The 283,474-nt window shown below is 52.9% G+C and overlaps 1 protein-coding gene across 3 annotated transcripts; it reads left to right on the top strand.

The window, feature by feature from the left end:
- Positions 1–69,098: 69,098 nt before the first annotated feature.
- Positions 69,099–203,091, top strand: LOC111158727 (afadin, adherens junction formation factor). Of its 3 annotated transcripts, XM_022520959.1 has the most exons (33): positions 69,099–69,239; positions 105,197–105,392; positions 108,560–108,675; positions 110,819–110,982; positions 113,646–113,806; positions 120,044–120,201; positions 128,042–128,153; positions 128,616–128,783; positions 131,562–131,606; positions 136,299–136,393; positions 137,380–137,642; positions 142,943–143,012; positions 146,490–146,602; positions 150,088–150,149; positions 150,287–150,492; positions 153,087–153,232; positions 153,526–153,620; positions 154,026–154,291; positions 155,783–155,926; positions 157,362–157,560; positions 161,304–161,407; positions 163,442–163,528; positions 177,317–177,382; positions 177,595–177,668; positions 178,084–178,202; positions 179,799–179,993; positions 180,832–180,923; positions 181,255–181,440; positions 184,268–185,266; positions 193,740–193,868; positions 196,775–197,066; positions 200,295–200,379; positions 201,138–203,091. In XM_022520959.1, the coding sequence occupies exons 1-33, from the start codon at positions 69,135–69,137 to the stop codon at positions 201,289–201,291; spliced, it is 5,466 nt and encodes a 1,821-aa protein (XP_022376667.1). In that variant the 5' UTR covers positions 69,099–69,134; the 3' UTR covers positions 201,292–203,091. The 3 variants fall into 3 exon arrangements, with proteins under 3 accessions (XP_022376667.1, XP_022376668.1, XP_022376669.1); XM_022520960.1 differs by lacking the exon at positions 131,562–131,606 and having other exon boundaries at positions 69,135–69,239; positions 108,563–108,675; positions 110,822–110,982; ... (1 more) ...; positions 193,734–193,868; positions 196,775–196,871; XM_022520961.1 differs by lacking the exons at positions 196,775–197,066; positions 200,295–200,379; positions 201,138–203,091 and having other exon boundaries at positions 69,135–69,239; positions 108,563–108,675; positions 193,740–193,949.
- The last annotated feature ends 80,383 nt before the right edge of the window (positions 203,092–283,474 follow it).

The following is a 283,474-nucleotide window of genomic DNA, read 5'->3' as shown; positions in this document are numbered from 1 at the left end:
TGGGGACGAGGGGAGGTGGTGCCTGGGGAAAACCTGAGGGGACTCCCTGGGGGAAGACACTGGGCTAGGAACTTGCTAGAATATGCCCTGACCCCCAACTCTTGACACAACTGCACCCACAAGGGCAAGGTTTCAGCTCCACATGCCACCTTCGCTCCCAGGTGTGCCTTCAAGCCGCCCCTGAGCAGGGAGGATACGAGCCCAAGCCTCCATCTGAAGCTTCCTACTGGTTTAAGCACAGAGGCCACTGCAAGGGCTGCCCTCATGGAGCCAGGGAGGGGGGAAGGGAAGAAGGGAGGGAGGAGGGACAGAGGAGGGGGAGGGAGCAGGGAGGGAGGGAGAGAGTGGGGAGGAGGAACAAGTCAGGGAAGGAGAAGGGCATGGGGAGCCTTCAGCACATCCCAACTTCAACGGAGACAGAGAAGCAAGGGGAGGGAGTCACAGGAGAAATACCGAGGTTGAACCTACCCTTAAACATATGCCCAGAAATAGGAAGAAAGTTTTAATAATCAGTCATTTGAGATTTAGCTAAACACAGTGAGAAATCACAGAGAAGAGAATTCAAGGACGGAAGGAGACGACAGCGGGAAATGCAGCGTCGCGGAGACGTGGACGCGCCGGGCCGGTAATTCGTCACGAGGGAAGCGATGCCCGCCCGGGGGCTCGGGGCGCCGGCCACGCAGAGACCCTCACGCAGTGAGAACCAACATGAGAGCGACACCGAGAGGGAGAAAGTTCGGTTGAACACGTGAAAACCTAGTGTTGCTAAGGTTAAAACTGGTCCAAAACGGCCATTGCACGTGGTGCCGCTTGCTACGGAGAGAAACCAGACGGAAGCGAGACTCGTGCGTCAGAAACAAGAACTAACGGACAAGAAACACGTACAGAACTGGGTGATTTTCCTGAAGTGAAGGGGAAACCGCGTCTGCAGATTAAAGGGACGGTCTCTCTCGCTCCAGGAACGCTCGGTCACGAGCGTCGGTCGCCGAGCCCCATCCCAGCGAGGACCGGATTCCCAGGGCTAGCGGTGCCTCATCTGAGTGCCTGACAGGAGGGTGGGTGTCTGCTCGGCAACCCAGGGGACACAGGCCGGCCTCAGGCTCTCCCAGCGGCGCTGGGTGCCAGAAGGTTCTGGAATAGTCCCCTTGGGTCGAGCTACCCAAGAATCACGAGGCCCCTCAACAGTGGAAGGACTCGGCCGGAGCACCAAGCACCACGCCTTCCCGGAGAAACACTGGACGTCGAAATTTCCGACATGCGGCAACTGAGTCAGAAGCATTTTAAAGCTTAGGAGTGAGGGGCGCCTGGGTGGCTCAGTGGGTTGGGCCTCTGCCTTCGGCTCAGGTCATGACCTCGGGGTCCTGGGATCGAGCCCCGCATCGGGCTCTCTGCTCAGTGGGGAGCCTGCTTCCTCCTCTCTCTCTGCCTGCCTCTCTGCCTGCTTGTGATCTCTGTCTGTCAAATAAATAAATAAAATATTTATTTTAAAGATAAATAAAAATTTATCTTTATAAATTTTTAAAATTATATTAATAAATTTATAAAATTTATTTTATAAAAATAAAAAGAAAAAAAAAAACCTTAAGGGAGAAAAGGCAGGAATGAAAAGTTGCAGATCCTCCTCGAACCACATGCTGGGGCCACGGCTGGTGCAGAACACACGAGCCTGCAAACGTGCATCGCCCGCGGAAGCTAGGGTGGCCGGGAGAGGCGCCCGTGCCAAGGGACACCAGCAGACCTTCTTCAAGTTACGATGCGCAAGTTTTCAAAAAAGAAACTTGACCTTCACCCCCATTTCTTAGCTTCCTTCTTTTGATCCTTTCGGTTTTTAAGAACAAATATCACTTATTTAATAAAAACTTGCATCAACCTGTCTTTCCTTTTTTTTTCCTTTCTTTCTTTTCCTTACTTTTCTCTGACTAATTACAAGTAATATGAAATCTGCTAAGTGACAGACTTTGAAAATCACTGATCTGATTTCTGTAAAATGATCTCAGGCTACGCTCTGACCAGAAGAGCTGCCTTGAGGAATCTCGGAAGCGTTGACCAAACACGACCAGGCTCAGTACAAGGCGACCTTTGTCATTCTCAACAGCAACCTCACAAATGCGCCGGTTACTTTGGAAAGGGAAGGCCAGGGCGCGTTGATGCCGGACGGGCCGCCTGGCTCCCCCTCTAGCTCCTGGAGGCACCATCCCGCTCACCACCCTGCCGGCCGGTGAGGGCCAGAGTCCCACTCCACGTGCGTGCGAACACCAGCCCTGCCATCTCTGTCCGGTTAAAGCCATCTCAGAAGATGCCTCGTCGTCAAAAATACCCTCCTGTTAAGGAGAAGATGGTCATTAGCCCAGTGGGGTAGGCATCCGTAGAGAGGTAGCTTGGCTAAATTATAGCGTTTAGAACAAAACAAAGCAAAACCAAAAAAGGACACTGGTAAAGTCGTCCTGGTCCGCCCCCAGCAGCCTGTCCCGGGGCTTCCTGGGCCCCGTCCTCTCCTCTGGCTTCACCGAGTAACAGGCGCAGATCGGCCTTCTCATGGGGCTTGCGTGGGAGGGCTCAGGGCAGAACAGGAGATGCGGGCGGGGGGTACAGCGAGCGCGGCCCCGGGGGCCTGCAGAGCCCTGTTCTGTAGAGCCCACGAGCCCGGGCGGCCTGGCGGGCGCCGCACAGCACAGATCAACAGGCCACAGCGCACGACGACTGAGCACAGCCTCGGCCGCCTGCTTCCCCTGTGGGGGCGGCCATGAGGAGTCCAGGAGGGCGGGAAGTGGGGCGAGGTGCAGAGAAAGGGGTGACCCGGCCGGGAACAAGCAGGGGAGAGGCTTCGTACCTTCGTCCACAGGTCAGCAGCTCCCTCCACGCCACTACCACGGTTGAGTGGCCTTTCTTGTCTTCCTTGGAGTCACGGGAAGCAGAGCTGCCTTGTGTGAAACCGTGACTTCCCGCCCCCGCAGGAAGGATCTGAGCGGCTGTCAGGTGGGGCTTCCGGGAAAGCGGCTGCAGAGGCCTGATCCGGCTGCACGGAATGGAGACGCAATGGCCACGGCTGCAGCCGCCATTTTGCAACCGTGAGGAACTAGGGACAACGTGCAGCCTGGTGAGCGCGGGCAGTGCCGCTCTAGTTCATAAGAGAAATGTGGTGAGAGAGTAAAGCCCAAGTTCTCATGACAAGCGCATTTTTTTCCTTTTTTTTTATTCTTCGTCTTGTGTCTGCAGGAGGAGACGGGCATTCGCTGAGCCAGTGGTTGTGATCGGGAGGACGGGGAGGAGGCCCAGCCCCTGTCCCCTCGTCCTGGGGCCCCTCTCTTCTCTGTGAGAAAGCCGCTGCGAGGACGAGGCGAACTGGCCGCAGAGGTCCGTGGGCGACCGCACTTCCCCATCAGGAGGTAGGACAGGAGCCGATGGAGCATGGGAGGTCAGAAGCCCACAGGGAAAGCATCAGAGCCGTGTCAAGGGGAAGAGATGGGAAGAGTTGCAGGTCCTGGAGGGAGCCGCGCTGTCCGGACCAGCAGACAGGGCCCAGGCAGGCCTCGAGCCCTGGCCCCGCTCGGCCACGGGGGAGGGTGTTCCTGCTGCGCGCTGCCCACAGCACAGCTCCTCAAGACCCTGGAAGCAAGAGAGCGTCCGACTTCCTCCCTGCACCGGGCTCTGTGGGCAGGGCCTGGCGGAGCTGAGAAAGGCCAGAAGGCGCCCCCAGGGCCAGGCGCTCCCTCCACCCTCCTCCCCACGATGGGGCTTTCTCGGGGGCTGCTGAGGAGCGAGCACCCTCCACCCGCCCAGCCTGGACGGCAGGTGCACCTGGGACCTCGTGCTGTCCCTGCGGCAGGAGCCACTCCCAGGGCCGAGGTCGCTGCTCCTGTGTTTGACACTCGGCGGCGAGGCCAGTGGAAATGACTGAAGCCACGAATTTTTTAAAAGATTATTTATTTATTTGATGGGGAGAGAGAGCGCACAAGCCGGGAGACACAGGGAGAGAGAGAAGCAGGCTCCCTGCTCAGCGGGGACTCGCTCCCAGGACCCTGGGATCACGATGTGAGCCGAAGGCAGAGGCTTCACCCACTGAGCCACCCGGGCACCCCAACAAACTCCTTGTGGTCATTTATCAATCTCTCATTTCTTTGTCTTTTCAGGTTTTGCTTAAGAGGGACTTTCTACTAAAATAACCCTGTGTTAACTGTACTGGAATAAAATAAACTGAATAAAATAAAAATCATGTAACCTCCTCAAGCCTTGGTTTCCGCACCATTGAAGCACAATTGTATACCGAAAGAGAGAGGGAGGGAGGCCTTTCCACCCCTGACAACTAAAGCCACTTTATTTTTTTCACTGTTTTCATTATTTTTTTCATTATGAATTATTTTCATTCATTATTTTTTTTAAAGATTTTTATTCATTTGACACAGAGAGAGAGAGATCACAAGCAGGCAGAGAGGCAGGCAGAGAGAGGGAGAAGCAGGCTCCCGGCTGAGCAGAGAGCCCGATGCGGGGCTCCATCCCAGGACCTGAGATCATGACCCGAGCCGAAGGCAGAGGCTTTAACCCACTGAGCCACCCAGGCGCCCCTCATTCATTATTTTTGTAATTGTTTTTACGACCTTCATTTTCTTACCTGAAAATTCGCAAATACTGAGAATTGGGATCTTTGTCCCCAAAATAAATAAATGAGTGTCCCAATACCATTTATTAAATCATCGACAATTTCCCTCACCAACGGATCTGAAGCTGGAGTCTCTATTCTGCGCTGCTAAAATGTGTTGTGACCCTGATTCACGTAACCTCCTACTGCGTCTGGATGTCACACAGGGTAACTTTTCCCGGTCGGTTTTTCTCTTGGTGATTCTTGCCCTGTCAGTGCACGTGCTTGCGGTGTCTGGTTTTACCGACCTTAAACTTTATGCAGCAATAACACAACAGCCTCCCACCATCATGACCTCCCTCAACTTGACACGGAGCAGTTCCTGTGGAGCGTTTTAGGATAAATGATCTTGTGGACTGTCCACAAGCCGTGGGGCCTTACAGTTCCCGTCTACGAAGCACAAGACACGCAGAGCGGCTGCGCAAATTGCCCAAAGCCAGACTACTAAGACTGACCACCGGCAGAGGAAAACAAGGACGAGGGTCTGGGGGCCTCAGGTCAGCACGCGGCCAGGCTGCCCTGTCCTCCCTGCCATCGTCCCGTGTGGGGCCGCACGCTGAGCTCTGCTCCGAGAACCCATCATTTGAGAAAACCGTGGTTCACGGAGGGTTCGGCTGTTCCCCGGATGGGGTGGCCTCCCACACACTCCAGGCCCCAAGCCCTTCTGTTCATCTGTGCTGCTCCATGGCCGCAACCGTGGAACCCCTGCCGCCTTCTCCCAGGGGCCCGTGAAGCCGAGATGCCGAGGCGGGGCGGGGGGCTTCCCGGGCTGCCAGGGCCCCTCTGTTTACAGCGCCGCTGATTGAGCCAAAAAATGCTCGTCCATGGAAAATCAGTCTTTCTCGAGAGCAAACGCGAAGGTCGATTGGCTGAGCGAACCGGGGCTGCCTGCCAATTCTCTCCGCGTTCGCAAGTATATGCGGGAGACGCCCGAGCGGGGCTGGGCCGGTTTCCTCGCTCATCTAAGATGAGGGTCTCTCTTCCAGCAGAAACGGGGGAGGCCAGATTTCACAGTGGTTTGGCCGGAATTTACGGTGAGGTCAAAGAAGGGTCACTCCTGGCTCAGGAAAGGCCATTTAACAGGAGACGCCTTTCCAGTTATGACGAACACGGCATTCTTCTCCGGATCGTGTCAAACACCCAGACATGATTGGAGGGGAACATGAAGTTTGGCCTCGGGCGTGTCCCAGGTAAGGCAGACGGGAGTGAAAACTAGCCTCTGATCTTTTGTAAGTCGTGGCATTTAGATCTTTCGGGGACGTGTGTTTAAAAGGGGCCTGGTGACAAATCCGCGAGTCGGCGGTGCTGCGGGGGCGGCATTCAGAACTTCCTGCGGGCTGGGACCCGGAGCTGGCGGTGGGATGTGGGGAGGCCCAGAGAGGCCGACAGGGACGCAGAAAGGAGCCCCCCTTCCTACCGCTTCCTCACTGTCCCCTTGCAAGGAAGCAATGACGCAGGAAACCTTCAGAGATGTCGTCATAAAGCTCACATACACAGTGCAGAGCAGCAGCTTCGAGACCCCATGGGCGCGGCCATGGCCGTGGACACACATAGTTTCCACCGAGGGAGCTGATGATCACCAGGACGGCAGGTGGGGCAGGAGACCCGTCCTCGACCCTGTACCCTCCCACAGGCCCCTCACGGATTCCCCAGGCCCGCTCCTCATCCTTACACAGCCCTCCAGAGGCTCAGAGCCCCGGGCCTCTGGGTTTGCTCTTGGGCCACCTGTGGGTGGACTCCACGGCCCATCCTTGCGTCTCCCGCTCTTCCTCCAGAGCTGGACCCGCAGCCGCGACCCACACTGGGCACTGAGCAGAGCCTCTCTGTGCACACGAGACAGAGACGGACCGTGTCATTCCATGCCACGCCCCCCCGTTGCATCGGCTCAGCCAGGACCCAGAACTCGCTCAGCGGGGTATGGCTAGAGCACCTGCACTGTGCAGATGGGGAAACTGAGACTCGGGGACATTAAGAATGTGCGCATGTGTGTGTACCTGTCAATGTTTGTCCAGGGTCACTCGTTTGGAGAAACCCCTCCCCTCCCGTGCTGACCTATGGTTCCTGCAGCCAGGTACCCCCCCCTTCTCTAGGAAGGACCCAGAAGACCCCATGGGGAGAGTCCTCTCCTCTCTCTGGCGCCCTGGGGGACCGTCGCCCCCAGACGAGCCTGTCTGGAAGCAAAGTCAACACAGGGCAGCGTGGAGGGGAGACACCTTGTCTCCTTGCCCCAAACCAGCATCCACATGAGCCAGAACTGGGGGTGGGGAGTTGACTCATGTGACCGATATTCCAACGGTCCTGGCTGGTGCAGCGGGCGGACAGGGAACCCAGACGGAACGGGGGCCTCAGCTCCAGGATCCAGGCTCCGGCATGAGCGCCACAGCCCCAAAGACTTGCTCGCTTCCAGAGACACTGGCCACCCCCTCCCCAGGCTGCATTCCTGGCCAGCCACACCTGAGCCGAGCCGCGGGTCACTGGTGTCTCCCGCAGACCTTCCAAAAGACTGTAGCCAGGGCTCTGTGGGGCGGGGGGGAGCGAGGAGACAGGGGCCGCCTGGCCCTCCCCTCCAGCCGCTGGAGCTGGGCTGCTGTCCACACGGCAGCCCACGGCCATTCCCACCCTTGGCGGTACGGACCCTCCCCCACCATGGGCAAGCCTCTGTCTGCTCCTCCTCAGCCCCTGGAGTGCCTCACCCCTGCCGTCCCTGCCTCGTGGGCACCGAGCCCCTCACTACCAGCCTCAGGTCTCCCCTTTGAGGCACTGCTCTCTGAGGGCTGTGGGGTCTCGAGTGGGTCGCCCGGTCTCTTCATGCCATCGCCCCACAGACGTGTTCCTAGCTGACCCATCCTCACCAGCCCTGGGTCATCTCCGATCCCACAGCACAGGGTCACACAACACCCTCCCTGACCCCACGGTGCTTCCCTCCCGTGCCCACAGCTGGAACCAGAAGTCTGGGACTCCCTCTTCCCTCTCTCCGACCCGATCAGCATCAGTTCCGTCATCCACATCCTAACACGAACCCCGCTCCCTCCCTCCCTTCCTCCCAGAGCCGCCTGCCTGGAGACAGTCCGTTGTCTCCCTTGTGCTGTCTGGGCCGCCTGTCCCCTGTGAGTCTAGCCTCCCGAAAGTGGCCCCCATCGGGGAACCTGTGTGCCCGCAGCTGGTCCACGGGGGCGGCGGCTCAGTAGACGTCCTCCTGCGCACGAGCTTCAGGTGCGAGGCTGGCTGGGCCGGAGGGCGGCGTGTGCTCACCACAGCCCCTAGGCCTTTGACCCCAGTGTAGCCTTCTCGAAGCTAACGTTGATTAAGGAAGGTTCTGACCCTCTCTTGCTGGTTCCCTCTGTGGACCCCAGCTCCTCTCCCAGTGTTCATACAAGTGTGGGGTTTCTGGCCAGTTGATTTTACCAATGGCCTAAATTCATTCCTGGGAGACAGCGTTCTGCCTTTCTGAGCGCGGCTGTGCACCGGGGTCCGGTTTGGACACTGCAGGAACACGCCATCCACCTGGAGGGAGATTCCAGGCCAGCAGGACCGTCGGCCACCGCAGACCCGACCTCTCGGTGCCCGGCCGTGTGGGTTTAATGACAGCCTTTTCAAAGACTGCTTCCCAGCCACCTGTGACTGCGAAGGCTGCCCTGCCCTCCTCCAGCCCAGCTGCGCTCAGATCCCGGGAACATAAACAAGTGGGCACCCCGGGAGTGCCCCAGAGCCCTGGCAGCCGTCGGGGGGTGGGGGCCAGAGCTCTGCACGCAGCTGGCACGGGATGAAGGCCGCCCTCCCGGGCTTGAGCTGCACTGAGCCCGGCACACGTCCCTGAATGGGCGTCCGCGCGGGGATCCTGCCCACCTGCCTTCCGAGGGAGGCTGGGCGTCCCCCACGAAGCAACACTGGCCTGAATCCCCAGTGAGGGGCAGGACCAGACCCCTCCCACTGGCAGCGGCTCTGTGTGCACGCCAGCAATCCCGAAGTCGGTCCTGTGGTCATTTACTCCTGAGCCTCGAGTAAGTGCCTGTTGTGTACTGGTCACTGTGCTAACCACCTGGCACACACCGGTGGGAAAGAGAAATTTCTCCCTGCGGGACTGTATTAAGCTGGAGCTAAGAGCGAGTTTTAGGTCGGGGCAGGGGGACATGCGTCCTTGGACATAGGAGGGCCCGGTCCCCGGTCAGTGACACCCGCTGTCCACCAGGCCCCTCCAGCCTTCTCCACGGGGGGCACGTTCGGGCGAGGCTGGCCGACATCATATGTCCCATGTTACAGACGAGGAAACGCAGCCTGGAGCGCTCCCATGATCCCAGGATCACCACAAGTGACAGGGACCCCAGGGCGGCGCTCCGAGCCTTGCCGCAGGGAACTTGCCCCAGATCCTGGTACACCCCAGAGGTTCCCAGAGGCCGGCTGGGATGGGAGCCTGGGCCCTGCCCCCGCTCAGGCCTTCCCTGGGATTCTCGAGGACCAGCCCTGAGTCTAACGCCCAAGCGCGCGTGGAGAGCTGCCAGTGCGCCGAGTGACGGCCACAAAGACACAAACAACCAGGCTGTCGTCCCCGTCCAGGGGCTGGAGCAGGACGGCCACCCTCCCCGACTGCATGTGCGCACTCCCTGGAATGGTCAGGGGACTGTCTGGAGAGAGGGAGGCACAGGGTGTGAGGAGCAGCCCTGCACGGGGGAGCCCTGCCATCCTCCCAGCAGCCCCGCTACTGACCCCGGCCTGCAGCCCCAGCCCGACGGGACCCTGTAGCCCAGCCCTGTCCCCACGGTGTTGCCCACTGTCTGCCGCCCAGCCGGGCCCCCACGATCCCGCCCACGGCTACCGCGGCCTCCTGTGCCCCTGCTGTCCCAAGAATTCTGTGCTCAAAGGGGCACTTCCTGTCCTGGGCGGGGCACCGGGCTCCACTCACAATGGAAACAGGGAGAGGCCGGCTGGGCCGGCTGGGCCTCCCGCCAGGCCTCCTACAGAACGGGACACTGAGCAGCGAGCCTGGCAGGGCAGAAACAGCTGGAGGCTGTGGGGCCGTCCCCCCCCGCCCCCACAGCTGGAGAACCTCTGTGGGGACCTCCTGTCCTCCCTGCGGCCTGTGGCCGGCCACCTGCCCCGCGGCTGTCCTCACACACTGACCGGCCCCTGAGGAAGGCGCCAACACGCGCAGCCTCCGAGCCGGACAGAAGGGGAGCTGCCTTCTGCTTCCTCGGCCCCTGGCAGGGCTCTCTGCAGGCCAGGAGCCCACCCGGCATCGTCGCGCCCCAGCAGCCCCCGCGTCGAGCCCCCGACCCTGCTTGCTTCTGAGTCCCAGGGCCCTGCTGGTGAGGGCTGGACACCGTCCCCGTGGGCGCACCCGGGCTCCCTCCCGCCTGCCTTTCGATGAAGGACGCCAAGTCACAGTTAAATTCTTTGTGGCAAAATCGTAATTCATCGCACGAGGTTTTTTTTTTTTTTTTTAATTTTTATTCATTTGACAGAGAGAGAGAGAGATCACAAGCAGGCAGAGAGGCAGGCAGAGAGAGGGGAAGCAGGTTCACCGCTGAGCAGAGAGCCCAATGCGGGGCTCGATCCCAGGACCCTGAGATCATGACCTGAGCGGAAGGCAGAGGCTTAACCCACTGAGCCACCCAGGTGCCCCTCGCACGAGGTATTTTTGCTGTATGTTAGATGGAAGAGCGCCGACATGGTGTGTATACTATAATCAGAATTTTTAGGGGAAAATATATGCCTTGTGAAGGGGCTTGAAGCTCCCACAGCAGCAGCTGAGGCTGTCTCAGAGCTCCGGGACCCCTCCAGAGGCTGCCTTTTGTCCATGCATTTCCTTCGACGATGATTTTGTGCCCTTCGAAGCCTGGAAGCTGTCTACGAGACAAGAGGGAGACTTTACTGTCCGTCTGGCTATCCATCAGGACATGCTTCAGAATGTGGACCACATCTCCATACCTTGGGGTCCGCGGGCCCCCTGTGTGTGCCCCAGGACAGCTTCCAAACGTGCCCATGGAATGTGAAAGGAGGGGGGTTCTCACACCAATTAACACTGGAGGGAAGTCTGGTTCCAAAGTCCTTGCCCAAAGTCACGGGGAGCAGAACCCGCAGGTTCCAGAGGCTGGGCCCAGGGTCTCTCCCGGGCAGGACGGGTGAGCCCCTCGCCGGGGAGGGGTCAGCACCAGGAGCGGCCGGAGCTCACGCACTAATGCATGTTCTCTCTTTTCACATAATTGAAGCACTGAACTCACATGTCTGATGTGTGTTCACGCCTGTGTGCTTCCCCGAAATGCCACCCCATGCAGCATCGGGAGCACACTCCCCACCCTCCTAGAAAATTCCGGTCTGTGCCTTTCCTGCCGAAGCTCCGATCCTGTCCCTATAGACCCGTGCTGCCCATCCCAGACTTTGTGGACATGGAATCAGCAGAGCACAGTCCCCGCATGTGGCTTCCTTGCCGCCGTATTCAAGAAGCGCTGCTGCTGTGACCCGTGTCGTCACCGTGGGTAGCGTCACGGTGTGCGAACAATGCGCGCCTCCATTTCTCAGTTACGAGACCCTCGGTTCCAGTTTGAGAGGTTGTGCTCTCCCGGCAAAGTCTTCCGATAGACCCATATTCTCACTCACCAGGGTAAATACCCAGATCACAGGAGTAATGGGTTCAACCCATGTAGAAACTGCACAGGGTTTTCAACGTGGCTGTCCCACCTCACGGCCACGATTCACCACTCCGACAGCTGGCAGGAAACACATTCCATCGTGTTAGATTTGACTCTCGGTGAGGATTCAGAATGTTGGGCACTTTCCACGCTCACTGCTGACGTGCATTGTTCAGGCCTGTGCTCCTCTTACATTGGTTTATTCATCTATTATTACTGATTCATGGGAGAACTTTATATATTCTGGACACAAGCTCTTTGTCAGCTATATGTGCTACGAGTATTTTCTCCCAGTTTATGACTTGCCCATTCTTGTTCTTAAAAGTATATTTTGATGAACAGAAAATTTTAATTTTCATGAAGTTCAGTTTGTCATGTTTTTCTTTCCAGTTAGTGCTTTTAGCATCTTGTGCAAGAAATCTTTGCTTTCCTCAGAATCATGTGGATTTTCTCCTGGATTTCCCTCTAGAAGAAGACTTACAGTTCTGAAACTTATATTTAGGTCTGTGCTCCATTTAAACTAATTTATTTGTAGACAGAAAGAAAGAGTTCAAGGCTCTTTTTTATTCGCATACAGATAGTTGTTCCAACAACATTTGTTTAAAGGGAATTTGCCGTCTCCGTTTGATTAACTTGGCCCTAGTTGAAAATCAATCCACCTTATAGTGTATGGATTTATTTCTGGACTTCATTTTGCTACATGATCTACCTGTCCACCTTTTTGCCAATACAAAACTGTCCTGATAACCGTTACTTTACAGTAAGCCATGATTCAGGCAGTGTGAATCTCCCAGCTGCGTTGTTTTTCAAAAATGTTGGGACCATTCTAGGTCCTAGAGTTAGAGTCTTCAAATAACATTTAGAATCATGTTGCTAACTTCTAGATTTTAAAAAACTCTGCTGGTGTATTGATAAAGATTGCATTGAATCTGTATCAATTTGGGGAAATTAACATCTTAACAATATTGAGTATCCCGATCTATGAACGTGGTACATCTCTCCTTTACTTAGACCGTCTTTCATGTCTATCAACAATGTGTCCTGTTCTTCAATGGGAAGGTCTTACATATATCCCACTAGATTTATCCCCAGGCATTCACTGGTTTGGATGTTATTTTCATTAGTAGGATTTTTTTTCTTGTTTTTCCAATTGTTCACGGCAAATTTAAGGAAGTTCAATTGATTTTCATTATTCACCTTATATCCTGTGACTTTCTAAGTGCATCTACTCTTGAAATGTTTTTCGTATACTTGTATGTTTTTCTATATGTGCCATCAGCGTCATTTGTGAATAACGGGTTTTCTTTCGCTTCTCTCTTTATGTCATTTTGCTGTTTATTGCTTTATTGAACTATCTAAAACCTTTAACAAAATGTTGAAAGGAAGTGGTAAGGACATCCTTGTTCCCGATCTCAAGAGAATAATTATTATTGTACAATACATAGGATGTTTGGTATAGGTTTTTCATCCATTCTCTTTATCAACTTGAGGACATTCCCTCCTATTCCAAGACGGCCAAACATTTTTATCATGAAGTTTGTCAAGTGCTTTTCCACATCTATGAGATCATATGGTTTCTCTCTTTTCTTTGTTAATGTATTTTCTTTATTCCCAGTAAAAATGTGTCATTCTGGTTCTCAAGGATCCAAGAAAAGTTTGGGGAAACTTCTCAAATCTAAAGCTCTTGTCATGTTCCTTAAGGAGAAAGGCTGACACACATCTCCAGGGAAATCTTGTCATCATCATGCTCTGGCGTACCCTCCACTGGTGACCGCATTGTCTGCCACACAGAAGTGAATCGAGGCATCGCTAAGTGAAGATGGACATCGAAGTTTCTAGTCCTTTCCTTGTACAGTCTAAGGGTCAGGAGCTTACTTTCTTGAGATGCACTTGCTTGTAAACGCCCTGAGGGCAAAAATATTTGCTTCGTCCTCAGAGGGGCGTGCCCCGCACCCAGAACCAAGCTGGGCACATTGTTTGATTCAGTAAATATTTTTTGAGTAAGTGAATGAGTAAACGAATGAATGCACGGGTGAATGAGTAAGTGAATAAGTGAATGAACGATTAAGTGAGTGAAATGTAAATTACCCAGTTAGGACCCGGGCACGTCACTGCATGGATCTGAGAGCCATATGTGTGTGAGGCTGGAAATAGGAGGGAGCCGCTCCCACTGTTCAGTGCAGGAGGAGGACAGCAGACATCCAAAGGACTCTGGTGACTTTATTTGGTTTTGGAATGCCTACGTATTTACTATTTTTAGTAAATCCCATCTGCTTCTTGCCTTCAAAAGAAAAGTTCAAACGTGTTTATCTTCATCAACAGCCAGAAAAAGAGGCAATTGCCCTATTTCACACCCTAACGACCCACTGCAAAATGTTTGCTTCCCATCCCCACAATGTTAAGGTTTACTAGTCTAGAGGTCTTTGTACCAGAGGGAGAAATGCTTCCCCCAGGAGATGCGGCTTTCACCGAGCTGAAGTTCAGGCCTCCCGCCGGCCGCTGTGAGCCCCTCCCGCCTTGACTCCACCGGCACAGATGGGCTTCCTGTGCTGGCGGGGGTGAGTGACCCCGACCGCCAGGGGGTCGTGGAGCCGCTACTCCACAATGGCCGTGAGGAGGGATGTGTCTGGATACAGGAGATCCCTAAGGGTGTCTCTTGGGACTACCAAGCCCTGAAAATGCTCCCTTCAGATGGGTGGAAAACCACAGCAACTCAATTCAAGGAGGACTAGGAATGGCCAAGCCCCTTCAGGACTGAACCCCAGCTGAGGGCTTGCTGGGAGTGAAGGGAACGGGGATGGCTAGAGGGAGGAGTTGCAAATGCCAGTTCCGGCTTGGCGACCGCCTGCAGAAGAGGACTGTGATCGTCATGAGTATTTGTTCTCATTGTTATGAATATGTTTGTGTATATATTGACCAGATATTTTTGCTTTCTTCCTTGCCTCCTCTTTTATCGTGACACAGACGAGCTGATCGTAGCTCACTGCCTGCCACAGTGTAAACACAGGGTGTCAGCAGAAGAGTAAACATCACGCCAGGACTTACCGTCCGCTCCTGGAGGAGGGGTGAGCACCTGCGACAGCTGCGTCAGGTTAGGCACTTGGAGATTAACTGCCGGTGAAGGAGACTCGGTGGGTCCAAGTGGGGAGGGGCGGGCTGGGACGGTCAGTTTGGTTGTCAGGCGGGCTACGCTCCGGTCGTCAGCGACTCGAGGGTCCCTCTAGGTGCTGCTGTGAACGTGAATGGGATCAAGGTCCCCCAGCTTGTGTGACTGTGTAAGGAATGTGACTTGAGTCAGGACGATGGTCCTCATCTGGGTGGGCCTGATCTTACCCAGTGAAAACCCTGAAGGGAAGAGCCAAGGCCTCCCAGACCAGGAAGAAACTCCCCGTAGACCAGGCCTCGGGCTGTGCCGACGGTCCTGCCCCCTCACCACCAGTGACCTGCCCCAGATTCAGACTCGCCTCCACACGCAAACACACGGGCTGACTCCCTGCGCGGAATCGCACCATCTGTGTTTCCTACTGGCCTGTCTCTGGCCGCACTGACGGACGCGGATTGCGGAGCCGCAAGTGTGGAGAGAAGCGCACTGACCAGAAGCTGAGAACCAGGACGACTCCAGCCCCACACTCCTCAGTAACGAGCGTGCATACAGTTATTATAAAGTCGTTCTGCTGTGGGAGAACCGCACTGCCTTTCTGCTCCAGGCTTCCGGAATGTTCCTCAGCTGCGTGAGGGGCTGGAGGACGCCAGTAACGGTGGTTGTCACAGTCGGTGTCTTTGGTTGCTTCTCTACTTCTGCTGTACCCTGGGACCCCCAGACCAGGATTTCAGAACACTGGCAAGCCCAAGGACAGCAGCAGGAAGATCTCCTTCCAGCCCCTAAACTGGCGATAACTACGCCCACGTCTCCAGGAGAAAGAGGTTTGCGGAACGCACACAGCTTCACGGTAACCTCTGCCTCCGCCCTGCACCCCAGGCAGCCTCCCACTGTTCCCGACGCCTCCTCCTTAGAAAGACGTTCCAAAGCCACCAATACCGAGGGATGGGTTTCCCCAAGTCCAGGAAACCTCCAGATTTGAATGCAGAATTTAGTGTGTGTGTGCGGATGTGCCTTGCTCTGGGGGACAGGCTCGACAGCTTCCATCAGACCAGGCTATCGAGGTGCTTCCGCCGTCGGACGGGAAACAAAAGGTTCCGAACCACTCTTGTTTGTTTTTAGAGGAGACGTGATTCGCGCCACGTCTCCGTCAGGCTCTGAGCACTCCACGCTAGGACGTTCTTGCCATGTTCGGACACCAAAGCTTCCATGCAGGCTCAGAATCTTGTGGGCGCCGGAAAATGCCAGCTTCTCCGCATCCTGACTCTGTGTCAGACGGCAGATTGAGCACGCAAGCAGCTCCTATCTGGGGCAAGCGCTGTGCTCAACAAAGATATCCTTGGGGGCGTGGGGAGCCCACGGGAGGCATGGCCACATCAGCCCAATGAATCACGACAGCCGTGGCTCGCAGATAAGAAAATCAACAGTCACGGAATCCACACAAGGTGACCAGGCAGGCTGCGGGTCTGGGATTGGAAAACAGGTCCCTCCGACCCCAGAGACTGGAGAGAGCACATGCAGCCTTCTTATTTTAGAAATGAGAAAAGCTGAGGGTCATGGATGCCCTAGCCACAGGGAGCCATGCAGAAGGACAGCCCCAGGCTAGGGCACCCCTCCCCCACGGGCTGCCTCGTCCCCAGGCAGGTCTGAGCCCCGCGAGAGGATGGGCCCCATAGACAGCAAATTCCGGGCATTCCGCAGGATCCCGCGGACCCTCCTTATCAGACCGTCTGCTGAGTTCACCGTATCTCTTTGTGAAGTGTCAGGGAGAGAAGGCTTCCATCACCCCTCTCCCTATACCACTTGGAAGGAATCCCATGAACGTCTGGTGACATCTCCAGGGAGAGGGGGAGGGGACCAGAACCTCTAGGCACTCCTGTCCTCTCACACAGCCAGCTGGAAGGTAATAGTGTGTGTGCGTGTGTGTTTGTGTGTGTGTGAATATATATTTTTTCACGTATTAAAAAATCCCTCCTTAAATACCCCTTATATTTAAGCCTTAAGGCAGTGAGTGCTAGGGGTGAGCAGCCGGCCCCTGCCAGGGAGCGAGCACCCCCCAGGCAGCGAGAGTCCCCGGCTAATCACCAGGACATCGGAGTTCGGACCCCGAACCCACCACTAACAGCCTGCGCGACCCAGAACACGCCATTCCTCCGACCGTCAGTGGCCCCAGGCCGGCACCCGGGAGATGCGTGCTGGGCTCTGGGTACGAGCTAGGGATTCCTTCCCACAGGCCTACTGACTCGACAGTACTTTAAAATTAAGATATTTCGTTGTAAAACTTAAATATCTGACTTCTCTTAAAAGAAGGAGGAGGTAGAGGAGGAGACGGAGAAGGAGAAAGGGAGGAAGAAGGTGGCGACTGGGCACAGGCGTGCCTCCCTCCTGCTCTACGGGCTGTGGGGCCCAGCCCCCGACCCCCTTCCCGGGCCCTACATTTGTACACCACCCACCCCGGGGTGAGGGGCTCCTACAAGCAGCACAGGCCTGGACGTGTGCCCTGGCGATCTCCGTGACTCCGTCCAGAGATGCCGTCTGGCGACTCTGATTCTGAACCAGACGGCCGCAGGCCCACACCACAGCGACCATCTGGGGGAGACAACCTGCCCTTGACTCCGGGGAAGCAGTGTCACTCAGACCGTCAGAGAAAACGCGTGTCCCGTCTCTTCCTCGAGGAATCCAACCGTAGCAGCTTCTGACTGTGCGGCTACCACCACGGGAACGAAACCAGGACTCCTTGCACGCCACAGGCCAGGACGCCCATCGCAGACAGGCTCTGCACACCCCCGCCTTTCTGCTGCCAGACCCCAGTCCCGTTATCTCCTCATGGGGCTCCGGCGCGTCCCCCAACTGTGCCCTCCGCTGCACGAGGCCTGGAGGGGACGAGGCTCGCGGACCGTGTTCTGGGCGCCGGGCCTCCCACCCACACGGGCCCCGGTGGCCGGGGTCGGAAAGATGACACGGCTGTTCCAACCAGACACCGCGAAGGACTCGTGGTTGCTCAGAACATCCGCATCACTGCGTTTTACGGGACTTGCGCTCTGGGTCTTCTTGGCAAAGAACAACGATTGGGAGGTGAACCTTCAAAGCCGCATACGTGGGAAGAAAAGAAACAGCTCCACGAGGACGTTACTCTTCCGTCCGCTTGCGGCCCTGTTGGGCTGGACACTTTCTCCTCCGGCAGAATTCCCCGGAGCACGAGAAAATCTGCTCCTCCAGGAAAAGATCTTAATCCCTTTGGAGACAGCTCTGCGGGCTCTCTGATGTGCGGCGCTCACCGCGGACCGGGCCTGCGGGACACGAGGGACCTCAGCCGCCACGGCTGCTCCCGGGAGGGCGTGAGGTCGCGGGGACGTGCTGTGTGGACCTGCCCTCCCTTCTGGGGGGGTTCCGGGAGCTCACGGATTGCCCAGCATGGCACGGAGGAAGGTGAGTCGAAGCTGGGTTTGGTGCCTGGAGAAGAGTGAAACAGCGGTGTCGGGCGCTTGCATTATTGACGGCGTGTGGTGAATTTTTAAACAAAATAAATAATGTATCTACAGCAGGGTCATTTGATGACTGTTTGCCAATTGGATGGTTTAAAGGTACCAGAAAAATGTGAAAATACTTTTTTTTAGACATTAGTATACTGAAAAGACAACAAATTTTGACTTTCAAACCCCTCTCGCAGTGTCGTCTATTGTTGTGGGGACTTGTGTCCCAGCTCTGGAGGAAGGGGGGGCAGGGAGGGGCCGCGACATCCTGCGCTTCCTGCCTACGTCTGACTCGGTGCGTGTGTGCGCGCGCGCGTGTGTGTGTGCACTCGTCGGGAGGAACGGGCCGGGGGTGTGGAGAGCGGGCACGTGCCCTGTCCCCAGGAAGGCTCCCCTCTGCTCAGGTGCCCAACAGCCCCGCACCCATGCCGGCTCGGGGAGACCCCAATGCCAGGAGCGCCGATCTTCTCTGCCCGGCTCTTGTCCTCGGCGTCCAGAGCCCCGCCGGAGCCAAACCCACAGCACACATTTCGCAAGGTCTCAGAACCACGTCCGGACTTGTTAATGTCATGTGATTGGATTCGGCTCACTGACCATCGACCATGTAGGCAGCAGGGCGCTGGGCTCTGGGGATACAGAGTGCCAGCGAGAAGGTCCCGTGCTCAGGGGTAGAGTGTCGGGCTGGGGGAAAGACAGCTGCGTGCCTCAAACCACACTGGCTCGGGGTCCCCGTGGAACCCCCAGTGTGGGCTTGAGGCTGGGGTTGCGGTGAGAAGGGGGCCCAGGCATTCCTGACACAGAGTCCCCCGCCCCCGCCCCGCCATGCAGAGCCCTTACACCTGGCAGATGGCTCCAGCTCGAGGACACAGCCAGATCTCCATGTTCCAGAGGCAGAACGGTGCCCTGAGCCACCGCATCACCCATGACCGCGCCCATCTGCAGTCGGTTCCCGTGTCCTGCGGCAAAGGCCCTCACTCTGTCCCCGTTTCAGAATATCAACCACCCGGAAAACGCGGACACAGAGCAAGGGCACCTCGGGAGCTTCAGCTGCGTGGGACAGACGCAGCCCTGCTGGGCCCCCAGGGAGTGGGGGCTGTGACCAATCACCTCCAGGACAGTCCTTTCTCACCCGTGAGAGACCAGCCCCTTCTGGGGCAGCAGAGACGGAAACGCTGCAGGAGGCTGGCTCCAGCCGCAGGAAGGGCAGACCCTGCGGAAGGCTTTACAAATGGGACGCAGCCCCATGTTAAGGGACCCGGACCGGGGGTCTTGGACGGCTTTCAAAGGCGACTATACACCTCCTGAAATCTTATGCAAAACTATATGTGTGTGTGTGTTTTCGGGGAAAGGATCTGTGGCTTTTCCATTCTCAAAGCACTTTGCTATCCCACAGTTATGGAATGTTTTCTTACATTTTCTGCAACAGAAACCATTTTAAATACACACAAGATTTCTACTCCTCATCCTAAAACCACTTCCATGGGCCCTTCCAACCCCCGTCAGGAGCGAGATTGAGCCCAGCAAACAGCATCTGGGGAGCAGAGGGTTATTTTTAAAAATCGTTCCCACCTTCTAAGATTTGAAGGGAAAAAAAACCCTCACATTTTAATTGTCTTCAAAGAAACAAAAAGGAATCAGTGGTACCCATGGCCAGGTGGCTTAATTTCTATCACCTTGGGATACCAGATTCATTACAAGTTTCTACTTAGAGCTTAGATCTCATCCACCTTACAAATCCCAGCGGCTCCCCAGTTCCCGGGCTCCCACAGAGCCCCTCCCTTGTAGATAATTTGTACATTTCAGTACATTTAGATGAAATACCGTTTTTATTAGCAATGACACGTGGTCCCTGATACCACCTCCCACTGCCCGGAGACCCACGGCGTTTCACCAGGAACAGGGCTGCTCTCTGCCCCAGGGGTGGTTTGGAGACTGAGCTGTGGGAGGCCAGCGTGGGGGCTCCCCAGGGCCAGGACAGCGAGGCTTCCTTCACGAGTCTGGTCGCTGGGATCCGAGACGGCCAGCTCCCAGCCAGCCTCATGTTTCCGCCCCGCACGGGCTGGAGTCGCAAACCTGCATCGGAGCAGCCTCCTCGGAAGGTCCAGGCCCCCGTGGGCTCTTGCTCTCAGTTCCCGGTTGGCAGGACGCTCGGGGTGGATCCAGTCCTTCCGCCCTGCACGGGGGAGTGGGGCCCAGGTGCTCCCCAACCGGTCCTTCCGGAAGCTCTTGGACAGAAAGGGCACACCTCCTGCGTGAGCGTTGAGCTCACTGAGTCCGGAGACGGGAAGGCAGCCTAACCAGTGTGACCGGCCCCGGGGCGCGCGGGGGGGAGGCAGTGACGTGTCAGTTCAGGGCCGGTCAGAGCTCGGCGGCCGCTCCAGCACCGCGGCTGTATTTGGGGACCTCAGCCCCAACCTCGGGGGGATCTGTGAATCCTGCATGGTGAGTGAAGGCACGAAGACTCGCTCCAACAAGCGCAGACGCCTGCTGCGTGAGCGAGGTCCTCCCCGCAGGGCACAACCCATGACGTGTGACCTGCATCCTCGGTGCCCAGCGTCCCTGCCACACTCTTGTGTCCCCTCCTCCTCAAGCATCCCGTCCTGTCCACCACTGCCGGCCACTCGGCCCTCTCAACCTCCGGGGCGTCTCCATGAAGAGCCTCACAGCGGGCTCGAGCCTGGGTGGTGGAAATTAGCTAGAGGGGCGAGATCCAGGGTCCCTTGCGGACCCTCCAGTCCCCGATCTGAACTGACCCCTGGAGACCACCACTAGGAAGGACAGCTCCTCGCCCTGGCAAGGAAGCTTGGAGAGTCAGTTCAGAATCTGAAAGTTGCTCAGAATCATGTATTTCCATGTTTTCTGCCTGTTCTTGGCTTCCCAGCGTTCTCCTCCGCAGTTCAGGTAAAAGCTAGACCTGTTCTCACCAGGGAGAGGAACAACAGATGCCCAGGCCCAGCCCTTCCTCGTGCTCATGGACCCCATCAGGCGTGTGGGCCCCTGGGGAACGCACAGGCACTGGAAGGTGTGAGCCCCTGCAGGGTCCTGGCGCCTCTCTGTCATCAGCCAGCCCGGTGACCCGGGGCGTGGCCCCGCTCCCAGAACCCATGCCTCATCTGTAAACAGGGGAAGGGTCCCCACCCTCTCCAGCCGCGTGTGAAAGTGTTACCCATGTGAGAAGGGTTACGGTTAGACCCTGTGGGACAGCAGACCCCGCCACTCCATGCCCAGGCTCATGGATGTGTGGGCTGAAGGCACGACCTCGCCCCGCCCTCCTCAACCCGGTGAGTTTTCCTCCAGCGTAGAGTAAACAGAGATTTTCACATTCCAGACCGTCCTTACAAACTTTCCAAACTTTCCAGGTGACGTTAAGGCAGTCGTAGGTAAACACAACAAGCACAATGGGCCAACAGCTCTGAAGGCACCAGCTGTTTCCCCAGGACAGGAGGTCCCAGATGCAGACACGGAGCTGTCCCCTTGGGGCTGAGACACATGCCAACAAATGAAGCCGGGGTTCTCGGCCTCGCTGGTCAGCATGAGGCCATCCTGCCCGTGTCCTAGTGGCCAGGTCGCTGGCCCCACTGGAGCTTACGTTGACCCACACCCCCCACCACCCTGTGTCCGATCCCAGGGAGCTCGGTGCTGAATGTCCAGCCCTGGGCCCCCCAGCACTCACACCGGGCACAGCCAACCCTTGGCCCGGCCCAGGACTGTGGGGTAAAGCACCTGGGTTTAGACTGAGGAAAAGTACGAATAAGATCCAAACCCATCTCAAGAATTTATCAACAAAAGGAGAAAACCAAGTGGCCCAGGCCCGTGCTGCTGCCTGGGCGTCGGCCACGCTCGGAGGAGAACCTGCCAGCAATTAGGTCGCACGTGAACCGCCCAGCCTCGATTCCCCGGCCCCAGAATTTCAAAGAGAGCATGAATCATAGAACTCGAAGGCTTGGGAAGAGACCTCGGAAACTGAGACCATATCTCAGAGCAGGACCTCTCCATGACAGAGCGCCCAGGCCTGGGGGACCAGGATGTCGCCGAGTCCCAGCCGGAGGGTGGGGCCTGGGACGACGCGTTCCCAAGCCACTCCCAAGGGTGGCCGCACCCGTGCTCTGGAGAACAGCAGCTTGTTCGGGAAGAGCGTGGCCGAGTGTGGGCCGGCGGTTCACGCCCAGGACGGAGGGTGTGGGAACCCACGGAGCTGGGCCCTTCGGGTCTGGGACCCCTGGGGACCAGGACACGCTGCAGGCGGCTTGAGTTGTCAGGGAGAGCTTCCCTCCCGGCGCTGGACACGAGCCGACAAAATCGTCGGCTCACGGTCCACTACATTGCACTTTTAAAAATGACTTTAGGGGTTTTTTTTCAGTATTATTATTATTTCACAACTGTCAAGTTTAAAGCAAAATGCAAGGATGTGATCAGAAGTGTTTTTCTCCTTTGAAAAATGTTAACAAAATCCTTCACATCAATGAAACATTTCTCTGGGGTCAGCCCACGGCGGGGGGAGCCCTGCAGTCTGTGCCACGGACGTGCTGGGTGGCCATGGGCCAAGGGGCACCTTTCTGTGTGTCCTGTGCTCCCTCCCAGTAGCATCGGGCCTTCTGGAAGGACGTGGTGACCATACACGCTGTCACACGCTCGGCGTGTGTGACGCCCAGAAAGCCTCATCCAGCGTCAAATCGCTGTAATACTCCAGCGTCACAGGTACTACTCCTGTTACCATTCCCTCCTCCGTTAGTGCCTGGTTCGGGGACTATACAACCGCGCTGAAATCCTCAGCACAGACCGTAGGCTTGTGAGGTCGGAAATTGGGTTGTTCTCTTATCTGCAATGGTGGCAAGTTCAGCTGCATGGCAGACGGGAAGAAACGGAGCTTACGTGACACCTGAGGGCCAGACGGAAAAGGCTGATCGGCTCAAGCCTGTGTGACGGCTCGGCTCCGTGGGCCCTGACCACGGTCCCCAAGCACGAAGGGTGCCAGGCTGTGACCCCGAAAACCCCTTCCTGCTTTGGAAGATCAGGATTTCATGACTCATTGGGGCAAAGGTGTTACCACCAAAGCTGCCTTCAATCTCACCTACAACTGCCTGGTTTTATGGGGCCACACCTCACCCCTTACGGGGCCCAGGAGACAGGAAGGTGACCTCAAGCTTGGGATCTCAGGATGAAAAGCAGCGTCGGATCACCGAGTGAACTGCTGGAAGGTCACGGCATCTTCTAGAAGTAGCACTTGGCACAAATCACCTGTGGGGTTAACCCTTCCATTCCCAATGGCCTGGGCTGCCTCCACCGGAGAACTTGCCCCTTCAGCCCCCCGGCATCTCTCCTAAAAAGGTCTCAGTGTCCCGGGCACAAGAGACATCCATCAAGTTAACCAAGTTTTGATCGAGTCCAATATTGCATTAATTATTATTATCATTGGTTATTTTCATTGGTGGAACATGACTTTTTTTTTTTTAAATTGGTGAAGTCGTGCATTGTTTGGCGTCGTGTAGACACAGCTGTGAGGACTGACCAAGTGTAGCGTAGGACGGGTCTTTGCCTGCGTACTGGACATCCCAAGTTCGGACTCAGCCGATGCCCGGGGCCTGGCCTGTCCACGCCTCCCCACGCTGGGGCGGCACGTGGCTAGGTGAGGCCTGGGCTTTTCTGTGGCCTTCCATGGTCCCCCAGACGCTGGCATTGGGTCCCACAGACCCCCACACCCCAATTCACCCAAGGGAGACCCCTGCCACAGACCCTATCTGTGAACCACCCGACGGAGGCGCGAGCCTTCCTGGGGCCCCCTGAAGTACCCTCTCACTGCTGGTGTCTGTCCGATCCCCCAGTCTGTGCGAGGCGCCGCGATGAGGGCCACACAGCTCCTCCTGTCCAGAGGGCTGTCATTTAGGGGAGACAGGCAGGCTAATTACTAACTCACACACGGCTGAGGAAAGTAAACGCTCTAATAACCGTGTGGATGGCGCGCTCCGGAGACGCCGGGCACAGCCCTCAAACCCGGGTGGCGGCGTCGGGGCGAGGGGGGGTGTGAGCCGCCTCAAAGGGCACCACGGGCACGGACGGGCGACAGGAGGGGGTCTGGACCTGGAGCTGCGCTGAATCTCCCACTTGCTGTTCAGGCCGACGGCCGCGGATGGACTCCAACATCCAGTGGGATGTGAGGACGCACGTCGGTCCCCAGCCCTCCTCCACCCCATCCCCTCACCCCGGACGACACGTTTGCAGCAGGTGCGCCGTCTGTGCGCCCGTGAGTGGGAGCAGGCGTGTTTTCTGACCCCTCTTCACACCCAGCTCACACGGTGTCGTGTTCGGAAGACCTTTCTGTCCCGGCTCCTGGAGCTCTTCCTCCTTTCGTGGGCTACACCGGGGCCCTCGCCACCTTCCGCACTCGCAGACCGCGGGGCCGAGAGGCACGTGCGGGAGTCACGTCGCGGTGCGCAGGTGTGCATCAGGCGGCGGAGCCACTCCTGGCCGAGATCCGTGCGGCTGTCATTTTGGCCAACGGCTTAGCTTCCCAGCCACAGGTGTCCTGCCACGGGTGGCACATGGCGCGTGACAGCACCCGTGTCCACAGCCTGCCACAGGTGGGAGGCTGTGCGTCACCAGTCCCGTTCTACGGCGCTAGCTCACGGCCTCTCTGACACCAGTTAGACCAGTGAGTGAGGAGCCCCGTTTGGTGACCCCGCGGCTCTGTCCACGGCATGCTGGCTGCTGAGCCCAAGGAAGCAGAAGGGCCTCACTGATGCTGCCGTCAGCTGCTGGAAAGACTGTCGGCGGAGGCGGCCCAGGCCTCAGGGTTAGTCCCAAGGGTGGTTTGTGCCCAGTGCTACTCCCAGAAGCCAAAAAGCAAAACCCTGAGGACAGTGTGAGGACAGGGTGGGAGCCCAACCTGGCAGAGTGGGGCCTTGGGATCTCTCTCCTCTGCGACCAGGGTCCTCACGGGCGTCAGGGGCTCTAGTGCCCACGCAGGGAGCCCCGCTGGCACCATGCATGGACTGTGAAGCCTCAGCCTTCCGTGCTCAGGACCCGCCTGTCCTGCAGACATAGGCTCAGGCCCCCAAACCCCCCAGGATGACCGGCAACGAGGGAAGGAGGTGCTGGGGGCTGTCCCTCACGCAGGAGTCCGCGCTTGTTTGATTCAGTTAAAAACAATCATAACTTGGGTGCCTGGGTGGCTCAGTTGGTTGAGCAGCTGCCTTCGGCTCAGGTCATGATCCCGGACTTCCAGGATCGAGTCCTGCATCGGGATCCTAGCTCCTTGGGGAGTCTGCTTCTCCCTCTGACCTTCTCCTCTGTCATGCTCTCTCTCACTCATTCTCTCTCAAATAAATAAATAAAATCTTTAAAAAAAACAAACAAACAAAAAAAACGAAACAAAGCAAACAAACAAAAAAGACAAGCTTAACTTACACAGGCTGCCACTCCAGAGCGTCCCATCCAGCCTGGGACAAAACCCTCCCTGGAAAAGTAATGTTTGGCTTGAACAAGCAGACAAGCAGTGTCCCTCTGAGCTGCTGTCCTGATCTGGAACCAGGCCGCTGATGCAGGGGAGCTATTCTGTCCACGATGGGGCTCCCCACGGCCTCCACACCCTCACTCTGGGCTTGGGACTGGGCTTGGGACACATCACCGTGAAACAGCCCCTCTTCCCCAGCTGCCTGCCGAGCCATCAGGAGGCAGGACACACTGTCGTTCAAGCTGGCCCCCGACCTCGGCCCAGATAGGCCTCCCAGGCCTCTTACTTTGTCTGTAAAATGGGGGGAGTGTGCACAGGATGTCGTAGAGACTAAATGCAAATCGTAGAGATCGTCCCTGCAGAGAGCCGGCAGTGACCAGCCTCCGGAGGGACCGTCCGGTGAGCCGAGCCATCTGATGCTGTGTGGGGTGGGGAGCCAAGTGCCGGCTGAACGCCCCTCACCCCCCGCAGAGGCAGGTTCGGGGCAGAGTTCTCAGCCCCGGTCTAAGTGGAGAGGCCTGGAGGCAGCTGAGAGCTGGGCTTCGGCAGAGGGGCCGCAAGGAGCTAGGCACAAAGCTGGGGGTGCTGGCGGGGCCAGTGCAGGGAGGAGAAGCAAGGACGGGGCTCAGCCCTGAGACAGTGAGAAGTCCGGGGAGGAGACAGAAGGGGAGGCCGAAGGGAGCAGCCCGGGGAGGTGGGAGGAAAGCAGGAGTGGGCTCTGGGGGAAGGGCAAGGAGCTGCGCTGAGGGCCCGAGGTTTGAAGAGAGACAGAGACAGAGGCAGGAGTGCGGGCCTGGCCGAGCAGTGGGGGGCTGAGGGCCAGGTATAAGGGGGACCAGACAGAGGCAGCTCGTCAAGCTTGCAGCAGGGGTGAGGGAAAGCAGGGTTCCCGCAGGGCCAGCTCCATAATTTGTCCAGCACGGAGATGTTTGCCGAGCAGGTGGGCGTGTGCGTGGAAAGCTCTCTGGAGAGGCTAAGAGCCCTCCACTGCCGGCCGGGCCCTGCGGCAAGACAGCAACCATCGGACCGCGGGCAGCCGGGAGCTGGGGCTCTGAGGACGGCGGGCACACAGACACCGTTCCAGGCTTCGGCAGCAAAGGGGCCGACGTGGGGCCGTGGGCCGTGCCGAAGCTGTCGTCCCCTCTCATTCCATACGTCTCTGCTCTGCTCGCTAAGGACAATTTTATAGAGTTTTCCATTTTAACATGCGGTTCATCTTTCCTAGGTCCGAGCCTGTGGGAGTATTATCCCCATGGGCCCCATCCACCTTCACCACTGCTCGTCGGCTTTGGGAACAGAAATCACATCGGGTGCCACGGAGCTCCCAGAGCCCACCCTGGAATGGACTGGCGGGACTCGACTTTTCCCCGACGTAGCTGACTCATTCCTGGTGACCTAGGCCCATTTCTGCAGGACAGCATCCCCCTGAGAGCCCACAAACCAAGATGGGACCGTCACGTGACACCCCTGTCACTTCTCTGCGGCCATCTGACCTCCACCGGCCGTGATCCCCGGGTTCAGACCTGAACACCTCCCCACCACGCCCCAGCTTGTTTTCCCGTGAGGCCGGTGTGGCGGCCATTCTGTCCCTGGCCTGAGAGCCGGGCTCATGTTCTTCGAAGGCGTGCAGACCCACCGGGACCAGCCACGTGAGCCCCCGGGACCTCCAGCCTTCGCCCATGACTGGAAAGAGCGCGGCCCTCCCACCGTGCCGGGGCCGTGTTTCTACGGGAAGCCGCGTGTGCTACCCGGAGCCATTTTGCTCACTATTACTATTTGGATTTTGTGACTAGCAGACCAACATTTTTCCCACTTGCCTTTCGGAGGGTCTGGAAGGCAGCAGAGAGACGACAGGCCCAGATTGCTGGGACCCGGAGGTTATGGAGATGGTCAGTGGAACTGGAGGCCCGGGAAGCCTCTCCCACCTGTCGGGTCTCCCTGCCAGGACTGAGGTGCACCACGGGCCTGGGGACCAGCCTGCAGGAGGAGGGCCGTTCCCCCTGGGGGCTAGCGCGCCGAGCCCCCAGACCAGGTCTGATGGGGTCGTTTGGTCACCAGCCAGCTCAGTCCCCGGCACGGCCCCCAAGGCAGACAGCCTCCCCGGGGCACAGATCCTTGGTCCGATCAGGTGGAGGATCAGCCCACAAGGCCACGTCCGGCGCCCGGCCGAGCTCCGGGGACTGACGGCAGGCCTCTCAAACACAGCAGACCACGCGGGGCTGGGCGAGGGCTGGATGGCCTTGGCCTGGGGCTGCTGGTCCCGGCCACGGGTGCACAGCCAGCACGGGACTCTTGTACCTCGAGTTCTACCTGGTGGCCTGCTCCCGTGGCACCTGCTACAGCCCACCTCGTGGACGAAAGCGGCCAAAACTGCCCCTGCTGTTTTCTCCGATTCCTTTCTCTTCCTCTCAGGTTAAGTCACGACTCTGCTGAGCACTTGGGTGGAGGTGATGCGGTCGTGGACAGACTCTGCTGCTCCACCCTTCTGTGAAACGGTCTCGCTTCTCAGGAGGCAGCCCCTTTCTCTATTCCACCCTGTGATACGAAAATAACACGTCAAGGTTTTATCTAGTTTGTACAGGGACCAAGTTTTCACTGAATAAACAGAACGAGTGCCCAAAGGCAGCCTAGACAAATACAGAATCGGGCACATTTCTTAAAAGGTTTATTTATTTACATTTACAAATAAATATAATAGATAATATAAAATAGATAAATATATACTTAAATACATATATTTATAAATACATATTTATTTATTTATTTATTTATTGGGGGAGGGGCAAGGAGAGAGCGTCTCCAGCAGACTCCCCGCTGAGCAGGGAGCCCTACGGGGGGCTCGATCCCATGACCCTGAGATCATGACTTGAGCCAAAATCCAGAGTCACACACTCCACCGATGGGGCCCCCTAGACACCCGCAGAATCAGGCTCTTTTCTAACAACTGGGTTGTAACGTGACAGAGAAGTCTGGCGTGGGTCCCCACACACTATTCCTAAATACATTTGTGACTTCTTTTCCTCCATTTCTGGTCTTACCCTGAAGCAGCCAATGTTTTTCTCCCAATAATGTCACCAAAGACCCCACAGACTCCGTCCCCAAGCCTCACCAGGAAGTGCCTCTGGGACAAAGAAGGAGAAACAAAGGCCAGGCTTAGTGAGAGCAGAGGCGAGGAGGCCGTGGCGAGGAGGCCGCGGCGAGGAGGCCACGGGGATGGGACTCAGGAGCCTGCAGCCAGAAAGACAGCAGCAGGTGCCTGCTCGAAGGAAGGAGCTGCGGGGGCCAGAGTCTCCCCTCCCTTCCTCGCCCCCGTCCACCCTCCGTGGAAAACCAACAGGAAACCAGCAAAGCCTCTGCGGTCCCACCGCCCGGGGCAGTGCTCCCAGCGGGAAGCGGAATTCTCCGAAGGAGGTCTCGGGAGCTGGGCCTTCCGCCCCGAGAACGGGAACGCCCGCCTCCCTGCGCCTTTCCCCAAACACAGGGATCGCCGCCGCGTGTCAGGACGTGGGGTGACAGTGCACGACACCAGCACCAGTCCCGGCTGGCGTGGAGCCTCGTGGGGGGACAACCGGGGAGGCCTGGGGCCACGCGTCTGTCCCCACCCGTCCTCCCCCCTGCCGGCGAGGGCTGCGGGGCGCCTGTCCCTCCTGCAGCCGCAGCGGCTGGCCATGGCTGTTCTCCAGTCGGGGCAAACCCTCAAGATTCTCTAGGCTTCGGCTGCCAGAAATCTGTCGTGTTCTCTCACGGCCATTTCTCATAGAAGTCTCTCTGCGTTTGGTTTTCCTCAGCGGCACCTCTCACGTCCTAACCCCCGATATCCGTCCCCTGCCTGCAGGACACTGAGCCCCATGGGCATGCCTCAGTCCCGCACACGGCCCCAACTCTGTGACATTGTCCACTCCTTCCTTCTTGATGCCACCACTTGCTGTGGCTTCCGAAGACCTTTCTTCCTCCACACGACCCTGTTCCGTCTGTCTGAAATGGCCCGAACTCCGAGCTTCCTGCTGAGTCCCCACCCCAGCCCACCGCTGTCCCAGCACCTCCTCTGCGCGTCACCTCAAACTGCCTGCAAGACCAAATCCGAGCCCCAGCTTAGGAGGCAAAGCCTTCCAAGAGTATGTCCTTCTCCGCCAACCCAACTGTGTAGAGCACATCACGCCTCGGACGGCAGCCCACACTGTCCCACAAGCCCCATCCATGGGCGCCTTCTCCATGCCGCCTGCACGTGGCCCCAGACGTCCCAGAACCTTCCAGATGATGTGGACAAGGCTCTGCTCTCCCTTCTGCTTCCCATGAGCCTGACGCCAGGCCAGCTCACGCTCCACTCTACCTCAAGGCTTTGAGTGTTTCAGACCCTCCTCCCGCCTCAGACTCCTGGGGCCATCTGTGGGCTGTTACTCATCTGGCAGCCCCCGCGGGCATGAGCCGTGTACATGAGGACGTGAGCACCTTCAGGAAAGAGGAAGACCTTCCCCATGAATCGTTGTAAATCATTCTGCCTGTCTCTGTCCATGCAGGCGCTCCATGCGGTGGGAACAGTCAGAATAGTTAATAACTGCACTAATTAGCACAAGGATGTTGTATAAATGGCAAAATATATCCCCCTGGTTCTCTAAACAATGAAATTATTCCATAAACATGTGTTCATACATAATCATTTACCCAGATCGATGAATTCCAGCACAAATTGTTTATCCAAGCCTTCCAATACTTTCCAAGTCATCAACAGACCTTGGAAGGTGTGGGACGATTTCCGGTCGGTACAGGTGCTCCGGGAAGAACACCGGTTCATGATGGGGTCTGCACGGCGTCTGCAGCGACACCCGTACCAACTGCACAGTCATCAGGTGACTTTAGTCTCCATGGAGGAGTTCTCTGGACATCGATGACCCTGTTCATGGCACAGAAACCCCGGTCAGTGCTTACTGGGGTCCAGGGGACTCCTCCAACCCAGCAACACTGTCTGGCACTTCATGCGTCCAGTGTCTCCACTGTCAAACTGGATCATGAACGCTGGCTCTTGGGTTGTCATGTTCAGTTAGCGGGTAGCCTTTTCTCCATCTTTAGAACCTCACATGGCCTTTGACCTAATTCCAGAAGGCCAAAAATGTGAAAACTGTAACACTTCATTTTATTTTCTTAGTTCTTCCAATTAGATCACAAGTGCATTTTTACATAATTTATTAGACAAGCTGGCTGCTTTTCCTCTTGGAATAGGTATTCATGTTTCATTTCAAATGTCGTATCTGATTTCTTCCCTTGAATATCAGCCTCCACTTTTCCCTCCTGGTCTCATTTGCTGACTTTATATACTCACTGGCTCACAATGAACACCCACCAGGTGGGAGGCACCGTTCCAGGTGTGCGGGACACATCAGCCACGACTCTCAGCAACAGAATAAGGGAGCTCTCTGTCCTGGAGGGCTGACGGTGTAGAGGAAAGAAAGTAAATATTAAACAGAGCACAAGAGAAAGTGCTGTGTGCGTCAAGGACAGGAGTGGGTGTGGGGAAGCCCCAGACAGGGGACAGTGATCCAGAGCGTCTCTCGCCTACAAGAATAAGTACGTGAAGCTTTCTTCATCCTCGCTGTAATGACTGAATCGAGCCTTTCCTACGATGCTAAGGAAAGTCCTGACTCCTCTGTTGGAGCGTCATGTTATGAAAGCCCGTCTTCAAATATCTAACCACCTTGTTATTAGAGAGACTGCACAGATGCGGACACCCAGCTGTACCGGCTACCCACGAGGCCCACAAACTCTCCCAATTTACGTCACGCCTAGTGTTTATTTCTCTCCACTGTTTTCTTGATATTCAAAACAAATATAAAGCTTTGGGGGCAAAGATAAAAGGTGATCAACTTACATATTTTATTCAATCATCCAGATATAATGAAATGTGGTCATTTTAGACAACCTAAATGAAAACATCCGGAAACTTTAATGAAAATGGGGTAGCGACAATATACTGTCTCTATATAATTAATTACATTTAAGTTACAATTACAGTGTAATTATAATTATGGGGACATTGTTTATGCATACCTGATGTGTTTTATTTGGGAATATTTCCCAGGGAAATTGTTCAAGGACGAATAATAATGATCGAAATGTACTACATGCACCCCTTCCACACCCAGGAAATCATGAAATCATCCAACTATCTTCCAAATCCCTGTGTTTTGCCCTTCAAATACATTATTACAATATTCTTAAGTGAAAGTAATGAAGTGTGGCCAGTAACAGTTGAAATTTTCCGCCTGGGTTTGTCAGTTTTCCCGGAAGTCGTTTTCACGCTTCAGGAGACACATATTTTCACTCCACAGCATCAACATCTAGTTCACCATGAAGCGTCTACATCGGTGTTTCCCTTTTTTTTTTCAAGTGCTATTAAGTGTTTCATGTCTGAAATGCTTGATTACTTTTAGTCGCAGAGGCGGTATTAAAGATGAGGATAGTACCTTCTAAACATTTTTCATTTACTTTATTGATATCTTTTCATAAAAATTTTCCCAAGTTTTTATTACTTCCAATGTTTACTATGTGAAACTGAATTAGGATATTCTTTTAAAATTTTCCTCATTAATTATTGCAAGAGTTCATTATGGAAGCCACGAGCCTCTAAAAGTACATGATTATCTTTGTGCTAAAATATGTAGATGATTAACATTTTCAATTTTTGACATTACAAACGTTGACACCATTTGCATCTGCCTTTATACCAATATCAATAAGCCTCTCCTATTTTGTTGAAATAATAAAATTGTTTTTAATTCAGGAATGTTGCTTTTCTGATTCATTTTTGCATAATATCAAATCCTGTTCCAAGCTGGTCTGGTATTTACACAGTATCAGAAGACGCTCCCAGACACAGATGTTCTTACTTCTTCCTAGTTCTCCCAAGATTTAGAAGATGGGTGCCTGTGAGGTTTAAAGGGACCATTAACCCACTTATCCAGAGTGGTGTTTGCTTGTATATTTTATTTATATTTTATTATAAATCCTGCAGTTACTACTTACATACGAAACAAAGCACACCCCGAAAATAAAACTACAAGTTTCTCAGGAAACAGTAAGATAGGAAGCTGGGGTATCTCATGATGATGTATAACAATCAGCATGAGCTATGTTAGAATTCCTATGATTATGAAACAGTGCCCCTCTTCTGGCTTCCATTTTGCTACTTCTCAGCCGCTCTGGAGACACAGCAGTATCTTCACACATGGTTCTTCCTGACAAGAAGTTGTTGCCTGGCGGCATCTGGTGCGCTACTGAGTCTCTGCCTCACTTGCTGTGTGCACAGCTGAACTGAAGTTCAGCTAAATTATCAGCATCAAGGGTTATGCTTTTCAACACGCAAATGGCTTTTATGTCTAACTAAAGGAGTGAAGAGTTGGCTATCCCCATCTGTTGCCCTCACTGCCCCTCCCCATGCCAGCACAAGCCTGGCCCGCCCTGGGTGTTCCAGAGTCAGTGGGCATTCGTGGTCAATGTACTTTGATATACCTCCCTCTGTGGTGCTTCTTCCAGCCTGGACCAGACTGCTTACACCGTTCTATGTCAGGACCTGCAGGCCTCCCCCACGGAGCTCGGGGCTATGTTCGTCACCCTGGCATCTTAGGCCAACATGTTCTCGTTCTGGACTGTCAAAGAGCCTCATCACTTTCCTTCTCTGAGTGTTGTGAGGACAAAGAGAAAATGCGCACGGAGGGCCTGATTCATCTCAAGCAGCAGTTCAGTGCTAGCTATCCTCATCATACTGTGCTTGAACCAGACCTCTGGATATTCTCTGGGTTTTCCCCTGACTCTTTTGTCATCCATGGCGACACAAGCCGTGCTCCTACCCTGGCATTTCCTGTGCGCTCTAGGGTCAGCTGCAAACGTGCCCCCATCATCCCTTGGAGTTGTCCTTTCAAGGCCTGGATTCTATCAATTTTCGACTAACTGCAGGTCTGATCATCCTATTTAGGTATTTTTTAATCAGTATTCTGTTTCTCTTTTCTTCTGTTGCTTTCACATGGAGAGTTCCCCAACATCTACACAGAAGAATAAACAGTAAAGCTGTGACCAGTTAAGTTTACAATTTGCTGACTAATGCTGCCATAGGGTTGATGAACACTGCAATTCTTACACAGATTTGGAATTTCTTGCAGCCTCTCTCAACTGTCTAAATATTTAGACACATGGTATCTAAGCCGTACTATGTCTCTCCCCAAGTACTCTGCTCCCAGCTTGGCCCGTGAATAGAGAATGAGATAGTTTTGTTTACGGTGGAGTGGGAGAGTCTTTTTTGAGAAATACCAAGAATTAGGGTTTCCAAGCTGGGAGGGATTCTTTAGAGAAGTGGGAGAGTTGCTATAACCAGCGAGGCTCACGGCGGCAATGCTGGAAGCGAGAGTTTTATCAGCGGGAGACCTGTTTCTGTAGACCATGTGGACAGCGGTCTGAAGCACTGTCCTCCCTCCTGTAGGGGGCCAGCCTCTCAGTGCCTACCCATGAGTCCATGGAGGAGGGAGAGAAGGTCACAGGGCATCAGTGCTGGGAGCCCAGGGTAATGGAAGGCGTGACTGGGGAAACAGAAATAGGCAAACTTTAGCCTCAGGTCAAGATTTCAAAAGCATCTACCCCAAATACATGCACATGAAAGCTGTCATGAGAGGTGAGACTAACCTCCTGCCCTCCGCCCGTATCTGTCCATTGAGGTTCTGAGCTGGGAGAAACCTGCTTCCAGTCAGAAGTGTTCGCTGAACCATCCCGGTCAGATAAACCCGAGTCTGCGCAGGTGGCCTTCTCTGTGGCTGGCTCACCTCTCCCCATTAGGGCACCCAAATCCTCTTGCTTTCAGCTCTTTCCCTGCAACCTCCTCCCTTTAGGGCCGATCACTAAAACCTGGATTTGCAGCCCAAGAACAAGCAAAGAAGAACCAGATCGTTTGTCTGACCTAGCCTTCATCATCATCACCACCGTCATCACCGCCATCCTCTGAGGCACAACGAAGCTCACTCGGTCGTGAGGTAACACCGGGCGCGATGGTGAGACGCTAGCTCACACGCAACCCCGTGGCCACGTGGAGTAACGGGACTATCTGATTCTGTTTAAAACAGCATCAATCAAATTCCTGGGCCTCATGGTCTGCGGCTTCTGGGTGGGGGGCAGGGGGGGCCGCATACTACACTCAGGACTGTGTCCTTTACACAGGGTCTTTCATCTCGGACCCCCTCAGCACCAGGCAGGTGTGGGCTATGTTCAGAGGGCTGCCATGCAGTGTCTCCACCGCGGATGGCCGACAGGTCCCTTACACCACCAGCACCAGCCGGCTGTGGCCATCTTCCTCTGGCCCCAAGGCCGAACTCAGCACTGGAAACCGCGCACCGCACACTGTCTGTCAGCTCCCCAAGCACCCTGGCTCCGGTCGGCCGATTGCCCTAAATAGGTCCCCAGCCACAGCCGGGCTCCTTCAGCCTTCTCCCCCAGCTCCACCCCTGCCCTCCCTGCCCCCACCCGTCCAGGCCCATTGGCAGCACTACCTCCCGGCCCGCCCACCCGCACCACGGTCTCCCCCTCCCCATGCTCCTCCCCAAATGCTCCTGCTCAGACCTCCAGGACTCAGGAATGACAGAGGCTCCTAACCTGTCCCACACCAGGACACCAACTGGTTTGTCTGGTTCTGGAGACTTTCCTCCCATCTGGTCCAAGCACTCAGAGGACGCTTGACTCCTCGAACCTCCCGGCCCCTCCCCCAGCCCTGGCTCCAGCCGCTTCCTCAGCCTGCATCACGCCACCTCTCTTGGACAAGTCTGTCATTCTCCATGACATGTGCTGTGTGTCCGCCTTCCCCTCCCCCCGTCACATCCCCACATGGCAAGCCCATTCTGCAGATCAGGACGCACCTGAGAACAGCAGGACCCGCCAGCTGAGCAGGGCCAGAGCAGGGCTCCGGGGCCGGACCCCAGCGGGGGCCTCAGATCGTTCACCCTGAGAGTCCTCGCCATGTGCACCCTCTCCTTCCCAGCCGGCTGTCCAGGCCCCTGACGTGCGGGAGGAGCTCCGGCCGGGGAGGCAGGTGCCTGACTGGAGACTACAAGCTCGCAGTAAGTCACACAAGCAGAGACACGAGCGCGGACCGTGGACTGCAGGGAGACGCAGGAGTGAAGGGAGGAAGTGAGAGGCGAAGCCACCTCGGCTCCGGAAGGGAAAAGGTGAGTGTCCAAGGCCTCAGCGGCCACGGACCGGAGCCTCGGAGGCGCCTAGAGTGTGGGGCACACGGCGGGGCCTTCCTTGCCTCCCAGGGCGGTGCGGGGACACCGGCCTGGCTCCGGTCCTGCCTGCCCCCATGCTGGATCCTGCCCCCAGCTGTGTCTGCAGATTTGGCCCCGACCCCCCACCACTCCCGGTGCCGGCCTCCAGACAGGAGCATCCAACATCCAAACGCGGCTCCTCCCCCTCGCGCTGTGCGCCGGGCGGGGAAGGATGGGGGGAGCAGCACGGGGGCTGCCCACCCCCTGGGCGCCCTAGACACGGAGGTGACTGAAGGACATTTGAGAACATCAGCCTGGTCAGCGCCTGGTGACAGGGGCAACCACACTCCTCACGGCGGGCGCCGAGCAGGGTGTCCCCTCACTCTGCCGTCCACCTCAACTAGCATGACACCGTGTGTCAACCGGGCCTCCGTTAGGGAAGCTGGTCAGGATTCTGGCCAGGGACGGCCAGCCTCCTCCTGCGCTTTCCTCCCCATCCGCACTGCCCTCCTCCCTCCGCAGGGCCTGGGGATGGGGCCCCACCTCACAGGCCCCCGGGGCCACCCAGCTCCCCTGGGGAAGCGCTGCGGGCCTCCAAGGCCACCTGGAACCCTGGGATGGTCGTGTCCCCGCCCCCCCGCCCCAGCCGTGACCTCCGCAGGCAGCGGGTGTGGATCTCGTGTGTCCTGTTAGCAGGCACCCAGGCCACCCAGTCCACTGCGGGCCTCAGGGGCTCTGGGAGCAAACAGACTCCCCCCTCTGGTGACTGTCCCTCTGGAACAGCCCCGCCCTCTGTCTGTGGCTGTGACGGAAGACAAGACTTCACGGAAACGCAGGCACGAAGCACTCAAACCGCCGCGTGCGAGCCTCGGCCCAGTCCCCTGGTCGTGAGTAACAGGTCAGTCAGACCCGCTCAGCGGACGGACCAGCTGAGAGGTCAAACCTCAGAGCAAACACAGGGCCTGAACGACTGTTCAAATCTGTCCCGTGCCGCACCCCACCCCCAACTACTCAGGCTTGGCCTGGGCACTTCCCCAGGTCAAGGACAGGCGCTGGTGCAGGCGCACACATCTTCCCGTCCCGCGTGGTCCCAGGAGGAGCGGGAGGTGAGGGGCCGGCACCGATAGGCAGTCGCTCCCGCTGGTTCTGGGGCCTCCGAGTGCCCGCAGAGCCGCAGCGCACGCGCCCAAAGCCGCCTGCCACCCCCAGTTCTGATGGGACATCATCTTCTCCGCAAGGCGTGTCTCCCCCCGTCGCACAGGGGAGGAGACGGAGCAGATGCAGGCGGACCGCTCGGCTGGGGTTCAACACCCTGACTAGGCGTCCTAGACCCTGAATGTCTACATCGCAGAGCTGCTTCTCGACCCTTTATGTGAACACCAGCCGCCTGGGGGGCCCTCGCCAACCTGCACCCCCCAGCGCCTGCACGGTGGAGGCTGACAGAAATTCCTCCAGGAGCAAGGCACCCTCACCTGCAGGGCCTTTGTGCCCCGTCTTCTGGGACAGTTCCTGCCCGTCCCTGATTCCGTGACTGGTCTCAGACTTGCTGTCAGTCAAGACCCCCAGGGGAGCAGAACCAACACAGGCATCTGAACAGAGGAGGATTGTAAGGAATCGGCTGCAGGGGTCTGGGGAGTGGACAAGTCTGAAGTCCAAGGAGCTGGTGGGCCGGCTGGACACTCGGGGACAAGTGACACCAGCTTGCATCTGAAGGCCATCTAGAGGCCGAACTCCTTCTTAGGTAACCTCAGTCTTTGCCCCTGAAGCCTTCAGCTGATTGGACGAGGCCCACCACAATGCGCGTTCCTCAGAGCTGACTGATTTAGATGTGAATCCACACAGTAACTCCGCAGCCGCATCTGCCGGGTGTTTGCACAAACAGCTGGTCGTCATAGTTGACACAGAAAATCAGCCATCACAAAGTTTCACCTTCTTCTTTCCCTTTATCATGGCATCTATGGCTCAAGCTTTGTATCAGCCTCTGAAACGGCTTCTCCACAGCCCCTTCCCTCCGGTGCCCTTCCTCAGCACACCCAACGTTGGCCCCACCTTCCCATCTCCAGATACAGCGCTGACGAAAGCCGTCCCTTGCTCTCCCCATGCAGTCTTGCTGCGTTCGTCTCCTGCCGCACTGGCACGCCCTCCCCCCAGAACCTCAAGGCCTTCCCTTTACCTAGAGCAGCAGGTTTCAAACGTTTGGGGCCTGGGATCCATTTACAATTATCGAGGACCCCAGCCGGCCCTGGCTTACGTGGGTCGTGTCTGCAATACTGTATTTGAAATTAAACCTGAGAAGTCTGTAAATTCTGCACTAATTCCTTCAAAAATAATAACGCATCCATTTCATGTTAGTATAAACGACATACTTTTATGAGAAAATGTATTTCCCAAATGAAAAACAAGGTTTAAAAAAAGTACCAAAAAAGTGTACGTTTGCAGATATCTTTAATGTCCAGCTTCACAGAAGAAAGCTTCGGCTTTCAGTCCATTGCAATGTGTTGCTTTGGTTGAATCCAGAAGGGGAACAGTATTTTAAGATAATTGTATTTTCAGATCATTGAAGAGCTCTTCCTCTGGTAACACACCAAAACTAGAGACGCGTTTATTTATTAAAGATTAATTGCGACATGAAATCTGAAAGCGTATCCATGAGCTTTTCGCACTCTTGAGCGCTAAAATCCTCTAGCCTGTCTTCCACTGAATTGCCCCCAGTGGGTCTTTCACTCATTCGAGGTTTGGGAATAGCAAGCAGGGGTCATTCGGAAAGTTCTGATTCACTGGGTTTCGCAGGTCTTACAGATGTTGACATATTTCATACAATATTAAAAAGTCACGGTTGATACTATTACCACCAATCTCTTCAGAAAAAGGTCTTTAAATATTGGGAAGCTGTCAAGCTTGTGGTGGTGAATACACCTTTTCCAAGATTCTGATTTTCACACAAAACTTCAAATTTGGTCCTTGCCAAGAAATATTGTCAGTTATTCCCCTCGACGAGACAGGCTCACTTTAGTCATTTTCTGGAAAATGTCTGCCAAGGACCCAAATTATTGGGTCACTTGTTCTGAGTAAAAGGGGGACTCAGTGGGGAAGCGGGGGGGGGGTGGATCCCAGCAGGAGCTCTGGGGGGACAGCCTGTCACCGCCTCTGCGTGCAACGGAGCTTGACGCCATCTTCGGACTCGACGGTTGAGACTCACTGGAGTGATCACTGTTCGTAGCTGAAACTGGCCCTTTGTTCTCCACCGTCCCTTAGTGTGAAGGACCCAGTGACCATGTGTGTGTTGGAGCTGCTATGCATGTCTATCCGGACACAAAGATGTCACGGTTTTGTTACAGATGTTATTTGTACTCAGCTTCACAGTCACAACGGTATGAGTATGACAACAGTTTGAATCGCGAGGACCCCTGAGCGGGGTCCCCAGGGAACCCCACTCTGAGAACCGCTGGCCTGGGGCTCTATAGTCATCCAGCTCCCAACACCCAGCACAGCGTGAGCGGCCAGCGTATCCCTTCACATTGGAAAACAACCAAATGACCTTTCATGTCCATCAGACACGGATTACAACACTAGCTCGGTGATGAGCGGGTGACCTGCTGAAGACGAACAGGCCTTCATCGACTTCTGTCTCCTTCCGTCCGTAACACGGCATCGTTGTGGGAATGGACGCATGAACGCAAGGGACGCGCAGTCATCGGTGAGCATTCGCTCCCTTCCCTGGTCCTCGCTGGGGCGGAAAAGGGCTGTGATTCTCTGAGAGCTCGGACGGGCCATGATCGAGGCGCTACTCCGGTTCCCTGGTCCTTGAAGGCAGTTCCCAGCTCTCCAGAGTGACGCTCGCAACGACATCTTCCCCATGACGAGCGTGCCGTGATCCGCCTCTTCGCACGCGAACGTCGGTGTTTCCGGAATTGTTCGTTTCTGAGCCAGTCCTCCACTTGTTCCTTGTGCCACGCGTGTACGTCCCCCCATGGCCGTAGGGCGGCCTCGGGAAGATAGACTGTTTCGAAGCCCCCGGAGCTCCTTCGCTTTGGCGCTGCATAGCTGGAGAGCAGACCGGCCCACTGGGCACTGGCTTCAAAGCCACGGTGATGACCACCGTCTCTCTCGCTGCTGTGGGCCGGGGATACAGAGGGGGCATGGCAGGGTGTCTGTCCCCGCTCCGTGATGTCTGGGGTGGCCATCATCTGAAGGCTCTCCCACCCCCGTGCTGGGAGCCCAGTGGGTCCATCAGCCTGAGTGCCCACAGGTGGCCTCCTCACGTGCGTGGCCTGGGCTTCCTCACGACATGGCCGCCGGGTGTCCAGGGCGGGGAGCCTGACAGAGTGAGCCAGTCAGGAGCTGCTTCCGAAGCCACAGAGCCTCGCTCCCTGGTCAGCAAGCAACAAGGTCCCACAGGTGTTCCACGGGGGACTCACTGACCTCAGCCCCGGGGGAGGAATGCCATTCAGGCTAAGTTCCAGGAAAACTGTGTGTCCGGAGCGAAATAGGCAGGTGTGGCCGCCTTTGCAAAATGGCACCCGTCACGCCCTCTGAAATCCTGGCAAACGCGGGCAAACGCGCAAACACGGGACGCGCGCGTGGAGACAGTGCTCTGGGCTGTGGGGTGGGCCCTGGCGCAGCCTGGACGGTCACGTGACTTACGTTCCCTGCTCGCTCGCCTGGCTCTCCCCCAGCGGATGGCAGGTGCCCTGAAGGTGGAAACCGAGTCTTGGGGCCTCAGGTACCCGCAGTGCCTCCTGGGTGCTCAGCAAGCCCCGGCTGGAAGGAAGGCCTTAGGAGGGAAGGGGGGAAGCGGGGAAGAGGGGAGGGTCTTCAGACTGCTGTGAAGTTGAAGACCCAGTGACACGGGCGGTTCTAGCTTCAAGACCCCGCTCTCAGCAGGGAGAGGAAAAAAGGTGCTCTGTGATGGAAGGGAGGCAAACGTGAATCAATTCGCTGCACTACTCTCTCCCCAGGCTAAGAGCCATCTTTGCCCGAAGGCTGAAAAGAGTCAGTCTTACAAAAAGCCCATCTCTGGACACATTTTTTAAATTGAGAAGGTTGCCCCAGGATGTTCTGATTCAAATCAAGTAAAAGCTACTGTACCAAATAGCAAGTCTGCCCGTGCTTACTTTTTATGTGCCAGGGATTTTTGCCCCTTTAAGAGAAATAATTCATTTAAATCTCTAATGTACATTTCCTTTGGAAGCAAAATGAAGAGAACAATTCAGATAGTCAGCATTTTTTAATATTGGTGCTGGGTCAGAAACGGAAGCTTTCTTATTTTGAAAATTAAAGTTACCGCGCCTGCGGGGCTCAGTGGGTTAAGCCTCTGCCTTCAGATCAGGTCACGCTCTCTGGGTCCCGGGACCCAGTCCCGCACCCGGCTCTCTGCTCAGCGGGGAGCCTGCTCCCCGCCCCCACCTCTGCCCCTCCCCCTGCTCCTGCGTGCTTGCTCTCTCTCTCTTCCTCAAATAGGTAAATGAAATATTTTTTTAAAAAATAGCCGGTGGAAAGTAAGAGTTAAATCCGATAAATCTGGAGGTTCACATAAAATCTGATCATGAAAATCAGCCTTTTTAACTACTCAAAGATCATGAAAATGGAGAATATTCTCAAATCCGTCCTGAGCTGGGAATTGTCCCAAATCACTCTCTTGATATTTCTGTACGACATCACCATCATTTTTAAATGACTCCGCTTTTCTCCCCAACACTCCTCTTGCCTCCACTGTCAGGCAGCCTCTCGTGAAACCAGCCCGAGTTCTGGGGCAAGCCTGGTTTACCTTCCTCCGAGTTTCCCGCCCCTGGGACAGGACAGAGCCTCGGCCCGGACTTTGACCTCTTAGGTTTCCCACCAGCCCCTGCTTTGAGAGCTTTTGGAATTATTGTAATTCATGTTTTTAATATGTCATTTCTGAGTGTTTGAAAATACTAATTCTGATTTAATTTCAGAACAGGTCATGTACTCATTTGATCAGACGCTGCTAACTTCCCAACTCCCCAGCAGGCAACCTCGGCCAATGGTTAATAAAGTCGACCCCACACAGTGTCTCCAGCAAAGCCCGCTGCTTATCCTCGGACCTAAAAGTCAGAACTTTGGGCTTTCGCAAGAAAGAGGAAAGGAAAAAACCCTGGTCTTCCTTAAAAACAAAGGGTGATCTGGTATGAATTTTTCGGATAACCTCCTGCATAGCCCCGCGCCCCGGAGCTCAGAGTAGACCTCAGCCCTGGCCGGGGCCACTGTGAGCTGCCACTACCGCCCAGCACATGACCTTTGAGACCTCGGGGATTCCAGAGTTTCAGTGGAATGTCAATTTATGAATGCAGAGATCCATCGCATCCCTCCCCACCTTGAAGAGATCCAGTCCAGTGGCTAAATGGAAACTTTAAAAAGAAGAATTATGTTTGCAAAATATTTGCTGGTGCTTAACTTTCAATATGCCTATACTAGGTACAATGATATTAATAATTAACATGAGTCCTGAACTATATTCTTCCAAAACCCCATTTGACTCAGTTTCACTGCTCAAATCAGTTACTCCAAGACCATCTGAGAAAGAACATCATTTTATCAATAACTATGAAAAGTTATATATAAGTGTGTTACATAATCACTACTTACTACATGATAATATTATATATAATAATCATAATGTATAAATATTATAATAAAATATCAAATGTTATATTTATATATAACAACTAGAGAAGTCAGATAAAAAAAGAAAACGTCAGTGGGTACTTATGTGATCTTTTGAGGGAAAAAGCCTATCTTTTTAACAGGCGAAAGCAAAGAAATAAAGCAAGTAAAATAGTTTCAGATTTTATACCTAAAACGTTAAAATATCTAGATGTCAAAATTTCAATCGATGAAGTTGAAAGCAAATGAAAAATTAGAAGAAAACATTCACGTTATACGTAAAAAGCAAAGCATTAATTATCTAATGACTTTGATTATTTTAAAAATCAGTAGCAGATAAACCCTGTGAGAAAAATGGGGAAGGACATTCCTCAGCAATTCTTTCAACGTATATAACAAACGCCAAATAATATTCCACTTGTCTAGAATTCAAGGTCTATCTCAGAAAATGAAAAGTGAATTTTATCAATGAAAAAGTTGCACTTATTTCTTTTTTATTATGTTCTCATAAGCATCTTCCTTGGACAGGATCTGTTTAGCTGGACACTCTCCAACACCTGTGGAAGAAGATAAATTTAGGTGACTTTTCTAGAAGGAGTTTTGCCCATACTTACCAGGAGGCTTAACATCTTAAGTGTTATGTCCCATTTACTCTGGTTCTCTGAGCCCACGGAAAAATCAGGAACGAGCAAAGTTGCAGAAATAAGGATATTTTTTGTAGTGTTATTGATAACCATGAATTGTTCCCCCAAATAGTAGGTCCCAAATGTTCAAGAAAAAGAGAAGGGAGAAATTAATTGTGGGGGTTTTTCCTTTGATGGGAAACTACACAGCCATTTATACAAACATGACTCGAAGAATACTTACTGACCCTGGAGAATGTTTACCACAATGTTACGGAAAAGCAGCAAGGCTTCTCCCCCCGTGTGTACCCACGGCCTACGTCTCTGTGTTTATGACAAGTTCTACTTATGGGTTTTAAGTTATGTCCTCTACTCAGAGTCACCAATATGCTGTATTATCCCAATTCTGTCGCACGGAAAAAAGATCAAAATGAAATCCCCAAAGTACATTGGTTTCCCCCCAAACTGGAGGAGAGGAGGTACAATTGGCCTGCAATTTTATTTTGGCTAAAGACATTATTTTTTCAAAAATTTCCATAATGTATATTTATTACACTTAAAATTTGAAAAGGGAGCTACTTTTAAATGTAAAAACAAAATCTTTATTCTGGGATGAGATGTGCTGCTAATTTAGGGGTTCTTTTGGATCTCCTTTCTTGAGGAGATCAGGTTTTCCTTAGATAATTTACCTGATGTGCGAGCACAGAGCCCTTTCGGCAGCGCACCAAGACCACACGATGTTTGCATGTCTGTCGATGACTTCCGTCATTTTTTAAATTGATAAAAATTTTCCAAGTGAAAATTGGAAGTTAAATTCAATTTCTAATGTTTTTCTTACTAATTAAATATATCTTTGAGAAATAAACAAGGACTTATTTTTTAACTTAAGAACTATGTTTTTGTTGAAAAGCACCTTAAGCAGAAGGCCATTAACTAATTCATAATTTCTCCTCTTCCTGTTTCTATCTCAAGAGGCGGAGCTCAGCTAGTTGTGTCACAGACCACGTTACAAAGCGTGGACAGAGCTTTTGTCCCCGAGCAGGGACAGCAATCGGACGGGCTTGGCTAATGACAGGAACGGCTCGTTTATAAGCAGCCTCCAGGCTTGTACCCACTCAGGCTGCCATTACCTTTAAATGACTTGTGTCCTCGTCTTTCTGCTAAAACCCAGCCCGTCCCCGGAAATGTGAAGATGGGCGCTGCCCGGAGTCTCGGTGCCCACGAGCTCTCTGCCTCTGACTGCACCCACCTCCCACCCCACTGGGTTCCCACACCAGCTGTCACGCCTCCTAATCGGGCTCCTGGTTAAGCTCGAGGTCCCCCGGGCACAGCCGTAGCCCCCGTGTGGCCCGGCGCGTGGCTGGTGCTCAGAGGTGCTGCGGCGCTCGTCCCCATGGCCGCTTGCACTCGACCGACTGTGACTCTTATAGACTCCCAAGTTCAGAGGCGCCGATGCGCTCAGCCCCCCGGAGCCTATGTCCGATGTCAAAGGCACACATCCTGGGCAGTTGGTGGTTTCAAGTCAGAGCCCCCCCCCCCGATGCCGCCCCCCGCGAGGCTGCCCCTGTGCATGGAGGCTCCGCGGGCGTCTGTGGGCCCCGGGAGCCGGCCGCGTGCACCCCACCTCATGGCCCGCGACCGCCTGTCCCCGTGAGTCCTGCCCTCTGTGCCCTCGCGGGCGGCTGTGGGCTTTGCCTTCACCCTCTCTCATCTCAGGGACGGGACCCCGCGCCGACTGATGTGAACACGGGGGCTCTGCCCTGTTCTCGGCGGGGCGCCTGGAGGACTGTGGTCTTCCTGATGCCAAAGGAAACGCTTCCAAACAAAGCAAGAAACAAGCCAGAAGCTGTGATTTGGGGCATAAGTGACCTCTCCTAGGATTCCCGCACCTCCCAGCCAGCACGTAACTCTCCTGCCATTAGGGCTCCTTGAGGCTAGAACATTCCAGAGGGCGGAATGGGGCCCCGTTCACCCAGCACCCGCATGCTCCCCCCAGAGTAGCGGCTGCTTTGTGGCCAAACAGGGGCTCGACTCAACCTTTGATCAGGGGGTCACCCTGGGGGCCTTTAACGTGAGTCTAGTGATGATTTTTGGCTCTTCACGTGGAAATTTAACTTTGTCGTTTTATTTCCAAACCTCCAAAATCACAAATGTGCCTGAAGGAGGCGATTCAGGGAAACGGAGAAGCTGGGGCTGTGGCCTCCCTGCCATCAGCTGGTCCTCCAACCACTGGGCCTAGAGGTCGGCTCAAGGGCGAGGTCCCCTGGCTGCCACATCACAGATCCGCGGAGGGACCCTGCACCCCGAGGACCCACGCTCTCGCTGCCCCCCTGCGCGATGGCCCCGCGGACGCACGCAGCCCCGTCTGTCGTTCCCTCGCTGACGGCTCATGAGGGGTGGACGCGAGGCATGGCCTGCTCTGTGCCAGGCAGGTATGAGGCCGATGACCCAGGGGACCTCACTGTCCTGCCGCCCACCTTCTCCTGAGTCCTGGAGCGTCCCCACTGTGAAGGCCCCACAACAGGCAGGGAACGGCACAGATTCCGGCCGGGCCACTGCAGACCCAGGGTGCTGGCTGTCCTCACGTCCTGAGAGCTCCTAAGAGCCCCTCCCGACTGGCCACCTTCAGCGTGTCTGACCGCGGGCCAGATGGAGCCTGGCTCACTGTCTTCAGGCTGCAGGGCAGGGCCCACGGAGGCCACCTGGCAGCTGGGGACGCTGGGCGGTGGGAAGAGAGCAGGGTGCGGCCAGCCTCCCTTTTCAGCACACAGCTCCTCACCCAGGATGATCCCTACCTGCCATCCGGCCCTCTCCCCCTCTCTGCCCCCACCGGCCACCCAGCACCCCCACCCTCTACGGTTGTGCTTTCAGCCCGTCCCCGGCACCCCCACCATCCCACCCTTATCCCTTCCCTCACCCCCTCCCCTCAGCCCCCTCCCCTGCCATCCTGCCCTCTCCCCCTCCCGCTATCCTACCCTCATGCCCCTCTGGCCTCCCGCCGTCACCCCTTTCCCACTCCCCCTCCCCCGAGGCCCCTACCCCAACTATCCCTCAACCCCTTCAGCCATCTCTTGGTTATCCCGGAGACCCATAAGATCATCACTTCAGCCAGGTCCTTCCTGTCCACCTTGGGGTCTCGGGTTTTAAAGTTGAGTCATTACCACGTGATTCCTCGGCATTTCCAGCAACGACACGTACTGACCTGACACCGCGCAGTATCTTCATCTCCACCTCTAAACAAACGTCGTGTTATCGCTGGTGCATTTTACAGTAAACTTAGTGGGGAAAAATGCAATGAAAATGACACACAAAAGCCGTTTGCATCAAGTCCAAAAATAGCAAAAACAAAGAGCCTTCTGAAAGCAGCACCATGGGGACGGGGGTCTCCTGGGGTCCCCCGTGTTCCAGTTTTAATCTGGGGTGCTCAGTTTGTGGAAATTCTGAGGACACAGGTGTGCTCAGTTTGTGGAAATTCACCGAGCCGACGCGGTCAGTGCACTTTTCTGTCTGTACGTTACATTCCAGAGACAGTGAAGGTTGACCAGAGCGTTCACAGGGAGCAGGGCTCGGTTACAAGGCCGGGAGGTGAGCAGGTGTCTGAGCGCATGGCCGGCTCGGCCCCCAGGTGCCTCCGCGGGGCACGCAGGGCAGAGATGGTGCCTGGTTGCGGGCCCCTGCCCTTGTCAGAAAGCCACCGCTGCATAAACCCAGAACCCCGCATGGGTCGCGGGCACTGTGGCCACCCAGCCACCTTCCCCTGGCAGCGGCCCCTGGGGGCCAGGACAATGTCCTTCCCAGTCATGGAAGGAAAGGGAAGGAAAGGGAAGGAAAACTGCGTTTTCCACGTTCATGCTCCTTTCACTGGAAGCCCAGCAACACAGGCCGCGTTTTCGAGAAAAAGGCATCTTAGTGACCAAACCCTGTGAGGCCTTGGGAGGTGTGGAGCGGGCCGACGGCGTGTGGCAGCGCTCACACGGGGGACGGCATGACACGCAGCAGTGCCAAGTGCCCAGCTGGTATTACGGGAAGTCCCCGTTGCTGTGCTTCTGCTTGGCTGTGATAGTCCAAAGCAGGCCGTGAGAAAGGCGACCGATGGATCCGTGTTTCGGATCTCCCCACTCACGTGTTTACATAATCTGTTTCCAAGTGTGGCCTGCAGGCTGTGTCTGAGTGGTCTGGGGCTGCGCTTCTAAGCGGTGGCCAGTGGTGTGGGCGGTCTACACACTCCTGCTGCTCTTTCTGGAACCGCGCCAGGCCTGCGCCTGTCAGGGTCATTCTCTTTCATCCATCCTCCGTCACGGGGCCTCCGAGCACGGGTGTCGCCAACCGACACCTGGGAACACACACTTGCAGGGACAGAGGGCTGCCCCGAAAAGACTTGAGAGCCACAAACGAGGCAGACGGGGCAGTAGGTGCGGGAAGCCGCCCGGAGGGAACCCACGACTCCCCACCCTGATGTTTGTGTTTTACTGCCCCTGCTTTTATGACAAGGACCTAAAGTAGTTACTGATAAGAACTTAAAATCCAAAGTCTACCTCACTTTCAACGACTGTAATTTCAAAGGGGCCGAGCTATTGAGGTTTGGTTCAAAGTCCGAAAGCTGGATTTGGTGCTGGTGTCGCCATCGTGAGTCTGGGGGCTTCCTTGGGAATGTGCAGCAGAACTCGGGTGGGGACCCTCTCTCAGATCACTCCTTCCCTTCCCAGCCTTGAAGCCATCTACCTCCGAGGACTCCGGGAGGTATACTCTGGTCCAGGATCCTTGACGGCACTCTTGAGCAGGCCTCCCCCAGCTCCGGCCCGCAGGGCAGGTGCAGGCCCACGGAGCCACTGGCCAAGAGTGCCGAATGGGGCTCTGGCACCCGGGCTGGGTTCTGAATGTCCCCCCTGCATCGGGCCCCAGGAGCTGGGCCGGCCTGGCTTGGCTACTGCCCTCGCCCTGGGAAGACCACTGCTGGCCTCCTGCTCCGATGGGCACCCGGCGTGCCCAGCTGCAACCCCGCCTGCCTCCAGGCTCAGGTCCCGTGGGGACAGGGCTGACTCCCCAGGGACCAGCTGCAGACTTGGGTCGCCTTTGTCCTGATTACTCCACTGGACCTCAGACAGGCCCACGATGCTCTCAAGAAGGGAGTCCGGCCTCCAGTAAGCGGCACCATTGGGAGCATCAGTGTGGTAATAAGGAAGCACAGGCCTGCTGGTCTGATGAGCAGGGCTCGGTGACACCTTGCCCGGGGCCCTCTGAAAGCGGGGGGTTAATTGGAGCGGAGACCCGAGGAGCAGGCGGGGGAACAGGGAAGGGAAAGGGGAAGAAGGAAGGCGACCAAGGCTAACCAAGTTCACTGCTGCCAGCCCTGGGCGCGTGGGGTGAGTCCACAGTGGGGGAACTTGGGCAGAGCCCCAGCGGCTCCCTCCCTGTGCCCCGTCATTTGGGGTTGTCTCTGCCCTTGTGCAGTGAGCTCCCCCACCGTCTGAGCAGCCCGGGCCCAGAGAAGTACAGAGATGCAGGGGACCCTGTGGCGGGATGCCATGGGGAGCTGTGTGCAGGGCAGCTGACCCCCGGGAGCTGAGCCTGGAGGCAGGTGGGGTTGCAGCTGGGCACGCCGGGTGCCCATCGGAGCAGGGTGAGGGCAGAAGCCAAGCTCCTGGGGCCCAGCTCCTGGGGCCCGATGCAGGGGGGACATTCAGAACCCAGCCCTGGGGGCCAGAGCCCCATCTGGCACTCTTGGCCGGTGGCTCTGTGGGCCTGCTCCTGCCCGGTGAGCCGGAGCTGGTCCAGGTCTGGGCCCAGCACAGCCCTGTGTGGGTGACTGGCACAGGGAGGTCAGCAGGCTCCCGTCAGCCGCACCGTGGAAGGATGTGGGCACTCTCGGGCCCTGGGGGCCGTGCCCAGGAGCGCCGTCCCGCATGTGCACACAGCCCTTGAGCAATTCCAGGCTGGGGCAGGAATGAGCCCCCGAAGCGGGCAGGAGGGATGCATGGCTGGGAGCAGCCTCAGGCTGCGCAGCAGCGGGAGCACCTGCTGGGACCGTGCCTGTTCTCGGGGCCCTTCCCTCCCCTGACTTCTCGTCCCCTCGGCATCCTTCCCTCTGCCCCCACCCTGAGGCCGAGGACACCACCGCTGGAGCCAGCGCGCAGGCCTCCATCAGGGAGCCAGCCAGCAGACCGCGGTGAGGTCGGCAGTCAGCGGGTGGCCCCGGGATCGAGACCCCAGAGGGAATGGTCCGCGGGGAGCAGGCACACTCCAGCTCCACGTGTCCAGTTACCAAGGGGAACGGACGGCACGTTTGCTGGCAGCCCAGCCGCGGAGCTGCCCAAGGAAGGCAGCCACAAAGGGCAAGCCTAACGGTTAACCATCCATTCTGGAAGATTCCGTGGACTCCTGAGGAGCCCAGCCCTGCTGACAGACTAGCGGCCGCTCTTGGGTCTCTAGCAACAGCCACATGTTGGGGACACAATTCCATGGGACGCTCAGGGTTGGCGTGTGCGTGAAGGAGCGACTGGGCCACTAGCGGTGGCTCCGGCCTCTTCTGTCGTCCGAGAAGCAGAACAAGGTGCTGTTGCTTTCTCAGTGGAATCACCCTGACCGCCACGGCTCCTCCGGCAGCGGAACGGGGGCAGGGGGGCGGACATGGTCTCCGCCACCTTCTAAGCTGCACTGCTCTGCAACACTGAACTTGAGGAAATTCTGGAACGTTCCTCAATGACAAGCATAACATGTTTGCCCCTCACCATCACGGCATTCTCAGGCTCACGCATGGCCTCGGTTTTGGGACAGAGCACCTGGGGCCAGGTCCCCGAGCTGGCTGAGAGCGTCACAGGCCCCAGCCAGCTGTGCCAGCGTCCCATTTATAAAGGGGACACAGTAACATAGTGACACACCCTCAGGCCTGGCATCGAAGGTCATGATGTCAGGCGGGAGAAAGAGAAAGGTGCTTTGTAAAGTGCCAAGAGCTGAATGCTGGGTCTTTCTCCCTTTTTGTAGAAAGTTCTAGAACAATGTGGGGTCCACGAATAAGCAAAACGATCATACGAATTGGTAAAAAGGGAAAAAGTTCTGAGAATCACGAAAATGTCCATAGGTTAAGGGATTTTTTTTAAAGATTTTATTTATTTATTTGACAGAGAGTGAGAGAGGGAACACAAGCAGCGGGGGCGGCAGGCTTCCCACTGAGCAGGGAGCCCAACTCAGGGATCAGTCCTGGGACTCCAGGATCATGGCCTGAGCCAAAGGCAGACACTCAACCGACTGAGCCCCCCGGCGCCCCAGGTGAAGGGATTCTTAACATCCAGGTGAAGCAGAGCTCCCGCCCCGTGTCTGGGCTCCGACAGGAACGTCTGCTGTCAGGCACAGTAGCTCATCGTTACCCTCCCTGCAACCCAACCAGTCGGCGCGTGCGCTTGCTGGGGGAGGGTCTGGCCCAACTTGGTGACGAGGCCTCCTGCGTCTTTGAAGCTCAGCACCTGAAGCTCCGCTCCATGCCCGAACGGTGACCTGAGCTCTCGCAGAGCTTCCTTGTACGATGGCCAGGAGGGGGTCCTACGGCGAGAGGGGCGCGTGAGGACGCAGAGTCCCTGTGTGTGCGGGACTTCCCGACAGCGTCCGGCAGCCCAGCGAAGCTGACCAGTGTATCTCTGACAGCCCGCTAGCCCGGCAGGCTCCGACCAGGGGAGAAGGGTCCCCGCGTGGGCACTCGGAGCCTTGCTGACGTGGCCAGGTATCCCCTCAGCTCATGGGAGGGTCCTCAGCCCTCCAGGGAGCACTGAAACAGGGAGGAGGGGCAGATAGCGATAGCCAACGACAGGCCCAGCCAGCCCGGCGCGGCTTGGTCAGCTCACGGCTCTGGGTGTGAGTGTGGCCGCTGCAGGCCGCTGAGCACCGTGCAAGGGGCCGCGGGGACTGAGCAGAAGAGCTGTGGATCCGCACCTGGAAACTGGATATTCCGGACCAGAAGACAAGCCTACTGGGAACTGAGCAAGGAAAATCAGAGCCGAGGGGACAGCGAGGGGACAGGCAGATGGGCCCTTGGGGAGGGCAGGGCTTCCGCCCATGCTGGGAACTCCTGGTGTCTGCTCCCACGCCCGCACCCCTAGTCCCTGGGGGCAGAACCACCGAGGTCGACTACAGTTTCCTTTAACACATTCGCCTACGTTGTTTCTGGGAACTCACCGAGCCAAGCCGGAACGTCTTCCATCGGCCGTCGCGGTACGAAACCAGCAACACAGCTGAAAACAACAGGCTTCTAGTCCATTCCAAAACAAAACAGTTTTTAGATAAGGGGGCTGGGTAGCCCAGGGAACCCTGGTCCGGGGGGAGGGGAGGGCAGGCGGAGGGCGGCTTCTGGGTGAGGGCCCCGCAGCCCCCCAGCACCTGGGCTCCTACCCCTCACCTCCCCCAAGCGCCGAGCCCGCACCTCTGCAAAGACGTCATGCCTTTAACGCCATCCTGACAGCTTACTGGTTGGCATTACTGGACAGTAATCTGTTTCGTACAGTTCGCTTTCCTAAATACTACTCCTTACTTAAAGGCCAACGTTTTTAAAACCATTTGATATGGTTTATAATATGTGAAATTTTGTGTTTTTTTTTTTTGCATTCTTAAACAGATGACAAATTAAGCTTTCTCTGTGTGTGTGATTCAGTGTCTTTGTTAAGAAAAGGAAGTTTGGGGGCCACGGTGTCACCTGGAGCCACTGAACTGAGAGGGGCTCCAGGCTCCCATTACCGAAGTCTTTGTGGTTTTGGCCTTCTAGAGTCTTTGCTTCTTCCTCCTCACACTTCTCGCTGTGTTTTCCTCTAATAGATCACCAGTCTTATCCTGTGGATTACAAAACACGATGGTGAGTAAGGAGAGGAAGTGAAAACACCCTCAGGATGGGGAGAGAGCCTGGGGAAGGGCACTGGGAACATCAGATCCCCCGCCCCCGTGCTGCTGCCCCCCCATCCCTGACCCCCACTCCACACCCAGGCTCCCGGCTTCTGGCTCTGCCCCCAGGCCTCCCTGGCTCCACACTGAGGCTCCTGGTGGCCTTGGCAAAGAGGGGAAGCAGAGCAGCGCCTGGCCCTCTCTCCTCTGACCTGGCTCTGTCCCCAGCACCAGCGTGGTTCATCCCTCCCAGGCCGTGTCCCTACACCCTGCCTCCCCCAGCTCTGACGCCTTCACCAGCAAACCTGCAGACAGAGAGACGTGACACTTCCCCCTTCCTTCTCCTCCCTTTCATTCACTCTCCAGACAGCTGACGTGTGGCTCCCTGGCCCCAGGAGGCCGTCGCTTGCTGACTGACGCCCGCAGCACCCCACTCGCCCCACCTCCTTCCTCCCGTCCCCAGGAGCTGTGCTGTCTGCACCGAGCTCTCCCTCTCTGCCATTCTGTCACCCACCTCTGTGGGCTTCTCTTCTCCACCCGCCCCTTACATGGGGCCCAGGGATCCTGCCCTCTCCCTTCCACTCCGCAGCCATGGGAAACGCAGTGACGCAGCGGCCGTGGCCTGCAGGGGTGGGGGGAACAGGGTCAGGTCTTCACGGATTCTGGCGACTGTGAGACCAGAACGGCCCCCGCTGTGCTGCATGCCCGAGGCTCTAGGGCTGGAAGGGCACTGGAAAGGCCTGGAAATGGAGGGAAAGGTGCTGGGGGAGGCACGGAGGCGGGTGGGGAGGGGGGCACAGAGGCTCTGAGTGGCGCCGGGGGTCTCGCATTGCTTAAGAAGCACAAGGAGAGAATTGCGGCTGCTGGGGTTTCTCCTCAGCCTTGGGACTGAGGCACGGGGTCACCCATGTCCCTGCACTGTGGCGTTACTCTCTGCCTCCCTGGGATCGCTGGTGGTGCGGGGGGCTGCCAACGTCCGTCAGGCCTCCCTCTGCTGCTGCCCAGAGCCAGAGCAGGAGCCCCCCTCCTGCTCCGAATCACTGGGTTCCGGCGGGAAGAGGGGGCACGCGCAGGGGTGGAGCCAGGGAGCTTGCATGGGTGTGGCCAGGGGCCGGCTGGCACGTTGCAGGATTTGCTTACAGAGATTTCTCTGTGAAGACAGAAAGCAGATCTGTGGCTTACAGGGCTCGAGGGACTGGGCGCTGTGTAAGGGCTGCTAAGGGCTACAGGGCTCGAGGGACTGGGCACTGTGTAAGGGCTGCTAAGGGTCACAGGCGCCTTCTGGAGCTGCAGACAATGCTCCGATGGCCTGTACAGCTGGCCGCCTGCATCTGGGGACATGCCAGAGCCACGGGAGGGACACTTCACACTGTATGCGAGTTATGTCTCAACAAAGCTCTTGTGCATGTTAGTAGGGCTGGGGAAGCCTCTGGACATCTAGGAACTGAGCACTGGCCGGACCCCATCGCTGCAGACAGGGGGCAGGGGCAGTGACGGGCCCGGACCAAGTGGACACACACACCCGCGTGTCCTCACTCCCAACTTCTTCCCTCGCCGGATCTTGGCCGCCCCAGTGTCCATCCAGCCCCTCGAGGGCTGCCGTGACCAGCCTGCTCACCCCCAGCAGAGGGAGGAGGAGGTCTGGGACATGCTGTGGCTGCCCCGCAGGCGTGCTGAGCAGTGAGACCGAAGGCCACAGCTGCTGCTGATGGCCACCCCCATGGAGACACTCTCTCGGTCCCAAATACATCCGTCCCGAAACGTGCCGTCCTCAGACCCAGCCCCGGCAGGGCGACCCCCCACCTCCGGTCCTATTGTTCACTCCCAGCAGCAAACCACAACCATCAGGAACGTGACCTGGTGCCAGGACAGCGGGCTTCGACGGGGACATGTGTCATGCTCTGGGCAGGAAGCTCCAACCTCCACAGCAAACTGAAGATCACATCCAAGTCCGCATCTGCTGGTGGTAGGGCTTGCAAGAAGACCTCCAGAAACACGCCGTGAAACCATTTTCCAGTGCAATAAAGATTAAGCAGAATTTGGGGGTTTTCATGATCCGGTCCTAGTTGAGTCTTTGATCTCCTGCAAACTCCAGGAAGAAACCTCATAAGGGGCACCTGAGCGGAGCCGTCGGCTAAGCATCTGCCTCTTGGTTTTCCCGCCCAGGTCCTGATTTCAGGTCAAGAGAGGGAGCCCGCCTCAGGCTCCTTGCTCTGTGCAGTCCGAGGTGCCCCTCCTTCCCCGCCTGCCCTCTCCCGCTCATGCAAACACTCTCTCTCCAAGGAATAAATCTGAAAGAGAAAGAAAGCGAACACAGCAGGACAGAAGGACGAGCAACAGTCAGTAGCATCTTTTTCCTTAAAAACACTCGCGAAACCGTACGAAGTGCGCTTTGGATGGAGGGGGTTCTCGATACGCGCAGTGCCCGGCACCGGGCCGCCTCCGCCGAGGAGCTTCGGTCTGTCACGTGGAAGAAGCTCACAGCTGGCTTGAAGAGAGAAAGGAGCGGCGCACGGCGTTTCCCCTCATCCGACTGTCCCGCACGGATCTTCAGGATGTGCTGTTTAGATATAATCACAAGGACCAACTGACCTAAAAAAAAAAAAAAAAAAAAAGGGCAATGATTGGTTGACAAATGTTGACGATTTTCAGAAGCTGATGTCAGGAAGGACACATACTTTCAAGGGACTAGCACTGGCCGAGGCGGTCTGGCACCTCCTCTAGTCCCCGGGATCACGCTGACAGCAGGCGGGCGACCAGAGGCACGGGAGGGCTCCCCCTTCTTGCAAGTAACCGGTCAGCTTGGCACAGCACCCCAAGATGCTGGCGGAAGACACAAGCCTCCTGGCTCAGAGACGAAGGGCTTTGCCGCTCCCGGCACAGCCGGCAATGTCAGTTTCGCGTCCACCTCCACCCCTGCTCTCCGGGGCCCCTGGGGTGCTGCGGGCTCTTGGGAGACGCGGCACGTGCAGGGGTCTCTGCAGCTCAGCTGCCACGGCTCCAGGCCCAGGAGCTCTCCGTCTTTTATAACCTACTCTTTGCCCCCCAGGAGACATTATCTTTATCGCACAGGCCAGTGGGAAAATCTGCTGCTTACAGATAAGGTAGAGGAGGACCCTCTGTGTTTCCTAAGGCTGTCTGCTCTGTCACCGTCCTGGGAACCGTGGTTGTCACAAAAGCTGTCAGGGCCACTGCCACAAAACATGCAGAAAGCTAGAGACCCAGGCAGGACAGTCTCCCAACATTGAACAATATTCCACTTGTCACAGATTTGTAAACGCGACACTTGAAATGGCAACCAGACCCGCTTGCTCAAGGCCGTCAAGCTTGTCAAGTTGAAGAGTCGGGATTCCCATCTCGGTGGGTCGGATTCCACACTACGCTCTGCACCATACAGCCGGAGAGCCTTCTCCCACACAGGAGGCAGTTCATCAACAGCTAAACGGCACGACTGCCACAAATTCCTGAACTTACCGTGCCCATACCTGGGGTGTTTAACATTTCAGTGACAGACATATTATCATCAGTCCTGCTACCCGTGTCCGGGATTGTCATCCCATTTCTCAAACGTAGGACACGAAACATAGAAGTAAACTGGCAGTGGAATCCGAATTGCAGCAAGTCTGAGGGACATCCTTGGGGTGTTCCGTCCCAGCTCTGGAACGCAAGGCCAAGCAGAAGCCACCTCGGCGCCCTCGATCCGTCACCCTTCAGGCCCTGTGACTTTCAATGCTACAGCAGGTGGCACTTAATTTTCTTTCTTATAAAGCCAATAATATTATATTCATAAATTTTGATAATTTGGTAATCTAACATAAAAATTAATCTGGTTTCTGAACAAATTTTATAAGTCATTGTTATATGTGTATTAACCGCAGGGACTTTTTTTTTGTAACCAGGAAACGGTTTTTTTTAAAGTTGTAGTTAAACTTAAAAGAATTATACTTTATTTTTAGACATGAAGAAAGATTTTACACACTTGTAATGCATGGTTTTATTCCCAGTGTTAATTACTCGGTTTAGTTCTAAAGTGTTTATGCTGTACATGCTTATTTTTTTTCTAAAAGAAGCAAAATTGTTGAAATTAAATGTCTTAAAAAGGATCAGAAAGAAAAAAGTAGCCAGATTTTTCCTGAGTCTGACCACCTCAAGAAGTGAAAACCACAACAGGAAACCACTCTGACCAAGCACACGGCATTTGCTGTATATGTAACATGATTTGGGCTGCAGATAAGTAGAATCTTTTTCTCTAACTTTATTGAGGTATAATTAACATGTAATGAACCACACATATCAATTAAATCCTTTTCTCTCCTCTCCCAGGTGTATGTTTTGTAACTATTTCCTTCCAGACTTGAATAGAATCCTGGCATCTCAATAAAACTCAAACATAAATGTTTCCAAATTAAAACTTCTTAAATTCGTTGCGAAGTTTTACATTTTTAATTTGTATAGAAAAGCAAGATATGAAAACAGAGAAAAGCAAGATATGCTATATTCTACTTTCGACTAAAACTTTTCAATTTAATAATTGTATCCAACAAAAATAAGTTATCCGATTTTAAAAAGTATGTTTCATAAGGTAGAAATAACTTTTTCATTAGCTAAGAGTTTATTTTAGAAATATTAATTGTACAATGTTATCCTTGAAAATTTGTCCTTTTAGCCAAATGAACTGAGAATGTTTTAATCTATAAAATTCGTTTTGATTTGCCTACAAGGTAGCCATAAGTAAGTCTGTATTATTCAACAGTAATAGTTACATTTTGATCATTTAGAACTTGTATGCTCATTTTTTCCATTTAGGAAAAAGAATTGTTCTCCAGCATAGAGAAACCTTGAAAATACTATAGTGAAGAGGCAGTCACAAAAGACCACGTATTGTACAATTCTTCTTATATGAAATGTGCAGAATGGGCACAAAAGCAGAAACAGAAAGATGACTGGCAGGACGTCTGCGAGGCTCGTATACTTAACCCTCCTCCCTCCCCACTCACACTCCCAAAATGAAATTCCAGGCCCTAGTAAATTCTATTAGATTTTTTGGGTTTGGGAAAGTCAGAGAAAAGAAAAAGGGGAATGCTCCCCAATGAGTTTATGAGACTTGCGTAACTTTGACATCAAAATCTAACAAGAACAGTATAAGAGACAAAAATGATAGGCCCATCTTCTTCATGCATATGGATGCAAAATTTACACATAAAATATTAACAAATCAAATACAGCAATGTATAAAAAGGATAACACATCTCCAAAATTGGGGTTCATCCCTGGGAGTAGCATAGTAACGACATTTTTAAAAAGAAGCAAATTATACAATCATAGAATTAATAAAGTATTTGAAAGAACTTAAACGCATTTATGATTAAGAAAAAAAGCTCCTAGCAACTGGGAGTAGAGTGGTATTCCTTTGTTATGGTGAAGGGTATTTTTTTTTTAAAGTATGAATAGAGTGGAACATCACTATTACGAAAAAGGGTATTAAAAAAGTTTAATAGTGAAATGTTGAAGCCTTTTGATCTGAGATAAGGAAGTAAACAAGTTTTTGATATCACTGCCTTTATTCATCTCAGCCAATTCAATAACGATATAAAGGTTGGAAAAAAGGTAACAAAGTTGCTGTTATATGCAGTTGGAATGATTGTGTACACAGAAAATAAAAATTACTAGCATGAATAAGGGACTTCAGCAACGCTGGTAAAAACAAGGTCACTATTTTAAAATCAATTTCGTATCTATGCAGTAGCAATAAAGCAATAAAAATAAAAATGAAATGTTAAAAAATATACCATTTACAATAGCATAAAAAATCAAATATTTAAGATTAAATCTAAAAAGGAGATTTGCCAGGGTTACAAAGAGAAAACTATGCATTATTAAGAAAAATTAAAGATGGTTGGGGGGATAAGCCATGTGCACGGATTAAAAATGCTTTTATTATAAATATATCAGTTCTCCCCCAAACTGATCTGTGAATCCAAAGCCATGCCAACAAAAATCCCAGCTGCATTTTTTGTGGTCACTGACAATCTGATTATAAAATTTACATGGAAACACGAAGGATCAGGAAAAGCCAGGATGACCTTTAAATAAAAGGCACACAGTGGAAAGGCTTCATCTACCAGTTACCAACATTTATTACAACATTTTGGTCATCAGGGAAGTTTTTTGTGCAGCAATGGGCAAGTAGACCAAAGAAACAGAAGAACAATTAGTTTAGAGACAGACTCACACGCACACGGACAGACGGTTTACGGCACAGCAGGCTTACGTCGGAGCCATGGGAGAAACTCACAACGACACTCAGAGAAACTGGATCGTCAGCAAGGAAGACCGGAAGACAGAGCTCCCGTCCTGCAACCGTGCACGGCAACTAAGGCCGAGCCCACCGTCTACCCAGTGGGGAGGGTCAAACACGGGCAGATCGCACAAGAGCAAACGTTGGTGGCTCTAGGATACAGAGTTCCCCAAAAGAGACTCGCCATGGAAAGAAAGGGGCGCACGGGGAACTACATGAAAATTGGAAACTGCTCGACCGTGAAGACTAGAAGACGCTACTGAGAGTGGGGAGGCAAGTCGCAGAGCGGTCACATACGAGGCAGAAAGTTTGCCCCCAAGACGTGTCCCCAGTTCCTACAAACCAACCCAGAGATGACAGAGGACCGAGCAGAGCAATAAGCACAAGGCTTCAAGAGGCACGTCACAAAGTAGGATCTCCGGTGCTCCGTAAATAGGTGACAAGAGGGTCGCTCTCACAAACACGAGAACAAAATACTAAAGCATCCCTATGTGGACAGCACAAAGGCTCTGGATGGAACCAAGAGCAGCCCTTCCCCTGCGCAGGTGGTGTGGACCGCGCCTGCTCATGGACCCCACGCCCCACCAAGGCCACTCTGAGGCACACACCCAAGCCAGAGCACATGAAGACCCCATGGGACCGTTCAGAGCCGTACTGTCCTCAGCAGCAGAAGTCGGCACCGAGCCCACGGCTGTCGGGGGGCAGGAATCACCGCCCAGTCATAGCACGGGACGCTGCCAGTAGCTGAGACGAAAGAACCGCCACACACGACCTGGTTGATGACTCCTGACCCTTCCCCCCACCCACATTGATCTGCTCTTATACACTCCAGAAACACGACAAATGAACCTGTGCAACTGGGAATCAGGACAGTGTTTAACCTGGACAAGGGATGAAGGGCACTCACGAGAAGAGACATGAGTGGGGCCGCTGGGGTGTTAGGAACCGTCCCTGGTTTTATCTTTTGAACAGGAATGTTTGTGCTGCGTTAAGTGAGCTGGTACTTATGTAACCCAAACATAGGCGTTCCGGGCACCGGTAGGGTCCTACGTGGAGAGAAACATCACTGACGCAGCAGGCACAATGCGAGCCCAGAGGAGAGAATACCAAGCAGCGGTCAGCCAGGTTCCTCGGCGAGGAAGCGGAGACAGAGGGTCCCAACCAGCATTCCCACCACCCTTGTATTTCTTACCTGAGGGCAGATGCCCGGGTAAGAGTGATCCGGGCTTCCGCTTTTGCGTGGGAAATTCCGGCTCTGTGCTCTGTGCCCTACTCCCAGGACTAGCTGAGGACGCTCATTAATTCATCATCGTGCTTCTTCCCCAAATGCATGGAACCCGACACACAGCTATTGTCTAATTCCGTCTAAGTAAACGCGGTTGTCAACTAAAAAATAGTAATTCAGCTCTCGTCCCTGCAGTTGTCTCCTCAAGGACCCCGTCTGGCGTGGATTCCAGACTCCAACACCGTGTTTATAAAATCCCCCGAACGCGTCAGGTGTTTGCACGGATAGCCCTGTTGCTGGATCTTCCAGGAGGTGTTCTGACTGTGAATATCTCCTGATACCGAACTCTCATTTTGGACGTTTTAAAACACTTTCTTCTGGGGTAATTATTGTTGCCCTCCCAGAAAAGCTGTGAAACCTGACAATTTTCCGTTTCCAACAAGGCAGGTACGGGGAGGTCAAGTCTTAACAGATGAGACACAGACACTTCCTCTTCTATTACTTCTGTAACGTTATCCCTGTTTATTAGCTGACACCGTCTATATCTAGGTCTTAAAATTAGCATTTTGTCAGGTGTCACCTCTCATTTTGATTTTTTTCGTTTAAAACCAGAAGACAGGCTGGATCTGGCCACAGGCTGTCATTTGCTGATTCCCGGCTTTAAATATTAACCTTATTCATCTTAATCCATAGACCGCATGACCTCAGAAATAAAGGTCAGTTGTGGATTTAGGGTGTAGAAAATCCTACAACACTGCAAGTATTTTAGAAGGTGCCTTCTTAAAGATGAAACTCACCCTGCTTCGCCACTCCTTGTAATTGCCTTGCAACAAATAAACCACATTATTAAACTAAAAAGAAAAATAACATTTGTCGTTAGTCTTTGGATGGACATCTCTTCCTGGACTTCTATATTTAAAGAAGTCTTTTTTAGCTAGAACATAATTATCTCACCCATAATTGGGCATACATCTGTTGGATACTCTGTTATATATACTCTTGGCTACAGCCCTTTTAAAGATTTTATTTTTTATTCTATTGCCAGTTCACTAAATTCATAAATTGAAATTCAAATTGTCATCTTGTCTTCTTTATTTAATAACTGCGGGGAAAACAACAGTTAAAAATTCCTCCTTGAAAAAAATCTTATTATTAAACCCAAAGCGTCCATTTCTGGCATCCCGATGCAAACGAAAGTATAAAATCATAGAAAATTCTCCCCAAACTCGCTGCTGAGATTAATGTTTTAAAATATGCTAATGATGTCTCAAGTTTCTCGTGGAAACTGCAACCATGAATTATTGAAATTACATAGTACCTAATACTGTTTTTCTCATGATGTATTTTTTTTTTTAATATTTTTTATTTGTTTATTTGGAGAGACAGAGAGACAGAGTGAGAGAGAGCGTGAGAGGGGAGGTCAGAGGGAGAAGCAGACTCCCCATGGAGCTGGGAGCCCGATGTGGGACTCGATCCCAGGGCTCCGGGATCACGACCCGAGCCGAAGGCAGTTGCTCAACCAACTGAGCCACCCGGGCGCCCTCATGATGTATTTCTAACTGCACGAGGCTTTCCGCTACTCTAGTGAGAGCAACATGGTCTCAGTATGTATTAATATGTAATTATGTTAAAGAATTTAGTATCTAAACAACAAACTGCTTTCATCCAGTCTACAATGTAAGTTACTCTGTAACGACGGTATATTTATTCATTTTGTCCTTAATACTTAAGCATATCTCCATTAAACAAATAAAAACCTTGGAAAAGTCACAGCCTCCAGGTCAGAAAGGATCTAAAAGATCATTGAAGCCAGTGGGAATGAGACCTATCAGAATCACTCAGGAACATTCTGGATCCTGATTCAGTGTCTAGGATTGGGTTGAGGGAATGTGTAGGTTTAAAACATCCTCTGAAATGTGAACATGGAGTGGGTAGTTGACAGCTGAGGAGTAATTACTTGTCTTCAAGTTATGATGATGATGTTTGGAAAGTGTGTTTTTGACAGTCCTTGTCATCACCATCGTCTTCTTCTTCCTTTTTAAGATTTAAGAGTGAGAGTGTGCGGCAGGTGCATGTGTGAGCCGAGGGAGAGAGATCTCAAGCAGACTCTGTGCTAAGCATGGAGCCCAACGTGGGGCTCGATCTCACGACTCCAAGATCATGACCCGAGTGGAAACCAAGAGTTGGACGCTCCACCGACAGAGCCCTGCCAGGTGCCCCAACGGTTCTTGTCTTCTAGGTATACATTGGAAACACTTAGGAGTGAAATAAAATAATGTCTGACTTTCCTTTAAAAGTAATCCAGGGATGAAGAAAGAGGGCAGAGGGTCCGTGAAGCAGGCTTGTAATGAGTGTGGGAGCGGGGGAGGGTGGGAGAGGGCAGGGGAGCGCTCTCTGCTATTATGTCCACGGATAGCATTGAAAATTTTCTAAGAAAGTTACAAAACAATTCAAAAGCTCCCTAGGAATCTCTGATGGCTACCAACTCTCGGAATCTCAGATCCAACCCAAGCACACCACCGTAATTACAGAGGCTCGCTGGCAGCTGGCTCACTTGCCCTCAGCTCCGGAATAGAGGTAGTGCTGAAGAGAACGCACCTACTTGCCCTCCTGGCCAGTGGCAGCCATCAGGAGACAGTACGACTGAAATAGGGTGTTCAGAACACAGTTGACCCTTGATCAGCACAACGGTTAGGGGCACCAAGCCCTCAAAGTCAAGAGTATGCGTATAACCTTTGACCCCCCAAACCCTAACCACCCTCAGAAGCCTCTGATAACGTAAACAGTTAACACATACTGTATACTATGTGCATGTTGTAAGGTATTCTAATGAAGCAAGCTAGAGACAAGTAAGTGTTATTGAGAAAAACCTCAAGGGAAATACGTCTGTCCAACCACCCTGTAAACCCCTGTGTGCAAGTGGACCATCGCCGTTAAACCCATGTGGTTCAAGGGGCAGGGGTGTAGTGAAGCGAGTGAGCGAGAGTGGCTGGATGTCCGCGTCCCTGTGTGAGCCAGGGCTCTCTCACCTGCCGTCTGTCCCTCAAAAACAGGGGCATGTTTTCTAGGTCCTGTCTGGGATTCTAGTCCTTTTCTTTCATTCCCCGTCCATTCTCAGGTAACTGCTCACCTTTCCACGTTGACCTTGACCCTGCAGTTTCCCAACTATGTATCAGGTGTCGGGTCACTTTATTTCATCCTGCTTGGTATTTGGAAGCACTTTTAATTTTAAGAGTCATGTGTTTCTCACATTCTGGAACATTCCCAGCTTTCATTGTTTTAATTTTGCTTGTCATTCCCTTCATTCCTCTGGAATTTTAATTAGATTGAACCCTTAGCCTATTGTTCTTGTCCTTCATAGGACTCCTGTCTTGCAAAATCTCCTTCCGTTCTACTTTCCAGATGCATTTCTGGGCACGTTTCTTCTTTCTCTTGTGTTTATGTCAATCGCTACATTTATCATCTTGAGGATTTCTAGTGGGTTCTTTCTACATGTAAGCTTCTTTTATTTCAACTGGTTCAATATTTCACAATTTCTTATCCCTTTTTATGGGTATTATCTCATCATATATTTCTTTAAGTTTCCTATCTATTTAAAGTTCTTTTCAGGATGTTTTGTATTTTTATTTTGTCTGGAGTGAATTTATCTTTTTAAAAAATTTTTACTTAAATTCAATTTAGTTAACATATAATGTAGTATTAGTTCCAGAGGTAGAGGTCAGTGATTCATCAGTTGCATGTAACACCCAGCGCTCATCATATCATGTGCCCTCCTTAATGCCGGTCACCCAGTTACCCTGTCCCCCTACCTACCTCCCCTCCAGCAACCCTCAGTTTGTTCCCTATAGTTAAGAGTCTCTTATGGTTTGTCTCTCTCTCTGATTTCATCTTCTTTTATTTTTCCTTCCCTTCCCCTATGGTCACCTGTTTTGTGTCTTAAATTCTACATCTTAGTGAGGTTATATGATAATTGTCTTTGTCTGACTGCTTTATTTCACTTAGCATAATACCCTCTCGTTCCATCCACATCATTGCTAACAGCAAGATTTCATTCTTCTTGATCGCTGAGTAATATTCCATTGTAGATATACATACCATCATTCATCTTCTTTATCCACTCATCTGTCCATAGACATCATCTGGGCTCTTTCCACAGTTTGGCTATTGTGGACATCGCTGCTATAAATGGGGTGCAGGTGCCCCTTTGGATCACTATTTTTGTCTCCTTTGGACAAATACCTGGTAGTTCAATTGCTGAGTTGTAAGCAGCCATTGTTTACATGAATTGTTTGTTCTATTTTTTACTTTTTGGGGAACCTCCATACCATTTACCAAAGTTTGCATTTCCACCAACAGTGTAAGAGGGTTCCCCTTTCTCTGCATCCTCGCCAACACCTGTTGTCTCCTGACGGGCTAGTTTTAGCCTGGAGTGAATTCATCTTCCAGTCGCTGCTTTTGATGGAACACTAGCGTTTGGTTTGTGTGTGTTTTGGAATGTTGGGTGGGTCAACTCATCCTAGGTGATGGTTCCCTCATTCTCTCATTCTTTCTCTCTCCCCCTCTCAGTGCCTCTATGCTCACCCCTCCTGGCTAACAAAGGCCTTGACCTGGTCCAAGGGGGGGGCCTTCATCCCTGAGCAAGGAGTGTTGTCCTGGCAGGAGGCATCCGGATACACAAATGTGTGGCTTAGCTCAGGTGCTGCTCGGAAGGCTGGGTCCGCGTTTCCTCCCCCGCCTGTGGGCACTGTCATCCCCACTGGCCAATGGGACCCCACATCCTTGTGGGATCTGTCCGCCCTGGGCCCCGAGTCCAGCAGGACAGCTTTCCAGCTCCTTCTCCCCCTGTGCACTCGTGTCCAACGCAGATCCTCAGGGATGTCTGGCTGTCTCGAGTACCCTCTAATTTTACATTTTCTCTGTCCTTCAGCTATCATTAGTGTATACTTAGAGCTGGGGCACCCGTGCCTTGAGCACAAACACCGTGTTAACCAAAGCCTCAGGCCAAGATTTTCACTTCTCACAAGAGTTTGCAAACATCAGCACTTTTAAAAATGTTTAAGTTGTACTGCATTCCCCAAAGCAAACACCTATAATTTGGTATTTTTGATTTTCAGAGATGCTAGTGGATAAAGGAGAGGCCCGGGCGACGACTGAAATATTCCACTTTCAGGTTTCCCGTGGACAACACATTTCTCCACATTTACTTCTCTTGGTCTCTCCAGTTCTTACTGCTGGTAAAGCATTTACCCGTCAGCGTTCCCTCCGTCTGCTCTGTGTTTTCATTTGTTCAAATAAAACATAATGGGAGTCTGCATTTAAAAATATGTTTCCTAACAAAATTATATATACTCTATACACCGGCATATATTATATGTATAATTTATATTATTTATGTAAATAATTATATGGCACATTTCATTTATATATTACATTTATAATATATAACTATATTGTACAGTATGTGTTTGGATACATATATATCATACCCACTTTCTGGCAGAGAGGAGCATGAGACATAGAGAGTAAAGGTTGATATATTTGTACCACTCGTTTCTTCTAAGGTCTGTTAAATTGCTGATTTCTTCCTGACACTTTCTATTTGTGGAAGCCTGTGGACACTGGGGCAGGAGTCGGGTTAGCGACGCTAGCTCACCTTCGAGCCTGGTTTTGACGGTGTCTCTTGCATTCTCTTCGCTTCTGGGGAGCCAATGGCAGCCAGTGGCCGGAGGCCTGGGCAAGCCACTCAGGAGACCAAGACCCCATTGGAGGGATGAGGCAAACATGCCTTCTTCCCGCCTCGCTGTCTGGAGCTACACCTTGTATCATCTAGAGAAAAGGGGAAAGGCTGGGTGGAGACCATGTGTGGCCTCCATGCTGTGGCGTCTGCCCTTGGAAAGACCAGTCACTGGAGCAACGGTGCTGGGCTGTGTGCCGCGCCCCCGGGGGGCCTCCACTGCAGTCAAGGGTTACTCGTCCCACGTCTGGGGTGCGCCGGGCACAGGGCTGTGCTCGGTGCTGGGAGCCGGGTAAGCCGAGTCAGAAAGACGGGTCCTGGGCACCAAGGGGCCGAAGGCAAACCAAGGTAACATGAAGCAATTCTACAACACATTAAGGGTTAGTGACCCGTGCTCACAAGCTACAGTTCCCCTCTCACACCTTATACACACACACGGTCTACTTCCTTTGCATTCAGTGGAAATACCTTCTTTATCTATTTAAGATCTGGCATCTTTTTTTGCAGCATTATCTTAATTTATAAAATGCTAACAAACACATTCAACCAGATGTCTGAGTTGGTAAGATTAAATTCCTATTTTAAGGGTTTTTTGTATCTCTGCTCTGTTTCCTGAAAATTCTAACAGGGAACCTAAAACTTGGCTATCAAGAACATGGCAATACAATGCAGGAAGAATTTAAAGGTACGTTCCTCCATTTATCAGTAGTAGCACATACCCTCCTTACTTCTGGAGACTTAATCCTTTGGAATCTCTCTTTTTAAGAATTAAATTAACAAGACTGACCTTCTTAGCCATGGGGTTAGGCAGAGAAGAGTCTGCTTATTTAACTTTCTATAAGCAACTAGATTAACTTTTACTTTTTGAGGCTACTGTGGAAATCGTCTCCCCCAGGAAGTTTGCTCTTTGTAACTTTATTATGTCCCTTTACTTGAAGTCTTATTTAAAGACCATCCTCTGAACTCACAGACCTAGCTAAAGGGATCTTAAGATGATCTGCACAATTTTAGGATTCAAATATTTCTAAATTAATTTACTGAGAGATGAAATTTATTGGTGGCTGGAAAACTAAATGACCTATAGCTCATTAAGCATAGTTGATATATTTGTACCATTTCTTCTTCTGAGATGATTAAGCTCTTAATCTTTCTCTTGGCATTTTCCGTTTTCCAACGCTTGGGAAAATTGGGGCAGGAATAGGTTTATTTCATTTGGTTGGTCTTAGAACCTGGTTTTCATTAATATTAAAAAAAATTCTTTTAAGTTCAGAATTTAACCAGAATTTTAAAATATTATTACTTATTTGTTCCCATCACATAATACTTTAAGGTTTTAAGTAGATTTAAGTTTTAGAGATACTCAGAAATATTTTGTAGATCAATGCAGATTTAAGCAGGAGCTGTGACTCTTCTAAGTGTAACTAAAAATAACACTGTAAAAAAGAAAACTAAGGGGGTTGCCTGGGTAGCTCATTGGGTTTAGCCTCTGCCTTTGGCTCAGGTCATGATCTCAGGATCCTGGGATCGAGCCCTGCATCGGGCTCTCTGCTCAGTGGGGAGACTGCTTCCTCCTCTCTCTCTCTCTCTCTCTGTCTGCCTCTCTGCCTGCTTGTGATCTCTCTCTGTCAAATAAATAAATAAAATTAAAAAGAAAAAAAAGAGAAAGCTATTAGTCAAATATGAGGTGAAAAATAAATCTTAAAACAGACTTATAGATGACACAGATTTTCTTTTTCAGCCTTGCCCAGCTTTGCTCCCCTTCAGCTTCATCGCTGGTCTCACATCTTTGTTTCTCTATGAGCTGAAGTAAAGGATAAATCCCGCACGAATTTATTTTTATACAGCATTTCTTGAGTAGCAGTTAAGTCTGATTTCTTAAATGTATCAGAACTGAGCAGCACACTGAAAATGGAAGATAGTGTCCGATTATGTTTATAATGTGGTATGAGAATTAACACAGGGATCAGTGTATTACCTTGAGGTCTTGAACAATGACAGTTCGTAGGACAATGTCAGCCCGAACGTCTTCATGGCCTGGACGTACCCGGGTTCTCCAGGATTTAGGAATCCTAGGTATTCTGTGGATTTCGGGTGGCTTTTAAACCTTTGTCGGTAAAGCAGTGCTGGTCGCGATCTACTAGGACTTGCAGTTTGGATATTAATAAGCCACTCACACGTAATACAAGTGGGGATCTCTAAGGAGACTCGTGAAAATGATGATAATTAACATGAAGAGCCTTCTGCATGTCCCGCGCCACACCGCAGGCCTTCCGAGCCTGCCGGATGTGTTTTATCTCAAAGGGCAGCTCATACTCAACTTCTAGCAACGCCGGATTCTGTCCAGCAGGACGCTGCGTACTTACTTTGGACACCAAGTGTCCTCGCCAGCCCTGCGGCTGCGTCATCCTGCAGGAGGAGAGAGGGTCCGGGTGAGGGCATCGTCGGGAGTCAAGCCCCGACGGTGAGGCTGACAGCACGGGCGCGCATGCCATCTGGCCAGACGGTGCTGAGCCCTGGGGACACCACGACGGTCACTACAGACACGTAACGGAACAAACAGGAAGCCCGACGTGAGTCTGTCTCGAAGCCCCGAACTCCGCGGTCCAAAGGCAGGGGTGCCAGGACACGGAGACGCCGTCTGCGCGAGTCACCACCGAAGTCACCGCTGTCTGGTCTCCAGGCCGCAGAGCACACGGCTGCGGGACTCCCTCCGCCGCGGGCCGGAGCTGAAGGGCTTCCTCCGGCAGCCGCGCTGCAGAACGCCCTGGACGGGAAGGCTGAGGACAGCCCCGCGCGGAGGACCCCAGGGTCTTCCCACAGGAGAAGAGACCCGCCGGGCGGGGACAGAAGTTCTCTGCGGCCTGGGAGACAGGAGGGACAAGAGGAAGAGGCTCCGTCAAAGGTAACTCAGACTCCCATTCCTGAGCTGCGGCGTCTCGGAGACCAAGGCTTTGGGTCCAGCACGTCGCGCATCCAGGAAGAGCCCAAGGTCACCGGCCTGAGCGCGGCGCCGAGGGAAGGGTCTGCGGAGCGTGTTCCGAGGCCCAAACCGATCTTTGGAGGAGGGGAGCTGGGGCCGTGGCAGGGAGACCGATGAGACCAACACGCGGTCACTCTGGAAAACCTGCCGCTGAGACGCACTTGAGGCCTGCGCGCCGCGGGAGTGTGCGGGGGCGGCCCAGGGACTCGAGCGCTCCCCTCTCGGGACCCCGCCGGACACTGGGTGTGCGACGAGCGGCGGCTCCCGTCGCAGACACTGAGCGCGCCGGGCGCCCCGGCCGCACGCAGGACACGCGGGGACGCAGCAAGGGCTCCAAGAGCGCGGGCCGCGGAGCGGGGGAGCCCGGGGCACCCCACCTGCGAGGCACCCAGCGCGCCGAGGCCCCGTCCTCAGAGGGCAGCTCCGGAAGGCGCGCTGGGACTGGACCCCGGCGACAAGGGCATCACCTGGAAGGACACATCAGTGACCCCCACGCCCCCGCGGGGACCCGGGCGGGCTGAGAAGGAGGCAGAGCCGCCGAGGCCGGTCCCCACCGCGGTCCGCGCTCGCCCACGCGCCCACGCCCGCGCCCACGAGGATTTCTGCCCGCGCTCTTCTGCCCCCGGCCCTCGGCCGCCCGCACCCAGCCCCCGCCCGGCTCCGCGCGCCCGAGCCCAGCCCCGCCCGGCCCCAGCACCCCGCAGACCCAGCACGGTCGGACCCCGCCCCGCCGGCCGCGACCCAGCACCTTCCGAACCCGGCGGCACCCGAGCCCCGCCCCCCGCCGGAGCCCCGCCCCCCGCCGGAGCCCCGCCCCCCGCCGGAGCCCCGCCCCCGGCCCCGGCGCGCGGGAGGTGAGGCGCCCGGCGCGCGGAGGCCTGCCGGCGGCCGGCGCAGCAGCACCTAGCGGAGGCCGCCCGAGGTGCGGCGGCGCGGGCGCGCGGGGGCGGGCACGCGGGCGCGGGGGCGCGCACGGCGGGCGGGGCGGGGCGGGGCGCGCGGGCGGCGCTTGCGGGCGCTCGGGCGCACACCGGCCGGCGGGGCTGACGCGGGGCGGGCCGGCTGAGGCCACTGAGGCGACTGAGGCGGCCGAGGCGGCCGGGAGCCCGGGAGCCCGAGGCGGCGGCGGAGCCCGCGGAGCCCCGGGCGCGGCGCGGGGCGGCCGAGCGCGGGGAGAGCCGGGCTCGCGGACCTGTGGGCGCGCGCGGTCGCACCCGGCCCGGCCCCGACCCCCGCGGCGGCGCGGGCCGAGGAGCGCGGCCGGGAGGATGTCGGCGGGCGGCCGCGACGAGGAGCGGCGGAAGCTGGCGGACATCATCCGGCACTGGAACGCCAACCGGCTGGACCTGTTCGAGATCAGCCAGCCCACCGAGGTGAGCGCCCCTCCCCCCGCCGGGCCCCTCGCGCTGCCCCTCCCGGCCGGCGGCGCCCCCGCGGGGACCCCCCCCTCCGACCCCGCCCCCGGGGCCGCGCTCCGCGCCTCAGGACCCGGGGGACCCCGCGCGGGCGGCGAGCCGGCGCGGCGCGGTCACCTGTGCGGCGCGGGGCCGGGGGGTCGCGGGCCGGGGCGGCATCGGGGGCGGGGTCGCGGGCCGAACGCGGGGGTCGCGGGGCGGGGGCGGGGCCGCGGGCGGGGAGCGAGGTCTCTGGCCCGGAGTCGAGCGGCGGCTGGGCGGGGGGCGGGGGCCGCGGGCCGGGCCGGGGTCTGCGCCGGGAGGCCGTGCGGTGGGCGGCGGGCGTGACCTGATGGCGCTGTGCCCCGACTGCGGCACGGGGTCCGCGGCCGCCCGGGGCTGTGGCTCCGCGGACCTTTGTCACTCGGGGAGCATGTGACCGGCGGTGTTTTGCTCCAGTGGGTTTGAAACTTGGGGGTTGGCGGCGGCGGGAGCAGAGCAAACATCAGGAAAGTTCTGATTGTGCGCGTTTGCTGATAAGGCCGCCGGGACTGAACTCCGGCGCCGAGAGAGCCGTCCTCCCATTCGTCGCCCGCCGCCCGGGTCGGAGCCGGCGCGCCCCTCCCCCCGCCGCGCCGGCCCCGGCGTCCGCGGTGACCTGGCCGGGGGCGGGGGCGGGGGCCGGCAGGGGCGGGGGCGGGCGGGGGCGGGGGCCGGGGGGGGTGCTGGGGGCGGGGAGGGGGCCCGGGGAGGGCGGGGGCCGGGGGCAGTGCCGGGCGTCTCTCCGAGGGCCAGGGGGCCGTGCGGGGGGTCCGGGGGCCGCGCAGAGGGCCGGGGACGGCGCCCGCGCCCCTCCGCAGCTCCCGGGCCTGCCGCGCGGCCTCGCCTGGGGGCGGCCAGCCCTGGGTGTGCTCGCGAGTGGAGGAGGAAATCGCACTTGCTCGGGGCCTAGGACAATGGCAGTTGTTTATAGCGAAGCTGCCCCGAGAGTTCTGAGGGTTTTTAGAAAACCGGCTGGAGTCGGGGTGCGGGGGCTGGGAGCGGCGGCGCGGGCCGAGAGGGGGGCCGGCCCGGCGGACACCCGGAGCGGGTCGTGCGTCGTCGCCGAGTTGCCGTTACGCAGACTTGGGCCGCACGCCGCGCACCTGCGCAGGGACGTGGTTCTCGTGGCACCTGGTCACGTCGGCTCTGGGGGCCCCGGTGCGGTCCGTGTTGTCTGCTCCGGTGCCGGCCTGCACGCACCCGTCTCGTCGGCCGGGTGGGAGCGTTGTCCCGGAGCTTCTTCCTTTTGTTGTCCTGCCCGGCTGCGCGCCGGAGGGACGCTGGCGCGACGCTTGCGGCTTGGGCCGCGCTGGGCTGGGAAGGCTTCCGCGGCCCGTGCTGGGCCCTCGTCCGTCCGGGGTGCGCCGCCGGTGCCGGCTCTCGGGCGCGGGCTGCCCGTTCCGGCGGCCGCGCGCCGCTCCTCGTCCGCCGCTCGGCGTCTCAGGTGACCCGGTCCGGCCCGCGGAGCGGCCACGCGCCTCGCGGGTTCTGGGCGTGTTCGCGGTCTTCGGACGGTGGTGCGCGCCGTCGTCTTTCCGAGGCCTGGACGCGGGTTTCTGTCTCCGGTGTGAAGGATTGGGTCGTAAAATACGCAGTGGTGCTGGCTGGTTTGTTTTTCTGCTTCAGTGAGTCTGTTTATAATTGCTTTTTGAGAAATTTCCCAAGTCTGGTTGAGAAAAGGAGTATTTTCTCAACTTAGTAACAGATCATTCCGTTTACTCTCTGGGATTTCAGCTGAGTTGGCATTTAAAATGTAAATCGGAAACAGATTATAGTTAATTGGTCTCAAAAAATTACATTTTTAAGCAGTCCATTGAAACTTCTCCTCTGTTTTCTTAGAGATTCTAGTAGGTCTTAAAACTGGCTTGTCCCTTGGAGAGCCGCTGTACGCAGGTGAGAAGTCGCGGGGCCTGTGTCTTGAAGCAAAGCGGATTTGAAGGACTCGTTTCGAAAAGGATTGTGAATTCCGTTTGGTAGTTCTCCTCCCCGTCTAACGCTTGATCTCTCTTGAGAAACGGTTGTCCAGAAATACGTGGGAAAGCTGTGCCTAATGGAATAAACTGTTGCGTTTTGTTTTTCTCATGTCTGACGTTGCTTATATTCGTTTTTTCATGGAAACTAGGGCACACTTAGTGCTCCGTGTTCTGGAGAACCTTGCGTCCTATTAAACTTCCTTTGGTCTTGCAGGTCGAGCTTCACACTGAGCAGGTTGTATTTTTCATGATGGTGTGAGTAGCTTTCGCGTCAGGAATTCTCTAAACCAGAGTTTCAGGGTTCATGGTTTCACTTTGCTCCGCCTCAGCGTGCGTCGGAAGTGTGTACTGCCTGATGACGAATGTTTACTTTACCGGGGCATCGCAGATCGCTTCCCTTAGCTTTCTACGAGAATGTAAGCGTGATACAGGCCGTTATTATTGTCTATAGATGTCAAACAACACTACTACAGAGTCTGATTTGTAGGAGTATAATTTAAGCCCTATTTTTAAATATTTGGATAACCTTTTTATGTATCTATATGAGAGTATAGTTGTGGCTTAATTCTTTTTTGTTTGCTTTTGGGGGGAGGATACAGTCGTCGTAATCTATCATCAAGTTTTTTAACTATGTCAAATCACTTGTGTTTCGTGGTTTCAGGCAGTCTTGATAACCACTGATAATTCTGTGGTTTCTGTGTTCAGTGAGATGATAAACTTTGGCTTTTTGGATTATATTTACTTCTTAAGAAAATTAGAATATGTTCTAATCAACCTGGTTATGTTTAATTTTTTCCTCCATAATCACATTTATATGTTAAAAGGAGGGTTTCCAAAGAAAAAGCAAGTTATATTTTGTAACTGAGTATTTTTCAGCCTTTTCCTCACTTGGGTCCTAGATTCTTTAGGAATTGTAAAGTGAGATTTGATTTAAATTTACTGTTGATATTTTATCACTAGGACATTGTTGTTAAGTTGAATTAAGATCTTGATTACTGTGGAAAACTATAGCTCCTAATAAAAGCTGCTTAAAGCTTTTTAGTCCTGTTGTTTTCTTAATGCTAAGTCTTTATTTCTTTTAAGGACTTCTGATTATTTCTTATGGCCTAGTGCTTGTTGCTAATCTTGACTTCCCATGACTTCGTCAGAAGAAGGCTTCTCTGGTTACCCAAAGGTCTCCCTCTTGGTTTTTGGAGTTCTGTTGTTTAACTTATCCCAGTCTTGTTATTATAGCCATTGGTTTCTGTTTCCCTCGCTGATTACATGGAAGTGAGAGCTTAGAATTTTATTTTTTTAAGCATTGTTAGGTCTTTCATTGTGGTAGGTGCTCAATAAATATTTTGCTGAAAAAGTGTTAGATATGATTTTCTTTCTGTATAACTTTGTTCTTCTTCTTCTTTCTTAAGATTTTATTTAGCACGCGCTTGCACAAGCAGGGGGAGAGGCAGAGGGGAAGAGGCAGACTCCCCGCTGAGCAGGCAGCCTGATGGGGGACTCTGTCCCAGGACCCCTGAGGATCAGGACCCCGGCCTAAGCTAGAAGCTTAACCGACTACTGAGCTACCCAGCCACCCCCGTATACCTTTATTCTTGACAAAATGTGGCATATATACATATTAAAAATGTGGTGAGATGATCTGTTAGGCTATTAGAGATTTTTATTTTCATGTGTTACTCTTTTGCATAAAGGTTACACCTAAATGCAGAAACTGTTCAAGTAGTTGACCCATTTGCTTTATGAGATAGTCCTTAAAGTCAGTTTTTTAGAAGTAATTTGAGTTCATTACCTTCTTTTGGTATTGACGGGAAAATAGAACCTAGAATTTGTACGTACATTCACATTTGCTTTATTAAAGGTGAATATGTTATGTTTTTAATATTCTGAGTAGTCTTCAGAAGTGATGTGATTCATGTTACCCAGAGGTGTGTGTAAGAAACAACTTCTGGTTTGTCAGCAGAGGCGGAGTAGGAAGTCTTGGTGTGAAGCAGTAAGAATTGCATAATTTATAGCTGAGTCTGTGCTCCAGACTAGTGCTTAGGTTGTGACTGTGCTTTATCATAAGACTTAACTACATTTGAAACTGTTTGGAAAACAACAGTCGTGTTACTGCCACAGGTACTTCAGAAGATCTCTTTTTCTGGTGACTAACGTGTAACGATACAGGCAGTTGCCAGTGATGTGTTTTTAGTATTCATAGGCATCTGTCTTTTTTTTTTTTTTTTTTTAATGTGAAACTCAATGGTGGTTGTGACTTTTTTCCTTTTAATCTTTATTTCCTGTAAGAACTGGTTAAGATTTGTTTGTATGGTTGTGAGCCTGTCAGTCTGAGGTGAACCCTTGTCCAGCACTGTTGAACATCTTAGGTTGAAATTGCATCTAGACTAGCTTCAGTTTGCTCTCCTTCTGCCAGTGAAAACTAATTTTAATTTTTGCAACTTACAGACTTAATGGGATGTAACTGTCGTAACTAGGCTTTTCTAGAATCGTAAAATTTGGGTTGTGGTTCATAGCATGGTAGTAGAAGTGTCTCTTTCATATTCTTGAAAAAATGAGTCCCAGAAGATCAGATTGGTATATGCCAAATTGGTGGGAAGCTTCTGAAAGAAGGTTTAGGTTTATGCCATTAAGGATTTAATTGAGCAGTTGTAGTGCGTAAGGCATTGCTTGTTTGTTTGTTTTAATTTTTCTTTTTTTTTAAAGATATTTTTTATTTATTTGACAGAGAGAGTGCGTAAGGCATTGTTACTGGAGTTGCTCATTCTGGTGGCATAGGTTAATTTGTTTATAAGCAGTTTTACCAGACTTGAACTTAGGTATAATGTCAGAAAATGCTAATAAATAACAATAGCAATTATTTTGATGGCAATCTGCTTTCCTTTATTATAAACGAAATGTGTGTGAGTACTGCTAGTAGAACATAAAATTAAACAGATCTCTTAATTGAAAATTATTTCCAGGCTGGTTAAATTCTGTTCATTTTGTTCAGAAGTTTGCTGTTTCTGTTGTTCTCCTGGCTGATTGTGTTTCGGATGTACTCATTCCCCTTGAAGATGCCCAGGAGAGACGTGGCAGTTTGTTCGACCTACATGTACTTGTGAGTTGGATATTAAACACTTTGCCAAATCTCACAGACCCTTTCACCAGTTCTGGGTGTGTCTTGTCTGTTAGCGGGCACTGACGGGCTGGTAGGGCCTGCGGATCCATCGAGGGCTTCTAGTGAGTGTCCCCGTGTGTGTGAGCTGGTGGCAGATGTGGGCATGTTGTCAAAGCTGGACCATTTTTATGAATGAGCAGAAGCTTTTCTTAACATTTCCAGTCGCATTTTGGGACCAAATAGAACAAGCGGAGAACTGGCGAGGGGTTCTGTTCGCCTGTCTCAGTCATCTGCTTGAGGTTTGGGTCTGGAAACAAAAATGTAAAACTTCACTCACCTCTTTGTTACATGTGAGTGACCAAAATCGTGTTATGATTTAACTTAGAAAGTGAATGTATTTTATAAGGTGTAAGGTATAAGTAAGCACATGTAGTAGTGGTGTATAGGTAAGCCAGGAAAGCATCTTCCTGATTTATGTTGATTGCAAAAGATAAGGATAATTTGAAGTTTCATACTTGCAAGTTTACAAGCGTGTGTCATGAATGAATTTATTTAGAGGAACTGAAATTGAATAGCTTACTATCACTGGAAAGTAGCCAGAATTTCTGTATTTTTACTCAAAGAAATTTTGGTGTTAAAGGAAATTAAATTCTGTGGCTTACAGAAAATGAGGTGAACTTTTGTTGCACTTGTTTGTATTGCCACGTTTTTAGGTTGATTACACACGACATGGTTTGCTCTGTGTGAGAGAGAGAGAGAGAGAGAGACTGAAGTGCAGCTGCCGTACGGCGTTAACTGGTTTTGGGTGTACAACAGAGTGATGCAACGTCAGTGTGCGTTTATATACGTAGGACACGGTCTCCACGGTAGAGCTAGCTACCGTCCGTCACCATCCCAGGTTGTTCGAGCCAGTAACTAAATTGCCTGTGTTGTACATTACATCTCCACGTCCTATTTTATAACTGGAAGATTATAGCTTTTACCCCCTCCCCCATCCATCTTCCACCCCTCCCTCCTCCTCCAAAGTACCAGATTATGCATCTATGAGTCTGTTCCTAGTTTTGTTGTGGTTATTGGTTATGTTAGGCTTTCTAGATTTCACGTAAGTGAAATCATATGGTATTTGCTTTTCTCTGACTTTCTTCACGTAGCATAATACTCTCTGGGTCCGTCCGTGTCATTGTACACATCATGATTTCAGTTTTTTTTTAACAGCTGAGTAGCACTCCATTGTGTGTGTGTGCCGCATCTTTACTCATTGACCTGTTGATGACCACCTAAGTTGCTTCCGTATCTTGGCTCTTGTAAGTCACGCTGCGTGAGCGGAGTGGTGCCTTCACCTTTACAGACGGTTTCATTTTCTTTGGGTAAACACCAGAAGTGCGGTTGCTGGAGCATAGGGTAGTTCTATTTTTAATTTCTCCAGGAACCTCCATACTATTTTTCATTCCCACCACTAGTGCCTGAGGGGTCCCTTTTCTCCGCATCCTACCCAACACTTGTTATTTCTTGTCTTTTTAATGGTAGCTGCTCTAACAGGTGTGAGGTGGTATCTTCTTGTGGGTTTGATTTGCATTCCCTGATGACTAGTGATGTTGAGCATCTTTTTCATGTGCTTATCGGCCATCTGGATGTCTTCTTTGGAGAAATGTCAGTTCACAATCTCTGCCCCCTTTTTTTTCTGTTGCTTTGTGTAAATGCTTTTGTCTGTTTGGATATATGTGGTATGTGGTTTGCAAATGTTTTCTTTCATTCCATACATCGCCTTTTCATATTTTTCATGGTTTCCTTTGCTCTGCAGAAGCTTTTTAATTTGATGTAGTTTTATTCATTCATTTTTGTTTTTGTTGCCCTTGTCTGAGGAGACAGACCCAAAAAGACTGCTCAGACTGCTGTCCAAGAGCTTACTGCCCAAGTTTTCTTCTAGGAGTTTTATAGCTGTCTATTTACATATGAGTCTTTATTAACCCATTTGAGTTCATTTTTGTATACAATATATGGAAGTGGTCCCATTTCATTTTATTTCTACATAGTTGTCCAGTTTTCCCAACACCAGTTACTGAAGAGGTGGTCTTTTCTGCACTGTGTATTCTTGCTTCCTTTGTTGAAGGTTAGTTCACCATATGAATGAGGGTTTATTTCTGGACTCTCGGTCTTGTTGCGTTGATGCGTGTGACTGGTTTGGCGGTGGTACCACACTGTGTTGGTTACTGAATCTTTGTAGGTACAGTTTGCAGCCAGGGAGCATTATACCTCCATTTTTATTCTTCCCGAAATTAGTCCTTTGTGGTTCCATACAAATTTAGCAGTTATTTGTTCAGTTTTGTGAAAAATGCCATTGATGTTTTGACAAGAATGGCATTGAATCTGCAGATGGCTTTGGGTGGTACGGACGTTCTGACACGTCTTCGCATGGGTTGGGAGAATATTCTTGCCGTTGATGAACATGATATGTCTCCTCATTCGTTTGTGTCATTTCCCGGTTCTTTCTTCGGTGTCTGGTTTTCAGTGTGTGGGTCTTTCACCGTCTTGGTTAAGTTTATGCCTCGGTATTTTGTACTTTCTGATGCAGCTGTGCATGGGATTGCTTTCTTAATCTCCTTGAAGTTCATTATTAGTGCATAGAAACATGACAGAGTCCTGTGTATTAGTTTTGTATCCTGCAACTTTGCTGATGTTTTATTACAACAGGGTTCCAATAGTACGTTGAGTAAAAGTGGGGAGGGTGAGGGGCGCCTGGGTGGCTCAGTCAGTAAAGGGTCTGCTTTTGGCTCAGGGCATGATCTCAGGGTCCTGGGATCGAGCCCCACATTGGGCTCCCTTATCAGTAGGGAGTTTGCTTCTCCTTCTCCCTCTGACCCTCTGCCTGCTTGTGCTCAGCCTCTCTCCCTTTATTTCTCAAATTAAAAAAAAAAAAAAAACTTTCTGAAAAAAGTGGCAAGAGAGAGTATCCTTGTCTTATTCCTGATCTTAGAGGAGAAACTTCTAGCTTTTCACAATTAAGTATGGCATTAGTTGTGGGTTTGTCATATGTGGCCTTTATTATTTTGAGGTATGATCCTTTTGTACTCATTTTGTTGAGAGTTGCTTTTTAAATGTTGTCTCTGCATCACAGTTACCATAAGGAAAACATGTGAGTAGTAATTCTACCAGACAAGAGGAATAAAGTGGGATTGTCTCCATTAACCCCAGGTGCAAACAGGATGAACTCACATAAGTAGTTTCTGAAGTCTCAAACTTTCTTTGGTTTACTCCTGGCACCAGTGCCCAGGTGACCTAGGTAGAGTGGACGAGACCATTTTCACAAAATGTCAGGTATTTTCTTTGCGTTTTTAAAACTGTCTTCCATTTGGGTAGCCCAGAAGCACACTGCCCAGAAGCACACTGCGAGAGGACATACCGCTGTTGAGTCTGGCTCTGCCACTGTGACAGGATTTTCAGATAAAGAAGTCTTGCCTTGTTTTCTGGAACTTCATCTGAGAGTTCCACTGTTCTTTTGTAGTAGAAGAGAGTTTTACTCCTAAAATGAAGACCCGTGAAGAAATGCTCATAAGAGCAGTTCAGCGAGCTTGTTATATTCAGAATTACAGCTTATCGTTCTCTGTTGCTTGGTTTCATATACGTTTTGCTAAAGGAAAATTAGACTTTTGCCTTTCGCAAATTTAAATTGTTGTTCCTTGCAAGAATGTACTTTCTCTTTACCCTTGTTTGCTAAGAGTGGTGCTTTCCGTTGTGACCTACTTATTCTTTTTATTTCCTGATTTTTACAAGAGAACCAACACGATTTCCATTTTACAATTTCTTTGTGTGCCACTGTTACCAGTCATGGCGTTTTGGTGCTTAGACTTGAGATTGTCCATTTTTCCTGTTGCTTTGAACTAAGTTCCATATGTTTGGGTGCAGAAATGAACTAGGAGCAAAAATACATACAGTGTTGGGGTGCCCGGTGGGCTCAGTCAGGGAAGCATCTGACTCTTGATTTCAGCTCAGGTCATGATCTCAGGGTCGTGGGATCAAGCCCTGCACTGGGCTCGGAATCTGCTTGTCTCTGTCCCTCTGTCCCCCTGCAGTCTCTCTCAAATAAATAAAGTCTTTAAAAAAATACACACACTGTTGGACACAAATATTTAAAAACCATTGTATTCTTAAAATGGATAACTTCTGCATACATGTTTAGTATAAAGCCTATACATTGGGAAGATGTCTTTCAAATACGTTATCTTTTCGTGGATACTGGTATTACTATCTGAGTAAATTTTTGAGTGCCTCAGACCTCTAGACCAATGCTTGTAAAATATAGCATGATTGTACATAAGCTTACAGTATACCATGATTTTACATGAGCTCTCTAATGAGTTTTTAAGTTAGATCACATTTCACGTTAATGAATTTTTGTATTGGCAAAAACTTAGGGTGATTTAGGGGGTGATTATTATTATTATTTTTTTAATTTTATTTATTTATTTGACAGAGAGAGACCACAAGCAGGCAGAGAGGCAGGCAGAGAGAGAAGGGGAAAGCAGGCTCCCCGCTGAGCAGAGATCCCGATGTGGGGCTCGATCCCAGGACCCTGAGACCATGACCTGAGCTGAAGGCAGAGGCTTAACCCACTGAGCCACCCAGGCGCCCCCTAGGCGGTGATTATTTTTAAGACATTGGTAATAAAAGAATCTGTTAGGAAGGTTTTTGGTTTGAGCCTAAGTATCTTAATTTCTGCTACTAATTCTTTGCAAGATCCTTTTATATATTTTTTATGTTCTGTTACATCAGAGTTCACTGTCTTGTTCTTTGAATGGACTTTTACTCAGGCGTGGATTCCGCCATCATGTGTTGACCATGTAGAAAATAATGGTCCAGTGACTAATGTGGATAATCCCAATGTGGGACATTTCTGTAAACAGTATCAGAATACTCTGTTTGTTAATATTACTGCTGATCAGAAAAATCTTAGGTTTTTGTCACATCTCAGTTCCTGTGGAAGCTCCAGTTCCGGTCCCGGCCACACTGGGCAGGTGGCGCTTGAGGGACCCGAGGGCCTGCTTCCTGTGGGAGGGAGGGGGGTCCTTCAGCCTTCATCCTTCAGGTGAGGGCAGCTCTGCGGGCATCTGGCGGGCATCTCTCTGGCGGAAGTGGTGCCCCGGGAGCAGTCGGCACTTCCCCAGTGCTCTTCCTTGAGAGAACCATCAAAGTGGCACGCAGCCCGTGTGGACATTTTTCCCAGTGTGGTATGTGGATTATTGAGCAAACATGCCCCCGAGAGTCAGACTCTACGAAGATTAATCACTTTTTTCTGTTTTATCAAAGACACTCTTAAGTGAAACTGCACCCCTGTTTGTAAGTGTGGATTCAGGGCACTGAAAACTTCATTGATTCTGAGGACGGTTTGCTGCTGCCTTGAGTTGTGCTGACGAGGCACACGCTTGGCCCGTCGGGGCTTCGGAACGTCCCCATGAATGGTGGCACGAGTGCAGCACGGATGGCAGCTCGTTGCGGGGCTCGTGCTGTGCGTGCAGGGTCCACGGGTCCTCTCTTCCCGGCTGTCTTTGGAAGCTCTGGGGGAAACCCCAGGCATTTGTGTGAGCTGCTGGCCGAGGGTATGTAGGGGTGAGTTTTAGGAATTTTGGTTTGTATTGTTAAAGCCTATATTCATGTTATTTTCCAACTTTGGCTATAAAATTAACATGCGTATCACTTAAAATGGGAGCGTAGGGCTCAGTATGTTAGAAGGGCAGATTTCAACGTGTATGAATTTTTCATGTATTACGTATGTGGTTATTTCCTATATAAGCATCTATTTCAACTTTCACTTCTCAGTAACAAGAGGCAAGCATTTACACTTTAGTTATGGAGGAATGCTGTCCCACAGCCTCACCGAAGTGGTGACCTATGAGTCTTACTACTCTCATTCATTTAGGGTAAGACTTCGGCCACTCCTCCTTGTGGAGGAGAACAATGCCCTGAATGGAGTCCCAGGTTTTGTGGGGGGTGGATGTGTTCTTTGATGCAGGCTCCTGGCTCCCGGCTCCTGGCCCTGGTCTGCCCTGTCGTGCTCTCCATCCCACGTGCAAAACTCAGTCCCGCCAGCTGTTGACTGTGTGAGGAGGTCTCTTCGCAACTGTTTTTAGTTGTATTTTTCCTCAGTTTTAGTGTAATTCATGAGGTAACGCACAAATACAGACAGGTAATACTTACTTTCTAAAATCCATACACAATAGGAATTTTAGTACTTTAAAGTAATATGTAAATATAGTACTTCTAAAAATGCATGTGGTAAAAACAAAATGTTGGAGTACTGAATTTATGTTTAAGGTGAATTTATTTATTCAGTGGCAACTTGTTTCACAACAAATATATTGTGCTATTTATGGTGAGGTGTAAATTCATTTTGATTTTTTGGTGACCGTTTCCTTTTTATAGATAACATTACTAAGTCATTTTGATGATACGCTGTTTTTAACCACTCGATGAAATGCGTTAGTAAACATGTTCTTTTAACTTACCAGGGAATAAAATACAGATAAGCGATCGTATTTGCTGCAGAAGCCAGTTTGTAAATGATTCCTTTGTAGACCAGCTTGGCTTCTGCTTTTTCAAGAGGAGGAACCGGCCGGGAGTACCATGGACAGTGTTTCCACATTTCACGTTTAGGGCCTCAGCCATTTAAAAATGTGTTTTTAATTCAAGTTTGGCATAGGTGGCCTCGCTGAGATCTTAGTATAGTTAACGTGTTTTTATTCCAAATTTGCTGATTTCAGTTTTTAAAAAAATTTTTTTAATTACCTTCAGGAAATTATTACTTTGGGAATATCAAGGACAGTAAAATTAAGACCAGCAGATCTGGAAAAGCATTAGGAAACACTTAGGATATTATTTTATGGTTTATTTTTAAAGTATATTCTTGAAAATGTAGTTAGACATAGGAGTTTATACGTATGCTTTACTGCGGTGAGGTGATACAACACGCGTGTTTTAGAGTACTTGGGAAATGCTTGCCGCATGCGTGTGTGTTTGGTTATACGTGTTTATTAATCATTTGCATTGTTAGTCAGTACTGTGTCCTGTTTCTTGACCAGCCATAGGTGTCAGGAGTGCAGCTTCTGACAGCTGCCTAGGCCGCTCGGACCGCTGTAGTGCTTGACAGCGAGTGAGTGCGCCGCGCACGCACCTGACACGAGCCGCAACGCTGTGCGTGGCCTGTCTCCTCCTCCCAGCAGTCGTTGGCGGTAGGTGCTCCGCTCTTCTCTTGAGGAAGCAGAAGCTTTGTTGGTCTGCAAAGGAGTCATTTACAGATTCTTTTATTCGTCAAGATTTCTTACCTGTATTTTATTACCCAGCTAAGTTAGAACAGTCTGTTTGCTCATTAATGCTTTGTGTGTGTTGTCTTGACTTTCCGTGGCAGTCCCACGAGGTGGGCACTTCTGCTCTTCTCAGTTTTGGGTGAAGAGACCAAGCCCAGGAGAGGAAGAGACTTGCTCACGGGTGTGCGGGTGGAGTGGGCTGATGAGCAGTGGCTGGAGCCCGACCATTCGGCCTCACACCCTGAACGGCGGTGCTCGTAGAACTCAAGAATCTAAGATCACTGCGATGAAAGCAGTGTTTGGAAATTTTGTAGGAAAATAATTTATAACTAGGATAATTTAGGGGCACCTGGCTGGCTCGGTCAGAAAAGCATGTGACTCTTGATCTCCATGTTGTGAGTTCGTACCCATGTTGGGTGGGGACCTTACTTAAAAATAAAACTTTAAAAAAGGATAAATAAGTAGGATAATTTAGAGCTTGATTTTCAGAAAGAATCACAAGCGTGATAGAACCCCTTTCTGTGTCATTTATGTCGTGTGCACGTGTGTATAGAGGTGTGTATATTGTAGACATGGGTGTACTGGTTCTCTTCTTGATGTCCTGAAGCTGTGACACCTCATCTTGGACACAGCTGGTTGTGTGTTTTGTAGCCAGTGTGGTGCAGGCCGTACTGATGTTCTAACCACGACGACTGGACGCAGCCAGAAGCTGGAGTGTGAGGGCATTTTGATAGCCTCACGGATGGCTTTCCCATGCTTGAGAGAAACAAGACAAGCCTCCCCACGGTTCTGGCTGCTTTCAGACCCTCTTGTTCTTGGGACAGGCTGGGTGTTGTCCTTTTCCCTTGATCTGCTGCTGCTTCCTGCCGTCCTCCTTGAGTCGGCTTTGGTGTCGCCTCAGCCCATTTCTGGTCCATGCTTCAGAGTAAACAACAAATGAAATTTGTTTGTTCTCATTCCAGTTGGGGCTCACTTAATTTAATTTCGTAAAGTCTTGTTTATATATTAACTAGCGATTTCCCCCTAGGTAATGTTTGAATTTCGGCGGTTTTCTAGAGATGATTCCTTGATTGTTACTAACAATTCTACCTAACATCTGTTGAGCAAATATTTGCCATTCTCAAACCAGAAGGAGGAATTTCAGATAAAATGGCAGGTTTAGGGGGCAGTGTAGTGGACCTTCTTAGATCATGCAAATTCACTTCTCTGGTTAGGAGCCTATGTTTTCTCACATGGGGTAGTTTCTGGATGGGAGGTTAAGCTTACTTCTATGGATCAAGGACTGAATAATGGACTATAAGTTACATAGTTTCCATGTATACATGACACAGACGTATATAATTATATAATTTACGTGTTCGTATGTAATTTTGTAACACAGCACACTAAGCGTTGTCTCTAAACTAGTGTTACAGGGAGATTAGATGCGCAGCACCAAGTTTTCCCTCTCTTGTATTCTAGCCTCAATAGAATTTACCTGTAAGAAGTTATTTTTTTTTAACCAAGTGGCGACTGAATCAAACAAGTACCACTGGTTTCTGATTTGCACAGCTTCTGAACAAGTTTCCAGTGCTTCTGGAATGTTTACATTTTATCTCTAGTATGTAATTATGACTGCATGTAATCGGTATCACCAGCGTGATTGTTGAGAACCATTGCAGATCTTACAGTAAATACTATGAAAATTGTTTGCGTTTGTGACCTTCGACTGTGAGCAGAAATTTTGGAAATAGCTACGCGCCTATATCACAGGCCAAGTGTTAGGGGAAATGGCTTCTGTGGTGTGTGTGTTTTTGTGGCTCTGCCCTGAGAAAACTGTGGACCTGTAGACATTCCTCTCGTGTTCTTCTGAGGTTCATGACCCAGCGCTCCCGCCGGCCGGTCTTCGTTGAGTGCTGGCTGTGTGTTAGGCTCGGTCAGACACTGGCCCTGCAGAGGTGAGAGGATGAAACGGTCTGCTGTCCAAGGGGGAAGGGACACAGACTCACCGTCATGGCCCCATCGTGCTGTCAGACCAGAACCGAAGTGGCGGCCGACAACGCTGACTGCACTTCGGGCCTGAGGTTGAATCCTGGCTTTCCCACTCAGTAGAGGTGTCCCTGTCTGTCTCCGTTTCCAAGGTCGCTCTTCGGGCGGTTAACTTGACGGACCACGTCTGCAAGTGCTGATTGTGCGGCACGTGTGGACGCACGGTTCTTCTCTCAGATAGCTCCCACCCTAGTCTGGAAGACAGATGGCAGAAGACACGGCAGGCACGTGGTAAGTGCTCTGTTGGGGTGGTGGGCACCGGGGCCATCTCCGTAGATTACTGAGATGATGAGACTTTAGATGGCAGAGAATTGTCTGGAATTTTCTGTGCGGGTAAGGGGGAGGGCGTTCCTGGCAGAAAGCATTGTCGGTTCAGCAAACATGCATCCTCTGGGACCTGTTGCGAGAGCTGAGCCAGAGGCACACTTGTCGGGAGCGCCATTGGCGGCAGATGTGCACGACTAAGCCGGTGCATGTTTGCAGTAAACGCAGCGAGGAGGGAGGCCCCGAGGGGCCAGGGCAGCAGACCTCTCCTCCTTGGCAGGTTGGCAGGTTGAAGGGAGCCATAGGAAGTGTTTCTTCTGAATCCTGAAGTGTTTTTAGGACCTAGCCGGGGGAATCCGTGGGGCGCTCGGGGGGTGCCGGGGCTGGCCGAGCCCATGTGTGCCTGCCGAGCTGGGAGTGCGCTGCTCCTTCCCGCGTGAGGCTCGCGGCTGCTGCTGGTTCTCCGTGCAGGCGTGGCTGCGTGGCTTGTTCTGGCCAGTGTCACAGGCCCCTCCAAGCCCAAGCTTTAAGTCCCATGCTGTGCTGCTGTCGTCGCTCCTCCAGGAACTGGTACGTCCCAGGTGGAGGCTAATTCTTTCAACTCTGCTACTTGAACGAAGGCTTGGGGGACATTCCCAGCTGCCCACACACCCAGGAGCTGTCACAGGAAGGAAATGGGTCTTTGTTGTTGTGAGCCCCTGAGGTGCTGTGTCCTTTGTTGTCGCAGCTTAACCTGATGACTGAAGTACAGTGTGTGTTGTGTGTGCACCCTAGTGTGTCGGGAGCGGGGGCGTCGGTGACGCGTGACACTGGACGTGTTCACCAGGGACAGTTTCTTACTGGCCTTGTTAGCCAAGCGAGCATGACCCAGATGAAGTAGTACGAGGTTTGCCTCCAGCAGACCCTCCTGGTCGCAGAGTGTAAGGAGTGCGGGGAGAGCCAGCTCGGAGGCCGGACTCTTACGGGCTCTTTGGCTCTTGTTCCTGTGGGATGAAGGCCTGAACTGAACCAAGGCTGCTCAGTTCACAGGGAAGGACGGAGCCTAAGCTCAGGACATGCCACGGGGACATGGAGAGTGATGAGGGGAGCGTCTGAGAGCAAAGAAAGTCCAGGCGAGTCCCACGTCCGTGCTTGGCCACCTAGACAGATGGCAGGACCCTGAACCAGAATTTTAAAAATATATATACACATAGTAGATTAGGTTTGGGTGGCGAAATAGGAGGTTGTGTTTGAGTTAGTTTGAATTTGGGTGCTTATGAACGTCCGGGTAGAAGGTTCTGTGCAGACAGCTGAGGAGGAGCAGCAGCAGGGGACGAAGGGTGATTGTGGCTGGTGGGTGGGAGGGCGCCAGGCAGAGATGAGCCTGCTGGAAAGACTTGTGTGAGAGGCGAGAGCCCCGGGACAGCAGGCTTGAGAACGCCCTGCGCCTGGAGCGGTGGAGGTGGGGCGTGCTGGAGCCCAGGACTGAGCGGCTCTAGAAGCTGATGCAGTCTTGCTGCGGCCCAGATGGGGCGGGGTTGATGGAGGGAGCTCACTTGCCAGGCCTTCCCCTCTGTGACCTGTGACACCTGTGACCTCACCCGCTGAGGACTGATTGCTGGGCAGCACCCCTGCCGCACCACCGCCACTCCCCAGGGAGCCTCCACCCTCCTGTTGCCAAAATCACTTGCGCATTGTAGGCCCCAGAGAGGCTTTTCTCTTTGTCAGTGAAAGAAGGTCCGTAATTAAGTGTGGGGCTGGTCTGAGACCACAGGGACAAACGGACACCGACTGTAGCTGACGTGGCCCACTTACTTAACTGGCCTCCGACTACGCACACTTGTTTAGATGCTAAAAAACGTTGCTGATACTCCTGGTCACAGATTCCCGTGCAAGAGGGCATTACGGAGGGCCTGACTGATCTCCTGGTAGCTGCTGCTTCCTGGGGCATCTTCTGCCTTCTTCTCCTTTACCAGGACTGGACTGTGCACGTTATGGCTGTCGTCACAGAATCTGGACTCTGTGTTTTCTAGACCAGGCAATCAAGGTCACGACTTGCTGTGCCCACATCCAGTACCGCTTTGGAGTCTGGGCTGGTGGTCATGTGGTGACTGTTCCTGAGGAGGTGCTGGCGCGGGCTGGCATTCAGTCCTGCAGTAGTGCTGTCGCGCACACAGACCTTTAGACCTCTCCCGTTTTCTGTAAATAAAGGCCCAAAACACAAAGCAAGAACTGTGTTTGGTTTCGGGGGCCGGTCTTCGAGGAGGGGAGCTGAGGAACGGACTAGTGACGAGCGGTAGTGCAGGAGCAGAAAGGAAGGTAAGTGGAGTTCTGGAGAATCCAGTAGCGGTCGGCCAGTGCACTTGGGTGGCGGGTTTGGAGGTAGGATTTGTCTTAGAGCTCCAGCATTCTCTCTCAGGTTGGTCTGTACAAAAACACCAATTCTCCTCATCACAAACTTGTGATTGATCTTTTTGCTCCCAGTCCTTTCTGTGCTTAGGTGTTCAAGTAATTTCCCCCAAACTCCCACACCTCCAGGGCTCGCGATGCTGAAATGTTTTTTTAGCAATTTCTGGCCTCTCTTCCCTAGTGTTTGGGAAGATAGAATAGCTAGGGGGCATCTGTGTAGAGTCGAGGGCGTGATGAATTTACTGCAGGAATTAGGTAGTGAGTATAAGACGGCTGTTTTTATTTCCAAGGTTGAAGAGTCAGTCGTTGATAGCACAGCACATTGTCAAGCACTTGGGCGCTTGCACCGAGCTTTGGCTCTTTGGAAACAGGGAAGTGCGGGTCTGCACTATGCTATCAGTTTGAATTGTTTAACTTTAAACATACAAGTTAAATTTTACAACTTTTTCATTGCTTTTTACCCTAAGAGACTGAATTCTTGACTTCACCAAAACCTCTCCTGTCCAAGTCAACAACGACCTTCACACGGCCAAGCCCAGTCATTTCATAACACCTTGATCGGACACATCCTCCGTGAGCTCTTTGTCCCCATGGTCTCTGGGACTGGCCTGCTTTCCTTTGCTGAGTGAAGGAGACCCCAGGGTTTGACCCAGCTACTTCCTCTCTTCTCCACAGTTACTTGCTGGGTCAGACTGCCCCTGCTCATGAGTGTTAAGTGCTGAATTGCCTGTGTTTATATCCCAAGGGTTAGTCATTGCCCCGAGGTTAACACGCCCAGAACGGAGCTCTCCTTTCCCATTGGCCCACTCTGCTCTGCTGTAACAGTCTTCCCCGGCCTTGCAGGCTTCCGGCTAGTGGCTTTCATCTGTTGTGTATGCCCACGACCTGGCCATCATTCTTGATTTCTTTCCTTCTCTCGGGCCTCTTACTGAACCTCTCAGCGGATTCTTCCAGCTCTGCCTTCGGACTGTTTTCATCATCTAACTACTTCTTGATGCTTGGCCCAGCCTCCGCTACCCTCATCTCGTCCATACTCTTCCAGTGACCTCTTACCTAATCTTTTTTCTTCTTTTCCCCCATCATTTTCCTTTGCCCTCTTACCTGTCTCCTACACAGAGGTAATACTTCTAAACCTTAAATTAAATCATGTCATTTTTCTGGTCAAAACTCTCAAATGGCTTTGTATGACTCAGAACGTACCTTGGCCTACAAAGCCCAGTGTGATGCCATTTTTCCCGCTTCTCGTTCTGCCGTAGTCATCGTGGTCTTGTTATTTGTCAGACGTGCCAGCCGGGCTGCTGTCTGGGGGGCATTTGTACTTGTTTCCTCTGCTGGAATGCTCTTTGCCTAGAGTTAGGGCTTTGTTCAAGTATTCCCTCCCACTTCTACCCCCAGTGACGTTTGGTCCCTCTGCTCTGTGTCATTCTTCCTGCTGCCACCACCTGTCAGTGTTGGTATTTCCTGCTGGGTTGTAACTTCCCGAAAATAAGGGATGTTATTTTGTTCATTGCTCTTTCCCCATTGCCTAGAATTGGGAGGGGGATGAGGGGGAGAGATGATCATGATGATTTAACTGGAAATAAAACTAATCTGTCCCCTAGGCTTACTTTCTTAAGTCTTCCTTGACTAAATTGCAGTTTTCATTTCTTTCTGAAACATTTTACTCTAGGGGTGCCTGGGTGGCTCGGTTGGTTAAATGTCTACCTTCTGCTCAGGTCATGAACTCAGGGTCCTGGGATCGAGCCCCACGTCAGGCTCTCTGCTCGGCAGGGGAGTCCGCATCTCCATCTCTCTCTGACTCTGCTCTCTCTCTCAAATAAATAAAATCTTAAAACAAAAAAAATTACTCTAAGTCGTTATTCCCATATTACGGAATGTTTGCATTTATTTATTTATTGAATGTGTAATTTTTACATTTTTAATACACTTCAAAAGTATTAGCGAAGTGAGGTTTATCTTTGAACTGATTTGTTTCCCAGCTTTGGAAATTCTGAACTGTGGTGTTTGTTTTTTCCTCCCTCGTGGACCATTCTCTCTCTTTCCCTTCTTCCTTCCATCTCTTGAGAAACAGACAACCCTTGTCCGGACGCTCGGACCCGTTCTGAGTAGACTCGTGGTTGTGCCTCAGCCTGCCTCCCTGGGCAGTCCTTGTATTGTGGGGACAGCTCCTTGGGAAAGGCGAACGTGTCCTGGCAGTGGGCTGTCTCAAGGCCCCCTTGACTTGAGGACGTGCTCCACACCTGGTGGGGGCTGTGAACTGCATTTAATTCCCAGAACAGCAAGGGAGGTCTTAATGTTTTTCTTTCAGTTGAATGGAGGCTCAGAAATGTTAAGGAACTAATAGTACAGACATAGCCTTTCCGTCTCCCTTTCTGCCTTTGCAGAGAGAACTAGTCACTGAGAGTTGTGGATGACCGTTCCCTTACTTCAGCTGTTCTGTGCTACTCCACTGTCCGCATCAGCCCGGCTAATCTGTCCCAACCCCTACGTGGAAATGATCAGGTTGTTTGTATTTTTCCACTGTTACAGCTGTGTATTTCATGAACACCCTCGTTCATGTTTCCTTCTGTATAAAGACAATTTTTAGCATGGACACCTGCTAATTACTTGGTCATAGGCCATGCAGAGACTCTGTTTACCCGGCCTGGCAAATTGATCAGTTTGCGTTCCAAATTCCAGAATGTCCTCCCTCAGTGTATTCAGACTTTTTTCTTTTAGAAGCTGGACTATATGAAATATTTATTGCTTATATATTACCCTGATTTCAGTGAATGGACATGTTTTCTTATGTTTATGGTCATTCCGACTTTCTCTTTGAATTGCCTGTTTATATATTTTGTATATATTTTTTCCCATGAGCTAATTGTCTTTTTCACACTGACGCACAGAAATTCTTTGTAAAATCTGAATTCTGATTTTTCGTACGTTATGTATTTTAGAAATATGTTGATGTTATGGTTTCTCATTTTTTTACAATGTTTTTACATTGTTAGGTTTTTTTTTTACATTTTTTCTCATTTTGTTTTACAGTGTCTTCTGTCACAGATTTCAAAACTTTTCAAGTAGAGTTGAGTGTATCTTTTTTTAAGTTTTATATTTTTTCTTGTTTGATGCATACATTCCATGTTTTACTCTGGAAGTTTTACAGTGGCTTTTTACAGTTGGATGTAGTCCCCTTGGGATCTCTGCAGTATGGTTGTGTACTTCCCCTCACCCCGTGTAGTGGGGGCCGCAGTGCTGGGCATTCTGGGGCCACCCGGTACACCTGGTTTTCTGGCTTTCCTTCTTGGAGTTTGCTTTCTTTTTATAAACTCAGCGGTATACTTAAGAGAAGGTTTATTTTGTATTATCTGTCGTATAAGGTGATGGTTCCTGAGTGTTTAGTGTACCGTCATGCTAGAAGTGGGAGTTTTACAGTATTATTTTTTTTAAAGATTTTATTTATTTATTGACAGAGATCACAAGTAGGCAGAGAGGCAGGCAGAGAGAGGGGGAAGCAGGCTCCCCGCTGAGCAGAGAGCCCGATGTGGGGCTCGATCCCAGGACCCTGAGACCATGACCTGAGCTGAAGGCAGAGGCTTAAGCCAGCGAGCCACCCAGGCGCCCACCCCCCCCAAGTCTTATTTTTATACAACGGGGTAAGTAAGAGGCAGTGTTGCTTCGTGATTGAAAAGTATGGCCTCCTGTTTCAAAATTGCCTCAGTAGGAATTCTGGCCCACGGGTATTAGCTGTGCCCTCACGGTTAAGTGAGTCGGTCTTTCTCAGACCCAGTTCCTCCTTTGCAGGACAGGAGAGCGGTAGGACCGGCCTCTAGGGTTGCGGTTGGCGCTGAAGGAGCGGACGGCTGGGGAGCTCTCATCTCAGCACCGCGTTTGGCTCCTTCCGCACTAACGGAATTTTTTAGGAGGGATACCCGGATGTGTTAGATGTTCTTGTGTCTGTGTTGTGTTTCATTATCATTATTCGTGTCTTGTTTTTCCTTTCCCTTTCTCGTTTCGTTTGCTGGAGCAGAATGTCTTCCTCTTTCGTCTCGGAGCCGAAATTTGGGTCCGTCTGCCTGTGTTAGTGTCACTTGACGCCATTTGTGGGCAGAGGAGGCTTCCAACAGCATGAGGGGGTTTGACAGTGTATGTTTCGGGTTGACTCTGCCTTCAGTATCTTAAGTTGAAACAAAAGCTCTTATTTGTCGCTGTTTGTTACCGTGCCCGCGGTCACATCCAGACCCAGCAGCCTCCGCCTCAGACGTCCTCTCAAGCCAGGTGTCGTGAGCGGCGTGATTTCGTGTGGAAGAGCACCGTGATTTGTAGGTTTTCGTTTCACGGACTGTAACACTCACTGTATTTCTGCATCTGTTTGTGAGGTCGTGTCTATGCCATTGTGCTAATTACCCGAGGACTTTATTCCACAGTGTGCTTTCTGTTGTCTGTATGTGCGCGTGCATCAGCTCGTGCTGTTTACCAGTTGGCATGAGCCGGGCGAGGAGGTGAGAGTATTCAGTGACATTAAGATGCGTCTGTCCAGCGATCGCCTCTCTCCGTGCTAATTCTCTTGCGCAGTTACTTGTTAAGAAGGCGCCTCACTTGACCTGTGAGCTGTCCTCGGCGTGGCTCTGCCCTACATAGAGGTTCTGTGTTCCTTTTCTAAACTAGTGCTCTTAAAAATCCTCCTTAAGGACAGGACTCCTTTTCAAGGTCCCTGTGCTGACTTACACACCTTACCTGTTTGTTTTTCTCTTGCCTGGTCCTAAGTGGCATTCCAGTCGGCTGGGTCATTGGCTAAGGCAGAGGGAGACGGGAAGTCAGGTGGGAAGGTACTGCCTGGCACTGACTGTGCGGTTCAGGAGCATTCCTGATACCAAGGGGGAGAGTGCCAGCCGTGTGCACGGCAAGCGCGGAGCCTGCCCTGACCAGAGGGCTTGTCGGGTTTGTGAAGTTCCCACTGTAAGACCACCCTAGTCCGTGTCACTTCTGCGGCATCGTCGGTCCCACTATTAGTTTCTAACTCGTTCTTTTCTCCTCTGTCCCAGCCCCCTCTGCGTATCTTGTGTAGGACATAGAGGACAAACCACAGCCTGTATTTTATGGTCGTACTAATGCAGTTCTACCATAGAGCTTTGAGGATATTTTTAATTTAGGAAAGTTGCGTGAAGATTGTTTTTTTTTTTTTTTTTATCAAAGTAGGTTGAATTATGAATTCGGTTTTTAGTCTGCTGTACTACTATAGGAGAAGGATACGGATGGCAGCATTTTGATTATAGGAAGCGTCTTTGAATCAGTCAGCAGAGAATTTACTTCGATGTGCAAGCTCCGTAAGTGTGGGACAGGACAGTCCGCTTGCTTCTGTGTGCAGCTGCTGCGGTGTGCTACCCTCGCTCAGATTTAGAAGGTCCTTCTTAGTTACTTATTTTGTTTTGTTTTTTGGGGGGAGATAACATGTAAGCGGGGGCATGTAAGAGGGAGAGAGAGAATATCCAAGCAGATTCCCCACTGAGTGGGGCGCCTGATGTGGGGCTCCATCCCATGGCCCTGGGATCGTGAGCTGAGCTGAAGCCAGGAGGCAGGCACCTCGCTGACAGAGCCACCCAGGTGCCCTGAAACTCCTTTTTTTTTTTTTTTTTTAAAGATTCCACCTTTTTTTTTTTAGATTTTATTTATTTATTTGACAGACAGAGATCACAAGTAGACAGAGAGGCAGGCAGAGAGAGAGAGGGAAGCAGGCTCCCTGCTGAGCAGAGAGCCCGATGTGGGGCTCGATCCCAGGACCCTGAGATCATGACCTGAGCCGAAGGCAGTGGCTTAACCCACTGAGCCACCCAGGCGCCCCCTGAAACTCCTTTTTAACATTTTACGTACTTAAAAAAGAATCTCAGTACAGATTTAAGAAGCAGGTTATAAAAACACATTTTCTAATTTTACATTCTTGGCTTTTCTTTTTGATATTATCATACTGTGATATTGAGGACAGAGGTCAGGAATTCTGTGTATGTGGATTTGGTTATAGTCAGATCCTTGGAAACTTTTGGATATTGAGCTTCAAAAGCAATTTATAAATGTTGTAAAGTGTCAGTTTTATTCTATAAAGTTAACTATTTCACATTTTTTCAGTTACTTTTCTTATGGGCTCAATTGTTTTTGCTTTTGTATTTTGTTTTGCTCGAGATGGGATTCGGTGCCTTTCAAATGCGTGGTCGCGAGGGTGCGCACGAGAAGTGGCATTTGTCATCAGTGCCTTACTCCTAGCGGCTGCTTTTAGATACCGCAGGGGTGTGGTGACCCCAAACGCGGTGGAACAGAGTCGCCTCTCCATTTTGTAGGCAGGGAACCCGAGAGCTCAGGCATCTTGCCCGGAGCCCACGTGAGCGTTCAGTGAAAACACCGGAGTGAAAACACCGGAGTTCGAGCTAATGTCCACCCATTTCCAAGGCCCCGCCTCCCTCCCTCCCTCCTCCACACACCTGCTGCTTGCTCAGCGCGAGCTGCTGACGCGTCGCTTCTGGTGTTACTTCATTCTCTTCTTAGAGAATCCAGCTCCTTGAATTTTTTTCTAAAGCATCTGTATTTTTATGAAAATAGATTTATTTCATATTTAATAATAAGTTTGTAATTATAATTTATTTTTATATTAAACACTTTTAATAAGGAAATTAAATAGATGTAACTCCTTTATATTCATCCCCATGACTTAAAAATTTTCAAGATTTCATTGTTCTTTTTTTGTTTCTTAAGATTTTATTTATTTGAAAGAGAGTAAGTGAGAGAGAGCACGAGCAGGGGGTGGAGAAGCCGAAGGCAGAGGGAGAAGCAGGCTCCCCGCTGAGCAGGGAGCCCGATGCAGGCTGGATCCCAGGGTCCCGGCATCGTGACCTGAGCCAACCGCAGACGTTCAGCCGCCTCAGCCACCCAGGCGCCCTCAAAATTTCATTGTTCTTAGTGCATTAGTTTTTTTTATTTTAGCTAACTATTTTTAAAGCAAATCCTGAAAGCTGACATGGTTTTCTTCTACTTCAGTGTGTATCCCCAAAAATCTAACCATAATGCAGTAATCCTGCCAACACAGTTTAACCGTATTTTCTTACTGTTCTCTAATATCTAATCTGTGTCAGATTTCCCGGTCTCTCGGAAAAACTGTTCTTACAGTTAATTTATCGGAGTCAGGATGCAAACAGGGTCCACACGTCATATTTAGTTAGCTTAATGTCTCTTTTTAAGCTGGAGCGTTCCCACCCCTCTCCAACTGGACATGTTGGAAAAAACTAGCTAAATTTTCCTAGAGAATATCCCCATTCTGGACTTCCCTTTTTTGTTTCCAGGGATGGTGGTGGCATTTGACTTGTTTCCATGGCTTTAAAGCAGCATTGGCTTCAGATCCAACTATTCGATAAGAATGCTTGGTTCAGTAGTGCTGTTTGTGGGCTGTGGCCTCCCACTGGCTGCAGGGCAGGAGGGGGCCTGTCCCGCTGACCCTCCAGGGCAGATTTGCAGCATAGTAGACCTGTGCCTAATCAAGGAGGCCTTAAAAATTGTGATATTCTATCACTTCTGTCACACTGAGTGGCTGGAATTTTTCTTTAAAAAATAGAAACAAATTTTCTGCATGTAAGTTAAGGAAATCCGAGTTTCTGAGTTCTTTCACTTTAATTGCTTATTTTCAGGCCAAGGAATTGGTGCCCTAGTTACCTGCAGTGGTGACAGTGATTATGATTTTGTTTTCGGCTTGCTTGGTTTTCTTTACTATCATGAATGTGAGAATTTTTTTTTTCATTTTTCTAAAATAAGCCTTTTATTTAAATTCCAGTATAGTTAACATACAGGGTTGTATTAGCTTCAGGTAGACAGTATAGTGACTCAGCAGTTCTATGCATTACACAGTGCTCATCGTGAAAAGTGTTTTTTTTTTTTTAAGGTTTTTTTTTGTTTGTTTGTTTGTTTTTTAAGTAATCTCTACATCCATTGTGGGGCTTGAATTCAACAACCTGGAGACAAACAGGCATGTGTTCCACCAACTGAGCTAGCCAGGCACCCCTTCATAAGTGTCCTCTTTAACCCCGTCACCTTCCCCCGCATCCCCTCACCCATTTCCCCTGATGTCCATCAGTTCGTTCTCTACCGTTAAGACTCTGATTTTTGGTCTCTCTCTCTCTCTCTCTCTCTCCTTCCCTTTTCCTTTGTGGGTTTTTTTTGTTGTTGTTATTTTGTTTTGTTTCTTAAATTCCACATACAAGTGAAATCCTATGGTACTTGTCTTTCTCTGACTTATTCACTTAGCACCGTACTCTGTAGATCCATCCAGGTCGTCGCAAATGGCAAGAATTCATCTTTCTTGTGGCTCCTGTTGCATCGTGCCTATGTACGCGACCTCTCTGTCCTCGCATCAGTGCAGGCACCTGCGCTGCTTCCCCAGTGTGGCTGCCCTTGGCAGTGCTGCTTTATTTTTATGTGCTCCATGTTTCGGTCACTTGTAATTGTTATTCTGGCCGGCGCTCAGATGACCCCAGATTTGGCCAGGTGCACCTTTTGGTTGGCTCGAAGGTTCTCTTGAATGAGCCAGTTAGTTTTTGAGAACTTCCTTTTTTTCTAGCATAACAAAATGTACCAAACTCATCTTGTCCATTTTCTGACATATACCCGAGTTCAGCCATTTCTCCAAGGAGCCCTGATGCCTTTTTGCCTTTTAGTGGAGAGTGTTAGTTCGGATCGTAGTCTCTGTGCTACACATGCTTATTTTTTGGAGCTTATCTTTTGCTTCAAGGTCTCTGCATGGGAAGAACTAGGAGACAATTAACTTTTTGTTGGGGGGAAGAATCCATGAATTTCTGCTGGTGTTACCTGTTTAGATTTGGCCTTACAGGGTTTTTACCTAATTTCTTTGATTTTTTAAAAAATTTTATCACCTTCTCTTAAATTGCAATCTTGTTTTATAACTATATTAACACGATGACTTGTTTGCTTTATTCTATCAAATCGTTCTGTATCACACATAACACCGGTGTTGCTATTAGCAGTAGGACTCGTGAGTGAAGATTAATGTTTCTTTGCAAGATATTTGTGCTTAGAGTAGAATTTACCAGGGAGGTAAAGTCAAAATACTATTTTCCAACATTACTTGAAAAAAATATTTTTTCTGTATAGTAATGTAACCACCCTGTATACTGGTAGACATTAATTTCAGTTTGTTTTAAAATTTTAGTGATTATTTTTTGTTAAGATTTAATTTTTGTTATTGAAAATAATGAGGCGGCTCCGCAGCTGAAGCTGTGGTCAGTCTCGGGTGCAGAGGCGCCGCTGCCCTCCCGGCGTCCTCTTGCAGATGTGACGGGGCGCATGCGTGCTCGTGCTCCTGCGCTTCCGCGTGAAACGGGCCTGCTGCGCGCGTCCCGCTCCTTGCTTCTTCCCGCGGACCGGGCCGGACCCCGTGGAAAGAGCTCTTCCTCCTGCCTGCCAGTGGCGGCGTTGCCCGACAGCCGCAGCCGTTCCACTGCCGGTGCCCTGCGCTGGGTCCTGCGCACACTCACGCCTGCACAGCCGGGCCGGTGGGGCGCTCAGGCCCCCGTCTGTGCTGGCGCGGCTGCGCTGGAGCCGCGGAAGCGGGGCGGCGTGTCAGGCTCACTTTGCCTAATATTGCCACACTCTGCTCCTAAGGGAGTAGGTGCCTTTTTTTTTTTTTTGGCCACCACCCAAAATAGAGTATGTTGTTAAATTTTCAGGTTTTTACCAGTGTGACTGTTGAGAAACGGCATCTTGTCATACTTTATTTGAAGTCATTTTGTCGTGGGTGAGCTTGTTGGTCCTTTCTGATACTTGAGTCCTGTTTCCCTCTTTTCTGAGCTGTCTGTAGTTTCTGGATGGTTTTTGGCTCATTTTTTTCAAGTGAGTTATTGGTGTTTTTCTTCTCAAATTTTAGGAGCTCTTATTTTTTATTTATTTATTATTTACTTACGGGGGGAGGAAGCAAGGAAGGGATTATTCTCAGAGCCAAGCCAAGGCACACAGCCGTGGTAGCAGGAGGGGCAGCCCCCCAGGCCACAGAGTGGCAGTGTGCCCACCCCCAGCACAGGCAGCGTGGCCAGGACGGGGTGCAGCAGGGAGCGTCAGGCCTGTGGGCTCCTGTGCCCCCGCGGGTGGTGCTCAGTGGGTGCTGCAGTGGGGCGCTGGGCTGCGAGGGAAGGGGCATCTGGATGTGCCTGGAAAGGTCCCCCGGAAGCCATTCAGGGCCCTGCAGGAGGATCTCCCCAGTGCACCCGTGGTGTCTGTGGGTAGAGCCCGGCTCCAGGCCTCACGGCTGGCGTTAGGGAACAGCGCCCAGGCAGGTCCTGCTCGTTGGTGGAGTGAGGAGCGCTGCTCCAGCCGGGCTTCTCCAGCACAGGCTCTGGAGCGCCTGCCGGCCGTCTGGCTGAGCCAGCGGCCACCGCTGTCCCCTGCCAGTTCCACCAGGAGGATCTCAGGGACCACTGGCTGCCCATAGCCCAGGGGTTCACCTTCAGTCTTCCGTGCTCTTCATGTGGAAGCCCAGCGTCAGGGCGGCGGTGTTGTTTTCCCCATGGCCCTTGTTGAGGGGAGAGCTGTTGACCAGCGTCGTCTGGGCTGAGCGTGAGCACGCTGAGCTCCCAGTGTTTCTGACTCATCTTCACGGTGGTCCGAAGCCCTGTGGTCCCTGTAGCCCCCCAGGAACTCTTTCTACGTCAGAAAGAATATATTTCTTTTCTGCCATGTTAGTTGGAAATGCTTTTTCCCCGAGTTTGTCACTTGTTATGACACGTACCCTATTGTGTGCTTTTTGTCCTCCAAATGAAGATTTATGTGGTCAAATTTGTTAACGTTTCTTTAGTTGCTGAATGTTATACATTTATATTCTAGTATATAATTTCTTAAATATGTATTTCCATAAAGATGTTTGTTATATAGTAAAAACTTTAAAACCACCATGTAACCTGAACATGTGGGCACTGTGGGAGGGGGGACTTAAAACTGTTCATGGAAATGTTCCCCATGACTGTGGCCAGACTGCAAGGGGCACTGTCTTGGGATTAGGGACGCCATGTAATCTCATTCATAGGGGCCGTCACGGCTCAGCCGAGAGAGCATGGCATTTTGTGTGTGCACATGTGTGGGAGAGACAGTAGGGTTACCAGGTTTGTAGATCAAGGAAATGTGTCAGCCGTATTGTGTCTGGACTTCATCAAGGAATTCAGCAGTATTCTTGTTTCTTTGTATTCTTGTGTTGATGATCTGGGTCTAAGTACTGTTAGATGAATGAGGAGCCAGTTGTACTCAAAGGCTGATTAGCTCCAAGTTTAGCGCCACGCTGGAGAAATGTTACTTGTTGGTAACTGGCATGCAGATGACTCGGGAATTTAAATTTACTGGACTCTCCATGAAAATCAGTAATTTAGGCGATAAGCAAAAGGCTAATGTAATCTTACATTGCATTCATTACAGGTGTGGTGTTAGAAACAGCAGTATCGGACTTGACCAGAACTACATGTTGGGAGTCCTGGTGATGAGTTCTGGAAATGGTATCAGGCCGGGTGGATAGCACACAAATGTGTTCAGGAGAGACGTGGACAGAGTAAGTGGATTTGGAATTTTGTCGCAGGAAAGAGAACAGTTGGAGGAACTAGAATTAGAAGGCCATTCTGGAGAGGGATTAGACTTGTTCTAAACCCACAGGTCTCTGCAGGCGCCATGTTGTCCCTGGAGGACGTATGCAGATGTCTGGAGATGGTTTTGGTTTCACAGGTGGGTGGGAGCTTCTGGCGTCCAGGTGACAGAAGCTGGGTGCTCTCAGCATCCCAGTGCATAGCACACCTCCCACAGTGCAGAACTGTCCAGTCCCAGATGTCATGGTGCTAAGTTCAAAAAACGGTTCTCAAACTAAATTGGTTTAACTGTCCCCTATAATATGACAAAGAATTGCATTTTACCTTGTAGTCCAGGGTATACACAGGAGTAACTGGAATTAAGATTCCATGAGCTGCTACGTACCCCATTTCCTTACCCAGAGGCCATTGTACCCAGTAGAAGTCTGTTCTCCTGTATACCATTTCATTAGTAATGGGAGGGAAATGATCATTCATAAACCACCGTTTGAATATAGGCCTAAATAATACCAAAGGGTAAAATAAGCCCAGCTGGTGAAGCTACCAGAGATGTGTTTGCTTTCTTCATTAATGAGATTATACTCGCATCTACTTCAAAATTAGAGTTCTATTAATCCACTCTGGAGTTTATTTAGTGTGTTAATAAAGATGCACTAATTTTTACTATATTATGGTCTTTAAAAATTACGTATTTTTTTAAAAATTAGGTTTTATTTATTTATTTGACAGAGAGTACAAGGAGGGGGAGCAGCAGAGCAGCAGGCAGAGGGAGAAGGCAGGCTCCCTGCTCCCAGAACCCTGGGATCATGACCTGAGCCCATGGCACATGCTTAACTAAGTGAACCACCCAGGTGCCCCCAAAATTATTTTAATAATTGTGTTTTAATGTAATTATTTCCTTTGTAATCTTTTGTATTTTATTTAATGCATTTAAAATTTTTATTCTGAGAACAGATTGATGGGCTTTACTAGACTTCCAGAGAATCTTCGGCAAAGTTGATTTTAACCTCTACATCAGATTGGTGGCATTTAGGGTTGTTTTTGTATATCTGTTATGCAAATACACTTAAAGATTACACTGAAATATACACCGAAATGTAGACATAGTCTTTGATCATGCATGTGCTGATCGCTCTCTTGTCAGGTGGTTCAGTGCGTCGTCTAACTGGTCTTGTTTCAGTCCACAGTGTGTGTATGTGTGGTAGCCATTGGAGACTTAAAAATTCTAACAGTATCATGGGGAAAACCTTCACTTTTTGATGCCTCCCCCTCACCCCCCATGATGCGGACTTAGGAACTGGGTAGATTGCTGATTCCGTTAGGGTCTCGCAGCAGAACGCAGGTTTAGCTCGCGGTGACGGTTGGCAGAGTCCGGGCTCACAAGATTAGCCACGGGGGCGGACGACGGTAAGAAGTCCCTGCAGGCAGCAGCGCTGAGCGTCTCCGATACCAGGGGGGCCTCCTGGTTCTCGCAGCACGCTGTGCTCTCCAGTGGGCGACAGCTCGTGTATACTGTGTGAAGGTGTTTGTGCACCGGATGGGTTTTTGTTAAGAGTTAGTAGAATGGGAGATGTGCTTTGTTGTCTTTGAGGGTGTGTGTGTATGTGTGTGTGTTTGTGTGTGTCTGTGTGTGTGTTTTAATCCAGAAAACTTGCTTTCCACCTGAAAGATAACTTTCCGCCTATTCAGTAAACTTGGTTTTTCTCATCTTTGCTGAACTGGCATCGAGATGTTAGAGGTACAGTAGTTGGCTCACACTTGAACAGGGGGACACTGTGGTGTGTAACAGATTACAAATTTATTTTCAGACAAAAGATATTTGAATTATTTTATTATAAAAATATGACTGCGGGGTCAGAGAGGCGTGCTCTCACGTGATTGTACACCCATTTGCGTTCCTACCCACAGAGCAGTGGTGCCCTGTGGAAGTCCTTTCTCACGGAAGAGGAAACAGATTCTGCAACAGTTCTGTAGAGCTGGGTTTGGAGGTGAAGAGAGGAAGCTTTTTTTTTTTTTTTTTAAGGTTGTTATGTATTTGCTTGAGAGCAAGCACGCACACATGAACCAGACCCCCCCCCCCCCCCCCCCCCCACTGAGCAGGTTGCCCAATGTGGGGCTCAATGCCAGGACCCTGAGATCGTGCCGTGAGCTGAGGGCAGACGCTTAACCCACTGAGCCACCCAGGTGCCCCAAGAGGAAACTCTTAATTTGTACTCTGTAGTTATCTGAAGGGTGTTCAGTATAAAACAAACCCATTTACTTAATTTTTATAGAAGCCTTGTAAGGTACCATTTACAGGGTGCCATAATTAGTGCCATTAGAAACAGAACGGGGGCGCCGGCCCGGCTCTGTGGGCAGAGCCTACAACTCTCCATCTTGGGTTGTTCGAGCCCACCATCGGGTGCAGACGTGACTTAGAATCTTTTAAACAGAAAAGGAAAAGGGTGAATAAGCAAAGAAAAGAGAGACAAACTGACTCTTAATACAGAGAACAAACTGGTGGTTGGGGGGAGTGGGTGAACTAGGTGAAGGGGTTAAGAGGACACTTGCGGTGGTGAGCGTGAGAACTCTGTGTAGTTGAACTGTTACATTCTCCACCTGAAACTGACGTAGCACTGGATGTGAATTATACTTGATAAGAGATACATAAATAATATTTTAAGAAGAAAACGGAGGGTTTCTTAGGAGCCCCCCTCCCATAGGAATGGGGAGTAGGCCGGAAGGGCAGGGAAAGGGCCCCCTCTGGGAATGAATGCCATGGGAGGAGTAAGCATGAGCCTGGCCAGGACGTCCTTTTACAGTTGTTACTTATTTTAAGCTTTCCTGAAATGCATATAATTTTGAAGAGTATCCTTGAAGTACTGGTGTTTAAGAAACAGTGTTTATATAAGTAAGATTCCAAAAACCCATATTCAAGTATTTTTTCCATCTTCTACCTAAATTATTAACACTCAGATGGCTCTTGTCTAGTTGATCAATTTATGTACTAATAATGTGTGTGTGTTTTGAGACACAGCCGTATTTTTTCTTAACATTTGCACCTATTTTTGGAAGCACCAGCGTTAGGAATGAATTTTCTGTGTGTAATAAAGCAGTGTGTTCTGTCAGCGGCCCTTTTTTCCGCGGGGAGTCGGATGACTACCCGTTCCAGTCAGCGTTGCTTTGCTGTGGGCTGGAAGTGGCTTCACACGAGTGCCGGTCACAGTGAGAAAGAGGGACTAGCACTGCCCGCCGGTTGGCTTTAGAACCAATGCTTCTGAGTACTTTGGGCAAAAGGAGATGTAGGATTGCCCTGGTGAGTTTTTACTGGTTTGGGGAGGGCGAATTGATGATCAGTTGCATTGATTAAGATATTGGTAAAATACTTCAAAGTGAATCTCCACCTTTAACCCTTAGTTCTTTGCATTGGCTCTCTAATAATTGATGATACAGCCTTCTGCGGTTTGGGGTGGTCGTTGCTTTTGGTCTGTTCTTTCTGATAAATATTAAAATAGTTTTGTTTCTGGGTTGTCATTAAGTCCACTCCAAGGAGTGTTCCATTTCCATTGTAATAATCCTTGTGGTGATATTTCTCAGGGAGAAGTTTATACAAAGGTAAGTAAGTATACACCTTTAGGGAAGAAAGAAACTTGTTTTCCTGCCAGGAAAAAATAACCTGTAAGGAAAGGAAAACAGGTGATACATTGTATCTTCTGCCTCTAGATTACTGCCCTTGGCACATGGTGGCTGCCGGAGCTGATGGTAGTGCTTACCCCGGTGTACCCCAGTTATTGGCCTGCCTGCTCCAAACTCAAGTGTCTTCCTGAAAATATGCTGCTAGCAAGTGGGCAGTACATTTAGGTATTGGGGGACCTACAACAGTGTTTTTAAATTTTAAATAGTGTTGTCTTTTGCGTAGTTTGTGTAAGGACTTTGTTAAGGAAGCATTTGTCTTTGTACAGTTGTAACTGTTAGCCTGTCATTGAAACTTCACGGCTGCTTATTACAGATTGGAAGTTTGTCCCAGAGCCCATCTCAGTTCAGAACAGACAAACCACAGCTGGAAGAGTCGGATATTGTTATTGGAAGTTTTGACTCAAATTTGTTGTTATTTTTATGTGTGAAGCAATGTACTAGCGACTGAGGGAGGGCCTAGAACAATGAATCAGAGGCCCCTCAGGAAAGCTTCTGTCTAGTGGGAGTGCTGATTGCTCATTCTTTATATAGTTTACTCCTCAAAACAAGCTTATTTGTATTTTATAATCAAGGAAATTGGAGCTCACATGCATATCGGAGAGCTCACTCAAAGACACAGCTATTAAGTTGAAATGCCAACTCATTTCTGCCCTGCTGCAAACTCCAGGTGTCCCTCGCACCCTGCAGCGTGCGGGCTCACAGGCTAATAGAGAAATTCATCAGGCACCGCGCACAGTGTGAGCCTCGCCTCGCCTCGGAGCCCAGAGTGAGCTTTGAGAATCTTGTATCCGGATGCCAGATCTGTCTAGGCGGGGGTTGTGGCAATAACTCAGAGGTTATTGACCCCTCTGAGTGTCAGAATTCTTTCTCTTCACTGTTTTTCTGGAACCCCTCTTCTACGTGTTGTAAAGAAATGGAAGACGTTCATACCCATCCTCCTCTAGAAGATGAAGCGTCTTGAAGGAGGGTTAGGGCATGGTGGTGTAAGAGTTGTAGTTTCAGGGGACAGCTCATGCTGTCTGTGTCTCAGCCCTGCTCCTTGGCGAGCTGTCTGATCTGAGTTCAGACAGACGTAAAACCTCCGTGGACTTTGTTTCGTAGCCCCTGGAAAGTTGGGATGATAACAGTACCTAATTCATGTTCGAGGAATTAAATGCTGAACTTTTCGTATCTGGCACACGGTAGCTCTTAATATATGTTAGTTATTATTAGTTATATTATAACTAATATATATTAGTTATTACTACAGTTGGTTTGATCTTTGAGGTTCAGGAACTTGATTTTATCAATCTTCTCAGGTCTGATAAAATTCTGTGGACTTAGTCACACAGGCCAAACTTATTTTTTGAATAATTAAACAGTGCTAATGTATTAATTTATTCAGGTGTTATTCTAGTAATAGCTGTACTCAGGTATTCTGTGTGACAATGAGGTAACCAGGCAAACTAAGTTATTATTTATTAACATTTATATAGTGCAAATGAAATCAAAGGTAGTTTTAGTAGGCTGCTTTATTTAGGCTCACTGTAGAACCTGGAGATTTGTTTTTTTAAAAACATCAACAGAAATACTATTTCTCTGTAGACATGCTGTTGCTTTTTGGATCTCTGCCCTTGGGTTTGTTCCTTTTTTTCCTTTTATCTCAACATTTTATGTGAGATCAGTAGCAAAACCACATTAATAACAGATTCTGTATTTGTAGTTTCCTCTTAAAAATGGTAGTAATCTGTACATAAGGCATTTTCATGAGGGTGGTTGAGGGGTCTCCCCTTTTCCATGCTTGTGGTACCAGATTCATTCTTGATGGTTTCCTCTGTGTTCTTGCCCAGTTGGGCGTTCGCTCCCCGATCTTTGACGTCTGGTAGCGTGGAGGTGTTCGTGGGCAGTTACCAGAGAAAGTGGTGTTTTCTTGTCTAAGCGCACCTGGCTTAGTCATGCCGCAAATGATGGAAGATTACTGTGTTAGCAAAATGATCAAGTGGGAGGCTACTTTGCCTTTTTGGTTCAACTTCATCTATAAAGCATGAGGCATGGGAGGAGCCAGGGTAGTTTTGCCAGTTAATGTTTGAGACTGTTAGTGTAATCTAAAGGTGATTTCAGAGCGGTAGTGGTGATGATAGCATCAGAATCCTGGGATCGCAGTAGGACTCCCATAGAGACCTAAATTTATTCAACTAAAGGTGTAGAGTAATTCTTGTTTCCTCCTCTGCAGTCTTAGGATAGCCTGAGGGGGGGGTGGATAGGGAGAGTGTAACCTGAAGTGGAAACATTTGGATGTTGAGAGGGACAGGCCAGGGGACAGGTGAGGGGAGGGGCCGGCCAGCAGAGGAGAGCTGGGGAAGCTCTGCAGGGGAAAGCGTTCGGACAGCTCTTGACATCGAGGAAGTATAGGACGTACTTGGCACGCAGGAGCTGTGGTTAATACCGGGAATGTTGTGCTTATAGTGCTGGTCACAGTGGTACGGTGCCGTGCTGACACGCACGGTCACAGCTCAGCGGCGTCTCATGTGCTGGTCGCAGTGGTACGGTGCGGTACGGTGCTGGTCGCAGTGGTACGGTGCGGTACGGTGCTGGTCGCAGTGGTACGGTGCTGGTCGCAGTGGTACGGTGCGGTACGGTGCTGGTCGCAGTGGTACGGTGCGGTACGGTGCTGGTCGCAGTGGTACGGTGCTGGTCGCAGTGGTACGGTGCGGTACGGTGCCGGTCGCAGCGGTACGGTGCCGGTCGCAGCGGTACGGTGCTGTGCTGACAGACGTGATTACAGTTCAGGGGCGTCTTCCACAGGTATTGTTACTTCATGGAGGTCCAGGGGTGCCAGAGTAAAAGACAAACCTCCCAAAAGGATGTTGTTTGACTTTCTTTGCCACCTGACCTGAGCTGTACAAAGACGCAGTTTATAGGATTGTTGAGAGACAGGGGCAGGGCTGTTAGTACCCATTTTGCTAACTGATAAAGCTTTTTCAGTGTCACCCCCATAATCAGTGGCCCTATTTCAACCCAAGATCTGTGCTTCAGTGGTGTGTGTGTGTGTGTGTGTGTGTGTGTTTCTTTTTACACACATGTTAACTTACCCTGTATTTCCCTGGGGCAGTGGGAAGTGGGTAGGACAGACTGCCTAGTGATCTGACAGGGTCTGAGCAAGCATAGTAAAGCTTTGGGGTTAGAAGTATGTGTCAGTGTTTCATTTTCTGCTTTACTTTTCATATGGTTTATACAGTTAGCCACATTTTACTGTCCCATAACTATTACAGTTATTAGGTCATAATTATTAGTGAAGAATCAGCAAATAGATTGGGAGGAATTAGAGAAAACTTAACTTGTGATGGGCTTTGAGCCCGTAGGACGGTCTTTGCCAGGAGTAATGGGAAGGAGTGACATCATCTGACTTGCTTTGAACGAGACTGTGGCTGGATCCTTGGTGTCTGTCGAAGGTGGATGACTGGTTGGGCTAGAGTGGCGGGCGACGGTAGGAGGAACTGATGAGCCTGTGGACCTCAGTCACACGGGGGGCAGTGAGGGTGGCCAAGGAGTTTAGAATGTTATTTTTCCAAAATCGTATCTTTTTGTTTTCTTTTAGGATTTGGAGTTCCATGGAGTGATGAGATTTTATTTTCAAGATAAAGCTGCTGGAAACTTTGCAACGAAATGCATTAGGGTGTCTAGTACTGCTACCACCCAGGATGTCATCGAGACGCTGGCGGAGAAATTCCGGCCTGACATGCGGATGCTGTCGTCCCCCAAGTACTCCCTCTATGAAGTGCACGTCAGTGGAGGTCCGTGCGCACACTTGGGGCACTGGTGGGGGCTCCCCAGCTCCCCAGACGTGCGTTGGTCCATGGGGCAGTCTGGTCACAGCCTACTTTCCCGCGGGGGCTTCTCTTTCTGGAGGGGCAGGCATAGTGCGGCGTGTCTGCGAAATGTCCATGTGAGACCCCGCGGGAAGGTAGCGTGCAGGCGCTGGGTCAGCAGGGATATGTAGCGTGGTGTGTCCTCATTAAAATTTTGGCAGCCCGAGGTGTCGCCCGCGCACCGATGACACAGGGCGCTGCTTGCTTCTGGAGCCGTGGTTCTTGGAACTCTTACGTGCAGATTATATATAATATGACAGTTTATTTTAACCCCAATAGACGTTATGTGAGTATGAGTCATCAGTCTTACAAAAATGAGTATTTTCTAATGTGAGGCAGTATATTTTCACTCTTCTTTGGGGATAATTAGGGCATCTTGAAGAAATTGTCTTAGGTAGATAGTAATTTCTCCTTGTTTTTAATTAAGTTTAAAGTTTCTGAAAATATCCTATGTATCTGTATCAAGCAGCAATTTTAAGTTAGACTGATTAGAAATGTGAAAATCTCTAAAAGTTTTATGAGTCCTTCGGAAGTATTGAGTCACCTATAAAAAAGGCAGCTCTCAGTGAGCACGCGAAAGACTACGTTCCATCCAGACCGGAATGTGGCACCTGTTCAAGTCCATCCCCGAGCCCTCTTTGAACATAAGTTGTCTCAGCTTCAGAAGTACAGTTTTCTGTGTACATGCGGAATTCGGGGAACACTTTCGTACTGTGTGCAATTTGGGTATGACCACACACTCTTTTCTCCAGTGGGATGTCAGGTGGGCCAGGCTCACTTACTACTCTGGTGACGTCATGAGGGCGTCCCACACGCAGATGGTGCCAAAGCTAGATCTCACAACAGAGGGGACTTCCTCTGGATGGTTTTTCTGAGGTTGAGTTTTTCCTTTACCTCGGAATCCTTACAACGAGGTTATCGAGAAGAAAATAACTCACTTTCAGACCTTTTTGTGTTTTTACTTTTTGGTCATTTGAAAGCCACCAAATGAAGTGTTTGGGGTAACGCGTAAGATTGAAATTTGAGATCTAAAAATGGAATGATTTTGATGAAGTTTCTTTTAAATTTCCTTTAATTAAAAAGTAAACTGTCTTCCCTGTAAGGGGGTGCGTGCCCAATAAAGGTGTCTGGAGAAGGCGGGGAAGCCACCCACGCCCAGAGGTGAGCGGCTGGGACAGGCTGACTCTGTCCCTGCACACGTGGTGCTCATCACAGCGGGCTGCACCTGTGCCTGCCATGCAGGGAGAGCCCTCGTATGCTTGTTCTCCGTTTTCAGATCAGGGAGCCCGTAGGGTGTCATTGATTTTCAGTAGCACCTGTGGGTCAAAGGAAATACTTAACATTTCATTTTACTGAGTAGTTCAGTTCAGACAAGTTAATAAGTATTTATACTCTAATAACAACTTGATAGATGTTTGAAAAAATTGTGCATGTAAAATGCAGGGAAGACTAAAATTTTCATCCCTGATGGGTTTGTGTGTCCTCATTTCCTGTCCACGTGGGTCTGGGGCAGTCTGCTGGTTTGTCCGGCGCCACGGAACTCCTGCTTTGACCCTGCCGTGGCACTAGCAGAGGGCACGAGGCGGTCTGGTGTGGACGAGGGGCTGCCTGCGGCTAGCAGTGCCTGCAGCGCCCACCCAGTGCACCTCGTTTCCCTGATGTTTCCGAGGGCCCCTCGCCTCGTGCCTGCAAACCGAAGGTCCAATGTGCGGAAGCCCAGGCCCCGAGCCGCACCCCGCCGTCCGCGAGACTCCGCTCCTCTCCTTTCTGTGTTTCAGGATTCCTTATGTGAAATCAACAGGGAAAATAAACAGAGTTCTGCCTGGTGTGAGACCCACTAAGGCAGAAAGAGATTTTAAAAGTTAAAAAGTTGCGGTAGGACCCTGACTGTGTTTACACTTAATAAGTAGGCTCATGTTCTTTAGAATACCCCACCCTTGGTTTTGTTTTTACTGTTACAATTTCAACTTAGTTGTTCTCAGAGTTATTTCTCTAAAAATACACTGTGAAGGATTTTGATCTAGTACAAATTTTGCAACAAGAAGAACTTGGTAATTTTGGTTTGTAGCAGGAATTTCAAACTTCATCCATTCCCTAATTTATTGCTCTTTCATTTCTCATATTTTCAATTCATAAAATAATAAATTAGAATTTGTTATTTCTGTATTCCTATAATTAACATTGCTGTTTATAAACAGTATTTACTAAAAGCCTGAGTAAGTCTTTTTATCCTTTAAATTTGTCCCGTTCATTCCTGCTTCCTTTACCATGGTGGTTCTCCAGCTGGCCTCCACCTCCTGTGTTTGCCGCCCTCAGTGTGGACATTCTACGGTTTCGTGGATGCTCTTTGCCAGCTGTAGGCTTCTGCTAAGCGGCCAAGGTGTGCCGGGCCCTCAGGATGCCCACTCCGTCACCATCCTGACCAGTACATGCCTAGCAAGCGAGGAGTATTCTAACCCTAGCACTTCACCCTGACGAGGACATGGGATGGTGGTTTCCTGGTGGGAGGTGCTGTGAGGGCTGGACCTGGTGAGCTTGGGAGATGAGGGATAGAAAGAAGAGTACAGCAGTCACTAAGACTCGTGTGAGAAGGCAATCTCACAGGTTGACTGAACTCCTGTGTTATGTTAACACTGTTTCTTTATTTTCCAATTGCATATATGAGATAATTTGATTTACAGAATTAGGCTGATAGCAAAGCCCTATATACTTTTTTCCCCCTAGTTTGCGTATAATTCTTTTATTTTTCCAGTTGGATTCTAAATGTCATAAGGACATTAGCCCTGGTCATTGTTGGGCACATGGTAGTATATATTACAGTGGCAACAAAACAGTAAGTGAGTACAACTAGCGCCTCACAGTTTAAATGACGTTTCAGCCTGTTAGTAAGTATTTGTGGTGATGAAGTATCTTATATCTTAATTTAAACGTATATGAGAATATTGTGCTAGCATTAGGTAGCTTTGCTGTGCTGATTAACATATGCTAATTGGGATTAGCATAGTAATAAATTAAACGTATATGAGAGTGTTGTATTAGCTGGTGCCGGTGAATAACCATGACTTAATTTTTTTTCATTTCATGATTTGAAGAAGAAAGAAGATTGGATATAGATGAGAAGCCCCTTGTTGTTCAGTTGAATTGGAATAAGGATGATCGAGAGGGCAGATTTGTTCTTAAGAATGAGAATGATGCCCTTCCTCCTAAGGTAGGGTCCCTCCGCGTCCCGTGCTGGCGGCGTCCCCTGCTGGCTGTGTCCCATGCTGACCACATCCTGGGTCCAGGTCTGACCATGGTGAATGACAGATTCACGATAATGGGAGGACTCCACTGACCTGTCCCGTCTGCTGCTTTTCCTAAATGACTTTTTTGCCCTTCTCCCAGTAAGCAAACGGAAAGGACTCCTACTTCTCTCTGTTTCATCCTGTTTCGCTAAATAATCCCCAATATTGCTGTTTACTTTTGCAAAGAAGCATTATGGAAGCTTTTGTTATTAAGAGATTGAATGATCAACTAATCAGCCCCAGGTTTTTTACCAAATTAGAAAGTCAGAATATGTTTTAATAAGAATCATAAGGGAAAATAGAACTTTAATAACGTATTATGCGTAGATTTTTCAGATACAACTTAATAGGGCACATTTTCAACCTTTTCATACCCTGTGTAAGATAAGAAATTAGCAGACTTTCTGGGCTGAGGTCATGCAGTGATGCTGAAACTCTCTCAGGGGTCGGGAGACGGGGGTTCCTGTGCCGCTGTTCTTCTGCGGAGCACTACGAAACACAGACAAGACTCGAAAACAGCTGTCATCTCTGTGTCAAATCAAGCGGCACCTTACACTAGAATTCAGTATTGACAAATGATAGCAAATGCAAAAGTCAAGGATATTTTGAAAAAAATCTTCTGTTTAATCATTTTCCTCAACAGATTGGGAAAGAGTGTCATTGTTCACTCTGGAAACAGAGACGTTCCACCTTATTTCCGTGATGTCGGTGTTCTGTGCTGAAGAGTGTTAGATACACGGGCTGTGTTCTCGGCCTTACTTGTTACGTGCTTCAGTGGCTTGGCATTTGTAGCAAATTCATATAAAGGAATAACGGACATCTTTCTCTCTCTCTTTTTTTTTTTTTCTTTTGGTCCATGTTTTATTTCATTCCTGCCCCCTGATTTCAGCTGATGTGCCTTGCAGTGGGCCAGAGATCTTCTTCCATGTGCATGAGAGCTCTTATGAGGGTTAGGACAATGCTGAAGTGGCTAGCAAGGAAAATGGAAATGCTAACTTAGATAAAACAGAAGGTAGCTTATTTCCCAATACAGTAACCATTCTTTCGTGCTTTTCTTGATTCTTTACCAGCCTATTAATTATCCCCCCCCAAAAGCCTCTGTGTCATCTGCTTAGCAGGCCATGTTGTGAGTTAAGAATTAACAAGCAGATAAATAAGATCTGGGAAAGAAATTGGAAGTCTTAGCACAAACAGCACTTAATAATTTTGCTCTAAAAAAGTCAGCTTCTTACAGTATGCTTAACATTTGTTTTGAAGTTAAATATGAAGTAGATAATGATTTAAACAGTTATTTCCTTTTTTTTTTTTTTTATTTTATTTATTAGAGCAAGGGGGAGGGAGAGGGACAGACAGATTCTGCACTGGGCATGGAGTCACGTGCAAGGGCTCAATCCCACAACCCTGAGACGATCACCCTAAATGAAATCAAGAGTGCCACGCTCGGGGCGCCTGGGTGGCTCAGTGGGTTAAAGCCTCTGCCTTCGGCCCAGGTCATGATCCCAGGGTCCTGGGATGGAGCCCCGCATCGGGCTCTGCTCAGCGGAGAGCCTGCTTCCTCCTCTCTCTCTGCCTGCCTCTCTGCCTAGTTGTGATCTCTGTCAAATAAATAAATAAAAATCTTTAAAAAAAAAAAAAAAGAGTGCCATGCTCAACCAACTAAGCTACCCAGGACCCCAGTTATTTCCGTATTTTGATTAGGCTTTTTTAAAAAAAGTAACTTTATGTAAATTATTTGGATTTTTATTAATTGAAAATCAGGTTTCGTGATTCCTACTCTAGTTTTCTTAGTGGGTTTGGTTTTCTGTTTACTTACATATTAGTTTTGAATTAAAGTAAAATATACACACAGGGAAACACACAGATCTTGGATGTATAATTCACTCAGCTTTGTAAATACATGCCTGTAACATCAGCCCAGTCAAAGTACAGCGCGTTCCATCGCCCGGACCTTTCCCCGTTCCTGTAGCTGGGTGTCAGGGTAGCACGCGACAGGCGGTCAGCGTGGCCTAAAGACCTTTCTGTGACTCTGTGTACCAGCCGTCATAGTAATGATGCTGCTTTCACCAGAAGGCTCAAAGCAACGGACCTGAAAAGCAGGAGAAAGAAGGTGTTATCCAGAACTTCAAGAGAACTCTCTCAAAGAAAGAAAAGAAGGAGAAAAAGAAGAGAGAAAAAGAGGCAGTGAGGCAGGCATCTGATAAGGATGATGGGCCTTTCCAGGGGGATGACATGTAAGTAATTCTGGAAATATCTCTATTTGCCTTTGCTCGTTAAATTACCAGAGAAACTGTGAAGAGGGTGCACATCCATTGGGAAGTTAATTTGGTCGCCTCTGGCTCTTGTGTGGGGGGAGGGTCTCACCTAAGCAAGGGTTACGGCCGACGGCCGACCCTTCCTGTCTCGTGGGTTTGCTAGTCCCAGAGAAGCACGCTGGTGAGCAGTCGCGTTTTCTCGGAGTAGACGACGGAGGTCGGTATTTTCTTCATCTTTGGCCTTTTGTCTCTGGTGTTTCGGTCCTTAAGGCAGCAGCGCCATCCTGCAGTCCTTCCCTCCACTGACTGCTCCCCTGAGGGCGGCAGGGACAGCCCGAACAGTAGCTGCGGTTCAGATGCTGTCTGGTTGACTCCAGCCCCGCCAGCTCCCCTTCCTTCCGTCGCCACACCAGCCCCGTCCTAGCTGTACTTCCTCTCGAGAGGCCTTTGAGCTTCTGACCTCAGGGCTGCCGGAATAAGGGGAATCAGTGCATCTTGATGATGACAGGAAAGACATCAGAGGAAGCCGACCTTCCCCCTGGGTGGGAGAGCTTGGCCTCGTCCCGCCCATCTTCACGTGTGTCAGTCTGGTCGTTAGGCCCGAGGCATGGCGTGTGCTGCCCCCGAGGCCTCTTGTCGCCTGGCTGGGCCTGCAGCGTGGTGTCTGCACTGTCCGTCCAGTGCTGAGGTGACAGCATTCACGGTAGAAAGTCAGCGTATGGTTGTCAGAGAAAGAGGAGGAGTCACCTGTCCTCACAGGAGCCCAAAAAGAACCGTAGGTTTTTTGGTTACTGTTTCTGTTTAAGATTCTTTTTACGTATTCATCAGATAGAGAGATCACAAGCAGGCAGAGAGAGAGAGGGAAGCAGGCTCCCCGCTGAGCAGAGAGCCCGATGCGGGGCTCCATCCCAGGACCCTGAGATCATGACCTGAGCCGAAGGCAGACGCTTCACTGACGGAGCCACCCACGCATCCCTGTAGTTTGCTTTTCATACACAAATATATACTTTATGTGTTTATGTAGAGTTTGTAAACTAAAAAAATACAATTATGGGCTTTTAAAACTAGAGCTTTCCAAGTGACATTTTGCCACTGGAATATGTCCCATAAACGCGTGTATACATTCACAAGGATGTATTGCCATAAAAGCATGAAGTAATTCAGATGATTATGTCGTGGTCTCACAGTTTTTTTTTTTTTTACAGTTTTATCTCACTGGCTCCTTTTTGTGTGCTGTAGGTAGTTCCTAGGTGTTTTGGTATTACGAGCACTACTACTATGGGCGTCCTTGCTCTCCAGCTCTGGGAGCGCTCCGGACCACGGCTCGGGCAGCCTGAGGACGCACGTGTCGCAGGCTGCCCCTGGAAGTGTCTTCTGGAGCCCACGAGCCTGCCTGCTTCCTCCTGCCCTGGGAACTGTGCATAATAGCTCCCATAGCTCGCATTTATTTTATCATCAGCAAGGCAGATGTCTTTTTATACACTCACCGACCATCTATATTCTGTTTGTTAGCAACAGCGTTCTGTATCTGTTGAGGACACTTAACCGTTCCTTAGTTAATGGTGTTTACTTTAGAGTGGACTCGGGCCCATTTTGGATCGCATCAGAGTGGGTTCAGGCAGTGACGTCTGTGTAATGAGCACAAACTCTCGAGCACAGTGTTACATGGTAAGGTTCTCTCCAGCGTAAGCAGTAGAGCTCAAGAAAGTCCAGTGCTGGCGCAGGAGAAATGCCAGAGACAAGGAGCATTTGAGACGTGGGCTGTGGCTTCTCCTGGTTATCAGTGCAGTTTACGTGGTGATATATTGTCTGTGTTTAGAAAATTAGTCACTTAAAACGAGTTAAATCGTTCAGTTGGGCTGATTCAAAGCTTGATTTTTTGCTGTTAGAAAGCATGCGGAGGGGCAGAAAGACAGACTCCCTGTTGTGAGGGCTGCTCTTGGAGCCCCAGGTCCCTGAGATCATGACCTGAGCCCAAACCAGAAGTCCGAGGCTCACCGACTGTGCCCACCACCCCCCAGGCACCCCAGTGCTTGATTGGTTTTTCACTAAAGTATTTTTATGATTAAAAATGACACCTTCAAAGTGTATTTATCAAAATTTAGTCATCGGTCCTCATTCTCTACAGTTGACTCCTTGTCTTTCGACTCCTTTTCCTTTTGAAAATTTAGCTTCAGGAAAGTGAATGTTGGTAAATCATTTTGTTAAAAAACCATAATATTTGAGCTCAAGATTTACTGTAATTTTAAGACAGTTTTACTCAGTAAAAGTATATTTGTTCCTTTATTTCTTATGGTTGAATGTTGTATTGCTCATTTTGTCTATTTTAGGAAAGCGCTGGTGGAAATTCCTGACGTGTAATTAATACAGTTTTCTTTTAGACTGGTGAATGCACAGTAATTAAGTCACGTAAACTCATCGGGAGATCTTGATGATAAGTTTCCCTTTAGTTTAGTGTGTTGCTTATAACGAGAGGAACCTCGTTTTGTACCCGCAGCACACGTCAGCGCGTCACTCACCCGTGGCACGCGGACAGAGCGAGCCCCAGGGCTGTCCGCCAGGGGCGCGTGTGTGTGACTACAGCACAGCTCTTTCCAACACAACATTGAGAAAAGACCGCTGGTGCCTTTCTTGTCTTCCAGTGAGAATTCCCGTCTGGCCGCTGAGGTTTACAAAGACATGCCGGAGACCAGCTTTACGCGAACGATTTCGAATCCGGAGGTCGTCATGAAGCGGCGCCGGCAGCAGAAGCTGGAAAGGAGGATGCAGGAGTTCCGGAGCTCGGACGGGCGGCCGGACTCAGGTACCCGTGGCGGGCTTCCCGCGCTGCCGGCCCAGCTTGGCTTGAAGTACAGGAGTTCCCTTCCCTGAGACTTAGGTTTAGTGACACAGTTTCCCCAGTGTGGCTCTTCTTGTGTTTTCGTTTTGTAACTCTGGAAAACGCATGTGAAAGGAGACGGGAGACACCGTCCAGCGCCTGGGATGGAGGACGCGTGTCTCGTCTCTGCTCCTGCATGCATTGCTCCTGTTCCTAAATTGGACTGTTTTGAAGCAGATCCCAAATTTCTCAGTGTTTCATCTTCCATTTCACGGTTTTCCTAGAGGTAAGGATTCTTGAAAAATGATAACAGAAGGAACCGCAGTCCCATGGTCACGTGCAGAAGAGTTGAGGCTAATTCCTAGTGCTGTCTGCTGTTCTGTCGGTCACGTGCTGCCGATGGCCTCAGGTCCAGGCACGTCGGGGGCCGCGTGGAACCTGCACGTGGCCCCTGCTTGGTGTGTCTGTCACTCCGGGTTCCGGTCCTGTCTTTAGCTCCCCTCCAGGATGCGTCACTGGGCGCTTGTTGGTCTTGCAGCGTGTGCGGACAGCATCCTGCAGACGGCCGCTTCTCCTCCTGCTGTCTCTTTCCTCAGTCACGTGAACATGCAGCTTTAGGGTTCTAGGGGAGAACTACTTCCCTGGTACCGTCCACAGGTGAGCACAGGTGAGCAGTGTTTGTGGAATGTTTCCATGAACTCGCAGAGCTAAAACTTGGCAGTATTTTTCCATCTGTTGCCGTTACTGTCCTTCTGATTCTTGAGCTGTCACTTTGAGGCGGCGCGGGTGTCCTCTGCCGGCACCTCAGGCTTCCACGTGTCCGCAGTGCTCTCGGTCTCCCTGTGTGACAGGACGTCCAGTGCACCCACCCAGTGCATTTCTTGCCCTAGCGAGCAAGCTGCTGTCTCTCCAAGGGCTCCTTTTCTTTTTCTTTTTTTTTTTTTTTTTAATTTTTATTTATTTATTTGACAGAGATCACAAGTGGGCAGAGAGACAGGCAGAGAGAGAGGCAGAGAGAGAGGAAGGGAAGCAGGCTCCCGGCCAAGCAGAGAGCCCGATGCGGGGCTCGATCCCAAGACCCTGGGATCATCACCTGAGCCGAAGGCAGAGGCTTTAACCCACTGAGCCACCCAGGCGGCCCGGGCTCCTTTTCTTTGTAGTGGGACAAATATTTGGTTGCTGGGGCTGCTCCTTGTTCCTGGTTAGTGTTTGCTTGTGCACCTGTTTGGTGGATGAGCTAGGAAATACTTTTAATACCTTGTTTTTTTTGTTTTTTTGTTTTGTTTTGTTTTGTTTTACTATTTTGATTTCAGAAGATCTGAGTATCTTTTCACTTAGGTTAAAAATTCTTCGCATCTAATACTGATAACGTAATTATTTGCTTTTCCTTATGATAAATAGTAATATCAAAAGAAAATAATACTAATATTAACAACAGTGTGATACTGAAGAAATTTTAAGCTTTTTTGCAAACTTGTCTGTGAGTATGCCCACTAAGGCACACTATGAAATTACTGTGTTCTGAAATGATAGTGTAGATCCCTGACTGTGGGGTCAGACACTCATACTGATTTATACTTCGCTTTGTTCATTTTGTTTTGCTTTTGATTTTAGAGGTTTGTTTCTTAAAAATTTCATGTACCTAGTAGTTCCCAAGTCATATCTGCAAAACAAGGTATATGTAGAGAAGTTCAGCTTTTGTCCCTGTCAGCCCCTTTAGTTAAACGGCAGCGTGGTCCATACACGTTTCCCCCACCTCGTCTCCTCTGCTTCGGGCATCTGCTAGAGATGACTCTAGCACGTCGTAGAGAGAGTTATAACAGATGACTTTACTGTTTGAGCTGTAAATTGGGCATGTATGTTTTTAGCTATTTAGCTATTTGACATAAAACTGTTATTTGTAATTAACCTGTAATTGTATTCGGCAAAGAAAATATTTGTTAGAAACTTGTCAGTTAGTTTTGGTTGTTACAGAATGACAGCATAGTCATTTTGAGTTTCAGAAAGAAGCCATATATGTGAGGACTGTATCACCGATCCGGCCTTCTGTGTGGGTGTCTGACTGAGCAGGGCCCGCCACCCTGCGGTCCTCCCCGACCTTATGCTCGCAGACTGGGAGCTGCTGGTGGCCCATTGTCTGCTCTGCACCTGCTTGCTCACTCGCTCGGTTTAGGGTTTTGAATATCGGGACTCGCAGCGATTCTCCGACGGTGGACCCCTTCTCTGGAGCCCAAGCCCAAGTCAGAGGGTTTCCACCCCTACCCAGATGACAGTCGTAACTGTAATCCAGTCTGCGTGTGTGACAGCGGGGCAGACCCATGGGGGGCCGTGTTGACACCCATATTACGTTCACGCGAAGAGTGTTAGTCTCTCAGCTTGTATTGTCTGCTTCTTGGGGTTGTCTGTGGACCGGGGCTCTGATGTGCTCGGTCACTTGACAGAAACTGCCAGGGATTCCATGTCTTCGGAACTCACGCCGGGTGCTGTGTCAGGGATGTGTTCCCCACGGGGAGCCACACGGGCTCTGTCACGTGTTTACTTGGGCCCTCAGCCTTCTTCTGAGTCTCAGTTACACGTTCCATGGGAGCTGCAGCGTCCGTGACTCAGAGCAGTGGGTAGAGCGGGCCGCTTCCTAGTTCCATGGATAAATGTAACCCGTCACTCCCGAGCTCCAGGTGACCGTCTGTTTATAGCTGTCCTGTCCTGTTTGCTGGAAGATTCGAAATGGCTTAGAAATGTGTGCCCTAAGGAAAAAAAAAAAGAAAATGAGGAGGGAAAGAAAATACAAAGAGGAGGAAGAAAGGAATAAAATTTTTGAAGAACAAGAGGAGTGCTCAGAGATGCTTAATGTACAGGGACCTTTCGCTTGACAGACCCAGAGGGATTCTCTTAGGAAGGAGTTTGACGTGATCGAAATGATCATTTTCTCAGCGATTCCTTGAGGAATAGCCAAGTGTGCTCAGGGACGCGTGAGTTGTGAGAAACGTAGCTAGCTCAGGGGATCCGTTTTTGTAAGTAACTTAATAAAATACTTTTAGAAGAAATGTGCTTTTAATGTGGATTAGGATGTAATGTGTGTATTGTTACGGGAAACTCTGTATGTCACTTCAGGCTGTACCCACAGAGACCCATGTTTATGGCGAAAATTGGATGGAGAAATTAGATGTGGTCTGTTAGTGTGCTGCTGAAGGGTTATAAGGTGGGGATTCAGAAAGTTTCTAATGTAGCCTTGCTTCAGGTCTGGAGTGGTTACCGTGGGAGCAGAATCGAGGATGGATCTCATGGAACTGCGTCTGGAAGTGAGCGCGTGCTGCCTGTGTGAGGGTTGGGTCCCTGAGCACAGCAGCTGGCCGTAGGCTGGTCACACGGAAGCCGAGGCCCCAAGAGGTGGGGTTACCAAGACGTGGTCCAGACTGCGACACCTGTCTCCAGTCAGATGGATGCTGATGGACTGCAGTGAGAGAACGTTTAGGAGTGGAAGACGGGTTTCATGGAGCTGCTGGTGTGACCTGGGGCATGCTCTGAGCTGCTGGCTGAGTGGCTCAAGACCAGGTTCTGGTCACAATGTCAGCTGGAGAGAGAGATTTGGGAGCGATCTGTGGTTGTCAGGCAGCACCACTGGACGTGGTGAGATTCTTTTCGGTAGAAAGTACACAGGTAATAGAAGAATTTAAGGGAAGGCTACTGTTAAGAGGAGTAGGCAAAGACAAGAGGAAAACAAAACCTCCAAAGAATTAGGAAAACTAGCAGAACATCTACCAAGTAGAGGTTGAAGAGATAGTTGGGAGCAGAAGGAACATTTTTCTATATAGAGTCCCAAGAAACCGTAAAAAACTAAATATTAGCAAAATAGCTCTTTATGGTTAATACTAAGGATGTCGAATACATTAAGTCCAGCTATTTTGTTTCTTTAATAAATGACTTAAAAATATATTTCCATAACCTGTCAGAGTTACTAGCCCGGCTGTTTGGTTGGTAGAAGAGATGGGGCGCGGCCATGGGGGTAAGGCTCCCAAGACTCGCCGCCCTGTCCGTTATTTTCGTGTCTGCTTGGCCTGAGGGTTGGTTCCCTGAATTCTTATGACCTGACTCACCACACAGCTGATCAGACTCGCAGCTTGTAAGAAGCTTGGACCTGGGACTTCGTGAACCTTCTTCAGTACTCGGGTATATCTGCTTGTGATGCCTCCGAGTGAGTGCCGTTGGCCCCGAAGTGCCCTGTGTCTGTCAGTTAATTGGTTCGTGGCACAGTGTTTTGCCACCAGTTAGGGCCGTGGATTTCTTACCAAGGCGTCGTTGGCAGCATCCCGAAGCTCTTCTAGGTGTCTGTCCTCCTGCCTCAGCTTCCTCACCAGCAGTTTGGGGAGCGGCAGAGCACTGCGGCGGGGATCCCACAGTTGTAGTCCCACAGACCCGCAGGCCTTGGCCGTTTGTCCTCAGAGTGGAGTGGCAGCCCTGCCTTAGTCTTAGAGCTGACGCGCAGGTTCGTGCAAATCGATCTCAGTGCATAGTAGGGCGTTTAAATTGTTAGCTGCCCCTCTCTCCTGGCGCAGCAGGCTGGGGGGAGTGTGTCTCTGCGAGGAGGGTACTGCGGCGTTAGGCTTGTCAACTGAAAGCCCTTTGAATTCGATTCCACGCTCAGACTAAAACCAGTTCAAGTTGTGGATATGCCGGACGTTCAGACAGGTGCTAGAAGTCATTCCGCCCAACAGCTGAGCTCATTTGGCCTGTGAGTGTGAATTTTACAGCGGCCGCGTCGTAACGTGTCCTTTAGAAGAGGAGCTGCTGGAGGGGTGCTGTCCGTAGGAACCTTACTGACTTGTTAAATGATTTTCTGGTAAACCCTGACCTTAACATTTTTTCAGACCCAACAGTCTTTCATCCTCTATGGTCTGTGACTTTGGGATTGCCACGTACTTGCCTTGGCTTTTAGCGGATACAAAATTTTCTTAGAAAAATTAAATTTCTGACCATTTGCCTTTTTTGTAGCCATCTCCTCCGCTTTCCGAACAGGTAGTCTGGTTTGCTCTGTGGTTGTCTGATCAAAGCACACGGAGGTGTTACCTCAGCCGGTAGGATTGTTTTCACTCATTCTCTTGTCCACGTCCTTCTAGTAAGTCAGTTCCCGTGTGCATCTGGACGTAGAGGTAGTAAAACCAGCGGGATGCGCCTCGGTGGAGCCGGATGCGCGCATCGGAGCTGGCCTCGCTGCGGGGCTCCCGTCCGCCTGCAGCCCCAGAGCCCCCTGCCCCAGGAGAGCACAAGGGGCGACCTGCCCACTCCCCACACGTGGGCGCGGCCTCGCTCTTCCGTGTGTGCGCGCACAGAGCCAGAGCCTCCCGGCGGCTCCCGCTTCCACTAGAGTCAGACCCGGACTCTCAGGGTCATGGTCTGGCCTGGGCCTGTGTGATGGCGGGCGAGGAGGGCCCGTGTGACCTGGCCTTGGCCAGTCTCACTGCATTTCCCTCTTTTCACCTGGGGTTCATCTCTGGCCGGTGAGCCCAGCCAGACCCACGCCAGCTGTAGGCCTTAGCGCCTGCCGGTCCCTCCGCCCGGGAGCTCTCGAGGGGCCCCTGCGGCTGCCGCCAGCCCCTGGCTGCCCCTGCGGCTCGGCTCCTGGTGGCTGCTCGTCCTCGTAGAGGCTTCACAGTCCCGGCGCTTAGGAGGCTCTTGGTCATTCGCTTCCTCACAGCCCTGCTTGTGTTTGCACCACATGTACCACTGTCTTACTGTTCGCCCCTTGTCCGTCCTTTCCTCCTGCGCCCCACAGCCGCACAGTAAGCGTCCCCGCTGACCTGTCCGTCGCTGTATCCTTGGCATTGGGACCTGGGGGCGCGCGGTCTGTGTGAGTCCGTGTGTGGCTAAACGTGTTCACGGGCAGCACCATCAAAGCTCTCGGGAGTTTCTTCCCGTTCTCACCCGGGACCCATAGTGGGCATCGGTTCATCGTCATAAAAACTGCTTGGGCTTAAGGAGAGGACAGAAACCGTCTTCGTCATACCGGGTGGGTCAGTGTCACAGAAGGTTGTTAGACCAACAAGGGACTGCCGTTGCATGTTGTCTCCCAGACACGAATATAGAATTACTACACAGATTCCATCTTCGTGCGCCTTGCACCTGGAACTTGGGTGCCCCCTTTTTTAAGTGATCATGAATGTTAGCTGTCTTTGTTACTGGAATAAAATAAAGTAGTGCTCAAAGATGTCAAAATGTTTTTTTCAGGTGGAACATTGAGAATTTATGCAGATAGTTTAAAACCAAATATTCCATACAAGACAATCCTGCTGTCTACCACGGACCCTGCAGACTTTGCTGTGGCTGAAGCTTTAGAGAAATACGGTCTGGAGAGAGAAAACCCAAAGGATTACTGCATTGCCCGGGTACGTAACTGTATGTGACTGTCAGGGCGGAGCTTACCGGCGTTACGCAGGCGGCGAGTCCCGTTTCAGCGGAAATGTGCTCCGTAGCTGACATTAAAGGCAGGCTTGTTCTCTCCCAGTAGCGTCATTTAGGACGTAGCGGATGGAAACCCCGTCTTAAGTATGTACAGAAAACTAACATTCTCCCTTCTTTTCCAAAAGCAATAAATAAATACAAGGAAAAGAAGAAAGTATAGAAAGGTGACGTGAAGAGAATAAAAACCACCCCTGGTTCTAATACCAAAAGATAACCCTTATCTGTATATATACATAGATATATATCTTTTTAGTTCTTGCTTCGCTGTGCAGGTAACTTAACCTATCTAAGGGTTTTTCTAACGGTCGACTAAGATCGCAGCATGAAGATTCCCTTCTGTGTTGCTGTGCTGGCTGGCACTGGGCGCCTGCCGCGAGTCTCACCGTCCTTCCGTGCAGATGAAGGCCGTGTGTCTTCACCCAGTGAGCTTCACACAGTGAGCTCTTATTCCTCAGAACTGAGTGGGTCATAGTAAGCAAAACCAAGCAGGTTTTCTCTCTGAGACAGACTGCTTGGACAATTTTTAACCCGAAAGTCAGGGATGAGTGTGTGCTGACTTCATCACCAGGACTCCTGTTAAGTCGCATTGGCACTGGGGTTTTCCTAGAGATGTCTGCCTTTCCTCCTCTTAGCGTTCGACGGCTAAGTCCTAGAAGAGTGTGGTTCGTCGTTTCAGTCCCCCTCCCTGCCCGGATTATGGAGGAATGCTTGCCGTGCGGGGAACGGCACGGACTTGCCCTCTGCGGCCCCACTGGGACTGATGTACCAGTGTGGAGGGCCATCTCGTGACCCCCAGAAATCTGTGTGCCTCTGTGTCATTCCTCCCTTCCTCGTCTCCCTTCCCCAGGCCGCCCCTGGTTTGCTGTCACTAGGAAGTACTTACATTTTGTAGAGTTTTTATGTAAGTAGCATATAGCGTGTCCTCTTACTGCCTGCGTTCTTGTGCTTGGCATACTGGTTTCGAGTGTGCTTGCGGGGACCCGTGCTTGCTGCTTTTTTGTTGCTGAGCAGCAGCTCGTTATGTGGGTATTTCCAGGCTCGTTCATCTGCTTACCTGTTGACGGACACTTGTGTTGTTTCCAGTTTCCGGTGTGGGGCTGCGAGAGTAAAGCCACTGTGAGTGTGGGGGTGCAGGTCTTCTCACGGACAGACTTCTTTTCTTGAGTGAAGTGTTTGTGTAACTTCTTAAGAAACTTTGAAACTGTACTGCAAGCTGACTGTATCGTGTGCCATGTGCACCAGAAGCTGGTGAGAATACCGTATCGGATGTGCTCAGTCGCTTTCCACACCAGCCGTTCGGATAGGTTATCGGGCTCTCTCACTGTGGAAGACGTTTTTAGGGGCTCCTGGGGAGCTCCGTTGGTTACGCATCTGCCTTCTGCTCAGGTCTTAATCCCAGGGTCCTGGGATTCACATCGGGCTACTCCCTGCTCATACTCTCTCTTTCTCTCAATAAATAAATAAAATCTTTAAAAAAAATTATTTAATTACCCTCTTGAGATATATATATGTTAAGCCCTTTGTATGATACATTTGTTGTGAATATTTTTTCCCTGTCTGTGACTTGGTTCGCCTTTCATTTTTTTAATGATGCCCTTTAGAGAATAGAGGTTTTTTTGACTTTTGGCTAAGTCAACCTTTTTTTTTTTTTTTAAGCGTTCTGTTGTTTCTGTGTTCTATAAAAGAATTTGCCTTTTCTGAGGTTGAAAATACTTTCCTCCTGTGTCTTAATATTATTTTTTTAAAGATTTTATTTATTTATTTGAGAGAGAGAGAGAGAGAGAGAGAGAGAGAAGGAGCGGAAGGGAGGGGCAAAGGAAGAGGGAGAAGCAGGGAGCCCAGCGCTGGTTGATGCCTCTCCCAGGACTCCAGGACAGAAGCCGGGTGAGCAGAAGTCAGACGCTTAACTGACCACCCAGGTGCCCTTCCTCCTGTGTTTTATAGCTTTAGTTTTTACACTTAGGTCTGTATGTTCCATTTCAAGTTAACATTTGTGTACAGTGTGCGATTAGGGTAGATGTTCATTTTTTCCCGGTTGACGCAGCACAATTGGTTAAAAGACTTTATTTTCTCCTCTGGAGTGCTTTGACACCTTTGTTGAAAATCAGTTGGATCTGTATTTATTTATGTGTATTTATATGTATTTGTGTATATAATATAGAGTAATTATACGTATTTGTAGATATGTTTATATGTTTTACATACATAATGTATAGACATATAGTATATTTTATATATTTATATGTATCATATATTTATATTTGTATAAGTAACTATACATTTATGTATGGTTCGAGTTCTGTCATCTGTTCTGTTAATCTGCACGTCTTTTATCTTTTTGGTCGCATCAAGCTGTACTGATTACTGTAGCTTTATAATAAGTCCTAAAGTTTTACTGTGTAAAATAAGTCCCAATTTTGTTTTTTTGTTTTGTTTTTGCTTTTAAAAATCGCTTCAGTTTTTCTAGGTCATTTGTATTTCTGAATAAATTTCGGAATCAGCTCATCAATTCGTATGCAGAAGCTGCTGGAATTGTGACGGGGTTTGCCTGGGTTCTGTAGATGAGTCAGAGAGACGGCCACCCTCAAGTGTCCCGTCTGCCAGGCTGTGAGCACAGGGCGCCCCTTTGTTGGTGCCGTCTTTGAGTCCCAGGAGTGTCTTGTAGCGTTCAGTGTAGAGGTCTGAGGCCTCTTTTGTTAGCTATAGATGAAATTAAATAAAAGGGCTTGTTGATTTTTATGGCTTTTATCTTTCTGCTGAAAAGCTAAGAAGTTATATTCAGTTGGAAAGACTGTTTGGTAGATCTGTAATTTTATGAATATAGCTCCGTTGTTAGCTGAAAATGAAACATTTTTCCCATTGCAATGACAATAAAGAAATAAGATAATTGTATAAATGCACAAGAACAAAGAGAAAGGAGAGGTGGCAAAAGAGCAGAGTTGGGAATGAAATTCTGCAGAAGTAAAGACTGGTGTCCGACTGGTTGGGCCCCGGGAAAGCTGCAGAGAGAACGCAGCAGATGGCACCGGCCAGGGGCCTGCCTCAGTCCCCAGCAGACTTGGGCATGAGGGGCTGGAGTGCTTGCTGAGTCAGCACTGACGCGGGGCGAAAATGAAACAGGGGTTGGGAGCTTTCACAGGAAGCGATAGACCGCACCAGCTCGCCTCCCCATCCCCGCTCCCTGCCATCTCTCCATCTGAAGGCTTGGTAGAGGAGACGGTGAAGGAGGCCTTGCATTGGGCGGTGACTGGCCTTGCAGGGTACGGCCAGGGTCTTCCTGCAGGTGGGAGGCTGAGGTGGAAGCTCGGCCCCGGGCCCGACAGCCAGCAGATCGGAGGCTTTCTCCCGGAAGGCACCCTCTGGCCTCTCGAGGAAGGTCTGTATGGACGCTCGCCTGCGGGAGTCCAGCCCGGGAACCTCGCTCAGAGGGCCCCCGACGGTCATCTTGCCGTGCGCCTGGAGCTTGCTTCCCTGTGCCTCACGGGCAAATGCGAGCAGACAGCAAGCTTCCGCACATAGTGGAAACCCCTTTAAAATGAAAGACAGACCGACACAAACAGGTAAAGAACCTGGTCATATTTCATGGAGGAGACAGGGCAGAAAGCACACGGAAGTGTTCAGAAAAACTGACTCAGAGGGAGAAGGAAGGCCGTGGCTCCGTTGGAGAGGACCACAGTGCTGTCACGAGGGACACTTGGAGAAGGAGACCGGGAACTTTAAATATAAGTAAAAAAGGGATAGGAAAAAAAATGCCAGTGGAGGGGGTGGAAGTTCAAGATATCTGCCCACATGTAGGACAGGGAGAAACGATCAGGAAGGTCATCCTGTAGACTGCCTGGCACTTAGCCAAAGGAGGGCCAGAGGGAGGAAGCAAGAGGACGTGAAGAGATGGAAGTTACCAAGGAAGTGTCCTGGAATGGCTCCCAGAACTGGAGGGTTTGAGTTTTGAGCTCAAAGAGGGCCCGCTGAATAATGGTATAGTTACTTCAAAAAAGAGCCAGACTAAGGTGCATTATTTTGAAATTGCAGAAAACTAAAGAAAAGAGAATAATGATTCCAAAGAAAAAGACCGTAGTCACATGTAAAAGGTTGGGGGCAAGACCGGTGCTGGTCATTGTGTGAGCACCATGGGGTCTAGAACACGTGACGTGACATGCGCTTTCTAACTCTCAGTGAGCTGCTCTCCATGCAGACTGCCGCGTGCTAGATGGATGAACAAAGACATTTCAGAACATTCAAGGCAAAGTCTACCATCCATCCAGCCTTTCTCAAAAAGGTAGCAGAGGACATCCTCCAGCAAAATGGTTAAGTGGGCCAAGAGGTAGAAAGGCACAGGCTCCCCGAGTAGAGTCTAGCGCAGAGGTCATCCTGAGGGCGACGGAGAGTCTGGAAGGTGTCTGTGCAGTCACCCCACATAGCACCCTCTGCACAGTGGGGAGATTGTTGGAGTCTGAAATCTGTGTCTGTAAAGGAGGTGGTAAAAGTCACGCTGTCTGAAACATGGCCAGTACCTTCCTGAGTGTGGTCTGTGAGGACGTTTCTTCAGCCCTGTGTGTCACAGTAATAAATAAGCAAAACTAAACACCCATCACTAAAGGAATGCTATGCCATTGGATACCTGTTGCTATGAAATGTTATGAATTAAATCTACATGCATATTTTATAAAATAACCCCGTTTTTGGAAAAACAGTCGCCATAAAATAAAACGGAACAACACAAGTCTGTGTCTATGCATATGTGACCATAGAGAAGGATGGACGCCCGGAAGAATGCACAGCAGGTTACCAGTTACGTACCTGAAGGGAGGAAGGAGAACAGAAGACTTTGAAATACAGGTGTGATTCGGGAGCCCTCTTACGTGCCATGGATAGATGCATAAAGATCATTACTGAACGTGTGATTGTGAAAACAGTCATCTCACAGTGGATTTTGGTCTTTTTTGTTTTTTTTTCCTTCCTTATGCTTCTCTCTCTCTCTCTCTTTTTTTTTTTTTTTTTTTTGTTTAAGGTTTTATTTATTAATTTGACAGAGAGATCACAAGTATGCAGAGAAGCAGGTAGAGGGAGAAGCAGGCTCCCTGCTGAGCGGAGAGCCCGATGCGGGAGCCCTGAGATCATGACCTGAGCCAAAAGCAGATGCTTAACCCACTGAGCCACCCGGGCGCCCCTCCTTATGCTTTTCTCTATTGCAGTTTTTTACAGTGAGCCTGTATTGGAACCAGAAAAACCCCCCAAAACCCAAAGCTCATTTCTTTGTGGGGTGGGGAAAGATAAGTGATCACGAGTGTTTGTTTTTTGATACGCTCTTTCATTTCCTTTGGGTTCACTAGAAGAGCGTAAGAAGTGGGATTGAAAATTAGAAGGGAAAGCGATGCCTCCAGAAATAAAAGATATATTTTGGGGATTCATGGGATCATGGTTCAGTGGGCTCATAGAAAAGGAAACAGTATCCTGAACCGAAATTCTGCCCTACTTGGGAAGGGGGGGACTCATGGGGTGCGGTTGGGAGAGTAGGTAATGAAGGTAATCAGGCATTGCCTCTGAAGGGGAGATGCTTCAGACCCAGGCCCTTCTGGTGCATTTCCTCCTGACAGTTAGGTCCGAAGTTGAGGAGAACCGTGTTGTAGTGCTGGGTTTGGTAGATCGCCGCTTTCCCGTTCCGGAGGAATCCACAGCGAGCATCACTATCTGGGAAGTACACTTCCGCCTCTTCAGTGACTGGGCCTGTGGAGAGGGATGGATTTGGATGCGTGTTCCATACGGTTGTGGTTAGTCGTGGCTGTGGACAGTGTTCCTGGTCAGAATAAAATCAGTCAGCAGTGTGCGTAGGGCCTACCTTGCGGAGCAGAGACCGGACCCTCTTCCAGCTGCACCCTGCTGGTCTGTGGGCACCTGGGGCAGGAACTGCGCTAGCAACGCCCAGCCTTGCACCCGAGACTTGGGGTTGCAAGGGTTTGCCAAGGGAATGTTTTTTGTGAACACGTGTGAATCTATTAAATAATACTCAGTTCCACATAAAGTTGCATTCGACACAATATTTAGTCATGAACTTTATCATTTTTTTCCCTTTCATTAATTTCTTCCATACTTTTACTGATGAAAATCAGATGTGAAAGGGCACCTTAAATCAGGGTCCTGAAGTTACAAAAGCCTGCTTTGGGCAGTAATAACTGGCCTTCTTGAGGTCATTTGATGTTTTCTTTTGAGGGTGTCCTGCTTTGGGTTTTTCTGCTCTATTATGTCTTTGTAAATTCTACTTCATAAGCTTAGGGAGTTGATTATTGTTTTAATCTTGAATTAGATATTCTTTCTTCTCTTGGTTTGCCATCTTACCAGTTATGTAATAGGTAGTGCTTCCATATTCACTCATTTGTTATTTTAGCTTTTATTCAATAAATATTTAAGTTCCTTTTACTTGTTAGGTACTCTGTGGGGTCACGAAAGCAAGAGCTATCTCTAAAAGAACTTACACTAAAGGGAGACAGAAAAGCCAAGCATGAGAATTACAAATCAGGGAGCCCTGGAATGAGAGTGGTGGTCAGGGAGGGCTTCCTGGAGGAGCTGTGCTTGAGCTACACATGGACGCTGGGAGACGAGCCTTTTAGGCTCCACAGAGCATGGACATGTGGAACTCACGGCTTCATCTGAGAGCTCTGAGTAGTCGGGCATGTCTGGAGTCTGCCAGGGCGCCTGATGAAGATCGGGACATGAGAGGAAAGAAGATCGGTTCTGAACTATGTGTGTTCTAAGCCCAAGATACTAAATTCAATACAAAACAGTACAAGGAAGATTAATTACTTTAGCAAGACAGTGTGTTATAATACATTTGTCTTTTTCAGATAGTCTTGAAGCAGGGTGGAGAGAAATTCCAGGGTTCTCTAGGGGGGTCTGACCCATTTGGTGTAGGGGCTGTGACAATGTATCTGAGTGGTAGGTGACGTCACTGCGGTACCGTAGGCTGGGAATGACGACGTTCACGTGCCGGTGGTTTCGCTTCTTCCCTGAATCTCTGTGACTGCGTTTTGGTTTGCTCTAACAGCAAAGGAGAACGAAGGAGGGCAGACGTCCAGGCCGTGCGGGAGATTATTGGGCTGCCGTCTCCTAGATCTTTCCTCTGTATTGCTGGGGGCTTTCTCAGACCATGAAGAAGACTGTTGGCTACCATAGAAACATAAAAAGTAATACAGCATTATGAATTTTAAGAGTGTCTCTGAATGTAGTCTTTTAAAACAGGTGCTTAAAAACATTTGTTGAATGAATAGCCCAGTGGTATAGCTAAATGGTCTGATTAAGATTTCATCATAAAGACACATTCTCTGTAAGAAAAGGAAATCTGTGCTGTTTCCTTGTCAGGTGCCAGTTGTCTTGCGAGATCCCACAGTAGACGAGACCATGGCAACAGTTATTTGATGACGCAGACGTGGGTTAGGGACCAGAGACTGAGCAGTAGTGGAGTGATCTTTCCTTAAGAACTTACTCCCAATTTGACCATTGTGTACCACCCTTCCCCAGAAGAGTTTTTTGAAAAACAAAATGACTGCACTAGTTCTTTCTGGGGGCCAGAGGGGCAGGTAGATAAAAGGGCCCAATAAGCTGGCTAAGCCTTTTCTTGGAAGCTGCTGTCCTTCCGTTGATAGTTGGGGAATTGTTTAGTGTTGGATCAGTTTAATTCTACCATGACTTCTATTTGCAATAAATTCTGGTTTGTAAATCCTGGTAATTTCATTTTTAGGCATAGCGCAGTTCATTATTTTTCCCTTCCAGGTTATGCTTCCTCCTGGAGCCCAGCATTCTGATGAAAAAGGTGCTAAAGAAATTGTCCTTGATGACGATGAGTGCCCTTTACAGATCTTCAGGGAGTGGCCGAGTGACAAAGGTAAAGGGCAGTTTTGTTTGTTAAAGAATTGTTTGTATGACACATTAAATCTCTGCTGGATATGTTAGTTGTCCAGCTGAGGATTCAGGGGCGCATGCGTGGCGGTATGTGTGTGTGTGTGTGTATGCGCGCGCTCACTGAGCACAGCGCGATTTGCCAGTGTGGACATTCATTGGGTCTTAAACGGCTGCTGTGTCGTTCTCAAGCACGTGATGTGCTCGCAATCAAGGTAGTTGATTTGAAATAATTTTTGGAAATTGCTGGTAGACTTTTTCAGAACATGAGTGACTAAAATTTCCTCTACAGAGTAAAAGTATAAATTGGGTAAGCCTTCACTCAGTCACTTCTTGGGAGATGTTAAATTACGTTTTCTTGGTAGATCTTAGAAGAGTTGACGGTAAGTCGTTTGTCTTGTATACTGACGTGAGTCTGCTTGATGATTGACAATGTGCACTGTTCTAGGGCTTTTAGTCTTTCAGTTGAAGAGGAGGCCACCAGACTATATCCCAAAGAAAACTAAGAAACACGGCGATGGGAAGCTGGCGAAGGGCAAGGAGAAAGTGGAGGGGTCAGGCTATGGCTCTGCACTTCCGCCCGAGAAGCTGCCCTATTTAGTAGAGCTAAGCCCAGGTGAGAAATACTATCAGTAAACATTGTTTTAGCTTCAGATGTTTATACTTTCAATGAATTTTATTGAAGTGTCCTTTCTATTGGCTGACAACCTTTTTTTAGGCCATTTTTTTTTTTTTAAAGTTATTCTTATAAGATGACATTAAAAAAACCAGAACCTTAAGGTCACAGGATATGCATTTGTATGCATAAAAATAGAGTTCACATGGACAGAAATGAATATTGAAAAACAAAATTTAAAATAAGTGAATATGGAGAGTTGAAGAAGTTTAAATGGTCCATTTAAAAATTTTTTTTCTCAAATAACTTTATAAAATACTAGAAATGACACACTGAAATATACTCTTAGGACACATTAGTAGAAGCAAGTTTGTGTGTATGAACAGTGTCTAGAAAAGTATCTTTAAATTTAACAGTACATGTAAGAAATCCACCTGCAAGAGGAAGAACATTTGTTTGGTTTTAAAATAATAATAGACTGAGTTTATTTTCATGTTAGACCTCTAAATATTCCTTTTTAGAGCTCTCTTAATTAAACTAAAGCTGTTCTAAGTTAGCCACAGGGTAGAGAAATACATTGACATTCGTGCAGAAGTGTTTCCCACACGTATCCCAATGTAGTGTACAGATGTGACGTGTATATATGTATATGACATTTTATCATTCAGCTAAACGACATCGTTTTTCTTCATTTGGTTCAAATGGTAGTGTGTAATCTGTATTACGAAATGCTGTGAGGAACGCAGCATTGAGCTCTCCCTCCCAGGACTGCCTTTATTTGTTGTTTTTATTCTTTAAAGACATATTTATTAATTTTGGGGGGTGGTGAGGGGGAGGGCAGAGGGAGAGAATCCCAAAGGACTCCGGCTGAGCAGGGAGCCTGATGTGGGGCTCGATCCTAGGACCCTGAGATCAGGACCAGAACCAGAGTCATGAGTCACATGGTCAGCTGACTGAGCCACCCAGATGCCCCGGAACTGCTTTCAGATAAAGCTCGGTTAGGACAGAGAAAGCTGGAAGCCAGTATGTTTGTGTAGCTCATCTGTGCTTGCTTGGACTGGGCCACGTTTTTCTCTTCCGGGATCCACGGGTGTTTGTGTCTGCGGACGAGCTTGGAGCCGATGCGTAGAGGAGGCGCCTGTGCCCCAGGGTGAGCGGCCCCGTGGCGCTGCTCTCGCTCACGCGCTGTGATCCCCAGTCCGCGGTGCTGTGCTGCGCGCAGCTGGGTCCGGCCGAGGAGTGTTGCAGGCTGGCTGTCCCTGTTGCTGTGCCTTGATTCCCGGGCTGGAGAAGTCACTCACGCGCTCACTGTGCTTGGGTGGCCCGTGTGGTCCTGCCGCGGCTATGGCCTGCGGAACTGGGGCCGTTTGGGCCGGCGGCGGCAGAGGCCCGGCTGCTGTGCCGCAGCCGACAGGCGCTCGGGGTCCTCGGGCATTGGGTCTGCTGTTTAAAATTTTGCGTTACACGCGAGAAACTAGTGATTGTTTTCTCCAAGTTTTTTGAGGATTTAGGAATATTAGAACTGAGTAGCCGCTGCGCATGGCAGTTTTCAGCTGAGTAGCAGGAAGCTGGTCGGCCCGGCTCGCAGACTTAGGGTGAGAGTCCGTCCTCCGTCTCTCCGACAAGTACTGGTCTGTCCTTAGGTGTCGGACCCTCCCCGTCGCGGGCCTTCGGGGTGGGGCAGCGACAGAACAGATGAAGCCCGCCGGCCTCGGCAGCTTCCATTCTAGTGAGAACTGCCGTTTTGACAGCTTATTTCATGTTTTTGTATTCCCAGCTAAAAACACATATCGACACTTTTGTAGGCACGGAAGGATGACAGGCCATAGATAAAAATGAATTCTCGAGTACTTGTCCCAGATACCGGGTTAACGCTCCTAACACGCTTCTCCCTTGGCGGCGCTCTGCTGCTTTACTGAGCCTTCACCACGCGGCTGCTTCAGGGCGAGCAGGGAGCGCCGGCCTTCACGCCCCCATAGCAAGATCCCGCAGGGACGCCCGCAGCCTGGCTGCCTTCCGAGGGCTTGGGGCCTCTGCCCACGGCCCTGCCGGTCCTTCCACAGGGGCCTGTCCTGCACCTCGGCGCCCACTGGCTGCCGGGGAGCACTTAGTGGCGGGCCTGGAGGCTGGGCGCGGTCTTGGTCAGAGCGGGCGCGTTGTGCTCACGCGGCCGTGCTGTGTTTGCCCGTTTCCATCGGTATCAGTTGAGCACAGCCAGCCTGCTGGATGACACGGGTGCCTCGTCCCCTCGCAAGCAGATGTTGATCTGTCCCGGACAGATACGTGCTGTCCTTCCGCAGGACGTACCACCAGCCAAGCAAGCACTCAGGGCCGGGCCAAGGTGCAGGAGCGGTAGGCAGGAGGTTTTTGACATGTGGGTGTGTCTTTTGGAGAAATGGGGATCAACAGTCATTTAATTCTTCGGTTTGGAATTGAATGTGTTCTTTTAACAGAAGGCATTAGCCGAGTGGGGTGGTCGTCTTCTAGATGATGAACTAACTTTGCTCTCCGGCTGCCCAGTGCCTCACCTTTTGTCTTGGTGTTTTCCTTAACAGTGTGCACTGGTTTCTAACACACACCCTCCTGGAGTGCTGTTGTCTTGTCCCCACAGCTCCGAAAGCTGTGGTGAAACGTGCTTTTTCATCCTTTGAAAGGTGTCCCACTGCAGCTCACCCTCTCCTGTCTCTCTCCTCCTTCCCTCTCCCACGTGTTCTGCATGGCCTCTGTCCTGCCGATGCTGCCTTCACCTGGGTCCCGTGCATGTGTTTCTAATCCCAGGGAGAAGGAATCACTTTGCCTGCTACAACTATCACACTTACGAAGGTAATGCTATGCTTCATACTACTTTTTTAACTAGAGCACTAACAACCTGTTGGGCAAGATAATGTTACTGGCCAAACATTTTATGTATTGGTTTCTTAATTGATACAAATAACTTTGTTCTGAGAAATGTAACGTGCCGTCACTTTGGTGGTGTCTAGTTCCACGCGCCGCATTCGCTTGGTTTTACAGAAATGTGCAGTTCCTCTATTCAGGCGAAGTCTAGAGTGAGAAATTGGACAGGCTGTGTTCCTGTCCTTCCCCTCCTCCCCCCCAAAAAAGGTTAAGAAGAGGGGAGAAGCTGGGGGAGGATGGGGTTGGCGGGAAAAGAGTGAGGATGATGGGTAAGAATGACCCCAGGACCCAGAGGTGTGCGGGAGGGGCTCTGCGGTCACACACCGGGCTGTAGTGCTGATGGGGAAGAGGTGTCCCCACCAGTTGCGTGTGTCTAACAGCCTTTGGGAAGCTGAGAGGAAGACTCAGCCATATGCTTGGCCTTTACTCATACTTACATCTTCCTGTAGGGAACTAGCGTGTCACGTTATGACCAGGTTTTAGGGGGTCCTTGGGCTTCTCCTTGTTTCCTGGTTGAAATTCGTTTCTTCTTGTTAGCAAACATGTACTTTCTTACGTAGAACACGTTTTTCAGATTTGTGTATCTCTGTCTTCATCATATTCCGTAGTACAGCTAATTTTTGGTTTTATGGAAATACTTTTTTGTCTGTTTTTGTCTTTTAAGTGTTACATTCTTACATGTTGAATGTGGCAGATGCTCCCCGTGCTGTGTAACGTTTCCCCCCATGTAGCAGCTTGTATTTGTTCGTTGGACTGTCTCCAGACTGACAGTGCACACGGCCGTTGGATAGTAACCGGACTTGCAGTTTTGGGTTTTGTTCTTTTTAAACAAATATATAAATACGTGATATTTATCACTTATTTTAATACTCCTATATGCATAGAGTCTAAGACCTCTTTTTATTTCATTTAATTCCTGAAAAGGACTGTTTAACGTTCTCCTGTTTTTGTTATTTGTACTATAAAGGAAGGGAAACCAGAGAGAAAATGGCATTTCCTTTTTTACGTGGTGTGTATAAAAAATGCTTAGAATAAACTCATCAGAACTTTGACCAAAGTGCTTCTAGTTCTCCATTTGTGTCTGAGCGGAGTGGGTGTGTTTTCTCAGTGGCCTCAGTGAGAAGACGCTCTCGGCCGTGTGCTTCAGGAAGCCTCAGGAACTTGATCGTTGGTTTAACCGTTCATTCACTAAAATGTGAGCTCTGCGGGGATGTGAATGTGTGTTCAGCTTCTTCTCATGCTTGGGATTCGGAACCCTCGATCAGCGCTCCTTCAGTGGACGAGTCCCTTGCCCTCCCCTCAGCGGCGCGGCCGGAACCGCACCCAGCGCCACGCACTGATGGCGCCCGGTGGTCCCTGGGGAACCGGCAAAGGCCTGAGCAGAGCTGGAGGCAGAGAACTGTTGTCAGAACAAAGGTGCTCTTTAAAAAATGTCCTTATGCTGTGTCCATAATGGTCCATTTCCTGTTAATATTTAGAATACTAAAGAAAGGGACGCCTGGGTGGCTCAGTTGGTTAGACGACTGCCTTCGGCTCAGGTCATGATCCCGGAGTCCCGGGATCGAGTCCCGCATCGGACTCCCAGCTCCATGGGGAGTCTGCTTCTCCCTCTGACCTTCTCCTCGCTCATGCTCTCTCTCACTGTCTCTCTCTCAAATAAATAAATAAAATCTTTAAAAAAAAAAAAAAAAGAATACTAAAGAAAATTTCCGATTATACCTCAAATTTAAAAAAAAAAGAGCAAAAGCAGAAAAACAAGATTCGGCCAATGTGAGTAGTTACTTAGGGACACCCGAATGGTCAGTAATATTCAGGGCGTTCAGAGACACGAGCAGCTTTAGATAGAAAACTGGTGTTTGTGTCAGTGGGTCCCACCGATTGCCCATTGACTATATGATACGTATTTCACTGGTGTTCTAATCCCGGTGCAAAAAAAAAAAAAAAGAGGGAAGAAAAATGCGTGTATTGAGTTGCTTAATGGTATATGCATAAAACAGATTTTAAAGATGTGCTTCAGGGTGGGGAGTTAAGGCAGGAAAGGAAGGGTGCCTTTCACTGTATACTTCTGTGCCTTTTAAATTTCAAACCACATGAATATTTCATGTATTTTTAATTCGACATTGTGACGCAAAGAAAAAGCCTGAAAACCCTCTGGTAGAAGCGCTGTTGTCTGTGGGAGGGCTGCTTCGGTTCGTCATCAGTAGGGACGAAAGGTGCTAGGGGCTCTTGTTCAGTTGAGGAAGGGAAGAGAACACAAGGTATGTTTTAGGCCACACTATTCTGTGTTCACTAATGCCCATGAGATGGTCCTCGTACTCTTACAAAGGAGAAGGGAGTGAGATTGTCCAAAAAGAAAGATGTTAGTTGTTTGTTACCTGCCTTCATCTCCCCGACTCGAACAGCATTGTGTCTAGTAAAATCCCATGGCCAGAATCTGTCCGTAAAGGCTTTACCTGTGTTTTCTGTTGCTGCGGCGTCTAAGAAAAGTGGGACTGGGAAAGCAGCTTGCCTCTCCCCATGGGTGGGGAGGTTTCCGGTGTAGTGCTGTGGTGAAAATGGAAGCATTGGAGGGGAAATCTGTTTTCCCCCCCTTTTTCTTGACACTTGCAAATCTGTTAACGTAGAAAATACATGCTATCCATTTATTAGTCACAAGATACCTTTCAGAAGCACTCAGAATTAAGAATATTAATGTGAATTTTTTCTTTCACCCCTAAACACGTATTTTTCATACTCTTGTATTTTTAACTTTGTTTTGAAATCATCGTTCTTCATCATTTATTTGCTTCTTTTGCTTTTTTGTAATTTATGTAATTTCTGTGCAACCACATTGCTTTATTTTATTCATTTTTAGCTACTAATCATTCATTGTTAATAAATTAAATCTTTGTTGAATATATACTGTGGACCAGAAGCTGTACTGAGCGCCAGGATCAAGAGATTTTCTTTTAAATCTAGCCGTCAAGGATGGGGTGGGGGCGGGGGGCAAGGAAACAGAGTAACCGTGGACTAGGGTCAGCGGTAGGAAGACACGGTAGCCATGGCGCTGAGGAGGATGGAAGAACACTTCCCGGCGGGCGGTAGTTCCTGGGCCCGCCTGTGCTGTCAGAGCTGCAAAGTAGTGGGCCCTGCCCGGGGGCTCGGACTCAGCAGCCCTGGAGGGCACCGCTCACCTCGGGGAAAGGCCCAGGTGGCACCGATGCCTCACTCGGGTTCAGGACGTGGAGTTGGAGTTGAAAATAGAACTGTCTAGAGATAAGGCTTCCTTTGCCGGCGCACGCAGTGGGGCTGTCGGAGCTGTGAAGCATAGGTGGTGTCCGCTTTCTCCTGGCTCTCACGGACGGCTCCCCGTCACACAGATGTGACAGGTTTCGGAAATATATCAGAAGCGAGAAATGTTGTGATTGTAATGTTATTTTGTGTGCTCTAAATTAGCAGCAGTTGTAACAGATTTTTGTATTCACCGTGTGTTTTGTCTGAGAGCTCAGACCACAGCACAGCTAAGAGACTGTCACGGTCTGAACCCTCGTACACTCCGGGTGCTTACCTTCTGCAGCCCTCACAGCTTAATTCCTAGTCCCAGGGACCAGAGAGTGCAACTGGCAACTTAATAAGTGAATCAGCAAGTTATTAAGGCATTAAAGTAGGTCAGAGAGACTCTACGGGGCCCTTTTAGGACTTTGCATACCCACGCTGGGTTGGCTTTCACAGCTGGGAGATGGTGTCATGATTCATTAGTTCCGTGAGGCATGTTTCCTTGTATGTTAACATCTCCGAAATCAGAATAAATCTTTGACCTCTTGTATGAGGTTGAACATAGTAGGTGAGAAGGGAAGGAGCATTTGGGTATAAGGAGTGGATGTCTTGGCACTGGTTCTTCTTCCTTCTCTCCACGCCATCCCCGTCATAGAGATTCATGCACAGGGCAGTGGAAATGTCAGTAGTTTACAGAGGTATAAAATGACAAAACCCAAAAAACCCAGTGTCCCTTTCTGTCTACCCCCCACCCCACACACATTCCACTCTGCAAAGCTAAGCACTTTCACTGTAGTTCTTACTGGAACTTACTGTCAGGAATGGGCGTTGGGATCACTTGGGGGAATCTTCAGTGGGTATGTGTGCAGGCCTCATCCCCGGAGACTGGGGTCCAGAGAACTGGGTGACCTGTGAGGCTGTACACTGAAAATGTCCATCAGTCCCTACGGCGCTCTGGGCTCTACAGGTGGACGTTTGCTGGGAGAGCAGCCTACTCTGAGGGGAAGGGCCATGTGTCTGCCTCATAGAATTGCGCTTCAGAATCATTCACAAAAATCCAGGGCTGCGTGGTGCAGAAATTTCTTTTATGTGATAAGAAAATGTTGCTTATAGATGATGATGTTAGCAACTTAAATGAGATTAAACAGAAGCTAATGTGTCGATGTCTTAATTTAAATTTTCTGTATCCAGTTAGGTATGTTGCATGATTCAAATTTGGAGAGTTCTTCGAAATGAAACCCTGAGAACTGAGAACCATTAGTCGTTTTTAAGATGACCTTTCGTTCACTTGCTTTGTTGGCTTGCTTCAAATACCATGACAAGAACATCAGACTTGACAAATGAAGCTTTTTCTTCTCTCCGCAGATGGCTCGGACTCCAGAGATAAACCCAAGCTTTACCGCCTTCAGCTGAGCGTCACCGAGGTTGGGACGGAAAAGTTCGACGAGGACTCCATCCAGGTGCATGGGCGCGGCTCGAGCGCCTGGGGCAGCTCTTCCATTTGGGTGGGAAGGGGGAGGGGGCCCACGGTTAAGGCCTGCCACATGGTAGCAGTGCATGGACGGACAGACTGGAAAGACTTCGTGTTCTAATAGAAGGAACGGCGCACTCTGGCTCACTTCCTTTGCTTCAGCGTGAACAGAGCGACTGAAATTATGTTCACTCTCCACCTCTGGAAACTTGATCTGGTCGTGGTGGTGATGACTTCATGGGTCTTTTTCAGGATTAGGGGAGATAGCCTGCCCCTCGGTCTGATGCCCGTAGCCATGGGTGTTGCCTGAACTGTAGGTGCGATGTTAGCTAGGTGGGGTTTTCAGGGACTTAGTGAAACTGCGTAGTGTGTTCTTTAAATGGAGGCCAGTGTTCCCTACCCGACTGAACTCAGCTGAGCCGCGGCAGCCTGCCCTTCCCCCGTGCGGTCAGTTTCCCAGTCGCAGATGGCGGGTCAGGTTAGTTAGTGTCCTTTGCAGTTCTCACGTCCCTTCCTTCAGCCCAGCAGTAAAACAGGTAAATAAAGTTTGTAATCCTAATGCCCTGCACAGATTCATTCTTACTTAGCTAGCGTATGTTTAAGATGAGCACGCACTTGTCAGTTCAGATTTACGGTGTGTGTCGAAGCAAGCTGCTCCGTGCTAAACATAATGTGTTCCGTTACTTTGACATTATTTTGACAGTGTTTACTTACTTTTGTACTTTGGGGAGGAATACGCTCAAAAAGCACCAGAAATCTAGTTTACTTTGTATTCATAAAAGAGGAACTCATGGCTTTAAAATGCTGGGGTTTTGGTTTTGGTTTTTATGGGGCTGGAACTCATAACCTTGAGATCAAGCCCTGAGCTGAGATCGAGTCAGCCGCTTAACCAACTGAGCCACCCAGGCACCCCAGAAATTCTGTTTTTTAAATACCATGTCCTTTATGATGAATGGTCCTTTGATTTTATTTTAGCTCTTTGGATCAGGAATTCAGCCCCATCACTGTGACCTCACAAACATGGATGGAGTGGTCACTGTCACGCCAAGAAGCATGGACGCTGAGACTTACGTGGAAGGACAGCGCATCTCAGAGACGACCATGCTGCAGAGTGGGATGAAAGTGCAGTTTGGGGCCTCACATGTGTTCAAGTTTGTGGACCCCAGCCAGGACCACGCTCTGGCAAAGAGATCTGCGGATGGGGCCCTGACGGCCAAGGCTCCCAGACAAAAGCCTGGGTAACTGCTCTCCATCATCTCTCAGAGTTTAGAGTGCTTGGTTTATGTGTCAGAGAATCGGAATCAGGCACACATTACAGGTTGTTCCAGTTTTAAAATCAAAGTGTGGCTGGTTCTTGTTGATCTGGGTTGCTTGCCGAGGAAAGAAGAAAGGGATCCTGACTTTATTGTAAAATTGGAAGTTGTGGCTGGTTCTTAATAGTTTTAAATTTTGTTTTTTTAACCAGTAGTTTATTCTTTTAGGAAGCACTGTGGTATTTTATGTAATCATCCCCATATCACCAATTTTTGTGGAGGTGTCTTTTTCTGATTGTGATAAGGACATACCGTGTGAAGTCTTCACAGGAGGAAGAGTATCTTAGCTCCCCCTGGTGCCTGTCCGAGGACTTGCACTGTGGCCGTCACCGAAAACCACAGTCCTCGCTGGCCATCTAATCAAACTTCGTGCTGGGGAAGGGAGTGAAACTTCGTTTTGGTAGTGGTAATTTTTTAAAAGAATGCGCAGTTTGGCCCCCTTGCCCGTCCTGCAGGCTGCCAGGGCGCGGGCCCCACGCACGATGCTGAATACAGCCGCGGTCTTTGCTGATGGGCGCGGCGCTGTGCCCCGGCCGCACCGTGTGCGCGCAGTCTCCCCGCAGCTGCCTGCACCGCTCTCTGTCTGTGACGGACCTTTGCTCAACCTCCCAGAGCTCGTGCTCTGGGGCAGGTGGGAATTTGTAGTCTCTTCGTGCTGGTGGTCTTTCGCCAGTTTCCCAGCGCTGTGAACTCTACTGCAGTCGTTCCCGGGGGTCATTAGTTTGTTCTGTGACCATCTCTCATCCTGCCCAGAAGAAGGATGAAAGGCGGCTCGTACAAGTAAGACTTAAGGTCTTGCTCCAAGATAACACTTTGTTGATCATCACACATGTTCCCCTAGGCACACGGGACATGGGAAATGTCATCGGCTGCTTGAGACCTCCTGTTCCCAGCTGCTCACCTCTGGCTCCGCATTTCCACCAAGGACCAGTCCCTCGGTTCCCAAGGAAAACGGGTGTGGGCCTTGACTTCCCAAGGAAGCCCATTTCTGTCTGACTAGTCCTCCAGCTTTGAACAGAATGTGTCTCTAAACTCATCCTTCCGTTTCGTGTCTGGGAGGACCTGTCGTTTTCTCTTCCTTTTTAAATTGTATTTACTTATGAGCCATGTCCGCATTTCTTGGCCCTCATCGTGACCTCTGCGTGGCCCCTTTGCTTCACCCGACAGTCCTGTTCAGGTGGTTTCCATTCTGACCTTCCATGCTTCAGGCCTGCGTCTTTTAGCACCAGGTGGTGACAGGCCGGGGTACGCCTGAGAATCTTACTTGCCACTTACCTGTAGGGTGTTTAGCCAAAGAAGTCATCGTGTGGCATGACTTCTGGCCGCTTGCACGTGATTTCTCAGGAGTCCTGTGGTTTTCCCAGTCGTGCGTCATGCCTGAGTGCCGGATGATCCTCACTTTGGGGGTAGGGCTGCTGCTGAAGTGACGCAACTGCATCTGTCCATCACTGCAGCTCGGGAGTTCTGCTCAGCAGGGTTGTCTGGTTTTCTGCATGCGAGGTCCCTCCCCAGCTGTTTTGCCGTTGTGGCTCCTGCTTTGGAGGCCCGCCGGTGTCTGTTCTCATCTTGTGTCTGGCCAAAAGCAGAATCATACTAAGAACATGGCTTTGGTTTTTTTGATGGAAATACAATGTGAAACTTCTTGTGTATTCTTATGTTTTTTCCTCACAGACCTGGTGGAAACTGCTTAGTGGCAGAATATGCCAGTACTTACATGTCCATCCATAAACCAGAACGAACTTCCATTTTTTTTATAAACACTAATTTTGTCCCACTGTCAAGCTATTGTACAAATGTCTAGGTAGACAGCCCATGGGTTTTTTCCCACAGGCGTGTACCTGTGTTTTGTTATTGATGTATAATGACGTGTCAGGTTCAGGTGCAAAGCGTAATGACCAGCATGTGTGTGTGTTGCTCAGTGGTCACCACAGCGAGTCCAGTTGCCATCATCACCCACCAGCCATGGGTACTACTTTCTTGTGATGAGAACTTGCAACATTAGCTCTCTTAGCAACTTACTAGGACTTTTTTTCTTTTTTTTTTTTTTTTAAGATTTTTTAAAAATTTATTTGACAGAGAGAGAGAGAGATCACAAGTAGGCAGAGAGGCAGGCAGAGAGAGGGGGAAGCAGGCTCCCCGCGGAGCAGAGAGCCCGATGCGGGGCTCGATCCCAGGACTCGGAGATGATGACCTGAGCCGAAGGCAGAGGCTCTAAGCCACTGAGCCCCCCCAGGCGCCCCCCGCTAAGACTTCTGATACTGTGTTGAATGAACAGAGTGATGATGTGGCGAGAGTGGGCATCCTTGTCTTGCTCCTCATCTTAGAGGAAAAGCCCTCAGCTCTTGATCACTGAGGATGATGAGTCTGTGGCCATGTCATGTATGGCCTTTACTGTGTGGAGGTACATTCCCTCTATACCCACTTTGTTGAGAGTTCTCAGTGTAAATGGATATCAAATTTTGTCAAATGCTTTTTCTGCATCTGTTGAGTTGCTCGTGTGGTCTTTATCCTTTATTTTGGTAATATGGTGGAACTCACTGACCGATGTGTGGATGTTGAACCATCCTTGTTTGCATCCCTGGAATAAATCCTCCTTGATCTTGGCGTGTGATCCCTTTCATGTCATGTTGAACTCAGCTTGCTAGTATTTTGTTGAAGATTTTTGCAATTCTGTTCATCAGTGCTACTGGCCTGTAATTCTCTTTTCTTGTGCCCTTGTCTGGTTTTGGTATCAGGGTAATGCTGGTCTCGTAAAATTAGTTTGAAAGAGGTCCCTCCTCTTGTCATTCTTGGAGAGTTTGAGCAGGATTGGTGTTCATTCTTTGAGCATTTGGTGGAATCCTCCAGTAAAGCCGTCTGGTCCTGGACTTTGGTTTGTTGGGTGGTTTTCGATGAACGATTCGATCTCCTCGCTAGTACTCCCATCTGTTCAGATTCTCTATCTCATCACGATTCAGTCTTGGTAGTTTGTGTGTTTCTAGGGCTTCATCCGTTTTTCCTAGGTTGTCCGGTTTGTTGGCGTATAGTTGTTTCTAATGGACTGTTAACGTTGTTTCTGGGTACCAGTTATAAAGTCTTCTCTTTTAATTTCTGATTTTATTTCCTTCCCTCTAGTAATTTTGGGCTTTGTTCTTTGTTTCTAGTTCCTTGAGGGATACATGATGCATGTGTTCTTAATTGCAGACTTTAGGGTCTGTGTCCTCAAAGCCTTATTGGAAGGTGGACTAGCAAGGTAGCACAATTGGATGTTCACGGTCAGGCTGGGCCCTCTGTTGGTGCGTTCAGTGCACTCATTAACCTCTCTGTGTGCGCATTCGTGGAGTACCTGTGTCACGTGTCAGTGTATCCGTGTGCTCTGGGCTGAGGAGGCTGAGACATGGTTCCTACCCTCTGTGGTCATACTTAGATAATGTCATTAAAGTCATGAATAAAGTCTCTTTGTAATCATTTACGAATCCAAAGTGTAGTACAAATGGGTCCATGTGAAACTTTAAAGTCCTATTAGCTTTGGGTGAAGAAATAAAGAGCTTTGCATGGTGTTGAGTAAGTTTGTTTTGTTAGGATGAGAATTACAAGTGGGTCAAGAAGGCTTGGCCTGTGTTTCTGTATGCGGATAGCATGCATTTAGGGATAGGTGTGGTGTATATGTAGCCTTTGATAGATGGTGGAGATGAACTCTCATACCCCGCTTTCATTATCAGAGGCAAAATAACTTGAGTTTCCCAGTCAAACCATTAGAAACTAGGAAAACAGTTTCTATGTTCTGTGAATATCTTGGTGACAGAGGGTTTAGCTTCGAGTACAAGCTTTTACTTCTCCAGTTTCTATTTTGAAGTGTGATCATTGTTTGGTGTTACAAGATGATCTTATTTTCATAGTGATAAGGAAGAGGAGGAAGTTGTACCTGGTTTTCTAATTTGAAGAATTGTTTTGAACTTCTGCATCACTTGGGGTTTCATTTTGTAGATTGGGGTTAAATACAAGTTTAAAGCTACCATGGAGCTATGACACTACATGGTTGTCTCTCAGGTAGCAGAAGAGATTGTGATTCTTTTTGATTACCTGGGACAGGAGCCCAGGAGATTGAAGCACTAACCCATCCTGTTGGTTTCCAGGTGTTCTTAGGGCTCTTTTTTCCCCCTTTTCTGGGGCCTTTCTCTTGGGCTGGAATTAATGGATTGTATTTATCCTTATTTGTGCCAAAGAACCATAGCCTGCCTCGGATTATTGACTCTTTAAAATGAGATTTTGTTTGCTCTGAACTTTTCATAATGATGGTTTTAAAAATTTGGTATTTTTAGATATTTTTTAAAATTGTTTAAAATAGAATAACTCTTGATCTGATTACTAACATTACACAGAAGTTCTCCATTTCTTTATTTTAGCCTCAGTACTGGTATCCATGAGCTTTTAAAAAGTTATCAGATTGATTTCTGGAGGATGGCAGCTTCCTACCTTGCCTTATCCTCCCGTGAACACAGTTGTCCCCCTGTGTCAGCACATGGGCTCGTGGCGCTGGAGACCTCTGCATTCATTTATGTGCTGTGACGTGATGAAACAGCTTGCTTTTTTCCTTTGTGGTTCTTTCCAATTTATTGTTATTAAAATATAGTCTTAAAAAATAAGATCCTGGGGCGCCTGGGTGGCTCAGCGGGTTAAAGCCTCTGCCTTCAGCTCAGGTCATGATCTCAGGGTCCTGGGATCGAGCCCCGCATCAGGCTCTCTGCTCTGCGGGGAGTCTGCTTCCTCCTCTCTCTGCCTGCCTCTCTGCCTACTTGTGATTTCTATCTGTCAAATAAATAAATAAAATTTAAAAAAAAAAAAAGATCCTGAGAGTATCCAGTGTGTAGCAGTAAGAAAAGTTCGTAAAGTTTTTTGTTTTTTAAAGATTTTATTTATTTGAGGGAGAGAGAGAGTGTGTCACAGTGGGAAGCAGGCTCTCCACTGAGCAGGGAGCCTGATGTGGGGCTTGGTCGCCCGGAATCATGACCTCAGCCAAAGGCAAACGCTTAACCAGCTAAACCACCGAGGTACCCGGAAAAGTTCAAAAAATTTTAACAGCTTTTTTTGTCTCTAACTTTTATATGCTGAAAATCGATTGATTTGTTGAAGCTCTTTAAATTGGGATATTTAGCCGTTTCTTTTGTATTACTGAGAAAAAGGTGGTCTTATCATTTGAGGGTTACTAATTCTACGTATTTCTTTTTTTTTTTTAATCCTGAAAGAATTGTTCAAGAGACAACTTTCGATTTAGGCGGAGATGTTCACAGCGGAACAGCGTTACCAACAAGCCAGGTAGGCGACTTCCACGACCTGCTGGGACTGTGTTTGTGTAGCATTGTAGGACACCAGGGATGAGTTACTGGTAATACGCTGGTAGGACGATTGTGAAGACAGAGAAGACCACACAGTGCTCTCTAGCAGGCTGGTGCTAATCTGTCGTGCTGTCTTGTTGTGACACGTGGCAGGCCTGAGGCCGCACACCATGCTTTCTCCTCTCAGCAGGCATCCTAGGCTCAGCCTCTGTCCCAGCAGCCCTTCTCTGCCCGGCGATCTCTGAAGATAACGACCGCCATGCTCTCATCCGCCTGCCGCCTCTTCTCTGCAGGCACTTTGCTTCCACAGTTCCCCTCATCTCGCATGATCAGGGAATTTGTCCTCATTTTGGTTCACTATCGCTCAGTAACAGACCACCCCAAAACGTAGTGAACCAAACAGAACAGCCCCCGCTGTCTTTACAGCAGTTGTGCGGTGAGGTTTGGACTCTCAGGGGCTGGTTGTTTGCTGGTCCTGCTGGCGGTGCCTCGCTTTGCTGCGGTCAGCTGCTCGTGGGCTGGCTGCTGGGCTGGCTGGGCCTCCCTGTGTCCCTGTCTTTTCAGGTGCTCTCCGCGGGAGCAGCCAGATGTTTTGGTGCTTCACAGCATCCCGAAGTGGCAGGCCTTCTTAGGTTTGGGCCAGAGCTGGGGCCCAGCTTTGCTTCCCTGACCTTCCATTGGTTAAAGCCAAACACAGGCTTAGTGATGGCTCGGGAAAGGGGCTGCTCCCGGTGCGGCTGGCCGAGGCCATGTTCACGGTGCCCGGTCCGCTGCGTGTTTCCCTCCGTTGGCCTGAGCCAGGTCGGCACCACGTACTTGGGGCACTTCGTTATTTCAGCCTTGGGGTGTCGCCGTCCCGATTTCTCCCACCTCGGTGCTCAGTCCTCCTGGGTCTCCTCTGTTGGTGTCTTCTCCACGTCTTCCTCCACTTGACTCCTCACGCCGGTTGCAGACATAGGGCCCCTTCTCTCCCATGTGTCCATGTTCACTGGGTGATCTCACGCAGTCAGGGAGTTAAAGTACATCTAGACATTAATTACTCTGAACTGTCTTTGGCCCTGACCTGTGCAGACTCCAAAGGCTTGCCTGCAACAGCTGTCGTGTTGTCTAACACGTGTATCAAGTCTAACACAGCGAAAACAGAGCTAGCTTTTCTTTGTTTCCCTGCTCCTTCGCCGTCTCAGTAAACGATCTGCTCACCCAAGGCGTCGTCCCCACAGAAGTCCGGCACTGGTTATCCCGGGTTCCTTCCCTCCCTCAGCCTCCACATTCAGTCCTTGGCAAGTTCCGTTTGCTCTTCCTCTGGAACAGTCCACAAGTGCCTGTCTCTGTCTGTCACCCCCGTGGGCAGTCGGGCGGAGGCTCCAGGTGTCACACGGCAGGGAGTCTGCGTGGCTTCTGACCTCTCCTCTGCTGCCCTGGCCAGTCAGTCTTCTCCGAGGACCAGGCTGCTGTTGTGGAAACGGGAACTCAACCCTGTGACCGCCCCGCGTTCACAGCCGCTCGGCCCCACATACCCCCACTCTTGCCTCTGGCTCGCACAGCTCCTTTTGACCCGGCCACACTGGCCACAGGCCTCTTCCCCGTCTGAAGCCTCGGGCGTGTTGCTCGGCCTACAGGATTTCTTCCCACGGCTTCTCACGCAGCCGGCCCCTCCTGGTGCGACCTCCACTTACACGTCACATCCGCAAGTGTCCGGGCGCAGTCGCCCCTTACTTTAATGTCTGCGCCAGCCTGCGCGGCCGTCGGATCCTTGGCGCGGGCGGCCACGGTGCAGCGCGAGCTGGGCGCAGGCAGGGTCTCGCTGGGCGGGCTCGCCGCTGTGCTGCTCGTGCTCCGGGAGTGTGCCGGGCACCGGGGCCCGCAGCGCAGAGCTGCACAGCGGCCGTCTGAGCAGGTGCTCTGGGAACCAGATGGGACTGTCCTCAGACAAAGCTGTTTTTAAGGGGCGCCTGGGTGGCTCAGTCGATTGGGCATGGGAGTCTGATTTCCCCTCAGGGCTCTGCGCTCCACAGGGTGTGGGCGTGACGATCCTCTCTCCCCCTGCCCCTCCCCTCCACGTGTGCCTGAGCACGCCCTCTCTTGCTCTCATGCTCTCTCTTGAAATCAGATCTTTTAAAGAAAAGTTTAGTTTCTTTTAAAAGTGTATAGTCAAAACAGAAAACTTGGTCAGTTAAGAAAAAGTAGAGAAATGAAAATCATTCACAATTTATAGGTGGCTATTGGTAACACTTTGACAGATCCTTTTCTGAGCTCTTTGTGTCACCGGTGTGCTCCTTTATACACTTGCAAAGGATCAGGTATCCACGCGCACACACAAACCTTTCTGTCCTGTGGCCTTTGGCTCTGATTTCGTAAGCTTTTTATTTGAAAATGGGCTAAATTTATTTTGTAATGTGTTAGCTTATAAACATACCCTAACTTCTCTATTGCCTTTTCACTTATTTACAACGGTAATCTGACCTGGTGTTCTTATTTCTGTGAATGTATTTTATGGAAGTAGCCACTGTGTGTGAATGTGTATATTTACAAGCCTGGTTGTCGGGACTCCCTGTCCTGGTGAACATTTTAAACAATGTAATCAAGGATTAGTTCCATGAACTTTGGTAGATAAACAACAAAATGTTACACAACCATTATAGTTCTGTAACATAGAAATATTGTTAGATGTTTACAACGTTTACAAAGTAGGTTATGACCTCATTTATGAAAAATAAAAATCGTAAAGAACCGTAAAGATAAATACAGCCCAGTGTAACTCTCTGGTTGGTAAGACAAGAATGATTTTTGTTATCAAGCTCAGTTTCTATAATCAAATATGAGAAATTTGACACAAAATTTTTGCTACAGTGAATTTTTTTGTGTAATTTTGCTCTGTTTTCTTACTCATATAGGTTGCTTATCTGTTTTGTCTGCCATGGGTTAGTTAGCAATGTGCCCTGCGTGGAGGAGTTTAAATGTACGGCTCTAGGCTGCTGGAGATGGGCTTTTGCTTCTGTGCTCAGTTTGTCTTTGGACGTTGAGCTATGATGATTTTCAAACACTTTCTTAACAAGTAAAACAAAGACCCTGACTTTACGTTGTGTGTGTTCTCTCCGCTCCCTCCTTCCTTAAGAGAACGTTTTGGAGGAGTTGCTGCGGTTCTGCACTGTTAGAGGAGCCCTTGCGCACGCGTAGCGCCCTTCCTGACTGTGTTTCAAGCCCACGTCTAGCTCTCGGAAAAGGAAAGGGGCTGCGGGCTTTACTGCTCTTTCAGTGCCCGTGTGTTTCGGGGCATGAGAATGCGCACTGGTGTCCTCAGAGGCGCCGCGCCTTCTCGTCTCTGCCCCTGCCCTGCATCCCTCTCCCGCCTTCCCCTGCCTGGCAGCCTGGCATCAGACCTTCACTGGCAGCGGTCTGCGTACGCCCGGGTGGTCCGCGTGGTGTTCTTAAGTGCTCTGTGTCTCCCCCGGCCTAGAGCGCCACGAGGCTGGACGGCGACCGGGCAGTGCCTGCCTCCGGCTCGGCGGAGCGTGGGATGGTGAAGCCGATGATCAGAGTGGAGCAGCAGGACCGCCGGCAAGAGAGCAGGTAGGAAGCCGCTCAGCTTCCGCAGGGAGGACGTGAAAGTGTCCCGGAAAGCGCCTGGGGGAGAGATGCCTGAACCGACGGAGGTTTGGCTGACATTTGTAGGGAGTTACTTTGTTTTCATGTTTCTGAGCTGAACAGAGACTGAGCTCCACGAGCAGGGGTCCCCTTACCCTGGGCCACGGTGTCGTCTGTCCGGGTGAAATGGAGAGCACTTAAAGAGGTTTCTGTTTTCAATGGGCTATTCTGTGAAACGTGGAAAAAGGGACTTTTCCTGGATGTTACTGTTTGATCATTTTTATATTAAGATAATCTGATCATTTCCCCATCCGTATACAGAATCCTTCCATATTTAAATATATGAAGCCAGGCAGGCCTTCAGTGGAGTTTTTAGGATTTGTCAAGTGCCGCATTACTGTGTCTTACATTCTGTCGAAAAGCATAGCTGTGAATATGGGTTTCTCCTGCCGGGGCTCTTGCCTAGTGTTCTTGAACAGAGAACATCCACCTTTTGTGATTTCCTTTTCTTATGAATTTTAAGGACATACTACCTTTATTAGAATTCTACTTCCTCGTGATTTTTAACATTGTTTAGAGTTGCAAAGTGATGTCAGTGCCTCACACGTTGAAATAATAACGGGCGCTGAGCTCCGGGTGTGGCTCCAGCGCTTCTCCGGCAGGGCCCTGAGCACGCAGACGGCAGTCGAAGAGCTCGGGAGTGCCGTGCACGTCCCCTCTTTATCGGCAGCGGAACTGGGCTGGGGGAGTCTGTCTCCTGCTGCCATGCTAGCTCTTCTCCCCCTGGGTCCCCTAAGGGAGGCAGGGGACTGCTGGCGGTCGCGCTTTCATTTCCCGTCTTCCAGTAGAGGGCGCAGTGCGCCGCCTGTTTGTCAGCTCAGTTAACGCGGGACTCTGTTGCAGACTGAGCGGGAATCTCAGGTGTTTCCCTTGTTTTTGTCCTGCACTTTTGGTTAGTATTCAAGATTTTTGTTGGCTGTGTGAATTCTTTTAGGTGTAATGATAAGCCTACTTTCTGTGTCTGTACTTGTTTCTGATGGTGTGTTCTAGAATAAGAACTTCAGACGGTGAGCTAGTACCGTACAGAGTGACCCTGTTTATGAGGCGATCGAGAGGAGCGCATCATCGTTCTCAGCCCAGAAATAGTTGAATGATGGATAAATCAAATGGGGGAGAGGAGAGAGCACTTATAACAAAACCAGTGAGTGCGTGTGTCCGGCACAGGTAGCTGGAGAAGCACGGTGTCCAGTAGCTGCCCGGTGGCGGCTCGCCGTGTTCTGGGACCGCTGTTAGGCTGCGAGCAGGATTTTACTAGGGGTTTTGTTGGGACTATGGCTGTGTACTACTTCCACACTACCGCAGCGATGGAAACAGGTGATTCTTCTATTTTCGTTCTTTGCTTTTCATGTATATAATGTGAGAAGAAGCAGTGCTTCACTTAATTGGTACGTTCATGAAAGTCTAAGTTGTTAGATATTTTAAAATACTGATTTTAGTCAGGGAAAAATATCTTTTCGAATAATGGAGTTCCTTAAGTTATGACTGACGCATTATTTTACTTTCTTTGGTGAGAATTTAAATTCCTTATTTTTACTGGATTTGTTAAATTGATGAAACCAGGAGTTGGTAAGGTTCATCCAGTTTATTGTGTGGATAGTAAATTTGGAAGTTAACTGCGTATCATGTAATCACAGACCAGATAAGAAGCTTTGAAGCATATAATCCCATGGAAAGACTCTTGTTTTATTTCTGGTGTTTATAACAGTTCGACGTAACTTGCTGTGTTTCTCCTTGATGCTGCTTCAGTTGCCCGGGGGAGGTAGGGTGGAGGGAAAAAGCTGCTGGGGACAGTGGCCATGGGCGCTTCTCCCTCTCAGCTCCTTTCTTGAAGAAGTTGTCACAGGAGCCAGGTTATTGAGTGAGTGTCACAGCCGTGACTCCGAACGCAGAAACGGGCAGGTTCGTCACTGTTTGTCCGGGGTTGGGAGACTTCAGTGTTGCTCTTAGAAGTGACTGGCATTCAGCTCACTGACAGCTTCGCGAGACGGCAGTGCAGCTGACTCTCCCTCCCCCGGATGGGACGCTCTGTTTGGACACTGACCTCCGTTTTCAGTCCCTGCCCCTGACTTGCTTTCGTCCCTGTGTAAGTCATTGTGGCCTCACTCCTCACTTCCCAGTGAAGTTTGTGGGAAGGCACAACACATTTCTTTGCTTTTGCTGTCAGTTTTAATGTTCTTAATCTATTTGGTGGAAGAGTTTTGGAAAGTTTTTCCATTACCTGTTAAAGCTGAACTAAAGTGGTAAAGATTTAAACTGATCTTTGGGAACCTAATCACTTGCCCATTTGTTAGTGAAGTGGGGCAGCTGACGAATGTCCGACGTGAAATACAGCTGGGAGCCGGCCAGCTCCCGTAATGCTTAAATTGCCTGAAATTCTAATCACGTGTCTGCATGAAAGAGTAGTTAAGTTACTCTGAAGCCATCCATCGAGAACAGTATAAATCGGAGGTAAGGAGATCTACATTGGGTCTGTAATGATTTTACAGTTTAGAAATTCTGTGCTCACTAGTGGCTGTCGGGTGTTGTTTGACCACGGTACACTACACAGAGCCCTGTTGTACGCTGTGCCCCAGTGGACACATGCCTCCAGATGTGTGTATTTATAGCTGAAAGAAGAATTTCACACAACAGTGAACCTTCTGTCCTACCAGCGGGGGCAGGGTCATCCACTATTTGGAGAACTCTTCTATGGAAATACGGACGTCCTGACCTTTGAAGTACTTTGATCCAGGATACGTGGAAATACGTAATGTTATTCAGCGCAGATTCTTCCAAGTGTTCCAGATCCTGGCTGCTCTTGGGTTCTGTTTCTTGGCAGTGCCTTGTTTCGTGGTGTCTGGCTAAATGAGGAGGGGTGTCTGAAAAAGTGTGAGTCGGATGTCTTTTTCTGAAGGTGGCTCCCCCGTGAGCATCAAGAAACGCTAATACGAGGTGCCTGAAGGGGTCTGTGGGCGTCCTCTTCTCTGAGCTTCATCAGAAGCCAAGGGCAGCGTCCGGCTCTTAGGAACTTGTTCTTCGTGTAGGAACTCAGTTTCAGGCTCACGGTGGTTTAGCTTTCCTCGTGTCTCCCAGCAGTGGCTTTTCGTTGTGACCTGAGCCATTGCCATAGCAGGTGTGTGACAGCCTGGTCACCCTCCTCCACACGACACCGTCATGAATAATAGAGATTCGTGGTCAGATCACTTCTCACGATGGAAGCAGATACGTCAAGGAGCTGACCTCTGGGAGGAACAGGGGTATGATCGCTCCCAGTGCGTGCATCTGAGTGTTTGAGCGCTTCCCACGTGCGCACGAGGCGCTGGGCGTGTGTGTTCTATAAGCACTGTGTGGAGACGGCCGCAGCCGTTGCCGAAGGAGGCGCGGTTGCTGGTGCTGTCACGATCTAAGAGAGGGCCGCTCTCTACTTGCAGAACTCAGGACGCTCCTGGGCCCGAGCTGGTACTGCCTGCGAGCATCGAATTCAGGGAGAGTTGTGAGTAATTTCAGATTCCATTGTTAGTGAATTATTTCTTGTTCCATTTTCCTCCATCTGATTTTCATGGGTTTTTTTTTTGTTGTTTTTTGTTTGTTTGTTTGTTTGTTTTTTTCTTTTTTGAAATCTTTTTACAGCTGAAGATTCATTTTTATCTGCCATCATAAACTATACTAATAGCTCTACAGTCCATTTTAAGTTGTCCCCTACATATGTGTTATACATGGCGTGTCGGTATGTATTGTCCAGCCGGTGCAGACCCGACGCCAGCCCCAGCGAGCGCGCTCACAGAGTGACCGCCACGGTCCACAAGATGGTGAGCATGATGGAGGCGGTGATCCAGGTAAGCCGCGGCGCGCAGCCGCCCCGCGCAGCCTCTCGTCCCGGGCCCGCCCCCCGAGTCCGACTGCACCCGCTCTGCAGAGAGCTTGGACGCTTGCATAGCTTTGAAAGTGGCAAAGAAGTGTCAGCTGGTTTTCAGCTGTTTTTCTCCTTAATCTCTGTGGGAATGTCATGATCACAGTGAAGATCCTTAAGATGGTGGTAGTTGTGAGAACACGTTGAGATGGGATTTTTTTTTTAGAAAAAATAATTTGTTGAGGTGAATTTCACATTAATGTAAAATTAACCATTTTAAAGTGACTCATTCGGTAGCATTTCGGACGTTCACAGTGTTGTGCAGCAACACTTGTGGTTCCAGAACATTCCCATCACCCAGAGTAAAACCCTATGCCACGAAGCAGTTTGTCCTCATAACCTCCCTGCCAGCGCCTGGCAGCCACCCTCTTAGAGTCTTCTCAAGGTTCCGAGGGTGTTTGCTCTTTTCCACCGAGAGTGCGACATTGGTAGGATTTCTGTGGATTTTTGGCGGCACTCATTTCGGTGTGATGTACATCATGACGTTTCTCGATGACGGCATGATCACAGTCCGTCACAGAACGGCTGAAGCTTAAGGAAGTAAGGGTGTTCTCTTTGTAGTGGTTTGTTTCTCGTTAAGTACTCTTCATCTGTAAATTGGCATAGCAGTTTTCCAAACTCACAGACAATTTGAAGATTTAATTCTACGTCCTTGAAAGTCAATGTGAAGTTAATTTTTTTTTTAAGTTTTCCCAAACCACTTATCAGAGCTGTTATTTGGTCACAAAATACAAAACTCTAGTTACGTACTGTGAATCAGCCTGATTAGATGGTTTGGTGGTTTCCCTCCTGTGAGGACAGTTTGAGCAAACAAATCTGTTGATTCCTTCTGAATTATTTCAAAAGGCCAAATTTTTCAAGAACTGTTTCTTTTATGTTTGAGGGGTGAACCTGTGAATCTAATGGGCTTACAGTTCTTTCCCCAAGTGAAGAAACAAATCCAAAAAGGATTGTCATTTTATTTGGATCCCATTTTGTGTTCCCTCTCTTCCTAATTTATGAAGAAACACGGATTTTCTTTTAGTTCAAAGCCATTGTCTGTCTTCCCTCGTGTTTGCATTTCCAAAGCCCGTTTCAAATTGTGAAATTCCTTTCATCAGACTACTATTGATGGACTTTTTCTGATTGAATTGGAACTAGTCTATGAAATCATCATTATCAAAACAGGTCTATTAAAACACATTTAGGGGTTACTATGTGATCGGAGGAGTCTTAAAGTATTAGGAAAGAACCGTAGTAATGAATAAATTTTTTAATTTGTAAAAACCTACTTTGAAAAACCAATTTACTCTGTTTTAGTATAGTTATGTTTTTTTTATACATTTAAAAATTTTTAACTTTTATTTTTTTTGTTTCTGTTGGTCTTTTCTGTCTCTTTCATCCTGTTAAACCAGAGGGTAGACACTCATCTTACATACCTTGAAGTAGTCAGACACACGAGATCATTGAAAGACGTTAAGAAGTCCTTTATTTGTAAATCTTTTAAAGAGATCAGTGTGTTCCCGTGTTAAATGTCACATTTCTGTATGTAAATTCTGGGAATTCCCTCCCTCACTGGGCCGTGTTAAAAACGTAGAACTAACCCTTTACATCACGTACTTTCCAAGCTGTTTCTGAGCCAGGAGTGAATATGTAATTTGGGAATGACAGAACTAAATGTCGTACCTTTGTGTCGTACCTTCATGTTAGTGTTTTGATTTTTTAAACTATCGTGATTGTTTACAAGTTTCTTTCTCTCATTCTGCCTGATTTCCCTTCGTCTGTTTTCCTCCAGGAAGTAGACCAGGTTGATCAGGTAGGACGTGCTGCTGGGAACTGGTCCTGGCTTTGTCGGCTTAGCTGAGTTTCTCGCGCTGCTTCCATGTCAAACACGGCACTCCAGCAGCCGGACTGGACGGTTCATAACACTCATTCAGCAACTGAAACATGCAGTACTAAATCCTTTTGACTGTGCAACCCTTATCAGCATTTCATAATTTCTGCTTAATGCACTTCAGTGTGGATATGAAATGACGGAAGTTCTGTTTCTCCTCTTTCTTGTTTACCCTTGGTTCCTATTCTGTGGATCTCATCTGAGGTTGCCTGGCCTGCTCATGTGGTCGGGAGACAATGCGATAGATCAGTACTTGATAGCGAGTTGCTCGGCGTCCGAGCCAGTGACTGTGCGTATCAGGGTGGCTGTGGGTAACCGTGGATAGACGCGTGTGTCCTTCACAGATTACCAGATAATGCACAATCTCCAATTGGGCGTTGTAGGCTCTGATACCTCTGTTTTCGGCCCTGATTCTGTCCGTGGTGGCCACCTGGATCCATGTGTCTGTCCATGAATCCTGAGGTGTTGCAGTTAGCTGCTGTGAACGCATCCAAATTCCTTTGCAAATATCTGGTATCTGTGGTAAATACCTTGGTGACAGTGGGAAGGTACTGGTCTATCTCAGCAGCTTTTCAAGAGCATTCCTTTGTATTTTCGTTCTTTTTGTTTGTCTTGGGGTTGCTTATGGAAATCCGTTCTGTCTACAGAAGCAGAAGAATATTGCAGGAGCACTTGCCTTCTGGATGGCCAACGCGTCTGAGCTGCTCAACTTCATTAAACAGGACCGAGATCTTAGTCGAATCACACTGGACGCCCAAGACATTTTAGCACACTTGGTTCAGATGGCGTTTAAGTAAGGAGCACCTTTTTGGAGATTGCACTCTTCTGTAGAGATTTTTTTTTTTTTAAGTTTTTATTTACCCTGATTGAAGATGAATAGCGAGAAGCATGAGTAGCTGTGTGCCAGATGTGTTGATTTAGGAAATTGAATTTGTTGAGCTGTGTTTCGAGACTCCTGAGACTAAAGCTATTGTACTGTAAATGGAAACTGTTTCTCAGCAGTGTGAACTATTCTGTTTGTGATGTCATGTCTGACAATAGCGCTGCGTCCTGCTGGGGTTATTAAAATTGCCTACGTATTTTCAGATACCTAGTTCACTGTCTTCAGTCAGAACTGAATAATTACATGCCAGCCTTTCTGGATGACCCTGAAGAGAACAGCCTGCAAAGACCAAAAATAGGTTAGGATGCTTTCCTCCCGCCATCTCTCTCCTCCTCTCTCTCAGCTTTCTTCTTCCCTCCTTCCTGTTTAACTTCTTTTTAATATTTACTATCATAAGAGGGAGGTATTTTTAGAATAAGTGAGATAAACGGTTGGATTTGCCATTTAGTAAATCGCAGCCACCGTCTGTTTTATTTTAAGAATAGCTCTGGTTTTGGGGTGTCGTGCTTTTTCAGAAGGTCTCTTGGGGTGAGCTTCAGGACACGTGGTTAACCCCCGTGTGTGGTTTCAGACCTCCCTCCCGCCTCCCGTCTGAAGGGACTGGTATCTCAAAAGTGACCAAGTCGCCCTTCTTACCGTTCCTGATGCTTTGTGCGTCCAGCGTTTTCACAAGACTCTTGCTTCCGTCCCGCGTGTCTGACAGATGACGTCTTACACACGCTCACGGGAGCCATGTCTCTGCTGCGGCGCTGCCGAGTCAACGCGGCCCTGACCATCCAGCTCTTCTCGCAGCTCTTCCACTTTATCAACATGTGGCTCTTCAACCGGCTGGTCACCGACCCCGAGTCGGGGCTGTGCTCCCACTACTGGGGGGCGATTATCCGCCAGCAGCTGGGACACGTGGAAGCCTGGGCGGAGAAGCAGGGCTTGGAGCTGGCGGCGGATTGCCACCTCAGCCGCATAGTGCAGGTGAGCTGGCGCGGTTCTCACCTGCCCATAGGTCGTGCGCCTCGTTCTCAGTGTCTCGTTCCGTCAAGGGGCAGCCCCGGGATTCAGCCGAGTCAGCAGCCCCCTGGGGGGTGTTCGTGTGCTGCACTGGAGCAGCGGTGGGGTGCTGGCTTGCCTGGGTCTCTGAGACCGTCTTCGGCCAGCCCCGTACTTCAGCAGCAGACGTTGTCTCACAGGCCAGGAGGCCAAGGTCAGGGTGTGGGCAGGGTGGTTCTCTGCCTTCATTTTCACAGGTGCTCTCCCCGGGGGCATGTGTGTCTCCACGTGTCCACTCTTCATACGGACTTAAGTCTCGTTAGACCTGTTCCCTCACTCACTCCTCTCACTGCTGTCAAGACCCTTGCTCCAAGTAAGGTCGCGTTCTGAGGTGCACGGGGTTGGGATCTGAGGGGACACAACTCAGCCCGCAGCAGGTGGTAAGCACTAGAATAAATACCCTTAAAGGGTTCTTTCTTACCAGACAGTATTTTGTGAGGCTCCCAGCTGAAAGGACAGATCCCAGTGTGAAGCTGGGTAGCGCGGCGCTCTTCAGCACACTCAGCCAGGTGAGCAGCGCATAGCGGACACCCGCAGGGGACACGCGCAGGAGGAGAGGGGCCTAGCACTCAGCAGTCGTCACGTCCCAAAGGCCGAGGGCGGGAGACGGAGAAGGGCACGGGGGAGCTCGCGATGGCTGTGTGTGAGCGGCTCAGCCAGTACTCAGGGTGTTCCTGCAGAGCCTGCCCTGGGTACGGGGCTTTTGCAGTCAAAGAGATGATCTGCAGCCTCAGAACCTACGGCGGGTATTTTTTTTTTATTATAGTTTATAATTTTGCATTTTCCCCACAATTTCTTAATCTCATTTAAAGTAGTTTAGTGTAGAAAGAGGCTACTGTCCTCCTTGGATTGCGTCCGCGGGCTGTAAAAAACCATTACAGGGAACTTTATTCAGACCCCAGTAACTGGTGATCAGAGTGGGTGTGATGTAAATGGTTACGGGACTTTATTTATTGGTCAGAGCGCACACAAGTAGGCAGAGTGGCAGGCAGAGGCAGAGAGAGAGAAGCAGGGTCCCCGCTGAGCAAGGAGTCCGATGTGGGACTCGATCGGAGGACCCTGGCGTCATGACCTGAGCCCGAGGGCAGCAGCCTAACCTACGGAGCCACCCAGGTGACCCATGTTCACAGTTTCTAAGAGAATTTTTTAAAATGATTTATGAATAATTGAATTTCATTTACATTTTATATTTTAGTAAAATACAAATTATGTATTTTAGTGAAATTAAGCCATCTAAAAACCTTTATTAGACAGCGCTTTTTCAGTTCAATTCAATGTTAATAGAAGTGTGTTTCCCTCAAAAACATTCTGCGTTTTAAAATTAAATTAGCAAGTTATTACAGTTTTAAGTGTTACATGAAGGGGAATAGCTATAAAATACTTCCCAGTCATGTCTCCTGTTACCCTTTCCACCAGGCAACCACTCTGCTCACAATGGACAAGTACTCAGCGGAGGACATTCCGACCGTCAACAGCACGTGCTTCAAGCTGAACTCCCTGCAGCTGCAGGCCCTGTTACAGAACTACCACTGCGCGCCCGACGAGCCCTTCGTCCCTGCGGTGAGTGCCGCCCGTCGGCCGCGCGGTGGGCCAGCAGCTGGGGACTGTTTGCTTAGGGAAATGTCCGGTTCCAAAAGGTGCAGGAGGGGCTGCTTATAATTACTTTATTTCTATGATAAATAAGCTTCTTAGTCATCTCCTAAGATCGTATTTGTCATTGATATTTGAGTTAGGGTTCAGTACAGGAGGTAGAAAATACACAGCACTTTAAGTAGAAAGGCATTTATCCAGGGAAGTAGGTTAGGTTCTTAGAAAATGATTGGAAGGCCTGGCGGGAGAGGAAGTTAAGAGGTTGCCCGGATTCCCAGGCTCACCACTGTGACCTGAGGCTCAGAGGCCCCAGAGCCCCTGCCACAGCACGGACATCAGTGTGCCGTGGGCACAGAGTGCCCCTCAGGTCCACCACCCAGCCAGGGGGGCTGCCCTGACCCGTGTGGACGCCTCCTACTGGTGGGAATCAAGTTCTGGCATTCCTGTGTCTGGAGAGAAGGCATGGGGGGCCAACGGCCTGGTCCACGATGTGGGCTACAGCTCCTGTGTGTAGAATGAGAAAGGCCGCAAGTGCTTGTTGTCACCCGCGAATAAAATCTGCTCGAGGCCGGAGTGCTGATGAGGGAAGTGCCGGAGGTGGGTGGGCCGACCCCTAGGATTGACTTCATGCCAACAGAAGACGTGTACGGAGTAGCCAGGATCAGGAGCTGGCAGATGAGCCCGACAGGAGAGCGTCTAGAAGGTCCCGTCACCGTCGCATGCAGGAGCGCGGCGTGGCACCAAGTTGTGCGTTTGCACATGGAAGTGCACAGCAGATGAGATGCCCTGTGCGTGTGCACAGAAGTGCAGCACGGGGTGCACACGGCACGTGTCCATCCGCACAGGCTCCCAGAGCAGGTGGCGGGATCTGTGCCGGGGGAGCCCGGGCCGACAGGGCAGCAAGGGTTGCTTCTCCCGTGAGGGCTCTGCTCTGTGACTCGGGGACTTGAGGCGCCATGTTCACTTTGTCGAGCTGTACAGTGAAGCCGGGGGAGCTTTCTTTCCCGATTAGCTGGGGATAGATATTTCTGTCCTGATTTTTTACATTCGCCGTTGTGTGAGTTTTTTCTGTCATTATGAATTCTGCAAAAATTGGATCATTAGCACCTGGATGTTAAATTGCAAGGGAAAAAAATTGCTATTTTGGCAAAGGGAAAGCGTTTTCTTACGAGTGAACAATTTCCTTTTAAGGCTGCATGTTACTCGAGATTAACCCTGACTATCTTGGCTCGCGTGTTTGCAGGCTGTGCTTCACCAGCGACCGTCGCCTGGCACGCCGGTGTTGGCACACTGGGGACGCTGTCCCTCGCAGCCCTGCCTGCGTGTGTGGCCGCGGCACGCACGAGAGGTCTGAGTGGCAGCCCGCTGGTGTGTCGTGCTCACTGTGCGTCTGTGTTCTGACCAGGACCTGATCGAGAACGTGGTGGCTGTGGCCGAGAACACGGCGGACGAGCTGGCGCGCAGTGACGGCAGGGAGGTGCAGCTGGAGGAGGACCCTGATCTGCAGCTGCCTTTCCTGCTGCCAGAAGACGGCTACTCTTGCGACGTCGTCAGGAACATTCCCAACGGCCTGCAGGAATTCTTAGACCCTCTGTGCCAGAGAGGTGCGTCCCGCTTACTGTGCCTGGAGTCCAAGCTCTGACCCGGCTCGGAGTGAGCACTGTACCGGGTGGCTGTGGGTGTGGGTGTGCGCACGTGCGTCAGGCCACACGTGTGGAGCACACAGCATGTGCTTCTGGAGAAAGCCGTGTGGCAGGACGTGGAAGTAAGCATTTCATGGTGTTGTGGAGTCCGCATTGTCGCACCATGAGGCTCCCGTGGGTGTGCTGTGACCCTCCCATGGCATGGCTCCACCCGCCAGCTGTCACAGCCACGTTGCTGCCTGGCCTGCTAGGAGAGAGGGCCTTTGGTTGCTCCTCTGCTGGTTTTGGGGAGCTGGGAGCTTGGCTTATCCCGTGAAAATGATCCGTGCATGTGGCTACCACTGGAGTTGTCGGGAGCAGCGCGAGGGCGACAAGCACACCGTCTCCCCTCGCACCCCAGCTCTGTCCCGTGAGACTGCCCTTCCAGGACACGGGCACGTGGATGGCAGGCACTCGAGGGGACCGGGCCAGCCGCCTGTGGGACACTTAGACCTGTGGCACAGGGCACGGCCATAACCTCGCATTGGCACAGCTGCCACCGTGAGCACATATGCAGCGCCTGCCGGGGCTCGTGAGCCACGCTCTCGCTGGGCTTGTCTAAGGGCAGCGAGCTCCCCGGGTCTGATCCCGTAGCCGTTTACATATTCTTGTCGGAATGTGGTGGTAAAAATCCCACACGTGCTGGGAGTCGGCAGTTTAAGGTGCTGACTCTGGGTCTCAGCTCAGATTCTGATCTCGGGGTCCTGGGATCGAGCCCCGTGTTAGGCTCCCTGGCCAGCGGGGAGCCTGCTTGAGATTCTCTCTCCCTCTGCCTCTTCCCCCCAAAATACCACGTTTACACTCGAAGCACAAACTTCTAAATCAGACCCCAGTTCAGCCCCAGTCTGCTATGTTTTGTAACGTGAGCTCAGGTGAATTGAGAAACAGATTCAGAGTTCAGGAATTAGCTTAAACAAAAATGACAGTGGCAAAGTGAAGGGTTAGTCTCGCCGACGTGAATTCGGTGAGTGTGGTTTTTAATTTCAGTGACTGTTTCACATGCTACGATAAATAGATTGTTATGTCTCTGAAGGTTATGATAGTTTAAAATTTCCATTCTACAAAGGCTGCTTCTTGTAGTGAAGGGTGGTGTGTTAGTAGCCAGCGTGTCTGGTTGTGCCGGGAGTGCGGACTCCTGTTTTCTCTCAGCACCGTCCTCAGAGCAGCAGAGCTGAGGCGGGTGCGTCCTCGAGGAGCTTTGTGTGAAGGAGGAACGTGGCTGGGACGAGCCTGGGCTCATGTCTGGGACGAGCAGGTAGGACAGAGGTCCAGGCTGCAGTGACGTCTGAGAAAGCCTCAGTCGGGCAGTGGGAGTCCCCATGTCAGGGCTCCTATGGGGGGAGTCCTCCTGCCCAGCAGAGCAGGCCCAGACTGGTCCCTGGCACCCGTGTGTGGCCTCAGGGTCGAGCCCAGGGGCCTCCATTGCCATGCGGGCACTGCTTGTCATGCCTGCAGGGCCGGGCCCATCAGCACTTGGCACACCCACGTGTGGGGGGCAGCCACACACTCCGGCTGGCTGCTGCCCGGACCACTCTCTGTGCCCCCTCTGTGCCCCCAACCTTCCGCCGCCCTCAGTTGCTTCATGGCTGTTGGATCTCCGCCCCCCCCACCCCCCTACACTTCCCCTTCACCCCCGGGAGCTGAGCACGCCGGCGGCTGAGCAGGACACCCCGCTCCCAGCCCGTCGTTGGTATTAACATGTTGGTGTTAACACCCCTGGGCCTTGCCCCACCGCACCCCCACCTGCTGCTTCACTCGCACGCTTGGGTTTACTTTCTGAAGTCCCGGTCAGGTAGCCCTGTGTCTAGAAAACCTCAGCCTGCTCCCGACACTTAACGCCACTTTCCCCACAAGGGATTCTCTGTTCTTTTGGGACATTTTTGTGACAGCCCTTGAAACGCATGTGTCCGCCTGTCTCTGGGGTCGAGCTGGAGTCCTGGGGGCCAGGCCCCTGACCCTCAGCCCCCAGCCCAGGGCTGCTGGGCTGCGAGTGCTCAGCTCTTCACTAACCCTGTGAATGAGCGCACAGCAAGACGGGTTTACTAGCATTTTCCAGATGTGTGTGTGTGGACTTGCGTACGCAGCTGTCGGTTCTGTGATGCGTGCCGCAGAGCCAGAGCTTGCCAGGTCAGGAAAAGTGAGCTCCTGCCAGGGTGGTGAAGTCTCCTCCGTGACTTCCCCTGAGGCTCCCAGAGTGATTGATTTCAGAACATACGTGGTATTTCATCACGGTCTTGGCGTCCCTGCCTCCTTCTGTATGTGTCAGATGATAACACAGTCTATTACAGAGGAGCCTTTGCAAGACTTACAAAGAACTGGGTGTGTTCTTTTATGACATCAGTGTTTTTAATTCTTCACGCTCAAGTCTTTGAGCCGAATAAGGGACTACTGTGTGCTCTCAATTATGTTCCTTTTGTTTTGTCCTATAACACAGTTGTGTGAGAGAAGGCTGTAAAACCAGCACGGACTTACACCTGATCTGAGATGCATTTCCTGCTTGATGTCTGCTTGATGTATGATCCGGCCTTGACATTTGAAAAAAATAAGAAAATAATAAAGATTGTTCATTTCAAAATTGTCATAATCACAGTTCCCTCAAGTGGGGGAAAGAGAAGTTGTAGGTATATTTTAATGAAAATAGGTTGAAATGGTGATTTTTTATAAAAAGGGCTATAAGTTTATATCTTTATTTTAACTGTGGTCTTTTGACATCTCCTTTTCTGCTTACTGCAAAAAAACCTCATAAGTGCCCCAAAGTAACAGGCAAACTTTCCTCACGGCTGGAATCCTAGAGTGGAGAGGGCTGGGAGGCATCAGCCAGGGCTCTCCCCAGTCCCAGGGACTAGCTGAGGCTCTGCGTGCTGGCAAGAGCCATCCGTGTGACGTCGGGCACACGCTAGGCTCCTCGGAACTGTTGAGCTGCTAGTAATAGGAAGACCAGACCGCTTTGGAGAAAATATAAGAATGTGCAAGGCCTATGTGATACAACTTTGTCAGGAAGGTCCAGAGAAACACAGAATAAGATCTGCCTAAATGAAGAATGACATATTTTGAATTGAAAAGGTTAGTTTTATAAAGCTGTCATTTGTTGATGAGAATATCATAAATACTTTTCAAAACATTATAAAATGATTCTGAAACTTATTTGTAAGACATTTAAGTGACTGGTTAGGAAATTTGGACAGAGTTGTGTGAAGGGGCCCATCCTACAGGTCAGACACTGTCCTGCCTGAAAACCGTAGAGCCCAGGGTGTGACACTGGGCAGACGTGTGAACTAGTTCACTAGCTGTTCACTACTTGTTCACAGCGGTCTCTGTTGAGAAAGGCCTCTTGGGTATTGCTGAGCACTTGGTCAGCAAGGAAGGCGTTACAGTGCACGTCGGTGATTTCTCATAGAAATAGGGAGAAAAGTTCTTTGAAACGAACAGGATGGGGAGACCAGTTTCACTTTTCAGCTTGGTGTTGAATTCCATCAGACCAAAACAATGATTTTAAATGTCTGAAAGTTCCATTTCCAGAGGCAATAAGTGTACGTAGAGTACGAAGAAGAAGGGTCGTCTGGAGGTGCCGAGCCATTGACCCGTGATGTTGCTGCCCTTCTTGGAGATTATGTGGCTGACTTGCCTTCCTTTTCAATTTTATAATTTGCTTGCTTTCTCCTCAGGATTTTGTAGGTTAATTCCTCATGCACGCTCACCAGGCACCTGGACGATCTACTTTGAAGGTGCAGATTACGAGAGCCACCTTCTGCGCGAGAGCACGGAGCTGGCAAGTATCACGAGTGTGACGGGTGCGGCACACACCCACGCGTGTCCCATACGGTGTGAAAATGTAATGCAAACCCGTTCTGTGGTTATAGTGAGCATTGTTGTGCTAAGAGTATTTTAAAATCATCTTTAAGTACTGATTTTATTTTAAAAAATCTGAAACTAGGACTTATATACATACATATTTTTTCCAGGCCATTGTCTATATACTTTTGTCCATAAACAAAAATATTTCTACCCTCAGCTATACCAGCCTTAATGTTAATACATATTTTTAAAAAGATAATATGATAGCCTTACGAATTTTGTTAGAAAATGTATTTCTTTGGTAGAACTATTTTCTCCTTATAGTTGGTTCTACCTTGTTTTAAATATGTGTCAAATCACTTGCTGGTAATTTTGTATCTTTTGGAAGCTGGTCAGTCCTCTCTTCACTAGCTTCGTGCATTGTGTGGAGAGTTCTGCTTTGCCTCCTGCCTAGAGATTTAAATAACAAAGACTGTGTTGTGTCCCTGTGCCTTGGACTGCCACATCTGATCAATAGAAACAAAGGAAAATCTTCCTTTTTGAACTTTGTTGTGGAGTTTCATTTAGATATCTTTCACATTACTTATCTTCCTGTAATTACCATTTTCATCTTTTAAGCCACTTAAGCCTTGGAAGGAACAAACAGATGGGACTGTACTTTGGTCCAAGTTCCTGGGGGTCAGGCTCAGTGTGTTGTGCGTGTTTGCATGTGGCCGTGTCTTCCCCTGCCCGCCAATGGGAATTGTCCAGTGTGCCTGGGCCAAGGGTTAGAGGTTCTGGGGTGCAGACACAGCCAGGTAGCTTCTGATGCTCCAGAGACTTCCTTGTACACCCGACAATACTGACCAGCAGCCTGTCAAAGCTGTGCACCTCTCTTGTACCTAAATTCTAAGAAAATGTAGATTGTGTCAGGTGGCGTAAGGTGGCAATACTTACCGCAAAGTAAAGCACGCACGGTGTTTTGTATATCAAATTCCAAGTTACTATTCGTCATGGCTGAACGGCCAGCTTTAGACTGGGGCGTGTGTCCTCCCGTCTCCAGCGGCCGGGGTAGCGGCTGGCCGCCCCGCCACGTGGGAGCCGGTCGCCCGGAGCCTCTGACCCGGATACGGTGCCTCTCAGCACTCTCTGGGCCTCCTGAGTTGTTTGCCACAGTCCAACTAATAGCTGTTCCCAACTCCCAGGTTTAATAGGACAGCAAATACCTTCCTGGATGGGATCATGGGTTCTTCGTCTTCCTAGTGTGCTCAGAGATCCCTTGGGAGCGTTCAAGTCTTAATCTCAAAACAAATTATTTTCCTTCCAGTGTTCTCTCACTGACCTTGGTTCTGAATGAACAAGCCCCATGTATGTAACGACCACTTGTTGGCGGATCCCATAGTGTGTATGCACTGGTGGTTTTCCTCTGTAATTTTGTTTCTTCTTTGGGTGAGGTGTGACATACGGATAACATGTAACTTCAGTGGACAGCTCCGTGTTTGCTTAGGGATCAGTTCAAGGACTGACCTCGTCCCTGAGCCCAGAGTACTTGGAGCAGTGCTGCCCGCATCTCAGGGTGGCCTAACGTCACATGAGCCCTGCATTCTTCCAGGAGACTCATGTTAGATCATCTTTCTTACAGCTGTCTCATGCTGACCTCCCCATGGATGGTGTAAAATAAGTTTGCCTTTTTTCTTTAAAAAACACCTAGTAATTTATATTGAAAGGTAATACAGTAACATTTTACTTTCATTTTTATGATTGGGTTTTTCTAATCTGATAGTAATGGAAATGTACTTTTGTTTTCTAAAATAAGTTCTTTCACGTTTAAATAGTGTTCATGACTAGTGTCTTCACGGCTCTGGAGGCGAGAGTACTGATCCTTTGCTGGTCACGCCATGAGCCCTATCTGTAATCCTTGTCTGGGCCGTTAACCACAGCAAATGTGATCGGCCCTGTCACTCGTGACTGTCTAACCTAGAAACACTTCATTTTAGCCATAAAATAAACCTTTGTTTCTGTCCTCCAGGCTCAGCCTCTGAGGAAAGAACCTGAAATCATCACTGTGACTCTGAAAAAGCAAAACGGGATGGGTCTCAGCATTGTCGCAGCGAAGGTGAGACGCGGTCAGCGGGATGAGTCGTCCCTCTTCGCTCTGCACCTTGAGTCAGTCAGCCACGGGCCGGAGCTGAGCGTGGGGAGCCCTTCGCTGCCTGTGGACAGAGCGTGCTTGTGGTTCTGCTTCTCGGGGAGGGGTCCATGGAAGGGTTCACGGCACTCAGGCAGCGCAGGGATAGCATCCTGCTGTCCAGGGGAGCTGCAGACAGTGTGACCTTGACACCGAGTCACTGGTACTCCTGAGGAGCAGGTGGAGGCAAAACTTGATGAGCCATAACAGGCACTGGAGAAGGGAGGGTCCCTTAGTCCGAGACGGGAGCTAGGGCTCGCACGGGGACAGAGCGGGGCCTCGGACAGCTCCTCGAGTGCTGGTGCACACATGCGTCCCTGCACACTCATCACCCAGGCCAGCTTCTGCATCCTCATCCAGGTGCTCTCTTCCAGTGGGTGTGCGGTGGGGCCGAGGAGGTCACCTCTGTTCCCTGGGCCACATGTGGGTTCGCTATGTGCCAGGTGCCATAGCCTCCCACAGAGAACACCCCAGCCAGCCTTAGAGTATGTGGTTGGGAGCCAGCCGCACTGATGGTGTGAAGCAGGGCTGCAGGCTGTGTCAGGGTCATTGGAAACCCGCCTGGCTAAGGGAGAGTGGTGCTCCGGTGGTTCTGGAAACCCTGATTGACACGTGAGGGCTTTGCACTGCGTCTTGTAGACTCCACAGAGAAATGAAAGGGACATGTTGGAATTTGGCATTTCAGGAAGCTGCGTCTGGGAAGGGCATGGTATGTAGGATAACTAGAAGAACCTGGGACCCTGGTGGGGCTCCAGCTGGGAACCAGCTGGCCAAGGGGAGCCAGTGTCAGGTGTGGACAGAGGTCACAGTAGTCTGGTTCTGAGGTGCCAGGTTACGTGGGGTCACCCAAGCTGGGCCAGACAGCAGGTCCAGAACCTGTCAGTCCAGCTCATGGCCCAGAGTCCCTTACTCCTGATAAGGGTCATGCTTATGGGCCATAGTTCCAGGCTATTCTAATTTAATGGACCCACAACCCAAAACTTACAAAGTTGTGAATAGGAAGGTATTAGACATGGACTATTTTCTATACTTACCAACTGAATCAAATGCTCATTTTTAGGGGAAAAAAATACCAGGATGTTACATGCCACAATTCGACACAGGAAAACTTTAACCTGCACGTTTCCTATTATGCATTTATACGTATGGATCCTCTTTCCCCGCTCATCTTGCTTGGGGTCTGAAGTACTGACCTGTGGGGTTGTCAGCACTTCGGTCTTCTCCATCTGTTTCTCTGCGGCCCGGAAAGCTGTGCTCTCAGTACAGAACCACCTGGTCCCTGAAAGGCAAAGTCGTATTTACCTAAGCGCCTCTGATCCTTACTTGTAACCCGTAAAGGCATTGCACACATAGGGGCCCCACGCAGGCCCCTGCCCCCGCCTCCCCCTTGGGCCTCTGGCCTCTGTTCTTGCCGGGTGGCCAGGTGTCAGTGGGCGGTTAGGACTGGGACATGGGCTGAAGTCCCAGTCACGCCTCCTTTCACGGTGCCTGTGGGGGAGAGGCAGAAGGGACGGTGCTGGCCCCAGGCCTGCGTTCTCCCCCAGGAGTGGTTCCAGATGGCAGGCCGTGGGAGAGTCCTCTCACTGCCGGGAGGGGTCCCTGCACCGTTATACAGACTGCAGCACGGGGAGGGGTGAGGGGCATCGAGTGAGTGTGGAGGACAGGACCTCAGCTGAGGCCCTGAGAGGAGGTCTCCATGTGGAGGTGCTTGGGCCGGACCGCTGACGACAGCTCGTCCACCTGGCCTTCGCCCACTGCCACCATCTGGCCTTCGCCCACTGGCCGCGCAGCTGTGTTTCTGTCCTGGTGGTGGGTCCCTGCACTTGGCTCACCTCTCCCAGCCCTACCTGTGCTGGCTGCCCCTCCCTCAGGGCTCCCTCGCGGTTTGTGTGCACCTGCCTTCATGCAGGGAGGCATGGGAACGCAGTGTGCTCTCTCTAGTCAGTAGGAAGTACTTGCTCGTAGAAAAAGACAGCACTCTGGGATCCTTGCTCTGACCTAAGTCTTCGTGACTTGTGCTAAGAGATCGTGTAGCACAGCGACCGACGGCCTCGTGGAAGCTGGAGACACGCAAGATTTAGCTTCCGGTTATTGATAGTCTAAAGAGGAGGTCTTCTGTTCCTTTCAGTAGTACTAGAATAATAAACTCAACGTGAAACTAGTAGTTAATTGTCAGGCACTGTTTATTCCAAGAGAGAGTACCAGGTGCCTGTTGTGTAAAGACAGAGTGTGATTTCCACTTTCTAACCTTGAAGTGTCTGCGTGTCTGTTGCTGGCGTTTTCTAGACTGACACATTAAAAAAAAAAAAAAAAAGATGTCTAGAAAAAATGGGAGGAAAGTATCAGTGTTAGCATTTCTAATTGGGATATAGGATTTCAGAACTGGGGCTCCATGGGGAATAGGAACAACACAGGACATTAGATAGAAATCCAAAGATCGCCTTTCTACCTCCCGAAGCTGGAGCGGAGAACGTGGCTTCTGTGCCGCATCTGCGGTAGCCCGGCTGCTACCTCGTCTCTGCGTGTGGCGGGGTCTCCTTCCCATGTGGCTCATGCCGCAGCTGCCAGCCACAGGCCCTGCCGCAGAGCCAGAGAACCCAGGACAGAGAGCAACCGCTCAGTGTCTTCATCCCGGCTTGCCTCGTCCCCTAGCAGTCCCCGTGGGAGGGAGGCCGTGGGGGCCTGCTCCTTCCTTTCCTAGATTGGGAAGGTGGCGTCCTCCCGAGCCTCCCAGGGATTCCCACACTCTTCTTGTTTTCTGGCCTCTTTGAAAACTTTCCACAGTGAAAGCATACATTTAGAACTAGAAAAAAAGTAATAACACAAGTTTTTTGAAAAAGAGATTCCAGATTTAATGCTAAGATGCCGAATTCATCAGCTTATTAAACAATAGACGTAATAAAACGAAGTATGCCCCCGGCTCTCGGGATAGTTCCTCCCCCGGAGAATGTCTTTATCAGCACCCACGCACGCCCTTGCTCACTTCAGGGGCGAAGCAGAAGTGACTACGAGCGAGTGCATGACGTCAGAGGCTGTCGCTCCAGGGCGTCTGCCGACCAAGCACGGCAGAGAGTGCGCTTCTGCGGGGGCCTTCATGAGCAAGTGCCTCTTAAGCTGGAGCTTGACGGGCGCGCACGCATTAGCCGGGCAGAGCCTGGTGGGCAGAGAGTCTCAGACGAGGGGCTGCGGGCAAAGGTGCAGCCATTGTGGAGCCGTTGTGTCCTGTGCCGGAGCACGGAATTGGGGGCCAGCCTTCCAGGGTGCCTCTGGAACAGGGGAGGCAGGACCGCGTCTCGTACAGCAGTCGGCGTGCTTTTCCTGAGGGGACCCAGGTGGTGAGTGTCCTCCGCGGTGTGGGCCTTGCGGGCTCTGCTGCAGCTGGAGGGTGGCGGCCGGTGCGGGAGTTTGGCTGTGTCCCAGAGGAACTTAAGAGTCCCTGAGATCTTGGTGGGCTTGTGCATTTTTGGTATTGCTCTGAGAAGTAGCATCAAAGGGGTTCAGATAAAGGCCTGATAGGGTCAAAGTGAGGTTTCGAAAGTCGATTGTCAGTCCTTCAGAGAGCATGGGCTCGAGGGCTCAGTCCTGCCAGCAGAGCAGCGGTAAGGATATGCTTAGCAGCGGCCCCCTGGAAGGTGACAGAGGCATGGCTCCAGGAAGCAGCCACGGGGGGACAGAGCACAGTCGCTGAGGTCGGGCACTCGGTTTTGTGGCTGGTGCGTGTCTGTGGAACGACCACGGTCTGTGTGATGGATGAATTGGCTGGAGCGGGTAAGCGCGAAGTGGCAGGACGCACCATACTCCTGTCCTCAGCATGGAGCGTGTGGACGCGGCACATCCTCTAAGCAGGGCAGGGGTGAGGCGTAGGCAGTGAGAGTCAGGTGTTCAGTTTTGCACGTTCTGCCTTTGCAGGCTGGGGCGCCGGTTCGGCTGGGGCGTGGGACGTCATGGGCAGTTGGATTGATGGGTGTGGAGCTCAGAAACTCAGAGCCAGAGACAGAATTTGGGTGTCCGCCCACAGAGAGATGTTCTGGAGAAAGTGCCTCCGGCTGTGGTGTGTTAAGTGGACAGTGTGCCCCTTGAAGACACGAGTAGGGCATTCATGTCTGCTCTTGCAATGACGCGCGAATGCCATGGTTCCCGACGGCTTCACGAAGTAACCTGTTTTTCTCTAACTGACCTGTAGTACCTTCGGTGCTAGGAAAGGAACATTCAGCAGTGAAAATTGGAAGTCACTTAATTACACAGGCTGCTCAACAGCACTGTGAGGCTGACACGTCGCATAGGTCCACATCATTTATAACAATTAGAAGAGATTGGTTTTCAGGATATCAAGAATGTGTTTTAGGTGCCAGACAGGCCAGTGCGCGGCCAGGGGAGGGCTCAGCACGACGGGGAGTTGTCTCATCCCCCTCGCCAGGGCTCACTGGTGTGTGCTTGTGCTGGTCCTGTGGCGCGGGATCTGCGTGTGCACCTCGCAGCCTTGGAGCCACGAGCAGATCACACCAGACAAGCACGAGGGCAAGCACGTGAAGCCGTGGGGAAGGTCTGACCTGGCATTCGCCAGCTGCACGGTGCCCACTGTCATCGGGCTCCCTCCTTGCCGCTGCACGGTTGGCGCAGAAGAGCCTAGAGGCCCCAGTGACTGTTACTGGTGTCTGTGTAGTTCGTGTTTTCTTTAAGCTCTTGTGGTCTTCATATCTGGCCCAGTCTTTTTTTTTTCCTAATTAGTGTGTGGCTAGCTGCTTTGAGCCTGGACGATGTTTTGATGTTTGGCTTCCCGACGCTCCTTCCACAGTGCGGTTCGGTTTTATGAAATCCAGATGATTTGGAAGAGTATGTGTGTGCAGTTTACTTTTTTTAAAACGTTGCTTTTGGGAAGTTTAGTATGCTCCTTCTTACTCATCTGTGGGACAACACAATGCTTCCTGTTTAATTTGGATTTTTAAAATACAAACAACTCCCTCTTTATTTTCCTAGCTCTTTTTAAAGTTTAATAAAGTACCAAGTGAAGGCAAGTCAGAGCTGACTGGTTACGTAAGAGTCTGAGCGCGGCGCTCACTGCAGTCCGTGCTGGGAGATGCTGCTCGGTGTCCCAATGTCCAGCTCGGAACGGTGCGGACCCGTGTCCTCAGAGACCAGCTCTGGCTGCCGCGGGAAACCAAGGGAAGCGGGCAGTTGTCTTTTCCCTCAGTTGGAGAAGTTGCTCTAGTCCCGAGATCAGAATGTGGTTCTCTGTTGTCGGAAGAACAGGACCGGTGGTGAGTTTCATCAGGGTGCTGTTGTGTTGTGGGTGTCGGGCAGACTCGGAACTGCATTCCGCGGCTGCTTCCATTAGAACTTGTTGAAACCTGCCAGTGATTAACTCGCTCACGAAGCCGCCGCTTACTGTGGCTTGTAATTGCACACCCCGGGCTTGTTGCTCTGTATTTCAGTGTTGCACATTTTTAAGGTTCATAAAAAGAAAAGCTTCCTATATCCTTTTTGCACAGGAAAAAAGCCTGTAAATGTACTCATGCTGATGATAATGTGGTGAGGATGGCTCGCAGTGACGCTGGGCGCCCGTGGTCGAGCGGGTGGGGAGCTTCCCGCAGATGCGTGGGGGGCTTTGACTGGCTTTGAAACCCATTTATGCTACAAGTGAGGCTAGAAATGACCATTTTAGAGATACTTAAGGATATGTTACTATCTTTTTAAAAAAATGAACAGTTGAATAATATCGTAAAGGTGTTTCAGTTTGTGCTTTTAGACAATACACTGATTTTAAGTCTTTAAATCTTAGTTTTAAACACAAAAAAAAGATTGCTGTGCCTTAAAAAGGAGAAGATGAAAACGATGTTTATTAACATGCCACCTTCTCACTCTTTGAAGAGTAAATTCCTGACATGAACTACAGTTAAGTCCTTTGAAGAATTTGAGACCTTCATTCTCACATTCTTTAACATCCTTGCTGTGACCACACGGGAAAGACCTAGTCAAAAAGATGAAGTCCGGAAATTTTAGTTCCTTTTAAAAATCAGTTTCAAAGTACCCAGTGTGACTGCAGAATTTCTTTCGTGGAAGTGCCAGAAATAATCTTCCGTGAAGTTGTCTGAAATGACTAGTGCAGTGCCTTCCGTGGCAGTTCATGAGTTTGGAAAGAATGCTTTATAGTTTTGTTTTAAAAGCAAAATAATAAATTATATAAAAATAAAAAATTATTGTTTTTTACCTGTTTTATAATAACGGTCTAAGCACTAATTTCTTGCATTGATAAAATTATTGAATTTTATTATAGTATTAACGTAACAGAAACATTGAACGCTAATGCTTTAAAGCAGAACCATTTCACATCCTAGGACTCGTGGTAAGAAATGATCTTTCTGTGGCTCGCTGCACTGCGCGCAGGGGGGCCGTGGGACATCCCAGTCTGAAGAAGGTTTAGGCTGCCTCAGCCTAGCCCACTTGCTCTCAGCCAAGGCTGGGGAGTCCGGCCTCACCCCTGCATGGGGCATACCTGTATTAGCAGTGAACAGGAGCCAGGAGCTCGCCTGCTCTGGTCTCACCCCTTTCATCCCCAGAGCGCTCTGAGATCTCAGCAAAGCCCTGCGCCTTTGCCCTCATGCCGTGCACACACACACCCGCGGACCGCCTGCAGCCCGTCTGAGGGAGCCAACTTAGGAGTTCCCTGTTTTGTTCACTTCCTTCATCTTACACAGAGGGAAAGGGTAGAGAAGGTGGGTTTTGTATTCTCTGCAAGGCGTAAGCGGCGGCAGGGCCCGGAGCCCGCCTCACCGAAACCAGGCGTCGGCTTGTTTACGGACCACACCTGTCCGGGAGCACCTAGCCCGTGCTCTCAGACGAGTTGAGGGCAGACTGTGTATCAGAAGTGACTTTTAAAACTGCTTGTTTCGGAATTAAGGTAATTCCTACCAAGAAGAGAGCTTTTTGGTGCTTTTAAAACCCTCGTCTGAGTTTTAATAGTTTGCAAATCAGAACTCCTTGTCTGATGAGAAAAAAAGCCGCTTTCAGACCGTAAGGAAGGAGCACGTGGGCAGAGCCCTGTGCTGAACATCCTGACGAGTTCTAAGGCTGCTGGGCTCTCAGGTCCCCCCAGCCCACCATTGTTCTGGAACCTTCGGTGAAGAGTCCAGATGGGGTCTCCAGCCCTGGGAACAATAGGCTTGACTCTCTGCCGGCCTCTCTTCCTTCCTCCTAGGCTGCTTTTCTTTTCTTTTCTTTTTTTTTTTTTCTTTTGGATTGTGTGTTAATGATGTTTTTATGCTGTTAGTCATATCACACTCCCCCACACACTCCGTTGGCCACTGAGCGTTTGAGGCGTAGGTTCCTCCTGACTGAGTTTCTGTGCCGGGGGTGAGAGGACCTCACCCTCTGTGTTCCCGAAGGTGCGCCAGCAGGAGCAGAGACCAGCTGTCCGAGGGCAGCCTTGTCCCGTAGCCGGTCCACATCTGACACGTAAGCAGCTTAGCCCCGGGCGCGTTCCGTCCAGTTCTGGGGAACGTGTGGCTTGTAGCCACCGAGTTCTTATTTCTGCCTCCATCATTCTGTTTGGGAACCTTTTCTGTTAAACGTGCTGCCATTCTTCTGCCCTTTTCGCAAGGAAACCCCAGTACATTTCTGCTAAACCTCTCCTCCTCCGCCCTGCCCTCCTCGTCCTCAGTAATTCCACTTCCCTCTCCAGTCCTGCTTCCTTTCCCTTTGGAAAAAGAGAGGAGCAGATTTCAGGTACACTTAAGATTAAATATTAAAGGGGCACCTGGGTGGCTCATTGGGTTAAGCCTTTGCCTTCGGCTCAGGTCATGGTCTCAGGGTCCTGGGATCGGGCCCCGCATCAGGCTCTCTGCTCAGCGGGGAGCCTACTTCTCCCTCTCTCTCTGCCTTCCTCTCTGCCTACTTGTGATCTGTCAAATAAATAATAAATATGCACTTTTTTGCACAGCCTGGCTGGACGTACTGGTCACCGCCCTGTACTCTCCAGGAGTTTGAGTGACATCAGAGCTCACAGATCCCAGACAGAGCAGCTCGGGCGCCCGACTGCCCTGTTACTCTCGAAGTGTCTTCTGGAGGGAAAATGTGGCTTTGACACTTAAAAATGTACTTCTCATTAGTTTAATTGAATTCCACAATTGTACTTAGTGTTACTCATAATTGCTGGTGCTTTCGAAATACATAACTGCTCTCCAGGAGACCCTTTTACAGAAGGAATTTGAGGGGCACCTGGGTTTCCTCCCCCTGCTGCTCTCCCTGCTTATGCTCTCATGCACGCTCTCTTTCTCAGATAAATAAATCTTTAAAACATAAGAAAAATAAAAGGGAATTTGATTTGTTAAATGGGGAATCGATAATTCTGGATGATTCTGATTAACCTTTTAAATTTTACGACTAAAAGACTAAAAATACAGAAATATCTTTAAATACCAGCTTAGGTAACTTTAAACAAGTAAGCCTTAAAATTACTTAGCCTCTCCATTTTAATGATTAATGTTACTCTTCCATGGTTGGAAATCAGGGTACATAATGTTATATGTTATGAAAATCTTGTTTTTACCCAGTTATCTGCTTAATTATAAATTTATTGCTAGTACCTGTGGTTACTAATAACATAGAGTGTGAAAAATCTGTAGTTTTAGAAAAGTGTTGTCCAGTAGAATGTGTGAGCCACAAAGGTAATTTATATGTTCTATTAGGTACATTAAAAAAAAACCTGAAATTCTAAAGTTTTATTTTACACAGTATATCCAAAGTGTTAGGATTCCAACATGTAGTTGGAATGTAGGTCATTACTGAGATATTTAGATTCTTTTTTCCATACAAAGCTTAGATATCTGGGTCTGTTGTATACTTCATGCACGTTCCGTTTGGACCCGCTACATTTCCGCATTCCGAGTACTCAGTAGAGCCGCGTGTGGTCTGCGGCCGCCGTACCGGACAGCATAGTCTGGTAGTGTCTATTAATGCCATCGCACCGATGTTTGGCTCATGTTTATATAGCTCGTGTTTACATTCTTTTACTGATGTGTAGCAGCAAAAACTTCCTGGGCCCTGTTTGCCTTTCTGAACTAGAAAAGGAATGGACTTGGGGCATCTGGGGGAACTCAGTTGGTTAAACCACCTGCCTTCGGTTCAGGTCTTGATTCCAGGCTTCTGTGATGGGGACCTGCATCGGGCTCCCTGCTCCTCCCTCTCCTCTGCCCCCCGCCCCGTGTACTCTCTCGCTCTCTCAAATAAGTAAATAAAATTTTTGAAAAAAGAAAGGGAATGGACTTGCCATACAAGTTCAGTCTTTCTAGGCTCGGTTAGTGTGTGCATTCTTATCAGAAATAAGAGAGAGGAGGCTTAATGCTTCTGAAATAATTTAGTTTATACCGTTTTTATCATAGTTTATAATCTTACTTTTCTTCAGAAGAAGCGGGGCAGGTAGTGAGAACTTCGTAATGCTGAGGAGTTACTGCGACCTGGCAGGCGGTGAGTTTGCCTCAGTGCTCCCAAGAGCTGGCCTGGTCCCGGCCCGGGTAGCACGAGCAGGGATGAAGTAGCACCGACCGACCCGCCCCTCTCTCCAGCCTGCCACGGTGGACATTGCAAACCAGGAGAGTTGCGTCCAGATGAAGATGTCGGGTCTCCCTACAGCTGGGCGGAGATTGTGGCATTTTGCATTGAAAGTAACTACCCGTGTTGGTTTTATGTATATACACGCGTATGTGTATGTGTGTATGGTTAGAAATTCCTTAGACTTCTGGGGCACCTTGGGGGCTCAGTCGGTTAGGTGTCCACTTCGGCTCAGGTTATGATCCCAGGGTTCTGGGATCGCGTTCTGCATCGGGCTCCCTGCTCAGCCGGGAGTGTGCTTCTCCCTCTGCCTCTCCCCTCCCCCTGCTCATGTGTGCACACTTTCTTACTCCGTCAAATAAAATCTTTAAAAAAATAAAGTCCTTAAACTTCTTTGACTTCTGATCCATCTGTAATTTTGTTTTTTTAAAATAATAAGCAGTGGAGCTGGTCATTTCTCTGTACAACAGTTGTACTTTGATTTCTTTTATGTCCTGTTTGTAACCGTGAGCCACACGTGAAGTATGGACAGGATTCGAGTACGCAGAGATGGGAGGGCGGGGAGTTCCGGCGGAGCAGGTCTGCTTTAGGGGCCACGTCTATGGGAAGGTTAAAGGTTAGCGGAATGGGAATGTGTTTACAGAAATGTAAGAAGTAGGGGTGTTAAATCAAGACTTTTTCTAGGTACGTGGTGCAAGGTTGAGACCACATTAGTGAGATTCAAATGCTAACCACAGCTTGGATCCCTCTGTAGAATATTCTGGATCCATTCTTCCTTTGTGTATCACCCTCCCCCAGTAGTATTTTTTTTTTTTTAATTTTACTTACTCATCTGACAGACAGAGATCACAAGTAGGCAGAGAGGCAGGCAGAGAGAGAGGAAGAGAAGCAGGCTCCCCGCTGAGCAGAGAGCCCGATGCGGGGCTCGATCCCAGGACCCCGAGATCATGACCTGAGCCGAAGGCAGAGGCTTTAACCCACTGAGCCACCCAGGCGCCCCCCAACAATATATTTTTTAATGTGTTTCACCATGTACTGTCCGTGACTTAGAGTCCATCTTTATGACCAGCCTCAAAAGGACCTTTCAGAAGCCTACTGGGCCTTTGCAGTTGAGGGCTGCAATGATCAGTGTCTCGTCATTCCTCAGATGGAGATCTCCTTTTCCGAGTTGCAGATACACTGATAAATTAAACTTGGCATTAAAGATGTGATTATAGCTTAGAACTTAGATAAATTCCCATCATGCAAGAAAACAGCGTTTCTTCAATGCTGAGCCTTGCCCGTCGTCCTTCACCCGACAATGAAGGCAGACAGCTCCTCCTGGAAGCCGTCCCTGTGGTGCCACAGTCGGAGACGCTCAGGGTTCCTAGCTTCGAGTTAAGCTTGGAACGTTGCGGCGTTAGCAGCTCCGTCCGTGGTGGCCGCGTCAGCTGCTTCCTGGCGCACGGGTACAAGTATTGATCCGTTTGCTCATGGGGTCTGGGCTGCCTCGTGGTGGGCTTGGGAGGAAGGCCTTGACCACGTGCTGGAGGTCAGAAGGCAGCGACCGGGAAGGCCGGTGGGGAGAGCCATCTGCACTGGCGGCAGCAGGCGGCCCGGGGAAGCGTCCCGGGGAAGCGTCCTGGGAGCACAGGTGAGGAGGAGCTTGCGTCTTGCCCAATGTCCGGAAGCCGTGTGGCTTGGCGGATGGTGGCCGGTGAGCCGGGAGTCGAACGACGAAAGCGTTTTGGCAGACCCGTTGCGTCAGACGTTGCTGTGGAAAGTACAGCGTAAGCCAAAACGGGGAGACGGAGGCAGGGCGGATCGGGCGCGGTGTGTAGTGAGAGGGCGAGGATCTGCGCTCAGGCTCCAGGGTGCGGCGCCAGGCTCGGGCCCGGGGTCCCGCGGGGCGCGCTTCGGGAGCCGGGACTGTTGGAGGATTATGCTGGACACTTGTGCCTGCATCTGAAGATGTGACGGTCACGGTGCTGTCCAGTGTGTGTATCACGTGATCAGTTTGCCGTGAATGTTCGAGCTTACGCTTTGTGAACCTCACGGCACACGTATGTGGCCTCTCTGAAGGCGCTGTGGGCTTTCCGGTCACTTGCGCAGTATTTGCGGTTCCCAGGGAGTCCCCCAGATGGAAGCTTGTATCCGTTGTCTGAGATGGAATGTGGGGCTGCTGGCTCCTCTCGGGGGGCGGCTCCTGGTCTGAATGAGCGGCTGGAAGCAGACGGGGGGCTCGCGGCGAAGCGCGGCTCTTGCGTGTGGCACAGGCCCCTTCCCAGTGTGAGTAGTCGGCGGGTGCCTGTCGGAGGAGAGAAATGGTCACTTAGACAGCTGGGCTGTGGCATTAAGCCGTCGGTCACAGACCGCATAGAAGTACAGAGTATACTGGGGACAGAATCATTTCATCGGCCGCCTGCGAGGGAATAGCCTGCCTTACAGAGCAGACGGCGGGCTGGGGGTGATTTCCCACGTGCACGTCAGGGCCCCGCACTCAGGGAGACCCAGGACCGGCTAGAGCAGAGTCAGGCTAACGGCTTGGCTGTCGCTCTGTTGAGCTCTCGCTGAGGAACATGCTGCAGTCCAGAAAGCTGCCGTTTATTGAGCGCCTACTGTATGTATTTTGTTTACCGTGATATGTCAGATTTATAGAAAAGGACAAGCTTTGCCAACTGTCTCTGCTTTTTGGGGTGTGTGTGTGTGTGTGTGTGTGTGTGTGAGAGAGAGAGGAACCGGTGGAGGTCTCCACTTGCACGTGGTTAGTAGTGCCGCGGACGTGCTGGCTGACCTCTGAGGGGCGTGTATCTGTCTGGAGGCAGTCAGGAGTCTGGGGCGGGGCAGGGGGTGTGCAGCGCGGGGGCAGGGGACAGACAGACGCCGAGGAGCACATGGGGGTGAACACGGGAAAACCTAGGCCAGATTGGGGGGGGGGGGCTGCAAAAGAGAGGACTGGGTTTTAGCTTGTATAGAATTTTTATAAACGCAGCTTGCGGGTAATGTAACCACATGAAATTTGAAACATACCGTTTCCCAAAATTGTTTTGTTAAATTGAGACAGTCTCTGCCATTTTCGTAATGAGATCCGTAGTAGATGGTTTGAGGCACGGAAAACAATGGCATGCTATGCTACGTGCTAGATTTCCCCTGAGGGGAGAGTGGGCACAGGCCTCAGCAGCGCTCCCCAGTCAGACTGTCCTCTCTGAACCGGCTGGCAGCAAAAGGCAGCGATGAGGAGTTTTCGAGTGGAAACCACGTGCTTCCGCGGTGTTGTGGAACTTTGCTTCCATGAAGTCATTTCTTGAACTCACTGTCTTTACAACTCTGAGACCCTTTCTGCGTTTTCCCTTTATGACACAGTACTTCATGACTATTGAAATTACCCTGAGCTACGAAATGTGTCCTCATGTCCTCGGCTGTGGGACGTCGGCAGTGCTCCAAGGGGGATTTCACGCATGCGATGGCTTCCTGTGGCCAGTCCAGTAAATGACTCCTACGGGTTTTTATGTTCTTGCTGGACTGTCCAGGTAGAACGCTGGTGACTCCGTACGGGAGCTGTGTGTAGTCCTTAAACCTGTTTGGCAGAAGCTACTTGTCCTGACAAGCCTGCCGTGGGGCTCGGGGCTCCCAGCTCCGCGTCCATGCGGAGTTCTGCCTCATGATCTCACTGCACCGATGCGCCGCGTTTTCTGCACAGCCCTCTTACTTTTACTTACCGAAGTGCCCCTCGCTGGATGCCACAAGAAGTTTTTTCTTGTTTGAAATTTTAAAATACAGCTTTGGAAATAAGGGGATGTAGACTCCGGTAAATCGCTTTTGTCTCAGAGTGGTGAACAGTGTAAGTCGTGAGGGTAGCTGTGGCTCATTCAAACCCAGGGCCATCAGAGCTTATCTTGAATTTCCGTTAGGATGCCGGTCTTCCTCTCCTCGTCAACTGGTTTATTAGTAATCGATTTTTCAGGAGGACTTTCCTTGATTTAGAAACAAACTAGATACGTTTCCCATCCGTTCCTTTATATTTACCAAATAGAGTGTTAATTTTATTAGTACTGATTTTCATGTAAAAGCAAGAAGCAGGACTTCTGTTACAATTATCTGTGTACTCTTTTATTATGCTGTGTTTTACTGAGGTTTGTATTTTTTTACTGTGTGTCTTCAAGCAGTGTGTCCTGCCTTGTTTTTGTTTAGGGCGCTGGTCAGGACAAACTCGGAATCTACGTCAAGTCTGTTGTAAAAGGAGGCGCTGCGGATGTGGTTAGTATCCGTTTTAAAGATGGAAGTCTTACGCGAGTCCTTTTCCACAAATGACCTGCGAGGCCCCACTGATGGTTATCGTTAGAAAACACCATGTAGACTATTTGCTGGAAAAAACAAACATGAGCTTCCTTACCGTTGACTTTCTTCTTCTTCCTCTTGCCCTTGGCTGTCCCCACTGCCCAAAACACGTGCCCTTCGGCTATGCACAGGATGGACGCCTGGCTGCGGGCGACCAGCTCCTCAGCGTGGACGGACGGAGTCTGGTAGGACTCTCTCAAGAAAGGTATCGTCATTTATGTACTTGTTTGTTTAAAGCTGAATATTAGCATGTTTAGGGATGTTTCACATTTGGAATTAGAAGACAAAAAAATGCCAAAAAGCTATGCCCTTACTCTTCGCCTTTTTAAATGTAAAATAGTGTACAGGATACCACATTTGTTAGCAGATTACAAATATGTGTTTAGTTTGGAGTGGTTTCTTTGAAGCTTAAAAAAAAATACTCTTGGCACATGCTGGGAATGTCCGAGTGTCGTCTGGCCGCCCTCACTATGGCAACAGGAGATGAGTGCTTCGTTACTCTCGAAAGGAAGGGAATGGGCAGTAGGTCGTCGGTCTGAAGGTCAGAACTGTTCCTCAGAGTAGTGTGGCCACAGGCTGCATTTCATTTTCTTACGTTTGTGCTTCTCTCTTCTTTCTAGGGCGGCAGAACTCATGACAAGAACAAGTTCTGTGGTGACGCTAGAAGTAGCAAAGCAGGGAGCAATTTATCACGGCCTGGCCACCTTGCTCAATCAGCCGTCCCCCATGATGCAGAGAAGTAAGGGCTCGTGGCAGGGGCTGTGCCGTCTCTTCCGTAACTGCTGCTGGGAGCAGCGGGCAGGTCTGGGTCACTTCGTGCGTCCCATGGATTTTAGCGTCCTGGCCTTCTCTCTGTAGCCACAGGATCTCGGAGGGTTGGGTGCTGTTCCTTTCAGCATCCCAGCAGGGTGCAAGCCCTCCAGTGAGATGCCCGGGAAAAATGTCCAAGAGCAGCGTCTGGTGTCTGGCCCCAGGGTGGTTCCCCAGGTTCCTGCCCGCAGAAGCCCCCGTGGGCCCAGCCGGCTGCTGGAGGCACTTGGTCGTAGGCAGCAGGCGATGCGGGTGGGACGTGAAATCTTCAGAGAACAAGCAGGATTCTCCACTGAAACAGCTGTAGAACTGCGTATGAACAGTTACTTAAGCCCTGCGTGTGCAGGACGTGACTGTCTTGTTGTACGTAGGTCACTTTAAATTAAGGTCTCTGTTATTGACATGAGATCATCTCTTGGAACCATGATTTTGTCGCTACATCAGAATAAATCAGAATAAAACCAATAGAAATTTAGGGCTTTTTTGGAAAGGATTAGTTCAGAAATCACAGGGAGAAACCTGTTAGGATTCACGTTATCTTTTAAATCATTACATATCTTGCATTTACTTTGCTAACTTTGTGCACAGCTGCTAAGGCCTGTCTGGCCTTGATGGAGTTCCCTTCTCCGTCAGTCCATATTCTGGGAGCTTCCTCCAAGTCCAGGACCTGAAGTCAACCTAATGGTGACATGGCTGCAACCACAGCCTCTGAGAACCTGGACCTGCTGTGTACCAGAATAAACAGAGCATAGCTCAACCCAACCGTGTGTTGTGTAGACCTCGACCCAGCATATCTCTCACTTTTCTCATGACGCTACCGCATTGGTGGGCTAATGGCACAGCTTATGGTCATTTCCAAGAAGGAAATGACCTTTCCCCAGAGGGAAGCTATTGGAACAGAGAACATGTCCGGGCTGCCACACGGGGCACATGAAAGCCAGAAGTGGACGTGGACAGTCACACCACCAGCTACTAAAAGAATTAGTGTGTTTTAGAAAGTGAGGGAAGTATATTTATCTTTCACTTTGAAAAGTTACTTTAGAAGTTGTCTTGTGACTTAACAGGTGGAGTTTATGAGAAGACAGGGTTAGAAGGAGCACCTTTTCCCATCAGTGCCAGTTAAATGTTGCTTTGAAGATTGTCTAGAAAAAGATTTTACTCTTAGATTTAAAAAAATTACCTTATTTCTCCCACTAAAAATATGGTCTTATGAAATTTTAAATATTTGTAGGTTTTATCTGTCTTTAAAGACTAAATAGGGGGGCGCCTGGGTGGCTCAGTGGGTTAAAGCCTCTGCCTTTGGCTCAGGTCATGATCTCAGGGTCCTGGGATCGAGCCCCGCATCGGGCTCTCTGCTTACCGGGGAGCCTGCTTCCTCCTCTCTCTCTCTGCCTGCATCTCTGCCTACTTGGGATCTCTCTCTGTCAAATGAATAAATAAAATCTTTAAAAAAATAAAAAAGACTAGGGTGTTTAAAATAAAATCTCACGCAAATGAGGAGAACCTGAATACACTTTGATTTCAGTTTCAGACCGTCGTGGCTCAGGTAAACCCCGACCAAAGAGTGAAGGTTTCGAGCTCTATAATAATTCAGCCCCAAACGGATCACCTGAGAGCCCTCAGCTGCCGTGGGCAGAATACAGTGAACCTAAGAAACTGCCGGGTGACGACAGACTGATGAAGAACCGGGCCGATCACCGCTCCAGCCCCAACGTGGCAAGTAAGAAGGGTCCCTTTCCTGTCTTTCCCTGGCCTGCACTTGCACGGTTCCCGTCGGTGCTGGGGAGACACCGTGTGCTCTCTTAGTTACCAGGGTGGTGGGAGTCCCTGTGGGCGCTCGCTGATGGAGACGTGCTCTCGGTGAGAGAGGTGGAAAGCCGTGTTCTCCTGGCAGACAGTAAAAACTAGGTTAGAACACTGATTCAATGCGTGCTCTGGACGCGTCATTGATACGGTCTCTGGTGGGAGTGGGCAGACTGCCAGCAGGTCCCCTAGGGGTGCTTCTACTGTTCAAGGGTTGTTAGCAAGAAGAAGAATCGGGCGCCTGGGTGGTTCAGTGGGTTAAAGCCTCTGCCTTAGGCTCAGGTCATGATCTCAGTCCTGGGATCGAGCCCCGCATTGGGCTCTCTGCTCAGCGGGGAGCCTGCTTCCTCCTCTCTCTCTGCCTGCCTCTCTGCCTGCTTGTGATCTCTGTCAAATAAGTAAATAAAACCTTTAAAAAAAAAAGAAGAAGAAGAAGAACCAGTAGAAGGATATGCAACATGTACAAGGTTTGCAAAGCATAAGAAATTTTTGTCTGTCCCATCGCCAGAAATGTCCGCCAGTCCCTGGTCTGCAGATGGCACTTGGTAGCTCGGGACTCTGATGATGCCAGTGAGGGGAGAGGGTGTGCTGAGCCCTGATCTCCCACGTGGCTACTGTTTGTCGGGTGCTGACTCCTCGCTGGCAGACGGAAGATGCGGGGCGCGTGGTCACGACCCTCAGAGAGCTCTGTCACGTGACATCGCGTTTTTTTTTTATCTAATGTTAAACTTTTTTCCCCCGACCCTTTCTAACAGATCAGCCTCCGAGCCCCGGAGGGAAGAGCACGTACACCCCCGGAACAACCGCCAAGATCACGTCCGTCTCCACCGGGAACCTCTGCACGGAGGTGTGAGAGCGAAGCGAGTGTCCTCCCTGCGGCAGATGCCCAGGCCTCCCGCGGGGTCCCTGACCTGTCTCCTCCCACATTCACGCCACACGTCAGCCGTGTTTAGAATTCCAGAGGCCCTCTTCACTTTTAACACAATAAGGAAATTAGCTTTAAATGAGGGAATCAGGGAAAAATGTTTTAATTATTCCCAGTATGGGATCAAACGCTTTAAATTTTTAACACAGTTTTAAATGTATCTACTATATTTTAAAACAGATCATTGGAAATTAAATTAGTTTATATGCAAATTGCCAAGAGCTCACGTTTCTTTCTTCTTCCCGGTTTCCAGGAGCAGACCCCCCCACCGAGACCGGAGGCCTACCCCATCCCCACACAGACGTACAGCCGGGAGTACTTCACCTTCCCTGCCTCCAGATCCCAGGACCGGGTGGCGGCTCCTCAGAACCAGTGGCCAAGTTACGAGGAGAAGCCGCACATGCACACAGACAGTAATCATTCCAGTGTCGCAGTTCAGGTTAGAGGGAAGGAGTCTGTGAACGTTCCCAGCCCTCACGGATAAACCCATGTGACGGGAAAATCTGAATGATGTCAGAGAGACAGGTCACACCCTCTGTAGGACAGAACCGAGTCTGATAGTTGTCTTCTTTCCCGGGTTCCTGGTTAACTGAGGAAGAGGGGATAGGAAGGAAAACAAGCTGTGAGGAGGAATGCTGTATCCCCCCGATGTTTGATCAGTGAAGGGTTCGTAACGGTACACCTGCATTCCAGTCTGTGAGGCAGGATTTGGATTTGAGGAGTGAGAAACGAATGATGTGCGTTTATCTTTGTTTGTACGGAAGCTGTCCGGGCACTGGGACACAGGCGTGACCGTGGTCCCTGCCCATGGAACTAACCATGTGGCTGGGAAATGAGGCAGATAAAGTCAGTACGTGTACTGACCCCTGCTGGGGATCTGAGTCCCCACTGGTGGCAGAGCTGCCTGTCGATCTACGTGTGACCGGCACCTGGGCTCCCACATTACCTCACAGCGCTGAACAGAAGAGCTTTTCAGACCAAGGGACAAGGCACAGAGACGTGCCACTGAGCGGGAACCAGGCTCGGGGCAGGGGGCAGTGCCCGGTCTTTGCTGCCTGGAACTACACAGCAAGGGCTTGAAGTGATAAGCTGAGGAATTTGGAGTCTATCCAAGTTAGTAGAGAAGGGAATGTCCATCTGAATCGTTGAGCTGGGAACATTATCAGATGTGCTTTTCTGTTTTAGAAAGATGACGTTGGGTTGTGAAAGACTGGAAGAAGAAATCACATGCGGGCATAGAGATGTAACAAGTATGGGTCATGGATGGTGAATTCTGGGTGTGGCGCTTTAGTCGGGGTGGCCGGAGGAGCCCAGGGCTGAAAGTGTGGCGGAGCTGAGCCGAGAAGGCCAGGACGACAGAAGGGCTCCCAGTCGGGGGGTGGGGAGCCCAAGTAGTGGTGAGGAGGAGCCACACGGAGGGCAAGAAGTGATGCTGAGATCACAGATGATGCCGTCTTGTCCACAGGGCCAGCCTGCCACTTGCCTAGGGAGGCCTAATGACCCCCACAGGCCCAGTCTGTCTGGGACCGTTGCGTGCCCAGCTCCACCGGCCAGCTGGAGTTAGCGGAGAAGGGGTCTTCCTCCAGATGTCTCCTTCACAGTGGAGTACTCGTGTGGCCTGCTTCCTCTGGTGTCTTTTGTTAGCCCGTAGGAAGCTGTCCCTACCGTGTGTCAAGGTCATCTACACGTTTGCTCCTGTTTTGTGGGAATATCGTTGTTAGGCCTCCATGTTCATAGTGTATATCTGTTGCTGGCTTCTGCCTCATTTCGGGGGTCAGTGAGCTCGAAGAGGAAGTCGGAACGCAGAGAGGTCCGTGTGGCAATGGGTCAGTTCTATGGATCTTGACATGACTGAGCCTCAGCGTAGGACTTCAGCAGGGGATACATGGGAGATGGCAGCAGGGACCCCAGGGCCGCGCGGGGTCTGCAGGGAGAGCAGAGCGTGACCCTGCAGGTTCGGTGCCGCAGCAGACAGGAGGAGCCGGTGGAGGGTCTGAGGCAGGACCTTTGACATCGTCCACTTGAAAAGTGTGCGACAAATAGCAGGAAATCGAATGACACCGTTGACATGAGTAGCATCGGTTGAACTGCGCGTGTCCACTTTTATGCCCACGTTTTTCATTACAGTGCTGCGAATGTACGTTCTCTTCCTGATAGTGATGTGTTCTTTTCTGTGGTCGACGGTACTGTAAGAGTACGGTGTGTGCTGAGACGTACTGAATATGGGGTGATCAGCTCTTGTTGTTTCCATCAGGCTTCCAGTCAGCAGTCGGCTGTTCGTCATTAAGGTCTGGGGGACGTCAGAAGTGGTGTGTGGATTTTTGACCACCCAGGGTTCAGTGCCCCCATCCCCTGCCTCTTTTGAGGGTCTGGATACTGCTTGGTGAGCAAGAAACTGGTTCTGTGGGCACCGTACAGATAGAGCAAATGTGGGCAGTAAATGTTCCAGTCTTCTCTCAGGCTACTGTGTTTTCAAGTGATACTTCCTTTTTTTGTTGTTGGTTTATTTTTTAAGGAAGGAAACAGCTTATATTCCAGATTTGCATCTTTAATTTCTACACATTAATAGGACAGGAAAAAAATGTTTGACATCAGAGTGAATCATTTCTATCAATTTAAACTACTTTTAGACGTGCCCTTGTGCAGAGACTAGGCCTCTGGAAGACTGTTCCTTTTGTTCTCTTCCACACATACACACTGCGTTTTGTACCTTTGTGAGACGGGACCAGAGACACCCGGATGCCTGGCTTGTCCTGGCATGTGCCCAGCTCAGTCAGAGTCCCCAGAGTCAGTCATCTGCTGGTGGAGCCATGGCTGACGCGTTTAAGATTCGATCGTGACTCATACTCAGAATTGCACTACACTAAACACACTTACCCTCTCAGTGTCCGTCGCGGGAAGGGCCGCAGTGCAGGTGTGTGCAGGGACCCACGCAGGAGCGGGAAGGCCACGCTCGTCCGTGAAGCAGCTGAATGTGCCGTGTGTGTGTGCGCACGCACCGTGATGCAGACGGGAAGCCCAGCTCTCCCTTGTTTGTAACAGATAAAGAAATTCCCTGGAAAAGCCCTGACTCCCCCACCCCAACATGGTGTCCCTACTTCGTGCGTCCCATAGAACCACCGAGCTGATGGTTTCAGCCTCTGTTCCGCACTCCCCTGACGATTTCCCTAAAATGTTTTCTCCCTGAAGACAAAATATTAATGCACTTTTAGTAATTTTTTTCTAAGCAGCTGAAATAGAACAGTTTTCCTTTTTTCTTTTCCCAGCGTGTTACCCGTTCCCAAGAAGAACTTCGGGAGGACAAAGCTTACCAGCTAGAGCGGCGTCGAGTCGAGGCGGCCTTGGACCGCAAGTCCGATAGCGACATGTGGATCCATCAGAGCCCCTCCGTGGGCTCCAGCGCCTCCAGCCAGGAGCACCTGGACCACTCCTCCAAGTCAGGCACCCCCGCGTCCACTCTGACCAAAAGTGGCCCTGGGCGCTGGAAGACGCCAGCCGCCGTGCAGCCTGTGCCAGTGGCCGTGTCCCAGCCGGTCCAAACAGACCTGCCCCCACCGCCCCCGCCGCCTCCCACGCACTATGCCGGGGACGTGGACGGAATCCCTGTGGACTTGCCTCTCCCTCTGCCTCCCGCCGGCCAGACGGGACCCGCCGCCGCCCAGGCGGCGGCCGCAGAGCGCAGGAAGCGGGAGGAGCACCAGCGCTGGTATGAGAAGGAGAAGGCCCGGCTGGAAGAGGAGCGGGACAGGAAGCGCAGGGAGCAGGAGCGGAAGCTGGGCCAGATGCGCTCCCAGTCCCTGAACCCAGCCCCGTTTTCCCCGGGGACCGTCCCCCACGTGAAGCCGGAGAAGCCCTCCGCGCTGCAGAGGCCCCAGGAGACGGTCATTCGGGAGCTGCAACCCCAGCTGCAGCCGCGCACCATCGAACGCAGAGACCTGCAGTACGTCACGGTCAGCAAGGAGGAGCTGTCGTCGGGAGACAGCCTCTCCCCGGACCCGTGGAAGCGGGACGCCAGGGAGAAGCTGGAGAAGCAGCAGCAGATGCACATCGTGGACATGCTGAGCCGCGAGATCCAGGAGCTGCAGAGCAGGCCTGAGCGCAGCGCGGAGGAGAGCGACCGCCTGCGGAAGCTCATGCTGGAGTGGCAGTTCCAGAAGAGGCTGCAGGAGTCCAAACAGAAGGACGAGGAGGATGAGGACGAGGAGGACGACGACGTGGACACCATGCTGATCATGCAGCGCCTCGAGGCTGAGCGGAGAGCGAGGGTAAAGGGGACGGGTGCTGTGGGCGCGCGTGCCCGGGGCGGCGCTTTTGGGGGCGGCCATGCCCGGGCTCCTGGTGAGTCGGCCAGGGCCCCGGCCCATCGCGTGGTGCCGCACCCGCTGCTGCTAGCCAGCGTCCCGCAGGGTGAGCCAGGGCGAGAGGCGCAGACGTTGAAGAGTAAACCCCGTCCACACGGAGCTTGGCTCCTCAGGTAGCTTCTCGTTAACGCCTCGGTTGAGAAAACGAGTTAATAACCACTAGTTCGTTAGTAACCGGTAATAGTCCTCATCAGGGGTTGGCAAAACCTTTTCTTAAATGGCCAGAGAGTGAGGGTCTGAGGCCAGGTGGGCCGTACAGACTGTCTTCACGGTGCAGCCTGGTCCAGCAATGGAACCGACGGAGATGGTGCCCGTGCCACCAGGGGGCTGTGCTCCTTGGAGCCGCCCAGGCGGCCAGCTGGCAGGTCCTGCGCTCACCCCTGGTCTCGATTATCAGCCCTGAACGGCGGTGACAAAGAGCACTGCTGAGAACTGTAGTACCAGAGAGCGACTCCATGGGGCGCTCATTCTCAGGAGGCAGGTTCCTCCGAGACCAAGCTCCTCTGCTTCAGCGGCAGGATAGAGACGCTGAGAGTTTGGGGTGTTACTCCCGTTTCCCCTCGATAAAAGTAACTTGTTCTTCCAAATCAAATAACAGAAGTGAAATTCGTGTTAGTAGAACACAGTAGATCCCTTAAGGTGCCAAATTTGAGAGTCTTTGTTACCCTGTCCAGAGAACTGTTGTCAGGCACTTAAGCGACCGGTCACGTCCATGGGTTTGTTTACAGCGCAGTGTTCTGGGAAAGACAGCCTGGAGCGTGACTTCTGGGTCTGGTTTCTAGTGGCAGCGTGGATTTGGGGCTGTCTGCTAGAGGTCTCAGCAGACACCTGTTCAGTCCGACGCTTCCGTCTTTCCACGTTAGGACGCAACCTAATCTTAGATAATCGTTCATACGTAAAGCCCTAGTCTGATCCCTTTTCGAGTTTGCCCTGTAGATTATTTTCCTGAAACATGTCACACACCTCTTCTTACGCACATATTCTCAGCAACAGGTATGTGGAACTCGGCCCCAAATTCAGCAGGAACACTGCGGTGTCTCAAAAGCCCAGATCTTAACTGTGACATGATTTTATGGGTTTATCTGAGTCACCGGTAATAAACATTCTTAAAATTTGAAAGAGCAACTGACGGGTGACTAATGGGTCACTTACAATGTCCAAATTCTTTGCAGAGTCTCCACTCTGGGGTCAGGACTCCGGCCTCCCCTGTCCACACGGTGGCTGAGTGCTTGGTGCAGGGTCCTCTGCCTCCGGTGCTGCTAGTGGCAGGAGGTGATCGCAGGAGCCGAGTGCGCTCCCGGCCTCAGGTCTCACCCCCCGAAACAGGAGAGCGTGTTGGCTGCGGTCCACGCTGCGTGTGAAGCCGATGTCTCTGGTGAACCAGCAGACATCATTCACCTTCACCTTGGTGACGCTGTCCCCTAGTGAAAAGTCAGCACCTGCTCTGTGGCATTTCTACGCTTACTCTCCGCAGCAAGTTCTCACTAACGGTCTGCTGGGCTTCCCAGACAGCTCAACACTGACTGTTTGAGAGCCTGTTCACATGAATTACGACATGTGGAAAGTTTTGTACGATGATTTCGTTAAAAGTATCTGTGTATTTATCACTAATCATGTTTACGATTAATATCTTAGTCTCCCAATAAGAGAGCTCAGGGAAATTGTGCTTTTTAAAGTTTCTTCTACTTAGCAGAACAAATAATGAAACTCAAGTGTGTAATACATTTGTGGACATTTTCCTGTTTCTGAGTTCGGGAAGCCGGTGTGTAGCGTTTGCTGTTCTCGCCGGGGTGTCCTTCAGACGCCGGTGACGCGCGGGAGCAGCAAACACGCCGGTGGCGGTGGCGGACAGGTCTGAACGTGTTTTCACACTTCGTCTTTCTTTTTTTTCCTTCTCTGTTACCTGCAGCAGACTGCTCTGCCAGCAATCTCTGTTCTAGATTTGGTATGTTCTCATTTCTTTCCCTTTGGTACTTTTTTCCTGTCTTGATTTTCTTTTTCCTTTCAGTGGTGGTGGTTTTGTGTTTCTGTGGAGCGGTTCCTGGGGGTGTCCCAGAGCAGGCTGCGTAGCCGCGTCCTCTCCAGCGCATGCCTCTCAGTGTGTTTAGATTAGTTCCTCTTTGCTTTCCTCCGTTCCTTTTGACTGTACTGTTTGTTATGGTTTTTGACCTTTTCTCAGTTTTAGTCATAAAACTGATTCCGTGTGTTCTTATGTAGTCATAAATACGTGAGCAAATGAAAGAAATTTTGCAGTGAATAATGTTTCATTTTTACTACCTCGGTGTGATAGATTTGGAATAATCAACTATTAGAAACACACACGAATTCGTGTTCACATTGTTTTGCCGATGAAGGTGCAGGTCTCTAGGAGAGCACCGTCTGTCGGTGGCACACGAGCCCTCGGTAGACACTTACTCCGTGTCGTCGTTGATAATCCTGGGCGGACTCGGTTTATCAGCCGTGCGGTGTACTGTTGGTCGAGAAACGCTAAGCCCTTCCTGCTGTCAGTTCCGTGCGTCCGCTGTCCGTATTGGGGATGTTTGGTTGCCCTTTGGTGTCGGCGACGCTCAAGTACCGTCACCTGTGTCGTCGGCCAGAGTCACGTCCTGCTGGCGTACCCGTGACGTTCTCTTGAGGTCATTTTTGTCAGTCGGCTTCCAAGTGAATATGGACAGCGTCACACGGGACTGTGAACAGTCCCAAAGTCCCGGTCACCAAATAAGCCCTTTGTCTTCATTTTGTTTTCTTTAAATTCAAGCAGTGTGGCGGCACTGTTTGCTCCAAAGAGAAGTCGCTCGCGGACATAGCTGCCCTCCTTGACAGCTGAGGGGCATACTGCTTTAGCTCTACTTTTCCCACAGGAGACAGAAAACACAGATGTCCCCTCCGTACTTCGGTGTGGGGAGGTGTACCTGCGGCAGGCGGTCGGACACTCAGAGCAGTTTCCCAGGGTCAGCTGCTCACACGCACGCGCACGCAGGGTGTCCCTTACACACCGGATGCTGACCGGCGCACGGGCTGAGGGGTCCCCAGCTCCGTGGGCTGGTGAGAGGCCTCTGTGCAGAGGAGTGATGCCCAGGGAGAAAGGGTTACACCAAGATTTGTATTTTAAAGACACACTTCAGAGTTTTTCTTTCTTTAAAAGGTAACTGTCGAGTATTAATGTTGACTTGAACTACCTCAGTCTGAGCATTTCTTAGCCTGATTCCCCAGTGAATACGAATGGGACGGCCACAGTGTCCTTATCTCCAGAGTCCTGTCAGCTGGCAGGCTGCGTGGAGAGTCCTCCTCTGCTGGTGTCAGTCCTCTCTCTGAGAGGAGAAGGGCAGTGGCAGGTGCGACAGGCAGAGAAGTGTCCCCTGTGCGGGGTCTACGGTGTGCCCTTCATACGGAGCGTCCAGGACGACTGGGAGGACGGCTGGGCTCAGCGGCATCGTCGTGGCAGGCCTGGCTCTGCTCACCCTCTGCTCTTCAAGGGCCGCCTCCCGGTCCGAGACCCCCACTCACGCTGCTGGCCCGAGCCCTCTCAGACCAAAGACCCAAACGCACTTGCCCATGTCTCACCTCCACTGGGAGTCAGACAGGTCGTGGCAGACCCCAGTGTGTTTCCCCCGAAATGCCCGCCCAACTGCTCACCTGTGCCTTCTGCTGTGCCCGTGTCAGCAGACGCTTGAATGACCTTCTGGTGAACCTTCGTCACCGTAAGCCCTGTTCCTGTCTGCTGAGAAATCTCGCCGTCTTCACTTTCTCAGAATCTGAGCCCCGGACACCCACACTGGCCCGAGCCACTGCCGTCTCCTCACTGCAAAGGACTTCTTGCTGAGTCCCTCTTCTGCCTTTGTCCGGTGCAGCAGCTACAGAGATCCTGCTTAAAGAAGTGTCAGCTCTCCGGAGTCCTCAGAACCCAGCAGTGGCTCCCTTGTCCCTTAAAGACACATCCAAGTCTTCCCATGGCCATGAAGTGCTGTAATTCATCCGTGACTCCCCCCGGCCCCACCTGCCCTCCCCTTCACCACGGCGCTGTGGGGTGGGGGGGTCAGCCGTCACCGTGGCTTCCCCTGGCTGTGGGCGAAGGGCAGCGGGTCCCTTCTACCCAGTGACAGGATGGGCCCCTCATGCCTCTGTTGCCCCAGCTCTCCAGATGGTTCCGTACGTCACTCATCCCCTCGTGACAGCTGTGTGATGTGGGTAGAGCACAGGGGCAAGGCCCGTGTGCAAGAGATTCACCAGACGTCAGGGAGACAGGAGTCTTTTTTTTTTTTTTTTTTTTTTTTAAGATTTTATTTATTGATTTGACAGGGATCACAAGCAGGCAGAGAGGCAGGCCAAGAGCGGGGCGGGGGGAGCAGGCTCCCCGCTGAGCAGAGAGCCCGATGCGGGGCTCGATCCCAGGACCCTGAGACCATGACCTGAGCCGAAGGCAGAGGCTTAACCCACTGAGCCCCGCAGGTGCCCCAGGAGACAGTATTCTAACTGGAGTTCACAGTTTATATATATTTCCAATCCTGCTAGACAGAAGCTTTTCCTGCTCGTGAAGTTCTTGCTGGGACCCATTTCTGAACTAGAAATGGACGTGATGTGTGACAGGCTCTGTATTGGCTGGTCTCGGGCTTTGTCTCGGTACTGTTACGGCGGCTCAGCCGCTGATTCGGGACCTGACCGCTCACGGGGAAGCCCCTCTGCCTTGGCCCCGTGCCAGCGAAGGGATGTTTCCAGGGAGTTTGGTAGCTCTCCTGTTTTCCTCCTGCGAAGGCCCGGGCTAGATCTGCCCTTGTCAGCTGCCTCCCTGGCTGGTCTTCGTGTGGGACGGCAGGAACTGGGCAGGCCCGGGCGACCTGGGCACGGGAGGGTTTGGACTGAAAGCAGGAGCTCGTGGGAAACGCAGTGGTGGGTGCGTGTCTGCGGAGACGGCTGCTCCTGCCTCTTCCCACGGGAGCGCCTGGCCGCAGGAGCGGGCAGCAGAAGCCGAAGGGTGGGCTGTCTTGCTCCAGGAACGTGGAGAGCACGTTCACAGTAAGACCATCGTGCCCGTGTTCCAGAGCAGAACATGAGACTCACCTGCTGTGTCCCATGCGGCTCTTGAGCGAAGAGAACCTCGGGTGCGCGTCTTGGGCTCTTGGAGCCACGCGGCCTCCTTGTGGGTGACGTCCTGTCCCTGCCGCCAGACTGTTGGAGCAGCTAACCCGTAGCTCCCGCAGCTCCTGATCAGGTCGTCCTCGTGCTCCCACTGAGCAGGCGGAGGCAGGGCTGTGCCGAGGGCAGGGAGCTGGCTCCCGGCGGACTGCCCGCACCGTGGGGACGGCTTTCCTAGGGAGGACAGCCCACCCTCAGCGCTCTCCGCGTGGGGCTGCTAGCTGAGCGCTTGCCCTGGACCCTGGAGTCGCAGGCCAAAGCCCGGAGGCATTAAGTTGCCTGATCATAGGGGTTCCTCGGGGGAGGGGATATTAAAAATGCTAGGGTATTTTTAATGGGTAGGAACACAGGCAGAAAAGTCTTGCCCAAGTTCTTAAGAACAACCTGCTTATTAACAGACTTTGTCTGACATTTTGAGTGAAATTGTCGAAAAGTAAGGGACACCTTGGCCCTGTTTTGTAGTCCAATAGCTCAATGTGCTTGTCTCCCTTAATGGGGCTTTTACTGTAAGTTCAAGATAGAAGTTAGTGTCTTGTCGTATAAAGTCATAAGCACATAGTTTTAAACGTATTTTTTTGTTGACCTGAAAATGAGAAATGGGGACCGGCCCACCAGTGAAGCGGAGCTAGTTCACGCTTAGAGGACTGGGGAATCCCAGCTTAGTTCTTGGTTTAGAAGAGCTTCAGTCTGAGCTGTCTTGTGTTCATTCTGCGAGAATTCTCCATCTGTCAACTCCGATCCATTCCCCTGAACGTGCCTTCCTGCCGGACGGCTTTGACACACGTCACTATGGAACTGTGAGCTCGTGACTGTAGGGCGAGCGTAGTCTGCCGTCTGTCCTCGGACGTCAGCCCTGCCTGAGGTCTGTAGCGAGTTGAACTGCCCTTTGGTGCTGAACGTCAGCGCAGTGCACTGTTCTGAGCTACTGTTGGGAGTAAATTAAGAGATTGGATTCTCTTCTCTCCTCAGTGGTTTGGGGGGAGGAGGGTAGAGTAAAGCAGCGTATGTATGAGGAACAGAACAGTCTGTGTTTTGAAGATGAGGGCACGTGAAGCAGCTTAACGCCCCGTGGAGAGAGGCCGCCTCAGTCCTCCCAGCACTGGCTCGTTTGCCCACTTTAGAAATCGGCACTAACGAACCTAAGGCAGGAGACGTTTCCTCGCTTACCCCCATACGGATTTAGAAGAGTGAAGTCTTTTAAGAGAATGTGTCTGTTTACAGATTCACAAGATAACATTCTGTACCTGTAATTATGAGGATGTTAACTGTTCTCATTTCTTAAAATGATACTCCTCTTTAATTTAGAAGGAGGAGTGGGCTGTTTCAGTGGATACTGGTTTTCTTGCTCAGACTTGTTTTTAATTAGGTCTAGAGAGTATAACATGATGAATGAGTTTGTGCTTTATTAGGTAACAGAAAAACTTATTTCGTTAATGCAGTTTGACATTCCTCCATAAATTACTCTTCTGTAGAATACTTAGTATTCTCCATTGCTGTTTCATTGTGTTACTTTTATTTGGGTACTGTTTGCATAATTTGGACCGACGGCTGTAACATGCTTGAGCCGTCTTCAGAACACTGCCGGCTGTGAGCCCTGCGTGCGGCGCGGGGTTGCGCGGCCTGGAGCAGGACGGTGGACGGTCCTTCCTCGGTGCTGGGTTTCTCAGGCAGCAGCACCTGCCCCGCTGCAGAAGCCACCCCGCCCGCCCTCCCGGGCGTATTTCTAGGTTGTACTAAAAGAGGATGTCAGGTTTGTCTTCTTGAGGCAGTTTTCATTTTTTTTTCTAAGGTGTCTTAGCGTTATTTACTGACATGAAAAAGTGTAGGGACACAAGTCAGTTTGTTACTTTCCCACCAGATGAAGTGTTCATTCCACAGAATCCGGGTAAGAGTGAAGTTGTTAGGTTTTTGCTTAAAAAAATAAAAATGGATTTCAGTCCGGTTTCCATTTTCTGCTGTGAACAGTTTATACAATAACTAACTAGTAATTCTGTAAATACTGAGATACACCATGAGCAGTTTTATGTGAGGGATTCCTACAGTGCTTTTGGCAATTTAAGTGGGTGCCATTGAGGTACGTTTTCACTTTTTAAATTTTAAATCTACTCCTTTTGATGTCGAGGGTGGCGTGGGCTGTGGGCACTGCTACAGGCCAGCTCGGTCTCACACGACCGAAACTGAGAAGCAGGCATTCAAAGTTGCCTTTATCCTGGCCTGTAACGACAGAAGGGCGTCCTGCTCTGGCCAGAGGTGCCCTGAAGCCACAGTACTTAGAGAAATCTGACCAGAAGGATAAAGGAGCCAGAAGCAAAACAGGCTACGTCATAAATTTTTGAAAATATCCTGAAGCATTTGCTTGGTGCGAAGGAAAGATAGTAAATTTGTTCCGTGTTGTTTCAAGAAGGCAGAACCCGAATGACAAAAAAACAGAAAGCAAACCATCAGGTGGTGAATTTTAGACCCACAGAAGAACTTTTTGCCCAGTAGTTGCCTGGAGATAGAGCGTCCGGTCTCGGGGAGCGGGGTGGTCGGTTCCCAGACAGAGCGGGCATTCCTGGCAGAGACGGAGCAGAAGGGAGGTACAATGAGGTTCCTTCCGAGTTTCAGGTTCCGGTTCTCTGACTCAGGGTTGGAGGGCACCCCCGGACTGTGAAGGAATTCTTGATGGGGGTCAGAGAGAGCACAAGGCGCGGCCGGCCGCCTGGAAGCTTGGCGTCGGGGCCCAGGTGGGCTGATGTAGACGGGCCTGCCTCAGGCTCCTGTCCTGCCCGGGTCGTGTGCTGGCCCCAGGGGAGCCAGCGGCGGCGCACCACAGTCCCCTGGAGCACAGGCCAGGTGGCACAAGGGGAAGAGTGCAGAGGGGGTTGAGCGGCTTCCAGAGTTCCATCCGTTGAGAGTTTCGCCTGTTGTCCGAGTCTGCTGCTTTCCAGGAGCTGGTTAAGCTCCCGTTTATTCTAATACAAGAACCATGCTCCTTTAACACGCGAATGCAGGAGACCGTTCCCTTCTCTAAGCCACAGTTTAATGGGAAATTAATGGACTGTGGGGACCACACCCTTAGGTAACTTAATTTTGAAACTGTAGAGCGCTAAGATGTGTGTTTTACTGTCCTTCAACAGTGATTCTAACCTGGTTATCTCGTATTTAACCCTGTGTGTGTCTGCGTGTGTCCGCGTGTGCCCCGTACGCCGCATGTGGCCGGTGCGCGGAGCGGAGGTTCAAGGCGCTGTGTTGTCAGTTGCAGGACGAGGAGCGGAGGCGCCAGCAGCAGCTGGAAGAGATGCGCAGGAGGGAAGCCGAGGACCGCGCCAGGCAGGAGGATGAGCGGCGCCGCCAGGAGGAGGAGAGAACAAAGCGTGATGCTGAAGAAAAGGTTATGGTCCTCTAGGGGCAGCTTAGACCTTTACCAGATTAGCCTGAACCCATCGATGGGCTGGGGAGAGGGGCTAGACCTTACCTGTGTCCTCAGACGCACAGTACAGAACAGGGCCTGGACCCCCACCTGTGTTCTTGGACCCAGCACTTGAGCCCGACCTGGCCCACCCACCTCTCTTCCAAACTGTGCCCAGACTCTCTTACCCTGTGAGTCTTGTCTCTCTCCTGCTTCTGAACTCATTGGCCTGGTTATGATGAGTGGGCCTCCCCGCAGCCCGCCCGCTCACTCTGGGCTCTTCCTTTCCTGGATGTGGTCCGGCTGGTTACTGGGAGAGGGTGCGTGTGCGCGAGTCGGGCAGGGGCAGCGCGAGCTGTGGCAGGCGACGGGAACATAGTAACAGTCTGTTCACACCCCGCACGTGACATCATTCACTGACGTCACTCACTGTGGGCTGACGGGAGAGAGCAGATGGCGTGTGGGACACAGTTCCAGGAGAACACAGCCAGGGTGTGATCTGATAAATATCCCGAGTTACGGCTTGCTTTCCATACGTGGATTTTTCTTATGAGAGTCATCTTTTTAAGCTGAATTTTAAAATGACAACTGATTTGACCCATTCTGAGAGACGGGGCCCGCGGCCTGCTGCTGCATACGCCGGCTGGGCCCTCCCGCAGGGCTCGCCCGTCCTGGACACGGGCCAGGAGAAGCGCAGCCGCCACTGCCTCCCTTCTGCGGAGCGCGGCCCGGAGCGCCCGGCTGCCGATGGGGAGGAGCTGGGTTTCCGTTCGTCGCTCCTTTGGTAGTCCAGTGAGCTGCCCTCACAGAGCGCCCTCCTCCCCGCCCCGAACCAGAACTTTCAGGAAGCTTTTTGTAGCAGTAGAACCAGTGCGGATCTGTGACAAGCGAAAGCAAGATTGACAGAAGCAACGAGACTCACGTAAATGAAAGTAGAGTCAATAATGCTGGCACACGTACCTGTGTGGGAACTCGCGACTTCTGCGTCTTCTAGACCTTCACCATTCCTTAAAGTCTGTCGTCATATTCTCGTCAAAGGCCGGGTGCCACTAGCTGTGCGGTTTTCTGAAGGAGTCTGAGCTTTCAGGGTTAGGTCTCCCTTGGCGCTTTACCTGGTGTCACGATAAGTAGAATCGAAATCAGTTTTCCAGAACATGAGCCCCTCGGGTTCTCCGTTGTGGTGCATGTGGTCTTGCTGTCCCTGGGCTGTGGGTGGCCTCCGTCCGCCCAGGCAACCACACAGACCCACCACTGTGCGTGGGAGCAGGGACAGCCCTGCCGCGGGAGCAGCGCGCCTTCTCGCATCTTCTCTGGGGACGCTTGGGCGCTGCTCGGTCTTTGCAGCCTGTGTGTTCACAACGCACGATCGTGTCAAGTACGCTTGTGTCTTAGGAACTGCTTCTAGAATTGAGTGCTCGCTGTGAAAACAAGCTGAATAACCTATTTTTTATACAGAATGTCCACGGTTGATGGGCTTGCTTTGTTACAGAAAACGTGCCATTCTCTTGCAGTAGAATAATTGTGGGGTCATGTACTTGTATCTGCTCTCCGTGTAACTGAAGGGGATTTTGGTTTCCTCCTAAAATGTTCTCCGTGTCACACTATGATTCCTGACCCCTTGATGTAGAGGTCATCCAGGCCATTCTGGAGTGGAGTCCCCCTCATGCAAACACTTAACTTTGTGGCGGAAATGAGGTACCAGATGTCTCTCCTTCAGGATGTCTCCACACAGAGTGAGAAGATCGCGTGAGAAGTTGGGTGTAGGGCCCTGCCCGGGGCTGGCACGCATCCTCGCGGTTCCCCCCCCCTAGAAGGGGACACACTGGGCACTGCTGTCCGGGGCGTGCGTGCTCCTGGGGACGCAGGGCAGGAGCGCCAGCGGCACAGCAAGCACGTGTGTCCCCGAGCCCGCTGGGGCCCGCGTGAGCGCTCTTCTGGTGAGCGCGTGGCGAGGTCGCCCCGTTCCGCAGCCCTGCGTGCTCCCAGCTGAGGCGCGGCCTTCTGTCTTGGATCCCCTTCTCACGCTCACTTCTCCGTGTGTTTGACAGCTTTTGTCAATCTTTAACAGAACCGTGCTCTTACCTTTTTTAATGTGAAAATAATTTCAACTCTGTCAGCTGTAGTGTGTGCAGATGTGCGTCAGGAGAAAATGTACAGTGCGTGTCCAAATATATTTGAATTCCGTGTTGCTGTCGCTGTTAACGCCTGGCTCTCATTTTCTGTCTGTCAAGGAGGCTGCTACGATCCGAGCTATGAACTAAGAACTGTGGAAAGCATATTGTTAGACTGTTGCCTTGAGAAAATGAGTCATTTTTTTTTTTACAGTTGATGGTTTGTGTTAACTTCCTTCTGAATAACTGGAAAGAAACCAGGTGACTTAATGGTCCTTCTGGTCGAGGAGGGGCCGCCCCCGACCTCCCGGGGTGCGGCGGAGAAGCTGGCGTGTGGGCCTCTGTGCTCACACGTGCCGGCTCTCGAAAGCCAGCGAGAGGCTATTTGGGGTTTTGTTTTGTCTTTAAACCGAGCAGTCACAGGTAAGTTCATCTCCCGCAAGAACAGAAGGAGAGAGGCGGAGAGGCAGAGAATTCTGGGTCTGGAGGACTAGGGACGGGGACAGGGGTGCAGTAAGAGGAAGCTGGAGCCCGGGAGCGCGTAGAGGCCCCGCGCTCCGTGCGTGGGGCCGTTCCAGGTCAGATGGTCCCGTGACAGGATGAGTGTTTCCGGGGAATTGGCCCGGTCCTGTCGTAGACTGTTACGTTGAAACGTCGCTGTCCCCTGGACTCACAATCAGTGTGGCGGTGGGGTACGGAGGGTAAATGCGCCCTTTCGTGTGCCCTGAAGTCCCCTCCTGATTCTGACTCTTGTGCTTTTGTCTCTTCGGCCTGCAGAGGCGACAGGAAGAAGGCTACTACGGCCGCCTGGAAGCTGAGAGGCGCAGACAGCACGCTGCAGCCGAGCGCAGGGTGCTGGAGCCCGAGGAGCCGGGTCTGTGCAGACCTCCGCTTCCGCGGGGCTATGAGCTCCCGTCGCCGACCCCTCCGGCTTCCGCCCCTCCTCCCCCGCCTCAGCGGACCGCCTCCTCCCTCCAGGCCCCGGCCCTCTCCCCAGACTCCCTGTACACCGCCAGGCTCGTTTCGTACCACGAGGAGGAGGAGGAGGAGGAGCCCTGCAGTCTGGCAGGTCAGGATAAGCACGCTGGCACCAGGAAGTCCCACGGGCACCTTCTGCTTCCCGCCACCCCTGAGCCACAGCAGCCCCCTTGCCCGCCGCGCCCGGCCTCCGATGGCATCTTTCTCTCCAACTCATTCCAGCCACCCTCGGCCCGTGCCAACAGTACTGCTCGCAGAGCAGGCCAGCCCTTGCCCCCTCCAAAAAAACCAGGCTTCTACCAGCCCAGCCACTCGAAAGGTAGAGGTAAAACGTGGGACTGCAAATCAAGCCCTCTTTATTCTCTTGATTAAAATCGGGACTCTGCCCCCCCTGCTGCAGTGTGGGCCCCTCAATCAGCACTGGCTCTGGTTTCACCTGATCACTGGCCTCAGCGTGGTGGTCCTCCCCTGCCTCCGGTTGTCCTGTCTGTGCTAAGAGTCGTCCTAGCACCTACCCCAGCTCCCCAGCTCTCCACCTGTAGGGTGCTGTCCCTCGGACCGGCTGGCGGCAGCTGGCCCTCCGTTACTCCCGGTCACTTGAAGTACCGTTGGTCGTGGCCTCCATTCGCTGCCTCTTCAAGTAACTCTTACATTTGGTTGAACACGTGCTTTTTTAACACATCTTGGTGTCTAAAGATAGAGTGAGCTGTTCTTCTAGCAACGTCATGGTCACGTGCTAGTTTCATTCTTTAACATGAGTAGAACGTTCCGTTCCGGCTTGTGTGCCCTGTGGCTGGGTTTTACCAGACAACCCCTGCTCTCTGTGGTAGTTGGGACAGAGTTGTTGGTGCCACGCTGAACTAATGGTCCTGCTTGAATGCGACGCAGAACCCAGCCATCGTGAAATTACTCCTTTCCCCTCTCGCTGGTGTTGTTCCCCCGTTACGTGAGATTCCCTGCACGTCATGGTCCTAGTACCCAGACCTTGACAGTCACACAGTTGCCTTAATACGGTCTCTGAAGACCAGCATGACAGTGGTCCTGCCCACAGGCACGTCCACCCTAACCAGTGTCCAGGACCCGTGTGCAAATATCCAAATACCAGGTTCCTCTTACTAGCTTAAACTTAGAATGCTGGCCGTAACTATGGTCCGATTTAGTGGTCTTCACGGACACAAGGGTCTTTTAAAATGCTCCTGGTGTCGTGCCCAGAGCTCAGGATTCTGAAAGAACCTGAATAATCAAAAACATGCGTGACCTTGGCTCTTCCAGAACAAGCGAGTTCTGCCAGGGTCTCTTCCCTGAGTGTCAGAGCTTTGACCTGCCCTGAAGTCTCAGTGTATCATGTTGAGACGGAGTCACTCAGCGGCCAGAATCAAATCTTACAAAATTTCTGCCGTCGATATCTAGAAAGACGTTTTTGGGGTAATAGTCATTTTTGAAGCAGGATGCCCTCAGTCCTTGTGTCGCGTCACAAGCTGAAAACCCGCATTGTGTGTCGTGGCATAGACCAGGCTGCTGACGCGGTGTTGGGCTAGGTTTTCATTGCTGACCACCTGGCTTTCCCGCAGACCGCTAACCCTTACTTTATTTCACACGGAAAAGACCATGTCGGAGCAGGTTCCATCCTGCCTCTGGTGGCTCGTGCCTCTCTGAAGACTGCCTTCGTACAGTACGAAGCCGTGTGCACCCCGTCAGCGCGATTCTGACCCCCTCACTGCCACCCCCCTCGCGAGGCCGCGCCCCTGGGTTCAGCTCGTTTCTCTGTTGTGCGCACTCAGCATGCTCCTGGGTGGGGGGGGACTGGCTTCTTCCACTGGCTGCCTGAGGAGGAGCATCGGGGTGCGAGTTGGAATAAAGAGTGTCTCATTCTAGCATAGCAATGTATTTTTAAAAAATGTTCTTTGACTAGAGCGTTTTGGAAGATTACTTGGAACGTGCAGGATTAATTCATCCACATCCACTGAAAGGATGTAATATTCTGATTAATTTTTAAAATTATGAAGAAAATTACCAGTGGAAGAAGCAAGTATCATTCTTAAACAAAGCTCAAAAGATACAACACATTTTCTAAAACAAGGAAGATGCAGAATTAAAATCGGAAACAACCGCACTCTGCTGCTGATCACTGCTGTGGGGGTCTAGTGTGGCGACCCCGCGTGGGCGTGTGGGCAGTGTTCTCTGTCCTCTTCTGAGTCTTGCGGGGGAGGCTTTCACACGCAGCCATCGCAGGGGCCGTCGCAGAGGAGTGGGAAAGATGTAGTGCCCTGAGGAGGCGCGGCCAGCCAACGGGGGCCGCCTGGCGCATCCCTGCGCCCAGAAACCCGGCAGGGGGTCATTTTTGTTCTGCCGAGAAGGAAAACTTCCACGCTGAGGCGCGGTGTCACTCCTGCGGCCTCTCTGATCCGCGCCCAGCACTGTCCGCCTTCACCGGGCGTCTTGGGCACGTATCACTACAGCTCGGTGGGGTTGTACATGAGACGTGCTGCTGGCGTGGAATGTTCTCTTCTTGCTGATGTTAAAATTAACAACATCAGCACGGGTGCACGCTGTGATGTAAGTAGTGTATCATTAGTGGTGGTCTGTTTGGGTACATTTTAAATTTTGTATCTGCATCATCTCTTTTGACCTCGAACACCCCTTTGGAGTGGATAGAGCACGCGGTGCTGTTCCCTGCCGCCTGCCGCCGGTCCCCCGCGGGGCCGGGCCGGGCACAGGCCGGTGTACCACAGGCTCGCGCGCTTCTCCTCCGCACGGCTTGCTGTCTGGCGTCGGGTGACCTCGTGTCTGCAGCATTTCTATCAAACACGGGGTTTCCTGTGCCGCGGAAACTTGATGTAAAGAGTTTTGTCTTGGTAACTGTAGCCACACATGTAGCAAAAGCTTCCGTGGCTGGCCTGAAAAGAGGCTGGAGGCGCGGCCCCTGCTCACTGCTGGGGTTTCATTTGCCTTCGGTCGCTTTGTGAGGAGACCCTTCACGTCAGGAGTGTCTCACAGTCTCCCCATCTGAGTCAGTCTTCCGTGGGTTTTCCCTGTGAGTTCTTGCTAATTTTGCTTCTTAACTGATGTGCCCCGTCTGGTTGTCACTGCCTAAGGCCTGGGCCGTGCCCGCCCGTTCCCACGGCGTGGCTGGCTCGGAGCACCATGCGCCCGCGGCCGGGTCACTGGGTACCTCAGGCCACCGAGTGCTGCGAGCTTCAGACCCCCGGGCCTCCTGTCGGCTTCTGCGTTCTCCTCTGTGGCATTGCATCTTGATCGTGAGTAAAGTTTTAGAAACTGTGCAGGTACTTTAACTTTGATTTTTTCTTTTATGGAAAAGGACCCAACTCTTACATGGGATCGGCTGGGACAGCTGTTGGGGCCCATGATGCTTACCGGGATCCGAGAGAGAGACCGTCTAAAAGGTATTTACGGCTGGGCTGGCTCTGCAGGCGGCTGAAGCGAGCAGAGAGACCTCCTTGTGTTCTCCGATGTTTCTCGTTGCGCACAAGCGGGCGGCCTGGACGCTCTTTGGTTCCGCGTTGCTGTAGAGCTGCGCTTCAGACGGGGCTGCGGGTATGGGGCTTATGGGTGCAAACTCGCATGGGAGCTGGGCGTGCTGCCGTGTGCTTCTGCCGGCGAGGGCGGGGAGTCTGGGGCAGTGTCCAGACAGCTGCGAGACTGCCCAAGTCCGGCCCTGAGGACACACAGCGAGCGGGCCCCGTGTCCGCGCCGAGTGCCTCACCTAGCCTGTAGTCCAGACCCTTCTTAGAACACTGACATCGAGTCCCCGAGAAATGTGTAGGGTCTTACAGCAACTTGTTAAGGTAGGTCTGCTGACAGATGTTTCCCAGGTGCATGTGGGCTCCTTACAGGTCCGTGTTTTTAAGCTGTGCCTCTTTAGTTAAACTCACCTGTGAAGAATCCCCGACCTGCTCAAATTGAAGGGACCTGCGTTTTGAGAGTTGGGCGTGGCTGGAGAAAGTCAGCAGCTTAGTTAGGAGAACACATCTAACGACAGCCCCAGTAATTGTGTTTATGGGAAGAGTTATGGCAAAGTTAACAAGGAGTGAGTCTCCCTCTTGGAACAGCACTTAATTGTCCCTTATGTAGAGTGACCGACTGAGTGGGAGTAGCGGCTGACCCATGTTGACCAGTGATGTCTGCATTTCCTCCACTGCAGCCACGATGCGGACTTGCCCGGAAGCTCGGGAGCCCCTGAAAACTTGACATTCAAAGAGCGCCAGCGTCTTTTTTCACAAGGTCAAGATGTGTCCAACAAAGTCAAAGCCTCTCGTAAATTGACAGAACTGGAAAACGAACTGAACACAAAATGAGCCGAGGATGAGGTGCCCGGGCCACCCCAGGGTCCTGGGGGTGTGGCTCCGGAGGACAGGCTCGGCGAGGAGGCCACACCGGCATGCCCGAGTCACCGAAGCGCCATTTTGGAGTCGGCTGGGCCCCAAAGACGGTCCTGTTCCAAGAAGTTCTTTTCTTTCACCAAGAGATGATCATTTATACGATGTAAACACTGTCTCATTTCTTAATTACCTGACTCACAGGAAGATAAGTTTTTTGTTTCTTTTTTTAAAGTCTGAGTGGGAGACGGGAGAATGCTGGGCAGGAGAGCACAGTGGGGACATGTCTTCCCCCCAGCCCTGCGTGTCGCAGAGGCCGTGTGCGTGCTGTGTCGTTCACGATGCTGCGGCCGTGGGGTGGGGACCAGCTTGAACTGCCCAGACCTTGTTTGCACTATGGGGGAGCAGCTGCAGACCACGTGCCCAGAGGGTGACCTGTCCCCTTCCAGGAGAGAGAGCCTCTGGGGGACCGCCCCCTCACCTGCCCCCCATGGGTGGTCGCCAGGCAGCTCAGACCCACATGGCCCAAAAGGGAGGTGGTGCCTGTCAGGCCCCTGCCCCTGTCCTCCTTCCCTCTGGGGACAGCCCTCCTGGGATTTCTACATACATGATTTTTTAAAAAATGCTCCAAGAAGACAATTTTGAGGATTTAAGCTTAGGATATTTTATTTTTATAAATGCCAGAGTATTGTTAGGCTAATAAATCATTGGTGATTTTGAAGATGGCAGTTAAGTTAGTTCACAGAAGATTTCGACTCTTCAGGGGCCCCTGAAACAAGGATGTTTATCTGGGCCGTATTGATGTGGAGAGAAACGGAAGCATCTGAGAGGGATGGGTGGTTAGGGACGCCTGAGCACGGGGCTGCAGAGGAGGGCCGAGTTGCGGCCGCGGGCTGTCCCGGATGGAAGGCTCGTTGACATGTGGTGTCTGTGACTGAAAATGTCGGACAGACTCGTGCGGCAGTTCAAGCCTTTTTTTTTTTTTTTTTTTTTTAACATCAAATAGAAAGTTATTTAATATTCATGTGAGTCACTGGTGATCACTGTTGTCTCCCCAGCTGTGACCGTGTGGCTGATGCTGGGGAGACGGAGCTCACTGGGTTTCATCCCGTGTGCTCGGACAGTGCTGAATTACCTTGTGGTAATGAGCAGACCTCTTATGTGACAAGCCCTGCTGTAGGATCTCCATGATTCTTCTCTACCAGATTGTTCTCTTACAGATACGTATGTTAGGGAAATGCACACTTTCAAGTAGAAGAGGGAGGCTTTCTAGCCGTAGAAATCACTTTAATGAGAGCTGCACGATTAATCACTGAAATGTGAGTGTAAATATTCTTATGTCGATCAGGGTTCTTATCTGGAAGTGTGCTCTCACCATTCCCCTTGTCTAAGGGAGTCACGCGGTGGCACTAAGTGTTGATGAAGGATGTGGGTGTCTGCTCTGGAGGCTTCAGGAAAAGCAGGCCCTACCCGGGGCACTCGCGAACACTGGCCACCTTACAGGGACGAAATCCACGCTTTCTTTGACGAAAAGACACAGATGAGTGACTTTTCTGTTAATACACACACCTAAGTACCTGCAAGTACATGTAAATCCTGGCATACGGGGGTGTGTGTGCGTGTGTCGTCAGGCCTGTGAGCAGGTGGGCCGGGCTGCCCTTGAGTGATGGGTCAGATGTGAACACGTGCTTTTCAGGACTGTGCGTCACTGTGGCCGTCACAGCTGCTGTACCTCCCCATTTCTACTGTGCTTCATCTGCAATCTATTTTTAATAAACTTTGTATGTATTTAAGTGTTTGCTGTGGCCGCAGTCCGGCAGGCAGAATCGCATCTGTGATCGGCAGCCTCACCTCCCGTCCCCTTCTGCCTGTGTGGTCATTCACGAAAGGTCCCCTGAGGGTCTGTCAGACGCTCTTTCCGGTTTGTCCGGACTGTGCAGACAGTTTGACAGAGGCCCCAGGCGACTCTGGCCCTGCTCTCCCGAGCTCAGCTCCCCAACCCTGTCTGCACAACCCGCTGGCACATCCCCAGACCCCGTGGTCACACAGACTCACGCGGCCCCTTCACGGTCTCAGATTCTTAAGCTCACCCCAAGCTTGGGAAGCTGTGTGGACCAGGTGTCCTGGCGATGCCGTAGCGGGGAGGACCTGCCTGAGGTGGCTCATGGGGGGCAGTGGGGTCACAGAAGCGCATAGGGGCCGCGAGAAGGGAGCCGGCAGCTCCGGCTGCCCTGGAGGGGCCCTGGCCCTGCCTCTCCCAGGGGCTGCCTCCTGTGCTCCCTGTGCCTTGGCCACCTTCCTTCGAGGCCCCAGAGCAGGCGTGCTAGGGAAGATGCTGCCGTGGAATTTTGGGAAGAGCTTTCCTGGAGGGGTGGCAGGTGGGGACGTCTTAGGGCTGCCGAGGCTCAGGGAGGCGTTGGGGTCAGCCCAGCTGCCTACACACCGAACGGGGACGCTCACTGGTTGTGGATCTGAATGCCCAGAATGGTGCTCCAAGTTTCCGGAGGACAACCTAGATGTTGAGTCCGGCTCTCGGGACCACGGTTCTTTCGCTCCTCACGAAGGTGAGGACCTATGGGGGCTCTGGGTGGTGGGCGTCGCAGAAACCAGACACCATGGAGCGCCGGACGCCCTGGGGACCGGATTTGGGGGGGGAGGTGGGCAGGGACAGAGAGCCCCGCTTAGTTCCGCCCCCTGCGCAGGATCCCCCACCAGGCCTGGCAGGAGGTCAAACCCCCGCAGAAATATGGAGGCAGCGCCCATGGGGCAGCGCAGTCGCATGGTCAGGGAAGCAGCTCAGTACGGCCTCAGCGCCAGCATCACCCACAGCACAGCATCGCCTGGAGAGGAGACGCCGAGGGACGGGCTTCAGTGCACCGCTCCAGCCGCTTCGTTCAAGGTCATGGCAAAGTCATTCCTTCATTACACAGATACGAGTCATGAGTGCCTGCCACGCCAGTGACCGGGGCCTCTGGTTCCAAGTGTCCCACAGCAGATGCAGGCAGGTGGTCCACGGGGACACAGACCCGATTCCTCCCTCGTTCGTGCACGGCAGGTGCACAGGGCGCTCCGGGCGGCCCCACCTAACTCCAGGCACGGGCCCTTCCCGGAAGCTTCCCTCCGCAGCAGGAGGGCTGTCGGCGGTGGAGACCCCCGCGCAGAGAGGCCGCTGCCCGCACACGCCAGGAGCCCAAGGCCAGGGCAGTGGGAGCTGAGGGCGCCGGAGACCAGGGCTTTCCACCGAAGACCCCTTCGCAGCCCTCACGCGGCTGCCTGCAGGGGCCGCTCCCCCCGACCGGAGTCGGGGCGCCAGGGACTGCCAGGCAGCACCGGACTCAGCAGCCGAGCAGCCACCGCCTCACCCCTGGGAGCGGCGTCCCGCACACTCCCGGTCAAGGCGAAGGTCCGGCGCCCCATAGCACGGGGCCTTGTTCTCCCGCAGCTGCAGAAGAAAAGAGGCAAACAGAAGTACGTTCCAGCATATTCTACTTAGCCACGTGTCCGGCAACCAGCCTCGCGGTATGCAGTCGGCGCAAAATGTGCGCAGGAGCCAGTGCGCTCCAGTTTTCACAGGAAGCCTTTTCAAACCCAGCTGTGTTTTCTGTGCCACCTGTGGCAGGGGTCAGCCTGGAGGCCGGGCGACCCACCGTGTGCAGGTGCAGGCGAGCGGCTGCGACACCAGCTTCTGTCTGGATATATGCCTCGGGCAGGGGCAGTGGTGGGAGGGACACGGGGGCCAGCAGGCGGCAGCACCCTGACACTCCAGCCAGTGTGGCGGCCCCGCCCCCGCCCCAGGTCCCCGTCCGGTCGGGGAGCAGCTGCTGGCGTCGGAGTGCACGGCGCGCACACGGCACACGCGGTGCGGGTCGTGCGTGCGTCCCACGGGGCCCGGAGCCGGTCAGCAGGTGGCCCCCCGCCTAGCCGGCCGCCGCAGTGCACAAGGAGGCCTCGCGCTCGCGCTCGCGCTCGCGCAGCGGACCCCAACCCCGCGGCCTGTGGGCTGGGTTGCAGGCGGCCTCTCCCGAGCAGCGGCTGGGACGAGGATGCGGCTTCTCCGCACGAGGCCCTGCCTGTTCCTCCGGATGCGCGCTGTGAGGCCGCGGCCCCTGAACTGAGTACCCGTGCGCCCCACGCTGTCTGGGCGCGGCCCCCACGCAGGACCCCTCGCCGCGGGGCCGTTCCTCCGGGAAAGGAAGCCGTGGTCGCCTGGCGGACGTGAGGACCGCAGTGAAGCACCTCGTCGCCCCCGAAGACGCTTGTTTGTATGGCATTTGGAGCAGCCACACTTTAGGAAATGGTCTTCAAACGGAGCCACTCCCCTCCCCAACAGGGCCCTCCGACCCCTCCCCCCTCCTTCCGCCGCCAACCCCTGACCCCGTCGCGTGGAAACCACGGTGGGGGAGGGGCGCAAACGCCCGCCCACGCGGATTCCGGTGGATTCTGTTACAGTGTTTCAGCTGAGAGCTGGGCCCCGCGATGCCCGAGCAGGACGGGCGCTGGGGGCGCATCTCGGAGCAGCGGGCCAGGCAGCTGCAGCGCCGGGTGCAGGTGAGCGCAGCTGCGGCAGCACCTGGAACCGCACTGGCCTTGGGACCGCCCCTTTCCGCTCTGAGCCTTGGGGCCCTGGCCAGCAGGGGAGCGTTGGGGTGATGGCCCTCAAAGACCTCGTGCAGCCCAGGCCCCGTCGTCTTCCCCTTCTCTCTGTAGGGTGTGAGGTCCTAGTCTGTTGTCCCCCTCCGACCTCACCCCACCCCCACCCACACCTGAGGCCTCACTGCCCTTCACCTGAGGCACCTGTGTCTTCCGCCTAGGGCCCTCCTGTTACTTACTGAACGTTCACTATTCTCTGTGCTAAATTTGGGAGTAAGGTGGGTAAGCAACCACCCCACTCTCTTGGATAAAGGAATAAACAGTCACGACAAACGTAAACCACCAGAGTGGCCCCATGATGATGCTACAGCGGGGAGGTCCGTGGTCAGAAGGTCCACTCTGGACATGTGTGTCGCTTCCCACAGGGTGGCCATCTCACCAGCACACAGTTGAAGGGTCCAAATTACCAGTGGGTGGGGTGGATGCCTGGGGACCCATGTGGACCCCCACTCCCATGACAGAGGCCTGGCCCCAGAACAGAGGCCAGGAATACTGGGGTCCCAAGGGCTCTTTCCACCCTCCATCAGCACAAAGGTTTCATAGTGACAGAGGCAGCCAAGAGACCGGAGGCCACAGCTCTGCCCGGTGCCCCGAATGGCGATTTTTACTTCTGGAGATTTTAGCCCAGGAGAGGCAGCCGGTAAGAAGAGAGAGCTCTGAAGTTCTTCCCAAAGGAACTGACTTTCTTTTACCTGTATCCAAAACATGCTATGGAGAAGTTTAGAAACACAAGCTCTTCTCAACCGAGAGCAGTTAGCAGTCTGCTTGGGCACCATAACAAAGAACCACAGAAATATGCTCTTTACAGTTCTGCAGACTGGAAAATCGGGGACCAAGGTGCAGGCAGGGGTGGTTTCTCCTGGGGCCTCTGCCCTTGGCTTGTGTGGCTGCCTTGTGGTGCACTCATGTGGGCTTTCCTCTGTATGTGTCCTCTCTGGAGGACCCTCTGTACCCTACTCTTCTCTTCCTGTAAGGACACCAGTCAGGTTGGATTGAAACCCTCTCCAATGGCCTCATTTTAACTTAATCACCCCTTAAAAGGCCCTATCTCCAAATACAGCCACATTCTGAGGTCCTGGACTTGGGACTTCAATGAGTGAATGGTGGGGGGTGGGGGTGGGATACAGCTCATAATGAGCAACAAGCTAATAGGCCATCTAGCTCACTCGAGGTTAAGAAGAGCCTGGGGTTAGGACCGGACTGGCTTCCAAAAGTATCCCTGCCCCAGTTTAACCGGACCAGACAGTGGAGAAATTTATGCCCCAGGCCATTATTGAAAACAGTAAGGCAGTCAATAATTAGTGGGGTTGTTGTGATACCAAGGGAGACATAGTAACAGAGAGATTGGGGAGAGGCAGCTAAGAAGAGCCCTCCTTAAACTACTGTCTCCCAGTACCTGTGTGCGTGCCCGTGGCTGTGTCCTTCCTGCTGCTGGGAGGGTGGGGCCGGGCAGACTTCCCCGGAAGAGGCGAACTAAGTCACTCAGCAAAGCACACAAATAGCGACAGCAACAACAAAAACTGGGTGGAGGAAAGGCATCACTATCTAAAGTTTCTTCATTTCCTAAAATGTCTTGTTTTCAACAAAAAATTATAAGACAGGGAAGAAACAGGAAAGTGAGACTCATCCACAGCAGGGAAACCAATAATAGGAACTCCCCATGAGAATGCCTGATGTTGGAATTAATAAGAAGCCAAAACAGTCATTATAAATATGTTCAAAGAACTAAAGGAAACTGCATTATAGAAGAGAAGGAAAATATGATAATTTCTCATCAGATAGAAAATATCAATAAAGAGATAGAAATTATTTTTTAAATTATAATCCTAGAGTTGAAAATCACTGAAATGAGGATGTTCTCTAGAGGACTCGAGTAGATTTGAATAGACAAAAAAGGAATCTGCAAACTATTAGATTAGTAGACATTATGCAATCCTAAAAACAGAGAAAAATAGAAGATAAATGAATAGAACCTCTGGAAAAGGTGTGAAACCTGTAAGCACACCAGCATATACATCAGGGGAGCACCAGGAAAGTAGACCAAGAAATAATTGCTCAAACTCCCAAAATTTATTGGAATTTGGTACACATGAAAGAAACTTAATGAACTCCAATTAGGAAGAATACAAAGAAATCCACATCCACCTGCATCTTAGAAATAAAGAGAAAAGCGGAGTGAGAAGAACGACTTGTCAGTCCACCATGACTGTCAGGAGACTCTCATCGGCATCGGTGGAGATCAAGGCAGTGCGTGACGTGTTCAAAGTGCTGAAAGACAAAAATTCTGTCAACCAAAAGTCTTTCATCCAGCAAGATGGTCTTATAAAAATGAAGGCAAAATAAAGGAATTCCCCAATAGACAAAATTGGAGAAAATTTGTCTGCCTTATAGGAGATGCTAAGGGAAGTTCCTCGGACCCCTGCACAGAAACACCAATCCACAAAGAATGCCAGTAGAGATGGTCATGTAATTATAAAATACAGAGGAAAGGTGTATTTTCCTTCTTTGTTTCCTTCACTGACTTAAAACGCAATTGTGTAAAACAATATATGTATAACTGTGTCACTGAAAATATAACATATAGAAATGTATTATCTTTGACAAAAGTCGTGCAAAGTAGGTGGATGGAGGCAAAGTTTTGAGTTAAGGCAATGATGCCAGATGGTAGTTTGAATGCACAGGACCAAGTGAAGAGGAGTCAAAATGGTGAAGAAGGCCAGCAGAGCAAACCCTGTAAATATATACATTCTGTCCCTTCTTGTCTCAGCTTCTTTAATGAACTTGAAATTTAAAGCAGCAATGATCACACTGGATTGTTGCATCTGTAACATACATGGATGGACATGATGTGTAATGGTACTAGCACAACAGGTGGAACAGGAGAATAGAGCTATGACACAAGCATTTCCGTATCTCACTGGAATCTGACTGTAAAGGTGAAGTAGTCTCTTCCAGGTTCAAAGTAAGGGCGAGCCCTCGTGCAACCACTGAGAAAATTATTCCAAAAGTAGTGGAAAAGGGCATCAAAGAAATTAAGATTTCACCCCAGAAAATATCCACTGAATGCAAAAGAAGTCAGTAAATGAGGAACAAACAGGACATGGGGCACATAGAAAACAAGAGTGAAATGTTGGGCATAAAGCCATGTCAGGGACATTCAATGTGAATGGACAAACCATCAGTCAAAAGGCAAGTACTGTCAGACGGGCTATGAAGCGGCGTCTAACTACGTGCTGTCTGTCTACAGGGGCCTGCTTAGATTCAGAGATACAAATAGGTTGTAAGCGAACAGGTGGAGAAAGACCCACCACGCCACCATCAGCTACAAGCAGACTGTACTAATATCAGACAGAACAGACTTTCAGATGAAAACAATGTTACAACAGATCCAGAGGGATGTTTGCTTGTGACAGAAGTATCATCCATCCGGAAGACAGGAAAATTATGTGTGCATCTAATGATATGGCCCCCAAATTGGCAGAATCCAAGAGAGAAAAGGCAACTCAAAAATAACAGCGGCAGACACCCCTCCCCTCTCAGCAGCGGACAGACAGACCGAACAGAGGACCAGCAGGGAGACAGACAATGTAAACGGTGCCACTGAACCAGCCCGACCAGGAGAACATGCACAGAACACCCCGTCTACGCAGCAGGAGGATATGCTCTTATACTCATGCAGTGCGCTCTCTGGGTTAGACAACCTGCTGGCCACAGAGGAAGCCTGTACACATGGAAAAGGATAAAGGGCATATAAAATATATTCTCCAGTAACAACAGAGGGGAGTTAGAAATTAATAACCAAAGTAAATTTGGGGAATTCACAAATAGGTGAAAATTAAATAAGACAGTTCTAAATAACCAGTGGGTGAAAGAAGAAATCACAAGGGAGGTCTGGGAATATTTTGAGAGGAATGAAAATGAAGAGCCACACAGCCATGTTTATGGGATGCAGGTAAAGCAGCACCTGAAGGAGCATTCATAGATGGAAACACCTACTTTAAACAAGAAGACAGCTCTCAGGTCATCAACCTACACTTCCACCTCAAGACACTGGATGAAGCAGTGAAGCAAGACTGAGAGGAGCAGAATGGAAGCACGACAGAGGCTAGAGCAGAAACGAGGGCAACAGAGCCTGGAAGAACTACACAGAAAATCAACAGAACCAAAAGTGGGCTCTGTGAAAAGATGAATCAAGCAGACAGACCCTTCGTTTGACTAAATAAAATTAATAAAATCAAGACTGGAAGAGAGGACATTACTACCAACTTCACAGAAATAAAAAGGGAGACACGGACATGTTGTGAACAGCAGTGCTGACAATTTAACCCGGGGGAGATGCTCCAATTCCTGTGGAGACACAGATCACCAAAACCGATTCAAGAAGAAGTAGGAGTTGTGAACACAACTGTAACGCACTGGGTTACATGAGGAATTAGAAATCTCACAAAGGAGAGCCCAAGTCCAGACAGCTTCCCTGATGAATTCTACCAAACATTTAGAGAGGAATTAATAGCCATCCTTCATGGGCTCTTCGGAAAAATAGAAAGGAGGAAAGACTTCCCATTCCATGAAACTAGTATTGCCCTGATGACAAAACTACATGCAAACCTCACAAGAAAACCAGAGCAGTATCTCTTATGAATATAGATAGAAAAATTTTCAGAAAATAATGGCAAACTGAAGGGCTTATAACCATGTCCAAGTGGGAGTCATCCCCCAAATGGTCTAGCATTCCAAAGTCCGTGAACGTGATAGACCGCTTCAACAGGAGAAAGGACAAACCCCGTGATCATTTCAACAGATCCAGAAAAAATGCTTCTGACAGAATATAACTCTGCTTCATGAAGAAAACACTCGACCAGCTAGGAACGGATGGCAACTCCTCAAAGCTGATAAAGGGACGGCCACGAAACCCCCAGCTGACACACATAAGGTGAAAGGAGCAAGATGAACAGATCCACTCTGACCACATCCATTTACCATCTTCCTGGACATGCTTGTCCACTGGTTAGGCAAGATGACAGAAGGGAAAGAGCTCTATCTCAGAAAGGAGGAAGGAAGATGATTCCACTTACAGATGACATGATCTCATATATGGAAAATCACAGGAAATCCATCAAAAAACACTACTAGCCCTAGTAAGTGATTTCAGCAAGTTTGAAGGATACAAGACCCAGGTGCAAAAATCTACTGTCTTTCTACTTCATAGCAATGGGAAAAAGTGAATTAAAAACAACAATTCTACTTAAATATCATCAAAGATAATAAAATGCTTCAGAAGGAATTTAACCAAGGATTGCATGACTTGCACCTTGAAAATTGACAGTCAGCGTTAGCCACGAGGGCAACGCAGATCAAATCGCAACGACGTGCCACTTCCTACCCACTCAGATGGCCGTGCTCAGAGGACAGATGGGAAGTTTTGGCTGGGGTGTGGCCAGGTCGGCATAGTCACGCACTGCAGACGGCAGTGTGCAGTTCCCCAGATGCTAACTGCAGCTACCACACGTGGTCCCCATCCTAGGACTACTCCCAGGCAAAAGGGAAATGTGTGTCCCACAAAAACCCGTTCAGGAACAGCTATACAGCTACATGATCAGGCAATGAAAGGAAATGAAATTCTGGTAGGATGCCACGACATGGTTCCGCCTTGAGAACAAGGTGCCCAGTGAAGGAAACCGCTCACAGGGGCTACACAGCCTATGATTCTGTGGATCCAAATGCCCAGAATTGGCAAATCTGTGGAGACAGAGAGTGGATTAGTGGTTTCCTTGGGATGGGTTGGGGGTCACCAGCGGCGGTGGCTAAGGGGTGGGGCTTCCTTTCAGGGAGACGAAAATAACTGCCAACTAGCTTCAGTGACACTGGCACAGCGGTGAGTATACAGAAGCCACTGACCTGCGCACCTGGGCCAGTGAACTGCGTGGAGGTGAAGTCCAGCTCCATAGGGCTGCGGCCAGGGGCGGCATCTGCTAGATGCCAGAAGTGGACTTCTGTGGAAATACTCCAAGTTTGGTATTTTTTTCAAGAGGTAAAACCGACTGAACATGGTAACAGAAAGTCCAGATGACAGCCAAGTTTCTGGTTGTATACCCAGTCACAAAGAGATTGTCCCCAAATGATCACAGCAATCTGAGAGCTGCGTGTCAGCGGGCTGGGGGAGGGACTCCTGCAGGAAGGATGGCCTCTGGACCACCTTCAGGGAAACCCATGCTTTTCTGTCCACCGAGGCCTCCAGCAGCTGGCTTGCTCAGCGTTCACTCTAAATAGCTCTTATTTAAACTCCTCTGCTTAAAACCCTGCAGACAACAGTCCCTTCTTCCCTATCATCCCTCCTCCCAGATCCCAGCTTCCCCCCTGGAGTCTTACCTTCTCTTCGCTCTTCAAGTCCGCAAACTCGTCCCTGCCCCAGGGCCTTTGCACGGGCTTTCCCCTTTGCTCCGGTTTCCTTGCTGGCCCTGCCAGCTCTGCCCCCACCTTGGGCAGCCACTCTGTCTCTGTCTGTCTCTGAACCCATAGACTTGATTTAACTGTGGTGTTGCCACTGTTCCCCCAGCTCACTTACCCATGCACTGGCTCTTCCACGTCTCCCATGAGGATGGGAGACCCGCATCTGATCGGTTCACAGCTGTGTCCAGAGTATCCAGACTAGTGCTTGGCACATGACAGATTTCTAACAGGTAGCTTTTCAATGTGAGCTAATATAAGGACAGAAATGCTGATTTTAGTGTGTTCCAGATTTTACGTTACATACAGGTCACCTGGAGCTCTCTCTAACATGCAGACTCTGGTAGATCTGGGGTGGGGCTTTTCAGCAGTTTAATTGGGCTCTAATTTATGTGCCATAATGTGGGATTCTACGTTTCCAGCAAGCCCCAGGAGCGGCAGCCAGGGACCGCACTTGGAGTGGAGGTCAAAGATGCGGGGCACGTGGGCTCTGTCCGTGTCAGAAACAGCCCCCTGCCCCAGCTGACCTCCCCTATAGCTCTTCACTGAGGCGGGGGTTGGCTTCCTTCTGAGGATGGAGTGCTTACTGATGAGTATCGATTATGGTGATAAATTCCCTTGTTTGGTCCTTGTTGTAGGCCAAAGAAGAGCGGATAGTTGAACTGGAAACAGAAAATGCTGTTCTTCACCTGCGACTGGCCCAGGTAGTGCCCCCACACGTCTGGCATGTGGAGCTGGACTGATTCCTCCCTGGGCTCCAGGCTGCCACCCGGCCTGGCCTTCCCTCTCTGCCATGCAGCGAGGTAGCCAGGACCCCCGCCTCCGATGCAGCACGAGGTCTGATCCTGTGCCCACGAGTATCTAGTGAGGACTAAGTTAGTGAGGGGCCCGCGCTTTATTGAGGTCTGACTTACGGACGTGCCTTCCCCCAGCTGAAGCGCACGAGTGGGTGATCAGTCCCCTCGTGGTTGCCCAGCCATCGTCACACCCCCTTTGCCTGTCTCCCCAAGGACCTTTGGGCCGCTCAGGTTCATCCCCTGCCCTCCCCCACGTACCGAGGGATCCTGGCATCCTGGCAAGGACGCTCGTGTGAGTGGACCCCTGTCCGCCACGCACCTGGAAGGGAGGGAGCAGGGCAGAGAGTGCCAGGTGGCAGGAGCCTGTCCCTTCTGGTCTGGAACAGCCCTCCAACCGCTACTGCCCCTGGAGCCCCAGCTGGGCCCAGCATGCCATGCAGTCCCTGCGGGAGGAGAAGGCCACGTGAAGACGGACCAGGGGACCTGATGCAGCATGGCCAGGGCACCTCAGTGGCCACGGGAGCCGGAGAGCTGTGCAGGTCCTGCCCCAAAGCCTCTGAGCTTGGGGTGCTGGCCTCCAGGGTCGTGAGCCGATGCCCTTGTGTTGTCCTGAGTCTCCCAGGTGGTGGTCATTTGTTAACAGAAGCCAGTCTAGAAAGCTAGGGCTCGCCCAGGTCCCTCATCTGTAAGATGTGGCCTCTGCAGACCTCTCCTGAGGGCCTCCCAGCGGGACTCAGTCTTCAAACCCTTGATGCTCCTTGAATTACACTGTCCCGTTTCACTGAGCCGGATTTAGCCGCGCTACATTTGTAGGTTAAGTGAGGGCTCTCCATGCTGTTTCCTAAATGAAGCACTAATTTATTTGCTCGTTTTGGGAGCACTTCTGGCCCGAGCCCCAGTGAAGCACGTCTCCCGCGTTGCACCCAAGCCTTCCCACGGCGCTTCCGAGGGGCATGGATGGGCTGGCGGCTGGACCCCACAGGTCGCCCCCTGGGGGTCCTTCCTCCATCGCAGGGTTAGAGGTGTGGAGCAGGTGGCTCAGGCAGTTCACGACCTTCCATTGCGGGGGGCCGCCACAAAGCTCCAGCCGTGTTCCCAAATGTCATCGAGATGAAATTGAAAACACGTTTTCACAGTTAAGATCATCAGGCATCGTGTGTCAGTTACACAAAAAGCCTGTAACAGTTTTGGCATTTGTATGGTTATATCTTTCTTCGTCATTTTTGACGATTATAAGACAGAACATCTTCCTTCTGTGGTGCAGGCCTCCTGTGCAGCCCACGTGCCAGGGAAGGGGAAGGGCACGCGCGGGACTCTTCCAGGAGCCGCTGTCCACCAGGCTCGTCCTGGGTGCAGAGAGTGACTGGTCACACCTCCGGGGCAGCTTGTCCTACTCGTGGACACTGTTCCTGTTTCCAGTATCTGTCTCCAAATGAATCCTCTGCCTCCCCAGAGCCCTGTGCTGCTGCTCTCGGGCTTTGGGGTCAGTACCCCTGGGTGCCAGCGGCTTTCCGCCTGTCCCTCCTTGGCCAGCCTGGCCCTGGAAGCCAGATGGCCCCATATCCCACATGCCAGACTCTGTCGCTCTACTTCATTTCCCTCTGAATTCCCATTGGACCTACAGTTGGTACCGGAGACTTTGGAATACGGGTCTGGATGTTTAAATAAACGTACATTATATTTTTTCGGAGAGAATCTGAGCCTTCAGAGTTTAGGGTTTTTGTTTTGCTTCAGTTTTGTCAGTAGCCACATGATGGGTGGAGGCAATGAACCACGTGACGTCCCCAAGCTCTAGTCTGTACAGGCCCGTGCCCACGTGGCTCCCTGTACCTGCCGCGCCCAGGACAGGATGGGCCTGTGGGTTCTCTGTAGCCATCATCGTCCCACAGATGGGCGGGCTGCCCTGGGCGGGCTGCCCTGAGCTTCCCTGCGTGTAGGTTCTCCTCAGTGTGGAGGGCTCACATCAAGAATAGGTCCTCCAGCCGCGGTGGCCCGTCCCACCAGCCACCTCCGTGTCCCCTTCACTGTTGCACATGTAGCTCGGACGTCCCCCCTGCTCCTGGAACACAGGAAGAGTCTGCTTGACATGGTTTTGGGAGAATTACAGTCAAAAGCTTTGATTGGAAGGAAACACCCGTCCTTGCATTCTGGAGTCCAGGGACGACGTGGGTTTCCACAACCATGGGAGCTGCCATGAGACCTCAGCGTTGGGGTGGAGGGGAGCGGGCCCTGCCGTGTTGGCACAATGCCTACCCCGGCCATTCTGACGGGTCCGTTCCAAGAGGCGCAAGCACGTCTCCTCTCTGGCATTTACTGGACGCCCCGTTCTGCAGCACCGATGAGAGAAGGGACGGGAGAGCGGCTCAAAAGGAACAGAATTCCCCGTCCCCTCCACTCCCTTGTCGGACAGTTGTGACAGAATCCACTTATCTGCCAACCCGGCACTTTCCTACCTTCCAGGCACTGAGTGGAGTTCAGTGGAAGTGTCTGCCGCACTCCAAGCAGAGGAGCCAAATTAAATGAAATCACCATCTGGTTTAGTTTATTTCCTTTCCGTCAGCAGAGATGCGACCTGGGGCTGCATGACTGTTAGCCAGGGGCAGGGCCTTGACTCTCCCGGCTGTGCTCCTGCCCAGCTCGTCTCCGTGAGATAAGGATTGTCCCGAGTCGTTGGCATGGCGCAGTGTTCCGGGTCACAGTGTGCGGAGCCCTGGATCTACGGGACAGGCTTCCCGTCCGGCATGGAGGGGGCCAGCCCTGCCCAGCTGACGGCAGGCTCGCCTCTGTCACCTGCTGTAGAAAGAATCATAGTGAAGAACATTCACGCACCAGGGAAAGATCCGCAGCCGGGCGGGGCCCCCAACCCCCCATGCTCTGGCGGCGCCGGTCCTCAGGGTGCGTCATCCCCAACCCCGGCCTGTCCCAGCCCCACAGCAGCTCCTGTTCCAGGTGCTCCCGTCTCCATGGCTGGCGTCCTGCCCGCTCTCTGTGCTGTCCACAGCCAGGGGCAGACGCTGAGGGGAGCCCCGCACCCGCTGGGGCCTCCTCCTCGCCGCAGGGGCGCTTCGGGGACCAGGTGTCCCCCGTCGGCCCCACCGTGCTGGGAGGCCTGCATCCTCTGCCTCCGCGCTCTTCCCGAAGAGAAGCCGGTTCCTGCTCACGCAGCAAGCGCAAGTGCCCTGCAGCTTGGAGCCACGCGCCGTCACGCTAGATATGTGGTGAGGACGCGGTGAGGATGTGGCGAGGACACGGTTAGGACATCGTAAGGACGTGGTGAGGTCGTGGCAAGTCGCTCTCCCTGAGCAGCAGCTGCCATGGCACTGTGCTGGTACCAAGCCACGTGTTTTCTCCTCGTGGGACACTGCGGCTGGTGTCTGCGGGAGGCCGTCGGCACCGCGACGAGCCACAGGGACACAGCACGAGAGCGTCAGGACTCAAACACTGTGGAGCACAAACCAAAGCAAAGCAAAATCCCGAACGCATCACCATTCCCTCGGGACCTGAGTCATGGCCCCTCCGCAGCTGGCCACACAGGACAGGGACCCTGGAGCTGCAGGGTCTGTAGCTCGTCCCACCGCGTCACCTCCTGGACATGCCAAGTTTGTCCCTGAATGTGTCCTGACTCCTCTACTCTGTCCCCCGTGACAGCCCCCTCCACTCTGTCCTTATCCACCGAACTCCCGGAGCCGTGTTCCCAAACAAGGATTCTGTCCTGAAAATCTCCATGCGCTTGGCATCGCCCTGAAGGGAACACCCAAGCAGCGACCCTATTATTGACGAGGTCTGCGGCCTCCCCCCACCCCTGTCCCACTCACTGTCCTCTTCATTGTTGCCCACTCATAGGGCCAGACAACCTCGGTCCTTAAACACCTGCCGCAGGCAGAAGCTTTCAGGATCCCCTGCGCCCCGTGTCCACATGGCCCCACGTGAGCCCCCGCTCCCCCACCGCACCCCTGTCCCTGCACCCTCTGTGCCCCTGTACCTGTGCCACATAACCCTCCTCACCCCCCCACCCCTGGGGGCCCTGCGCAGGCCGAGGGGTGCGGCCAGGCAGCGGCAGGTGGGGCAGGTGGGACTCAGCAGACAGCGAGTGAACAGCCTCCCCTCAGAGAAAGTGCACCTGCTCCCAGGAGTTGGCACTGTGAACCGTCTTTTATTCTCTTGTGCACAGCAGTACCGAGGAATGAGTGGGAAGGGGGCCGGCTTGGCTGCCCAGCTCTGCTCCCGGTGCCCTGAGCAGGAGCCCCCATGGAGAAGCGCAGCCGTGGCCGCACCCCAGCTCTGGCGCCACATTCAGGTAGGAGCAGCTCCCCGAGTGGGTCACTGTGTTTACACCTGGCCGTCCGCGTCCCTCACTCACGGGGCCGTTTCTGCTGAGACTGGGGAAGTTTAAGCCTGTGAGCCCAGATCCCGTCTGAAGGGGTTAGGAGGAGCCTTGGTGTAGGGAAGCGAAGCTCCTCAGTCGGCAGGCGTGGGGTCCTGGCACGTTTGTCCCCGTGGCCCTCTTCGCGAGGCGGGAGAAGCATCCCTGTGCTGGGGACACGGGGCCCTGGTGCTCAGGTAGGGAGCTCTGCCTTCCTGGCGGCCACCTGCCGACTCGGAGGTCTGGGGTCCTGAGCCCACACAGGAAGGAGAAGCACCGTGTGGCCGTGGCCGGCCTGTGTGACACAGCTCTGATCCTGCCACACGGGGAGGCAGGGTGGGCCTCTCCTTTAATCCAGTGTCACAGGGCAGAGAGCGGCTTCGTTGGGGCCCGGACAAGCCAGACACTCGCCACCACCACCAGGGGCAGCTCCTGTGAGCTGCTACGGTGCCGGAAAGAAAAGGCAGAGCGTGGCCGTGGCTCTAGGGCACCTGGCCAGTGTCCAGGGCGAACCGGTGCTGGGTTATTTTTATACTGCGGTGTGCTCACGAGCATTGGTCACCTTCCCTCACAAACAATGTGGCCGGGGTAGAAATTAGGAGGGAAAGGAAAGATCATTATGATAACAGCAGAAACGCCATCTGTAAACATGATCAGTCCACCCAGCAGGCTTGTTTTCCTGCCCACGGACCGCGGGCGTGCGTGCAGAGTCGCCTGTCCTCTCGCAGCTCGGTGGAAGGGATCCATCTTTAGCCGCAGCGTGTGACTTAACCGGCGTCTTATGTGCTAACGATGCGGAATGTCAGTGTGGACAATCTGTCAGAATGTTTCTGACACGGAACATACGGAAATGGTCTTTCTATGGAAAAGAAAGACTTAACCCAAGGACATGTATCTCAGATCGGCAGGGATCTCGCGATTCACTTGCTAGATGTCAAACCCCAGGACGGCGGCTCCTTCCTTCTGGGCCACTTGTCCTGGTGCCAAACAGTGTCCCACGGCCTCAGAAGGGAAGAGCCCCTGACGTGGGGGGCACCGTTTATCGGCTCCATCATCCCCCGAGTTCTCTGAACATGCTTGCATGTGCGCCTGGACGTGGGTCACACAAGCACAGGGGCCAGCATGGCTGTCGCCGTGTGCTCAGGACATTGTGCTCCCGATGGCGGTCGGGGCAAGAGACCAGAGCTCCGTTCCTGCGTGCGGAGGCCGGCGTGGGGACTGGGGCCTGGCCTGCCTCGTGAGGAAGTCCGCGGCGGACAGGAAACTGTCCTCCCTCTAACGCTGGAGAGCTTCAGCTCTGAAGAGACACAGGTCCTGGGAAGTCTGTGCGTGATTGTGTTACCCGTGTGGCTGTGCTCTTGTTTTATAGACACTCACTTGACTATTCCAAATGGTGCCGTGTGACCCATGACATTATCTCAGCCATGTGTGTTCTCTGGTCCAGGCCCTGAAGCATGACACAGAGGCGCTGCGAGCTTCTTCCCTGGAGGTTTTCAGAGCTTGCCGGGAGCACCTGCAGGACGGGCTTTCTGAGGTGGTGGTGGCCGTGCAGAGGGCACCGCTCTGCCACGAGGCTCTGCTAGGTAAGGTAAGGCCCTAATCCAATGGCTGCCCGGCCCGTTGCCGGGGACAGGGGCCTGCGGGGACTGGAGCTGGCATCAGCTGTGACTTTGTGCTGCTGCTTGGGAATGGACCCGAGATTCCCCCTGTCCCCTGGGGATGATAAGAGGCTCCCTTAACGCTGATGCTGGCCCTGCACTGGGGCCGTGTCCCTGCTGAGTCTCCTGTGTCAGGTGTCCCTGATGTGTGGTGTGATGTCCCTTCTGTCTGGTCACCTCTTTCTTGGGCTTGGTCACTACTGGGTGGAGATGGGGATGTTCTTGTCACCTACCAGACTTTACCGCCCGGGAAGCAGGGTGCCTTTGGCTCCGGGGCTGTAAGCGCTCGCCCCAGCAGCACGGTGGGAATGAGGGTTCCGCTCAGGGACCCTCCTGCTGGGTCTCGGGCCAGGTGACAGGTGGGCACGTGCATGCTCGCGGGTGGTCCTCCGAGTCCCGCACTCCAGGAAAGGGGACCCTTGGGTTATCTAATGGGCTGTAGTGTGCCTCGGCTCTGGAAAGGGGGCTGGGGGGAGAGGGAGAAGAGCCCCAGCTTTCCCTTGGGACGTGGCAGTCTCCTGCAGGAGGAGCAGGTCACGGGGGTCTGAAGATCCTCTCCCGAAACCGCATTCACACTTGGGGTAAAACTGTCCCCGCAGCCTGGAAGACGAAGGCGGGCCGCCTCGAGAGGTCCTTGCAGGAGGTGAGCGCGCTGTATGAGCTGGAGAGGCAGAAGAGGAAGGTGCTGCACAACCGTTTGGTGGTGAGTGCCGTCCACAGTCCAAGAAGGGGGGCGGGACGGGGACCTGGAGGAGGGACCTCAGTGAAAGGTCCGGGTGGGGGTGGGGGTGAATAGGCAAGGAGGTGTGGCCAGAGAGGTAGGTGGGGCCCGATGGGAGGCGCGGCCCTCGGGGGAGGTGTGGCCAGCGAGGAGGTGTGGCCCGCGGGAGGCGGGACCCGGTGGGAGGCGTGGCCAGCGGGGGAATTGTGGCCCCTGTGGGAGGCGTGGCCTGTGGGAGGTGGGGCCCGCAGGCTGGAAGGGGCGGGGCTGAGCGGCAGCGGGGTGGGGCGCGGCGTGAGACCCCTGGCTGAGTGTGAGCGCAGGGGCAGGCCGGTGCGCTGGCTGGGGTCTGCAAGGGCGCACCTGGAACGCTTGAGCTGGGGTCGTTAGAGCTCAGCCTTCCGGCCGGCGCTGGCCCTCACTTTCCTCCGTGGCCAGGAGGACACCGAGGCTGGCTCGCCTTCCTCTCTAGCGGTGTGGGGCTGAGGCCCGGGAGGTGTGAGGACCCCGGTTCCGTGTGTGCTCAGGCGAGGCTGGAGCTGATGGTCTGTTGGATGACCTTTGCTCCCGGGAGATCGCGGGGGCGTGGCGGGCTCATGGTCCCACGGAGCCTGTGCTCCTGGGAAGTGCCCCCGGGCTCCCCCACGGGTTGGCGTGGCCCCCCTGCCCGTCCTAGGCTGCCTGCCTGCGGGGCTGGGGCTCCGGGCCACCGCAGCAGATGGCATCCACTGCGCGTTTCCTGCCAGCCAGGCGCTCCGAAAGCGCTTGGTGCGTGTTCATACCTCGTCCTGACCTCGTGTCGCCCTGCTGCACAGACCAGGTGAGAGACCAGCCAGGAGCTGCAGGGCCCCTGCTCTCCCCGGGCCTGAAGGGGCCGGGCAGGCCCTCTCGGCAGGAACCAGGCTCAGGGGGACGAGGCTTGACCCCCAGCTGCGTTTTGCACCCTGGAAGACCTGCTGACAGGCAGTGGGTCTCAGCGTCAGGGAGACCCAGGGACCCAAGAGCCCTCCAGCCTGTAAATCAGTCCGTAGGCGTCTTATTCATGCTGATGGAGCAAAAATAGCTGTGCTTGGCGACCGGTTGAACCCACCAGCTGTGAGTCCCGCTAAGATTTGGAACCGATCACCAGGGAACGGTTTCTGACTGCTCAGACGGCAGACGTGCTGCTCACGGGAACCAGTAGGCATGTGCGAGAATGAAGATGTCCCCCTGTTGTTTCCAGGTGCCACATCAAGAGAATAGGAGATATACAGAGTGTCTGGTTTTCAGCCAGGCGTTTGCAAAAGCATGACATGGAATATTAATGACCAGAACGCCGGTATAAGAGCTCGGAGGCCAGCCCCTGCCCCCTGGGTTTTTGTGTCTGTAGAGAAGGCGCAGGGAGGAGGGGCAGGCCAGATCAGCCAGGGACGGGACCCCTACCCAGATGACAACCAGGAGAGAAGCTGTGCAGGGAAATCCTCTGGGCTCTGCCCAGACTCTTTGGATCCTAATTCTTACTGACTTGATGGAGACAAGGATATAAATTTGAAAGGGATTTATATCAAACGTATCGAATGGCAAAGAGTATCCCAAAATATTTCCCGCAGGATAGAGCCCTAGGCTAAGCAGAAGGCAGGTGCACAGGTGCAGGCTGATGCGGAAGTGGGGCCTAGAGAGATGACTGCCAGCAGCATCGCGTGCGAGCTGAGGTCGGTTTTTAAATGGGAGAACGTGCCGGAACTCACAGCAGCAGCAGCAGCATGGTGGTTGTTAGCGGGAGTCCCTCTTGCAGCCCTGCCCCAAGAGCTCGGACCCCAGGCTCAGTCTGGGGACCGGGTCCCTCCCCCAGGCTTCGTGGACCACACTGGGCTGTGCCGATGGAGGCCTGGTACGCGTGAAGTGGAGGTGGCTGTCCCTTCCTGTTGGTGACACTTCTTCACTCAGGGATGTGACCACCTCTTAGGTCACCTGACACCGCCCTTCGCCTGCTGTCTCCCAGGTTCTCCCGCCTGGCCCTCCCCTTCCTTCTGCATGGTCTTTCCTGTCTTGTGACACAGTGTTGGTTCCCAAGCCCATGTCCGCCCCCACAGATGCTGGATTCTGGTAGAAACCCTGCCATGCCGACAATTCCCATGCTTTCCCACTGACGTGTCTGTCATCCGGGGTGCCAGGGACGCGTGCGTGGCTCCCTTCCGGTGGGTGCGCAATTCCAATGTCAGGTGACAGTCCCAAGCGCGGACTAGGTCGTTAGTGTCAAGGCTGCAAGGACGGTCATGATGAAGTTCTTGAACCTAGGTGAGGTTCAGTGGGGTGAGGTTCGGAGCCAACGGCTAAGAAAGAATTCTTAAGATGTCTTTGGTGCAAAAAGGTGGTTTATTAGAGCACGGGGACAGGACCCGTGGGCAGAGGGGGATGCTGCGCCATTATCCTGAGGAGTGGCTGATTATATACACAGGACATGGGTAGGTGAGGACAAAGGGGGTGATGTTAGTCTCTAAGGAATTTTGGAAGGTCTCCAGGACCTTGAGGGGCTAGCTATTGTTGGGAGAAAGGTTATTCATTACTAGTAGTAAAAATCTTCTAGTGAGACCCTTTAGATGTATATTAGTGGGCCATATGCTTGGGAATGATTCTCGACACTATCTTGGAGATCTAAAGTTTCACATTTCTCCTATCAAGTGTCCTTGTTAGTGAGATTTGGGTTTAGAAGAAATTTAACTTTATTTAGGGCCTGAGGAACTGAGTTATTTGCCTCTGGAAATTGTGCTATTGTTAGATAGCTTCTTTGTTGTAAATCTCTAGGATATTGATAAGCCAAGGGAGACTCCTATCTTGCAGGACTGTGATCTCTGCAAGTTAACTATTTGTTTTTCTTTTAGGGCAGCCAGGGGTGCCTGAGGAATGTCACACATATTACTGAGGGGAGCGGGTGGAGAGGGGTGCAACGTGCCAGCTTTTGCTTTGTCCTCAGCCAGCATCCTGCTCCCTCATCATTCAGAAGGTCAGAAATGTGCAGCTGGAGGTGAGCTGCTTGTTCTGGACACGGCCCTTCAGGATCGATAAAAACCCAGTGCTTTAGCTGTCAGGGGAGTGCGCAGCACAGCTGTGCTCCAAGGGCTGGTGGAAGGCGTTGGGGACGCATGGGGACACGGTGGCAGAGTTTGTGTTTCTGACACGCTGTGCCGTGAAGGAGGAACGGACGGCTTCATTATGGTGTCGACATTGGGAAAGGACCTGTGGGCAAACGGGGCCAGCGCCATGCCAGGAAGCGTGTCTGAGCACCACAGGACAGTCATTTGCCAGGGAACACATTCACGTGGGGATTTTAAAAAAGCTTGAAAGAGCACTGAGTGCCCAGTACCCTTCCTGGGGACTTGCTCAGAAGCCAGTACTCGGGATGCCGTCTCTGGGGAAACGGTTCCTCCGCTCACAGGTGGAAACTCTCTGATTGTAGGAGCTGAAAGGGAATGTCAGAGTTCATTGTCGGATCCGCCCTCTGCTGCCTTCTGATGAGGAATTTGATGGTCAAGCTTCCAGGGACAGGTGATCTGCTTCTGCATGGTGTGTGCGCATGTGTGTGTATGTGTGTGCATGTGCGTGTGTGCACGCACACGCACATGTCTCTTTGAAGGAAAAAGAAAGTGCAGCCATTTCCTGTGCCTCCTGTGTTCCTGCCCCTGGCCCTGAAGCGGGATTTCTCATGCTCTGGGGGAGGGTGATTTTCTGGAAGGAGCTGAGTAGTTAATGGGCTGCTGGAATGTGGCTTGAACGTGGCCAGAAGTTCTGAGCGAGGCCCGTGTGGGTCGTAGGGGTTCTGCAGCCCAACGGGGTCAGGCTTCTTTCAGCAATTGACAAGGCCAGGCTCTGGCTGGTCCTTCTCTGTCCGTTAGTCCGTCAGAGGAAAGGCATCCTTCTTTACTGACTCCGAAGACCCCTCCGGGGTGCGAGAAGGTCATCAGTGTGGACGCGGCTGGTCATTGTGACTTGGACAGAGTTCTGGTGGTGTTGATGAGTAGCACAGAACTACCTGACATGGCTTTAGTTGGCTTTAGGTGGCTGTGGACTTGAAAACCGTCCTCAATTGGACCTTCCCTTCTTCCCCAGATGAAACAAACCCTGCGGAAAGGTCGGCCCCGTTGCCTGTGGAATGGATCCCACATTCCGGGCCCTCCGGCCTACGCGATACTGCCCACTAGCCCCCTTGGGGCTTAGTCAGCCTTAGGTCAGCCTTGGGGGCTCTGCGGCCAACAGGCTCTCACCCCTGCCCTGTGAGTTGGCTCATGTCGGGGGCCTCCCCTTGTCCGCCTAAATCTCGTTCTCCTGGAGGGGCCTGCCTCGCGTCTCGCTGGTGTGTGTGTGTCATGCGGTCTAGCGTGTGACTTCGGAAGGTCTTCAGGAGGCCCCGGGCCGGTCCTACAGTGTGAAACACAGTTCGTATCTCTTTGACAGCGAGTGGATATCTTTCTCATCCAGACTTATTTTGCTAGTTCAGACTTTGCTGGGCCGTGGTGGCCGGCGGCCAGCAGCCATCTGTCAAAGGGCCGGAAAGCCAGGTGTGTCGGGAACCGCGGCATACCACAGGGCTGGCGGTCCTGCTCCGAGGTGTCTCCCTGAGCGTGGGGTTCCTGTGGCGTGAGCGACATCTCACTGCCGGGGTTGGGCTGCTCGCACCGTCGCAGGAAGTCCAGCTGCCCAGTGCTTCTCCTGCCAGTCGGCCTGTTGGCACGGCCCCAGCGGCCTCGCAAACTTTCCTTCATGTTCCCGCCTCCCCTATGTTCACTTGACGTTCACTATGGAGCACATTGCGTTTTTCCAGGTTCCCAACTGCCCTCAAAGCCCCGAGTTCCCAAAGACAGAGACTGTGCTGTGAGGTTTGCTGCCCAGCAGTCACCCCGAGACTCAGGGTAGAGATGTCCTGTCTCTCCCATGACACACAGGGGGTATGGAATGAAGAGCAGAGGCGTGGGAGAAAACACTTCCAGAGAGTGTGAATAGGGAGGAGGGGAGGGAAACTGAGCAATGGGGAAGAGTCAGAGACATTGATACAAGAGGGAGGCGTGGGGGGCAGCAGGGGCGCAAAGAGACGAAGCCAGAGGCAAGGAGAGCACCGGTGGGGAGGACCAGACAGTGAAAACAAAAGAGGGCTCAGCAGAAATGAACGTGGGGTAGAGTGTTGCTGCCTGCGGGGCTCAGGCAGTGACGTGTCTGTCTTCGGCTGAGGTTGTGATCTCAGGGTCCTGGGATCGAGGCCTGCATTGGGCTCCCTGCTCTGTGCGGCATCTGCTTGAGATTCTGTCTTCCTCCCGCTCTGCCCCTTCCCCTCAGCCCGCATGCGTGCGCTCTCTGTCTCTCACATTCTCTAAAAGAAAGAGAAAGGAAGGAAGGAAAGAGTGTGGAAGAGTGTGGATGGTGGGGAAACAGATGGAAACGCCACCATGATGCCTGTTTTCACTGTCCTTCTACCCCCAGCTCGGCGTCCGCAGGAGTGGTCCACGCCGTGGACGACGTGAGTGACATCCCCAACTCACCGTCTTTGGAGGAGCCTTCCGTGTGATGGTTCCCACGGTTCCCAGATGTCCCCCCACTGCCCGGGAAGTAATTTAGAGAGCCTCCTGGATAATGACGGGTTCTGGGGCTTGGTTTCCATGGGAGCGAGACACCGATGAGCCTCCAGGCACACGTGTGTCGCGTGCCACCACAAGGCTCCTACCCGTGGGGGTGTGTGAGGAAAGCAACTTCACCTTCGTTTTACCTGGTTTTCCGGCTCCCAAACCAGCCAGCACAGGTGAGAGTGGGCATGAAGTCTAGAGCATTGGGGAGGAAACACAAGCCTCGAACCCACCCGTGTAGCCGGGTGACCCAACTGGTTTTAGATTCATGCAATGGCCACAGTGACCACTGGCTCGCGGTTTTGTGTTCTCTTCAGAACCTGCGTGTTTCTTAGTTTTCTGTACCCAGGAGGCCTGGAAGTGACAGTAGGAACCCCAGCGCCCCACCTGGCTTCCACGTGCAGGGACATGGGGCTCTGCAGTGGCCGTGGGTGCCAAGAGTCGAACACCTTCAGCCAGTTGTTCTAGAAGTTACAAAGAGGTAAACATTATGATGGTCTTCCAGTATGAAATGGACTGCGGGTTGCTGGCAGGGAAAGTTGTTCTCTGTAGAAGAGCCTGGCTGACACAGGTATGGAGTATGGGAGACGATTAGAACTCGGCACTTGAAAGTCCTAATGGCTCTGGGGGACAGACTTCAGTGGGCGCAAGACTGTTGGGGGTCAGCAGGATCTTTACGGAAGGTTCCGGAAGCCCTTGGAACCCAGAGCCCTCAAAATTTCCCCGAAAGCGAGATGCTCAGACATTAGGAAGTGGTGATGGATGGGAGGTGTAGACAGCCCCATGACGGAGAAACTGGGGCCTCAAAGCTGAGCCTCCATCGAACAGAGTCTCAGGGTCTGTCCTTCTGAACCAGAGCAAGAAATCTGCAAGTCAGAAGGGGAGACACATTACAGGACAAGTGACCCTAGTTCTCTGAGAAATCAGACCCCCAGGAAGGGAGACAGGAGCCAGCAGGAGAGACGCACCGGGCTCGCGATCACAGCGCCCGCACCCAGCTGTGAACCGCACGCTGTGGGGACAGCCAGGGGAACCGGATCTGTCCTGCTAACGTCACAGTGTGGGGTTAGTGACGGCGCGGTGTGCGTGTGGAGATGGGGGTCCTCATCAGCGGAACGCGGGGATGCTGTTGTCTGACGTTCAATTTAAAACATGCCAGAGAAGAGCCCGGATAGCTCAGTCGGCAGAGCATCATAAAACACGCCAGAGAGCTGGCCAGTGGGTTGGGCACGCGTCTGAAGCCAGCGGAGCGAAGGTCAGCCGGGCGGTGACGGCCCGGGTTTGTGCACGGTTGAAAGTCCTCACCAGGAAGAGTCGTGACTGTGCTGGGCTTCCGCATCCGGGCAGTGCGTCACGACCGTCGCAGCACGAACGCAGGGGGCTTGTGGGGTGTGAGCTCTCGGCTGCGATGACGGCCTCTAGACGGCTGCCCGCCTGCCCGCCCTCCCCGCTGTGGAGAGGTTGGCGGTTGCAGCATGTCCCACCACGGTCCCAGGTCGTGACCTGTGAGGACCCTTCCCTCCGTGCACCGATGGCCCCTGTTCTGCAGAGCGGCCCGGGGGGCGTCTGGTGCTCCGGTCAACGCTCCCAACAGGCTGCAGAAGTGAGCACTTTAGAAAGTCCTTGTTTTTAGGTATTTTTTTGCCTGTCACTGGATGCGTCGCATGTCACCTCAAACAGCAGGGGACAGATTCAGTTCTCCTCCTTAAGAGTTTGAGCTAAAAGAAGCTGTAGACACTATGTATTCATGGTTAAGTTCTGACCTTCTCTACACTTTGTGTGGTCTGTGGGCATCCTGGTCGACCTTCAGAGTTATTTCTCGTTAGGAACCAGTCTCCTGAGCCTGGGGCCCGGCCCCCACGCGCGGAGGACCTGCTGCGGCTCCCGCCCTGATGCACCTACGTTCATCCTGGCAACTGTCCCCTCTAGTCCCTGTCCAAGTCCCTCTGAAGCTTCAAATTCAGAAGTTGGAGGGTTTGGTGTTTTTTTCCCATTTTACCCATCAAGATTGATTGGGTGATTTGGGGTTGTTTAGGGCAATCAGTGGGGTCCCAAGTTGCTTTTTAACCTAACAGAGCTGTTTGTTCAGGAACGTGGTATCAGGGACTCTGCTGAGGGGGTGTGGGGGGGGCGTGGGTGGAGGGTGACCCCGCGGTGGGCTCTTATTTCCAGAGTCAGAAGAGGCTGCAAGTGTGTGTTGAGTTTCCTTTCAGTCTGCTGTCGAATTCAACCTTAAATAGTCCCAGACTCAACCTGTAAGTTTGGGGCAGCCTGGCCCCTCTCCGAGCTCTCGTGGCCTGTGTGAACCCGGATCTGCAGGAACAGGTCTCGGGCTCTGTCTTCTTGTCTGCGGCTCTCCTTGCTTTCACTCTTACTGAACCGTCAGTCTGACCGGCACATGCTTGAGTTTCTGAATGCGGCTACGAGGCCTATGGGCCCGTCACTTCTCATGCAAATATCTGTTCTTGAGGTCAAGGCTCTTTTGAGAGGTGCTTACAAAGGCCGATTAATTTGCAACGCCTGAGACAAAGTTTTAATGGTCGAAGTTCCTACAGTCCTTAACAGCGTCCTTGTCCTTGTCCTGAGGTTCGCCATCCTCTGCAAACAGCTGCGGCTTCTGGAAAAGGCAGAGACCCGTGGTGCTGCGGAAACTCTGGCGTCTGCCCCCCAGGACCCCCAGCTCTGCTGCGATGAGATGTGAAGCAGCTGTCCCCTTTGTGTCCCTGCTCCAGGCAGCCTCAGTCTTAGAACCGATATTCGAGATGGCTCACATGACCTCCAGACAGAACATCCCAGACTGAACACTTGGTTTCCCCTTTGGACAGACTCTGCCCGACTCCCCATCTTTGCAAGTGGCAACTCGATCCACTCAGTTCCTGGTGCCCGAACCGGAGTCACCGTCGATGCCTGCCTTATCACCACTCAGCAGGCCCTGTGTGTTCTGCAGAATCCCTTCCCTGGGTCTCTTTACTCCATTCCCATCGCCCTTGCACTCAGGGCCGTGCTCCCCTCCACAGAGCTAGCTGACACGTTCCTCTGTCTCCTGCCCGTGTCTGATCCACTCTGTAGCTGGGAGCAGGCCCTGAAGGCACAGTGGGATGGCGTACAAGCCCTTCCGGCTCCGGCTCCTCCGTGAAGTCACAAGGACTTAAGGACAAAGTCAGACACTCTTGAGTCTGACCTCTGTTTTCCCGTCCGTCTGTGCCACCGGCTCCTTCATGCACCATTCCTGCCACGCTGGCCTTGACCAGGACCAGCCCCGTGCTGCCCGCAGGTCTCTGCACTTGCTCCTCGGGCCAGAACCCCTTCCATGCTCTGGGCCTGGCCTGCCCTCCTCACCTCCGCGCTCAGCACAAGTACCACTGCCTGCAAAGGCCCTGCTGGGGTTCCCAGTCTGAAATGCGCCGTCCCTGTCACCTCCCAGCATCCATTCACTTCTTCGGGGTTCTTGGAGGAATTCATCTGCCACTGGTCTGCGTCAGCCCATGCCAGCTTCGCCCCTGTGTTCATAAGACCCCGTTTGGGATGTCCTGTCCCCTCCCCGCCATGTGCAAACTTGCCAGCATCCGGCCTCGGTGCGCACACATACGCGTGTGTCCGTGCGTGGGGCCGCCCGCACTGACCGTGCTCCTGACCTCCGAGGGGAACGCGTAGTGAGAATGCCAGCAAGCGTAGGGACACTTGGTCCGGCCTGCCGGTCACCAGCTGAGAATGTGGAAAGAACCAGGACTACTTAATATTTATTAGCAACACACAAACACAATAATAAATATATTCTTCCCGCTGTTTCTGAAAAATAATTCCAACAGGACACCAACACCACCCTTCGTGTCCTCATCGAGGAACAGCAAAACAGTAAAGCAGTGTCGCCTAAGACTGCCACGTGAGCCCGGTCACATAGACAGAAGTCGGCTGCGTGCCATCTGCGAGCGCCGCTGTGGGGTCCGTGGAACCCCCTTTGCGGTTACCAGCATGCGGCGCCGAGCGCCTCTATCCTTACGTGATCATAAAGAGTGTATGACACAGGGTTTGGCACCTGGTATTGGGTATGTGACCTGTGGTCTTTGACTCCTGGACAAGACTCCAGTGAGCAGGGGTTAGGTTTGGGGGGCCAGGGAACAGGTGTCGCAGTCCCGTTCCGGGGACGAGAGGGGCAGAAGCAGTGGAGCATGGAAGGGGGCTGGGCAGCGACCCACAGACCAGCTGTAGGGACAGGCCCTGTGGGATCAACACTGGCTGTGTTCCCAGTGACAAGAACCAGGGAAGGAAATTGGGATGCCTTGGGGGTGAATTTGCAAACAAAAGGGGAGTCTTGGAACTTGTCAGAGGCAGAAAGACAGGCGCCGGCCAGCAGACTGTCAGTCTCTCCGAGCTCAGCGTGCAGGAAGAAGCAGCAGGATTTGAGTTTGGATTTGATTCCTCCCGTTGCCCACGGGAATGTTGAACCCAGACAAGAGAGTGAGTTTCCCTGAAGACTTTCATAAGATGCGTCAGGAAACTCCTACAAACCGAGACACACACACCGCTGGGAATCAGGCTGAGGCCGCGGGCAGACGGTCTGAGAACACTTGTCTCTGCGCCTTTTCCCAGCTCTGCCCCCTCTGCCAGGCTCACAGGTCCTGTCCCGATGGCAGCGTGTGGCGGCCCTGCTCACGCTCACGGGGCCCCCAGCATGAGAGAGGGGGGCCTCTCAGCAGTCAGGTGCTTCCTGAATGACCACGTGGGAACAAGATGACAGATGAGACACAAATGCCACCATCTGGCCTTCCCATTCTTTCCAGGAAGATGTGTGTGACCTCGCCCCAGCCACCAAATTTCCACCCAATTTCCTCTGCATGTCCTGTGGAGAGGCAGGTGGGCCCGGAGGCTGGGCCAGACCCAGGCTCCCTCCCTGAGGCAGGAAGGGGCTGCATTCTCCATTGAAGGGGGGCTTCTCTGTGATGGGAGCAATGGTGGCTCTCATTCGTGTCACCGCATTGCAAAATGGTGTTAGTCTAGCTCTGTCATTCCTTCTTCCTTTACTCCTGGACGTTTCCCCTGTGTCCTTGCTGTTGCCCAGCGGGACAGCCCACGGGGGAGCTCTGTCCTTTCCCCTTTACTCATCAGCTTAAAAATAACGCCAGATTCCTTGGCTTCCTGCCCAGGTGCCCAGGGAAGGTTTGGTTAAGTGTCAGGATGCTGGCTTGCGTCCCCTGCTGCTCAGAGACCAGGCTCCAGAGTCCGGGAGACCCTGGGGGCCTCCTGACCTCGTCTCCATCTGTGTGTCCTCACGCGCCCGTGTTCCGTAGTCGGGAGGAAACCCGGCCACTTCACAGTCAGTATCCAGGGGGTTGTTCGTTGTCTGGTTGGCTGTCTGGTTTTCATGCTTACTAGCACGCAGACCTCTGTGACCGCATCGTCCAGCGCGGGAGCTGGAACGTGGCAGTGACCACCCTCCCCCCACCGTCTGAGTCCATCACTACGTCCGATCTCATTTTGAGCTGTCGTGCATTGAACAGATATTATAGATGCAGTTGCTGATAAAAGCCGTGGGTTACACAATATTTATAAGTACTTATAATACCTATAAATTATGTATAAAAACTTACAGAAATTATACTTATAAATAAAACTGCATACACTGTAGATGGTTATACGTAAATAAATTTTCCTGTCTGTATTTGGTCCTAAAATGTCATTGGTGAGTTTTAGTTGTATGTTGGGGGACTGAGTTTTTCAACTCAACATGATTTTTTTTTAATGGACAGATTCTGTGACTTTTTAAAAAGATTTAATTTAATTATTTGAAAGAGAGAGAAGGAGAAAGCACAAGTGGGGCAGAGGCAGAGGGAGAAGCAGGCTCCCCGCTGAGCAGGGAGCCTGATGCCAGATTCACCCCAGGACCCCGAGATCATGACCCGAGCCAAAGGCAGACGCTTCACCGACTGAGCCCCCCCCCGGCACCCCAAACTGAGCATGAATTTGCCGAGATGTATTTGTCTCGATGCAGGCAGCGACCCAGAGGTAATGAGACCAGAGTGACGACCGTCTTTCATGGTTCCCGCCCCTTGGGCCATGGAGCCCAAACATCTCCTGGGAGAGGATGGTTGCCTTCTATTTGCAAAACTCATGGCCCATCCAGCAGGTTTTTCAGAATAAGGAGATGATGCTCCCTGAGAGAGTTGAGAACTCATAGACTCAGCGTGCGCCCACCACGGCCTTTCCCCAGCTCCCCGAGGTTGGGGTGAAGGAGCCCCGAGGGCAGGGCAGGGCCTTCTGTGTCGAATGCCTTTCACTTAAGCTCCTCCTGGTCTCAGCGTCTGGCAGTGGGATTAAAGCTGACTTTTAGGGGCACCTGGGTGGCTCAGTGGGTTAAGCCTCTGCCTTTGGCTCGGGTCATGATCTCAGGGTCCTGGGGTCGAGCCCCGCATTGGGCTCTCCGCTCCACAGGGAGCCTGCTTCCTCCTCTCTCTCTGCCTGCCTCCCTGCCTGCTTGTGATCTCTCTCTCCCTCTCTCTGTCAAATAAATAAATAAAATCTCTAAACACTGACTTTTAGCTTCAAAATGTGATGGCTGAGCCCGTGGCAAAGATCGTAGGCCCTGGGGGTTTCTGCAGCTGTCCAAGGGGCTGGAAGCAGACCCGGAAGCACCTCGGTGTCAGGAGACGCCTTTGCTCCTGACCCACTCTGAGCGGGGCACCCGCCGCATGGAGCCCCCGGGAGCCTTGGGATTCCGCAAGCAGGGATGTCCATGCCGTGGGGAGCCCCGAGGGTCTCTGTTACGTCTGCGCGTCGGGCCGTTCCCCTCCCGGAAGGAAGGGCAGGCACTTACAATTTTGGATAAAAGGAAATTATCTTAAAAGGTCAAGGGAAGGAATCTTGCTTGTGAGGAGAAGGCGTGTGGAGCAGGACAAGCGAGGCGCTGTGTTTGGGCCGGCGGCACGGATGCTGCAGCTGCGCTTGGGAAAGTGAAACTTTGTTCTTGGAATCATTTCAGAAATTTAAGATCCAGTGATCACGCTGTAGGACGGCCTTCTAAACAGCTGTGGGGCGCTTCTGGACTCGGGCTTGTTTTTATGGCTTTTTATGTTCCTTACACGGTGTCCCTCGAGCTTTTGGGGGAGACAGTTTGAACCTTTGCGTTTTTTCATTTGTTTTTCTTTATGGTTAAAACTTGGGCATTTGGAAACATCAGCCAAACACTTTGGGTGCCGTGTTCTTTGCAGAGTTCACCGTGAGGCACTGGGGATCCATCTTGGCATAATATTAAAGGAATACCACCAGGATCAGTCAACGGAAAAGGGAAATGATGCCTCTGGGAGGGGGCAGGGCCCGGGGCTGCGGTCGGATTCCGGGTTTGGGAGCCCGGGATGTGGGCTCTGCTCCCAGCATCCTGTCTGTACCTCCGTCCCGGGGCTGGGGTGGGGTAGGGAGCCCGTTCTTTCAGGGTCGGGAGTGGAGAAGACTGAGGAGCTACTTCTGCTGTGGACAACATGGCCACTGTGACATCGCAACATGGCTGTCACCGTGCGAGGCTAGACGGCACCTGAAACCGCCCTGGGAGCGCGGCAGGGGCTCGAGAGACCCTCCGTGGGGTGATGACCTCTCTGCTGGCGACTCCCCTGCGAATAAGACCTTGCCCTGGAGAGCCAGGCTGGGACGCAGCCGTGCACGAGTCTCCGTGTGTCACCCGGAGGAGGCGTCTGGGAGTCGTGGCACGCAGGAGGCAGCAGCCGGAGGCCCTGCTCCTTGCTGGCCGAAGTCACCGTGGACTGGGTTTCCACCCCGTCGGTGCTGCCGAACACTCCACTGTGGTAGCAAGCGGCCTCCGGCTCTGCCAGGGGCAACTAATCTCTGGAGAGAAGGATCCCCCGGGGGCCACTGCATACGCTTCTCTTTGTCACACTGTCCCCTTTCTGTTTCCTTTACATTTCGAGAAGTTTCCTAAGGCAGTGACCTAAAGAGAGCCTGAAGGGCACCAGGCTGGGGACAGAGAGGCCAGCTCAGGAGAGGTGAGGGGGCCATCTCTTCGGGGGGCGGCGGGTGTTGGGAAGGGACAAGGACACGAGACGCTTGGCTGGATGTGTTGGCAAGGCGACTGCTTAGGAACTGTCACACAGCCCGACTTCCCCGGATGCCCCTGTGGTCCTCTAGCGCTTCGCTTTCCACCGTGAGGACAGCTCACCGCGAAGAGGACAGCTCTCTGGCGAGAGCGGGGCCTTGCGGAATGCGCACCCTGCAGCCCCGGCGGGCGGCGGATAGGAGGGCCGGCAGCCGCGCCGGGGACGGAGAGCTACACGGTCCCGCAGCGCATCTGCAGCTCCTGAGCAGCCCACGGCCGTGTGTGCGCCCTGAGGAGACGGGGCGGCACATCCTGCCGCAGCCGTCACGTCAACGTCCCTGTGCGCCGGTCACTCACCCCTGCAGCTGCAAGTTTGTTTTCTCACATGTTCCCGTACTCTGTCTTTTCGCGAATTTGCATCTTGTTTTAGAAGTGGAACCAAGTCCAAGTGTTCATCCTCCCTTTGCCCAAGGACGAGTGATCTGATGCTGTGCTTCCCGCTGGAGACGGCCTTCACTTCCCGCGCACGGTGGTGTTGGGGATACTTTTGCATGATGATAAGTTGATGTATTTGGGAAAAGAACAAAAACAAAAAACCTTTAGCACCAGCAGCCATGGTTGAATTACAGCAAGTCTGAGACGGGGCTTCGTGAGCGCTGGGGGGTCATGCGCCGGCCTCGAGCTGTCGGGTGCCCCGCGAGGCGCTGTCCTGGGCCATTGCGTTTCCATCCGATGCAGAGAAGGAGCCCGCCGGGCAGTCCCCACAGATGCGACTTCCTTCTCCCAGCAGCACCTGGCCCGCCATACCCCGCGAGGGGAATCGAACATCGCAATCCTGGGGACCCTGCGGGCTCTGTCTGGTCGCTCCACCGCGCGGCTCAGTCAAGTGCGTCCACTACAATCTGTAAGCCGGGCCATGGCCGTGGCCATGGCCACCGGAACTCGCCTTCACCAACAAGTGACAGGCCTCACCGGCCCGAGGGCGGTGGCGAGCCAGCCTCGGCTCCTTGTTCTCCGTGTTCTCCGTGCGGCCCCGGCTGACTCTTACCGCCTTGTCTGCTTTGCTTTGTTAGGAAACCGTCCTGGTGAGATGGGACCGTCCGGCTCACCGTTCGATCCACAAGACGTATAGTTTCGAGAGGTAAGTGCTTCGGTGTGTAACAACGACACGAAACACAGATTTCCCGCAAATGTTCGGTTCCCGAGACTCACGATGCCACCTGTCCCTTCCGCTCCTGGCTGAGCAGCAGGCACCCCTTGGAGCAAAGGGGTCTCTTCGGCCCGCGGCGTCCCCTGCAGGTGACCCCTGACCTGGGCACTGCACCTTTTGCAAACAGTAAGCGGGATGGAATCTAGACCTAGATACGAAGTATAAAACCAGAAAACACAGGAGAAGGACTTTGTGACCTTGAGAAATGCCACTAAAAGCGTGATCTCTACGAGAAAAGTACTGCCGGCCCGATCGCTCTGAAACCATTGTGCGGGTTTGTTGGGGGAACGAGCCGGCAGGCCTGGCGCTAGACCCAACCCCTGGATATCAGAGCTCCCCAAGCACGTGTACCCAGAAAACAGGAGAGCGGACGGCCACTCAGCGAGCAGACGGAGTGTCCGGACAGACCTCCCACCAGAGTGCAACGCTGATGCCCCGAGTTTCCCGGGAAGGTCAGGGAGAGCCTGCTAGCCGCCACCCCACGTGTCGGGGGTCTCGTCTGGGTCACTGAGGCACATGGTCCTGGGGTGGCAGTCTCTGAGCAGCAAACTCTCGAGTCTTTGCGATGAATGATCCCGTCCAGGACAAGGGGCTCAGCGCGGTGCTTCCCTCCCTGCTGGGAGCTGTTCCCGCCGTCCCCTGGCGTCCACCGCCGCTGGCCGGGAGCAGATGAACACGTCCAGACTTGGTAGGAAGTGACTCTCCCCGGAGGGCTGGTCCGGCCAGGGAAGGGATTCCCAGCACAGGGCCGCGGCTGTGGCCCAACAGGCCTCTGGCCTCGAGGGGTGCCGGTCCCCCAGGGTCGGAGAAGGGCTTCCATTTACAGGAGTGGAGTGGGGGGGCCTCCAGGGAGCACAGGCCTCTCACCCTGAGACCAGCCAGTCTCGGGGGCCAGGCTGGGAGGGAGTCCCCATACGTGGACCCCATCCTTATGGAACTGCTTGGGTTTGGCTTTCCCCACCCCAGGGCCACGGTCCACAGTCACAGGGTCTGTGGGTTTGCGGCTGTGGTTCCTCCTGGGGGACCCCCCCCACCCCATCAAGAGCCTGCGACACAGTCTCTTCCATCTGTTTATCAGGACCCACCCTTTGGGCCTCACCCCTGTGGAGGGCCTGGGCCCCCTGTCCCTGTGTGTGTCCCCTTCTGAGGACGGGCCCAGCCTGGGGTCCTCCCGCGCCTTCCCTCTGCCACCCAGCAGGGCAGCTCCAGCTTCTCCGCCGCTCGGCGGCCTCTCCTCCTGCAGCCAAACATTCCTCTCCCTCTGTCCTTCCCGGCTGTGTCCTGTACAGCGTTTCTGGTTCTGTGTCCTCGGTGTTAGGTGTGTGTGGAAGGGGGGAGGTGGCCATGCCTCCCGACCTTCTCAGGAAAAGCTGGGCAGGGGCCACAGGTGAGGGGACCAAGGCCCAGGGGTCACACGCCTTCCTGGAATGAAGTCCGGGTCCTCCTATGACGCCAGCTGCCGCCTGTGGGAACCGAGAAGGGCTGGTAAGGGCACTGGGGTGTGGGCCGGCTGACACCGGGACCTTGTTTTGGGGAGTGGGGAAGAGACATGGCCACACCTCCCTCAGATGCCAGGGTTCTTGGGAGGCTCTGCACCAGCAGTCACACAGGCTGGGGTTCGGACTGAAGGGGAAGATCTCGATTGTGGTGTTTGGACAAAAAAAGAAATGAAGGAGGGTGCCTGGGGGGCTCAGTCGTTAGATGTTTGCCTTTGGCTCAGGTTGTGGTCCCAGGGTCCTGGGATTGAGCCCCACATCGGGCTCCCTGCTCAGGAGGAAACCTGCCTCTTCCTCTCCCTCTCCCCCTGCTTGTGTTCCTTTTCTCCTCGTGTCTCCCTCTGTCAAATAAATAATAAAAATAAAATCTTAAAAAAAATAAATGAAGGAGTACGCACAAGTCACTATACATCTAAGTTAGGAAGCAAGAACTTAAATTTAAATCTGCACAGGAATTTATTCTGGGGAAATACTGTTTTGGTACCAGGACTGTCTTCCTTCATGAAGCTGTTTTGTGAAACTAATAGCTTTTTATGAAAGTAGTAGATGCCAAATATTTTATTTCAGTTCTGAAAGAAAATCTCAACAGCTCAGTATTTAACCCCTTATTTGTGTGTCAAAGGAAAATGCACTCCTCGCTCTTCAGGAAAAACGTGAATTGTCCCAGAGTCAGAGGATACTTGCTGCCTTCCAAGAAGAATAAAAATATATTATTACTTGTTAAAATGGCAAACTAAAAGTAACAGCCATTGTCCCAAAATGCCCTAAGAAAAATAATAAGTAATTTTTTTGTCTCAAGTGTACGTATCGAGTGGCCGGAGGACCCCTGGCTGCCTTCCCTCCTTACATGCGTTTATGCCATCGTGGACCTACCACATGTTCGTGTTGACCCCCCTGGTCACGAGTTTGAGGCTTCCCAGAGCTCCCAGACGTGCAGGCGGAGGGCTGCAGGGGACCCGAGGGCCTCCGAACCGGGTACTGACAGCTCAGATAACCAGGACACAAAACAGGCCAAGGCACAGAGAAAGGAGAAGAGCTCAGAGACCCCCGGATGCCTGCAGGGGCGCTGGGGGTAGGCTGGAGCCAGTGGGGGGTGCTGGCTGTGCGGAATGAAGGGCCGCCACTCGGCCTGGCCTATCCCGATGGGCCACGCCCTCCATGGCCAAAATGTCACCCGCGCCTGGCTTCTCTCGCGGGGCGGGATGTCCGTTCAGGCGGCAGAGAGGCACGCACAGTCCTCCTCTGGGAGCGCTCGAGTCTCTAGACGCTCTTCTTCAAAGACAGAGAAGTGGTTTCCAATGTCTGGAGAGACGTAAGGAGCATATTCCTAAACAGAAGGAAATGTTAAAGTTCAACACAGAGAGGATTGGCCTTTCTCTTCTTTATTTTTAGGAGCACTTCATATATTAGGGTTAGTGATCTTTTATCTGTGATTTAAGTTGCAAGTCTTTTTCCAAGTTTGTTATTTGTATTTTTTTTTCCTGAAATCTATTAGCCACACCAAAGCTTTTTCCCTTTTAACTTAATTACAGTTACAAAAGTCACCAGGTTAGAGAAAAATATACCCACATCTTCTCCTAGTAATCCTGTGGTTTATTTTTTATTTTTTAACAAGCATTTCCTTTTTTAAAAAGATTTTGTTTATTTATTTGAGAGAGAGAATGAGAGAGTGAGAGAGAGAACACAAGAATGGCGAGGGTCAGAGGGACAAGTAGACTCCCCACCGAGCAGGGAGCCCGATGGGGGGTTGGATCCCAGGACCCTGAGATCATAACCTGAGCCGATGGCAGACGCTTCACTGACTGAGCCACCCAGGCGTCCCTCCAATGTTTAATTTTACATTAAACTTGTGATCTGTTTGGGATGTATTTTAGAATAATTAATGTCTTAGGAATGGAATGATCTCACTTTTTTCCATGTGCCTCCGTTGGTACAGCCATAACACTTAGTGAAACGAGCTTTTCCCCAATAATCTGAGATGTCTCCTTTATCCTACAAGCCGGGCGTAGTTGGTTCTAGTTCTGCATTTGTCTCAGCTCCCACAGGTGCTGCCAGCGCAGGCTTCGCAGCCCCTCCCCCCCATTTTATGTAAGCAGATGCTTCATTGTGTCCAGCTGCTGTGTTCCTGAGTAATGACTCGATACAATGTTACAAAGTATAGGTGGCAGCACCTTTGACCTTGGCTTCATGTTGGTGGGAAAGACCTGAGTGTTTAAGTAAGGTGCTCACCAAACCTAAACTACTTACTAGTTAGGAAAAGTCTGCTGAGCCCTGCAGTGGACTAGAGCTGTAGAAGACATTGGGCCAGTGGCCACGGGGATGCCTTGTTTGAATCATGAGTTTTAAAAACCAACAGGAAAAGTGAGCTTACTGGAGAACTGGAGAAATATCAGAGAACACAGACTGACTTTGGGGGATGATGTTAAGGAATAACCATTAATTCTTTAAAATGTGGTAATGGTAAGTACCATCGTGATGTTTTTCGGAAGAGTCTTCATTCTTTTCAGGTATGTACTGAAACATTTGCTAGGTCAGCTTCCACAGGCTCCAAGTGCGGGGCTGCGGGCTTGCGCCAAGTAGCCTGCCACGGGGAATTCTGTGATAAGTTAAAAAAAAAAAAAAAGATTCAAGGGGCGCCTGGGGGGCTCAGTGGGTTAAGCCTCTGCCTTGGGCTCAGGTCATGATCTCAGGGTCCTGGGATCGAGCCCCGCCTCGGGCGCTCTGCTCCGCAGGGAGCCTGCTTCTCCCTCTCTCCCTGCCTATTTTTCTGCCTGCTTGTGATCTCTGTCTGTCAAATAAATAAATCAAATTAAAAAAAAAAAAAAGATTCAAGGGGCCCCCTGGGTGGCTCAGTAGGTTCAGCGTCTGACTTTTGGTTTTATCTGAGGTTGTGATCTCTGGGTCGTGGGATCAAGTCCTGCATTAAATGGACGTTCTGCTGAGCGCAGAGCTTGCTTGGGATTCTCTCTCTCTCCCCCTCTACTCCTCCACCCCTCCCTGCTCTCTCTCTAAAGTAATAAATAAATAAATCTTTAAAAAAAAGATTCAAGAGCTCAGCACCATACCACTTGCTCCAAATGCCTTCCTGATCAGGCACAATGAGAACATTTTATATGCTTAAAATTACTGCTGCTTCTGGAGATACTTTGGGTCCATTGGCCACGATGAGACATTCTGAAAATGGAAGAAGGAAATATTTGGTGTCAGTATCCAGACGTCTAAGCTTAAATGCAAAGCACATGGGCTGTAATACAACAGACCACTAATGCTTAGTTCATACATTTGGGAGTCTGGCCCAAATTCTGCTTTCAGCTGCGTTCCAGTCTTGTTTCAAATTGTGCGACAAGCTGCACTTTTTAGTAGCTCCTTCCTACTTAGCTCAGTTTGTGCGTGCTTATAAACATGGGATTCCCGTTTCCATAGTCGACATTCCAGTCCCATGACGGGGACGGACATTCTGCTGAACTAACCCGGGGCCTAGGAGAACACCGCTTTGGAGAGCTTGAACATAAGAATTAAATATTACATACCCAGTGTTGCCCACAGTATGATTTTTACATTATTCTTGTTGGACCCACTTAAGTGGACCTAATTTAGTCCCAGGATAATTACATGGTATCCTTTCTTCTCTTCTTGCTGGCTTGCTCTTTCTTTCTGCTTTGCAAGCGTTCATAATTGTGTTTTTACGATGGAGGAGACATTTCTCCAGTCTCTCTTAACCCCTGTTAGCCTGAAAGGGTTGATCTCTTACTGTCGCAATGATGGATCCTGACTGTGCTGGAGGCTTAGATGGGAGTGGGTGAGGCTCCTGTTCTCATATCTGGTTCCTAACGTACATCTCTCATTTCCCTTTGCATCTCAGGGTTTATGGTCCGGCGGAGTCTCAGCAAGAGGTGTTTGCAGATGTGTGCCCGCTGCTTACGTCTCTCCTGGACGGGTGAGTTGACATATCTTCAAGGTCGGTGATCAGAGTTACGAGGAACTGTAAGTAGGTCTCACTCGTGTTACAGAATGTGACCTTGGAGTCGGCGTATTTGCGACAATATTAGAGCCAACCAGTGGTGGGGGAGGGGAGTTGGTCTGCCTGCCAGCAAGAGGGACACCCAGGACTTGAGGAGCGGCTGTCAGCGGGCTCCTACTCTCCGGTCCTCATGCGTGTGAAGACAGTGAGCGGCTGCCCTTGTGCTCTCTGGGACTCTCTCTGCATTTTAGAATTTTCAGGAAGGCTGTGGTGCGTGTTGACACTGGACCAAGGAACGCATCACTCCTTTGGGATGAGAGCCCCTGGCTCCGGACACATGACTGCCAAGTCCCAAGGCCACAGGTCATTCCTTCTGAGTAAAGATCACATCTTTACGCGGTGGGAGCCCACTGCTGGCGCCCTGCACTCAGGGTCCGTGCGGGGGTTCCCGGCAACAAATAGAACCAGGTTTGTGTGGTGACACAAGACACCAAGACTTCCTACGTTGGGATGCCCAGAAGAAGCCCAGTTGGGCGGAGGAGCCTGCATTCAGCCGCCTGAAGAAGGCGTCCTGGTGTTGGCCCGGCAGAGGCTCCCACAGCCAACGTCCACAGACCAGAAGCCGTCAGCATAGCCCCGGTTCTGCCCACGGTGCCCCAGCACCTGAAGCCCATCCCAGGGGCCTGAAAGGCACGGGAGGCGATGGGTCATGTCCCCACAGGAACCCCGGGCCTCCCCTTGCACCCACCTGTGGGGCCGGGCCTCCCGCGATGACACGGTTTCTCCTGACACGCTTCTTCTGGAATGCTGGGGCTCTTAGAGGCATCCAAAAAAAGTTCTTCCGTGGAAAATGATAGGAGGGCTCTTTTTTTCCTTTTTTCAGTAGGCCTCTCTTAAGTAAGCAGATTCCAGAAATGAAAAAGACACAGTGGTTAAATGATCTTTGCCAGACTTGCCTTTCCATCCCAAATGTGAAACAGATGGCATTATTCTCAGTGCTGAGCTGCTTTCAAGCTGCTTCCAAGAGGCTTCGGCATTCCTGAGGGTTCAGAAGGTCCCTGTAAGGGCTCTGGCTCTGCTGAGACCAAGGTGCTCCCACCGGAGAAGCGCCCAGCAAGCCCTCAGGGAAGGTGCGAGATGGGAACGAGGCGAGGTTGTTGTTGTGAAGACCTTGAGACTTCTCTGCTCCGGAAGACCAACAATGCAGGGCGGTGGCCGGGAGGTCCTGGCTCGGTCTTTGCCCTGACATGCTTCCTGCAGGACTGGAACAGTCGGTCCTGGAGGGAGGCCCCCATTGCTGTGCGAGGCCGGTTAGCAGGAGCACTGGCCCCGCTCCTGGGAACAGGCCTCTGCTAGTGGGACTTGCTGGGGGTGCCTCGGGCGAAAAATCCATCTGATTAAAGGTCCATCTGTGAAATCAGACATTCGAGGTGGGGCCTGCGTGGGGACCGTCTCGCCCCTCCAAGACCGGAAGGGAGCGTCAGGGCTCAGGCTTCAGCCCCTGTAGGCCTGGATCAGCCGTCCCTTCCCGGCCAAGGTTACACATTTGTATCATTTATATGTTTATATCGTAAATGCTTATCCTACCATATAAGTTTATATCTATTTTAAATAGTCTTTTGATGTGATGTTCCAATCTTCCCACTGACATTTCGGGCTGAAGAAACAGCTGGAAGGAAATGCAGGGAGGCAGCAACTGTCCCTGTCCTTGTGACATGATCCGGAGCTGTTGGGTGGGGGGACAGCGCGCCTGTCACGGAGACCGCGTTGGCGCGTTCTGGCTCACTGCGGACACGGAATCATCAAGCCCCCTGGAATAACAGAGTCTAAGAACAAGTAACGGGGGAACCGTCCGCCGCGCTCAAGGTCCCATGCGTGACTGGGAAACCCCAGGGAAGGGCTATTTCACACGTGTTAGAAGCAGCCCGCGTTTACCAAGATGAGCTTTGTCGGACGACCCCAGCCCTGCCCTGACGGAGTGGGTGGGGAGCACGAGGGGTCTTGAGGGGGGCGGGGGGGACCCCAGTGTGGACCCTGTGTGCCAGCCGTGGGCTTCCAGAGGAGATGTGGAGTCACGGAGGGGAAGCAGGTGCCAGCAGGAGCGTGTGGAGCGGGTGCAAAGTTGAGTGTGGTTCGGCCTGACACTGCGTGACCAAACGGCCCCAGGGGTCCCGTGAAAACCAGCTCCTGTGGAAGCCCAACGAGGAGCAAGGGGCGGGGAGCAGGAACGCAGAGCGACGTGTGCGGTGCAGGGACTTCTGCGACCGAGTGAGTGCTCCGCGAGCGCGCAGCTCAGGACCCAGGGTGTTGCAGGCTGTGCTGACGTCCGCGTCGCGTCGGGTTTCAGGCACAACGTCTGCATCCTGGCCTACGGGCAGACCGGATGCGGGAAGAGCTACACCATGCTGGGTCCGCTTTCTAAGGACGAGCGTGGCGACCTCGGAATCGTGCCCAGGGCTGCTGGGGAGCTCTTCAGGTACGTGGGGGCGGCGAGCCGAGCAGGGAGGGTGGGAGGCGGGCAGCACGGGGAAGGGAGGGCTGGAGCACTCCTGTTTGCAGAGAGTCCGCCCCCCCCCGCAGCCCCACGCTCCTACCGGAACGCGTGCAACCCAGTGTTTAAACGCTCGGGCCCTCAGTACCACAAACACTAGAAATTCTTATGGCACATTTATGTTGAAATTCTGTCAAGACAAAACATTTTTTTTTAAGTTTGCTTTTTTTTCTTTTTAAAGATTTTTATTTATTTATTTTGTGGGGGCTGAGGGAGAGAGAGAGTCTCAAGCAGAATTCCAGCTGGGCATGGGACCTGACCCAGGACTCGAGCTCACGACCCTGAAATCCTGACCTGAGCCGAAATCAAGAGGCGGATGCTGAACCGACTGAGCCGCCCGGGCACCCCAAATCAGAACTTCTTGCAAGGGCTCCCTAGCTGGACAGCCTCCCTGGTCAGGAGACGGTAGAGCGTGGAAGTTTTCTGTCCTAGATTGGGACGGGGACAGAGGGAGACCCCCATTGCCTTTCCTTGCCTTCTGGGCCTGGAAAGAGGGGACACATCTGGTTTTCTTCTTCGAAGTTAGGGTGAGCTGGTCCTGTTGAAGATGCTTCTGGTCTGGGAAAACCTTCCCGGAGGAGACCCACCGCACTCTGGTGATCTTACCAACACAGTTACTCCTGGAAAAAATTAGTAACAGGGTGTCCTCGACTGCCCAAGTGACCAGGGAATCCAGGAGCAAAGCTGGGAAATTCCGTGCTCTAGGCCTGGACACTGACTGTCCCTGCCTTCAGGGGCCACTGTGCACCACACTCATTCTCCCTCCACTCACCCTGCTCTGTAAGCGCTGTGGGCTCACTCTGTGACCATCTGTGCCGTGTCCCCGCGAATCCCTCTGCCCCCGAGAGAAGTGTCTTCCCGGCACAGGTCTCCTGGCGGGCTGGGTGCGTTCCAGGCCCCCCGCCCCCTCAGATTCGGGTTCTGTCTGTGTCTCCTTGCCGAGCTTCTCATGGCTTAGAATCGCGGCGGGACAAGGACGGAAGAACCCCACACAGGCCTCACATGTTGAAGCGTCTTCAAACCAATGATCCTTAAGTGTTAGTGCACACAGAGAACGCGTTTGCTAAGCTTGTTCCGCTAACTACGTCGGAGAAGCACGTGTGGGGACAGGTGAGGCTGTGCTGTGTAGCCAGTGCTCTGGAGGTCTCAGTGGCGGTGAGGCCGACCTGGACACCCTGCAGGGGCCCCACTCCCGCGTGTGTGCCTGTGGGTGGTGGGGGCAGAGGGGGTGTGGGGCGGGCACCAGCCCTGCGGAGGACTTCCCCGCAGGGAGCACGCCACCCCAGCCCTCAAGGCTCGGCCCAGGAAGGCTCAACGCCAGCCAGCCCAGGCCTCGGGGTTCCCTGGGGCGGGGCTGGGATCTCGGGTGCCAGCGCCCTCCCTCTGGGGACGTGGCTCTCCATCAGCTGTTTGGTTGTTTTGGAATTTCAAGGGGCTGGGACTGTAGGGGGAGCCTGAGGCGTGCTCAGGAGAGCACGTCCTCCTCCTCCGGGGAGACCTCACCTGACAGCAGCCACGTTGCCAGAAGCTGAGCAGCAGCCACGGGAGGCCACGGTAGAGCCGCTGCCGCTCTGGGCTTTGCTGGGTGTCACGTGGAAGGAGGGGTCCCGAGAGACCAGGAGCCGCAGAGGTGGTCTTGCGGTGTCTGCCGCAGAGAGGGGGGCCAGGGGCTGCTGCCATTCTGGGCTCTGGGGTCCTCGCCACCCCTGCCACTCCAAGCTCCTTCACTCTGGCGCCTGGCCCCTTCCGAGCCCGGTGACGCCGCCTCCTTCTCAGCCGATCTCCACTTACCACCGACGTGAGGAGGCTCTTCCACACGGCGGCTAATGCCCCAGGAAGGTGGAGTGTGTGACCATCGCCGGCCCTCGACAGCCCCAGAGCGATACCGCGAGGATCTGGGCGATGCGCGGGACGAGGGACTCCCCGCTTCGTGGCCTCACGGGACCCGCATGTGCTTCTGTGGAACATGCCCCACACGGCGCTGCGACTGTCCCCGCGTGCTGCCTGCTGACCACTCGCTTCCTCGAGGCGAAGCCTGGCGCCTGCTTCGTCAGCACCGTCCGCGGAATCGAGCGACGCTGCCAGAGGGACCCGCGGGCCAGCGAATGGCGCTGGTCGAGGACTTAACGTAGTGGAAGAAAATCTTCAAATCAGCTCCCTGGTATTATGTAGATGAGAAATTCCAAATTCCGGTTTTGCGACTTGGGAAGACACGGCCGTTCCCACGAGGGGACAGAAACGCAGGCGGGGGTCAGGCTCGAGGACATGGTGGCCGGAGCCGCGGGGGATGCCCAGCCCCCAGCTCGGCTGACCTGGCTCCTCGCTCTTCCCACGGTTACCCTCAGTCTTGTCCATAGACCCCACCGCAGAGGACGACCCAAATCCGAACTCTGAACCGAAAATTATTCTTACGGGAGAATTTTTCTTCCGTTTTGGGCTTTCTTGTTTTCTTGACTGTGTCATTGGAAGACATTAATTGCTCATTTTATTCTGGGCTCTCTGGAGCTCCTAAGTAAACTCGATCTGTCCGTGCTGGCATGAGACGCCGCGTGTTCCAGAAACGCTCCTCCCACACTGGCCTCCCGGCCCCGGGCACAGAATTTCTTTGTGGACAAGACAGCACTGTCGTCCGACTCCGACTGGCCTCTCCATGCACGTGTCAGGCGGGCAGTGGTCCCAGAAGACGGGGCGGCCTCCGTGGGCTGTGTGGGCGGTTCGGTGGCAAGGCGCTGGCAGGGACGCGGCGGGAGGAGCCAGGCTGGGGGTCTCTCTTCCCCTGACTGGGGTTATGGGGTTTTCTCCAAGTGGGTAGTATCAGTATTTTTAAACCTCTCCACGGTCGGCACACAGCACTTCACCAGACGCGTCGGGCCAAGACGTGTTTTTCTGAGAGGCTGGTGGGTTGTCAGGAGGGCACGGGCAGGACTTGGCCGGACGTCGGGGCGCGAGCCGGGCTGCAGAGCGGTCTGCACTCAGTCCTGCCTGAACAGAGCTAACCCGGCCCCGGAGAGGTGCCGAGCCTCCTGTCGTCACAGCTGGCTTCGGCCTTCTGCAGAGTGAGGGGCCTCGGGCTGGCTGTGCGGCGGCTGCGTGTCCTCCCTGCTTCCTGCCCTCCTGGGCTTGGGATCCTAAGGGCCCTTTCTGAGGGCCGAGATCACTGGTCCAGGTACGGCTCAGGGAAAGCCGCTGTTCCCAGGACGGTAGCCCCCCGCAGCTGGACGAGAACAGGCCGTCTGGTGCCCGCGGGTGCTCGCCGGCCGGGAGTCTCGCTGCGAGGCCGGGACTGTAGCCTCCCCCACGAGACGGCTTCCCTGGCAGCTCTCCTCACCGGGCGAACCGAGTTCCACAATGGCTGAGTCCCTCGTGTCCCACCCCCCAGGCTTATTTCAGAAAACCCATCCAGGAGCCTGAAGGTTGACGTGTCCACAGTGGAAGTGTATAATAACGACATTTTGGACCTTCTGGCCAAAGAGCGGCGTCCAGCGGTGTCTGGGCCCCTGCGGGAGGCGCCGATGACCAAGGCCACAAAGCGGGAGGTGTCACCACCCACCCGAGTGTGAGTACTCAGCTGTGGCCCGGCCTCTCTGAGCAGCCGGCGGCTTCCCCAGGACCCCGAGTAAGACCAGCGCGTGGGCCAGACCGGCGCGTTTATCGCTGGAATGTTCTCTGTGTTGCTTTAGAACGCATCTGCATCTTTCGACTCGCTTTAGAAATTATCTTTTTAAAATCACAATGACAAGACACGTTAACTAACCTTTTAAAATATCCCGATGACAAACGTGTGGGACCGGTCCTGTCCCCACATTCCAGACGAGGGAGCGGGCTCACAACAGCGGACCCCCCACCTGCCGACCTGCGGTTAAGTGCACACGCCCTCATGTCCTCTTGTGCGGGTCCGTATTTGAGAGAACACAGTGAGCCTCTGTGTGGTGAAGAAGGAAGTCTCCTCGCGTTGCCTGATACACCTGTTCCCTGGATCCACCTCTGGGTGTCGGGGGGCTCACAGGGGGCAGGGGGAGGCGGTCTCCCCTTGCTAATGAGGGTTGGGGGGTGAGCCTGTCCCGGGCTCTTAGAGTCAGTACGGGAAGCGTCTGCAGCCTGTTCTCGCATCTGAAGAAAACCAGGTGCCTTGAGCCGTGAGCCTGCACAGGGTAACCCAAACCCTCAGCTTCTACTAAGACTTGCAACGACCCAGGTCCCACTGGTGGGATGCTCTGAGTGGCTGTCATGGCTCAGCGGCTAGAGCAGGGACCCGGACTTCTGCTGGAGTCCACGGGGCTGCACTACGTAAAGGAATGCGGGACTGGAAAGTGCGGGCCCAGGTGACCACTCCAGAGGAAAGCCGTGGAGGACGCGTCAGTGAGGCCTCAGACAAGGAAGGGGTTTGACTTGCTGTTTTGCTTTGTCTAAGACACGCTCCAGCCTGCTTTCCTCCAGTCAGTCCGCTTGGTCTGTGGGAGAGGGAGGGGGCGTCCCTCGTCGCCCCGCGGGCGTCCCCATCCCCCGTGTGCCCCTCCAGGCCCGTGCACAGTGCGGAGGACTTCGTCGCGCTTGCTGCTGGAAGCCTGCAGTTCCGGGCACGGCTCGCCACCAGCGTGCACGCCTGTTCTTCCAGGTCCCACCTGATAATAACGGCCACTCTCACCGCAGCCCCCGCCGGCGGCAGCCCCGGTAAGTGGCCGTGCGCGCCCGGGCAGGGGCACGGAGGAGAAATGGCCCATGGCCCGGGGGTGGGGGTCGCAAACACACCTTTGGAGGATCCGGAACCCGGGCTGAGAAGAGAGGGGACTGGGGCTGTGGGGGGAACGGAGGGCAAGGCTTCGTTAGACAGGACATGACATGGAGGACAGGCGCGTTTGTATCTGGGAACGGGATTCCTGTTCCGTGCGTGAGACTGTGTGACTTGGGTTTAGAAAGTCACAAACCAGCATATAAAATGGTGCCAGTTATGTAGGAAAAGCAAGGCACATGTTGCGAGGGTCATGCGTCCCAGTCGGCGAAGACGGGGCAGGCACCCAGGGCGGCCTGCGGGACTCACAAAGCACAAGCCCCCAGGCTGGGACGGACAGGTCGAGCACCCGCGTTTCTGCCGGGTCCCGGTGCCACAGTGCACCAGCGGGGGATGGCTGGTCCAGGGCCCACTTCACACGCGGTCACACGGATGCCCGGTCCTGGTGGGCGGCACGCCCTTGACCCCGTGGCCACCAAGGCGGCCCAGGCAAGGGAGGACGGGGGCGGGTGGGAGCGGCACAGATGCCTGACTACCCTGTGTCCCCTGAACTCGGCCGGATGGCCCCGGGGCCATGCGCCTGCAGGGAGTGTGGGGCCGTGTGGGCAGGCATCGTCCAGGAGCTGGAGGTCGCCAGCCACGGTGAGAAGGCTGTGGAGACCAGAGTGGTATTTTTGTGTGTATTTTTTATGCTTTCCACAGTGAGTATATAATTTAGATTTAAAAAATCTCTTTAAGAAGACCACGTAGGTTTAACGCTTGATGAAACGGACGCACAGCGAAGTGAGGAAGGGCTTTGCCAGGACTTCTCTGGGGGGTTGGGAAGCGAACGGTGGGGTTTACCTCTGTCGGGGTCCCTTGGGTATTAATGCGTGTCATCACTGAGTACTTCCGGAACATCACTCTGTTCCTGGGACCACGTGGGCTCCGGCCTGCCTTCTGAGGGTGATGCTGTCCATCCCTATGTGACTCAGAAGCCCCGTCCCATGGCCAGACCCTGCCGGGCTGTCCGTCCGAGGAAGTGCCCTCTGGAGTGCGGTCCTTCGGGAGGAAGGCTCGCTCTCCGGCACTGCGGGAAGCTGAGGGAGGCCTCGTGGACATCACTCCCGGGTACCTGTCACCCCCTTGCAGCGGACGGGCGGTCACTCGGACCACAGCTCCAGGGGCAGCCAGCAGGCTGCAGAGCCTCACCCGGGTGTCCCGGGGCCCAGCGAGCGGGGGAGCAGGTGCACGCCAAGCTGCAGCTCGTGGACCTGGCGGGCAGCGAGTGTGCGGGTGAGCCCGGAGCAGGCGCCTCCGTCTGGGGCGAGCGGGGGTGTGGGGGGCCTGAGCAGGGTTCCCGTCTTGAGTGAGCTTGCCCTGCTCCACCCAGCGGGCCACGGTCTGTCCACGGCCGTGTCCCCCTCCAGGGCTCTGCGTGGCCAGCTGCTCCCAGCCAAGGCCGTGCAGGCCATCAGAGGAGAAGGTCGGTGGGACCAAGGGTCCCCCCATTCAGGGCTCCCGTCCCGAGGAGGGACGGTGTTGCTTTTCCTGTTCATTTCTTGATGTGGCCAGAGCACTCGTTGCCCATGCTGACCACGTGATGGGGTCTTGGTGCTGTCCCAGGTGTGTCTGGAGTGACAGGAGCGGCCCTCAGAGAGACTTCATTCATAAACCGGAGCCTGGCGGCCCTCGCGGACGTCCTGGGGGCCCTGGCGGAGCACAGAGACCACATCCCCTACCGCAACAGCCAGCTCACCCGCTTCCTCCAGGACGTTCTCGGTAATGTGAGGGTCCCCCATCCGGAGAGGCCCTAGACCACAGGACGCCCGGGTGCCACGCCACCCTGTCCCCTGCCCTGGGGGGCCTTGCTCCTCCTGGCCATACCTCCCTGGGGGACCTCCCGGCCCCAGGTCACTGTGCACTCCCTGCACGTTCTCTGTGTCACCGTGCACTGGGCTGCTTGGTTTGCACGAGCCTGGCGAGCTCCCCGAGTAGGTGCTCGTCTCCTTTGTGTCCTGTGTCCCATCCTGTCGGGTATGTGGAAGACTCGCGCTGATGAGCCCATGTGGGCCCACGGAGCGTGCTGGCCTCTGGCCCATGTCCCCTTGTTCGTGCCATGCGTTGGTTGCAGGTCCCAGAAACCCAGGCTGAGGTCCTCACAGAGAGCAGGACTGAAGGGGATAGTCTGCTCTTCTCCAGGCCACCACTCACCCTGAGGATAGCTGGGATAGAATGTTCTAGACTTTCCATGCATCTCCTCTCTCCCTGTGCAGATGGGCTTTCTCCTCAGGAAGAGGCCGGCTGCATCCAGTGTTCACGTTACAGCTTCTCCCTCTAAGAGGATCCCCGATGCACGTGGCGGGGTGCAGGGCGGCATCTCAGGCTCTTTTCACAGGCCGTTGCTTCTTATTTTAAAGGAGGGGACGCGAAGCTGCTGGTGATTCTGTGCGTGTCGCCTTGCCGGAAGCACGTGGCAGAAACGCTGCGGTGCCTGGGGTTTGGGGCCCAGGCGAGGCACGTGCAGCGAGGCCCCGCCGGAGGGGGCGGAGCCGCCGCCCGGAAACCCAGGTGAAGGAGGGGCGGGGGCGGGTTAGGGTTAGCGGGCTTGCACCGGCGGCGCGTCTCCCGTCTGTACCGGACGGCGTGTGTCCTAACATAAGCTCGTTCACCTTGGACTTCACGAGCCTGTTGTTTTCCCAGGAACGGGTCACCACGCTGACCTGTCATCAAGGAGCGGGGGACGCCCAGCGAGAAGCGCAGGTCCAGGAGCCCTGCAGGCCGGGGGATGTGGGGGCGGTGCTCTGGGCTCTCAGGGCCAAGCGGAAGGAGCTGCGGGTCTGCGGGCCGGCGGGGAAGCTGTGAAGCCCAGACGGGGCTCCAGGGCTGCGGTGGCTCCAGAGCCACAGCCGGGGGGTCTCGGCCGCTGTCTGACCCGCGCACTTTCCTCAGCGGTGAAGCCCGTTCCCGCGCTGCAAGATGCCGGGTTTGCGCAAACACGCCTCAGAGAGCAGATGTTTCGTGTCATTATTCCTCCTCGTAACGGCCCGCCGTCCCCAGCCAACGTCCCAGAGCTGGCCGTGATGGGTGACACATGGTGGGGGCTCTCCGCGCGGGGGGCGTGCGTGGGAGCCGGGGGCCCCGGGAGCCCAGCACAGCGTGAAGTCCCCCAGCCGACTGCTGGCCTTGCGCTGATGGAGAAGCGCGTGTCGTGCCGTCCCCACGGCCACAGGGACCTCTTGGGTGGAGGCGGCTCAGAGCTGGGTCACAGAGCGGCAGGACACGCGGACGTGGCGCACGGGGCATGCGGCTTTGGAAGGGCTTTGGATGCAGCCCACGCGCCGGAGTGAGGAGAATCCGCTCTGACCTCAGCCTGTCTGACGGGAGAGGGAGCAGGATGGGTTCTCGTCAGCAGAGACTGGCAAGCCTGCTCCCCCGCGCGGCTCCCGGGACGTGCACGTGGCCACGAGGGAGGCGCGAGGGTGGCCTCGGCTCCTCACGGACCTTCCCATCCCTTCCCGCCCCTACCGGGAGCCCGGTTCCTGGCCAGCTTTTGGCCCACGGGACCCCTCCCAGGGCAGGGTATCCCCTGTGGGAAGAGGACGCCCCACACGGCAGGGGCAGGGCCGGTCACGCAGACGACTGGGAAGGAGCGTCCCTGGGCGCATGTGCGGCCCCATGAGCGTGACGACGACAGGAACACGTGAACGCGGCGTTCAGGTGCTGTTGGGACATAAACGGGGTGAGCCGCGCAGGGGCCGGTGATCTGACCTCCCAGAAAAGTGAGAACTCGGCCGTGTTGCCGACAGATCCGTTAACAAGGCCCCGACGCAGGGGACTCCGCACCACAGAGGGGGTGACAGTGGCAGACACGGTCCCCCCGGACTTGAGGGGGAGCAGAGCGGGGCCGTCCTCACCTGTGAGTGTCGGGTGGGTGTTGGGGGGGGTCTGTCACTGCAGGATCCCCGTGGCAACAGGACACACGCCCCACAGCTCTGAGGCACCCCCGCATGTCTGCGAGGACAGCCCCAGGGCCGGTGGGCCTCCAGGGAGCCCCTCCACACACAGCCTGTGTGGGGCGCATCGCCCCGAACCCAAGGCAGGCCGGGGACTGGCAGGGCCGGCCTCCTGCTGACAAAGGCCCTGAGTGCACACCCGGGCCGTGAGCCTGTGGACGCGCTCCCCTGGCTCGAGGGCGTCGTCCCTGCTCCGTGGGGATTCGGGGCCGCGGGGCTCCAGCGGTGAGGCCAGTGACTGCCTCAGTTTCAGAGTCCAGGGACACCGGGCTGCAAGGGGACAGACAGAGAGGAGGTGGCCACAGCGCTCGCAAGGAAGAAAGACCGCTGTCGGCGGGCAGTGGGCCGCGCCCCAGAGAGGGGCTGAGAATCTGCTTGGTGTCCCCCAGGCCGGCCCTGGCCGTCCCCTTGCGGGGTGTCCTGTTGCCACGGGGATCCTGCAGTGACAGACCCCCCCCAGCACCCACCCGCCACTCACAGGTGAGAACGGCCCTGCTCTGCTCCCCCTCAAGTCCGGGGGGACCGTGTCTGCCACCGTCACCCACTCCATGGTGCGGAGTCGCCCGCATGAGCCCCCAGGACTCAGGGCAGCACAGCGCCAGCCTCAGAGCCGTGTTCCATGCTGGCGTGAGGATCCTGCGAACTCGTCTGTGACGTGCGCGTTTGGCAGAGAAGAGAGCACCTCATCTGTGGAAAAGGGAGCCGGGGCCTCAGCCGCTCGGGGGTGTCCCTGTCGGGACGCCAGAGCACATCCCGGGGTTTTAGGGCCTCGCGAATTCCCAGACGTCCCCACTCCCCGCGCACAGCCTGTGTCCATCTCCGTCGCCCTGCGGGGCCTGTGTGTCCCCGAGGTGGGGGCCCGCATTCGTAGGAGGGAGAGGATGTGGGGGGCCTGTGGCCTCCGGCCTGGTTGGCTGGCCCCCAGATACATGCGGGGCACCGTCCCCCCCAGCTCTGACGGCTGCCTGCTGGAAGCACAGCCGCTGGGGACACGACAGGGATCGCCCCGAGACTCCAGAACCGGGATGAGAACCAGGGCTGTCCTCGCCTGTCCGTCCCCCAGGCCCTGGTCCCCCCGAAACAAAACATCGGGGGCACAGGCACACGGCAGCTGTGCGGACTAGAACCTGCTCCACAGGCCGGGCCCAGGGGTGGGGAGCACAGCCCCTCTGTCCTCAGTGGCCCGGGCTCGCGGCTTCAGGTCCCCTGTTGCCACTCGGGGGCTCTGCCCCCAGCCCTGCCCCTCCAGTCCCAGGCCAAGCGGCCCACCCTGTGGCCCCCACGTCCTCCTGGCCGCCCCTTCCCTGGGGCCAGAGCAGCCCCACCTTCCTCAGACACGGTTCAAGCCACAGTGCCCAGGACACGCTGTCGCGGGTACCTGAGTCCACGTGCCCTGGGAGCTGCCGCGCCCCTCGGGCTTGTCTCCCTCATCCTTGGGACTGGCTTACGAGGACGGCTTCCCCTCCTCGGTGCTCGGTGCCCCCACCCCAAGGGTATTTCGGAGATCACATCCCCCTCAATGCACACTTTCCGCTTGTGCAGCAGCGGCCTGAACCCTGGACCTTGAGCCGCCGCGTCCGCAGGCATCGACGGAGGCCTGAGGCTGCAGGGGCGAGTGGCCGCGGGGCGTCAGAGGGCGGGGTCCGCGGCTCACTCTGTCTGCGCCAAGGGAGCAGCCTGCAGGGTGAGGTGAGGGCGGGCCCGGGGCTGGGGGCCAGAGCGGGTACAGCGGGGGTCTCCTGTGGGGAACGGTGAGGCGACGGATTGCTGTGAGGGGTTCGTGGACAAAACAGAGACGCTTCCAGGCAGGAGGTTCAGATCCCGAGACCCCAAGGGCCCCTCCCCCACCCCCGTGCTGAACTTTAGGCTAAATTCCGGGGGAGCTCCCCCCGAACAGGCCTGCCTCTGCCCTTCCCACCTCCTGAAAGCCACGCTATCCTTGCCCGGGGGGCAGTAACCTGAGAACCCCACATGCCTCTCCCCACATGAGGCCCCTGGCTGGTACCCGCGCTGCTGCCCTTTCACGAGGGCAGTGGGACCCGTCCTTCCTGGTGACTTGATCTTAACTACTGACAGTCGAAAACATCTTCATTCTGCAAATTTTAGAAAACCACGCAGCCACGTGCGGATGGCGCCCAACCCCAAGCCCTAATGGGCCTCGTGGTCCCTTCGCTCCCCTCCTTGAAGCCCCGGCCACTGTGCCTGGGGCTCAGCTCCTCTTTAAAAGCCCCAGGTCTCCTGGACAGACGCCCTGGTCCCCCGACAACCCACTCTTCTCTGCTGAGTCTCCCAGCCCACGCAGGGCCACGGACTCCGTAGGCTTCTCTTGAGAAAGGACGTCCTGTGCTCTGGATTCTGTCTCGCAAGGAGGTTGGCCTCGGTAACCCAGACGTCACAGGGCAGAGTTCACCAAGCCAAAGTGAAAGTTAGACATGCCCTCTGGACTCCTGGGTCCGGGAGCCACAGGCCCCTTGCAGTGGCAGCCCGCACAAACAGAGGTGCCTCCAGGTCCAGGAGCTGCATCCCACATCCCAGCAGGGCGGCAGCCAGTGCTCCCCCTGCGCTAACCCAGCTCCCCGGGCCTCAACCCCAGGGCGGCCCAGGGAGCTACCTCCAGCCAGCCCTCGTGGTTTCTGTGACTCTGGACCTGGTAACCCGACCTCTGGCCTCCATCCAAACTGGGCCCCGGCCATGCTGGCCCACACTTTCCTGAGCTGTCTGCCCACCCCTGGGTCGCAGGGGTCCTGGGTGGGCTTCCTCTCCAGCCGCCGCGTTGGCTGCAGTGCAGGGAGACGTGTGGGGGCTATGTCCAGGGCCCCGGGCCGCCACAGCCCCAGGCCACATGACCCTCCTCACTGGTCACCTGTGGTCTCAGGGTGTAGGTGCCTCAGTCCGCTCTGTGGCTCGGACCTGCCCTTCTCACAGACCCACCGATCGCTGCTAGTTAAGACCCATTTTCCAGGAAAACGTCTGTTTCGCCTGAAGGACAGTCCTAATCACAAAGGAGCACCGGCATTTCTGACTTTCCGGCCACGCTGGCAGCCGCTCTATGGCTTTCATTTTTTCTGGGTGGACAGGAGCGGGGAGGGCTGGAGACCTCGGCCCCAGCGCACTCTTGCCTCTAATTTTGCTTGTCGCTCACCCCAGCAACCCGAGATTACCCCGCGGCTAACAGACACTTGGCGTAATTTTCCTTGTCTGTCCTCGGGGCCTGAAGAAAACACAGAAATAGGAGCCCCTCCCGGGTTCTGGTGGTTTCTCGGGGTCAGCCAACGGTCCCTGCTGCCCCATCTGCCAAGGACACGGGGCACTGGTCCTGGCCTGCCTCCTCCTCCGGCCCCGGGCCATCCTCCGGTGCCAGATCGGTGGGATTGGGGGTGATGGGAGATGGAGTCTGGGTGTGAGCCCCGACGTGCACCAAGAGCAGCTGGTCAGAGACCACGCGGGCCTGAGCTCGCCAGGCGGGTCCTGCGCGCCACATCCAGCCCCTCCTGGACACGCAGGCCTCGGGCCGCCATGGCGTATCTCCAGCGCCCTCTCGTGGCAGCTGGGGACAGACGTGGCATCATCCAGGGCCACCCACTCCCCAACCCCAGCCAATGCCTGTCCGCTCACCCTCCTGTGCACGCGTCGGGCGGGGTGGGGGGCGCCCCCCAGCTCCTTTCTGCTCCACCTGACACCTTTGTGCAGCAGCAAATCAGTTGGCTGGGCCGAGCTCTTGTGCCACGTTTTCTCTGAAGGAAAATAACCTCCAGACGCTTCAGATCCCAGCAAGCCCACGTGTCGCTATGGGGAGCAGTCTCGGTTCGAGTTTGGAAAATCATGGGAAGCAGCAGCCCCAGACAGCTCTGGAAGCTCTTGTCCCACTCTTCAGGCCCCGACCTCCTGGGGCCTTGTTCGGGGGACAGCGGGGCCCTTCCTTAGCCTTTTGTCTTGCGGCTGCTAGGCTGGGTGCCCTTGGCAGCCAGGGGCCTGGGGACTTCTGCACAGGGAACAGCCTTGACCCTGGCCGGCACCAGCCCAGGGCTGGCCTGGGACGTCCGTCTAGTGACGCAGCCACCTCTGGCCACCCCGCACGGCAGCACTGCCCCCTGGCAACGTCAGGCGCAGCTGAAGGTGGCAGAGTGGCCTTGCTCATCTCTAAGGAGCACATCTGTTAAGTGTGAGCCCCACGGGGCGAGTTGTCCTCCGCGTTCCCGTCCCGGCAGTGCCAGCACACAGCGCGCGGTCACAGGACAAGCCCTCTGGGGTCGTCTGCTCATGCGACCGCACCGCCCAGCCTCCTGGCCCACTGGCGCAGGCTGGTCCGAGTGTGTGTAGGAGGCGGGGACTTAGTACTTCCTTACACGTGCCTGGTGTGCACACACACAAGATTCCCTTTCACAGAAAAGATCAGGAAGCCCAGCCCCAGTGGCATCAACCTTGCTGTCTGTGTGTCTGTGTGTTCGCACCCACACACATGCATACACACACGCGTGCACACGATCACAGGCCGGCTCTGCCCTCCATCTCCAAAATGAGTCTGAGTTGAGCTCCCGCGCCCGCGTGGCCTTCCCAGCACAGGCACGAGATACGGGGAGATGTCCTGGGCACAGGGCCGTGTGGCGGTGCGCTCCCCACCACCCGCTGAGTACGCGGGGCCACCAGACAGGCACGAGCCAGGTCATCTAGATCCAGGGGACAGCAGGTGCACAGGTGCTGATCCTGGGCAGGGGAGAGGCCAGAGGGGCCCAGGTGAAGGGAGCCGCCCCACAGCCATGAGGAGCCTCAGGTGCGAGGCTCGCTGGGACCGTCTCCCGTCCCTCTCGTTCTGGAGCGGCTGCTCTCAGGTCTCAGGAAGGGGTGTAAGTGCCCAGAGGGGCTAAGAGGCAGGGGGGACCCAGCACCAGCCCTGCTTTTCCACCCGGCACACAGGCGCTAGTCCGCTCACGGGCACACCCCTCACACACACAGGGAGCTCAGCCCAGCGACTCTGCCATCCAGGTGGCAGCCGGCTCCAGGAAGGCCGCCCGCGAGCAGGGCCCAGAGCCGGGGAGCATGTCCCCACCCCAGGGAAGCCTCCCCGCCTGTGGCCTCCTGGGCCACACAGTCCAACCACTGTCCTGCTCACCGGCCTCTGAACGCCCTGGTGAAGGTCAGCTGTCCCTCGGATCTCGCTACCTCGTGAACTTGGACGCCCCGGGCCGTCGGGTGGTGCGTAGCCACCAACTGGAGTCTGCGAGGCCGGCCGGAACCCCTCCAAGCCCAGATGCGGACAAGGGTCGGGTGCGGACGGTGGGGCCACAGCTGGCCCCGCTCTGCCCCAACCCCCTGCTGTCCTCGGATCCCCTCAGTGTGACCAGTGTGGTCCCAGGCCGGGAGTGTGACCTGTGATGGCAAAGGCCTAGGACGCCTGGGCTCTGTCTTGGGCGCCGAGGGAGGGGGACTCAGAGTCCAGGCCCCGGCTTTGCTGGTCGGCCGGGCCGCCTCTGGCTGTAGGAGCCCCACGGGGACCGGGAGTCCAGACCGGCCCCGTGCCTCTGGTGGGGTCTGCGTGCCGCGGGCAGCGGCCAGCTGGCGGATGGGTCTGCACAGGTCTGCTCAGGTCTGGGTCACAGCAGGCCCACACCTCCAGAGAGGGATCGCAAACAGAAGGGTCTAGCGGAAGCCTGTGGCCAGGGCGATGACCAGTAACCATGACCTTGGGTCGAAGACTCCCAGAAGGCTGTGCACGTGTCTGACCGTCCATCAGGGTCAGTGCAGAGAGAACACAAAGGGGAACAGCGAACACCCCTTCTTTCCCAGACAGATGGGGGAGGACGACCAGGACAGCCCGGCCCACCCCTCTCACCTGGGGCCTGCGTGGTCAAGAACTTGATTTCTGCCTCCTCGTGACCCAGATGGATAGAGCTGGGACCCGTCATGGCTGGCGTGAGAGGGGGACCTCCTCGTCCCCTCCAGGCCCAGCATCAGAGTCTGCTCTGCACGCTGACCGGTGAACGCACAGGAGGAAGGGGCGGGGGCGGGGTGGGGGCCTCGGCCAGTGTGGCAGCGGCAGGAGCCTCCAAAGCAGGGAGTGGTGAGGGCCATGCGGGACACTGCTGACGTGTAGACGAGGTGTGGACCAAGCCCCACCGTGTGGACGCAGTCGTGCTGTGCAGACGGAGCCCCAGGGGCACGTGCCGTGTCCCATCGCAGTGTGGAGGAGGCCCAAGTGGGCAGAGCCGCATCTGCAGTTGTCTACACCACAAACTCCTCTGGGAGCCGGTCGTCCCCGCACAGGACCAGGCAGAGGCTGTCGGGCACCTTGCTGCACACGTTCCCAGCGGGGCGGGGGGCAGGCTGCTGCGGTGTGGGTCTGCCCCGCCATCTGTGGGGGGAGAGAGCAGGTGCATCCGCCCTCCCGCCCGCCTCTCCTTCTCCGGCCACCCCCCACTTCTGTCCTCCCTGAGCGCACACAGCAGCGCCCTGGCTGGGGAGGCCCACACAGCCCTGTCTGCGCCCCCCCCCCGAGTCTCTCATCTGGAGGCCCCGCCCTGCCCTGTCTTCACTGCACCCGCCAGGCACACTGTCTACGCAGGCCCCTTCTCCTACACAGGCCGCAAGCTCTGTGGCAGCAGCGGGCACAGACCATGGCCCCTGCCTCTCAACCAGCACCGCTTGAGGAGGGAGCGCTGCTTTGCTTGGTCTCCTCCCTCCTTCTAGCCTGGAGGGGACTCCTACAGCAGGTGCCTGGGTCCTCCTCCGGGGCCCCGGGGCAGAGCCCACTCCTGTCCCAAGGGGCTGAGGGGCTGCTGGGTGGGGGGCTCACAGCCCTGGTCTTGTCTTCCTTCGAACTTGTCGGACTTAGTTTTATTGGGTGGATTTTAGGAGTAAGATCAGGAGGCATCCTCGGAAGTCGGAACAGCTTCCCACCCCAGCTCCTGCACGAGGAAGTCTGTCCAGGGCTGTGGCTCCTTCCCCTGCCCCCCCACCTCCCCAGGTCTAGCTCCATCCTTCTCTGGGCCATCACAGTGTAATGTTCTCTCCTTCCAGGACACAGTCCCCAGGTCCACCCCCAGCAAGGCGGGGAACCCCCCTCCCATAACCGTTGGCGTCTGTCCCTCTTCCTGCCCCTCGGGTGCTCACCATCCAGGATGGTGGCCTCCGTCCCCCAGCGAGCACCCCACCGGGAAGGCGGAGGCCCAGGGAGCCAGCCCTGCCTGCCCTGTTCCCGGGAAGCCTCCCGCTCCCCCACGGCCTGATGGCAGGTCCAGGGCTCTCTCCCTGGGGGCTTCCAGAGGGTGCAGGAGCCCAGCCCGGGGCTGCCTGGCCTGGGGAACCCACCTGTTCAGGGCCTCGGTACTCCCGGCCCTCGTCCCGATCAGTGTGACCTGCACGACTGCCAAGGGCCCCGGGCTGGAGGCTGGGAGAAGGGAGGGGGTGTGAGCAGAGCCAGGGATGAGCTCCTGCAGCCCACACTTCTCCCTCCTCCCCTGGGGACTCTGACTTGGGACCAGGAGCCTCGGTGCACTCCTCCTCCAGGGGCCTTGATCTGCAGCGACCGTCATACACTGGGTCCCGCGTGTCCCCATGGAGGTGTCTGAGCCCCCCTGCGTGGGCCAGGCTTTCCGTGGGCCACACTCGCGGCCACCGGGTTCCTCCTCGCTCAGCTGGTCTTCTCCCGCGGAAGTGACAGTCCCAGAGCAGGTCACCTTCCTGTGGGGCCCCCGTGGCCCTGCAGGGCCCCCTGCTGTCATCCTGGGAAGGGTCCTGGTGCTCGCCGCCCCCCGCCCCCGGCTTGTGCCACCTCCTCCTTTCTCAGTGGAAGCAGGCGCGCTCTGGGTGACCGAATGCTCTGCTGTGCAGTCAAACAGGCTCTTCCCTGGCAAACCCCATGTCGTCTTTGTTCCCGTCACAGTGGCTCGAAGACCGCAGACTTGGACAGAAACACGGATGGAGCAGCAAACCAGACACGAGAGATCACATGACCCCACCTGCCCTGCTGTCCTGAGTTGACTCAGGGCGACCCCGGCTGGTCCTGGTGACCCGAGGTGACTCTGGGAGGGCCCGGCTGGCCCTGGGTGGCTGCACTACAGCTGGTCCCCACCAACCCCTGTCACGTGCGGAGCCGGGGGCTCTGTGGACAGTTAGGAACAGCAGAGCCAATGGGACATTCCTGGGGTGGCAGGGAAGGCACTCCAGGGCCCCGCACACCCAGACCACTGCAGAAACTGCCCCAAGGGCTAAGCTCAGCAGACACTGGGTCCTACAACACCCAGAAACCTCTCGTCTTGCGACCCCCCTGCCCTGTGCGGCCGGAGGAGACCCCGGCTGGAACGGTCCCCGCGGTCCGCATGAGGAGTGAGGGCTCCGGTAGGTCGGGCTCTCGACACTCCAAGGAGCCTGCTGTGACCGGCTGCAGAGGAGGCCACAGACCCGCCACAGCACACCCACACCGAGGCCCCACTGTCCTGTCTCTGACCCCAGGCCCCAGGGCAGCCTCCTGGCAGTGGGGATGGGGTCCTCCTGGGGAATGGCAGAGAAGTCACACAGATCACGGTCCCGTGTGCCCCAGCCTCTCCGGGGGTGGCCCGTGTGTCTCACCGTGGCACCCACTGCAGCGGCCCAGCCCGTGTGGCCGGCACGCACACTCACCGTTGGCCCGACCCTGGGCGTCCCGCTCGGGCCTGTCCCTGCTGTCGCCGTCCGTGCAGTGGCTGCTGGGGCTTGTGCTGGAGCCGCAGGCTGGCGTGTCTGCACCGGGAGCCTCTGCGCCCACGGACCCCTCCACCGACGTCTCCCCAGGCGCCACGGGCTGAGCGGCAGCCTGGATGCTTGACGTGTGGGCGCTGCCATGGCTGTGGGCGGACGGGGCGGACGGGGATGGGGGTGATGGCCGCGGCTACCCCTGCTGCCCGGGTTTGCGTCCGGCCCCAGCATGTCGCTGACGTAGGACTCGCGATAGTGCTTCTTCTCTGTGCAGGGACAGGGGGACAGCCGGTGTAAGAGCGGGCACGGTGCTGCGTCCCTGTCCTGGAGTTGCGGGCGGCCGACAGCGGCCCGGGGCCGAGCAGACGCCCACCCCTTCTGTGGGGGCTGAGGCCCGGGAGGCTCACTGCGGCGAGGGGAGGAGTGCGCTGCTCAGGGATCACGGCCCGGTACCCACGGCTCCGGCCCAGGCCACCGGCTGGCCTCCGTCCCCCGCCCCGGTGGGAGCTCCTGCTGTATGCCCGTGGGATCATTCCTGCCCGCAGCTCACAGGACCCCCACCGTCGCACTCACACGGACACACGTCAGCCAAGGCCACCCGGCCCCCTGGGAACGCTTTCCCAGAATTTAGAAGGTGCCTAGAGTCGGGCTCTGGGGGGAGTGGAGTCGTCTCCGCCCCCACGAGGGGGAAACAGGAGCCAAGATGCCCCGACGGGAGGGAGGGAAGGCGCCCCAGCTGCTGCGCCAAGTGTCGGGAGACCCCGGGGGCCCTGGCGGGTGGCTGGGGGGGGCAGGTGCGCACCTCGGGCTTCCTCCCGCCGCCGCAGGCTGCACAGCGCGGGGCCGCAGGCGCAGGTGCAGCTGGTGGCTGCCCCAAGCAGCGGCAGCAGGTGGCCGGAGCGCCAGGGCAGCCCGAGCAGTAGACCAGCTTCCGCGCTGACAGCAGCCCCTCTGGCCGAAGCTCAGGCTTCTTCCCTGAAACGAGAGGAGAGGAGGTGGGGCTTCGTGAGGAAACCGTGCGGCAGTGTCCCCAACAGCAGCCATGACCCCACTGGGAAGCCACCCACGACTCCCGGCTCTGTGCGCAGCGGGCGGCTGGTGGGGGGGGCGCGGGGCTCTGCGCTCGGGTCTAAGAAGACGGCTGACGCGTCCCCTCAGCCCCAGCCGACAGCCGTGGGGGTGCCCGGGATCCAGGACCGGGACGCCAGGCCTCGGGTCCACTGTCCAGAGGGAGGGTCTGCCGCCAGCCTGTGTCCAGGATCCCTGTGCCAGGCGGGGCCCAGGGACACCCCGTGAGGATGACAGGAGCCGTTGGAGGCTGGTGGCCCCAGCAGTGTGTTTCTGTGACTGAGTCTTCGTTTCCCTTTTTGTTCTCCCCACGGGAGCCGGCAGGTCACCTGGGATCTGACGCCAGGGGCGAGGGCACCGGCTGCCAAGCACTTCCCAAAGGCGGGGCCATCTCTGCCCTGGACGCCTGGGGTGCAGGGGCTCTGCTGGGCCTGCACCCCACCAAGGACGCCCTGAACTGCCCAGGCTGGGCTCCCCTGGGCTCCTGGAGGTTTAAACCCCTCCCACTCGGACCCCATCAGACACGAACCAGAAAAGTCACCTTCCCAATGCAGGACCAGGAGAAGTCATAGAGCAGCTCTGGGGCGTGGTTCCGATTCTGCCAGACCACAGAGAGCTGGTCCCAGAGGACAGCACCATGGGTGGCCCTTCAAGGGGAAGGGTGGGGGAGGGTGGAGGAGGGAGGTGCAGGGGGAGGACAGCGAGGAGAGGGGAGGGACAGAGGAGAGGGAGAGGGGAGGGAGGGGGAGGAGGAAGAGGGAGGGGGAGGAAAGGACAGGAAAGGAGAGGGGGGAGGGCACGCCTCCAGCTCCTCCCCCACACCTGATAGATCTGTATTCCCCTGAGGGTCAGTCCCGGGATGACCTCGGTTCTGTCCTCCTTCTTGTCCTAAAGGGGCACCATCGTCAGAGAGGCCAAGCGCCCGGTGCCTGGGTTGGTGGGGAGGTTCTGCCGTGGGAAAGCAGGACCCGTTTCCCTTTGACGCTAGAGGCCTGTCACCCAGCCCCTGCCTCCTTCACCAGCCCAAACTCTCCGTGCCCAGATGGCTGAGCTCCTGAAGCCCCGCTCACCAGCCGTCAGCCCTGACCCCCCAAAACAAACACCGTGTTGCATGCAGGCACCAGCCGGAAAACACCAGAACCGGCCCCACGCGGCAGACCGGCTCCTTCGCCCCTGCGCCCGGGGGACAGCCCGGGGGACAGCTCTCAGCACGGGAGGCCCGGCGGGGCTGCGGCCCCGGCCCCCACTCTGCCCAGGCTGAAGGGACGTCACACACGCTAGAGCTGGAAGGGCGCCCTGCCCGGTGCTATGTCACCCTTTCCCTGCTGCTGTCCACCCCGTCCTGGGGTCGGGGCCCGCTCCCAGGCCAGCTGTGAGGACACTGTCCACCCCGTCCCGGGGCAGCGTCCTGGCTGACCCCGGGCTCTGTGCCCTGGGGCCTTGGGGCAGTGGGAGCTCTGAGGCGGCCTGTAGTCCCAGTTCCACCAGAGCTTGACCTTGTAGAGCCTGAAGAAGCGGACGGGCACGTCCTCGAGCCGGCACGCGTCCCTGATGAGGTGCGACACAGCTCCACGGGGTCAGGCCCCGCGGCTCACGGCGCGGGCGGGCACGTGCTGCAGGACGTAGGCACTGCCCCGCCCGGCGGTGATCTGGGGAGGAGGCCATGGGCCCGTGAGGCCCGGGCTGCTCTGTCCTCCCCCAACCTGCCCCTCGGCCCACCCCGCGCTCTCCAGGGCCAGGGCCAGAGGAGCTTCCCCCGTGGGGAGGGGACCTCGCGCAGGCCGCCGCGGAGCCCGGGCGGTCTTACCCACGGTGGGGAGTAGGCGTGCGGCTTCAAGTACCGCCCCACGGGGACCGGCTCCCGGTGGTCGCCCAGGTCGCCAGCAGGAAGCAGGCCTCCTGTGGACTCACTGGGACCTCAGCACCCGCTCCTTCAGGTGACAGTAGTACAGAGGTCTGGCCGTCCAGTCGCTGGAAGGCAGTGAGCGGTCTGGGTGAGAATCCGGTCGCTCCAGCCAGAGGGTCCCGCCGCGGCACGCGGCTCTCCTGCCGCCCCCGGCCCTGCGTCATCGGGGCTTCTCCGAGTCCCAGGAGTTCCTGTCCTCGTCACACCACACGCCAAGTTCCAGAGAGGCCCGGGAGCCGCAGTGCTCCAAATGGAAGTACCAAGGCCAGGCTCCTTGTCTCGTGCGTCCCGGGCATGGTGGGCAGGGCCCCGGAGGAGGGCAGGAGCACGGGGGTCAGCTGGAACCCACTGGAACGAGGCCCAGACCTAACTAACGTGCAGAAGCTCTTCCTCCTGCTCATTTTCCAATGTAACAGGCAAGAGCAGGTTCCAAGCTTCTAAAACCATTGACGTGGTTGGCCTCATAGCACAGGGTCATGACCCTCCAGAACCTTCCACACAGCTACCCAATCCTATTCTCCAGAACCTTCCATACACCACATGGCCTCACCCCTTCCTCCCCACCCGTCTGTCACTGGCCCACCTCCAGGAGCTCTGGGGGTTCCTGGGGATGCCGGCCCTCCTCCCCTGCCCCTGCTCTGGGAGTCACTCTTGTCGCCGGACAGTCCTGGGGAGCTCTGTGTCACCCTACAGGTTCTGGGGCGGGTCTCGAAAGAAAGCCGCTCCCACAACCCAGGAGGAAGCCCGCAGGGATGCCTGCCCGGTGACCCTTCCCACCCAGACGCAGACACAGGCGGCAGGTCGGCCGAGAGCCTGGAGCCCCAGGCTGAGGTCTTAGGCGCCCGCCGGCAAGTACACGCCGGCCGCAGAGGAGGCGGCCCCGGGGGCGGCAAGTACCGTGCTGGTGGCGCGTTCCTGTGAAACCGAGTCCCGTGGCCGCCAGCAGCAGCGACTTCAGGCTCTTCCCGACTTGGGCCCCGGGGAGGTTTTCTCGTCCCAGCAAGTGTCCTTGGACGTCACTGACTTACCTTATTGCCTCCCGTCCTCGACGCAGAACTGCACCTGAGGAAGGCAACGAAGGGCACGTGGGGCCGCCCACTGCGCTGCAGGGACAAGCGCAGGGAGAGGACGAGAGCCCCGGAGCTGACGGGCGGGAGGACGCCGTGTCCCACCGGCTCCCCGCGGCCGAGCCACCCGCAGGCGGCTCTGGGGCCAGGCCTGCTCTCAGGGTCGCCGACTCACTCGGGGCCCTTCCTGCTTCCAGTCCTCGGAGAAGTACTTGCTGAGCCTCTGCTCCAAGTCCACGAACTCGTACTCGCCGTCTGAGAAGCAGCGTCCGGTCCGTGGGCCCCGGCGCCCAACCTCCCGGGCGCTCTCAGCCGCGGCCCCGCAGCGCCCGCGGCCCCTCCCTGGGCAGTCCGGGGCGTCACTCCGTGGGCTCTCTGGGGTGGCCGGGAGCTGGCGTGTCTGTGTCCTGCCCTCCACCCAGTGGCTCATCTCTGGGCCTCCCACCCGGAGCTCCTGAGTGTCCCGAGTGTCCAGGTGTCCAAGCCATCACCAACCTGGAGTCCACAGTGCCTGTCTCTGTTCCTGCCACGCTGGCCTTGACCAGGACCAGCCCCGTGCTGCCCGCAGGTCTCTGCACTTGCTCCTCGGGCCAGAACCCCTTCCATGCTCTGGGCCTGGCCTGCCCTCCTCACCTCCGCGCTCAGCACAAGTACCACTGCCTGCAAAGGCCCTGCTGGGGTTCCCAGTCTGAAATGCGCCGTCCCTGTCACCTCCCAGCATCCATTCACTTCTTCGGGGTTCTTGGAGGAATTCATCTGCCACTGGTCTGCGTCAGCCCATGCCAGCTTCGCCCCTGTGTTCATAAGACCCCGTTTGGGATGTCCTGTCCCCTCCCCGCCATGTGCAAACTTGCCAGCATCCGGCCTCGGTGCGCACACATACGCGTGTGTCCGTGCGTGGGGCCGCCCGCACTGACCGTGCTCCTGACCTCCGAGGGGAACGCGTAGTGAGAATGCCAGCAAGCGTAGGGACACTTGGTCCGGCCTGCCGGTCACCAGCTGAGAATGTGGAAAGAACCAGGACTACTTAATATTTATTAGCAACACACAAACACAATAATAAATATATTCTTCCCGCTGTTTCTGAAAAATAATTCCAACAGGACACCAACACCACCCTTCGTGTCCTCATCGAGGAACAGCAAAACAGTAAAGCAGTGTCGCCTAAGACTGCCACGTGAGCCCGGTCACATAGACAGAAGTCGGCTGCGTGCCATCTGCGAGCGCCGCTGTGGGGTCCGTGGAACCCCCTTTGCGGTTACCAGCATGCGGCGCCGAGCGCCTCTATCCTTACGTGATCATAAAGAGTGTATGACACAGGGTTTGGCACCTGGTATTGGGTATGTGACCTGTGGTCTTTGACTCCTGGACAAGACTCCAGTGAGCAGGGGTTAGGTTTGGGGGGCCAGGGAACAGGTGTCGCAGTCCCGTTCCGGGGACGAGAGGGGCAGAAGCAGTGGAGCATGGAAGGGGGCTGGGCAGCGACCCACAGACCAGCTGTAGGGACAGGCCCTGTGGGATCAACACTGGCTGTGTTCCCAGTGACAAGAACCAGGGAAGGAAATTGGGATGCCTTGGGGGTGAATTTGCAAACAAAAGGGGAGTCTTGGAACTTGTCAGAGGCAGAAAGACAGGCGCCGGCCAGCAGACTGTCAGTCTCTCCGAGCTCAGCGTGCAGGAAGAAGCAGCAGGATTTGAGTTTGGATTTGATTCCTCCCGTTGCCCACGGGAATGTTGAACCCAGACAAGAGAGTGAGTTTCCCTGAAGACTTTCATAAGATGCGTCAGGAAACTCCTACAAACCGAGACACACACACCGCTGGGAATCAGGCTGAGGCCGCGGGCAGACGGTCTGAGAACACTTGTCTCTGCGCCTTTTCCCAGCTCTGCCCCCTCTGCCAGGCTCACAGGTCCTGTCCCGATGGCAGCGTGTGGCGGCCCTGCTCACGCTCACGGGGCCCCCAGCATGAGAGAGGGGGGCCTCTCAGCAGTCAGGTGCTTCCTGAATGACCACGTGGGAACAAGATGACAGATGAGACACAAATGCCACCATCTGGCCTTCCCATTCTTTCCAGGAAGATGTGTGTGACCTCGCCCCAGCCACCAAATTTCCACCCAATTTCCTCTGCATGTCCTGTGGAGAGGCAGGTGGGCCCGGAGGCTGGGCCAGACCCAGGCTCCCTCCCTGAGGCAGGAAGGGGCTGCATTCTCCATTGAAGGGGGGCTTCTCTGTGATGGGAGCAATGGTGGCTCTCATTCGTGTCACCGCATTGCAAAATGGTGTTAGTCTAGCTCTGTCATTCCTTCTTCCTTTACTCCTGGACGTTTCCCCTGTGTCCTTGCTGTTGCCCAGCGGGACAGCCCACGGGGGAGCTCTGTCCTTTCCCCTTTACTCATCAGCTTAAAAATAACGCCAGATTCCTTGGCTTCCTGCCCAGGTGCCCAGGGAAGGTTTGGTTAAGTGTCAGGATGCTGGCTTGCGTCCCCTGCTGCTCAGAGACCAGGCTCCAGAGTCCGGGAGACCCTGGGGGCCTCCTGACCTCGTCTCCATCTGTGTGTCCTCACGCGCCCGTGTTCCGTAGTCGGGAGGAAACCCGGCCACTTCACAGTCAGTATCCAGGGGGTTGTTCGTTGTCTGGTTGGCTGTCTGGTTTTCATGCTTACTAGCACGCAGACCTCTGTGACCGCATCGTCCAGCGCGGGAGCTGGAACGTGGCAGTGACCACCCTCCCCCCACCGTCTGAGTCCATCACTACGTCCGATCTCATTTTGAGCTGTCGTGCATTGAACAGATATTATAGATGCAGTTGCTGATAAAAGCCGTGGGTTACACAATATTTATAAGTACTTATAATACCTATAAATTATGTATAAAAACTTACAGAAATTATACTTATAAATAAAACTGCATACACTGTAGATGGTTATACGTAAATAAATTTTCCTGTCTGTATTTGGTCCTAAAATGTCATTGGTGAGTTTTAGTTGTATGTTGGGGGACTGAGTTTTTCAACTCAACATGATTTTTTTTTAATGGACAGATTCTGTGACTTTTTAAAAAGATTTAATTTAATTATTTGAAAGAGAGAGAAGGAGAAAGCACAAGTGGGGCAGAGGCAGAGGGAGAAGCAGGCTCCCCGCTGAGCAGGGAGCCTGATGCCAGATTCACCCCAGGACCCCGAGATCATGACCCGAGCCAAAGGCAGACGCTTCACCGACTGAGCCCCCCCCCGGCACCCCAAACTGAGCATGAATTTGCCGAGATGTATTTGTCTCGATGCAGGCAGCGACCCAGAGGTAATGAGACCAGAGTGACGACCGTCTTTCATGGTTCCCGCCCCTTGGGCCATGGAGCCCAAACATCTCCTGGGAGAGGATGGTTGCCTTCTATTTGCAAAACTCATGGCCCATCCAGCAGGTTTTTCAGAATAAGGAGATGATGCTCCCTGAGAGAGTTGAGAACTCATAGACTCAGCGTGCGCCCACCACGGCCTTTCCCCAGCTCCCCGAGGTTGGGGTGAAGGAGCCCCGAGGGCAGGGCAGGGCCTTCTGTGTCGAATGCCTTTCACTTAAGCTCCTCCTGGTCTCAGCGTCTGGCAGTGGGATTAAAGCTGACTTTTAGGGGCACCTGGGTGGCTCAGTGGGTTAAGCCTCTGCCTTTGGCTCGGGTCATGATCTCAGGGTCCTGGGGTCGAGCCCCGCATTGGGCTCTCCGCTCCACAGGGAGCCTGCTTCCTCCTCTCTCTCTGCCTGCCTCCCTGCCTGCTTGTGATCTCTCTCTCCCTCTCTCTGTCAAATAAATAAATAAAATCTCTAAACACTGACTTTTAGCTTCAAAATGTGATGGCTGAGCCCGTGGCAAAGATCGTAGGCCCTGGGGGTTTCTGCAGCTGTCCAAGGGGCTGGAAGCAGACCCGGAAGCACCTCGGTGTCAGGAGACGCCTTTGCTCCTGACCCACTCTGAGCGGGGCACCCGCCGCATGGAGCCCCCGGGAGCCTTGGGATTCCGCAAGCAGGGATGTCCATGCCGTGGGGAGCCCCGAGGGTCTCTGTTACGTCTGCGCGTCGGGCCGTTCCCCTCCCGGAAGGAAGGGCAGGCACTTACAATTTTGGATAAAAGGAAATTATCTTAAAAGGTCAAGGGAAGGAATCTTGCTTGTGAGGAGAAGGCGTGTGGAGCAGGACAAGCGAGGCGCTGTGTTTGGGCCGGCGGCACGGATGCTGCAGCTGCGCTTGGGAAAGTGAAACTTTGTTCTTGGAATCATTTCAGAAATTTAAGATCCAGTGATCACGCTGTAGGACGGCCTTCTAAACAGCTGTGGGGCGCTTCTGGACTCGGGCTTGTTTTTATGGCTTTTTATGTTCCTTACACGGTGTCCCTCGAGCTTTTGGGGGAGACAGTTTGAACCTTTGCGTTTTTTCATTTGTTTTTCTTTATGGTTAAAACTTGGGCATTTGGAAACATCAGCCAAACACTTTGGGTGCCGTGTTCTTTGCAGAGTTCACCGTGAGGCACTGGGGATCCATCTTGGCATAATATTAAAGGAATACCACCAGGATCAGTCAACGGAAAAGGGAAATGATGCCTCTGGGAGGGGGCAGGGCCCGGGGCTGCGGTCGGATTCCGGGTTTGGGAGCCCGGGATGTGGGCTCTGCTCCCAGCATCCTGTCTGTACCTCCGTCCCGGGGCTGGGGTGGGGTAGGGAGCCCGTTCTTTCAGGGTCGGGAGTGGAGAAGACTGAGGAGCTACTTCTGCTGTGGACAACATGGCCACTGTGACATCGCAACATGGCTGTCACCGTGCGAGGCTAGACGGCACCTGAAACCGCCCTGGGAGCGCGGCAGGGGCTCGAGAGACCCTCCGTGGGGTGATGACCTCTCTGCTGGCGACTCCCCTGCGAATAAGACCTTGCCCTGGAGAGCCAGGCTGGGACGCAGCCGTGCACGAGTCTCCGTGTGTCACCCGGAGGAGGCGTCTGGGAGTCGTGGCACGCAGGAGGCAGCAGCCGGAGGCCCTGCTCCTTGCTGGCCGAAGTCACCGTGGACTGGGTTTCCACCCCGTCGGTGCTGCCGAACACTCCACTGTGGTAGCAAGCGGCCTCCGGCTCTGCCAGGGGCAACTAATCTCTGGAGAGAAGGATCCCCCGGGGGCCACTGCATACGCTTCTCTTTGTCACACTGTCCCCTTTCTGTTTCCTTTACATTTCGAGAAGTTTCCTAAGGCAGTGACCTAAAGAGAGCCTGAAGGGCACCAGGCTGGGGACAGAGAGGCCAGCTCAGGAGAGGTGAGGGGGCCATCTCTTCGGGGGGCGGCGGGTGTTGGGAAGGGACAAGGACACGAGACGCTTGGCTGGATGTGTTGGCAAGGCGACTGCTTAGGAACTGTCACACAGCCCGACTTCCCCGGATGCCCCTGTGGTCCTCTAGCGCTTCGCTTTCCACCGTGAGGACAGCTCACCGCGAAGAGGACAGCTCTCTGGCGAGAGCGGGGCCTTGCGGAATGCGCACCCTGCAGCCCCGGCGGGCGGCGGATAGGAGGGCCGGCAGCCGCGCCGGGGACGGAGAGCTACACGGTCCCGCAGCGCATCTGCAGCTCCTGAGCAGCCCACGGCCGTGTGTGCGCCCTGAGGAGACGGGGCGGCACATCCTGCCGCAGCCGTCACGTCAACGTCCCTGTGCGCCGGTCACTCACCCCTGCAGCTGCAAGTTTGTTTTCTCACATGTTCCCGTACTCTGTCTTTTCGCGAATTTGCATCTTGTTTTAGAAGTGGAACCAAGTCCAAGTGTTCATCCTCCCTTTGCCCAAGGACGAGTGATCTGATGCTGTGCTTCCCGCTGGAGACGGCCTTCACTTCCCGCGCACGGTGGTGTTGGGGATACTTTTGCATGATGATAAGTTGATGTATTTGGGAAAAGAACAAAAACAAAAAACCTTTAGCACCAGCAGCCATGGTTGAATTACAGCAAGTCTGAGACGGGGCTTCGTGAGCGCTGGGGGGTCATGCGCCGGCCTCGAGCTGTCGGGTGCCCCGCGAGGCGCTGTCCTGGGCCATTGCGTTTCCATCCGATGCAGAGAAGGAGCCCGCCGGGCAGTCCCCACAGATGCGACTTCCTTCTCCCAGCAGCACCTGGCCCGCCATACCCCGCGAGGGGAATCGAACATCGCAATCCTGGGGACCCTGCGGGCTCTGTCTGGTCGCTCCACCGCGCGGCTCAGTCAAGTGCGTCCACTACAATCTGTAAGCCGGGCCATGGCCGTGGCCATGGCCACCGGAACTCGCCTTCACCAACAAGTGACAGGCCTCACCGGCCCGAGGGCGGTGGCGAGCCAGCCTCGGCTCCTTGTTCTCCGTGTTCTCCGTGCGGCCCCGGCTGACTCTTACCGCCTTGTCTGCTTTGCTTTGTTAGGAAACCGTCCTGGTGAGATGGGACCGTCCGGCTCACCGTTCGATCCACAAGACGTATAGTTTCGAGAGGTAAGTGCTTCGGTGTGTAACAACGACACGAAACACAGATTTCCCGCAAATGTTCGGTTCCCGAGACTCACGATGCCACCTGTCCCTTCCGCTCCTGGCTGAGCAGCAGGCACCCCTTGGAGCAAAGGGGTCTCTTCGGCCCGCGGCGTCCCCTGCAGGTGACCCCTGACCTGGGCACTGCACCTTTTGCAAACAGTAAGCGGGATGGAATCTAGACCTAGATACGAAGTATAAAACCAGAAAACACAGGAGAAGGACTTTGTGACCTTGAGAAATGCCACTAAAAGCGTGATCTCTACGAGAAAAGTACTGCCGGCCCGATCGCTCTGAAACCATTGTGCGGGTTTGTTGGGGGAACGAGCCGGCAGGCCTGGCGCTAGACCCAACCCCTGGATATCAGAGCTCCCCAAGCACGTGTACCCAGAAAACAGGAGAGCGGACGGCCACTCAGCGAGCAGACGGAGTGTCCGGACAGACCTCCCACCAGAGTGCAACGCTGATGCCCCGAGTTTCCCGGGAAGGTCAGGGAGAGCCTGCTAGCCGCCACCCCACGTGTCGGGGGTCTCGTCTGGGTCACTGAGGCACATGGTCCTGGGGTGGCAGTCTCTGAGCAGCAAACTCTCGAGTCTTTGCGATGAATGATCCCGTCCAGGACAAGGGGCTCAGCGCGGTGCTTCCCTCCCTGCTGGGAGCTGTTCCCGCCGTCCCCTGGCGTCCACCGCCGCTGGCCGGGAGCAGATGAACACGTCCAGACTTGGTAGGAAGTGACTCTCCCCGGAGGGCTGGTCCGGCCAGGGAAGGGATTCCCAGCACAGGGCCGCGGCTGTGGCCCAACAGGCCTCTGGCCTCGAGGGGTGCCGGTCCCCCAGGGTCGGAGAAGGGCTTCCATTTACAGGAGTGGAGTGGGGGGGCCTCCAGGGAGCACAGGCCTCTCACCCTGAGACCAGCCAGTCTCGGGGGCCAGGCTGGGAGGGAGTCCCCATACGTGGACCCCATCCTTATGGAACTGCTTGGGTTTGGCTTTCCCCACCCCAGGGCCACGGTCCACAGTCACAGGGTCTGTGGGTTTGCGGCTGTGGTTCCTCCTGGGGGACCCCCCCCACCCCATCAAGAGCCTGCGACACAGTCTCTTCCATCTGTTTATCAGGACCCACCCTTTGGGCCTCACCCCTGTGGAGGGCCTGGGCCCCCTGTCCCTGTGTGTGTCCCCTTCTGAGGACGGGCCCAGCCTGGGGTCCTCCCGCGCCTTCCCTCTGCCACCCAGCAGGGCAGCTCCAGCTTCTCCGCCGCTCGGCGGCCTCTCCTCCTGCAGCCAAACATTCCTCTCCCTCTGTCCTTCCCGGCTGTGTCCTGTACAGCGTTTCTGGTTCTGTGTCCTCGGTGTTAGGTGTGTGTGGAAGGGGGGAGGTGGCCATGCCTCCCGACCTTCTCAGGAAAAGCTGGGCAGGGGCCACAGGTGAGGGGACCAAGGCCCAGGGGTCACACGCCTTCCTGGAATGAAGTCCGGGTCCTCCTATGACGCCAGCTGCCGCCTGTGGGAACCGAGAAGGGCTGGTAAGGGCACTGGGGTGTGGGCCGGCTGACACCGGGACCTTGTTTTGGGGAGTGGGGAAGAGACATGGCCACACCTCCCTCAGATGCCAGGGTTCTTGGGAGGCTCTGCACCAGCAGTCACACAGGCTGGGGTTCGGACTGAAGGGGAAGATCTCGATTGTGGTGTTTGGACAAAAAAAGAAATGAAGGAGGGTGCCTGGGGGGCTCAGTCGTTAGATGTTTGCCTTTGGCTCAGGTTGTGGTCCCAGGGTCCTGGGATTGAGCCCCACATCGGGCTCCCTGCTCAGGAGGAAACCTGCCTCTTCCTCTCCCTCTCCCCCTGCTTGTGTTCCTTTTCTCCTCGTGTCTCCCTCTGTCAAATAAATAATAAAAATAAAATCTTAAAAAAAATAAATGAAGGAGTACGCACAAGTCACTATACATCTAAGTTAGGAAGCAAGAACTTAAATTTAAATCTGCACAGGAATTTATTCTGGGGAAATACTGTTTTGGTACCAGGACTGTCTTCCTTCATGAAGCTGTTTTGTGAAACTAATAGCTTTTTATGAAAGTAGTAGATGCCAAATATTTTATTTCAGTTCTGAAAGAAAATCTCAACAGCTCAGTATTTAACCCCTTATTTGTGTGTCAAAGGAAAATGCACTCCTCGCTCTTCAGGAAAAACGTGAATTGTCCCAGAGTCAGAGGATACTTGCTGCCTTCCAAGAAGAATAAAAATATATTATTACTTGTTAAAATGGCAAACTAAAAGTAACAGCCATTGTCCCAAAATGCCCTAAGAAAAATAATAAGTAATTTTTTTGTCTCAAGTGTACGTATCGAGTGGCCGGAGGACCCCTGGCTGCCTTCCCTCCTTACATGCGTTTATGCCATCGTGGACCTACCACATGTTCGTGTTGACCCCCCTGGTCACGAGTTTGAGGCTTCCCAGAGCTCCCAGACGTGCAGGCGGAGGGCTGCAGGGGACCCGAGGGCCTCCGAACCGGGTACTGACAGCTCAGATAACCAGGACACAAAACAGGCCAAGGCACAGAGAAAGGAGAAGAGCTCAGAGACCCCCGGATGCCTGCAGGGGCGCTGGGGGTAGGCTGGAGCCAGTGGGGGGTGCTGGCTGTGCGGAATGAAGGGCCGCCACTCGGCCTGGCCTATCCCGATGGGCCACGCCCTCCATGGCCAAAATGTCACCCGCGCCTGGCTTCTCTCGCGGGGCGGGATGTCCGTTCAGGCGGCAGAGAGGCACGCACAGTCCTCCTCTGGGAGCGCTCGAGTCTCTAGACGCTCTTCTTCAAAGACAGAGAAGTGGTTTCCAATGTCTGGAGAGACGTAAGGAGCATATTCCTAAACAGAAGGAAATGTTAAAGTTCAACACAGAGAGGATTGGCCTTTCTCTTCTTTATTTTTAGGAGCACTTCATATATTAGGGTTAGTGATCTTTTATCTGTGATTTAAGTTGCAAGTCTTTTTCCAAGTTTGTTATTTGTATTTTTTTTTCCTGAAATCTATTAGCCACACCAAAGCTTTTTCCCTTTTAACTTAATTACAGTTACAAAAGTCACCAGGTTAGAGAAAAATATACCCACATCTTCTCCTAGTAATCCTGTGGTTTATTTTTTATTTTTTAACAAGCATTTCCTTTTTTAAAAAGATTTTGTTTATTTATTTGAGAGAGAGAATGAGAGAGTGAGAGAGAGAACACAAGAATGGCGAGGGTCAGAGGGACAAGTAGACTCCCCACCGAGCAGGGAGCCCGATGGGGGGTTGGATCCCAGGACCCTGAGATCATAACCTGAGCCGATGGCAGACGCTTCACTGACTGAGCCACCCAGGCGTCCCTCCAATGTTTAATTTTACATTAAACTTGTGATCTGTTTGGGATGTATTTTAGAATAATTAATGTCTTAGGAATGGAATGATCTCACTTTTTTCCATGTGCCTCCGTTGGTACAGCCATAACACTTAGTGAAACGAGCTTTTCCCCAATAATCTGAGATGTCTCCTTTATCCTACAAGCCGGGCGTAGTTGGTTCTAGTTCTGCATTTGTCTCAGCTCCCACAGGTGCTGCCAGCGCAGGCTTCGCAGCCCCTCCCCCCCATTTTATGTAAGCAGATGCTTCATTGTGTCCAGCTGCTGTGTTCCTGAGTAATGACTCGATACAATGTTACAAAGTATAGGTGGCAGCACCTTTGACCTTGGCTTCATGTTGGTGGGAAAGACCTGAGTGTTTAAGTAAGGTGCTCACCAAACCTAAACTACTTACTAGTTAGGAAAAGTCTGCTGAGCCCTGCAGTGGACTAGAGCTGTAGAAGACATTGGGCCAGTGGCCACGGGGATGCCTTGTTTGAATCATGAGTTTTAAAAACCAACAGGAAAAGTGAGCTTACTGGAGAACTGGAGAAATATCAGAGAACACAGACTGACTTTGGGGGATGATGTTAAGGAATAACCATTAATTCTTTAAAATGTGGTAATGGTAAGTACCATCGTGATGTTTTTCGGAAGAGTCTTCATTCTTTTCAGGTATGTACTGAAACATTTGCTAGGTCAGCTTCCACAGGCTCCAAGTGCGGGGCTGCGGGCTTGCGCCAAGTAGCCTGCCACGGGGAATTCTGTGATAAGTTAAAAAAAAAAAAAAAGATTCAAGGGGCGCCTGGGGGGCTCAGTGGGTTAAGCCTCTGCCTTGGGCTCAGGTCATGATCTCAGGGTCCTGGGATCGAGCCCCGCCTCGGGCGCTCTGCTCCGCAGGGAGCCTGCTTCTCCCTCTCTCCCTGCCTATTTTTCTGCCTGCTTGTGATCTCTGTCTGTCAAATAAATAAATCAAATTAAAAAAAAAAAAAAGATTCAAGGGGCCCCCTGGGTGGCTCAGTAGGTTCAGCGTCTGACTTTTGGTTTTATCTGAGGTTGTGATCTCTGGGTCGTGGGATCAAGTCCTGCATTAAATGGACGTTCTGCTGAGCGCAGAGCTTGCTTGGGATTCTCTCTCTCTCCCCCTCTACTCCTCCACCCCTCCCTGCTCTCTCTCTAAAGTAATAAATAAATAAATCTTTAAAAAAAAGATTCAAGAGCTCAGCACCATACCACTTGCTCCAAATGCCTTCCTGATCAGGCACAATGAGAACATTTTATATGCTTAAAATTACTGCTGCTTCTGGAGATACTTTGGGTCCATTGGCCACGATGAGACATTCTGAAAATGGAAGAAGGAAATATTTGGTGTCAGTATCCAGACGTCTAAGCTTAAATGCAAAGCACATGGGCTGTAATACAACAGACCACTAATGCTTAGTTCATACATTTGGGAGTCTGGCCCAAATTCTGCTTTCAGCTGCGTTCCAGTCTTGTTTCAAATTGTGCGACAAGCTGCACTTTTTAGTAGCTCCTTCCTACTTAGCTCAGTTTGTGCGTGCTTATAAACATGGGATTCCCGTTTCCATAGTCGACATTCCAGTCCCATGACGGGGACGGACATTCTGCTGAACTAACCCGGGGCCTAGGAGAACACCGCTTTGGAGAGCTTGAACATAAGAATTAAATATTACATACCCAGTGTTGCCCACAGTATGATTTTTACATTATTCTTGTTGGACCCACTTAAGTGGACCTAATTTAGTCCCAGGATAATTACATGGTATCCTTTCTTCTCTTCTTGCTGGCTTGCTCTTTCTTTCTGCTTTGCAAGCGTTCATAATTGTGTTTTTACGATGGAGGAGACATTTCTCCAGTCTCTCTTAACCCCTGTTAGCCTGAAAGGGTTGATCTCTTACTGTCGCAATGATGGATCCTGACTGTGCTGGAGGCTTAGATGGGAGTGGGTGAGGCTCCTGTTCTCATATCTGGTTCCTAACGTACATCTCTCATTTCCCTTTGCATCTCAGGGTTTATGGTCCGGCGGAGTCTCAGCAAGAGGTGTTTGCAGATGTGTGCCCGCTGCTTACGTCTCTCCTGGACGGGTGAGTTGACATATCTTCAAGGTCGGTGATCAGAGTTACGAGGAACTGTAAGTAGGTCTCACTCGTGTTACAGAATGTGACCTTGGAGTCGGCGTATTTGCGACAATATTAGAGCCAACCAGTGGTGGGGGAGGGGAGTTGGTCTGCCTGCCAGCAAGAGGGACACCCAGGACTTGAGGAGCGGCTGTCAGCGGGCTCCTACTCTCCGGTCCTCATGCGTGTGAAGACAGTGAGCGGCTGCCCTTGTGCTCTCTGGGACTCTCTCTGCATTTTAGAATTTTCAGGAAGGCTGTGGTGCGTGTTGACACTGGACCAAGGAACGCATCACTCCTTTGGGATGAGAGCCCCTGGCTCCGGACACATGACTGCCAAGTCCCAAGGCCACAGGTCATTCCTTCTGAGTAAAGATCACATCTTTACGCGGTGGGAGCCCACTGCTGGCGCCCTGCACTCAGGGTCCGTGCGGGGGTTCCCGGCAACAAATAGAACCAGGTTTGTGTGGTGACACAAGACACCAAGACTTCCTACGTTGGGATGCCCAGAAGAAGCCCAGTTGGGCGGAGGAGCCTGCATTCAGCCGCCTGAAGAAGGCGTCCTGGTGTTGGCCCGGCAGAGGCTCCCACAGCCAACGTCCACAGACCAGAAGCCGTCAGCATAGCCCCGGTTCTGCCCACGGTGCCCCAGCACCTGAAGCCCATCCCAGGGGCCTGAAAGGCACGGGAGGCGATGGGTCATGTCCCCACAGGAACCCCGGGCCTCCCCTTGCACCCACCTGTGGGGCCGGGCCTCCCGCGATGACACGGTTTCTCCTGACACGCTTCTTCTGGAATGCTGGGGCTCTTAGAGGCATCCAAAAAAAGTTCTTCCGTGGAAAATGATAGGAGGGCTCTTTTTTTCCTTTTTTCAGTAGGCCTCTCTTAAGTAAGCAGATTCCAGAAATGAAAAAGACACAGTGGTTAAATGATCTTTGCCAGACTTGCCTTTCCATCCCAAATGTGAAACAGATGGCATTATTCTCAGTGCTGAGCTGCTTTCAAGCTGCTTCCAAGAGGCTTCGGCATTCCTGAGGGTTCAGAAGGTCCCTGTAAGGGCTCTGGCTCTGCTGAGACCAAGGTGCTCCCACCGGAGAAGCGCCCAGCAAGCCCTCAGGGAAGGTGCGAGATGGGAACGAGGCGAGGTTGTTGTTGTGAAGACCTTGAGACTTCTCTGCTCCGGAAGACCAACAATGCAGGGCGGTGGCCGGGAGGTCCTGGCTCGGTCTTTGCCCTGACATGCTTCCTGCAGGACTGGAACAGTCGGTCCTGGAGGGAGGCCCCCATTGCTGTGCGAGGCCGGTTAGCAGGAGCACTGGCCCCGCTCCTGGGAACAGGCCTCTGCTAGTGGGACTTGCTGGGGGTGCCTCGGGCGAAAAATCCATCTGATTAAAGGTCCATCTGTGAAATCAGACATTCGAGGTGGGGCCTGCGTGGGGACCGTCTCGCCCCTCCAAGACCGGAAGGGAGCGTCAGGGCTCAGGCTTCAGCCCCTGTAGGCCTGGATCAGCCGTCCCTTCCCGGCCAAGGTTACACATTTGTATCATTTATATGTTTATATCGTAAATGCTTATCCTACCATATAAGTTTATATCTATTTTAAATAGTCTTTTGATGTGATGTTCCAATCTTCCCACTGACATTTCGGGCTGAAGAAACAGCTGGAAGGAAATGCAGGGAGGCAGCAACTGTCCCTGTCCTTGTGACATGATCCGGAGCTGTTGGGTGGGGGGACAGCGCGCCTGTCACGGAGACCGCGTTGGCGCGTTCTGGCTCACTGCGGACACGGAATCATCAAGCCCCCTGGAATAACAGAGTCTAAGAACAAGTAACGGGGGAACCGTCCGCCGCGCTCAAGGTCCCATGCGTGACTGGGAAACCCCAGGGAAGGGCTATTTCACACGTGTTAGAAGCAGCCCGCGTTTACCAAGATGAGCTTTGTCGGACGACCCCAGCCCTGCCCTGACGGAGTGGGTGGGGAGCACGAGGGGTCTTGAGGGGGGCGGGGGGGACCCCAGTGTGGACCCTGTGTGCCAGCCGTGGGCTTCCAGAGGAGATGTGGAGTCACGGAGGGGAAGCAGGTGCCAGCAGGAGCGTGTGGAGCGGGTGCAAAGTTGAGTGTGGTTCGGCCTGACACTGCGTGACCAAACGGCCCCAGGGGTCCCGTGAAAACCAGCTCCTGTGGAAGCCCAACGAGGAGCAAGGGGCGGGGAGCAGGAACGCAGAGCGACGTGTGCGGTGCAGGGACTTCTGCGACCGAGTGAGTGCTCCGCGAGCGCGCAGCTCAGGACCCAGGGTGTTGCAGGCTGTGCTGACGTCCGCGTCGCGTCGGGTTTCAGGCACAACGTCTGCATCCTGGCCTACGGGCAGACCGGATGCGGGAAGAGCTACACCATGCTGGGTCCGCTTTCTAAGGACGAGCGTGGCGACCTCGGAATCGTGCCCAGGGCTGCTGGGGAGCTCTTCAGGTACGTGGGGGCGGCGAGCCGAGCAGGGAGGGTGGGAGGCGGGCAGCACGGGGAAGGGAGGGCTGGAGCACTCCTGTTTGCAGAGAGTCCGCCCCCCCCCGCAGCCCCACGCTCCTACCGGAACGCGTGCAACCCAGTGTTTAAACGCTCGGGCCCTCAGTACCACAAACACTAGAAATTCTTATGGCACATTTATGTTGAAATTCTGTCAAGACAAAACATTTTTTTTTAAGTTTGCTTTTTTTTCTTTTTAAAGATTTTTATTTATTTATTTTGTGGGGGCTGAGGGAGAGAGAGAGTCTCAAGCAGAATTCCAGCTGGGCATGGGACCTGACCCAGGACTCGAGCTCACGACCCTGAAATCCTGACCTGAGCCGAAATCAAGAGGCGGATGCTGAACCGACTGAGCCGCCCGGGCACCCCAAATCAGAACTTCTTGCAAGGGCTCCCTAGCTGGACAGCCTCCCTGGTCAGGAGACGGTAGAGCGTGGAAGTTTTCTGTCCTAGATTGGGACGGGGACAGAGGGAGACCCCCATTGCCTTTCCTTGCCTTCTGGGCCTGGAAAGAGGGGACACATCTGGTTTTCTTCTTCGAAGTTAGGGTGAGCTGGTCCTGTTGAAGATGCTTCTGGTCTGGGAAAACCTTCCCGGAGGAGACCCACCGCACTCTGGTGATCTTACCAACACAGTTACTCCTGGAAAAAATTAGTAACAGGGTGTCCTCGACTGCCCAAGTGACCAGGGAATCCAGGAGCAAAGCTGGGAAATTCCGTGCTCTAGGCCTGGACACTGACTGTCCCTGCCTTCAGGGGCCACTGTGCACCACACTCATTCTCCCTCCACTCACCCTGCTCTGTAAGCGCTGTGGGCTCACTCTGTGACCATCTGTGCCGTGTCCCCGCGAATCCCTCTGCCCCCGAGAGAAGTGTCTTCCCGGCACAGGTCTCCTGGCGGGCTGGGTGCGTTCCAGGCCCCCCGCCCCCTCAGATTCGGGTTCTGTCTGTGTCTCCTTGCCGAGCTTCTCATGGCTTAGAATCGCGGCGGGACAAGGACGGAAGAACCCCACACAGGCCTCACATGTTGAAGCGTCTTCAAACCAATGATCCTTAAGTGTTAGTGCACACAGAGAACGCGTTTGCTAAGCTTGTTCCGCTAACTACGTCGGAGAAGCACGTGTGGGGACAGGTGAGGCTGTGCTGTGTAGCCAGTGCTCTGGAGGTCTCAGTGGCGGTGAGGCCGACCTGGACACCCTGCAGGGGCCCCACTCCCGCGTGTGTGCCTGTGGGTGGTGGGGGCAGAGGGGGTGTGGGGCGGGCACCAGCCCTGCGGAGGACTTCCCCGCAGGGAGCACGCCACCCCAGCCCTCAAGGCTCGGCCCAGGAAGGCTCAACGCCAGCCAGCCCAGGCCTCGGGGTTCCCTGGGGCGGGGCTGGGATCTCGGGTGCCAGCGCCCTCCCTCTGGGGACGTGGCTCTCCATCAGCTGTTTGGTTGTTTTGGAATTTCAAGGGGCTGGGACTGTAGGGGGAGCCTGAGGCGTGCTCAGGAGAGCACGTCCTCCTCCTCCGGGGAGACCTCACCTGACAGCAGCCACGTTGCCAGAAGCTGAGCAGCAGCCACGGGAGGCCACGGTAGAGCCGCTGCCGCTCTGGGCTTTGCTGGGTGTCACGTGGAAGGAGGGGTCCCGAGAGACCAGGAGCCGCAGAGGTGGTCTTGCGGTGTCTGCCGCAGAGAGGGGGGCCAGGGGCTGCTGCCATTCTGGGCTCTGGGGTCCTCGCCACCCCTGCCACTCCAAGCTCCTTCACTCTGGCGCCTGGCCCCTTCCGAGCCCGGTGACGCCGCCTCCTTCTCAGCCGATCTCCACTTACCACCGACGTGAGGAGGCTCTTCCACACGGCGGCTAATGCCCCAGGAAGGTGGAGTGTGTGACCATCGCCGGCCCTCGACAGCCCCAGAGCGATACCGCGAGGATCTGGGCGATGCGCGGGACGAGGGACTCCCCGCTTCGTGGCCTCACGGGACCCGCATGTGCTTCTGTGGAACATGCCCCACACGGCGCTGCGACTGTCCCCGCGTGCTGCCTGCTGACCACTCGCTTCCTCGAGGCGAAGCCTGGCGCCTGCTTCGTCAGCACCGTCCGCGGAATCGAGCGACGCTGCCAGAGGGACCCGCGGGCCAGCGAATGGCGCTGGTCGAGGACTTAACGTAGTGGAAGAAAATCTTCAAATCAGCTCCCTGGTATTATGTAGATGAGAAATTCCAAATTCCGGTTTTGCGACTTGGGAAGACACGGCCGTTCCCACGAGGGGACAGAAACGCAGGCGGGGGTCAGGCTCGAGGACATGGTGGCCGGAGCCGCGGGGGATGCCCAGCCCCCAGCTCGGCTGACCTGGCTCCTCGCTCTTCCCACGGTTACCCTCAGTCTTGTCCATAGACCCCACCGCAGAGGACGACCCAAATCCGAACTCTGAACCGAAAATTATTCTTACGGGAGAATTTTTCTTCCGTTTTGGGCTTTCTTGTTTTCTTGACTGTGTCATTGGAAGACATTAATTGCTCATTTTATTCTGGGCTCTCTGGAGCTCCTAAGTAAACTCGATCTGTCCGTGCTGGCATGAGACGCCGCGTGTTCCAGAAACGCTCCTCCCACACTGGCCTCCCGGCCCCGGGCACAGAATTTCTTTGTGGACAAGACAGCACTGTCGTCCGACTCCGACTGGCCTCTCCATGCACGTGTCAGGCGGGCAGTGGTCCCAGAAGACGGGGCGGCCTCCGTGGGCTGTGTGGGCGGTTCGGTGGCAAGGCGCTGGCAGGGACGCGGCGGGAGGAGCCAGGCTGGGGGTCTCTCTTCCCCTGACTGGGGTTATGGGGTTTTCTCCAAGTGGGTAGTATCAGTATTTTTAAACCTCTCCACGGTCGGCACACAGCACTTCACCAGACGCGTCGGGCCAAGACGTGTTTTTCTGAGAGGCTGGTGGGTTGTCAGGAGGGCACGGGCAGGACTTGGCCGGACGTCGGGGCGCGAGCCGGGCTGCAGAGCGGTCTGCACTCAGTCCTGCCTGAACAGAGCTAACCCGGCCCCGGAGAGGTGCCGAGCCTCCTGTCGTCACAGCTGGCTTCGGCCTTCTGCAGAGTGAGGGGCCTCGGGCTGGCTGTGCGGCGGCTGCGTGTCCTCCCTGCTTCCTGCCCTCCTGGGCTTGGGATCCTAAGGGCCCTTTCTGAGGGCCGAGATCACTGGTCCAGGTACGGCTCAGGGAAAGCCGCTGTTCCCAGGACGGTAGCCCCCCGCAGCTGGACGAGAACAGGCCGTCTGGTGCCCGCGGGTGCTCGCCGGCCGGGAGTCTCGCTGCGAGGCCGGGACTGTAGCCTCCCCCACGAGACGGCTTCCCTGGCAGCTCTCCTCACCGGGCGAACCGAGTTCCACAATGGCTGAGTCCCTCGTGTCCCACCCCCCAGGCTTATTTCAGAAAACCCATCCAGGAGCCTGAAGGTTGACGTGTCCACAGTGGAAGTGTATAATAACGACATTTTGGACCTTCTGGCCAAAGAGCGGCGTCCAGCGGTGTCTGGGCCCCTGCGGGAGGCGCCGATGACCAAGGCCACAAAGCGGGAGGTGTCACCACCCACCCGAGTGTGAGTACTCAGCTGTGGCCCGGCCTCTCTGAGCAGCCGGCGGCTTCCCCAGGACCCCGAGTAAGACCAGCGCGTGGGCCAGACCGGCGCGTTTATCGCTGGAATGTTCTCTGTGTTGCTTTAGAACGCATCTGCATCTTTCGACTCGCTTTAGAAATTATCTTTTTAAAATCACAATGACAAGACACGTTAACTAACCTTTTAAAATATCCCGATGACAAACGTGTGGGACCGGTCCTGTCCCCACATTCCAGACGAGGGAGCGGGCTCACAACAGCGGACCCCCCACCTGCCGACCTGCGGTTAAGTGCACACGCCCTCATGTCCTCTTGTGCGGGTCCGTATTTGAGAGAACACAGTGAGCCTCTGTGTGGTGAAGAAGGAAGTCTCCTCGCGTTGCCTGATACACCTGTTCCCTGGATCCACCTCTGGGTGTCGGGGGGCTCACAGGGGGCAGGGGGAGGCGGTCTCCCCTTGCTAATGAGGGTTGGGGGGTGAGCCTGTCCCGGGCTCTTAGAGTCAGTACGGGAAGCGTCTGCAGCCTGTTCTCGCATCTGAAGAAAACCAGGTGCCTTGAGCCGTGAGCCTGCACAGGGTAACCCAAACCCTCAGCTTCTACTAAGACTTGCAACGACCCAGGTCCCACTGGTGGGATGCTCTGAGTGGCTGTCATGGCTCAGCGGCTAGAGCAGGGACCCGGACTTCTGCTGGAGTCCACGGGGCTGCACTACGTAAAGGAATGCGGGACTGGAAAGTGCGGGCCCAGGTGACCACTCCAGAGGAAAGCCGTGGAGGACGCGTCAGTGAGGCCTCAGACAAGGAAGGGGTTTGACTTGCTGTTTTGCTTTGTCTAAGACACGCTCCAGCCTGCTTTCCTCCAGTCAGTCCGCTTGGTCTGTGGGAGAGGGAGGGGGCGTCCCTCGTCGCCCCGCGGGCGTCCCCATCCCCCGTGTGCCCCTCCAGGCCCGTGCACAGTGCGGAGGACTTCGTCGCGCTTGCTGCTGGAAGCCTGCAGTTCCGGGCACGGCTCGCCACCAGCGTGCACGCCTGTTCTTCCAGGTCCCACCTGATAATAACGGCCACTCTCACCGCAGCCCCCGCCGGCGGCAGCCCCGGTAAGTGGCCGTGCGCG

The sequence above is a fragment of the Enhydra lutris genome, unplaced genomic scaffold (genome assembly GCF_002288905.1).
Source record: "Enhydra lutris kenyoni isolate GAN:26980312 unplaced genomic scaffold, ASM228890v2 scaffoldscaffold62, whole genome shotgun sequence".
In the NCBI taxonomy this organism is placed as follows: domain Eukaryota; kingdom Metazoa; phylum Chordata; class Mammalia; order Carnivora; family Mustelidae; genus Enhydra; species Enhydra lutris.
The sequence above is the reverse complement of the archived record's forward strand: the minus strand, read 5'-3'. Positions and strand labels throughout refer to the sequence as shown.

Coding starts and splice junctions, on each gene's coding strand:
- LOC111158727 (XM_022520959.1), top strand. CDS start 69,135: ATGTCGGCGGGCGGCCGCGACGAGGAGCGGCGGAAGCTGGCGGACATC. Junction 120,202..128,041: donor AGGATTACTGCATTGCCCGG/GTACGTAACTGT, acceptor TTTCCCTTCCAG/GTTATGCTTCCTCCTGGAGC. Junction 177,669..178,083: donor GTAGGACTCTCTCAAGAAAG/GTATCGTCATTT, acceptor TCTTCTTTCTAG/GGCGGCAGAACTCATGACAA.